The 288,358-nt window shown below is 43.8% G+C and overlaps 4 protein-coding genes and 1 long non-coding RNA gene across 7 annotated transcripts; 2 read left to right on the top strand and 3 right to left on the bottom strand.

The window, feature by feature from the left end:
• Positions 1-84,696: 84,696 nt before the first annotated feature.
• Positions 84,697-101,847, top strand: GJA5 (gap junction protein alpha 5). The gene is made up of 2 exons (XM_012471996.3): positions 84,697-84,843; positions 98,822-101,847. The coding sequence occupies exon 2, from the start codon at positions 98,855-98,857 to the stop codon at positions 99,929-99,931; it is 1,077 nt and encodes a 358-aa protein (XP_012327419.1). The 5' UTR covers positions 84,697-84,843; positions 98,822-98,854; the 3' UTR covers positions 99,932-101,847.
• Positions 101,848-102,509: 662 nt separating this feature from the next.
• LOC135272325 (uncharacterized) lies at positions 102,510-176,883 on the bottom strand. Its single transcript, XR_010340484.1, has 3 exons — positions 176,345-176,883; positions 151,633-151,712; positions 102,510-102,970 (listed from the first exon to the last, which is right to left on the bottom strand). It is a non-coding gene; the product is annotated as an uncharacterized LOC135272325 (long non-coding RNA).
• A 2,633-nt stretch (positions 176,884-179,516) lies between these two features.
• ACP6 (acid phosphatase 6, lysophosphatidic) lies at positions 179,517-200,572 on the top strand. The gene is made up of 10 exons (XM_012471991.3): positions 179,517-179,844; positions 188,850-188,978; positions 189,099-189,229; positions 189,586-189,665; positions 193,049-193,136; positions 193,942-194,074; positions 195,379-195,479; positions 197,710-197,805; positions 199,541-199,706; positions 200,376-200,572. The coding sequence occupies exons 1-10, from the start codon at positions 179,626-179,628 to the stop codon at positions 200,517-200,519; spliced, it is 1,287 nt and encodes a 428-aa protein (XP_012327414.2). The 5' UTR covers positions 179,517-179,625; the 3' UTR covers positions 200,520-200,572.
• Positions 200,573-223,492: 22,920 nt separating this feature from the next.
• Positions 223,493-237,930, bottom strand: BCL9 (BCL9 transcription coactivator). Of its 3 annotated transcripts, none has more exons than XM_012471987.2 (7): positions 237,846-237,930; positions 236,576-236,892; positions 234,697-234,886; positions 233,412-233,511; positions 228,626-230,867; positions 227,192-227,452; positions 223,493-225,884 (listed from the first exon to the last, which is right to left on the bottom strand). In XM_012471987.2, exons 1-7 carry the CDS (start codon positions 237,896-237,898, stop codon positions 224,767-224,769), a joined length of 4,281 nt encoding a protein of 1,426 aa, XP_012327410.1. In that variant the 5' UTR covers positions 237,899-237,930; the 3' UTR covers positions 223,493-224,766. The 3 variants fall into 3 exon arrangements, with proteins under 3 accessions (XP_012327410.1, XP_012327412.1, XP_012327413.1); XM_012471989.2 differs by having other exon boundaries at positions 223,493-225,848; XM_012471990.2 differs by having other exon boundaries at positions 236,798-236,892.
• Positions 237,931-237,938: 8 nt separating this feature from the next.
• LOC135272315 (uncharacterized) lies at positions 237,939-238,145 on the bottom strand. The gene has a single exon (XM_064370776.1). It carries the CDS (start codon positions 238,143-238,145, stop codon positions 237,939-237,941), a length of 207 nt encoding a protein of 68 aa, XP_064226846.1.
• Between the last annotated feature and the right edge of the window lie 50,213 nt (positions 238,146-288,358).

Below are 288,358 nucleotides of genomic sequence, written 5' to 3'. Positions count from 1 at the left end.
GAATAATAAATGACAATGACAACAATAAGAACCTACTTCAGGTTGAGTACCTAGGGCAGCAGGAGTATGGTTGTTCATGACACAGTGAGCAATCTGTCCCCGCAGGCTCAAGGCAATAGTGCAAGGAAAGTTGGAATCCTACCACTTCCCTTTAATATCTTCTTCTTAGGAATTCTAGAACCTGTTCATCAGGGTGGAATCCTTTCTTCATTTATCCTTGACAACACAGACTTTATCATAGTATCTTGCATATAGTTTGTGCATGTGTTAAATGACTGAATCTTGCCTTGCCATTACTTTCTGATACTTAGTAACTTGGGGAAGATGCCACGATCTCATGCCACAATAGCGGCTTGTGTTCCTGCCGCCAGGTAACGTAGGAAAAATCATTCTCTGGGTCTCAGTTTCCTTATCTACAAAATGAGAAGTTTGGGCTAGATGCTGTTTTAGAGTTCTAGCTTACATTGCAAGTATTTATAACTACAACATCCCAGCATTATTTCTATTTTAAAAATAATTCTTAAAATTAATTTCTAAGTGATAGGATATGTGTGGAATGATTTTGGAATAAGGAGTCTTTCCCCTAGGAATTTGCTTCCATCATCATCATTTTCACCACTCATACCAGAAAGGAAGAATTCTTATTGGGTAATTATTGTGTGTTGGGCTCTATGCTAGACTAGTGGTTCTCAATCTTCTTTGTCTACCAGAAACTCCTGTGGAATTTTAAAAACTGTTCAAACTCCAACCCCCCAGAGAGTTTTAAACATATTCTGAGTAGAACTTAGGATTTGTATTTTTCAAAAGTCCTCACGTTCTAACTCTCATGTATAATTAGGGTTGAGAACTGCTGTGCTTGGCTCAGTGTTGCTTACCTGCATCTTTACAACAAGTGAGGTAAGTATTACCAACTCTATCTTTCAAGTAAGGAGACTGAAGTCCACCAAGGGGAAATGTCTGGCCCATGGCTATGTGGCCAGTGCATGGCTGAGTCTGATTTTATACCCAGCTCTTTTGACTCCAAGTCCAGAGCATTTTCCTCATTCATCAAACAGTGATAGAATATCTTGCAAGTTCAAAATCATAATTTAGGCACTTGGAGGGGTACAAAGATGACGCGAATATGGTTCCTGTTCTTTTGAGGCTAAGTAACCTGGACTGGGTGCCTATCACCTGTCAGGTGTTTTTTATACACATCATCTCTTTAAATAAATCCTAAGAATTACCCTCTAAGGGTAGCTATTATTAACTCAGTTTTAATATGAAGAAACTGAGATTCAGATAAATTCAGCAACTTGCCTAATTCCGAATAGAGCTAGTTAGTGTTAGAGTCTAGGCTTAAATCCAGGTCTACCCATCTCCAAAGGCTGCTTCATCAGGATTTGCACTTCAGTAAAGTCAGTGGGAAGCATACAATACTAACTATATTATAAGCTCGCATACAATTAAGTGCCATAACAGAACAGAGCCTGGATTAGAGTGAGCTTTGAGAGGGATAAAGCAGTACTTAAATATCTAACTTCTGAGAAGTTTCCACTCCTGCCTTCTATTAGAGAATATGTCTTCCAGGATATTTTGAAGAGTGTTATAAGTCTAACCATGTCAGTGGTTTCCTGTAGAACTGGTAAAAAGATAATCTTTTACTCTGGAGGTCAAGGTGGGCGGATCACCTGAGGTCGGGAGTTCAAGACCAGCCTGACCAACATGGTGAAATCCCATCTTAAAAATAAATAAATAAAAAAAATAAAAATAATCTTCTAATATACAATTATCAACAAAGAAACTCTTTCTGAAAATAGAGGAGGAGAGAATACTGAGAATACTTCCCAAATCATTTTTCAAGTCAGTATAATTATTATTCCAAATCCCCCCAAATCAGAGAAAAGACAAATCCAATCATCTCAAATAATTACATTAAATGAATATGGACTAAACACTTTATTTAATGGATAGAGAGATTTTCAGGCAGGGTGAAAAAAGTCAAATCCAGTCCATGATACCAGAGGAGACACAGTTGAAATGCAAATAATGCACATATAGGTCCATAGACAAAGGATGAAAGAGGATATGCAATTAAATTGTAGATATAAGCAACTGCTGTAGCTGCATTAACATCAGAAGGCTTTAAGTCAAGGAGTATTTCCAGAGATAAAGAGGGACATTTCACATGATAAAAAGGTCAATGCATCAGGATGACATAACTACCCTAAATATAAACATATCTAATAACAAGCAAAACGTGTGATAACTGAGAAGAAGAAAACCAAACAAATATCTAATTATAGTGAAATATTTTAACAACATAATCTTCTTTAAGTAATTTTTAGAGAAAGTAAGTAAAAAAGCAGAGAGGATAAAAAGCCTTGAGCAATACAATCAACAACTTGACCTAATTGACATTTATAGAACAATCTATACGATAGAAAAAACATTCTTTTTAAGTGCCTAGGAAACAGTCACCAAAGTGACTCATATGCTGAGTCATAAAATAACTCAATACTTTAAAAAGGTTAATATTATACATAATATATTCTCTACAATAAAGTTAAATTAGAAATCAATTAGGCCGGGCGCGATGGCTCACGCCTGTAATCCCAGCACTTTGGGAGGCCGAGGTGGGTGGATCACGAGGTCAAGAGATCGAGACCATCCTGGTCAACATGGTGAAACCCCGTCTCTACTAAAAATACAAAAAATTAGCTGGGCATGGTGGCGCGTGCCTGTAATCCCAGCTACTCAGGAGGCTGAGGCAGGAGAATTGCCTGAACCCAGGAGGCGGAGGTTGCGGTGAGCCGAGATCGCGCCATTGCCCTCCAGCCTGGGTAACAAGAGCGAAACTCCGTCTCAAAAAAAAAAAAAAAATCAATTAAATTAGAAATTCATAATAATAAAGTATATGTCTTCAATTATTTAGAAATTAAACATTTATAAGTAATCCATGTCTCAAAGAAGAAGTCACAAAAAGAATTGAAAAATATTTTTACTTGAATAAAACAAAACCAGAAAAAAGACTTCACAATAAAATAAAATGAAGACCATTATCTTTCAAGGACATAGATACAAAATCCTTAACAAAATATTAGCACACAGAATTGAGCAATATAAAGGAGATAATTAAAAAATTAAAAAGGATATAATAAGACCAAATGGGTTCCCCCCAAAAGTACAAGGATGATTTAGTGTCCGAATATCAGTTAGTACAATTTATCATATTTGCAACATAAAAATGAAAAGCCATTTGATCACTTCGATAAATGCAGAAAAAAACTGAAAAAATTTAATACTCCTTCATGATTAAAATGCTACGCTTTCAGATATAACCTCCTTAATCTGAAAAATGGCATCTATGAAAAATTCTACGGCTAATACCATACTTAAGAATAAAATATCAAATGCTTCCGTAACATCAGAAAAAACTGTCTCACCACTTCTACTCAGCATTGTGTTGAAGGCTATAGCCAGTACAATATGGCAAGCCAAATAAATGCCGTATGAAGTTTGAAAAAGAAGAGGCCGGGCGCGGTGGCTCACGCCTGTAATCACAGCACTTTGGGAGGCCGAGGCGGGTGGATCACGAGGTCAAGAGATCGAGACCATCCTGGTCAACATGGTGAAACCCCGTCTCTACTAAAAATACAAAAAATTAGCTGGGCACGGTGGCGCGTGCCTGTAATCCCTGCTACTCAGGAGGCTGAGGCAGGAGAATTGCCTGAACCCAGGAGGCGGAGGTTGCGGTGAGCCGAGATCGCACCATTGCACTCCAGCCTGGGTAACAAGAGCGAAACGCCGTCTCAAAAAAAAAAAAAAAAAAAAAATTACACTAACCAAAAAGAAAAAAAGTTGATAAACTAGATTTATTAAAGTTCAAAACTTCTGCTCATCAAAAGATGTCACCATTAAAATGAAGAAGCCAGTCACATTCTAGGAAAAAATATTTGCAAAATACAGATCTGGCAAAGAATTTCTTTCACATATATAAAGAACTCTTACGTGTCAATCATAAAAAGATTATCCAACAAATATAATGGGCAAAAGATCTGAATAGAGACTTCACCAAAGAAGCTACATGAATGGTTAATAAACACATAAAGATGTACTCAACATCACCAGTCACTAGAACAACAGAGATTAAAGCTGCAATAAAATTTCACTATATACCATACCCACCAGAATGGGTAAAATTAACAAGACAACACCAAATGTTGGCAAAGACCTTGCTAATCAGTGAGGAGGGAAGGAAGTGTGTGGAAGGGGAAGAGAAGAATGGATTGGAGTGAGACTGGGTTTGACGTATGTTTGGGGACAGTGGTCGGGAAGTCAGGCTGGATTTGGGGTATGGAGATGTATTCCAGAGGGAGATGGACACTCTTCTTGTGCGGGCCTGGCCTCTGGGCTAAGGAGTTGGAATATGTTCGGCAGCACAAAGCCTCCTGGTCCAATTTCACCCAGGAATATTGTGTGTGTGTGTGTGTGTGTGTGTGTGTGTGTGTGCGCGCGCGCGCGCGTGTAAGAAAATGGGTATATGGAAGGAAAAGTGTGTATGTTTAAGAATAACGTGCTGTTCCTGGACTTTGCGGTTGAGGGTGGTGCTGGATGCTGGAAGTGCCAGACCCTCACCCTGGAGCCTCTGGTGAAGTCGAGCTTTCCTTTTCACACAGCATTTTTCTCCCGGCCCCTAGCTGTTTTCCCCGGCGGGGAGGACTTCTGTGGGATGGTTCCTGTTTCCCTGCCATTGCAGGCCCTGACCTTCCGGAACATGATATGATTGTTTCTCTGGGCACAGCGCAAAGATGCCAATGGAGAACGGAAGTATCTCATGCTTTAGCAATTTTTTTTTAAGGCGAAAAAGAAAAGGCTATTGAACTTGGGAACCCTGGACCTGAAGTCCTCTCTTCCTGATGTGGAAGTAGGGACATTGTACAGGGTCTATCAATCAGCCCTGTGGGCCAGATCTCCAACAAGGGAACGATTTGACTCCCAGCCATCAGCTAAGCAGTAACACTAGCACTAATTTTTTTCCTGTTCTCAAACTGCTATATTTATGCACTGTTACCTTGGGAATCTTGGGACATGGAAATGGAAGACTTTGTTCTCTTTCTCACCTTCCTCTCTTTTTATATCCTCATCCCTTTTTAACATTCTTTCTTTCATTCACTCATTTATTCACTTGTTCAGCAAATATTTCTTGAGTACCTACCTGTGGTACAATAAGAAGTACATTTGTTTTTTTTCCCTCATTCCTGGCACAGAGCTCCTAAATCCCTTGGAAGTTCCAGAGTTAGAGGAATGTCCTTTGTTATGCATATGGCCCCTTTCAGTCACACCAGAGTTTATGCTAATGGTGTGATTTAGGGTTAGAGACCTCTAGATAGCGTCAGGATGGGGCTGCTAATCAGAAGGACAAACTGATTAGAAGGTTGGCACTTTCAGTCCCACACACTGACTTCTTGGCAGAGGGGAGGAGACTGGAGATTAAGCTCCATAAAAACTCTTCAAGAACAAGATTTGATGAACTTCCAGGCTGCTGAACTCCTGAAGGTGCCGGAAAGGGGTGCCCTCTGAGAGGATCAGCCATCTGGTTGTTCCTGAGTTACGTCCTTCATAACAAACCAGTAAACAAAAGTAAAGTGTTTCCCTAAATTCACTCCCTGGGGCAGTATTTGGTATGTTAATGCAAGAAAATACATACACCTTTGTCAGGACCTAACTGAATCATGGGCAGAGCCCTGTGTCCTTCCATGGCATCATGGAACCTCCGCCTCCTGGGTTCAAGCAATTCTCCTGCCTCAGCCTCCCGAGTAGCTGGGACTACAAGCGTGCGCCACCATGCCCAGCTAATTTTTGTATTTTTAGTAGAGACAGGGTTTCACCATGTTGACCAGGATGGTCTCGATTCCCCCCGAGTTTCATGATTTCAAGATGAAAAGTGTGGCACTGCGGTCCCTGAGCTGCAGCCTCACCTTTTCATGCTGTGTGTTAAGGTAGTTGCTGGGTTACTTGAGCCCTGACTTGTAACCCTGGTCCCTATTAGGTTCAGATTCTAGGTTTATGTAAGTAACTCCCAAACTTCTGGCTTAAGCTTCAGTCTCGAATATTGAATTTATCTAGATGTTTCATTGGCACTTTAAATTCAACAGGTGCTAACCTGAGCTCAGCATCTTTCCCTCAAAACCTGCCCTTAGTTCGGTGATCTTCACTCTGTAAATGATGTTTCCCTATTTCCAGCTTCCTCTTCCTTATTCTCTGGAACCTTCCTTTGATTTTCTCTTTCTCCTTCTCCCTGATGTTCCATCTACAGCCAAGACCAAGTGAGTCTAATTGATATCTCTCCCGTCTTCTCTCTTCACTCCATTGTCACTATTGCTGAAGACATCTTCGCCTCTCATCAGGGAATCGTGAGCTTCTCAAGAGTGTTGTTTAATTTCTTGGGAATCGCTCGCTCTCTTTTGCTCCAACTCATCTTGTGCACCTCTGCCAGATGAGTGTACAAAAAACCTGTCTCCGCTGACATCATTGCACACAACCTTTAATATCTCACAATAACCTTCAGGTCCAGGCAAGACACATCTCTCACGGGTCAGATACATCACTCTGGTACTGAGTGTTTTCCAAAATTTGTCTCTAATCCTTTCCATGTATATTCATTGTCTATCGCGGCATAATCAAAATTTACTGGTTTAAAACAGTACACATTTACTCTCTAATAGTTTTTGCGTGACAGGAATCTGGGTATGGCTTGACTGGGTCCTCCTGCTCAGGGTTCTCAAAAGAGTGTAATCAGGATGCTAGCTAGGGCCACAGTCAATGCAAGGTTTGATTGGGGTGGGATCTGTTTCCAAGATCAGCCAGTGGTTGCTGGCGGGATTCAGCTCCCTGTGGGTCATTGGATGAGGCGCCCAGTTTCTCACTAGCTTTTCCTTGGAGGCTGCCCTCAGTCTCTTGCCAATTGGGCATCTCCATAGGGTAGATCATAACGTGGCAGCTGGTTCCATCAAAGTGAATGAGAGGAGAGAGAGAGACCAAGATGGAAGTCAGTCCAGTCTTCTAGGGAGGCGAGTATGCTAATAGGGTGTGAATGTCAGGAGGCAATCGCTGGGAGACAGTTCAGAAGCTGCCTACCATTATTAGGCTTCTTGTCTGCTACTCCGTTGTTTGTACCAAGGCTCTGGCCCAAATTGTGTGCTGGCTGTGACTTGAATACCTCTGATTCTTTTCCACCTGTATGCCTTTACTTAGGCGATTCCTTCCTCCATTTAGCCTTCTTCACCTGCACAGCTGTCTATATGCATCCATAAGCACAACTCAAATACCACTGTTCCTGCAGAGGCTTTTCTGACCAGATCTGGAGTTGATCTCCCACTGTGGAGTTCCCAGGGGCTTGTCTCTTTACTGGCTGCTATTCCATTCTGCTCTGTGGGAGATTATTATTATTATTATTATTATTATTATTTTGAGAAGGAGTTTCACTCTTGTTACCCAGGCTGGAGTGCAATGGCGTGATCTTGGCTCACCGCAACCTCCGCCTCCTGGGTTCAAGCAATTCTCCTGCCTCAGCCTCCCGAGTAGCTGGGACTACAGGCGTGCGCCACCATGCCCAGCTAATTTTTGTATTTTTAGTAGAGACAGGTGTAAGGCCGGTTGCCTTGCTGGGAGCACGGACGCAGACCCCCACCCGCTTCTTTTCAAAAGCTCGGACAAGCCCAGACGAGCTCAGGTAAGCTCAGACATGCTCAGGCTTTTTCCCTTCTCCCATGCTCACACAGCCTGACCCTCCCTTAAAAGAGCCCAGTATGCAAACAAGGTGTGGTAACCCTAGCGTCTTAACAACCAATAGCAGCCAAGTCTGAATAACCAATAGCAGCCTAGTCTTAACAACCAATAGCAGCCAAGTCCTAACAACCAATAGCAGCCGAGTAACTCCAACCAACAACAAGCCAAGTCCTAGGTAAAGGCTTGTAACAACTTACCCAAAAGCAGTCCTGCTCTCCCACAACCAATCGAGCTGTTTCACTCCCTATAAAACCACCTGTCTGAGAGGAGTCCATGCGACTTCTCCGTCCCCTCCTGTCGGACCGTAGAACCTTGTCTGGGAGCCTGAATAAATTCCTTCGCATCGGATCTTCTTGTGCTGGCCTCAGTTTCTTCACTTTAAACTCGGCGAGAACAGACCTTACAACAGGGTTTCACCATGTTGACCAGGATGGTCTCGATCTCTTGACCTCGTGATCCACCCACCTAGGCCTCCCAAAGTGTGTGGGAGATTATTTGTGTAAGTGTTACTCCTCTACTGTCAGCAGACTGAGTTCCTTAAAGGTAGTGTAACCGGGTTTTTTTTCCTTGGATGTCGGTGATCGTTGTGGGTTCTTGGCCTCCAACCTTTTAAGGAATAAGTGGTGGGGATACTGCAGGTGGGCCGTATGCTCTTAAAGTGAATATCAGACCCAAAACGGTGTTGCAGAAAGGTGATTTTATTTAGGTAGAGAAAAGAGAAGGAAAGGAGACGAGAAAGGCTTCCACGAAGAGTGTGGAAGGAGATTCCAGAGGGGAAAATTCCAGAGGGAGATCCCACCATGTGGGAGGGGATTCCAGAAAGCTGGAAAATCTGGCGCAGGTGAGGGCGCATGGACTTTTATCCTGGGAGAAATCCCCACTTTCTCCAAACCCTGGGCCACTGAAAGGAGTTCCTTAGAACTTCCGCTGGTGTGATTGACTTAGTTTCTTCCCGCACCTGAGAAACTCAAACATGAACTGGTGAATCTCCCGGATGGAGAGAGATGGGAGGGGAGCATGGCGCTGGGAAATTCTTGCCCTTAAAGCTACGCCCCATCATGGACCCGGAAAGAGAACACATTCCCTCAGTAGAATTATGCCTTAGTCAACGTTTCGCCCTCTTTTGGCCCTAACACAGTTCCTGGACCACAGTCAATAGTGCAGCATTTGTTGAATTGAAAATAATTGTGAGGTCTAAGAGCCCAGGTTCTGTGCAGATGAGATGTGTTAAGGGCCGTAGTGGAGAAAAGAGGCCCCGTGCTTCCCAAATAGCGCTGCATGGTGGACTTAAAGCCGCACAGCTGCCTTGCTGTGACTCCAGGGATTTGACGGGCTGGGAGAGTCTGCAGGGACCAGAAGCGGTGGACATCTGATCTCTGTATAGGAGCCTGGGAAGGCTAGAGTCAAGGTACCTTAATCTTACTATTCCATGTAAGGAAACTCTCCTCATGACCTCAGTAAAGTTAAAGAGCTAGAAATCAAAAGGGAAGGGAACTCCTTCTGGTTTTTTGGAATTTTCAGCCTTTTTGCACTGGTTTTTCTTCATCTTCATGGATTTATCTACCTTTGGTCTTTGATGGTGACCTTCGGATGGGTGTTTTGTGTGGACATCCCTTTCGTTGATGGTGACGCTATTCCTTTCTGTTTGTTGTGTTTCTACCAGTCAGGCCCCTCAGCTGCAGGTCTTCTGCAGTTTGCTGGAGGTCCACTCAGACCCTGTTTGCCTGGGGATTACCAGTGGAGGCTGCAGAACAGCAAAGATTGCTGCCTAGTTCTTCCTCTGGAAGCTTCATCCCAGAGGGACACCTGCCAGATGCCAGCCAGAGCTCTCCTGTATGAGGTGTCTATTGGCCCCTTCTGGGAGGTGTCTCCCAGTCAGGAGGCATGGGTGTCAAGGACCCACTTGAGGAGGCAGTCTGTACCTTATCAGAGTTTGAGTGCTGTGCTGGGAGATGCGCTGCTCTCTTCAGAGCCAGCAGGCAGGAACATTTAAGTCTGCTGAAGCTGCACCCACGTCTGCCCCTTCCTCCAGGTGCTCTGTTCCTGGGAGATGGGAGTTTTAACTATAAGCACCTGACTGGGGCTGCTGCCTTTCTCTCAGAGATGCCCAGAGAGGAAGAATCTAGAGAGGCACTCAGCTTTGTTGAGCTGTGATGGGCTCCACCCAGTTTGAGCTTCCTAGCAGCTTTGTTTACACCGTGAGGGAAAAACTGCCTACTCAAGCCTCAGTGATGGTAGAGGCCCCTCCCGCCACCAAGCCTGAGCATCCCAGTTTGACTTCAGACTGCTGTGCTGGCAGTGAGAATTTCAAGCCAGTGGATCTTAGCTTGCTGGGCTCTGGCGGGTTGAGATCCGCTGAGCTACACCACCTGGCTCCCTGGCTTCAGACTCCTTTCCAGGGAAGTGAATGGTTCTGTATTGCTGGCATTCCAGGCACCACTGGGGTGAAAAAAAACTCCTGCAGCTGGCTCAGTGTTTGCCCAAATGGCTGCCCAGTTTTGTGCTTGAAATCCAGGGCCCTTATGGTATAGGGACCCGATAGAATCTCCTTGTCTGCGGGTTGCGAAGACCATGGGAAGAGCATGGTATCTGGGCCAGAATGCACTGTTCCTCGTGGCACAGTCCCTCATGGTTTCCCTTGGCTAGGGAAGGGGAGTTCCCTGACCCCTTGCACTTCCTGGGTGAGGCAGCGCCCCATCCTTCTTCTGCTTGCCCTCAGTGGGCTGCACCCACTGTCTTACCAGTCCCAATGAGATGACGTGGGTGCCTCAGTTGGAAATGCAGAAATTACCCACCTGCATTGATCTTGCTGAGAGCTGCAGACTGGAGCTGTTCCTAGTTGGTGGTCATCTTGCCCAGGTGACTGGAATTTCAGTAACTTTTTGAGGCTGACATTAGCAGTAAGCAGGAGATCAGGGTCTCACATCCTTTTCTGACTCCAGACTTGTGATTTTTTTATTACTTGCCTAATAATAATAGTTGTTTTCATTGAAAGTTAAGTTTTCTTTTTATTACTTCTCAAACTTGCAAGAAGTGGCTAGTTGCATAGTTCCCAATTTGGCTCTATGCACCATGAGGGCAAGGACTGCATTGCCCTGTTCACAGTTACATCCTTTGTGCCTATAGAGTGACCAGCACAGTGTATGTGCTCAGTGAATGGGTGCTGAGTATATGTGTGCTGAGTATATGGGTGCTGAATAATATGTGTGCTCAGTATATGGGTGCTGAGTATATGGGTGCTGAGTATATAAATAAGTGACTGAACACAAACTATCATCTACATGTAGGTGTTAGTAATAATAATTTAATTTAACAGGACTAGGCTTTTAAATTGCTTCCTGCTATTAGACACTGAATAAATATGGCAATATGCTATGCTATGTTCTCTTAATATAGAATTGAAGACTTTCCAATTACAGTCTGTTTATCCTCACACACACCTTGACAATAGGTATGGTTTAGTGGTGCTATCATTATATCACTCATAAGAATAGAGAGATTCTTTATCTCACCCAAGACTGCATAGGCATTTTCAAGAGCAGCTGTTAATAGATTATTTTATGTTTCTTTATATTCAGTCCATTGCTGAGGATGCTAAATTCTACTACAGCTATCAGGCACCAGAGCCTTATGCTGCTTCTAGGGTCTACAATACTCTCAAATTAATTCATGGAAATGGCTGCAGCATTGTGGAAAAACAGCTGGTTACCTCCCAGCAGAATTAGCTGTAACCAGTTTAGTCACTTGCTGAGAGAAGGCAGGAAATCTCTTGCAAAAGTCAGCCACATTCCCCATAATATAATAGCAAGCAAATCTATTCCTGAGGAGCCCCGGGTGCCTGTTTGGTTTAGGAATATTCAGGGACAGACAGAGAGCTGTAGTCTAAAGAATGTGAGAGATTTTAGAGCCAGACTCAGGTCTCTGATTTGGTGACTCTGTTACACATGGGGCAAATATTTTGAGAACAGTGAGGATGATTTGTCAGTGAAGTTAAACCAGAAATGTGGCCAGGCAGGAAAGCTTGAGCCATGCTTAGGCAGCTGCTGCTGCATGGACAAAATCAGTTCCCTTTTCCTGCCTGCGACTGGTAACAAACTCTCGGTCTCCATCGCCATAGCCCCTGAAATGGCCTGCAGGCTGGAGTGGAAGGACGGCCTGCCCAAAAGTAGTCAAACCATGGCCTGTTTAGGAGTATACTTTTACATTAAGTATTTTTGAAAGGATTACAGTCACACTAAAAACCTATAAGTATGGTAGAAGTAATTATTTTTCCTTAACCCTTTGAGAATAGATTGCTAATCTGATTCCCTATTGTCCAAAAACTTCAGTGTTTATATCCTACAAAGACATTCTTCCATATGTTTATATAGACTACAGATATAGTATATACAATTTAAGTCTTAGTTACTCAGGGGGCTAAGGCGGGAGGATCACTAGAGCCGGGGAGGTTGAGGCTGCAGTGAGCTGTGATTGCACCACTGCACTTCAGCATGGGTGACAGAGTGAAATCCCATCTCTTTAAAAAAAAAAAAAAAAAAAGGAAAAAAAATTAACCTAGATGAATCACTGCTATCAGATCCCATTCCAAGTTTTGCCCAGTGTTTCAATAATATTCTTTATAGCAGAAGGATCCAGTTCACAATGCTGCATGTATCACATCTTTGGCTAACTGCAATTTGAAATGGCTCCTCATCCTTCCTTGACTGTCATATCCTTGCCATTTTTGAAGATTATAGGCCAGTTATTTTGTAGAATGCCACTCAGTTCAGACCCATCTGCTGTTTCCTCAGAATAGACTTGGTTTATGATCTTCAGAAAGAATAACATAGAAGTGATACTGTGTTTTCAGTACATCATGCCAGGTAGTGTAAAATTTCTATTTTTTTTATTATCGATGATGTCAACTTTGGTTACTTTATTTATTTATTTGAGACAAAGTTTTGCTCTTTTCACCCGGACTGGAGTGCAGTGGTATGATATGAGCTCACTGAAACCTCTGCCTCCTGGGTTCAAGTGATTCTCTTGCCTCATCCTCCTGAGTAGCTGGGATTACAGGCACGCACCACCACACCCAGTTAAGGTGTATATTTTTGTATTTTTAGGAGAGATGGGGTTTTGCCATGTTGGCCAGTCTGGTCTTGAACTCCTGACCTCAGATGATCTACCCACCTTGGCCTCCCAAAGTGCTGAGATTACAGGCATGAGCCACCATGCCTGGCCAAGGGTTGCTTTATTAAGATGATGTCCACTAATCTCCAGTTTCAAGTTACTTCTTTTTGTAATTAATGAACATTTTGTGTGAAAAATGTTGAAGCTATGTAACTATCCTATTCCTGAACAAACTTTTTTTTTTGTGTGTGTGTGTGTGTGAGCAAAATGGCTGTTTATTCACCCGGGTGCAGGTGAGCTGAATCCAAAAATAGAGTCAGCGGAGGGTGGTGGGATAGGAGTTGGTTTTATAGGTTTGGGGTAGGCAGTAGAAAGTGACAGAAGTTACAGTTTAGGGTGGTTTTTGCAAGCTGGGAGAGGATTGTAGGGTCTGGAGTTGTGAGGTTGACCAAGGTCGGTTACAAAGTCCAATTGTCTTATCAGTTGAGGCGGGAATAAGGAACAATAGAAGAATGTCTCAGGTTAATTAGGTGCCACAGGGGTTAGTCATTCTTCCCTTTTGTGGTTTTCCAGTTACTTCGGACTTTTTAGTTCCAGGAACTCATCTGGAGTGTACGTGCAGGTCACAGAGGTTATGATGGCATGGTCCGTGGTGCTCTCAGTCAGCCTAAAAGAGCTTACATTTCCGTCTTTTTATATTAGTAATACAAAGGAAAAAGAAATGAAGAGTGGAGGGCAGTGGACTATTAGGAAGGCTGGCACAGAGGGCTGATGGGGTGATGTTTCTCAGGGCTTCTTTGAGTGGGATTGGGGGCAGTGCAGAAACCTAAAAATGGGAAAGAATTTAGACTGCTGAGAGCTTTTGGGGCAAAGGTTGATATTGTGGGGTTGTTAAAAGGAGCATTTATCATATTGACTGATTGGTTACAGCTTGGATACGATTTTGTAGGAATTGAGAGATTAGTTGGAAAAGGCAAAGTCTGAATAAGAGAAGAAAAATGGGTATAAGGGGCCTGCTATTGGAAGGAGCCATGATGCCCAGTTAGAGAGTGGTCAGCTGGGTCCAGCATAATTATTTGCCTGATTAGTGAGCTTTTGGGCGCTGTCTTTTAATCTATTGATGGCATCATATATGAGGCTAAACTGGTTTACATAAAAACAACATTCTTCATCTAGGAATAGGCAAAGACCTCCTTTTTCAGCAGTCAGTAAATCCAGACCTCCATGGTTTTGGAGGACAACTGCAGCTAGGGAATTCACTTGCGCTTGAAGAAGGGATAGTGGTTGAGTTAATTCTGCAATGCTAGCAGAAAAGTCATTAGAGAGGCTACAGAAGTTGATGACTGAAGTGGCAAGGCCTGCTATGCCTGTGCAGTAGTAATCCTAACCCTACAAGTAAGGGGATCAATGGAATGACCCGCTTGTGTCATGTCAGGACCACAAGGGGAACAGAGAGCTTTCATCTCTGTTAGCAAACTGAATTTTGGGAGTAAGGAAAACGGGTCCACATGCCTGTCCCGTTGGTAGAAAGGCAGGTGTAAGAAGAAGAACCAGAACCAGAAGTGGAAACTGAAAAGGTGAGCAAGTGCTGAACAAACTTTTAATTAATTAATTTATTGTTTTATACCTCCATGGGCCCATGGTTTCCTATTTTATTCAACGAATTTTGATCTGTTACTATCATTCTTTATTTTGATACTCAGATTGTCCCCAGTTTGGTCACTGGAAGCCTCTTCAAACTGGTGTTTGTGTGCTTTTGATAGAGTCCTATCATTCTTTGAGTACTTTCTTGTCTTCTAGGGGAAACAATGTTGTGGGCTCACCTTATACTTTCCCTGACCAAGCCTTAAACTCAAGACATTTCCTTGAGGAGCCCTGGTTCCTTCAAGTAGAGAATGACATTGAGAAGCCAGCATCTGGGCAGCAGGTATGGTTCTTGCTTTTGGGTTGTTTCAATTCCCAGGACTTCTTGGTGGACATAGCTAAGAAATACATATAGGTATACATGCACATTTATATCTATATACTTTTTATATTTCTCTCTCTCTATTGCAATGGATACCTCCAATTCCAATCCAGAACCACAGAGTTTATTCTAATTTTCTCATTTTTCATATTTGTTCATCCATTTTCTGATGGTAAGAAACCTGGCTCTCAATATCTTTAATATATTTAATTTCGTGGTCAGTGCTCCTGTATAAGACCCATCTCCTGTCTTTGTTGCGAGCTCCTCACCTGCAAACGTGCCCTCCTCACTCTATATGCTAGTTCGAGCTTTCTGCACCAGGCTTGAAAGAGGACTCTGAGCTAGGGGAAGGAAGTGGACTGATGAAAATGACTCAGCTGCAAACGGGAGCTACCTTTTGTCAAAAAGGAAAGATGACTCGGAGACCAGAATGCAGAGTTCAGAATGCAGAGTTCAAAGGGTAGAGAGCTATAGAGTCTCTATTCCCATGCCTTGAAACTTAAGGAGACATAATATTTGCTTGGCTGAATTTCAGGAATGTGACGGACCAGGGACTCCTTTTATATCTCTCATCTGTCCCATTTTTGAACCAGAATGTCTATAGCTATTATCCTGTCTGTCCGAACATTGTATGTTGGGTGCCTTGTCGGTAGATAACTTGTCTCTTAAGTTTTACAGGTTCTTAAATGGAGAGAAATTGTGCCCCAGGAATTGTACTTAATAGACTATACCCAGCATCCCTGTCTGTACCTGAGTTGTATAATTTAGATAATGAGATTTTGGATTTTGAGCTGATGAGATGATATTCGCTGAAGAGATTTTGCTGATGATGTCATGGGATGAAGATTCTGGGATGGCGTAATTAGTCTGCTAGGGCTGCCAAATCAAAGTATCACAAACTGGCTCTCATGACCACAGAAATGAATTTTCTCATAATTCTGGAAGCTAGAAGTCTGAAATCACGGTATTGGCAGGGTTGGTTTCTCTAGAGGGCCCCTCTCTTTGGCTTGTAGATGGCTGTCTTTCTGTGTCTTTACACAGTCTTCTTTTTGTATACATCTATGCCCAAAGTTTTACTCTGCATGAAAATATCAGTCATGTTGCATTAGGGCCCATACTAATGCAACCTATTTCCAAATACAGTCACATACTGGGAGTTAGGACTTTCACATATGAATTTTGTGGGGACACAATTTAGCCCATAAGAGATGGAGTGAATGTATTTTTCATGTGGGAGGAATATGAATTACTGGAGGCCAGAGGTTAAATTGTGGTAGGCAGAATTCTGAGATGGGTCCCAAGATTCCCGTCTCCTGGTATATACACCCTCTATAGTCCCCTCCCTTTGAACGTGGGTAGGACCTGTGAATATGGTGGAATAGTCACACTGTGATTATATAAGATTCCATCTTAGCAACCTGGAGAGAGAGTGAGCTGGCTTTGAAGAAGTAAGTGGCCAGGTTGTGAGAAGGCCATATGACACGGAACTCTGTGTGGGGGCCTCTAGGAGCTGACAGTGGTCCTTACTGACAGCCAGCCAGAAAGCACGGATCTCTGTCATACAAACGCAAGGAACTAACTCTGCCAACAATTATATGCACTTACAAGGAGAACTTGGAGCTCTAGAAAGAAATGCATTCCAGCTGACACTTTGATCACCGACTTGTGAGACCCTGAACAAAGGGCCCAGCTGAGCCATGCCTAAATGCCTGATTGACAGGAACTGAGAGATGCTAAATATATCTTGTTTTAAGGTGCTAAATTTGCAATAATTTGTTACACAGCAATAGGAAGTGAATATACTGTCCAGTTTCTAGCCCTTGTCTGCTGTAGGCTGTCATTCTGTTTCCTTGTGATGCCTTTAAAATCTAACCAACCTTTGACTCCTTACCAATCAACAAAGAAGCATACAAACCAAAAAAAGTGTTTTTGCAAGAAGCATTGAATGTACTAAGCTCACGTTTGCTTCTTGGACATCTCTGGGGTTGGGTTTCATGGAAGGAGCCAGCAGCTGGTGCCAGTTTGTCATGCTGTCTCCATGGTCACCAGATTTGCATTTGAAGAAGTTCACTCTTGATTCTATGTGGGGAGCGAATTGGCAAGACCAGCTGCAGGAAGATGATTTAGGAGATTACTGTAGAAGTTCGGGAGAAATGATGGTGACGTGACTACGTGATGCCAAAGAACCTGGAGAGAAATGAATGGATTGGAAGAAAGGTAACCGAAGTCACCCTCAATCTCAGTGCCCAGAGATATCCATTGTTAATGTTAATATTAACCTGGTTAATATTTTCATGTATTTTATTTGTTTTCCTTTTGCATATACATACATATATAACAGTATATATATATATATATATATATATAATTTTTTTTTTTTTTTTTTTTTTTTTTTTTGAGACGGAGTTTTGCTCTTGTTACCCAGGCTGGAGTGCAATGGCGTGATCTCGGCTCACCGCAACCTCCGCCTCCTGGGTTCAGGCAGTTCTCCTGCCTCAGCCTCCTGAGTAGCTGGGATTACAGGCACGCGCCACCACGCCCAGCTAATTTTTTTTTGTATTAGTAGAGACGGGGTTTCACCATGTTGACCAGGATGGTCTCGATCTCTTGACCTTGTGATCCACCCGCCTCGGCCTCCCAAAGTGCTGGGATTACAGGTGTGAGCGTTTTTCATAGTTTAACGACTGACTGGATGCTCAGAATGATCTGATTTGGAAGATAAATTTTCAAATGACTTTTTGTAAGTGAAACAAGTACAAATTTGGTATTAGGAGAGAGGCTAGTTGTTAAACAAACTTTTTAAATGATGGATTTAAAACATTTTAAAACAACAGATTCAGCCATCCCTTGAAAGTCTATTCTCTCCTCCATTCAGGCCATGCGAACTTCTCTGCAATCCTCTTCTCAGAACTTGCCGTCTGCTTCCCAGGAGTCCTTACACAGATTATCTAACACACACAAACGCACACACATGAACACACTTCTCGTCTCTCCCTGTCCCGTCTCTCGTGAGTGCAGGGCAAGCAAAGCAAGTGGTCAGGTTAGTGGAGACTTATCTTGGGTCTCCTCTAACCATTCTCCGTGGTCACTTTGCATTCCCTAAACCCTTATCGCCACCCTTCACCTTTCTCTACCGGGGACAAATTTGCACACACACTCCGAAGGTTGTCAGGTAATTTAAGCCAAGGTGTTTGCTGATAACAAAGGTGCTGTGGCTGATAAGAGAAGTGTTAGCTGATATGCTTAACACCCACGGAAATACTTGCATTTTAGTAGGGGCCTTTTGAGGAGAGAGAAGCTCTTTGGGCCTCAAAGAAAGCAGTAGCCTGGTGGGATGGCTCTGGGAAACTGAAACCTGGGACAGAATTCCCTGGTGTCTTCTCAGACTGTGCTAGTCTTTGCTGAAGGATTCTCCATCCATCTGCAGCACCCCTTTGAGATAAATGCTCAACTGCTGCTAGATGAATGGTCAGAGCTTTTCACCTGGCCTGGACACCTAACCACCTCCCTCATCCCCTTCCTTCTTGGTCTTTCCAGGAGATGGTGAAAAGAATGGTGAGTGTGGGAGGGGAAGGGAAGCTGCGCTTGTTTCACCCAAAATTGGGAGACATGGTTAGAATTTTATTTCCTTTTTTTTTTTTTTTGTCATGTAGGCATATAAGAAACAAGTTTCTAGAGACTGATTTGAAATGAACCACTAAAACAAGTTGGACTATTAAACGCCACATATTGTACTGTTGAATATTAATCTCCAAACTGGCAAACATTAGACTACATACATTGATTATCATAAAATAAAAATGGATCTTGTACTTTTTTTTTTTTTTTTGAGACGGAGTTTCACTCTTGTTACCCAGGCTGGAGTGCAATGGCGCGATCTCGGCTCACTGCAACCTCCGCCTCCTGGGTTCAGGCAATTCTCCTGCCTCAGCCTCCTTAGTAGCTGGGATTACAGGCATGCGCCACCATGCCCAGCTAATTTTTGTATTTTTAGTAGAGACGGGGTTTCACCGTGTTGACCAAGATGGTCTCGATCTCTTGACCTCGTGATCCGCCCACCTCGGCCTCCCAAAGTGCTGGGATTACAGGCGTGAGCCACCGCGCCAGGCCTGGATCTTGTATTTTTTTTGTGTCTTGTCAGTATAAGGTTCTAAGTATCGTTTCATGGGAAGAACTTTCTTTTTCCTGAGATTCTTTCCTATCTTGTAAAACATCTTTCTTTCCTGTGTTTGGCGTATTTTCTACATTCGATATTTTTCCTATGTTTGGTATTATCATTTCTTATCCTTTTTCTTGTTTCGGGTTACTGTTTCTATGTTTGGAATTATTATTATCTATTAATATGACTTCCCATGTTTTTATAGTAATGCATCATTTAAAGATCTTTTTGGTATTAAACACAATCATTGATAATGGCATGTGGAAGAGAATTGGCTTGGTTGACTGCTGTACCCTCAACCCCCAAGACAGTTCCTGGAACATAGTAGACACCAACGAACAGTTATTGAATGATGTGTATATGAATAATAGGAGATGACTTTTAGAAAGTTAGGAATTATATTCTTACCCGTCACAAATATTGGCACCTCTCTGTAAGCTCCAAAATTTAAAAAAATGTACCGATTCATGAAATCCATAGATTTAGAACGTAGGATTAGGAGTCAGGTCAACCTAGATTCACATTTGCCCGAATCTTGGGGAAGTTACTCAATCTCTATTGGCCTCAGTTTCCTCATCTGTGGAACAAATGCTAGTCGTGACTTCACGTGGTAACGTGAGGATTGCAGGAAATGGTGCATAGGTACTAGGTCAGGTGGTTAGTTTCAGCCCACCCCCAGTAATTCTGCTTTTAATGTCTGGAGACCACAGTGGTATTTTGATGGTGGAACTGCCTGATACAGCCTTTCCTTAGGTGTCCTGGGGGCAAAATGAGCACACTCTTCAGTGAGTTATGATTTTCTTTCTGAAAAGTTTAACACTTACTTTAAGTTTTCAGTAGGAAATATGTTATTATTCACAAAACTAAGCACTTTATAAATTATTATTATTATTTTTGAGATTCAGTCTCGCTGTGTTGCCAGGCTGGAGTGCAGTGGTGCCATCTTGGCTCACCGCAACCTCTGCCTCCTGGGTTCAAGCAATTCTCCTGCCTCAGCCTCTCGAGCAGCTGGGACCACAGGCACGCGTCACCATGCCCAGCTAATTTTTGTACTTTTAGTAGAGATAGGGTTTCGCCATGTTGGCCGGGATGGTCTCAATCTCTTGACCTTGTGATCCGCCTGCCTCAGCCTCTCAAAATGCTGGGATTACAGGCGTGAGTCACTCTACCCAGCCTCTAGCATTATTCCTATCTTTCAGTTATGGAAATTAAGTTCCAAGAGCTAAAACAGCTTGTTCATGGTCTCCCGTTAGTAAGTAGAAGAGCTACAGCTGGAGCCTATGTCTGTTGGACTCCAAAACACCGTGCCTTAGCTACGCTGTGCTGCTGTGACATGGTAGGGAGAACACATTTATTTGTCTATTTTAGTGGCAAATGTATCACCTCCTTTGGTGAGACGAAGATAAAGAATTCTTTCAGCCTGTTCACTGAACCCTTTTCCATTCTGAGTGCTAGAGAACAGGCTTTGCCAGTAACCAGCTGTATGACTGTAGATAAATTATATACCCTCTCTGAACTTCAGCTCCACACTCTATAAAGTGGGAATACAAACTTCTACATCATTCTCTACATTGTTATACATGAAAGCATCTTATAAAGTGCTCTCTGCACCTGAGCTGTCACTGCTGTTAGTGAGCGCTTAGCCGGCTTTCTCTCTTTCACGTGTTCTTTTTTCTTTTCTTCAAACTTTTATTTCAGGTTCAGGGGCATGTGTCTTTGTAATTGATTAAGGAGTTCCTTGCAAGGCTCTTCTTCGTATATTTTTAATGACCTGGTTTCCGCTTTATCTGCAATGTGCTTCTCTCTTGGGCTGTCTTTCCATTTGATTCTACTGATTAGTCAGGGAACCAAAGGTTTTTAAGCACCTGGCGTTCTGGTCTCTTTCACAATTGTCCCTCCTCCTTCTCAGCTTTCCTTCAGGCCTGCTTCAGTAGTCTTCAGGCTTCTAGTGTGTTACTACATTTTACAACTCTAAGTTCTAGTGTTCTCCTACCTACTACTTCCTGTTCTGTCACAATCCTTTTTTTCCCGGGCAGGACAGCTGCGTGTACCTGGCTAATTGTGCGGAGCAGTCGCTCATGACCTTGAAAGATAGTGTGCTGGAATAGATGGTCTCAGTAGTGTCAGAATCGCCCTTACGCTGTGGCCTTTGATCCTGCTTCTAGATGAGTGTCAGTGTTCTAAATCTGCATTTGGAATGAGAAACATGGAAACATTGATTATTGTTCTAACAGTAAAGAAGTTCTCGAGTCACTGCTCTATATTCATTGGGAAGTGATTATGGGTCAGGTGCTAGGTTAGGCACTGTGGGGCTATCAAAAAAAATGAGACACAGTCCCTGTCCAGTAGGGCTTCTGGGGACAAAAGACTCATAGACCACCAAGACAGGAGTAAAAGCTAAGTAGGGGGTGGGGGTGTGCTATCCCCAGTGGGGCTCCCCACCCTCCCACAGGCTTCAGTGTCAGCTGCATATTCCCATCTGCACCAACCCCAGGCTTCTGGAGAGCTTGTGGAAATAAAAATGAATTCCTCCTTCTTCTCCTCAAAGGAAAAAAAAGCCAGCCTCACGACAGTACCTCAAGGGATGTAATGTAACCTCAAATGCCAAGTGGGATATGCTCACCCTGGAGTCCTAGTGCCCTGGTCATAGGTGTGAATTCCACCCCAGAGAGGCCCTTTGCACACACAGGCCTTACATCTGCCTGCCTCAGTTACACTTGTGTCAGGTTCATGACTACGCCAAATGTCATGTCTCGGTCTGAAGGGAGTGGCTGAATGAGCAGAAAGGACAGTTGGGGGCCATAGACAGGCGAAGATGATTTTATTCAGCAGCAGCTCTCAACAACTTTCTCACACTGTCCGCCCTGTCTCCACTGCTCAGTCCGGCGGCTCCCACACACAGCTGTGTGGCCAGCTCTCCTTTGCCTTTAGGGTCAGCAGCTTAACTCTTTCTCTCTCTGGACATGAGTGAGCCAAGCTGTGTCGTTTTGAGGATAAAATCTGACCATGACAGCTACCTACCTGAGCTCTCAGCTTCTCAGATTACTTGGTACTTTCGCCTTGCTCCTTCTTTGTTCCAGAGAAGTCTCTCTTTTCTTTGACCAGGCCAACTCCTTCCTAGGCCTCCTAATTCCATCCATTCCAACTTCCTCCTGGGTCCTTCTGTGCCAATTAGCCTTTTTTTCTTTGGGCTCCTCTTCAGGATCTCCCAGACTTAACACATTTGCTTAGGTTTTTCTATCTGTTGCCCTGGGTCCTGCCATTGCTGCCTTCTGTTCTCTTGCTCTTTTTCATTCCACTGCCTACTGCGTCCACTTTCCCACCACTTACATGTTTTCTGCACACTAGCTCTGTCAAAACAGCCCTTATGGATGCAGTAAAGCATGGTGGCCAAGAGAGCAGTCTTTGGGGGTCAGAATATCTGGCTTCAAATCTTCGTTTACCTAATCTCTCTAACCTAGTTCTGTTCCTCTCTAAGCGTGGATGCTATAGTTTCGATGTGGTTTGTCCTCACCCAAACTCACATTGGAATTTGATTCCCAGCATGGCAGTGTTGGGAGGTGGGATCTGTTGGGAGGTTTGGGTTGTAGGGGCAGCTCTCTCATAAACAGATAAATGCCCTCTGTGGGGTGAGTCAGTTCTTCCTCTTGTGGGGATGGATTAGTTCTGGGGAGAGTGGGCTTTTAGAGTCAGGCTTCCTCGGTTTATCTCTCTTGCTTCCTCTCTTGCCATGTGACATTTTTGCAGATGCCTGCTCCCCTTTCACTTACAGCCATGAGTAGAAGCAGCCTGAGCAGATGCAGCTGCCTGAACTTGGACCTCCCAGACACCAGAATTGTGAGCCAAATAAGCCTCTTTTCTTTCTATCCAGCCTGAGATACTCTGTTATAGCAATATAAAACAGATAAAGCATCTACCTTATAGGGCTTTTTTTTTTTTAAGTTTTTAGTTTTTAGGATTAAATAAATTAGTGCACATATTACCTTAGCCTAATTCCTGGTCTCAACTATGTGTTGGCATTACAATTTTTTTTTTTGTGATTTCTACTACTCCTATTACTATGAAGCTAGTCATTATGTCTATATATTCAGCCAAAACGCATTTACTTTCTGTATTTCAACTACTGGCTAGACATTTTATCTAGATATTTTACCGACATTTCAATACATCCCAAAACTAAGACATCCCCTCCCTCCACACTTCTGAGATTCTTTCTGATTTTTCAATTTATGTTAATGGCACGGTTACACTTCTATCAGCTCTGGACACAAACCTTGGGGTCAAGACTTCCTTTCCTGTATCAACTACATCCAAGCAATTAACTAAGTTCTGTAGGTTTTGTCAATGAAACATAAAAATAATACATATCTAGGTAGACCACAATGGCTCATGCTTGCAATCCTAGCACTGTGGGAGGCTGAGGTGGGAGAATCGCTTGAGTTCATCAGTCCAAGGTTATGGGGCTATGATCATGCCACTGTGCTCCAGCCTGAGCAACAGAGCAAGACCCTATCTCATCTATATCTAATCTAATCTATATCTATATCTATATCCTTTTCTTCCATTTCCATTGCCTCAAGCCTAGTTTAGGCTATTACTCCCCCTGTTCTAGTAGCCTTCTAATGGGATTCCTTGACTCCAGTCTTTGTCATGATGATTACTTGTACATATTGCTGCCAGATTCTTCTTCTTAAAATGTTACTTGGTCATAGAACTTCCCTGCGGAAAAATCTTCAAGGCCTTCTGTTTACCTACAAGGTAAAATCCAAACTCTGCCATTCAAATGCCTTTATAACCCGGCTTCTTTTCCCTCTAGCTTCATTTCCTTGTACCTTTGACTACACAAAAGCATCAGTTGTGTTTAAAACATACCCAGTACTTTTTTATTTGTGGGTCTTGGCTTAAGGTGTTTCCTTCTTTATTTTCATTGTTTAGAGATAGGGTTTTGCTCTGTCGCACAGGCTGGAGTGTCATGATGTGATCATAGCTCACTGCAGCCTCAAACTCCTGGGCTCAAGCAGTCCTCTTGCCTCAGCCTCCCAAAGTACTGGGATGACAGGCATGAGCCCCTGTGCCCAGCTGAGGTGTTTCCTTCTACCTGGAATACCTTATTCCATTCCTTATCTCTCAGTGCTCTTCTTAAGTAAGGCTTCCTCTTGGTAGGCTTCTCTGCCTCCTTCAACTGGGTGCATTCTCCCCCCTTGCTGACTCTCAGCACCTTGTTTAATATCTACCCTTCCTGTGGCCTTCACATCATCTGTCTCACGCTCCTTGGTGGAACGTTCTTCTGCCTCATTTTCATATCTCCTGCAACTTCTAACAGTGCCTCATATATGCAGATGCACATAATTGTTGAAACTCTCGACCTGACTTGAAGAGTGCTTAACTTTGAATATCAAATTTCGTTTTCAAAAATTCTCAATAGGCTAAGAGTGAGTGACAAGGCAAATGTGAGCGATTGCTCCAGTGAAGTGTGAAGCAGGGCTTTAGTTCTCAGCCCACTAGAGCCTCTCCCTGCCGACCCCTCCGTGTCTTTTCATGGCTTCACCTCATCCACCACCGGTACGGTGGGGAATTCGTGGGTTTTGGGGGAGGTGTCAACACACGACTGAGACGTCCCGCCCTGCTCCCTTCCCACAGCCTCTCTCTCCTTAATCTTGGCCATCTTTCTACTTTTTCTTTTTGGCTCAGACACTTTCTCTCTCTCTGCTTCTTCTTCTGCTTTTCCTGCTTTTCCTTTTTGCCTCACCTTCCCTATCACCATCTCGAGCCATAAAGGATGTTGAGTGTGGGACTCGGCTGAAGATGAGAAGCAGAGACAAACAGATACAGTCGCCTGGAGAAAGGCTAGCCCACTGGGCCAAAGCGTGACCCCCATGGCTTTTTCGGTCCCCAGCAGTATCGGACTTCTGCCTCCTCTCTGACTACTGTCACCTCACTGCCTCCCTCGCTAACTTCAAACTACTCAGCTTGCATATATGCAGCAGCCGCTCTTTGCCTACTGGTTTGAGTTAAGAACAGAGGTTTTCAAAATGATGGCTTTATCTGCAGACACCTGTGGAATGCAGAGTACTTTCTTCTTCCATTTACAGAACGAACAGCTGAGAACCAGGAATGCTGCCTCCTCATAGAGCCCTGCTAGCCGGGTCTTCCTCCCTCTGGCTCCTCACCTCCAGATCCCTCTACCCCACAAACACACTATCGTATGACTGCGGGCGCCCCTGGGGAAGTGCAATTTAATCTTCAACCTGTTTCTCCAAGGAGATTGCTTTTCCGGAGCACATTTTTGGAAGAGCTTAAATGATTTAGTCTGATCATGTGGCATTCCTCGTCCTGCCTGTCCCTCCCTTAATGCATGCGCTTGTCTCCATCAGCAGTCTCTTATTAAACCTGATTCTCTATCTCTAGCTGTATCAGTAACTTTCCCCTCATTACCGTGATTCCTCCACTACCGGTTTCTCCCAAGTATCCCCTGTGTTTAGAGACCACTGCACTGGACACAGCGATGACTCACTTGGGCATGTCCGGGTGAATGGTGAGTTCTTGTCTGTCACAAGGCCAGAACTCCCTGCACTCCAAATATGAAGTCCTTTAATTGCTGGGAAGTTATTAATCCGTTTCTGGTGCAAGCATTTTTAGAAACCAAGAGGACACTTTTTAGAGCATTTTAACCTCATGTGAAACACATTTGTAAATCTAAGGGATTCCGGCCAGGCGCAGTGGCTCATGCCTGGAATTCCAGAACTTTGGGAGGCCGAGGCGGGTGGATCACCTAAGGTCAGGAGTTTAAGACCAGCCTGGCAGCATTGTGAAACCCCATCTCTACTAAAATTCAAGGAAAATTAGCTGGGTGTGGTGGCAGGTGCCTGTAATCCTAGCTACTTAGGAGGCTGAGGCAGAAAAATTGCTTGAATTCAGGAGGTGGAGGTTGCAGTGAGCCGAGATCGTGCCATTGCACTCCTAGCCTGAGCAACAGGAGAGAGACTCCATCTAAAAAAAAAAAAAATCTAAGGGATTCCTTATATCTGTATCACTACTATTATTACTCAGATCACCCTGGTTTTAACACAGGATAACAAAAGAGCGATTATCAAGTTCACTAGAACTAGACACGGTTGGCCAAATTTCTTGTGACTGTAACAAATGTCCAGAGTTTTCTTTCTGAGCTGACCTCGGTATATGATTGTCAGTAAATCCCAGGCCCCCTGGGGACAGCCAGCCAGTGCAACAGCAATCTGTTGAAAGTGGTTGGTCAAATACAACCACATACAATATGGGTGACTCTCACAAACAAAATGTCGAGTGAAAGAATCCAGCCCTAAAGGAGAAAATACCACACGATTCAATTTTTCAGAATTTGAAAAGAAAGAATCAATTGTGCCAGATGCCAGCGTAGTGTCACCTTGGCAAGGTAGTAACTGACACAGATGGGGGGCACCTGGGGTGCCGGCAATATTTCTTCAGAAGATATGTTTGCTTTGTGAAATTTCACTTTGCTTTATGAAAGTGTACTTGTGGTCTGTGCACTTTTCTGTATGTGTGGCTTATTCCAACAGTCTTTTAAAAAAGCAGTTTGTCAAAATTCTGGCTGTTGAGCTTGGGATAGGTGTGAGGTGATACTACTGAGGCCAAAGCAATTCTATCTTAGATGCTAACTCACCATGTGGCTTCTGATTGACCCTTCTTCTGGAAAGGCCTCTAAGATTTTTAGTTTGTTCCTTACAGGTAAGTTTTTACTTACTGTAAATTCTGCCCATAGGGTAAATTCCTACCCATTCCTTTGGAAGCACGTGTACCCCTCATTTACAGTACATAAACACCTAGTCTGGGGGGTAATGGCGCAGGACCATCCATCCTGTCGCACCACTGCCTGAGACATGGACATGGCTTCTGTTTGTTAAGGGCCCTATTAAATAAATGTTCTTTCAGGCCGGGCATGGTGGCTCATGCCTGTAATCCCACCACTTTGGGAGGTTGAGGTGGGCGGATCACCTGAAATCAGGAGTTCGAGACCAGCCTGACCAACATGGAGAAAACTTGTCTCTACTAAAAATACAAAATTAGCTGGGTGTGGTGGTGCATGCCTGTAATCCCAGCTACTCGGGAGGCGGAGGCAGGAGAATTGCTTGAACCCAGGAAGTGGAGCTTGCGGTGAAGCAAGATAGCACCTTCACACTCCAGCCTGGGCAATAAGAGCGAAACTCTGTCTCAAAAAAAAAAAGTTCTTTCTAAGAAACTGGATTTGTTAGCCTCTTTCTTCGGCAGCTGAGAGGCTTCCTCGAACTTTGGGAACAGGTTTGCCTAGACCTGCCCATCCAGAAACAGATACAGTACTCAGCTGTCTACCACAATGACTCTGAAAGGTGGCAAGCTCCTCACAACCCCAAAAAATGGCTGTAGAAGGGGCGGATGCAGGGTCAGACTCTCAGTAAAAGTACAGGTAAAACTTAAGGAGTTCTAGGAGTTATACTAGACACTTCTCATGTTCTTGGATCATCTCCTTCTGAATCCTAAAAGAAGGAGGAAGAGTGAGGATGACTACTCTCCCATTAGGAAAGCCAAAGAAGGGAAATACTCTTCTCTTATTTCCTGGCACAGAGGCGTGGCTATGCAGCCCAGCTTGACCAATGGACACTTTAGGAATGGTCTTTGAATTTTAGGAACAGTTGAAAATGTTTAAAGCGGAGAGATTCAGGTGCCTAGGGATTCAATATTTAGAGTCCAGTACGCGTCAAGGTCTATTAAAAATGGAACCTGCCATAGCTTTCTAGGTAGCATGTTTTTGTTGTGTGATCTAAACGACATTTCAGCTGCCCAGTCTTTCTTGGGTTCTGTCTGACCTCCAAGCCTCCTCCTCAGTTCTGAGGATACCTACCTGATCCTTTTACAATCTCATTTCTGATTAAGATAATCAGGGAAACTTTCTGTTACTTATATCCAAGAACCTTGACTACCACAAAAGCCCCACAGCAAAAGACATGTCAAATTCTGTTTGCAATTTTCCACACAGATTTTATCACAGGGCGTGTAATTCCACTAAGTAGAGCTTATTTGGCATTAACTATGCTGCTATTTAACAAATACCTGCAATTCATTCAGACTTCAGTGTGAATTCTTACAATCCAGTTGTTTTTTTCTTATCTATCTGAAACCAGTACATTAAGAAAATAGAATGGAGGGAAGAGTTCATTCTGGAGCTTGGAGCATTTTAGGAGGGCAGGAATGAAATAAAGTACCAAGGTGGGGAGCGTTGGGAAGTCAGAGGGTCTCATAAGGTCACAGGATTCATATGGGGTAGGGAAGAAAGGATACCGTGCAATAGAGGAAGGCTGAGAGCAATGTGTCAGAGAGCCAAAGAAAAATTTGCTGTTTTACTTTAGGCTGATTTTTTGTTTTGTACTGGGTGGATAATTGGGAATCCTGGCTTCTCAGGGTTCTGCAAGTGATTACGGATGATTTATTATGTTACTGCAACTCCCAGCTTAGGTACCATCAGCAGAAGCAATGTGGGTTTAGGATCTACCCTGCCAGACTTATCTTTGTAAAATAACAGGAACTCACTCAAAACAAGTTATGCCAGACTAAACCCATTTCCTTGGTTCATGGGGTTACTGGGCTGGTGGGTTTCAGCAGGACATAGACCTGTGAGCTCAGAACAGTTAAGCAGATTTGTAACTGGTTGAACAGTCACATGTGATTAATGAATCTGTGTCAGCTTTCAGGGAGGTCTCTAGTCATTTGCTGTAGGGTCACAGTCAATGTTTTTATTAATGACATGGATGGATTCGCAGAACATACTGATCAAATTTGCTGAGAGGGTTAGTGACTATGTTGACTGACAACGTCAGGATTTAGAAAGATTTCAGCAGACTGAAGCGATGTCCCAGATAGAACAAGATGGTTTGCTAGGTATAAATGTCAAGTCTTACACTTGGTCCTAAAAATGTAAACTCTGTATGTGCAGAAGCTGTGGTTGGCGTGGTGTAACACAAAGACAACTGAGGAAGACTTACCCTGAAGCAGGGGCATGATATGTCTGCGTGAGCAAGAGCTCTGCCTGGCTCTCTGTTACCCTGGCCATACCTGGAGAGTGTGGTTCATTTTGGGCATTGCCCTTGAAGAGCGACAGGAATGATGTGAAACGTGTCCAGAGATGCAGGCAGATTTGAGACCCTCATGGGGGACAGGAGGCAGGACTAGATTGCAGCTCCAGCGCGAACAGAGCAGTGTGCAGAGGCTTGCATTGTCAATTTTAGCTCCAGGCTGACTGCAAGAACAAACCAGCCATTCCGAGAGGACCCTCAGACCCGCTGAAGGAAGCGGACTGCTATTGCAGGACCTGGGAGACACCCCAAATAGTGTGAGTGCCCCAACTGCAGAAGGGGGACAGGGAGAGTCTCCTCTCCCGAACACACCCCCCGACTGGAGAAACTGAAGGTCTGTTTGCGGCGGAAGTTTCTGACCTTACCTGGAGCTGAGTCAGTTTAGAGAGCCAAGTGAAATATAGGGGTAGAGGAAGCTGCAGAAAGGCACTGGGAGCTTGCTGGGTCCCCAGGCAGGCCATTGCCTGGCACCACAGAGAGCCATCGGGTGGGTGGCCAGAGGAGTGGTGGTGGGGGCGGGGGAGGGATTCCACAGGGAGAAGGAAATCTCCAGCTGAACTTTGTAACAGTGTGAATAGGGCAAGAAGCTTCCTGGCCTCAACTCAGGGGCGGGGGCGAATCCAGTGTGCAGACTCCACAGGTCAGGGAAGAACCAAGCCCTTTTCTCTTGCCGCCAGGAGATGGGTAGCCTGGGGCAATTTCTCAAGCCCGGCTCACCCAACTGCCTGGAAACAGCCTGAAAAGACTAAGACAGAGGGGGTGTTAGGATTCTTGTCTTGACGCTGCTTTTGCATAGCAAGCACTCGGTTTTTACTTAGATTGTCTGGCAGAGATCAATAAACAAAGCAGTACTTTAAAAATACACTTTAGGCCGGGCGTGGTGGCTCATGCCTAAAATCCCATCACTTTGGAAGGCCAAGGCGGGTGGATCACCTGAGGTCAGGAGTTTGAGACAAGCCTGGCCAACATGGTGAAACCTTGTCTCTACTAAAAAATACAAAAATTAGCCGGGCATGGTGGCACACACCTGTAGTGCCAGCGGGAGGCTGAGGCAGGAGAATCGCTTGAACCCGGTGGGCAGAGGTTGCAGTGAGCTGAGATCGTGACACTGCACTCCAGCCTGGTGACAGAGTGAGACTCCATGTCAAAAAAACCCCCCAAAAACAAAAAAACTTTTATTCACATTTTATGTAAGATTTAGAAAATGGCAGTTGTCCACATCGATGGGAGAAGTGCTGATGGAGATTAGGAGTATTGAAAGTTACGCTGTCCCTCAGCAGTCGGACCATGTGGACCCTGGGGCAGAGAACTGATGCCTGGGATCATTCCTGGGCTTTAGTCCCAGCCTGAAATGTGACTCAGGGACAGGAATCCAGTGTTCTTGGTGGAGAAAATGTTTAGTCCTCTCTGGAGAACTGGGGAACTAGAATAAAGCTTAATCAGAAGCCCGATTCAAGAGGAGCTACAACTCAGGGAACGATTCAGGAGCCCTGCAGTCAGCCCCACTCTATCTAAAGCAGAATGTTGGTCCTGTTCTTCACTCAGCATTTATTAAGCATCTGTGTTTTGCTAGACTTGGGGTACTGTACAAGGGGTCAGAGATAGATTAGTCAAGATACTGACCTCAAAGTACTGCAGGTATGTGAAGAGAGTGATCAAAATTAAGTACCAGATTGGGGTGGGAAGAGTAATAACAGCCACCATGTACTGAGTACTTACTATGTTTCAGGTACAGTACTAAGTACTAAGTACTCAGCCACCATGTACTGAGTACTTACTATGTTTCAGGTACAGTACTAAGCTCTTTATACATATGATATTTCACTCAATAACTCCAAGAGGTAGGTTAGGTATTTATTGTTCCCATTTTACTGAAAGATGATGTGACTGGTTCAAGGTCGCATAGCTAGACTCCAAAGCTTGTGCATATGCAAACACACTCCCAGCCTCTCAGGATGGATCTGAGAAATGGAGCAGGGCTAAAAATGGAGGGAAATGGTTAATTGAAGAGCTGGAGTATAGTATTCACAGGCAGAAGTTTACTGGCCTCTTTAACTGATGCTAACCGATATATGTTTTTCATATTATTCTTTTTTTTTTTTGAGGCGGAGTTTCGCTCTTGTTACCCAGGCTGGAGTGCAATGGCGCGATCTCGGCTCACTGCAACCTCTGCCTCCTGGTTTCAGGCAATTCTCCTGCCTCAGCCTCCTGAGTAGCTGGGATTACAGGCATGTGCCACCATGCCCAGCTAATTTTTTGTATTTTTAGTAGAGACAGGGTTTCACCATGTTGACCAGGATGGTCTCGATCTCTTGACCTCGTGATTCACCCGCCTCAGCCTCCCAAAGTGCTGGGATTACAGGTGCGAGCCACTGCGCCCCGCGTTTTTCATATTATTCTTATCCCCCTAAGAGTTAATTCTGATAAAGACAGGTAAGAGCTGGGGAATGTAGCAATGAAAATGAAAGTGGGGGAAGAGGAAAGACAGTGATGGTGAGAAGATGCAGGAGAAAAAAAAGCGCATATGTGTTTGAGGCACACAATTTTGCTAGACTTATAATTTGTCAAGGGCTGGCCTTGGCTATAGCTAAGACTTACCTAGCAATTGAGAATTTGAGAATTGAGCCAGCTGAGACGGATATCACTGTGCTTCTTAGCCTGGTCAAGCTGGAGCCATTCCATTTGTGGAAGAAAGGGCAGCTGTAGGGAATTCTCAGTGGATTTGGGCATTAGCTCTATGAAGAATGGTGTTAATTGAAGGGAAACGATTGTGCAGGTCACACAGTCTGGACTTCAATGTCAGATGTATTAAGTAATTAACTATGACCGTCACTCAATGAGCATGTTCTAGTTGAATTGTTTATTGGAAGGCACAGTCCTTGTCCTCAAGCAGCGTGTCTCTGAGATGGTAGGAATGGTAGCTTTGGCTAAAGAATGTAAGAAATGAGATAAAAATGAGCCACAGCATTAAACTACCCCAATCAAGAGAATAATATAGCAATTTGACTTATTTCTCAACCTTACATATGTTCATGTTTCCATTTTTGGAGGTTCTCTTTCCATTCGCATCACTTGAACGTACTGACCACTTTCCAGGCATCTCAGCTCAGTAACACCCAGAGTGTATGTCATAAGATGTGTGGGTCAGAGGAAATGGCAATGCACACAACAAAGGACTAAAACGTCCCGGGCTACTTGGCAGAGAAAGTTCAACCTATGACGGATTGGGACATAACATTGTTGGCAACAACTCTAAAAACGCTCAGTGACCAGCAAACGGAGAAGGTGTCTGTGATGACTATGCTGTTTCCAACAGTCCCAACATCAAATAATCAAGGACTTTTTGCTGAATTTTCTTTCTTTTGATGTAATTTCGTTCTTTAAAAAGATAGTTCTTTAAATACGTAACTGAATGTATCTTCATTATTTTGCCTTTGAAAGACTTGTCACATAAATAAATTAACATATCTGAAAAGAAGAAAACCCATCCATATGGTGAGACCAGGCATGCCAATCTTTCTTTGGTTTTGGAAAATTTGGTTACGGAACTATTAGGAAATCAAAATCCTTTTCTGTTGCACCTAGAAGAGGCAGCTCCTTGTCAGCAACGTAGTTTAGGGCAGGGTAGGAGGAGTGAAAAATGGGATCTAGGAGTCGTGACACAGCGGGTTCCCAGAGTAAGTTCTGGGGTTACAGTGAGTTTGGGAGAAATTGGAAAGGGAAATAACTAATATCCATGGAGGTTCCTCCTTGTGCCGGGCTCTAGCCAAGTGCTTCACATGCAACTTCATTTGATCCTCACCTCAGCCCTCTGAGGTGGGCATTATTTTATTTATTTTTTTTATTTATTTTGAGACGGAGTTTCGCTCTTGTTACCCAGGCTGGAGTGCAATGGCGCGATCTCGGCTCACCACAACCTCCGCCTCCTGGGTTCAGGCAATTCTCCTGCCTCAGCCTCCTGAGTAGCTGGGATTACAGGCATGCGCCACCATGCCCAGCTAATTTTTTGTATTTTTAGTAGAGATGGGGTTTCACCATGTTGACCAGGATGGTCTCGATGTCTTGACCTCGTGATCCACCCACCTTGGCCTCCCAAAGTGCTGGGATTACAGGCGTGAGTCACCGCGCCCGGCCTATTTATTTATTTTTTTGAGACGGAGTCTTGTTCTGTCGCCAGGCTAGAGGAGGTGGGCATTATTAATCTGAATTATAGATAAGGGCACTGAGGCCCATTATTAGTGCCCTTTGAAAAGAACAATCAGTGGATTTCATGAGTTCAAAATTTCTTTTATACAAAGCATACCTATAAAAAATACATTTTTTCCAGCAAAAGAAAAGAAGTCAGGGAAAGGTTAACTTGCTTAGAAGAGATAAGACCTCATTCTCTGCTCATGCCACAGCTCTCACTCTTTCCCCAGTAAACCCACAGGTGATACGTCATTTGGCTTCATGAGAGCTTTGGAGATGATCTTACATTTGCACCCTCTTCACACCATAAAGGGAGCTTTGAATCTCCCCATGGTTCCCATATCTTGCATGTGAGTTATTTGAGATAACTCTCTGGACTTAGCATGATAAATCTTTCCTGGAAGCTTCTGCTTTGACTCACGAGGAACTAAATAAAAGCTTTCAGAGTGCCACTGTGTATTATCCACACTGTTTCAGAGGAATCCCAAGTGAAGGATGCAATGTATTGTTTTAATTACAAAGGGATAATAGCCCTTTGTAAGGAGCTATTTGTAACGAGCTTTGTAAAGGAGTTTTACCATGAAGAAATGAGTCTCACATAACGAGCAATAAAAGCTACTATGATTATTACTATTGGTTTTATTCAGGGCCAGACCTCAGTGAGATTGGGATAGAGGCCGACTTTTACCTGAACACCCTTCTTCCCTGCTCTCCATACATCTATTATTCTCTGGGCATCATTTCTTCCCTCCCTTTTCATTATTCTCAGCCCCTGGAGGAGACTAGTCCTTTCCACAAGGAGAAAAGCCCGGGTTAAACACATTTATATAAAAGTGATAGAGATGTAATGTGTTAATTTCCCCAGAGGTATTTACATTTTAAAACTTTGGCCTCAAGAGGGCTATACTTAATTCAAAGGAACAAGTCTCCAGTGGCAAAAACTCAGGCCTTATGGAAGGAGGGGTTTCAAGAGAGACTTTTTTTTTTTGAATTGCATTTTAGGTTTTGGGGTACATGTGAAGAACAAGCAAGATTGTTGCATAGGTACACACATGGCAGTGTGATTTGCTGCCTTCCTCCACTTCACCTATATCTGGCATTTCTCCCCATGCTATCTCTCCCCAACTCACCCCCTGCTGTCCCTCCCTTATTTCCCCCCGACAGACCCCAGTGTGTGATGCTCCCCTCTCTGTGTCCATGTGTTCTCACTGTTCAACACCCACCTATGAGTGAGAACATGCGGTGTTTGATTTTCTGTTCTTGTGTCAGTTTGCTGAGAGTGATGGTTTCCAGGTTAATCCATGTTCCTACAAAGGACACAAACTCATCGTTTTTGATGGCTGCATAGTATTCCATGGTGTATATGTGCCACATTTTCCCTGTCCAGTCTATCATCAATGGGCATTTGGGTTGGTTCCAGGTCTTTGCTATTGTAAACAGTGCTGCAGTGAACATTCGTGTGCATGTGTCCTTATAGTAGAACGATTTATAATCCTTTGGATATATACCCAGTAATGGGATTGCTGGGTCAAATGGAATTTCTATTCCTAGGTCCTTGAGGAATTGCCACACTGTGTTCCACAATGGTTGAACTAATTTACACTCCCACCAACAGTGTAAAAGTGTTCCTATTTCTCCACATCCTCTCCAGCATCTGTTGTCTCCAGATTTTTTAATGATCGCCATTCTAACTGGCGTGAGATGGTATCTCAATGTAGTTTTGATTTGCATTTCTCTAATAACCAGTGATGATGAGCATTTTTCCGTATATTTGTTGGCCTCATGTATGTCTTCTTTTATAAAGCGTCTGTGCATATCTGGGACCTAATCAAACTCCACAGCTTCTGCACAGCAAAAGGAACAGTCATTAGAGTGAATCGGCAACCAACAGAATGGGAAAAAATTTTTGCAATCTACCCATCTGACAAAGGGCTGATATCCAGAATCTACAAAGAACTAAAACAAATTTACAAGAAAAAGCAAACAAGCCCATTCAAGAGAGACTTTTTGAGAAGAGACTAAGCGGAAGAGGATAAAGAGGAGAAATAGTAATATCTTCTCACCCATTTTCATTGTAAAAGGATAATGGCCTAACATACAGCACTCGGGTAGGATGAAATCAGTTCTCCCACTTCCTGATACCATGTCTATGGAAGGGCCTGTTGGCTTTCCACAACAGAGGGACGGCCCTTGTTTCATTTATTGCTTTCTAAATCAAATGACTCCTTTGGGAAATGGCATAGCTCAAATCAATTCAGTTCAACTTGTAGAGATATAAATCACCATAAAGTGGTGATACAAATATAAAACACGTTCCTTGCCTTTGGGGAGTTATAATCCCCCTGAGAGATGCAGACGATTCTTCTCCATGATGCAGTAAGATAATAATGTAAGACAGTGCCTTATGGGGGACTATGTACAGCTTTAAAATAAATTTTTATCCATTCCCTCTGTCCCTTGCAGCAAAATTGCCATCTCTAATATTCTATATAGGAGATTTGAGCCTCTACTTGGTACCAATTTGCTGAGACACAAATGCATTTACAGGTTAAGTATCCCTAAAGTGCATGTGACCAAAAGTGCTTTGGATTTCAGATCTTTTTGAATTTTGGAATGTTTGCATTATACTTACCTAATCTGAAAATTCAAAATTCAAAGTCTGAAACGCTCCGGCAAGCATTTCCTTGAAGCACCCTGTTGACACTCAAAAAGTTTTAGATTTTGGAACATTTCCAATTTCAGTTTTGGATTAGGGATAATCAATCTGTACTAGGAAATTTGTGGTGTTTCTTTCTCCATAACAAACCAACTTAATGTTGTCAATAGTTCTTTCTTTTCCATGGAAAGCCATAGGCATCCCTAAAGGGAAACTGGTTGTATCCCTCTCAGCTTCCAGTTCTGTTTCTCTCTCTCTCTCTCTCTCTCTCTCTCCCTCTGTCTCTTTCTCTCTCTCTGTCTTACTGACCCAGGTTGCAGCTTGTTCTTTTCCCTGGCCTGGTCTCGATTTTCAGATCTCTGTGTATTGGGCACTTTAATCGGACTGTCCCTGAGTTTCAGACACTGTTTTCTCCCTGAATGACTTCTCTTCCCCAGTTGCTCCATACTCCCTGCTGCAGCTGCTTCTGTTCTCTTGCCCAATCTAAGCTCTATGAGGACGGCGCGGGTCAGAGCTGGGCCCCTGTTTTCTCAGGAGGGGAAGTTAGGCGTTGTGACCCTACTTTGCAAGAACAGCAGCAGCCACTGCTATTCTTTATTTAGATCAACACATGGGTATTGAGTGACTGGGTGAGACCCTGGAGAGTCCTGAGATTCTAAAAACATTTTACACCATGCAGTTTCTCCGTGAGGTACTAAGGAAGTCAATAAATCCTCCCATATGACCCTGGAGGGATAACGTGAAGAAAATATATATAAAACCAAGATTTCCAGTTATTTAGTTCCCAGGATGTTAAGCAATCACAGATAACTTTAAAAAAAGAAATTCTTTTTTTTTTTTTGGAACGGAGTTTCGCTCTTGTTACCCAGGCTGGAGTGCAATGGCGCGATCTCGGCTCACCACAACCTCCGCCTCCTGAGTTCAGGCAATTCTCCTGCCTCAGCCTCCTGAGTAGCTGGGACTACAGGCACGTGCCACCATGCCCAGCTAATTTTTTGTATTTTTATTAGAGACGGGGTTTCACCATGTTGACCAGGATGGTCTCGATCTCTCGACCTCGTGATCCACCCGCCTCGGCCTCCCAAAGTGCTGGAATTACAGGCGTGAGCCACCGCGCCCGGCTAAAAAAGAAATTCTTAAGTGTAGAGGGTATGTTGAACTTCGTACAAAGGCAGTATTGATCATCAGAACAAGGAAGAACTATGCATTTGAGGCATCCACTTTGAATCAGTCCAGGTGACCCATCTCATGGAAACACGGTTTTTCTGATTCAGCTGAGATCTTTGCCATCACTTTAGAGCCGAGTTTCTCAAAATATGGTTTCTAGACTACCTGCATCAGAATCATCTAGGGAGCTAGTTAAAAAACATAGATTTCTGGCTGGGTGTGGTGGCTCACGCCGGTAATCCCAGCACCTTGGGAGACCGAGGTGGGTGGATCACGAGGTCAGGAGTTCGAGACCAGCCTTGCCAAGATGTTGAAACCCCATATCGACTAAAAATACAAAAATTAGCTGGGCGCGATGGCCCACGCCTGTAATCCCAGCTACTCAGGAGGCTGAGGCAAGAGAATCGCTTGAACCTGGGCGGTGGAAGTTGCAGTGAGCTGAGATCGTGCCATTGCACTCCAGCCTGGGTGACAGAGTGAGACTCCGTCTCAAAAAAAAAAAAAATAGATTTCTGGATTTTGGGGCCAAATTTGGATGCTTTCAGCTACAAATAAGAGAAAACTCAAAGTGGCTACAAGAACTGATTAATTCAGAGACTCAGTAACCTCTTCAAAGATGCCTCTGCTATGATTTCAACGTGTCCCACGAAGTTCATATGTTGGTAACTTATTCCCCAATGCCGCAATGCTTAGAGGTGGGACCTTTAAGAGGTGATGAGGTCATGAGGGCTCTGCCCTCATGAATGGATTTTTGTCATTATTGTGGGAGTAGGTTTGTTATAGACAGTGTGTTGTTATAAAAGCAAGTTCAGCCTTCTCTTGCTCTGTCTTGCCTTGCCAGGTGCTGGCCCCTTGATCTTAGAGTTCTCAGTCTCCAGAACTGTGAGAAATAAATTTCTGTGCATGATAAGTTACCCAGACTGTAGGATTCTGTTACAGCAGCACAAAATCAACTAAGACACAAAATCAGTACCGAGCAGTGGGGCTGTGGCCATAACAAATGCCTGAAAATGTCAAAGTGACTTGGGATCTGAGTAATGGGTAGAGGCTGGAAGAATTTGAAGGAACAGGCTAGAAAAAGCCTATATTATCATAAATTGAGCATTAAGGGTGATTCTGGAGGGAGCTATGCAGAAGACAAGAGCTGTAGGGAGAGGCTGCCTCCTTAGGGATTACTTAAGTGGTCATGATCTGAATGTTGGTAGAAATCTGGACAGTAGAGGCCATTCCGATGAGGTCTCAGGCAGAAATGAGAGACAAGTTATTGGAAAGTGGAGTAAAGGTCATTGTTGTTACAGAATGACAAAGAATTTGCCTGAATTGTGACGGTGCCCAAGGGCTTTATGAAAGGCAGAATTTAAGAGCAAGAAACTAGGATATCTCACAGAAGATCGATGTAAGCACCAAAGCAGCAATGGCGCTGCCTAGCTTCTCTTGGCCCCTTGCAGTAAAATGAAAATGAGACAAATAGTTTAAAGATGGAATTTATGATCAGAAAGGCGGCAGAATATAAAAATTTAGAAACTTTTTATTCTGTCCATGTAAGGAATAAAGAAGCATGTTTAGGAGAGGACACCAAGGAAGTAGACGAGCAACTATTTGATAAGGAGATGATTGCGGATGGAAGGAATCCAGATGATATTCATTGAGTCAATGGGAGAATGACCTCAAAGGTATTTCAGAGATCTTCAAGGCTGCCTCTTCCATCACAGGCCCAAAACTCTAAGAGGGCAGAATGGTTTGCGGGGATGAGCCTTGAGTGCCCTCGATGAGCTCTCTGCTCAGGATTGCCTTGGGATTCTGCTCCCCACATTCTGACACAGTGCTCCTCAGCCACGCTAGCCGTGTCAGTGAAGGCCCAGATGTGGCTCGTGCCCCAGCTCCAGAGAGCGCAAGCTGTAAGCCTCGGTGGTGTTCACGTGGTGCTAATTCTGCAGACACAAAGAGCATATGGGGCCATGGCAGCCTCCACTGAGATTTCAGAGCATCTTGTGGACAGCCTGGGGGCTCAGGCAGAAACCTGCTGCAGGAGAGAAGCTGCCACAGAGAATCCCAACCTGAGGAATGACTAGTGAAGCCACGAGAATGGGGCCACCACAGAAAATCCACACTATGGAAATACCCACTGGAACTGAGGGAACAAGACCGCCACCAAGACTCCAAAATTGGCATCTCAATTCATTTTGCGCTGCTATAACAGAATATCATTTCCTGGGTACTAACGCTAGCCTGGGAATGCTGCAGGCACCAAACTCCAACTTGAGAGAGATGGAGCCTTCGCTGAGCCCAGCAAAGTTGTGGGGGCCAGGGCTGCCTGGGGTCATGGGGCTTAACCTTTACTGCAGTGTGCCCGGGATTCAGGATTTGGAGTCAAAGGAGATTATTCTCCAGCTTTCAGACTCACTGTTGTTTTCCCTGTTGGGTTTTAGAATTAGTTAGGACCAGTTACTGCTTTCTTCTTGCCTATTCCTCCTTTTTGGAATGGGAATGTCTATCATATGCTTGTCTCACCATTGTATATTGGAAGTAGATAATACATTTAATTTCACAGGCTCACAGCTGGAAGAATTTGCTTTGGGATGAATTGTCCCTTGAGTCTCACTGACTTTTGGTTTAGGTGAGACTCTGGACTTTGGACTTTTGAGCTGATGCTGGAATGAGTTAAGACTTTGGGGATATTGGGATGAAATAAATGTATTTTGCATGTGAGAAGAACATGAATTTTGGGGGTCGGGGAAGAATGCTATGGTTCAAATGTATCTCCCAGAGTTCATATGTTAGAAACTTAATCCTCAATGCAACGGTGTTGAGAGGTGGGACTTTTGAGAGGTAGGACTTTGAAAAGGTGATCAAGTCGTGAGGGCTCTGCCCTTACACATGAATTTGTGTCATTATTGTGAGAGTGGGTTTGTTATGGAGAGCATGGGTTGCTATAATAAAAGTGATTTATCCCTCTTTCGCTGTCCCTCACCCTCTCTTGCCCTTCTGCCATGGGATAACACAGCAAGAAGGTCCATGCCTGATGCTGGTCTCTTGAGCTTGGACTTCTCAGCCTCGGAACTGTGAGAAATAAATTTCTGTTCCTTATAAATTACCCGGGAATTGATATTCTGTTATAGCGGCACAAAATGAACAGAGACACCATTTTTTCTTTCTTTCCTTATGTCAGATTTGTCCTCAGGCTAGCTCCCCTCATTATTGGAAGATGGCTGCCATATCTTCCAAATACAGCCACAATAATGTCCAGCAGAGGGAGAGACATTTATGTGATTGGTGAACCCTTTTTCAGGGCTGCTTTCATGGGCAGAGACACGTGCAGTCACATAGGACCCTGTGCTCAGAAGAACCCTTTACTTGGCTTACTACGCTGCTCTCACCATCTTGAAATTATTGATAATTCTATCTTTGAACTTTTGTTTGGTAAGTGGAATCTGATGGGAAAATGGAGCAGGTCCATGAGCAGAGGGAATATGTGTCTCTGCCCTTCTGTTACCCTATTTGCATATAGAATCTACAACATCCCATGAGCACAGAACGTGTGGGAGGTTCAGCAAGGGCACATTTTGGGGGGAAATGTTTTTCTCTCTATCCTTCATGATTTTTAGACAAGAAAGACTCCTCTTAAAAAAAAAAGACACAATAATAAGAGAAAAAGAAATAGCAGTTTAGTAACATGTATACCTCATGTATATTTCTGGGAGATACCCAGAGAAAGGAGTAAATCTCAAGGAGGTGGCTTTGAATTCAGACTTAAATACCATTATCTGTTAAAACAAAGAAAAAGGGGTGTGGGAGAGGCTAGTTTTGAGGAGATGCCAGGAAAAGCATGGGAAACAAGGGTAAGATTGGTTATGCAGATTTAAGTCAGTATCTTCTCCATTGAGAAATCTCCTGTGATTTAGTCAGCCTTCTTTTCCTCATATTGAGAGGAAGATACTCTTACCAATGGAGGCTTATAGGTATAAATTTCCCTTACAAAAGGGTAACTTCTACTCTGTTCTCAGAACTTCTCCTGTGTCTGAAATTTCTCACAATAGCTCAAAATAATCTTTATGCCGACAAGGCATATTTTGGGGTAGATATTCTTTTCTGCCCCAGTCATATTTTGGCGTACGTGTTATGTTCTCCATAGTCATATTTTGGGGTGACATATTCTGGTCTCCTACAGTCATATGTTGGGGTGGTATATGCTGGTCTCCCACAAGGGTTTCTCTTTGTTTTTCATTTACTTTTCAGAGCGTCTTTAGGACCAAGTGCACACGCTTTGAGAAACACGTCTATGGAAGGTAGGTTTATCAAGACAGAATTTAGTGCTGTATTTTTCTTTTCTAGGTTCTATGTCTAAAGTTGGGATAGGAGACGCTAGAATAACAGAGAGGACCGTTCATGTCGGTGTGGGCCCACCTACCGGACTTTCTTGGAGGGCTGAGTCTCAGAACAGTTAGTATGTGTTTCTGCTAAAGATAATCTTTCTCTATTAAAATACAACTCTGTTAGAGTAACTGTACATCATTTTAGGTAATGTCCTAGTCAACTAGTCTAAGATCTCCAATCCTACTCATGTTTCAGAAGTTTTGATCTCTCTCTTGCCCTCCACTCACAATTATTGAACTCTTTCCAGTGGATCCTTCAGCTATTAATAATAAGTTTGCAAAGACAATAAAAACAAACAGACTGTAAACATAATTTAAGGCCTGATGATGGAGTTTATGAGAAACGGTCACTAATCTGACTTTCTTGCTATGTAGATAAGAAACTGAGCCCCAGGAAAGGAAGTGGGTTAAATAAGATTATACTGCAAGTTAGGAGCAGAATTCAGGTTAGAATTCAGGTGCTTCACATTCCCTCTCTGGCTGGAGGTCTAACCTCCATGAGTCATTCCATGTGGCCCCCTTCCCCAAGCTCCTTCCTCCTACCAGCCTTAGGCCTGAATTTCAGAGCATCGGTTTAGTAAATAGAAGTCAGTACAATGTGACTTGGTTGAATTTCCTTAACCTCTGTTTTTCTTCCTTCCTTTGACAATGTTTTAAACCTCTGTTTTGTTTCCTTTCGTTCATTCCTCCTCTGCACTTAGTCCCTCACCTCCTACTCTGTTATTTACAGCTGCTGCTATTCTTCTGCAACATTTCTTGGTGAAGCATAATAACAATAATTTTAAAAACCCAACTATTATCTTAATAGCTGACATCAGAATTCCTGTTAGGGAAGAAACTATCTGTTAAGAACACAGACTTTTTAATATTAAATTTTAATTTGTTATGGAACAGAACAGAGGCCTTGGAAATAATGCCACATATCTACAACCATCTAATCTTTGACAAACCTGACAAAAACAAGCAATAGGAAAAGGATTCCCTATTTAATAAACGGTGTTGGGGAAACTGGCTAGCCATGTGCAGAAAGCTGAAACTGGACTCCTTCCTTACACTTTAAACAAAAATTAACTCCAGATAAATTAAAGATTTAAACATAAGACCTAACACCATAAAAACCCAAGAAGAAAACCTAGGCAATACCATTCAGGACATAGGCATAGGCAAGGACTTCATGACTAAAACACCTAAAGCATTGGCAACAGAAGCCAAAATAGACAAATGGGATCTAATTAAATTCCACAGCTTCTGTACAGCAAAAGAAACTATCATTAGAGTGAACCAGCAACCAACATAATGGGAAAAAATTGTTGCAATCTACCCATCTGACGAAGGGCAGAATGTACAAAGGACTTAAACAAATTTACAAGAAAAAAAAAACAACTCCATCAAAAAGTGGGCAAAGGATATGAACAGACACTTCTCTAAAGACGACATTTATGCAGCCAACAAACATATGAAAAAAAGCTCATCATCACTGGTCATTAGAGAAATGCAAATCAAAACTACATTGAGATACCATCTCATGCCAGTTAGAATGGCGATCATTAAAAAATCTGGAGACAACAGATGCTGGAGAGGATGTGGAGAAATAGGAACACTTTTACACTGTTGGTGGGAGTGTAAATTAGTTCAACCATTGTGGAAGACAATGTGGCAATTCCTCAAGGATCTAGAAATAGAAATTCCACTTGACCCAGCAATCCCATTACTGGGTATATGCCCAAAGGATTATAAATCATTCTATTATAAAGACATATATGCACATGTATATTCATTGTGGCATTGTTTACAATAGCAAAGATTTGGAACCAACCCAAATGCCCATTAATGATAGACTGGATAAAGAAAATGTGGCACATATACACCATGGAATACCATGCAGGCATAAAAAAGGATGAGTTCATGTCCTTTGCAGGGACATGGATGAAGCTGGAAACCATCATTCTCAGCAAACTGACACAAGAACAGAAAACCAAACACCGCATGTTCTCACTCATAAGAGAATGTTGAACAATGAGAACACATAGACACAGGGAGGGGAGCATCACACATTGGGCCCTGCTGGGGGTTAGTGGGGCTAGGGGAGGGATAGCAGGGACTAGGGGGATTAAGGAGGGATAACATTAGGAGAAATACCTAATGTAGATGACAGTGGGATGGAGGCAGCAAACCACCATGGCAAGTGTATACCTATATAACAATCCTGCACGATCTGCATATGTTCCCCAGAACTTAAAGTATAATAATAAAACAATTTTTAATTTAATTTAATTTGCTTCTGGTTAAATCTACCCTTCTTCGTTTTTCCTAAAATGTCAGCAAAGACCTTGAAAATTTGTGGTGTGTGTGTGTGTCTGTGTCTGTGTATAAGTAAATCAAGGAAAGGGACTGAGTTTCAAGGGACTCTTACTCAAGGGACTGGGCAAGAAGAGGGGCCACATGTACTGGAAGGCACTAACAATAGAACTAATTCCAGAACCAGGGGACACCACACAAATGTAACTGCTCTGAGAGAATGCAGACATCTTGGTGAGGGCAGTGAACTTTCCACAGGATGTGGAATGGAGACTCCAGTCAATCTTATCTGGATCTCAAGTGGCAGGATGCCTGAAACTGACATAGGGTTATGTTAGAGTTTTATCTTATTTATAATATCGCATTCATTTCCTTGACCCTTCATAATCCTGCTTCACTCTATGAAGCAAGGCTCCAGACAGAATCCCTGTGCTCCAGCTAGGCTGATGTTGACGTAGGCTCAAGAACACATCATGTTGGCTTGGGGAATCCCACCTTGACTCAGTTTCTCTGGATATTGGATCTTAAACGCCCTTCTCACCCCACTATTCAGATTCGTCCCTTAGCGCCTTACTCAGGTTCCCTCTGTGAATTTGCTCATACTCCCTGCTTTTGGCTGCTTACTGCTCCTATAGTCGATACCCATGATTGGGTACTCCTCTTGATTAACATGCTGTTTTGCACACGTGTGCCCATCACTGGTTCCGATCTGCTTGGTTTTCAACCTTACTATGATGTGGGCTCATTAAGGCCAGGATGTATTTTGTTCCTTTGAACTCCATAGCACCTAGCTAGGTGCTTTGTATTAATATGAAATGCTGATGGCCTACTTTCACCTTCCTCTTACGCCAAACGCTTTGTTTGTTCTGCTACCTTTAGTCTCTCAGTTTGGTCCCTACTGTTAGCAGCGAGAATCTTTTTCTTTTTTTCTTTTTCATTGTATTTTAGGTTTTGGGGTACATGTGAAGAACATGCAAGATCGTTGCATAGGTACACACATGGCAGTGTGATTTGCTGCCTTCCTCCCCTTCACCTATATCTGGCATTTCTCCCCATGCTATCCCTCCCCAACTCCCCACCCCCTGCTGTCCCCTCCCCTATTTCCCCCCAACAGACCCCAGTGTGGGATGCTCCCCTCCCTGTGTCCATGTGTTCTCATTGTTCAGCACCCACCTATGAGTGAGAACATGCAGTGTTTGGCTTTCTGTTCTTGTGTCAGTTTGCTGAGAATGATGGTTTCCAGGTTCATCCATGTCCCTACAAAGGATGTGAACTCATCATTTTTGATGGCTGCATAATATTCCATGGTGTATATGTGCCACATTTTCCCTATTCAGTCTATCATCAATGGGCATTTGGGTTGGTTCCAGGTCTTTGCTATTGTAAACTGTGCTGCAATGAACATTCGTGTGCATGTGTCCTTATAATAGAACGATTTATAATCCTTTGGATATATACCCAGTATTGGGATTGCTGGGTCAAGTGGAATTTCTATTTCTAGGTCCTTGAGGAATCGCCACACTGTCTTCCACAGTGGTTGAACTAATTTACACTCCCACCAACAGTGTAAAAGTGTTCCTATTTCTCCACATCCTCTCCAGCATCTGTTGTCTCCAGATTTTTTAATGATCGCCATTCTAACTGGCGTGAGATGGTATCTCAATGTAGTTTTGATTTGCATTTCTCTAATGACCAGTGATGATGAGCATTTTTTCATATGTTTGTTGGCCTCATGTATGTCTTCTTTTGTAAAGTGTCTGTTCATATCCTTTGCCCACTTTTGAATGGGCTTGTTTGTTTTTTTCTTGTAAATCTGCTAAGAATCTTTTTCTTTTAGGACTGTTAAATCCTCTGATCAGTCCCCCTCTTAAATCAAGCTTCTCTGCAGATGCACTGATACCCACAAGCTAAGATGACTGTCAGCTCCTCACAATTCACATCCCAGGATTCGTGAACCCCAAGCTTGTCCTTGTTGAGTGGGTAGGACAACTGGCAGAGGGAAAGGCCGTCTGCCACAGCTTATGATAGGTGCTGTTCTTCGATGGGTAAATTCTGTGTCATAACCACAGCAACAAATGCACTCAATACTCCACCCAGAACACACACACACACACACACATATGCGTACACACATACAACTGAAACAGAAGTTTTATAAAACAATACTCACCTCTACTTTGTGCAGTGCAAACTATTTTTTCTCTTTTAAAATAAAAAATGGTGATTTCCATTCACTAAATTGACTTCACGTCTCACTAATGAGCTGTGATTTGCTGTGTTTAAAAAACACTGTTCTAGAAGATCAAAGGACAGTAGGCAGGGGAAGAGAGGGCCATTCTCAAGCCCTTAAATGGTGGCTCCGGGGAGGGGTGGTGGTTCTTGGTGACCATTCCTCCTCAGGTTCCCTTGGTCCTGCAAGTTCATCTGGAGTTAAAAATCAGCATGAGAGACACCCTGATCTGGAGTTTACCTCCGGGTCATCTCGCTAGTCTCTGTGTAGGGGCTGGGTGAGCAGCTCGCTGTAAAGCGACATCTGAGGAAGGGCGTGAGGTTGGGGTCTGGACACTGTCAGCTCTGCAGACACGTAGGTCAGTATCATGGTGGCGTTTTGCACACACGCACTGAATGAGTAATTGAAGAGTGATGATCTTGTGTTTCTGTACTTTTCTGTTGGTGGCTACCGACAAGGAAAATGCACTGGGGATGGGGGTATGATGGGAAGCTAAGAGGGGACAAACAAATTCTTACTGCCAGTGACCTTGGATGGTAAAGCCTTGAAACAGGCAGAAGGTGGCTGGGACATTCCCAGAAGCAAGTACTGTCAGTGAGGGCCAAGGACACATGCAGCCTCTTCAAGGCCTTTGTCTGCAGACAGCATGCTTGGAGCTGGGCAGAGGAAAGGCTGTCTCAGGGCAGGAGGGCTGGAGGACACCCCAAAGAGATTATACTGGCTGTGGCATGTTATCAGAGATGCCACACAGAAGAAGAGGTGGTGAGGAAGCGTTAAAAGTCAAGAAGGTGCTGCTGATATGCTCCGGGAGAGCCCTCTTTTCTCTGGTCACGGTCACAAAAAGCAGACCACTGTCTCCCTTCCTCCCTCTCCCCAGTCCCAACCTCCCTACCTCTAGGTGGAGGATAGTCTGTTCTCTGCCTGGCACCTTCCTAGGGAGGGGGCAGGGTGGTGGCCAGGACACGGGGCTCTGCTGGTCCTGCAGAGTACAGGGGATCTTCCATGCTGCCTCCGTCTTGGGAAGCAGAAGCTGAAATGCTTTGTCTCAGCTACAACCTGGAGGGAGAGCCTTTGCCCCGCCTACCCCTCGTTATGGTGCTGGCAGTGTGAGCAGTCCTGTGCCGTATGATCTTGGGTGAATTATTTTAATTCTTTCGCTTAAGTATTCATACGCATTCAATGGGGCTTGGCAATACCACATGTATGTAGATTTGTACAGTGACTGTGAAGACTAAAATGAGATTCATTTCTAGAAAGTAACGGTGCGTATTTGCTCAATTAATGAATTCCACAAATATTTAATGACTATTATGTATCATTCACCATTCTAGGTGCTGGTGATACAGTGGTGAATAATTTCTTGTTCTTGTAGAGCCTTATATTCTAAATGAGGGAGATAGATAATAAATAACTACAAAAAATAAGTACATATATAACATGCCAGACTATGGAGAAAAGTAAATCAGGTTAAGGGTAATAAGGGGTGGTTGGGGCAGGGCTTGGTTGTTTTATATAGATGGGTCAGAGATGGTCTTTTGGACAAGGTAACACTTGAGCAGAGGCCTGCTGAAGTAAGAGATGGGGTCGTGCAGATGTAGGGACAGCGTACTCAAGCAGGGGAAGTGTATGTGCAAAGGCCCTGAGCTGGCAGCATGCTTAGTGTTTCAAAAAATGTCAAGGAGGCCAGATTGCTTGGTGAGAAGTGAGCAGGAAAAATCAAGTAAGAGATAAAGGAGCTGTTATCATGAACCCCTATAAAAAAATCAATTCTGGCCGGGCGCGGTGGCTCACGCCTGTAATCCCAGCACTTTGGGAGGCCGAGGCGGGTGGATCACGAGGTCAAGAGATGGAGACCATCCTGGTCAACAAGGTGAAACCCCGTCTCTACTAAAAATACAAAAAATTAGCTGGGCATGGTGGTGCACGCCTGTAATCCCAGCTACTCGGGAGGCTGAGGCGGGAGAATTGCCTGAACCCAGGAGGCGGAGGTTGCGGTGAGCCGAGATCGCGCCATTGCGCTCCAGCCTGGGTAACAAGAGCGAAACTCCATCTCCAAAAAAAAAAAAAAAAAAAAAAAAAAACTGAAAACAGACAAAATTCAAATGTAGATCTGTCTATCTGACTCCCCAACCATTATGCCATGTGCCACTTAGTTTTTTAAACATGATCCAACAGAGGAGGAATAGAAAAGGAAATCCTTATGCTAACTTCAAATTCCCTGAATGTAATTGGACCTCTTTTTCCTGCTGCGGCCCCACGAGCCCAGGAGACTTCATTTCTCTCTCTTCCCTCCTTCCAACCCCACTCTGCTCCACTCCATTCCACTGCTGATTTTGTCTTTCATTTTCTTCCAAGTAGCTATTAAAAGTGACCTTTTTCTGTGAAATCTTTCCAGAAAGATAAAATAAAAATTTGGTCTCTTATCTGATTATTTCTAAACATACATGAACATTGATTGGCTTTTTCCTCTGCATTATTTATTCAAAAATACACCAATTTTGCCTAACTCTGTACATATGTATACTGCCATATTTAGTGAGCACCTACTGTGTGCCAGCCACTGTACAGGGACTGTACACTGTACGGAGTGAGAGGGGTCAGATACATTGGCGGAGGACCATAGAACCTAGTGGGAGATGGCAGGTTATTAGCTTGGTGCAAACGTAATTGTGGTTTTTGCATTGCTGAAATTGGTCATTTGATATTGGAATACATTCTTAAATAATGTGGTTATGCTATACATCATTTTAATGTACATTTCTTGCTTTATGTTTTTTGCTAATGATATTACTTGCTTTTTATTTTATATTTGTTTTAGACTATGGAAATGATGTTAGACAAAAAGCAAATTCAAATGACTTTCTTATTCTAGTTCAAAACGGATCGTAAAACCGTGGAGACGACTTGCAACATCAACGACACATTTAGCCCAGGAACTGCTAACGAACATGCAGAGCAGTGTTCAAGAAGTTTTGGAAAGGAGATGAGAGCCTTGAAGACGAGGAGCATAGTGGCCGGCCACGGGAAGGTGACAACGACCAATTGAGAGCAATCATCGAAGCCGATCCTCTTAAAACTACACGAGAAGTTGCTGAAGAACTCAGCGTGAACCATTCTATGGTCATTCAGGATTTGAAGCAAATTGGAAAGGTGAAAAATCTCGATAAGTGGGTGCCTCATAAGCTGAGTGAAAAATTTAAAAAATCGTAATTGTAAAGTGTTGTTTTCGCTTATTGTATGCAAAAACAACAATCCATTTCTCAATCAGATTGTGATGTGCTTTGAAAAGGGGATTTTATATGACAATTGGCAATGACAGCTCAGTAATTGGATGGAGAAGCTCTGAAGCACCTTCCAAAGCCAAACTTGCACCAAAGAAAGGTCCTGGTCACTGTCTGGTGGTCTGCTGCTGGTCTCATCCACTCCAGCTTTCTGAACCCCGGAAACCATCACATCTGAAAAATATTCTCAGCAAATCGATGACATGCACTGAAAGCTGCGATGCCTGCAGCTGGCGTCGGTCAGCAGAAAGGGCCAGATTTCTCTCCACGGCAACGCCCGACCACAGGTTGCGCAACCAATGCTTCAAAAGTTGAACGAATTGGGCTTTGAAGTTTTGCCTCATCCTCCGTATTCACCTGACCTCTCGCCAACTGACTACCACTTCAAACATTTTGACAACTTTTTGCAGGGGAAATGCTTCCACAATCAGCAGGTTGCAGAAAACGCTTTTTAAGAGTCTGTTGAATCCCAAAGCACAGATTTTTTTTTTTTTTTTTATGCTACAGGAATAAACTTATCTCTCATTTGGCAAAAATGTGTTGATTGTAATGGTTCCTATTTTAATTAATAAAGATGTGTTTGAGCCTCATGCTTGTAATCCCAGCACTTTGTGAGGCCGAGGAGGATGGATCACAAGGTCAGGAGTTCGAGACCAGCCTGGCCAAGATGGTGAAACCCCGTTTCTACTAAAAATACAAAAATTAGCTGGGCGCAGTGGCACACACCTGTAATCCCAGCTACTCAGGAGGTGGAGGCAGGAGAATCGCTTGAACCTGGGAGGTGGAGGTTGCAGTGAGCCGAGATCGTGCCATTGCACTTCAGCCTGGGTGACAGAGTGAGACTCCGTCTCAAAAAAAAAAAAAAATTTCACAGTCTAAAACCACAATTATTTTTGCACTAACTAATATTAAAAGTGCTAAGCTCTACACAATAAGCAAGTATAGGCTTGCAGTCACACAGAGGAGGGTTCAATGCTTAGCTTGGGAGAAATGATTAAAAACGTTTTCAGACACATGCGCTGAGTCTTGAATGACAAGTGGGAGCCACTTGAGGAAGAGGCAGGAAGGAAACAGCATGAGCAAAGACACAAGTAGTTGAGTTTAGCTGAATTGTAAGCTAAAGTGTAAGGCGGAGTGTGGAGAGGTAGAAGGCAGTGGCTGGAGGCGGCCTAGAGAGAGCAGATGCGATGCCGGAGGGCCTGGTATTAACACAATAGGTTGCAATGCTAAGGGAGATAAGAGAGTGCCTGTAGGCCGGGTGCGGTGGCTCACGCCTGTAATCCCAGCACTTTGGGAGGCCGAGGCAGGTGGATCACGAGGTGAAGAGATCGAGACCATCCTGGTCAACATGGTGAAACCCCGTCTCTACTAAAAATACAAAAAATTAGCTGGGCATGGTGGTGCGTGCCTGTAATCCCAGCTACTCGGGAGGCTGAGGCAGGAGAATTGTCTGAACCCAGGAGGCGGAGGTTGCAGAGAGCTGAGATCGCGCCATTGCACTCCAGCCTGGCGCCTGGCGACAGAACAATACTCTGACTCAAAACAAAAAAAGCTCTTCCATTTCAAAGTTTTTTTCATTGTTATCCCTTGTTCAGACATTTCCTTCAACTCCTTTAGGCAGTGAATCCTCCGTGCTTGGCTCTGTGATAACCGTCATCATGTTTGATTACCACCCGTTTACTCCGTGTCTCCCCAGCTAAATGCTGGGCTCCTTGCGCATAGGGATGAGTCTTATTTGTCTTTGCATTTCCAGGGCTTAGTGCATAGTCTGCTTCGGCCACACAGTATCAGGCATGAAAAGGTAAAAGAAATAAAACCGGCCCGGCGCAGTGTCTCATGCCTGTAATCCCAGCACTTTGGGAGGCCGAGGCGGGTGGCTCACGAGGTCAAGAGATAGAGACCATCCTGGCCAACATGGTGAAACCCCGTCTCTACTAAAAATACAAGAATTAGCTGGGCGTGGTGGCGCGTGCCTGTAATCCCAGCTACTCGGGAGGCTGAGGCAGGAGAATTGCAGAGGCTGCAGTGAGCCGAGATTGCGCCACTACTCCAGTCTGGCTCCTGGCAACGGAGCAAGACTCTGTCTCAAAAAAAAAGAAAAAAAAAAGAGAAATAAAACCTCATGTGGCCTCAGCCAAAGGGGGACGGTGATTACAGAGAGTTTAAGTTCAATTTATGGGATCCATTTCCAGCTCCAATAAACCTACTGGTTGTTCTTTTTGCCAAAAAGAATAGCCCTACAAGCCCTGTCCCCACTGCCAGGTAGGATGATGCAGAATCTGTGGGCAGAAGGCAGGCAGCTGAGGGAGAGACACGGAAATGATTAAGGGATGCTGGCGAATAGTTCACCTGTGTATTGGAAGAGATGAAAACCCTACTGGTGGTGAGGATACATTTTCTGTACTCAGGGCGCTGTCAGACCAAGCTGTAGGTGAAGATGCTGTACTTTGCTGAAAATAGTAATGAATCCATGACACGAGGAAGTGACCTCTCCCCTGGGTAGTGCTTGAGACAAAGACAGTGTAGGATGCAGGAAAGGATCAGCAGCATCTGAGGAAGAAAAAGGGAAAAGAAATCTGGATCCGCCAAACCAGAGATGGTCGTTGGGGCACCGCGGGTTAAGAGCCGTCATCAATTTCTTACCAAGGAGGGTTTGTGAATCACCATGAAGGGCTTACTGTAAGATGTTTGCACCTGTATATGTTTGCCATTTACCACACAGTAAACCATACACAGTTCTTATCCTCTAGCAAGGATAAAATCAATTCTTTTCATGTTTGCATAACTTTCTAGGTGTTGGGTCTGGCCCCGTGGGTCCTGCAACGATTTCAATCCTGATTCTGTAGTTCAGTTTGAGCACGACTTGGTTTTGAACAAGGCATATTTTTGTATGTGTATGCTCTGGTTAAACCAGAACATCTAGTAGGTCCTCTACCATTGTTAGGTGAATAAATGAGCTTGGCTCAGGCGCCTGGTGCTGTCCCTTACACAGCCATCCACAGTGCCCACTCTGGACCATTTCTTCAAGGCTGGTGTGCCTTATTCTGATCTACCTGCCTCTAATTTTTAAAAACACTTAAGAAATGACTAAGTATTAGGGAACCAGGTACGATTCATAGTACAACTGTCTACTTTGTCACTTCACGGAAGAGAGAAAAACAAATCTACTCAAAGGAGTATCTGAATGACTGAAATTTATTCTGTCCCATCTTTTTCTTACGTTCCAGTTAAACAGTGACAGATTCTGTTTTGGTTTCTCTGCTTGCAATTCCCCAGGTAGGAAACCATCTGCCTTGATGAAAAGGATTTTTCACTGGAATTGTGTCTAGTAGCAAGAGAGAAATGGAGTCCCGTTGGTTAACGTTGACTATAAATTTCTGCTGTGAGCCAAGCATAGTAACTATTCAGTTGGCCGCACCAGTGTGGAGAATGGCTACACAGCCAGCTGACTCTAGGCCTTGGGCTTACATGGTTCTGCGTTTGAGTCTTGACTTGAATACTTTGCATTTGTGGACCTTGGGCTTGTTCCTTAATGTTTCTGAACATTTTCTTATCTGTAAAATAGGGAATTATGATTCTTACTCGCTAAATAGCTATTGTGAAGTCATATTATGATGAGAAGGAATCTCATCCATCAGTTCACACAAATTGACACTGGACTTTTTTTTTTTTATTTTTATTTTTTTTTGAGACGGAGTTTCGCTCTTGTTACCCAGGCTGGAGTGCAATGGCGCGATCTCAGCTCACCACAACCTCCACCTCCTGGGTTCAGGCAATTCTCCTGCCTCAGCCTCCTGAGTAGCTGGGACTACAGGCACGCGGCACCACGCCCAGCTAATTTTTGTATTTTTAGTAAAGACAGGGTTTCACCATGTTGACCAGTATGATCTCAATCTCCTGACCTCGTGATCCACCCGCCTCGGCCTCCCAAAGTGCTGGGATTACAGGCGTGAGCCACCGCGCCCGGCGTTTTTCATATTAGTCTTATCCCCTAAGAGTTAATTCTGATAAAGACAGGTAAGAGCTGGGGAATGGAGACCTTCCATCATCAACAGAACTAAGAGGGTGGGCCTCAGAAACAGGGAAGGAAGTGGCTAAAAGGAAGATGATTCATTCATTCAGCTAATATTTGAGTGTCTCATATGCCAGGCACTGTTTTTAGGGCTGCAGGCCCAGCAGTGAATTAAAACAAACCCTTACCGTCATGGAGCTTACATTCTAGTGGAGACAGCCAGGTAATAAGTATAAGAAACAAACTAAATCTATGGTGTGTCAAAAAGTGTATAAAGCAGGGGAAGTTGGGAGGAGGGTTGCTGGGGTTTGAAATTTTAATCAAGGTGCTGGAGCATGCCTCCCTAAGAAGGTGACATTTGAGCAAAAACCGTAGGGGAAGAAGTTGTCTTCTAGAGGTCATAGGCAGCCTGGGTCGGGGTGGAGGTGAGGGCAGGCAGGGCCTAGCAGTTTCTAGGGAAGACTTGTTATCAGGCCCCAGCCTCAGCTCTACTCAGTACCTGGTGATGTCAGCGAGAACAAAGAGCAGTCTGCGTTCATTTTTTTTTTTTTTTGAGACGGAGTTTCACTCTTGTTACACAGGCTAGAGTGCAATGGTGCAATCTCAGCTCACCGCAACTTCCGCCTCCCAGGTTCAAGCAATTCTCCTGCCTCAGCCTCCCGAGTAGCTGGGACTACAGGCGCACACCACCATGCCCAGCTAATTTTTGTATTTTTAGTAGAGACGGGGTTTCACCATGTTGACCAGCATGGTTCCGATTTCTTGACCTCGTGATCCACCCGCCTCGGCCTCCCAAAGTGCTGGGATTATAGGCGTGAGCCACCGCGCCCAGCATCATTTTGTTTTTATAGGACCAGTGGCAGGGTCCCTTTCTCCAGGCCTCCACCGCACTGCATCTCAGCCAGCTCCCACAGCCTCATTTTTAGGAAAGCAGAGAACCCTTTCTCTGAAGTAGAATTGCTCTGTATAGTTGTGCAGGTTGTACACTGCACAGAATGCCACGTGTAAGGGGGTTCCATTCACATTTTAGACATGCTAGATGTGTATATTTAGGATGCTTTTCTGATAGGTGGCAGAAAAATATCTTTCTAATTAAAGTATATTATGGTAGTTTTCTGACACCCAGGAATAAAGCATCTTGAAGGAGGGGCACATTTTTTTTTTTAACTCTCATTAAGGTACCTGGGAACCAGTGGCTGCCCTGAAGCTCCAGATTTCCAATATCTTCCACACGTGGTTTGTTGGGGATAGATTTATTGGGTATATCATATCCCTTCTTTGCTAAAAATGTGGCTCCCACCACACACTGGAGAAAACTCCCCAGTGATGCATAGAAGCAGAGGCAGTTCCAGAATTTCTATGTGGAAGAGGTTTAAGGGTGGCAATCTGATGGGAAGGATGAGGGAACCAAGGAGAAACACCGTGAGGCCGTGTATGCAGCATTTCTTTGGTTTACGGGGGTAGCTGCTGGAGATGGGAAGCAGTAAAGTACTCCAAACTATCCCTTGGCCCCATCACTGCAGAGCGTTCCTTGTCGATCTGGTCTCTGCCAGCATCCGTCACCTCGTTTCTTGTCACCCTTACACTGAATCGGTGTCCCAGCTACTCGAGGTACCAGATCATCAGGATGCATTCATTCAAGAAGTGCCTGTTGCCGGGAGCGTCCTCATGTCCACTCCCCTCCTGCCCCACCGTGTCTGCCCTTCATCATCAGTTGCTGTGCGAAGTCTTCCCTGATGCTCAAATCCTGCTCTACACACACTGGGTCACTCTATCCCGGTGCTTACGACACTTTATAATAGTATTTTAGTTGGTCTTTTTCCTTTCTGTATTGAAATGTCAGGTTCACCCATTTATACCACTAGACTATAAACTCCCCGAAGGCTGGGCTGTGTCTTAGTAACGCTGCTAAACCCTCTTTAATATCGTACTTGCTCAATAAATGTAACTCTGAGCATTGCTTCTCAAGTGTAATTACTAAGTATTTTCTGGCGAGAATAAAGGAAATGGCACTTTAAAATTATAGAGTTTTAAACTGCGACACATGCTACGAGCCGCTTCTAATCCTTTAAGTCCTAAAGACTGTTTTTTCCATCTGTCATGTCTGCACTGAGCCTGATGATTTCTCAGGAACTGAGATATAAATACGCATCAAATGGGTACACATGCAGATCAGAATAATACCTGCAATTACAGGGACAGGGATTAAATAGCCCCAGCGATCATCCTCATACTTGAAGGATATGCTCATCCCAGTTTGGGGTTGCAGAGAAATCCCATACCCCCATATGGCAAGAATGGGCCACCTGAAGCCCTGAGCCCGTGTAACAGGGCAGCACCCTGGGCTCTGGTTGCAGCCTTGATCACTGGGGAAACGTACAGAGTATGTGGCTTTTGTGACCCCCAACGCATAAGTCTTGGAAAGTTGCCATTCTCAGGCGTCAGGCGCGTTGATGAGCAAAGTCCCGAGGGTGACTATGGGGCAGAAATATCCCAATTTAAAAATATTCTCCGAGTGGTTTATAAAATGTGTACGAGTTCAGTTACTCTCGGTTTCCATGTGCTGTGGCAGCTGGCCTGTCTGTGTTTATTTGTTCCTCTTACTTGTGATTATTCAGAGAGCCTGCATGTCTCATTCTTTCTCCTCCATGAGGGACAAGGACCCCTTAGAACAGAGGTTAGCAACCCCAAGTTAATGGTGGGCTTGGCTGGGGACTCGTACTCTGGGGGTAGAGATCAGGCAGTACTGATCCTCCTGGGGAAGCAGGGGGAGGGGACGGGCAGCAGTGGCAGGGCTGGGTGGCAATGTGGCCACCAAGGGAGGGCGGTGTGCTGGTGTTCTTCCCACTGGCCACAGAAACCAGCCCTGGTACCATCTTGATTCCACTTACTATAGGTGGCAGTAGTGCCTTTGCCACGTCCTTAGCCACGGAGTCACTAGTCTAATAACGCACAGTGCTCAGAGGGTAGTTGGCAAACATTATAAATATGATTTAAACACTAGAACCCACAGTGTCTAGAATGGAAGGGCTGTCTCTGAATCCCCTTTGGCTGGCAAGGTGACCCGGGGATAGCCCAGCTGGTAGGCCAGAGCCGGAGGAGGGAATTCCGCACCTGAGATTTCTGGGGAATGTCAATCAAAGAAGACATCCAAAGAAGCTGCAAAAAAAGGAAAAAAAAGAGGGAGGCTAAGAAAATAAAATAAGGTTCAGCCTTCAGTTCTCAGGAGAGAACCCCTTTAGAGGGGTCCTGGCCCCAGCTGTGACTGCAGCCGCCTCAAATACCCAGGAGGGACAAAGAGGACACAAAAGCCTGCCTGGGTTACTTCAGTTAGCAATTGATTCTCCACCTGGTGCCTCTCCTCTCACTCTTGGTGTGATCCTCTGATCGACCTGCCTGACTTTGGATTTCAGCTTTAAACACCAGTGCCGTAGCCACTCCACCTGTGTCAGTCTGATTTCCGGCTCACCTTTATGTGTCTCTTTGCTGTTTGTAAAGTCTCACATCCCTGATTTCATTTGATCGGCACACCAACCCTGAGAGGTGGGTAGCATTACTATTCCTACTGCACAGATGAGAACGGCAAGGCTCAGGGAAGTGAGGTGACTTCTACATGTCACTGAGCTAGTAAGCAGAGGAGCCAGGGGCCTGAATCCAGGCATTCTGGCTGTATTTCTGTAGTGACACACTGGCTACACCCAACAATCACTAACAGCCATGCTTTTTTTTTTTTTTTAAAGACGGGGTTTCACTATGTTGGTCAGGCTGGTCTTGAACTCCCGAACTCAGGTGATCCACCTGCCTTGGCCTCCAAAGTGCTTGGATTAGAGGTGTGAGCCACCACGCCCGGCCACAGCCACGCCTTTTTTAAGTGTCACGTTTGAGCATGCCTTCTAGTATGCGTATGTTTACTTACCTGTAAATTATAAAATATATGATGATGTTACTACATTAAGTATATTATACAACATATTAAAACCTGTTTTAGAAAGCTGAAGAAATTGAATAAGTGATTTTTGAAAAAAACACAGACGCTAACATTTGTTGATAATTATTGAAGATAGATAGCTGAGTATGTGGGGATTATTTTATTATTCTTTCTACTTTTTCATGTTTGGGATTTTTTTTTTTTTTTTTTTTTTTTGAGACGGAGTTTCGCTCTCGTTACCCAGGCTGGAGTGCAATGGCGCGATCTCGGCTCACCGCAACCTCCGCCTCCTGGGTTCAGGCAATTCTCCTGCCTCAGCCTCCTGAGTAGCTGGGATTACAGGCACGCGCCACCATGCCCAGCTAATTTTTTTTTGTATTAGTAGAGACGGGGTTTCACAATGTTGACCAGGATGGTCTGGATCTCTTGACCTCGTGATCCACCCGCCTCGGCCTCCCAAAGTGCGGGATTTTTTTTTTTTTTGAGACGGAGTTTCGCTCTTGTTACCCAGGCTGGAGTGCAATGGCACGATCTCGGCTCACCACAACCTCCGCCTCCTGGGTTCAGGCAATTCTCCTGCCTCAGCCTCCTGAGTAGCTGGGATTACAGGCACGCGCCACCATGCCCAGCTAATTTTTTGTATTTTTAGTAGAGAGGGGGTTTCACCATGTTGACCAGGGTGGTCTCGATCTCTTGACCTCGTGATCCACCCGCCTCGGCCTCCCAAAGTGCTGGGATTACAGGCTTGAGCCACCGCGCCTGGCCGCTTTCCCTATTTCTACATTTGACTCAATTTCTGAAAATGTCTGATTTAGACAGATGCCAGTTGTCTCTGAGCAACTGTGACTTGGAAAACGGAAAGGTGGCTCTGGCTTAGGTAACACGTAATTAGGAAACAAAATCTGATGGAAAGAGGTGACATGATGATTTGGGAAAGCAGCTTTTAGTGGACACTCAGTCACTGATTGCTCTTTGACTCTAGACACATCGTCCGTCTCACTGGATCCCACTGTCATCATCTCTAAAATGACCGATTTGGAGCAGGCGGTCACCAAGTTCCTTGCAGAGCTGACATTTTTTTGAGTGTGTCTTGGGTTCTGATTTACTTTATCTGTGGGCAGTCTCAGGATTCTGAATTTCAAACACCCTCATAGGTTTAGAACCTGATCATCGTAAGGCCTCCCGATCTCAGGTTCTGACAGATGCCATGGCCACCACAAGCCCTGTGACATATGCCGGGTTAACCTTCAAAATAACAAATCACTAATAATATATTAAACTTTGGAAGGAAAAAAATGTGTCATATTCTTTATCATATGCACATAATGATTGGTTGATAATTTAAGAATTCATAGTAGAATGTCAAATAAAAATACACACATCATATAAGCTGATCTCTATTTAGGTAGTTGTATATAGCTGGCCATATAAATATCCATCTACTTATAGATCTTTTATTATACTCTGTATCTAGTTATATATAGGTAGATAATCTAAGATACAGATGAAATACCAACCTATTTCCTGGATCCTTGTGTCAGAAATATCTAGAACACTACACTGAAAAAGAAGGTTCATAATTTAAAAAATGCACAGCTTCTATAAAAAGTCATATGTGTCTAAATGTCTAAAGGAACGCAGATATCATAGATACAATGACTGAATGCAAATGGTGATTATTTCAGGGTAGTGGCAATTTAGCTTATTTTTTAACTTCATGTTTTTTTTATGGTTGAACTTTTTTTTTTACACTGAGTATCTGTTATTTATATAATCAAAAGAAAAAAGCCCTTTTCATGGTGAAAAAAAGAGTAAAGACACAAATTCAGATAGTGGTAAAAGATTTAATTATTAAAGGGAAACAGCAAAATGTCTGATGCAGCAATTAAATTTAACAGATAAATAATATTTAAAAATCTCCTAAGATAATAAACCTCTAACACGTTTTTAAATACAATGTTTAGATATTTTTGTTCCATGATTGAGTTTTAGGCCTTCTTTAATGTCTCCAAAGACTAACTCCAATGAGGAAAGTCCAGAAAATGTTCAGAAAGGGGACAATTGCTTTTCTGAGAACAATTAAGTACTTTAACAATTGGATAAACACTTCTTTGTAGAGACTATTAATTTTCCTTAGTCTTGCAAAACTATTCTATTCACCAGATTGGCACTGGGTATTTCAGTATGCTTAACACTGGGCCGCGTTTAGGCCTTAGACTGCCCCTTCTCAGCCTTCTCCAACACAACCTCCTACAGAGCTCAGTCCACATGTGAAGGAGAGACCGTTCCCAGCCGTAGTCGTGCCTCTGTGTTGGCCCAGCGTCTGGGCAGGGGTTCCCACAGCCTGGTTATCAGGAGAATGGTGAGTGCTGAACAATAGCAGAGGAAGCTGGTGCAGGCTCTGAGCTGATAGCCTCCCAGACGGCATGTCCGGGGCAGGTGAGGGACCTGGGCACACTTCCTCCACAGGGGACACACGTGGAGCTTGTCTTCTTTGCTGTGAACCAGTTTCTCCTTGGGAACAGTCTCAGCATAACTCAGTTCCCACCGCTCCGGGGAGATTCGGGCTACCATCTTAAGAGCTGGTGCCTCCAGGACTGCTTATGAGCTGCTCATTCGCCCCTTGTGGTCTCAGGTGAGGACCTCCTAGAACCCAGTCAAGCAATACCCCAGTTGGCTGAAGAATTCTCCTTAATGAGGCCAGCTTGATGCATTCCCCGTGCCTAGGCTGATTCTTACTTTAAAAATTCTATTTGAAATACTCTTTTAGTGAATATTTGCTGCCGGGGGAAGCGAATTGCTTTACATATGTGAGCTAATTTAATTTTCACATAGTTCTGCGAGGTAAGAACTACTATCTCCCCCAGTTTACAGATGAGAAAACTGCGTGATATGGTGTCACTACCTCTAAGTCACACAAAAAGTTGCTTGGTTGAATTCAAATCCAGATCCATTGTACCCTTGAACCTATGTTCTTTTTTTTTTCTTTTCTTTTTTTTTTTTTGAGACGGAGTTTTGCTCTTGTTACCCAGGCTGGAGTGCAATGGCGCGATCTCGGCTCACCGCAACCTCAGCCTCCTGGGTTCAGGTAATTCTCCTGCCTCAGCCTTCTGAGTAGCTGGGATTACAGGCACACGCCACCATGCCCAGCTAATTTTTTTGCATTTTTTTTAGTAGATACGGGGTTTCACCATGTTGACCAGGATGGTCTCGATCTCTTGACCTCGTGATCCACCCGCCTCGGCCTCCCAAAGTGCTGGGATTACAGGCGTGAGCCACCGCGCCCGGCCTGAATTTATGTTCTTAATCTCTGTTCTACACAGCCACACACTAGACTCAAAGTTGTGAATAAGACGAGGAACTCCTATAGTATAGCAGGACAGGAGGCAAAGAAGAGTTAATTCCATGCGTGAAACCTGAGTGAAAGAAAGGAAGATTCACAGCACTGACAGCAGAGAGCTAACCTAGGCTGGCCGGAAGATGCTTTACCTGTATTTGTGAAACCACATGCTAGAATATTTTGTGAACAGAAGTCTAGCTGAGAAATCATTCTCTTTAAAAAAAAAATCATAAACTTGCTTACTCAATATCTTGTCTGAATCTTTGCTGCTATGGTGCAGCAGGCATTGCAGTGATTCAAGGCTTAACATTAGTTGGGGTTGCTGTATCGGATCCCGGTGAGGCAGAAACGCATGCCGATTAAATGTGGAAAACAGTGATCCTCCTGCAAAGCATTCACTTTATCTTGCCCCAGAATTTTGGAATTCCGTCTCGGCAAGGAGAGTGGGCGATTGTTTTCTCCCCAAAACATTTCTTCTGGCAAATATTTGAAACGTGACCAGTGATCTCCTGGGCTTTTGAGAGGAAAAAGAGTCCCCCCAGAATTCTAGCACAAACATGTTCATTCATCCAGTTTCATTCCCTAAGCATTTTTACTTTCCAAGTTTTAATGTGGAAATTTGAAAGCCAGAGACAGTAGAAAGGGCTAATGTTGAGTGTTGGCCTCCTGGAATAGAAATTTAATTTCAAAAAACTACATGATTATTCATATTTCAGTCTGTCTCCATGAAAGTTAAACATTATGTTTTCATTCTAAGTACACTGGTAAATAAAGCATTTTTTTCCCTAATCTGTTCCTCTTTCAAAGATGGCAGAGGATGGTGTAAAAATATATTCCGACTGATGGTGATTCTTCAAGGCAGAAAAATGGATTTGGAGCTTTATAAAGTGTTTATTAAGAGAATGGTAAATGTCAAAGATTTCATCTGAAGCTTAAAATCCCCAGCAAAAATTTTGGAAAATTCTATCCAAGCTTTGTGCTGCCTGGCAATATTTTCTCACCGTTTTGATTCATTTCCACACTTTTTTTTGTTTTTCTGCGATGGAGTCTTGCTCTGTCGCCAGGCTGGAGTGCAGTGGCGCAATCTCGGCTCACTGCAACTCCGCCTCCCGGGTTCAAGTGATGCTTCCGCCTCAGCCTCCTGAGTAGCTGGGACCACAGGCACGTGCCACCATGCTCGGCTAATTTTTTTTTTTTTTTTTTTTTAAATAGAGACGGGGTTTCACCATGTTGGCCAGGATGGTCTCGATCTCTTGACCTCGTGATCCGCCCGCCTCGGCCTCCCAAAGTGCTGGGATTACAGGCGTGAGCCACCGCGCCTGGCCAACCCCTCATGTTTATTGAGCCCTACTTTATAGTGTAGTGTAATAAAGGAGCTTTAACTTGGGGTCCCAAAGTTTGGGTTCTAACCTCACTTGTTGGATGGTCGACTTTGAGTAAATTCTTTGATCTTTCTGTTCCTCAGCGTCTTCATCTGTCAAATAAAGATTGTATGTACTTGAAAAGGTCATTTAGAGGATTAACAACATGATTTCAGGGGGCTGCTAAGTGGCATTCCCATTCTCTGCCTCAGTTAGGAAAAATGAGAGCGAGAGACACAGGAGCCAGTCAGGAAGAAGTCAGTGCATCACCTTGATTACTGATAGGACTGTTTGAAAGCTTGGCGTAGGGTGTGCGGCAAAGTGAGCTTCTCTTCCCACTCACTCAGCAGTGCTGGACATGGCCATGCCTCTGTCGAATGCTGAGTGTGGAGGAACAAGCGGAATGCTTCTTGTTTCCTGTAGGCAGGCAGCTCCTTAGGAGGAAGGGAAGAAAAGGATGAGCTACTTATGCCCACAGAGTTGTGTGACTTTCGTGGGTCATAGGCACTATTGCTTCATGGGACCCTTCTTCCGTGAAAAATATTAAAAATTGTATGTGCAGTGGTATAAAGATAAACATGTTAATATTATATGTTAAAACATTTTGTTGGACCTAAAAGTTTTATTTTTTCCCACTGATTTCAAAAGAAATTGAAACTTTGTGTGTGTGTGTGTGTATGCCTTTAAAAGTATTGTGGACATCGCCGGGCGCGGTGGCTTATGCCTATAATCCCAGCACTTTGGGAGGCCGAGGCAGGTGGATCACGAGGTCAAGAGATCGAGACCATCCTGGTCAACATGGTGAAACCCCGTCTCTACTAAACATACAAAAAATTAGCTGGGCATGGTGGCGCACGCCTGTAGTCCCAGCTACTCGGGAGGCTGAGGCAGGAGAATTGCTTGAATCCAGGAGGCGGAGGTTGCGGTGAGCCGAGATTGCGCCACTGCACTCCAGCCTGGGTAACAAGAGCGAAACTCCATCTCAAAAAAAAAAAAGTATTGTGGACTCTAGCCTCTGTGCGTCACGGTAAGTCGGCCCTGCATGCTTAGTCCTTCTACCCAGGTTTCCAAACTAGATAATCTCCTCCTTCTTTCTTGGGGAATATTGAGTGAGGCCCGAATGGAGGGATTTAGTGTTAATCTAGATGGAGATAGAAATTCAGGCTCCCCATAGCCCCACAAAAGTAAAGTGCCACAAAGGAATGTGCAACACAGCCTAGACCCACACCAAGGTGAGAAACATATTTTCTCTGCCTTCAAGAACTAATTACAACACGAAGTACAGGGGAATCAGTGTAAAACTGAAGAACAAGTCACATGCTGAGGAAGTTCCTCATTTCGTTGAGGACATGATATTTGAGCTCGGCCTTGAAGGATAAAAGATGTTTGCTAGACAGGGAATAGATCAAGGGAGGATGGAATGGATTGGAGAGATCATTCCAGATTGTGAGAATGGCTAAGGACACTTGGTTAGTCTGTCTGCGTTGCTATAAAGGAATATGTGATGCTGGTGAATGTGTACAGAAAAGAGGTTTATTGGGCTTAGAGTTCTGCAGGTTGAGCATGAAGCATAGTGCTGGCATCTACTTCTGGCCAGAGCCTCAGGCAACTGACAACCGTGGTGGAAGGCAAAGGGGAACCAACTTGTCACATGGAAAGAGAGAAAGAGTGAAAGAGAGAGGAGGAAGTTCCAGGCTCTTTTACAGACCCAGATCTCATTTGAACGCATCAAGTGAGAACTCACTTGTTACCGCAAGGACGGCACGAAGCCATTCCAGAGGGATTCAACCCCATGATTTAAACACCTCCCAAGCAGGCCCCACCTCTGACATTGGGAATTACATTTCAACATGAGATTTAGAGGGGCCAAACATCCAAATTATATCCGATACAGATTCACTAAAACACACAGGGTATTCTGGAAATTGACAAATTCAACAAGCATGCACTCACTTTATTCTTCTGACTCCCGGGACACCCTGTTCTCTGTATTGTTGTTTTGTAAGAGTGAGTGGGAGCATGAGGAAAATGAGCATTTATTCAGTGCCTCCTATGTCCCAGATGCTTTACAGACATTCCTCATTTAATCTTCATTTCAACGATTTGAGGTAGATATTATTATGCCCACTTTTTCATACAAGGAAATTGAGACCCTGAAAGGACCCAGAGCCTACTGGCATCAGCACAAGCCAGAACCCAGGGCTCTTGATTGCAACCCCAGGGCCCTGTTCTCTAACTCCTTGGAGATTTCAAAGGGTTTTTCCAAGAGCCCTATACAGAGGAGTTCTTACAATAATATTTTAGGTGGAATGTTTTCCTAGAGCTGCATTTCCAACATTCCACTACCCAGACTCTCGACTCCTGGGAAGCTTTTCCTCTCCTCACCTGCTCATCTGTCTGCTGAGGGCCCGCATCTGTTGGTGGTCCTGCTTTGCTGACGTCCCATGCAGAAATCAGGTCTCGGCTGTTCCAGGGTCTCTGCTTATGATTCCCCAAAAGGGGCTTCTTCCAGGCACTCAACCTGTGGGCTTGTCCCAAGACCATGTTGGTCTTGTAGGAGCTCACGTACAGCGGCCATGTAGCTAACGTTTAGTAAGCACTTGCTATGTGCCAGGCACTGTGCTTAAGACTTCTCACACAGGCCAGGCGCGGTGGCTCACGCTTGTAATCCCAGCACTTTGGGAGGTCAGGGTGGGTGGATCACGAGGTCAGGAGTTCGAGACCAGCCTGGCCAACATGGTGAAACCCCATCTCTACTAAAAACACAAAAATTAGCCAGACATGGTGGTGGGCGCCTGTAATCCCAGCTACTTGGGAGGCTGAGGCAGCAGAATTATTTGAACCCAGCCGGGAGGCAGAGGATGCAGTGAACGGAGACAGTGCCATTGCACTCCAGCCTGGGCAATAGCGCAAGGCTCTGTCTCAAAAAAAAAAAAAAAAGACTTCTCACATAACTTTTATCCTTTCAACACTCCTCTGACACTATTAACAATTATTAACTGTTAAATTGTTATTAATAATTGGGCACTATTAAAATCTTACAGACAAGGACATCAAGGCTCAAAGAGGTCACATAACGCTTTCAAAGTGACACAGCTGGAGGTGCTGGAGGCAGGATTTAATTCTGGCAGCCTGACTCCAAACTTTCGCCGTGAACCGTGATGGCGTGCAGCCTCTTGTAGCAGAGTTTCACATCAACTTTTCACCATTTGTGAGAAATTGATCTGCTTTTCTTCAATTTATTTCACCCTCAAAGTTTTATAGGACTTGAAATCTTTTGTTGTCTTTCAAGTTATACTTTTATAGACTTTTTTTTTTCTCTTGGAATTTTGCGATTTGGCTGTATCCTGCTCAGGAACTATTTCTTCTCCTATGTTTATATTGCGGCCAGTCCTTTGTTATATCTTTCCTGTCGTCTTTTTGATCCCTGCTTTTTTTCTTTTTTCTTTTTCTTTTTGAGACCGGGTCTCACTCTTGCCCAGGCTGGAATGCACTGGTGCAATCTCGGCTCACTGCAACCTCCACATCCCAGGCTCAAGCAATCCTCTCAGCTCAGCCTCATGAGTAGCCGGGACCATAAGCACATGCCATCATGTGCTTTTTTTTTTATTTTTTATTTATTTATTTATTTATTTATTTATTTTTGAGACGGAGTTTCGCTCTTGTTACCCAGGCTGGAGTGCAATGGCGCGACCTCGGCTCACCGCAACCTCCGCCTCCTGGGTTCAGGCAATTCTCCTGCCTCAGCCTCCTGAGTAGCTGGGATTACAGGCACGCGCCACTGTGCCCAGCTAATTTTTTTGTATTAGTAGAGACGGGGTTTCACAATGTTGACCAGGATGGTCTCGATCTCTCGACCTCGTGATCCACCCGCCTCGGCCTCCCAAAGTGCTGGGATTACAGGCTTGAGCCACCGCGCCCGGCCTTATTTTTATTTTTAATTTTACTTTTGGTAGAGATGGGGTTTTGCCATCTTGCCCAGGCTAGTTTCGAACTCCTGGACTCAAGCAATCTTCCCGTCTCAGCCTCCCAAAGTGCTGGGATTACAGGTGTGAGCCACCACGCCCAGCCTCCTTGCTTTGTTTGATCTTGTCCTTGCAGTAACCAAAAGGGTTAGGATGGAAACTAGGAATTCGGGTCCAAAGACAGCGTCCTCTCTTTCACCTCTAGCAAGAGCAACCCCTCAGAGAGCATCTGTGGGTTTTACCTCTCAGCATCCATTCCCCTTCTTCATCAGCCTCAAAACTTTGCCTTAGGGGGCCTATCCTTTCCCTTTTGATATTAGAGCAAACATGTGGGAAGCAAAATGCCTCGCCCCGAATGACGACAGCTCAAACTCTCTCTGTTTCTTACCTATAATAGTAGCTATCTCATGGAGTGTCTGTGAGAAGAAAATACATGCAGATGTGGTGCTTAGAACAGTGGCTGGTAGAGAATAAACGCTATAAATATTAGCAATTTTTACTGTCAATCTTTTTTTTTCCTTTTTTTTTTTGAGACGGAGTTTCGCTCGTTACCCAGGCTGGAGTGGTGCAATGGCGCGATCTCAGCTCACCGCAACCCCCGCCTCCTGGATTCAAGCAATTCTCCTGCCTCAGCCTCCCGAGTAGCTGGGACTACAGGCGCGTGACACCGTGCCCAGCTAATTTTTTGTATTTTTAGTAAAGTCGGGGTTTCACCTTGTTGACCAAGATGGTCTCGATCTCTTGACCTCGTGATCCATCTGCCTCGGCCTCCCAAAGTGCTGGGATTACAGGAGTGAGCCACCGTACCCGGCCTTTTTATTTTTTTTTATACAGATGGGGTTTCACCATGATGGCCAGGCTGGTCTTGAACTCCTGACCTCAGGTGATCCACCCACCTCAGCCTCCCAAAGTGCTGGGATTACAGGCGTGAGCCACCGAGCCCGGCCTTTACTGTCAGTCTTTACCAAGGCTAGGCCAAGGGAATGTTTTCTCTCTGGAACTTGAATCTTAAGCAGAATGGCAAAAAGACAGAAATCCAATACAGTTGATTTATTTGGGTAATTGTGCCCTAAAGAAATGGTTAATCAGTTCCTGCTCCCTGGATCCTAGGACAGTCCTTGTTTCTGGTCCTTCTTGGATTTGAATCTTCAGCTGTTTCTTTTTTCCTGCACCTGCTTCCAACAAACGCCCCCTCCTTCGCCTCTTCCTCCTCCTCACTTTCCTCTTCACCTTTTTCTTCCTGTCCTCCTCTCTCATCCCCCTCTTCTCTTCTTCCTCTTCCTTCTCTTTCTTTTTCAGCTTAAAGTAGTTACAGTTGGTTTCTGATGCTTGCTGCCAAGGAACATTTACCGAGTCAGCATCCCTTGAAAATGGCTCCTTAGCCTGCCAGGCTGGAGTGCAATGGCGCCATCTCGGCTCACTGCAGTCTCCGCCTCCGGGGTTCAAGCAGTTCTCCTGCAGCCGCCGAGTAGCTGGGATTACAGGTGCACGCTACCACGCCCAGCTAATTTTTGTATTTTTAGTAGAGACGAGGTTTCACCATGTTGACCAGATGGTCTTGATCTCTTGACCTTGTGATCCACCTGCCTCGGCCTCCCAAAGTGCTGGGATTACAGGCGTGAGCCACTGCGCCCAGCCAGCATCTGCTTTTTAATTGGTAAACTCTGATTCTTAGAAAATACTTCCTCACATTAAGCCAAAAAAAAAAATCTTTATAGGACTCTGATGCCAGAATGTTTGGGTTTGGAGTCTGGCTCAGTTGTTAACTTGCTGTGTGGCTTGGACACGCTGTTAAACCTCCGTGCCTTGGTTTACTCATCTGTAAAACAGAGGATAATAATAGTAACCACTTCGTGGTATTGTTGTGAGGATTACATGTCATAATATTTGTAAAGAACAGCGATTGACAAGAGTAAGTTAATGTGAGCCCTCTTCCTCCTCATCCTCATTCACATCCCAGCTCCATTTTTTTGAGCTGCCCAGAAAAAGTCAAATCTTCCTTTTCGGCCAGGCGTGGTGGCTCAAGCCTGTAATCCAGCACTTTGGGAGGCCGAGGCAGGTGGATCACTTGAGGTCAGGGGTTCAAGACCAGCCTGGCCAACAAAGTGAAACCCCGTCTCTACTAAAAATGCAAAAGTTAGCCGGGCGTGATGGCACGTGCCTGTAATCCCAGCTACTAGGGAGGCTGAGGCAGGAGAATTGCTTGAACCTGGGAGGCAGAGGTTGTAGTGAGCTGAGATGGTGCCATTGTACTCCAGCCTGGGCGGTACAGCAAGACTCATTCTCAAAAAAAAAAAAAAAACAACAGAGTAACCAAATCTTCCTTTTCATGCCAACATTTTGAAAACCAAGATGCCATATTCATGTCCCTCTTTCCTCCAGGCTCACTTTATCCTGCTTCCCCCTGACCCATCTGGAGATCTTTTCCCTGTGCCTGTGAGGCCAAGCCCTTCTTGAAAGATCCAAACGTGTCTTCAAGTTTCCTGCCTCTTTAGTTTACCCAAAATGAAACACAAACATTTTTTAAGGCTTGGTGTTAAAGTTTACCCACCTCACCCAGCCTTAGACCTTCCAGAGTTTTGGGGCCTATCCCACTGCCCAGGCCTGAGGGTAGAGCCTGGGGTCCGGAGGACCGCACAGGCCGAACACAGGGGGAAAACCATTTCCCCTTCCCCTGGCCCATCCCACCCGGGGTTGTGCAGAAGCTGCCCAGACACACTTCCCACACATGACTTTTCCTGCCCCATACCCATGGTATGGCTCTGCGCTGAGCTGTGTCTGCTTCTTGACATGCCAACCGCAAGCCTGAATAATTTCCACTCATAGGAAGAGGCTTCACTGCATGGAGAGCAAGCATCTGGTTGATAATAACATCACTTACCTGGCACACTGCAGTTTGGAACACGTTTGTTCATCACAGTATTGTAAAGGATTTGTCACAGTCAGAAAGTCTTTTTATAAATGAGAACATTAAGGCTTGCAGAGATTAAGGTGTCCGCTCAGTTACAACAAAGGGACTTGCCCAGAATCACACAGCCGCCAAGTGATGCAACTTGCATTTGAGTTGAGTTCGGAGTTTTTTATAATGTGCTCGTTCTGAAAGCTTCTGTTGCTGTTTGATTATTCCTATGGCTGTCTTATTCTGTAAGCCACGTCCAGCCCTTGAGCCTGCAGGGCCTCCAGTGCCCCCCTTATCGATGGTCACCACAGACACCAAGAAGCAGGTGGCTTGAGAGCCCTTCAACCTGTAGACTTTCTGCTTATAAGTAGGGAAACTTTTGGCTGAAGAGCCGCAGCTTAATGAAAGACTCATTCTTTGGTAAGGCTGCAGATGTGTCCTGGAGAGAAAGATAATGGGCTGATGAATTGCAAGAGTCGTGTCTTAGGGAGAGTCAAGTTCCATCTATTCAGCCCAATGGTTTTGAAGCCCAAGGGAGCTTCTAACTGAGGGACTTATTCTTACAGATTCTTGCAGAGATTTTAAGGAAATCTCTTCACCTTTCTTCTTTTCATTCCTGTCCTCCTCATTCCCCTCTTCTCTTCTTCCTCTTCTTTTTATTTTTCAGCTTAAAGTAGTTACAGTTGGTTTCTGATGTGCTGCCAAGGAACATTTTACTGAGTCAGCGTCCCTTGAAAATGTCCCCTCAGCTATGGTTTAAATATCTCCATAAAACAGCACCCCCTTTTTTTGCTGGTCTCCATTTGGATTTTCCTAAGTTCAGGGCTCCTAGGTGAAAGAATAGTCCAGGATTCTGAGGTGGAACACTGGTAGAGCTTCTGCCCAGCTCTGCTTTGAGCAACTATGCATCCTGCACTTTCCGAGTCAATAGGAGTAAAGTTACCCAGTCCTGGGCTCTACCTGCAATGCCGAAGAGACTAAAAGCAAGAAACAAGTGGCCAGAGAAGTGATTTTACTCAACATTGGGTGTGATCCAGGATAGGCAGACTGAGGAACCATCTTGGGATTCCCTGAAAATCGGAGTTTTTTTTTTTGAGACGGAGTTTCACTCTTATTACCCAGGCTGGAGTGCAATGGCACGATCTCGGCTCACCGCAACCTTCGCCTCCTGGTTTCAGGCAATTCTCCTGCCTCAGCCTCCTGAGTAGCTGGGATTACAGGTGCACGCCACCATGCCCAGCTAATTTTTTGTATTTTAAGTAGAGACGGGGTTTCACCATGTTGATCAGGATGGTCTCGATCTCTTGACCTCGTGATCCACCCGCCTCGGCCTCCCAAACTGCTGGGATTACAGGCGTGAGCCACTGCGCCCGGCTGAAATTAACGTGTTTTACAGAGCTCTTAACAATCTGGCCCCAAACTCAGGTTTCTTTGCAAACCAAGCTCCCACGTACCTTTTGGTCCAGCAGTGTAGAATTGAGTTAGGAGGCAGAATTGGACTCTGGACCAGATCAAAGACCGGCTGAAACAGGGAAGAGGCGCGGAACGCACTGCTCCCTAAGACACGTCCGCCAGTGCCACGATAGTTTACCATTGCCATGGCAAAACCCGGAAGTTACTGCCCCTTTCTGTGGCAATGACCCGGAAGTTATCACCCCCTTTCTAAAAATCTTTTAAATAACCCGCCCCTTAATTTGCATGTAATTAAAAGTGGGTAGAAATGTGACTGTGGAACTGCCCTCAACTGCTACTCTCAGCGCACTGCCTGTGGGGAGCCCTGCTCTGTAGGAGCCGTCACAGAGCTGTAAGACTGCCATCTCCATAAAGCTATTTTCTTCCACCAGCGATTCACTCTTGAATTCTTTCTTGAGCAAAACCAAAAACCCTCCTGGGCTAAGGCCCCAGATTTGGGGTTTACTTGCCCTGCACAGAACTACCCTGTAGTCTTCCAAAACGCCATTGCCCATCTGTCCCATGGCGCCTGGGATGTAGTTTTTCCATCTCCAGTTCTCTGAAACTTTTACTTGTTTTTCAAGACATATCACAAATGTCGTCTCCTCTGCAGAGCCTTTCCTGGCATTTTCATTCCTTTCTCACAGCATTCTGATCATAGCTCTATTGTAGCACTTCTCACATAGTCCCAGAATTTATTTTGTGGTTAAGTGCACAGACGTTGAAGCCAGACTGCCTGGATTCAAATCCCAGCTCTACCTCCGACCAGCTTGGATAAGGTTTCTATTCTTGTTTTTTTCTATGTTAAATGTGGATACTAATACTTATCTCTAAGAGTTTTGTAAGGGTTAAATGAGCGAACTCTGCTAAGCGCTTAGACCACTGCCTGGCATTCACTGTTAGCTCTCTATTATCTGTTTGCAGTCACCTGTCATGGTCCCTGCCTATTCAGGTCCAGTGGAGAATCAGCCATCATGATTAGGCTGCTTGCAGGCCCGCAGTTCACAAACCAGACCTGGGGGTAAATGGAAACTCCCTACACCCCCTTGTGTGGACGGTGAATAGAAGCAGATGTTCATGGTTCCTACTTTCTGGTTTCCACTCTATACTCTCCTGAGATCTGAGCTCCACCTCCATCCCTTTTACAGGCCGTGTCAGCAAGCATCGCTCAGCCCTCTCATTCCAGACAGACTTCTTGGAAATCACAGTGTTATCATAGACTTGATGGTCTAAAACAAGGCACCATTTTTATTTGAACTAGGTCTCCAGCTAGTCTTGTGGGATTCTAAGTTGATGACAGCCCTTGGCTCTCAGAGGGGTCTGGGAGCACTGATACTTAGAACAGCCCTGGGTTTTGGTTTCTTAATTCAGATGCCATGTCTGACTCACTAGCATATCTAGTTCCTAGCACAGTACCAAACTCCGTGGGTTTTTAAAATCAGTGGATAGATGAATGAATAAATAAATGAATCAGCTATCAGTGGGCCATCCATTAAGTTTGACACCCCCTGTGTAGTGGTTAGTGTGGTTGACTCCAGCTGGGTTTTCTGTTACTGATAGCTGGAAGCATCCTAATTGAAACACACCTCCAGGTGTTGCTCATTTATATTTTCCTTATCTAGAATACCCTTAAGTTTTCAATACAGTGGCGACAGCTGGAATAAAAAATGGCCTAAGAACATCTCTCGTGCTCCCCAGAGTGCTGTACAGGTAAAGAAAGGGAGGACTACAAGGGGAATTATAGCTGAGTGCTTAAGATAAACTTGTATTTCTTCCAAACTTTGGTTTGGAATGGAGATAACCGATTACTTAGAATCATAGAGATATTAAAATTTAAAAGTAGAAGGCACAGTTGATGTAACTTAACCCAAGGGCACTCAATTCTTTAAGGGTTAGAGTTAGGACCTGAGCTCATGTGTCCCGAGACCCTGATTCCTGCATTTCCCTGGTCCCTCTCTGCCTCATCAGCTTTTGTCAGTTACACACATCCTTCCCACCACAGGCAGAGCCGGCACTTCAGTCCCAGGGTTGTGTGTGAGCTCAAAGAAACCAGAGCAGGACTGGAGGCATGAGGCACAGGGGTGGCTGTTCTGGGGCAGCAGGCTCATAGCGGTGGTGAGCTTTTGCAAAGTTTGGTTTAGCCCTTCAGGATTTAAATCTTTATCCCATTTATCCATAGAAATCTCTTCTCCCAAGATTCGTGAGGAGTTTTCTCTGAACCTGTCAAGATCATTCTTATCTGCCCCAGCATTTCACCACTCACTCAGCACACTTCCTTTTGCATCTCATGTGTATGGCAGAGAAGGGGTTGGTTGAATGGAGGAAGCTAATATTTTTTGTTTTAAATAGTTTTGTTCAGAAATTCTGCTTTTTCCCATGAGCTGTTTGTAAGGCTTTGAAAGGAGAGCTCAGAATTACATGGAGTAACGTTATTTGGGGCAGAGAAAGAAATGTGTTAACACCAAGTTGCATTGTCTTAGAAATTAAAAGGGCACCACTTACATTCAATATGGTGATATTTACATCCAACCAAAATTGAAGTGCTCAATCATAGGGCATTAGATGAATTTTGGTAAATCCAAGAGTAGGAAACGATGTAACCCAGGGACTTAGCCAAGGGTGGAGGTGATATATATACCCTGACGTTGGTCTAAAGAGTACTGCACAACACGAATGTTCACTGCAGCACAGTTTACAATAGCAAAGACCTGGAACCAACCTAAATGCCCATCGATGATAGACTGGACAGGGAAAATGTGACACATATACACCATGGAATATTATGCAGCCATCAAAAACGATGAGTTCGCGTCCTTTGTAGGGACATGGATGAACCTGGAAATCAAAATTCTCAGCAAACTGACACAAGAACAGAAAATCAAACACCGCATGTTCTCACTCATAGGCGGGTGTTGAACAATGAGAACACATGGACACAGGGAGGGGAGCACTACACATTGGGGTCTGTTGTGGGGAAATAGGGGAGGGGACAGCGGGGGGTGGGGAGTTGGGGAGAGATATCATGGGGAGAAATGCCAGATATAGGTGGAGGGGAGGAAGGCAGCAAATCACACTGCCATGTGTGTACCTATGCAACAATCTTGCATGTTCTTGCATGTTCTTACCCCAAAACCTAAAATACAATAAAAATAAAATTACAAAAAAAAAAAGAGTACTGCACAGATGCTAGGCTTGGATAATTCTAGTGCACTGGTAACATCCTTGTGGAAAGAAAAGATACAAGCACATTACATTGCCTTTGGGTGCCATTTTCTCTGACTACGCTCTCGATAATCATTAAAAAAGTGAAGCAGATTCGCATCTATTCACATAGAAAACGTCCCTGACATATTGTTAAGAGAAAAAAAGCAGATTACCAACCAGTGTTCATAATACAATTCCAATTTTGTAAAAAAGTTTTTTAAGTACAAAAATGGGGTAGAAAGCTATCAGTATTTTAATAATACTTATAGGTGATTTTATCTCATGTTTAGACTCTTCTATATTACCAACATTTTTACAATAATACACTATCACTTTTTCTTTTTCTTTTTTTTTTTTTTTGAGACAGAGTTTCACTCTTGTTACCCAGGCTGGAGTGCAATGGCGCGATCTCGGCTCACCACAACCTCCGCCTCCTGGGTTCAGGCAATTCTCCTGTCTCAGCCTCCTGAGTATCTGGGATTACAGGCACGCACTACCATGCTCAGCTATTTTTTTGTATTTTTAGTAGAGACGGGGTTTCACCATGTTGACCAGGATGGTCTCGATCTCTTGACCTCGTGATCCACCCGCCTCGACCTCCCTAAGTGCTGGGATTACAGGCATGAGCCACCGCGCCCGGCCTATCACTTTTTCTAATTAGGAATATGCTGGAACCGTTTGAAAAATAGAAAGCTTCCTTTCTGTGTTTGGTCCCAGATATTTGTTTATGGAAGGGATAATGCCGAGTGGGTTAGTCCTTGCATTAATAAAGTCAGGTGATCAATAAATATTATTTCCCTTCCCCAGGAAGAAAGGGAGGTAGGAAGACGCTATCCTCAGTGCAGGTGTGAGGAGGAGACTCTTGCATCTGAAACTCTTCAGAAGCAGATGTATTCCTGGAGTCCCCAGCCAGGACTCGGCGTCATTCTCTCCCATCCAGAGACCAAGTTAACTAGGTTGTGGCATCTCTAGTACTCTCAACGCCGTAGTTAAGCAACATTATACCTTCAGTAAGCTTTTATAGGCTAGCCTGGTAAGCTAACTACCCTTTATGACATTATTTCTATGGGAAAACACGCTCCAAATTCCACACCACCAATTTACATGGAAGCTTTTAAGATGCAACTATTTTCAGTTTGGAAACCTGCTTACCTGCCCCCTCCCCTTTATTCACTAATAATTTTAAAAATCTCTATTATTTTGTAATAGATTACAAACTGGAGAACAAGTCTTTTGGCTTATGCTTTATTTGTTAACCCAGCACACAGTCTAAGGGGTTTCAAGATTGGAGGGATCTTAGAAATTGGCGCCTAATTACCGAATGAATATTACTGCTCAGTGATTGTCAAGTTGCCCAGGGATGGAGTGTTATGCCAGGATTCGTGTCTTCCCCAGCACTGCTCCAGTCTCACTTCCTTTTCCACACTGTTGGAAAAGACATTAAGGAAATAATTCTTAGTTTCAGGGGCATGAACTCATTTGCCTACCACATTTGAGGTCAGGGACAGTTCCTGTAATCTTATAGCTCCTCCAGCATTTGGGACAGTTTTAGGACCATCTAGAAATGGTCCTTAATAAATCCTTAAAAACCGGATGAGGTGGTAGAAAGAATACTGGACTAGCCAGAGGTGCCAGTCTTGGCTAGCTGTATGAGTCTGGAAAAGTTACGAAAGGAAGGAATAAGCATGCTTGTTTCAGAAGATGTTTCCACATTTGACAGGTAAAGACTGCACTGAGAAATGGCCTTATGCCTATGGAACAGATTTTAACTTGTTTGGTAAGAGGCTTCTAGATTGGGGAAGGGATAGAACATATTGGCCTTTTTGGTGGTGGTTTCAATTACTTTGGAGGTTTCCATTACTTTGGAGGTAAAATAACCTTTTTTGACCTCCTAGACCTAGAACAGTGACCTTTGACCTTTTTTCGGTCAAGTGTGCTTTGTGAATAGATCAAGACTATGGTCCCTCTTCCCCTAAAGCTTTGAGATGATCACAGGGGTTTCTATGTTCCATGAAGCCCACCAAAAAATCTTCGAGGGGTCCACGCAGGTAATACTGACCATCTTTGGATTAAATTCCAAGTCATTAAGCTCAACAGATCCTCATGATTTTGCCAAAGATGTTTAAAAACATTCAAGAGCAGAAGTGTTGCATCTCTTTGCAGAAAACTTTAGGGTCTAGAATCATCTGTAGAAGTTGTTTCAGGACCTAGAGAGGTCAAGAAACCATGCCTTTTCTCTAGTTTTTAGTGAGTTAAGCTCCAGGGACTTTCAGCTAAGTGCCGAAACAGCCTCATAGGAGGCTCTATGATCAATAATTGGCCCATTCCACCCTCAGGGAAGTCCCCAGGTTTCCTGCTTCTTTGAGAGATCTGGCTTCTGCTCCTGACATTAGACAAATTGCTTTCCTACTCTGGGCCTCAGTGTTCTCATCTGGTCCAGTGGATCTTCAGTTTCTCTTCAAGCTCCAGTGTTCTGGTATCTGTGATTCCTTGATAGCTGCGTGGCACTGAGACAGTCCTCTAAGGAGTCATGAATTTTGCAATTCCCAACGTTGGTTTGCTCCTGTCACTGAGGAAATGCCTGTTCAAAAGACAATTTCTAGAGCAACTATCTCAGAAGCATTTGGCTTCCTGGAGGAGTTTAGGAGACCCGCAGGAAACAGATTTTTTGGTTTTTTGCTCTAGGAAGAAAACTCATTAAGAGCCATCTCAGAGAGCAGATGCCTGCTAGATGCACATATATATCCAAATGAAACTTTCACCCAGAGGACCAGAAAAGGCAAAGCCAGCGTGAGAGATTTAGCTGTGTCCTAAAGAAACAGAAATCTCTACTCTTAGGCATTCTCCCACTTCCATGACTCACCTCCCCTCATTCCAGAAAGTCACTGACAGGAATTAATTTATGGGTCCTGTCCAGAGGTCTTTAAGTAAACAGTGCTACCAGTCCTTTCAGCTACCCAGGCAAACTTGATTTCAGGCCCCAGAGAGGAAGTTAATGACTTGTAGTTACTTTGCTATTGTTTTCCGAAAACAATTTGACTTCCTTTTTGATAGCCTCAGAATTCCTTCTTTACAAATGAAGGGGCTGGAGCCAGGGGAGGGCTGAGCTGGCCAGCTCAGGAGCTAATGCTTTGAGGGCAAGATCTCCTTTATTCACAAGTTGCAGAGGCTCCTTAAAGGATGGTGGGCAGACCCTGTTTGTGAATGGAGGGACTTCTGTGCTGCCTCTGCCTCCCTCCTAAGATCTCGCCTCTATCCCAGAGCATGTGCCAATAACTAAGGTGTATGGTGTCCACAGAACAAATTTGTGAAAACGATCTTATTATTACCATTTACGACAAAGAAGTTGATGCTCATTGACTTGCCTGAGATCACAAAACAACAAATGGACAAAGTTAAAATTCCATCTCAGGTGTCCCGACTCCAAGTTCGCCTCTCTCGAAGAGGCTCTGAAGATGCAAAGAGAAGCCATCTGTCTAAAGCCGGCAAGGGAATCTTCATGTTAGATAAGAATCTACATTTGGGCCAGGAACGGTGGTGGCTCACGCCTGTAACCCCAGCCTGTAACCCCATCGTTTGCACTGGGAGGTGGAGGTAGCAGTGAACTGAAATCGCACCTGGGCGACAGAGCAAGACTCTATCTCAAGAAAAAAAAAAGTGTCTACATTTGAAATTTACTGTATGAGTGATAAATCTCCTGTCCTTTCTCCTGGTCTGGGCTGGTTTTGGGGAGCTGTTTTTGCACCTTCCTTCTACCAACCTCCGTGCTGGAGGTTCTCAGTAGTCTCTTCCTGCTGCAGCAAAAGATGCCCGCTGGATTTCTCCGAGGTAGACTGTGCCCCGTAGACTTTTTCTTGACTTTTAAAAGTGGTGTTTATGAGAACTTTTTTTTTTTTAAAAAAAGAGAGTTAGACTCTTCTCATTTTTGCTGCTGTGAATCCCCACACTACCCCTATCCACAATCACTGCCTCATAAAAAGTCAGCTGGCAATACGCTAATCTCTTGTACACAGACACACTTTAGCACTCACTACACCTCATTCTACTTCTTGGGGCTCTCTCCCCAGACATGAGGAGCTTCAGGACAGAACTTGTGTTTCATTTGTCTTTATATGCCCAGTTCTTGCACGTAGTCTGTTCTCAGTATGCCTTCACTGAATTAAGGACTCATGAGCGAATGGCTCTATGGAGCAGGTGCCGTTCCACAGCCTCTAGGAGGAACAGCTGTGAGGGACATACAGGCTTACCTGGAAGAGTGGTTGCAATGTGCTCTCAGGTACAGAGGGAAGCTTATATGTGAGTGGCGCCTTGGGATGTGTGTCGTGCCCAACCTGCTTGGCTGTATCTGGTGGCCTTGCTCAAAGGAGACAATGAAGGTGGGCATAATAGTGACAGCTATAATCGTCATAACCCACGTTTCCACTGTAAAACCCTATCTCCTTTCAGAGTACTCTCCCATTTATAATCCAATTTTCATCTTCAGAATAAATGGCACAATTCATTGTATCTATATATCTATCTCTCTGTATATTTAGCTATTATGTATGTATCTATAGGTATATATTATATATCATATATCATATATACGAGAGAGAATATTTAGCACTCACTACATGCCAAGATACATATCTCACTCAATCTTCATAGATAGACAACCCAAAACTACTATTATTATCCTCATTTTAAAAGTGAGAAGGAGATAGAAATAGGTCACATTGTTGCCAAGTGGTGGAGCCAAAATCTGAACCTGAGTACTCTTAACCACAAGGTTATTTGCCTCAAGTCCTATCCATTCTACCTTGAGTGTTCAGTCGAGTGAACACACGACTAACCTTTGAAAAACCAGGGAAAAGTTGTAACCTCCTAAATGCCTCTGATTCCGTATAATAGCTTGACTTTAGGAGCTCACATTGACTCTAGACACGAATTTGGGAGGACATGTAAAACCTTTGTTATTTGTATTAGTACGTTTTCATACTGCTATGAAGAACTGCCTGAGACTGAGTAAAAATTTATAAAGGCAAGAGGTTTAATTGACTCACAGTTCAACATGGCTGGGGAGGCCTCAGGAACTTACAAGCATGGCGGAAGCAAAGGTTAAGTAAAGCACCTTCTTCACACAGTGGCAAGAAGTGCTGAGCGAATGGGGAAGAGCCCCTTATAAAACCCTCAGATTTCATGAGAACTCGCTCGCTATCACAAGCACAGCATGGGGGAAATTGCCCCTAGGATTCAGTGACCTCCACCTGGTATCTCCCTTCACCTGTGGGGATTACGGGGATTACAACTCAAGATGAGACTTGGGTGGGGACACAGAGCCCAGCCGGAATTAGGCTTTGAACATCGACAGCTAGCTTATCAGGACAGGTACAGGATATTACACCTCATTGTTACACACAAGGAAATGACTCTATTTCAGAGTGACTTGTCTGAGGGTGTCTGAATTAACAGCATACTTGGCAAAAAGTTTCTTGATCTTGTGTCTTATGAGTTTTTTTTCAATAGACTACCTAATACTATACCTTGGACATGACTGAAACACCTTTCAAAATAGAGAGGAAGCAAGTCCTTTTGAGTCTTGTGCGGTAGGTAGGCGGGGTGGATCAGAGATGCGTAAGTTGTTAAGAGGAGGCAGGAATGTGCACCAGGATGCACTACAAACTCTAGACCTTGCTTAGAATCAGACCAAAATATGAGACTCAGTCTTCTTGCTTTCAGAGATTTCCCTCTGGATCTAGAGGGCAAACATCATCCCCAAATCTCCCAGGTCAAGATCCTACTCTTTGTTGTAGAATGAAATCCCAGTCCCGGGACTCTCGGAGCTCAAGTGAAGCTGCACCCAGCTGTTGCCTTCATGCCCTGACTTCAGTGGGAGAAAATCAGGCAGAGCTGGCACTGGATTCCCTCTCCTCTTCTCACGTCCATGGAGGCTACTGTTCCAAGCCCACCACAAGAGCTCTTAAGCCTGGGATCCCATCTGCCTTAAGCCTAAGAAGTATGGACATGATCTCGACCTTGTCTTTGGGATTAAAACTTGAGATATAATGAGAGTAGGCTCATAGATCAAAACACCAGGAGCAAGGAAGTCTGTGTTTCTTTTGCTTTCTGCTTCTTGGAACAGAGTGTTCTTGCCCGTTTTAGCCAGTAAAAGTCTTAAAGGGGACGGCTTATGCCTGTGCTGTCTGCATCTCAACCAGCAGAAAAGTATGACCTCAGCCCACTAACCATGGCTCCAATTACCCATTTATGCCTTCCAACGAGGCACGGGGGACTCACTGTTCTTGCAATTAGATGCTGACAAATAATTTGCATGTGTTATCGTGTAGCCTGCAAGAGGGGCAGCCCTTAAAACATCTGGACCACGGTGTCTTGGGAAGGAAACTCAGAGAGTCAGAGATCCATTGGGTAGAGAAGATATTGGAAGGTCTCCTCATTTGCCCCTTGCCTCTAGAGAGAAGAAAAAAAGAAGCAATTTTTAGTATGCCTGTTTTAAAAGACGTGTAAAGAAGGTGATGGTGCCTCTTCCAGGAAATCTGTGACAGGCTGAACCGCCTTCATAATCAGGGCTGAATGCAATTTCTCCCGCTAGGGTTGGAGTCCATTCTTCTGGTGCCATCTGCAGATCTGTTTGCCTCTACCTGGAAGGCCCTGTGCCCACCTATCTTACCAGGTCAGTAGGTTTCATGACAATTTCTTCTGCAGCCATGGGGGGAAAGTGCCTGATCTTTTGCAGCAGGTGGACCTTTTCTGTACTTAGTGAGTAATCTTGGACAAATTACTTAACTTCTCTGAGTCTGAATTTTCTTTTCTGTGAAATGGAAATAGTAACACACTGTCTATCCTGCAGTGTTGTAAGGTGAAAATACCTGGTATATAGAAGGCCTTCAGTAAATGTTCCTCACAACCATAAAAAAAAAAAAAAAAATCAGCCGGGCTGGCTGTGATGGCTCCTGCCTATAATCCCAGCACTTTGGGAGGTTGAGGTGGGCAGATCACCTGAGGTCAACAGTTCAAGATCAGCCTGACAAACATGGAGAAACCCCGTCTCTACTAAAAATACAAAATTAGCTGGGCATGGTGACGCATGCCTGTAATCCCAGCTACTCAGAAGGCTGAGGCAGGAGAATTGCCTGAACCCAGGAGGCGGAAGTTGCGGTGAGCCGAGATCAAGCCATTACACTCCAGCCCGGGCACCAAGATCAAAACTCCGTCTCAAAAAAAAAAAAAAAACATGTATATTGCAGCAACATGGATGCAGCTGGAGGCCATTGTCCTAAGCAAATTAATACAGGAACAGAAAACCAAATACTGCATGTTCTCACTTATAAATGGGAGTTAAACATTAGGTACTCATGGACATAAAGATGGCAACAATAGACACTAGCGGGTAATAGTGTCTATTGTATAAAAGGAGGAGGGAAGCAGAGAGGCAAAGGTTGACCAACTGTGGGGTGCTATGCTCAGTACCTAGGTGACAGGATCAGTCGTACTCCAAACCTCAGCATCTGCAATATACCCCGATAACAAAACTGCACAGGTACCCCCTGAATCAAAAATAAAAGTTGAAATTAAAATTAAAATAATAAATAATTTAATTTAAATATAAAAAATAAATATTTCTTTTTCTTCCCCTTCATTACAGCACAGCAAAGAGGTTACTCTGTATGAAGCTGTTTCCCAAATGATTTTTTTCTCACGTAATTTAGCACTTTATTACAGCATCACTGACACAATACATACAGAATCCTACCGTTTATACTAACTGTTTTGTCTCGGCTGCTCTTTTCTGCAACTAGAATGTCAGCTCCTTGTGACAGGGAGGGCCCTTGTTTCCCACATAGAATAGGTTGGGCCCATAGGAATAGCCAAGGATTCCTGTTGAGATAAGACCCTGATTATAGTTGAGAAGGTCTTTATAAGGTCATTTTCTGTCTTTTTATCTCAAAGTAAAGGAATGTGAAATGTGCCTCTTGCGATGCCTGGCACGTAGTAAATGTTGAATAAAGTTTATTCTGCAATTCCACCTCTACAGCCTTTCCTTCCCGGTATGACGTACTAATTCTTTGACTGGATTTTGGCTTCCTCTCTAAATCCCCTCTGAGTCCTCCCTATTTTGTAATGTGTGAAACACAGACTTTGATACCTCTTTTTAAGACCCTTCCTTGTGCAAAATGTGAGGAAGAAAGGGAGGGCGTGGCGGAAGCTCAGCTCCCACCCTTGGCCCTTGGCCCGTCCTCCTTTTCTCTGTGCATTGAACATCTGCTTAGGGGCTTCCTCCTAGCCATGTGGCGATCGCCAGACTCAGCTCCTTTGGAGAATCACCTCGCATCCACAGCCCAAATGAAGTTTTTGTTGTTGTTGTGTTTACTTCTGTTAGTCATCACCTGAGCCAGGTGAGGAATAAAGCGCATTTCCGAAGGCCTTCTGAGCGGCCAAGCTGTCCTGGATGCCATGCTGAACGGTCCCCGGCTGGAGAGCTGTTTGACCTTGTTGACTTGGGATGATCCCAGCCAGAGACCTCAGCCTCCTCCCAGCCCTGAGGCACACTTCTTGGACTTCCTCTAGCAACCCATCCAGTTTCTTCACTGCTTTATTTCTCTATCAGCCAAACGCAAAGGGAGAATTCACCTTGTATACCCCGCTCTCCCTCCAGGGTCGTGGGTGTATCCGGGCAGTTCTTCCCTTCTGCACATTCAGAGAAAAGCGGAGATCACCTCTCCTCCAGCAGCCCACTGAACTAGGAGTGTGCATTCCACTAAACCTTCCCCACTTTCAGACCACCTCCCAGCCGATACTTCATGGGCTCTTTAACTGGCTACCTCCTGGATGAATATAATAAGTTGTTCCTAGGTGTCCCCTGCTCTTGTAGAGAGGCTGGGATGTAGGGACAAAGTCGCCATGTGAAAATAATCTCTGTTTTGGAGAAGCAGGGCTTGCTATTGGTTTCACATGCTGAATTCTATCACGGGATTTTGGTCCAGCCATGGCAAGTACAGGCAGGGAGGAGATTTGTAGTGTATTGTGTTTGTTGTGTTGTGTTGTATTGTATTGTACTGTGTTGTGTTTGTGTTGTGTTGTGTTGTGTTGTATTGTGTTGTTGTATTGTATTGTGTTGTGTTGTATTGCATTGTGTTGTATTGTATTGTGTTGTATTGTGTTTGTTGTGTTGTGTTGTATTGTGCTGTGTTGTGTTGTATTGAATTGTATTGTGTTGTGCTGTATTGTATTGTGTTGTGTTGTATTGTATTGTGTTTGTTGTGTTGTGTTGTATTGTGTTTATTGTGTTGTGTTGTATTATATTGTATTATGTTGTGTTGTATTATATTATATTGTGTTGTGTTGTATTGTGTTTGTTGTGTTGTGTTGTACTGTATTGTGTTGTGTTGTGTTGTTTGTTGTGTTGTATTGTATTGTGTTATATTGTATTATATTGTGTTGTATTGTATTGTGTTTGTTGTGTTGTGTTGCATCGTGTTGTGTTGTACTGTATTGTGTTGTATTGTATTGTGTTTGTTGTATTGTATGGTGTTGTGTTGTATTGTATTGTGTTATTTTGCAGCCACATCTACAGTACCTCCATGTTCCCAACACCATTCTATGTGCTTTTCACATATTCATTAGTCCTCATGAGAGCCCTATGAAGTAGATAACAGTCCCAATTTACAGTTGAGGAAAATGAGCTGCATAGAGGTTGACTTGCCCACTGTCACACAGGCAGTAAGTGGCAGAGCCAGGATTCAAACCCAGTCAGGCTGGCCCCAGAATCTGCTCTGATGCTGCATAAAAATGGGGTAAACTATGGCTAAGGAATCAAGAATCCTGCATTTGCTTTCACCAGGGCTGTTGCCTTCCTCGAAACTGGAAATTCAGCCCCTTGCTCTTTCCTCTCTTGCTGATCCTAAGCTCATTCACCCAAGAAAAATATAGCCCATTACGGAAACGTCTTCGCAAGTCTTGAAACGCTTGTGGCCAGTGCTTTGTGGAAAAGGCATGTTTCAGGTGATGATATGGAGCAAAGGGGTTGTTCTGGCTTCCTGCCCTGCCTCTGCCACCTACTACTGTATATGACATTGACAAGTGGCTGTTTCTCTGGGCCTCAGTTTCCCTGGATGTCCCAGATGATCACTGAGATTTTCTTTAGCTCTCATAATATGTGGGCTTAGTCCCTGGTTTGTCTGATTTCAGTCCACTCATAGTAATCTCTGTTGTTGACACTTACCTGATTCCACCTGGGTCCACAGCTTAAGTGTTTAAGTTGAGGAATCTGGGGGAGAAGTTGGAGAATGGGAGGGTCTGAGGAGAGAGATACCCCACAGTTTCTGAATTTGGTCACCTGTGCATGTGATGTAACAAGAGCCAAGCTCACTTTCATCAGTTCAACTCCAGTTGGGAGACCCGTTTGCTTTCATGGAAGGAGCAAAAAGATAAATGTTGGCATTGGCGAAAACTTCCAATCCTGATTCTATCGCTTACTTTACACACTGGGTCACCATAATCATGTTACTTGATTTCTCTGAACCTCAGTTTCCTCAAATGTAAAATGCAGAAAAGGTCTACCTTATTGAATTAAAAATTAGAATGATTAAGATAAAAATAGGCAATATACATGAAGTCTCTAGCCCAGTGCCTGACACATAGAAGATGCTCGCCTCTCTTTAAAGGAGAAGAGTCAAGAGAGTATGATTCTGGGACTGAGGAATGCCCTAGACTTTTGGAGCTGAGAGGTCAGCATTTCTTTCCTTTCAGGTTAGTCCTGGTGCCTATACTGAGTGCTGGAAGGCCGTGACTTGTGAGATCATGTTTTCCTGTGCCGGCCGATGCTCAGTTCATTAGTGTGGGCATAGTAGAAGTCTCAAAAAAGGCTTGTTATGTGAGTGAACACCCTCTTTTTTTCTCACGAGGGGAAAAGAATGGGATGAGGGATCTCTTGGGCAGTGCCAATCTTCCTGCTGATGCCCCAGGAGAGCCACGGCCTGGGAAGTCTGAGTCCACGCAGCAGATGGGTGGGCAGGAAGAAACCTAGGGAGGTGGTGCACCAGCAGCCCGGGGGAGAGGCAACGTGGAGGACTGCTGGGAGGACTAGGATGACAGGCAGACAGCAGGAGGGCCACAGGGAGGAGGAGGGAGGAAGACTTTTAGAGCAAAGAGTCTAAGAGCGCAGAAGAGAGAGGGGGGAGGGAGGGATTCAGAGGGGGAAAGGGGTGGAGAGAGCAAAAGTAGGAAGAAGTGGGAGGAGGGAAGGCGACAGATACGATTAAAAAGAGGGTGGAAGAGGAGCAACTGACAGGCTCAGAAGCAAAGAGGGTGGGCAGTTGGAGAAGAGGCAGCCAGCCTGTGAAGAAGCCAACGGAGGGGAAGTCCGGGGAGCAGGAAAAGCAGCAGGTAAGAATGGGCTCGAATCTGAATAAACTACAAGTGGGTAGGAAGCAGCCAGAAGAGGGGAACGTGGCTTCTGGGCTGGACAGAAACAAAGCTCTTTCTCTCTACCTGTGAGTTTATTCTCTATCCCTCCCACTATTTCCCTTGATAGTGAGGTGTGGATATATTAAAAAGGAAGGTTTAGTGAAGCAGCAGATAAATGACTTCCTTGATTTAGAGGGAGCTGGAGAATTGCAAGTGGGGGGACCTTGGGGCTCCAGCCTACTCCTGTGGAGTTCAGTCCTCTGGGTGCCTCTTAGAAGTGGGTCACCCGTCAATTCCCAAGAACTTCTGTTACAGGGAATTGGCCCTTTAAGAATAAAACCAACACTGTTTTACCATGCTTCTTCTAGGCATGGAATCTTTTTTGAAATGCTTTTTGCAACATCTAGGGGAGTGCTTTGATTTTTTTTTTCTCCCTAAGGCATGTTGGATGGTTTAAAAATATTCCCTGCTTAGTTTCCTGCAGAGTATCACGTCCCCGCTCTGCAGTGGCCACGTGTGAGAAATCCAGGCTGCCACTTGCAACCAGTGGAAAGAGGCGTGTGAAACCAGAGAAGGAGCCCCGGAAAGCACCTCTGAAGGTCTCCTTTTCACTCGTAGTGCAATGTAGGAGACCGTGGGGCAGAAAGATTCTGTTAGTTCCTTCCTGGACCCTTCTTGTGAGCATGTAGCGAAAGAGCTCAAACTCAGGGGCTGGGAGGCCTTGTAACAGACACGTCCCCCTGCTGGGCCTCAGTTTCCTCATCTATAAAACGGGGGATTTGAACTAGAAGGTTGCCTCTGGTTCCATTCAGCAGTTACGCTGTGTAAGGCTGTGATTCCATAGGCTCACCTGCAACTCAGAACCACTGAAAAAGTGAGGTTCAGGACAAGGATTTCCCATCTTGCTCTGTTGCTCAGTTTTCCCCTTGTTCGCTCTCGCAGTATTCCATTATAATACAGGGGTTCCTGGATCTCACTCCCCAGCAAGTCACCGGGGCGGGTGTTTCCGGAACAAAGCTTTGGCACAAAGCGGTCCAACTGGCTGGAGGGAAGGCAGGGCAGTGCAGAGAGCACTGAACAGGGAGTCAGGGACCTGAAACCAGCAAATTGAAGGAGAAGAGACACCAAGGGGAGCGTGTGGCAGTGCAGCGCCTCTGCCCGCCTGGTGCTGTGGCTCAGGGTTGGGGACACCGGCTGGTATTTAGAGGCCTTCCAGCCTGACTTTCACATCCGCAGGCCAAATGGTCTCCATCCCCTCCACCCACTGTCCCCAGAGTCACAGCCCAGCCCAGCCCTTGATTCACTGCTCCCGAGGGAGAGCTGTGAACTTGCCACCTTCCTGCCAGGTTCCGGGGTTGGCAGAGTTGTTTGGAGCTTGCTCCCCTGGCTGTCCCTCCAAGCCTTTTTCTCACTCAGCACCTGCGAGTGAGGAGTCCCAATGACAGCCTGCAGAGCAGGGAGTACCAGGAGGGGATTCTGTGGCTCCCAACGCAACACTCTCTAAGCATCCCTCACCCACACATGTGACGCTCTCAGAGCTGCAGCAGTCACAGAATCAGGCTGCCCTGCTTTGTCTCTGCCTTAGAACCTCAGAGGTCTGCTTGCTGGGCTCCTGAAGCTGCTCACTGTTCTTAGATCATAACCACCTCACTCCTGTCTCCTCTCCTAGTACCACCTAAGGTCTGAGAACATTAGAACTGAAAGAGGTCTTTTCCATTACCAGCCTCCTTCTTCGACAAATAAGGCGAAAGAAGCCCAGAGAAGGGCATGACTTGCAGGAGACGACACAGTGAGTCAGGGCTGATTGAGAACACGCTGCCCTGCGCACTCATACCTGGGCCCCTTCTAACCTCCTTCCCTGGCCGCATTTTCCCAGCCGCCGTCTCTCCCTGATTCTTCCGCTTGAGCATCTCTACAATTCTGTTTCGTGGGACTGACTCTCACCTGCCCACCTGCTCTTCATCATCTGCACTGGCTGTCAGTGGGGTGCAGGCAGTGGGGGGTGCTGCCACAGTGCTGCCTGGTCTCTTGGGTACTGGTTGTCCCCACTTCTTAGGACAAGAGGCCTGTCTATGTGGATCGATCAGGACAGGAACTAGATGTCCTACCGTCTTCGGGGCTGGGGAGACCCAAGGCCAAATCTCTATCCCACGTCCTAGGGAAGGACTCACTTCCTGGGGATTCCAGTAGCTCTCTGTGTGAACAAACTCTTAAAAGTGCCAACCTGGGCTCAAGCGTTGGGCTGGACAAAGGGGAGAGATGACCATTTTTCTGGAAAGCTTTAGGGTTCCTGGAAAGGAAGCTGACTTCCTTCCTGTTGTTGGAAGCTGCTGGCTCCCGGTGATACCAGCTTGATGCCACTTTGAGAATCAATTGTTTCTGATACATTAGCAAATAATGGGCAAATACAGTTTAGTATTCAGTAGCCCACTGAGAGTCAGGAGGTCGCAGAATCAGAGGTATTGAAAAGGCACAGAGGGACCTTAGAGTTTATCTAATTCAGGTGTAGGACAGAAGGAAGGGCTTGGGCATTTGGAGTCACATTTGGCTAGGATTTTAGCTGTGTGACCTTGGGAAAATTATTTAATGTCTCTGACACTCAATTTCTTTATCTGCCAAAGATGCTAATAAATATCTTCCTCATAAGGTTTTTTGAAGATTAAATAAGTATTTTAAATGGCTATCACGTAGAAAGGCTTCTCATGAAATACAATTCCGAGGAGGTATTGCTGGTTTTTTATGACCACGGGTTTTTTTTTTCTAGGACTGCTTGTGTTAGCCTCTAAGCAGGAAGTCAGAAACTCTGGACTTGCCTCTTGACTCTGCCACTAACTTGCCATACTTCACAACTGAGCAAGTCAGACTCCCCAGATGTTCTAACTTAAAGATGGAAGAGCCTCAACTCTTTTGTTTCACAAGTGTGCAAAGTGAGGCTCAGGGAGGGGGAAACCCTAGGGTCACAAAGAAACAGCTGGAACCAGAAAACAGCCTCTCTTCATGAAATGGTAACACTGCATTTCACAGGAGATTTCCAGAATCTTACTCCAACCTGGCAACTCCATGGTTCAGAACCTCAGGAGACGACGGAGGTGGCCAGGGGTGAAAGATGTCCCTCACCCTCAGATCACAGAGTAGGCATCCCCTCTATCTCATCCAGGTAGAATTCAGTCTGCTTCAAACCTCTTGTTACGAGTGTACCTTCAGCTTGGTGATCAGATTCAAAAGTGCTGCAGCTCCTCAGAAGAAAGGCAGCATGATATGGAGCCACGTGGAGTCTAACTCCAGGCCCAAAAGCTTGAGTTAAAGACACATTAGGAGGCAGGCTGGACCTAACACAGGAATGAGAGTGGCCTGATTTGAGTGCGCCCTGCACCTCCATGATTCTCCAGCTCTGATTCAGGAGGTCTGGATGCCTAGTGAAATAACTGATTTCCGTTGTCTGGATTTTTCCTAGCTCCGACAATTACCCTCTTGTACCGATGCCACATGAGGGTCCTTGCTGTGCTGCTAACCAGCCCGAGGCAATATCAGATTCTGCATCAAGTTGTCTGGTTGGATCATGTCGAGAGGAGTTTTTACTGGAAATATCAGAAAAGAAAACTAGGAACTAATATTACTGAGTGCCTATATGCCAGATACTGTCCTAGATGCTTCCGCGTATCCACACATTATATTATCCCCATGAGTAAACATTCCCATTTTTCAGTTGACTTAGAAACTGGGAGGATAAGTGACTTGCCTAGGGTAACACCACTAGACAGTGACACAAGCAGGGTCCTAGCCCCACTATTCCTCAGAGACCGGAAGTCCCTCCGCCCAACGACTGCTGTTCTGTTGTTCTTGTTATGATTTCACATCAATGGAACACCAGAGCCTGCTGTTTGGCCAGCTTAGAAGTGGGCAGTAGACGCTGCTGCAGCCAAGAACACTTGCTGGCTAAAAAAGGAAATAACTTTCTATATGTGAATTCTGGCCAAATCATGGCAGAGGCCGAAGAGTCTGGGAATCCTGACCACTGTGGGCTGAGGGCCCCAATGTAATAATACTTAATTCTAGGAACAGCATAGGAACAGAGATGGCCAGCCAGTAAACCAGACGCTAAAAGGGTCTTTCATGAGGCAAGGTAAAGGGGGAAAAGTCCTGCTCTCACAGTTAAGAGACTGGAGTTCTGGGCACAAGTTTGTCATCATCTATCAGTCCTAGTCCTCGATTTTCTTTCCCTTGTCGGAGACATAGAGAGGATGTGGGCTTTAGAGTTAGGCTAGTTGTGTTCAAATCCTTTACGCAGCATTTGCCAGCTGTGGTACTTAGTACAAGTACTTAGTCTCTGAACCTCAGTTTTCTCATCTGTAAAATGGGGCAATACTACTTTCCTTGCAGGGTTAATGGGAGGGTTAGAAAGTTTAGTTATAAAGGACTTCACACATGGGAAATACAACATAGTGTTGTTATCACTATGACTTAACTTTCCCAGACCTCTAACACCTTGTTTAAAAATAAGGAGTCAAGTTTGATTGATCTCTACATTCCTTTCAACTCTATTGCACTACAAATCTATGACAAATGGGGGAAATAATAAAGAAATGTGGGCATTATAATAGAATTTTCATTAATAATCAATTACATGGGACTAAGTAACCCCCTTGGCGTAATTAACAAGGACCTCCCAATATTTTGTTTTAATTTAGTATCTCCACGTACTACTCCTTTTCATTCACTCCTTACAAATATTTTTTCTCCCAACAGTTTAAGAAGAAAATTGTTTATCCTAGCATAAATCTCTTTCTCCACTTTACTCCCTTCTACTTCCTTGGCTTTGAAACAACTCTCTGCCAGCAGGGTGTCTCTGAGTGGACCAGTCTATTCTTGCCAGAATAAAATAATTAAATTTCAAAAGGAGTTAATTATCTAGGTGCCATTGGCGAGCGTAGGAGGAAGACTGAAGTGAGTATTCATCTTGCCCGTCTCTTCTCCTCTCTTATCTCTATCTCCCTTTCCCCTCTACAGTGAGCTAGGCTCAGGGATGCTGGCCCTCAGTGAACTTCTAATTCTGTGGAAGGTGCTCACACTGCCCAAATCCGTAGCTACAGCTAGATCATCATATGCCTGATGATTTCTCCCGAGGCCGAAGTAGTTACCCCAAACCTAAATGAGGAAAAGAATGAAAATCCCAAATGTAAGAATTACCACCAATCGCTTACAATCGACTCCCTATCCAATCAATGATCTCAATAAACATTCCCGCTTCAATCATCTTATATAAAAGTGGCCAGCCTTTGACTGGTGAGGATTTTCCAAAGAAGGAACTTTAGGTGATTTAGACAGAGTTTAGCACAGTTGTTAAGGCAGCGACACTGCTGTCATATGAGCTAGGGGCTGGGTTTCACTCCACCTCCACCTCTTACTAGCTGTGTGATCTTGCTCAAGTTACCCTCTCTGAGCCCTGAGGGTAAAATAATGAGAGGTCAGGCACCGTGGCTCATGCCTGTAATCCCAGCACTTTGGGAGGCTGAGGTGGGCGGATCACCTGAGCCCAAGAGTTTGAGACCAGCCTGGGTAAGAGAGCAAAACCCCATCTCTAAAAAAAAAAAATATAAAAAAATTAGCTGGGTATGGTGGTGCATGCGTGTGGTCCTGGCTACTTGGGAGATTGAGGTGGGAGGATCACCTGAGCCCAGGAGGTCAAGGCTCCAGTGAACTGTGATTGTGTCACTGCACTCCAGCCTGGGTGACAAAGTGAGACCCTGTCTCAAAAAAAAAAAAAAAAAAAAAAAAATAGTCCCCACTTCCTCAGGTTGTTGTGAGAATCAAATGAAAACAGATATATAAAGACACTTACAGAGTGTATGGTACATAGAAAGGCACATAACAGTGAGTATTATTTTATTTCTATTATTTTTATTATCACCTAGATCCAAATTCTTTTTTGTGTGTAACTGGGTAAACTAGAAGATATAGTTGGGAATATCGAAGGATAATGAAGATTACTGAAGCAACTGACGATCGAGACCACTTTCTCATGTAATTCTCCCTACATATCCATTTTAGAGGGAAATCACTGGGGAGAGAGGAAATCAGAAAAATATACACAAATGAATAAGGCACAAAAAAATTCTGACATGAAGGTTATGCTTGGTGCTTTGCTTTATAAAGCTACCTTGACGTCTGGCATGGCAGAGGAGCCTGATAAACACTTTCTGAACTAAACTGCACTGACATGATACTATTTCTCAGGCAGCCTTTAAGTGAGGACCTTTGGGTCCTTTTACGACAGAATACTCTTAATTGGGAAGCAAGTGAACTCCGTCCTGCACCACATTCCACTGTATGGCGAGTGGAATTAGAGCATGGGCCCAGGGGATTGTTATCATTACTATGAATAACGATCTTTATTGAGAACCAGAGATCTGTTTGATACTGTCCAGAACATGTGTTGTCCAGAATTAGACTCAGACTGTGGAGTGGTTTTGTCATCTAATTTTGACAAGCTCGGATAAGTTCCTCAGTACTATGAGGGGAGGAGGCAGTGAGGGAGTAGTCCACAGTGATGGAATTTCTGCTTGAGACACGTTCAGTCCTGCTAAGCCAAGGGAAGGGCTCTCTCACAGGCAGAAGAAAGACTCAGTGGCTTCCATCTCCCTGGTGTTCTGATCACCATCGTCACTGGGCAGGTGCCTCTATGCCAGCTTCCCAGGGAGGCCCCTCCACTGACATGCAGCATTGCCTCCAACGTGTTGCTTGGCCTCCGTGTGCATTCTCATCCTTTTCTTCAGCAATTGGGAAAGGATTGCCTTGATCAATTTGGCATTAGGTGTTTTGAGAGGCCTAAATGCTATCGATTCATCCACTGTTGTTTTTATAAAGTACATACTGCCCCATGCAGGGTGTGCCATTGAGCACCAAGGGGTTTGGGGTGGGGGAATTTCAGGAGGGGAATACAATGAGGAACAGAAAAGCAGTTTGGCTTCAAGGAGCTCAGGGTTGAGTGGGAGAGAGAATTCACAGCTTGTAGAGAAAATAATTCTCAGGTGTGTGAGACCCCGAAAGCTTTACAGTTCAGCCCAAGGCCCGGCTGCTGACTTGGAGGACACACAAATTATTGTAAAATACTACATTAGAAGGGACAGGACTGGAATCAGTAGAAAGAAGAGAATTTTCAAGGCATCCCCATGGTAGCACCTCACTCACTAGCAATATACCTTCTAAAAGACTGCTACAAGCATGGACATTACTAATTGTGTAGTCCTTTAGTTCCCAACCACATTTGGAGGCTTCAGATTAGGCCCTCGGGAGCAAATCGTGGACTAAGCATGGCCTAGCACGTGGGTTGAGAACGACTCCAAACTCCTAGGCGCGGCTGTTAAAGCCCTCTACAACCTGCTCCTGTATGCTCTGCAGTCTCTCCCTCCATGCTCTGCTCATCGTACTCTAAAACCATGCTGGTTTTCATTTCAATGAATTTGTTCATACAGTCTAGCCTTTATCTGAAATCCCCTCATCTCTTCTGCAACTCCTCCATCCACTACACACCCCTACAAACATCACGGACACCTAACTCCTACACAAGAGTTATCTCCACTGGGAAGTTCTCTCGAAGGCCTAAGAATTGATGAGCTCCACCCTCGGAGGAGACATGGAATGAAACTTTCTGGCATGCAAGTCTTTGAACAGAAACTCTGGAATGAAGCCCTGATTCTGCCGCCATTAATTGTTTATTTGAACAAATCACCTTTGTATGTTTCCTCCTCTGCAAAACGCAGGCAGTAACAATCATCCCACAGAGTGGTTATGAGGAATCATTCACTCAACAATAAAAATGGAATGTCTAACATTCTGAAGGTTTTCAGTCTTAAACAGAACAAATATGATCCTGCTCTCTTGGAACCAACAAGAGAATGTAGCAGTACTTTTTGCACTATGTAAGCTTTTATTTTTACTTACTTATCGTAAGGTTTTGTGTTTATTGCTGACCTTAAGAAGAAGGATTTGAGTCTCCTCAGGACCACTTTGCAATCTTACTGCTAGCCAAATATTTTCTTCCATCATTAAGAAAGCATTTATTACGTACCAAATGAGAGAACGTAATGCAGTAAGAATACAAAGTAGAAGACAGGGCTTTTGATTTTGAGAAGTGTACTCCCCATTTGAGAGAAAAAGCTGTTAAATACTTGAGGAAGGAATCATGGCTGATTTTATTAATTTTTTTTTTTCAGACGGAGTCTCACTCTGTTGCCCAGGCTGGAGTGCACTGGCATGATCTCGGCTCATTGCAACCTCTGCCGCCCAGATTCAATTGATTCCCTGCCTCAGCCTCTGAGTAGCTGGGATTACAGGCACCCACCACCACCCTGGGCTAATTTTTATATTTTTAGTACAGACAGGTTTTCACCATGTTGGCCAGGCTGGTCTTGAACTCCTGACCTCAGGTGATCCACCCACCTCAGCCTCCCAAAGTGCTGGGATCACGGGTGTGAGTTACCATGCCCGGCTGATTTCATTAATTTAATAGACGTCATTGAGTGCCCAGTGAGTGCCAGGCCTTGTATCTCTTTGGTAATGTTCTCAGTGAGGACTTAGCAAAGTATCTGCAGGTCAGCTGACAGATAAATTTTTGGAAAACAAGTCTAAGGAAATATATAACCAAGTGTGAGAATGTATCCTACATGCTGGATGGTAATTTAGAGTCTTCTGGAGTTCAGGAAACACCAAAGAGGGCTGAGGTCAATTTTAGAAGACTTCTCCATTTCGCTGTAGATCTGTGGAGTCAGGGGAAGAGGTCTGGCTATAAGTTTATGATTATCCTGGGTTGCTCTGAAATGATTTTCTTTGAAAAACATTGACCATGTAGGGGGACCATAATGTCACCATAAGGAGGAGCACGGGGCTGGGTGTGGTGGCTCACACCTGCAATCCAAGCACTTTGGGAGGCCGAGGAGGGTGGATCACCTGAGGTCAGGAGTTTGAGACCAGCCTGGCCAACATGGTGAAACCCCATCTCTACTAAAAATATATAAAAATTAACCGGGCGTGGTGGCGTGTGCCTGTAATTCCAGCTACTCAGGGGGTGAGACAGGGAGAATTGCTTGAGCCTGGGAGGCGGAGGTTGCAGTGAGCCGAGATGGCACCACTGCATTCCAGCCTGGGTGACAAAGTGAGGCTCTGTCTCAAAAACAAAAACAAAAACAAAATAAACAAACAAAAAGGCCGCAGCAGCACAGGATTAGGAATGTAGGTGCCTGAGCTTTATTTCCAGCCCTTTGGCCATATAGTACATGAAATAAAGGCATAAAATGATTTATGCTCACTATACACAAAATCCTTCCTCTGGCCCTCTTCCTCTTACCTAAGCACCGATGCTACTATTGCCAAAAAAGTTCCCTAATGGCCCCTCCAAAATTTGCTTTATCTCAGGACAGGACATGTTGAAACAGGATGTTGAAGGTTTTGGAGTGAAGAACCTTTAGAGATGGGACGGTTCTCTTCCAGGTTCTAGGGACCATCTCTTTTTGCCTTGCTAATTTCAGAATCTGTAGCAGTGGCAGAGGGCTTTAGAACGCAATTCTCTAAGACCCTCCCTAAACCCATAAACCAGATTCAGGCTTCTGCCCCACATTCCCATAACACCTTATACTTCCTTAATGTTAACACACGTCATGTTTTATTGAGATCATGTGTTTAATGTCTCCTCTTAATGAAGGGGTATCAAGGCAGTTACATGCAGTGAAGGCAGGGAATCCTTGCTTGTTTCCCCCCCTTCCTGGTGTATCCTCATTGTCTAGAATGACGGCTGGCGCCCCGTAGCCACTCAATAAACTTAATAAGTGAATGAATAAAAGGGACAGGCAGTCTAGGCAGAGGGAACATAAGAAGCCAAGATAAATGGGTGAGAAATGCGGAAATGTGTGTGTGTGTATACATATATATATATATATATATATATATATATATATATGGGGAATTGTGGAGCTTAAGTACTGAGTGTGTGAGTAGAATAGTGGAAAAAAGATAACATGAGACCGTACAGGGTTTCAAATGGCAAGTTAAGAAGTCTGGACTTTATAAGTGGAAGGAAGCCCGTGAGGGTAACCGCTAAAGCCGTGAGGTAAACTGCCATTGTGTTTGATAGAATTTATTCATGGCATGGGCAACTTCCTTCGCCCCTCCTAACACGCTTCCTGCCAAGAAGCAGATAATAATCTAGAAAGCATTTTATGTGCTATACGCCCAGTAAACTCATTGAGTATCTAATCTACACATTTCTCTGGCTGAGATAGGGGTATCCAAAGGGAGCCAAGGTGGCTGGAAAACTAACTTCAGCCAGCGACCTTTCACATTATAAACTGAGTGTCTGGTACATGGTAGCAATTTTAAGTTTCTCTGACCTTGCCCGAGTGTCAGCAGGAAGTCATAAATGAAAAGTCTTTCACTCTATTTCCTCTGGTGGGCCCAGGAGGTCTGCCTTCCTCCCATACCTCCTCAGCTAGTTTCTCTTGATTCCTCCCAATAAGACATCCTTCCTGACACTGTCTTTCTGGTTTTCCAAGGCGCTCCTTTCTTGTACCTGTGCCTTACCTCTTCCGAGTAGAATTCCTTGGACCGCAGTGAAGGGATCAGCAGTCGAGCCTCTTGGCAGACCAGACCAAAGAGTCACATTCTTTGCCTGGAACTATTTTTATACTTCCTTGGGGACTCGCAAGGAATGAATGACAGAGTGAGAAGATCAAGGGAAAAGTCTTCAGGGACTGAGTGTGGAAAACTTGCCCCAAATCCTGGAAGAATATGACATTTATTTCTTTCTGTTTCCTTTCTATTTCCATTTTCTTCTCATTCCCTCCCCTTCTACTCTTGCTCCCGTTTCTTTTCTCCTTTGTAATGCACCTTTCTCTACCTTCTACTTTTTCTCCCTCCTTCTTCTGCTGTCATCCTTCCCCATCACTCTCATTGCTGGTAATGGCTGCCTTTTATTCAGTTCTTATTTGCGGAACACCGTGCTAAGTGCTTTGCACACATCATCTCATAGCACTCTATGAGTTAACAGTATGTCCATTGTGCAGGTGAGGAAAGTGAAACACAGATTGAATCATTTATCCGAGCCCAGCAGATGGCAATGGGGATTTGTTGAACCTCAGTAAATCTAACTTCCACGTCTGTCTTTTCCTAAGCCTTACACGGTCTTTTTCTCCATTTCCAACTCCCTCTTGTCATTCCCTTTTCTTCTGTTCTTTTCAGTCCTCCCCTTTCTCCCTGCCTCTTTTTTTCTCAGACACTCACCACAGTCCAGTCACTGCACGTGTGTGGCTGCCCTGAAGGTGCTGAACACGGTACATGTGCCCAGAAGAGATGACAGACCATTCAAACTCTTATCTAATCAGCCATTTTCCTTTTGAGCACATGCCCCACAATTTTCCACATTTGGAGGCTGAAACAGGGGGCGCTTCACCACCTAAGGAAATGGGGCACGTGTCTGATCACAAATGACGTGAAAGGCCTCAAGCCCTGGATGGGTCTTTGATATAGAGAGGAGCAGAGATAAAACCCTTTCTGCTCACTCAGAAACTCCCTCATTCCCAGGGACTCTGTATGCTCTCAAGGTTTGGGACCTGGGGTCTGAGGAAGACAGGGCAAGGGGGTTGGTCCCTGTCAAGGCAACAATCAACTCAGGAGCTGAGGAAGCCCGGACTCTGAAATGCACCACCCTGACCCATCTTTCCCCATAAGTGTAAAGAACGTTCAGACAGAAGCCAGGAGCATGTTGGCAGCAAAGATATGAAGGTCAAAGTTCAAACTTGACAACCTCTAAGGTCCCACCCAAATCTGAGATTTTACGATTCTACGAAGGGAATATTTACATTCCATTCTCTCTGAGATCTTTGTCATGCTGTTGGTTAGGAATGATTAGAGACTTAAACCATAAGGATATTTATTTATCTTTTTTTTTTTGTTTTTTTATAGAGATGGGGTTTCATCATGTTGGTCAGGCTGGTGTTGAACTCCTGACCTTGTGATCCCCCCCGCCTCAGCCTCCCAAAGTGCTAGGATTACAGGCATGAGCCACCACACCCGGCCAAACCATAAGGGCATTTATTATTAACTAAGTAAGAATTCTGGAGGTAGGTGCCTCAAGAGTTGATTCAGAGGCCTCAGGGCACTGGCTGACATTTTTGAGATTCTCTGGACAGTTTCACACATCTTGGTTCATGCAACTCCATCCACGGGCAGGAAGCAATAGGGGTGAGCAAGCTCACTCCTACTCACTGGGGGATTGGAGCACTCTGAGTAGGCTCCCTCCTGTTCCCCAGGGGATGGGAGCACTGTGAGTGAGGTTCCCTCTTGTTCACAGGGGATGGGAGCACAAGGGGATGGGAGCACTCCATTTATTAGAGGGTAGAAAAACCTTTTCTGGAGCATTCCCTCTACTTTAGATTCTCCCCATACCTCACCTACCAGAACTAACTGCAGAGGAGATTGAGAAAGTGATACTTGGCTTTTTCACCCTGCCAATGGGAGGCAGGCAAGAAACAGGGAATTGGTTTGCTATTGGGTAGGAAACCACAGCGCCTGTCAGCCCCTCCTTCCTTCACTCAAGTAAGATGTTCTAAACACCTACTCTGGGCCAGGCTCTGGTGATACAGAAGAAAAGACAGTCTCCATTTTCAAACAGTCCCTACTGGGAGAACACAGACAGGCCGAGGATTACAACACAAGGCGGCAAACACTGGAAGACCAGTAAGTGTCCTGGAGGCCGTTGCAGGAGCTGAAGAGGCTCAGCTCGAGGGAGGAGGGAGGGCTAGAGGAAGCAATGACTAGTTACGTTTTGAAAGGTAAATGGGATTCATCTAGGGATGAGGGGACACGTAGGGGTACAGGAGGAGGGCACGTGGGAAGACTTGGCATGGCTGGACAGAAGGAACTCATGTGGACGGGCGCAAGAGGCTGGAAAAGCAGACCAGGGCCAGATGAGGGAGGATTTTGTATGGGACACAAAGTTTTGGGACATTTATTCTGGATGTAAGAGTGATCAGATCTGTGTGTGGGAACCTTATTTAAATGAGACACACAAACTCAGCAGCAGGGTGAGCTGAGCTGCGTGGCTGGAATGGTGTGTTGTACTGAGGCATAGGAGGTCAACATTGCCTTACCAGCCAGGGAAAGTCAGCACCCATCTGCGATACCGTTAGCTGCTAGGACCAGAGCACCCTGTTTGTTTTCTACCACCCAACACCTCTGGCCCATGCCGGACGGTTCTGATTTTTGCAAGTGCTTCCTGCGGGGACAGATTTGCCAATCCCACCCTCACTCCTTCCTCCTTCGCCAAGTTCTGCCCTCTGGAGCCATAAAAAAAATCCTTTCCATCCAACAGCCATTTAAACATTTGGAACAGTTGTGGAATGATTTTCAGAATATCACACACCTCATCTCATTTAGTCCTCAGAATTCTCTGGTGTAGCTATTCCCAACCCCATCTGATAGATGAAGAAACCGATTCAGTGAGGTAAATGCCCGGAGTCACATTTGCGGGCCCCAATCCTGTGTTCTTTTTAATACTCATGTTTCTCCAGGTGCAGTCCCTAACTGCCTGCATCAGAATCACTTGGGCTGCTTGTTGTAAATCCAGATTCCTGGGGGCCATCCAAGACCTCCTGAAGTAGAATTAGCGGGGCAAGAGCAGAATCTATATCGTAACACACACCTCTGTGTGCATGTGTATTTCTAGATCTGTTAAAGTGCGGGAGCCATGCTCTCATCTTGCTAATATCACTACTTTGAATCTTCTCTTTCTTTTTATTTTTGCTGGGAAATGAAAGAGAGCTTTTCTTTGGGTGCTTTGCCTTCTAAGTTGCATTTTCTTCAAGAACGCATTGGTATGGATCAGTGGACTCTCAGAACGTGACACACCTTCCAGACCTTCACAGAACATCCTTCTCCTTTTCTCTCTTTCTCTCTTCCCCATGTGCAGAAGTTTTGGCGTCTGTCCCCTAGCTGAGCCAAGATGGGCGACTGGAGCTTCCTGGGAGAGTTCCTGGAGGAAGTACACAAGCACTCCACCGTGGTAGGCAAGGTCTGGCTCACTGTCCTCTTCATATTCCGCATGCTCGTGCTGGGCACAGCTGCTGAGTCTTCCTGGGGGGACGAGCAGGCTGATTTCCGGTGTGATACGATTCAGCCTGGCTGCCAGAACGTGTGCTACGACCAGGCTTTCCCCATCTCCCACATTCGCTTCTGGGTGCTGCAGATCATCTTCGTCTCCACGCCCTCCCTGGTGTACATGGGCCACGCCATGCACACCGTGCGCATGCAGGAGAAGCGCAGGCTGCGGGAGGCCCAGAAGGCCAGAGAGGGCAGTGGCTCCCGCTCTTACGAGTACCAGGTGGCCGAGAAGGCGGAGCCGTCTTGCTGGGAGGAAGGGAATGGGAGGATTGTGCTCCAGGGCACTCTGCTCCACACCTACGTGTGCAGCATCCTGATCCGCACCACCATGGAGGTGGGCTTCATCGTGGGCCAGTACCTCATCTACGGAGTCTTCCTGACCACCCTGCACGTCTGCCGCAGGAGTCCCTGTCCCCACCCGGTCAACTGTTACGTATCCCGACCCACGGAGAAGAATGTCTTCATCGTCTTTATGCTGGCTGTGGCTGCGCTGTCCCTCTTCCTTAGCCTGGCTGAACTCTACCACCTGGGCTGGAAGAAGATCAGACAGCGATGCGGCAGGTCACGGCAGGACGTGGCTAAGTGCCAGCTTTCTGGTCCCTCTGCGAGCATAGTCCAGAGCTGCACACCACCCCCTGACTTTAACCAGTGCCTGCAGAGCGGCCCTGGGGGGAAATTCTTCAATTCCTTCAGCCATAATATGGCCTCCCAACAAAACACAGATAACCTGGCCACTGAGCAAGTGCGAGTCCAGGAGCAGACTCCTGGGAAAGGTTTCATCCAGGTTCCTTATGACCAGAAGCCTGAGGTGCCCAATGGAATCTCACCGGGTCACCGCCTCCCCCATGGCTACCATAGCGACAAGCGACGTCTTAGTAAGGCCAGCAGCAAGGCCAGGTCAGATGACCTATCAGTGTGACCCTCCTCCATGGGAGGACCAGGACCAGGTGGGAACAAAGGAGGCTCAGAGAGGAAAGATGTGTCCCTTCTGATGTTTTCTCACTGTTATCATTGCTTGGCTCCTTTGGGCCCCGGGTCTCAATGACATTGCTCATCAATTCTAGAAACTATAACCAGGGCTCTGGGATAATAAGAGATGTGACTACCCACCCAGACTGCAGTTCCCTCTCCACCCTCTACCCAGTATAATCAATGAAGCCTTTCAGATTACTCATGAAACAGGGCAGAGGAAGGGAAGGGAAGCGTGGCAGAAGCTAGCCTGGAAGGGATAGCCAGAGGGATAGAATGACTCTCTCTCTACATACCAGCCACATACCAGATGAGTTCTCTAAGTTCCTACCCTTCCCCCTTGACCTGATCACCCTCGCTCCTCCAAGGAAGAGCTCAAAGTTCCTGGCCGATAGAGAGCATGTATCAAGGAACTCGCAATAGACATGTTCTTGAATCTGTTGTCTCCACAGACCATTCCTTGCAGTAGTGGTGAGATGGCCTTGGGCTGCCCTTGGCTTCTCTTCCCTCTACTCCATCTTTAAAAGGGCTTCTTGGAACTTCACCGGCAGCCTCAACTTTACAAGTGCCTTGGTATGTACCTCTGGCAGATATCCCACCCTAGTGATGTCGCAACCTTTCCTTCTGCCAGAGTGTATACCCAGCCTGTGAAGGTGTCAGCTCTGCTGTGGAGTTACTGTACACGCAAACTCCACTGGAATTCCTGGCACCACCTGTCATCCTGCAGCTCCTTTACAGTTCAATCCAATGACAGAAACCATCCCTTCCCTTTCTCCCTTGGCTGTTCACCCAGCCATTCCCTAAAGGCCTTATCGACAGGAATACCCAGGAAGCCGTTGTCCTCTCTCGAACCCCGACCAGATCACCAGCCACTGAGGCCAATGGAATTTCCCCAGGTCTTGTTAAAACAAAGCAAGCATTGTGCTTCTCAGATTCCCCTTGTGGAAAACAAAATTCTGCTGTGAAGATGAAAATAAAAAAGGAGAGAAAACACTGGAAAACTATTTTCTCCTCCTATTTACTTCCTTCGCTGCCAAGTTAGTGCCAAGAGGAGGTGTGATGACAGCTATGGAGGCCCCCAGAGCTCTCTCTCCCTGGAGGCTTTAGCAGGGGCATGGAAATAGTAGGGGAATCTCCAGCTCACTTGGCAGGGGCTTTATTTAAAGAGCACAGAGATTCCTATGCCTCCCTAGTGCCCGTAATGAGACTGCCACGTGGGGGCTGCAGAAAAGCCTTGCCTTCCCCAAGGACTGGTCTGGTTTCTGTATTCACTGGATCTATAATGGGTTGCTGTTGTTTTGGATTAAGGTGAAGGATGCTTGGAATTAGATACTGAACTTATAGAAAGAGTATTACATTATTAAAATGCACATGCATGCGCGTGTGTGTGTGTGTGTGTGTGTGTGTGTGTGTGCGCTGATAGGATGGGTAAAGGGGAGGGAAGTCCTGAGATAAGGAAAGGAAACCACAGAGAAGCGTTATTAACCTAAACAGATAGGCATGGGAGGCTGGGACGGAGGAGGGTAAAGGCTCAGAAGGAGGTTGAACCTCTGACTCACCAGCCCTCTGCTGCTATTTGGATGCTGTGGTTGGGTGAAAGGAAAACGAGAATAGAGAAGTGCAGGAAAGTGACCAGGATGCCATTCAGGAAGGAATGTCTGATCATTCCAGGTCCCTGGAGGGGACACCTTTTAATCTATTTTCTAGCATTCATATTCTCTCTCCTTCTATCTCTGAAATGTTTTATGAAATGAGTGTTCTTGAATTAGAAATTCTGTGGGATCAATCTTCCACGGTGAGGCTTTTAGAAAGGAAAAAGAAAATAAAATGTGTAATTTGTCTTAATAAAATCGATCTCTCTCTCTCTCTCTCTCTCTCTCTCTTTTGTTGTCTGCTTCATGCTGTGACTGTAAGAGAAGGATGGCGGACTTGGTGGGGAGGGGAGCCCTTGGACTATACCCACCAGTAAGCCAGTAATGCAAAGAGCTTTGAAGTCGGGCATGCAAGGGTTAAAACTCCAGTTGCTAACTTACATCTGGACTCCATCCAGCAAGACAATTTCTGAGGCTTGGTTTTCTCATCTGTAAATTGGGTCCTATTAATATCTACCTCATGGTGCTGTTAACTGAGCTGTTAACTACCTCACAGGGCTGTTAACTGAGTTGACCATAAAGCGTTCAGCAGAGTGCTTGGGAAATAACAGTCATTACATGGTAATTGTTATTATCTGATTGTCTTTGTTATTATTTTGAATACACAGTATTTGGAAATGGAATGTTGAGGGATGATTCCAGAACTTCCGTTTATCAAGCCTACAATCTGCCTAGTGTGGTCAGATTAACTCACATTATTCTCTTCTAACAATTAGAATAAAATTAAACAGGAATTCATTTATATCAATTCTAGGAACCGTAGGCTCCAGGAGGTGATACATAAAAACAAAATAAAACAACAACAACAACAAAAACACAAACTACACAGAGAAAAGGGGAGACCTGACCTGGACCTAAAAAATGAGAAGGCTTTACAGAAGTATAGGCCCCAAGGATGAGTCTGTGAAATAGGTCTTTGTATCACATTTTACGGATATGTAAGCTGATGCTCAGGAAAGCTCCCTGAGAGTGGAGCTGCTTCTCACTGGCTTCCCTGACTGAGATTTCATCTAGTTGGAGGAAGATAAATAACTGTTGCTCCAAACAAAGGATCAAGGGACCGACCACCTAGCCTTTCACCAACAAATGGGCATCATTTCTGCGAGAAGATTCGGAAAGGCAAACAGAAGTGTTATCTTAACTACCAATCAGTCTTATTTATCAGGGCGGGAAAGCTTTTCAAAAAAGGTCTTGCAGAGAGATCATAGAACGCGTATTACGACACCAACGTGGAGACTTAGGAGTACACCTGGCCTCTGTCTGAGGATGAGGTGCTTAGCCCAGAGACACCGGAGTTGTCCAACTAGAGAAAAACATCTGGAACTCAATTTTTTCTCCTAGGAAAAAAAAAACAACAGTCCATCTCATATTTTTATAAACATAGCCATTAACATTGAACAGTTCATATTATGCCAGACTGCAAAAGCTAAGGAACTTACAGTAAGATTTCAACCTTATGTAATTCTACTCTCATTTTCTTTCTTCCCCCTCCCTTCTAAAGCATCATCACTAAAGAGCATAAGCTGGTTGGTAATAGAGTGAACACACTCCGAGTTGCAGGCCCCTTTAGGCCCATTTCCTTAAATTGTTTCCTCCAGTGCCAGATAAGACCAGAATGTCTACCAGAAGGTTTCATTCCAACGGCTCTAGTATGTAAGTGGTTAAATGCTAATAATACTCCTATGTAAAATCATAGTATGAATGGGTTTCAGATTTTTTCCCTAATAGCAAATTGCGATACCAGAGAGAAAAACAAAAGAGCAAGGACAGTAGGCACCTTGCAGGCATCTTGAGGGATTGCTGTCATGATGTGGAAATCAGGAAAATAGCGAGGCTGCAGGGAGCTGCCTACGTCCCAATCCTCAGGAGGTTCTGGAAGCCCCTGCAGTTGGTCCTTGATAATAAACAGATGTTTTTAAATCCTAGATTTGTAAATAGAATAGGATTAGGGATTTTTCCTCTCCTTGGTCACTTGACGGTCATCAGAGATAGGTAGGGTCTATAGTTTTTTATTGTCATTTCAACTGGAAAATGCTGTCACTCAGCAAAGAATTCTTGAACAGCTAGGCATTATGTTAGGCTTTAGGACATGGTTCCTGCCATTTGGATCTTATAGTCTGGTGGGAAAGGCACTCTTAACACAAACAAACAAATAAAATAATTGTGTGTATGTGTGTATGTGTTTGTGATAGGGCCTCACTATGTTGCCCATGCTGGAGTGCAGTGGCACCGTCTGAGCGCACCACAAACTCCGCCTCCTGGATTTGAGTAATTCTTGTGCCTCAGCCTCCCAAGTAGCTGGGATTACAGGTGCGTGCCACCATTTTTAGTAGAGAGAGAGTTTTGTCATGTTGGCAACGCTGGTCTCAAACTCCTGGCCTCAAGTGATCCACCTGCCTCAGCCTCCCAAAGTGCTGGGATTACAGGTGTGATTCACTGCACCCAGCTAAATAAAATCATTTAAATTGCGACAAGTGTCATGAAGGAAACAAATAAGGGGTTAACAAAGGTGAGCTGAGAGATTCTGGTATTCAGATAGGGCAGCAGAAAGTCCTTTCTGAGGAAGTAACACTGAAAGCTGATATATGACAGCTTAGAAGCCAGGCACTGCTGCGTAGGGGAAGAACCCAGGTGAGCGAATCTAAATTCCTTCCAGAAAATTCCAGAATACAGAATACAATTTGGTCCAACATTTTTGAAAGACATAGAATTCAAACAGAACTAAAACAGCACGGTTTGGCATCAACTGTAGCAAAACGCACATACCTCTTTCTGCAAAAATTTCAAAGGACAGAAATCTTTTCACTTAAGGAAGCAGAAGGAGCATATGTAAAAGATCTGAATTAAAACAAGTAAATATATGTTAAGTTCTAAAAGCCCTATTTTTTTTTTCCCATCATCAGGAAGACTGTCAGAATCCACCAGTATCAATGCTGATAACACACTTGGGGCCTTCTAAACTAGGCCTATTCTGTGGGGTAGGGCTGGAGAGGGGCGGCAGGGGTGCTCCAGGACAGAAGGGAGTCCAGTCCAGGTGTGTTGGAAGAACACTATATCCAAAGGGGCTAGGAGAGAGTCAGCAGGGCATGGTCCAGAGTAGCCTTAACATCAGGGAAGTGAAAGCATCAAAACATCAAGTATACAGAGAGGGAGAAGTGGGGAAGGGGGGAGGTGGAGGAGCACACAGCAGGGAAGCCAGGCTGTGGGAAGTTGCATAAGACACTAGGCAGGCAGGCACTGTCAGGGACATGTCTCAGCTGGTAGTGGGGCCCCAGTTCCTGATCTGGATTTGGAGCTAGACTTCCAGACTCAGGGAAGAGAGTCTGACAGGAGCAGAGCAGAGCTTCATCCTAGTAGCTGGGTTACTAAGCAAGGCACTAGGACAGAGTCTTGGATAGGGTATAAGCAGTCTCTTGTACTTTTGTGGGGCCCATTATCAGAATTTCAGAGGTGCGGATGAATAAGCTGAGCCAAGCTATTGCTGGCAATATATATGATGTTTATAGATATGGTACCTTCAAAGCCTTAAACCAAAGGAATGACAACAGTGAGACTTCCAAGTCTCATCAAGCCAGTAGGTGGGGAGATAACTTGGGGAATGGAGGCTAATGCTTTTCTTCTTTCTTTTTTTTTTTTTAAATTTCATTTAATTAGTTTTGATTTATTCTCTACTCAGAAAGAAGCATAAATAAAGGTTGCAGTCTTATGTAAAGACCTGACAATACATACAATGGTCTTCTGCTGATTTGGAAGCAAGGACAGTTTTCTATGAGAGTCTGTTCTTTGTAAAGTATAACTGTTATGGGAAAAAAATAAAATCCATTTCTTATTGTAATTATTTTTCTTGTTTGAGGTTTCTTTTCCATACCCTGAATCTATGACACCCAACTACAAGTTTGGAATATTGCTTCTGAGGCCCATTCTCTGATGAGAAAGTTCAGTCCCAACCCGGAAAAGTACCTGAGTCCCCACCTTTTCAACCTAACACTACACCTAATATCTAGAGTAAGGAATCAGGCTGGACATGGTAGTGGGCGCCTGTAATCCCAGCTACTGGGGAGCCTGAGGCAGGAGAATGCTTGAACCTGGGCGGCGGAGATCGCAGTGAGCCAAGATTGCACCAGTGCACTCTAGCCTGGCAACAGAACAAGACTCTTTCAAATGAAACTCAGTGTTCAGTTTGCAAAATGATGTCTTTATAATTAAGCAAACAGCAGAAGACCAATGAGAGTTGCTTCTTTCTTCCTGGAGAAGTTGGCAGGATAACTGGAATCCCCCAGGAACTCTTCTGTGTTCAATTTGCCAAGTCCTGAGTTCGGAATTTTGTTTTTGAGGTGAATATAAAAGCACCTAAAGGTCAAGGAAAATGTTCTTCCTGGCATTAATTTTAAAAAGATGTCAAGTCTTGGAGCAGTGATTCTGAAGTTTTTCTGGAACACTGTCCTCTCTGAGAATCTGATGCTTATGGACCTTCTGCTTCCCACAAAAATGTGCAATTGTGCATAAAATTTCCAGTAGTTTATGGACCCCTACTTTAGACCATTGCTTTAGTGTAGATGACCGCTTGCCTCTGTAAGGTAGGGAGGAAGAATGTTCCTTTAGTTCCCTTCCTCTGGCCGATCTCTTTTTTGCTTGGATCCAACAGATGCACTCTGGGGCTGCCTGGGCTGGCCCGTCCCCGGCCCAGAGGCCAGTTCACAGTGGTTCGCTGCACCCCGCCATCTTCACAGCTTTTCCTTGGCATTTATGTCCACCTACAGGTAAGGGCAGCGCAGCCCTGGGGAGGCCATGGCTTGGAAACAAGACTCAAGCTCTTCAGTCCCTTCAACCTGAATGAATTTTCCATTACCCCGATTCAAGGCCCTTACGGGACTGGGCACATGTACTTGCTAATGAAGGATTTCTCACAGTGAGAACCATGCAGGAACCTTATTTATTTATTTATTTATTTATTTACTTAATGGTACTTTAGGTTCTGGGGTACATGTGCATGCAGGATTGTTGCATAGGTACATACATGGCAAGTTGGTTTGCTGCCTTCCTCCCCCCATCACCTATATCTGGTATTTCTCCCCATGTTATTCCTCCCCTTCCTCCCCACCCCCCACTGTCCCTCCCCACCCCCCACTGTCCCTCCCCTAGCCCCCCCCCAGCTGACTGCAGTGTGTGATGCTCCCCTCCCTGTGTCCACGTGTTCTAATTGTTCAACACCTGCCTATGAGTGATACCACGCGGTGTTTGATTTTCTGTTCTCGCGTCAGTTTGCTGAGAATGATGGTTTCCACATTCATCCATGTCCCTATGAAGGACACGAACTCATGGTTTTTTATGGCTCCACGCAGGAACCTTTCAGGAGTGTTCATTGCCCTGGGCTCTGCAGCCTGGCCAGGGCTAAATCCACTCTGGCAGCAGCTGCTGTTCAGCCAACAGGGGTATTTAGGGCAGGGTAGAAAGTTCCTGGGACTTGTCTTTAAATGTGTTAAAATATAACCTGGAGGGGTTTATGTTTACAAAGGTTTGAGGTAAAACTGCACTTTCGAAACCATTGTAAAAACTTGTGTAGGGTGTAGCGGGCTGGGGAAAAGTCAATTTAAAAACATAGGCTGAGCGTGGTGGCTCACGCCTGTAATCCTAGCACTCTGGGAGGCTGGGGTGGGTGGATCACGAGGTCAGAAGATCAAGACCATCCTGGCTAACCCGGTGAAATCTCATCTGTACTGAAAAAAAAAAAAAAATTAGCCAGGCATGGTGGCACCCTGGGGATTCAGATAGGAAAGCTGTGGTGAGACAATTATTATGCAGTAGAGGGATCACAGGTGTGGTAGACCCTTCTATGCTTTACTACAGATCCTCTCTGCCTCTCCTTCCAGCTGTCTGGAAACCGTGTGGATCAATTTCATCCGGGTGCAGCTGACTGCATCTGACCTCCCCCAGGATTTCCCTGAGGAAGCAGTGGTAGAACCCTGCTTAGGACTTTCCCCAACACATGGGCAATCTAGAAGTGTGGGATAATCAATGCAAAGCATGGCAAACCTCTGCTCAGTAGGAGGCAGAAGCCTTGTCTCCACCCCTGTTTTACTACCCTGGTGATTCTGAGACCTGAGTGAAAGGCCTCAAGAAGCGGTCCTGTGGGTTGAGCAGCCAGTGCCACTTAGCAGTGCCCTGCTTGATGACACATCTTCCTATTGACTTTGCCTCCTTCCCTGTCTTTCTCACGTCATTCTTTATTGTTGCCCCTAAAACTATACACCCTAATGATATGTTAGCACATCAGCCTTTGCCTCAGGCTCTGCTTCCTGGAGAATCCAGACTAAGCCAATGATTCCTATTTTAAAGGTAGCTTTCCTCATTCTATAATAGTATGACATTCAGAGCAAGCCTGGAGCATCAAGGTTAGTAGCTACCCTTCACTGCTAGAACAAGTATATGTGTGTAGGCAAAAGCATTCTGACATTTGATAGTATTATTTCCAGCATTTATAGGGCTGTTTTTTTTTTTTTTTTTTTTGAGACGGAGTCTTGTTCCGTTGCCTAGGTTGGAGCGCACTGGCGAGATCTCAGCTCACTGCAACCTCCGCCTCCTGGGTTCAAGCAATTATCTTGCCTCAGCCTACCAAGTAGTTGGGATTACAAGCACATGCTAGCATGCCTGTCTAATTTTTGTATTTTTTTAGTAGAGATGGGGTTTCACCATCTCGGCCAGGCTGGCCTCGAACTCCTGATCTTCTGATCTGCCTGCCTCTGCCTCCCAAAGTTCTGGAATTACAGTCATGAGCCACCATGCCCAGCCTTGTAGGGATTTTTAGATGTAGATTTTTAACAACAAGAAATTCCTGTAGTTTCTTGTGTGTGAGTCTTGTCTACTACTTGGATAGATCTTACTTCCAAGACCTTGTGCCTTGTAACATTAGGACAACGTTGGGCAGGCAGGAGATGCTGGAAACATGCCATGTTGAACGGAAGTTGTTCTTTCTTATTTTTCTGAATTCCACCTTGTCTTTTGCTTATTCACTTTATCTACAAACTAGTTTCCAAAAGGGCATTTCTTCCTCTCCTTGTGCTGCCTGTGCATTGTGAAATATTATAGCACCAATGAAAAGTTATACTGAGCATGAAAGTATGACCACTTTTCAACGGACACAGTGGTTTAGCCAAAGAGCTCTCCTCCCGCCGACAGTGGCTCTGAAGGCCCTGCTTGGGAAATGTCCAAGCTTCTTGCCACTATCATGTCCCTGTGTTCCCCTGTGTTTCCAAGACATCCTGCCTCCCATCTCCCCACCACCACTGACAAACTGTGACAGCCCCCAGTTTTATTTGAATTTTCAATTTGAAAGGAAATTAAAATGTGGAAAGAAAGAATTAATCAAGGACTTCCCTGTCACTAACTTGTCTGTCTTCTTCCCTACCCCCTAAAATGGCCTCAAGATTTTAGGAAAATAAAAAATTACTACACACATACTCACACATGGTGGGGTCCCTATTTTAACATGTACAGCAGCCCTTAACCCAGTGTGTTCTCTGGGAGTGGGAGGAGGCAGCTAAAATGATGGTGGCCTTTAGCTCTGCCTCCCATGTTGGGCTCAGGCAGAAGAGCTCAGAGTGTGGAGGTGTTGAGTTCAGGACAGCCAGGGCACTTCAGCTGGTTAGAGAGAGTGAAAGGTGCCCTCTGACAGCTGGGTCTGGGAGCTGTCAAGGCATGGATAGAGCTGCTCTGTGTGGCAGCTAAGCTTTCAAAGGGAAACACCTCTGGCTTTTCAAACATGCACTTTCTGCTTCCTTTCCCTGGCACCTACTTAGACCCTGCCATTCCAAGCCCCCATGCTCATTCCTTCTGACACTTTCCATCCACCCCGCTGACTTTCCCCTCCCACACAACAGAGCACTGGGTCATGGGCAGCTGGGTTGTATACCTATGACTCGTCCTCCTGACTAAACTCTGGGAAGTCAGAGAGTACATCTGACATTACTTTTCTGTTGCCCTCTGTCCGTAGCACATAAGTCATAGGATTTTAGAATGGTGAGGAGCCCCTAGCAATCACATTTAACTCTTTATTTTCCAGGAAACTGAGTCTGGAAGGAGCAAGAGTCCTGGAACCTCAGGGCTGAGCAGCCATCATCTAGTCTGACCTCCTAATTGCTGCTGGGATCTCTCCACTGCCTGCCAGTGGTCTCCCAGCTTCTTCTGAGCATTTCCATTGGCAAAGCAGCAGAGTGGTTAAGTGTACTTGGCCTGGTTTCATGGATCTTGGGGTCACATCTTAGCCTTGGTACTTAACCTCTTTGAGCTTGTGTCCTCATCTGTAAAAGTATCTAACACATAGGATTACCGTGAAGATTAAATAAAGCAATGCATGTAAAGCATTTAGTATAATAGCTTAGTAAAGTGATTGCTGAATAAATATTAGCTATGCTTATCCCATCTCCCGGTACAGTCCAGCCTATCATTAGGTAGCTATGTTAGAAATGTATTAGTTTAGGCTGGGTGCAGTGGCTCATGCCTGTAATTCCAGCACTTCAGGAGGCCAATGCGGGTGGATCACCTGAGGTCGGGAATTTCAGACCAGTCTGACCAACATGGAGAAACCATGTCTCTACTAAAAATACAAAATTAGCAGTGCATGGCAGCACATGCCTGTAATCCTAGCTACTTGGGAGGCTGAGGCAGGAGAATTGCTTGCACCTGGGAGGCAGAAGTTGTGGTGAGCTGAGATTGCACCATTGCACTCTAGCCTGGGCAACAAGAGCAAAATTCCATCTCAAAAAAAAAAAAGTATTAGTTTTGTTTTAGTTGAAATCTTTGCTTCTAGAGTTTCCATCTTGTATGAGTTGCCCAAAGTCACCCAGTGAGTTAGAGTTGGTGACAGAGATGGGATCAGAACCCAGTTTATTCCACAGGGCAGGCTGTCTCTGAAATCCTTGCTGCATGAATGAAAAGGACAGCAATTTGCCGTAATAAACTACTGTTACCATTATTTCCATTTTAGAAGCTGAGACAACAAAGTGGTTTTCCCAAGGCCTCAGAGCTAGTTAGTGATAGAATCAGTTACAGTCCCATGTCTACTTCCTAGTTTGATGTTCTGTCCCACTACAGGTGCAACTTTAATGAGATTCTCTATGTTCTTCTATCTTAGCAGGCCAGAGAGAAGCATGTGTAGATGAAGATAGACAGCAGCCTGCTATGAGATCCCCTGCACATACTTTCCCATGCTATAGGAGCAGGGTTAAAGGGCAGGAATAGTCCACGCCTGTAAGTATACTGGAGACATAAGACTGGTTCTTCAGTTCTTTAGAGAAAATTGCATCAAAACGTCAAACACATTTTGCTTCCAGAGAGCCTATTCTGTAGGGATGATGGCTCAAAGTATGGAGTATGCCCGTGGAAGCATCCTGAGGAGTCAAGGACAAGATGAGTAAGCTAAGCACCTGAGGGGACAGCGGGAAGATTGTTTAAAAGGGCATTTACCAAGTCTATGGCACGGGGTGGACTGAGCACAGGCTGAACCTCACACTTCCATTCCACATTATACATGTGCTACGGTTAGACATGAAGATTCTGTTAGTTTTTTAGTATCTTTGTTTGTTTGTTGTTTTTTTATTGCATTTTAGGTTTTGGGGTACATGTGAAGAACATGCAAGATTGTTACATAGGTACACACGTGGCAGTGTGATTTGCTACCTTCCTCCCCTTTACCTATATCTGGCATTTCTCCCCATGCTATCTCTACCCAACTCCCCACCCCCCGCTGTCCCTCCCCTATTTCCCCACAACAGATCCCAGTGTGTAGTGCTCCCCTCCCTGTGTCCATGTGTTCTCATTGTTCAACACCCGCCTATGTGTGAGAGCATGCGGTGTTTGATTTTCTGTTCTTGTGTCAGTTTGCTGAGAATGATGGTTTCCAGGTTCATCCATGTCCCTACAAAGGACGCAAACTCATCATTTTTGATGGCTGCATAATATTCCATGGTGTATATGTGCCACATTTTCCCTGTCTAGTCTATCATTGATGGGCATTTGGGTTGGTTCCAGGTCTTTGCTATTGTAAACAGTGCCACAATGAACATTCGTGTGCATGTGTCCTTATAGTAGAACAATTTATAATCCTTTTGATATATACCCAGTAATGGGATTGCTGGGTCAAATGGAATTTCTATTTCTAGGTCCTTGAGGAGTTGCCACACTGTCTTCCACAATGGTTGAACTAATTTACACTCCCACCAACAGTGTAAAAGTGTTCCTATTTCAGTTTTTTAGTATCTTTATTACCAATATACACTCAGAAACTTGGGGAAAAAAACTACAGGATGTGTTTGTGGACCTACTGGGACTACTGTGATATGGACTTAGACCTAAATTCCATGTACTTCCTAATCACTATCTTGCTCAGGCAGGAAACCTGAGCTAAAACCACCTACCCTGATACCCTTGAGAGAGTAAAAACATGAAGGTCTCTAGTCATGACACCCCTTCCCCAAAGCCCCCAACCCTGATGGGTGTGTTACAGTGATGTTCTGGGTCCTTAGGATTTAGCTTAGAGCTAGTGTTCAATAATCTCTGAAAAGGTCTGTGTATTTCCCTTCCTCCAGTACACAGTTATTTGGGAAAAGGCTGTAGGAGGGCCTCCATGGGGAAGGATAGAGAGATTTGTAGTACATACTTGTGACACTATCTCAAGAGTTCTTTCCCTAGTGTTCTTGGCCTTTCTTTTACTGAAGCAGCTCTGGGTCTTTGAGTTGATTCTGATCTAGTTTCTCTATTGTGGTGGTTTGAGTCAGGCTTATGTTTGCCAGATCTTCAGTTTCTTTGGTTACCCAGGCAAAGGAGGAGTTTACTGAGCTGCCGTTCTATGTTGCTCTTAGGGACCCATAATCAGCTTTAATACTTCCAGGGATTCCTGTGGGTCAAACCTGCTGATTCTGCTCTGGCCCTGATGCTTTTTATGGTAACCATGCCAACCCTGCCTCTGGTGGCTAAGTGTTGCCTCTTCCACTCCAGGATCCAATCAGCTCCTATGAAATCAGGGAGCTCATTTCAATTGTATCATCTCCTACCTTCAGTCCCAGCCTAAAATAATCTGGTTTACAGATGGATTTGTATAATATGCTGGCACCAGGAGCAAGTGGACTGCTGTTACAGCTCTACTTTAGGGGTGACCCTGCAGGACGGTAGAGAAGAGAAATCCTTCCGTTATGCAGAGCTTTGAGTGGTTTGTCAGTGGTGCACTTTGTGTGCAAGGACAAATGACCTGAGATCCAGATCTCAGCCAATTCATGGACGAGGGCTAATGGTTTGGTCAAGCAGTCAGGAACCTGGAAGGAATAAACTTCATGGATTTGTGACAAGGAGTTTTGGGGAAAATGAATGTGAACAGACTAACCATAATGGGTGAAAATATATTTATTTCATGAGAATGTCCTCCCAAAAGCGTCCACATACTCAAATAGTGTATAAGATTTTGTGCCTTATGAATGTCAGTCAGCCTCTTTCCCACTCACCCCGGTATTTTTCTCAGTGAGTTTACAATCATCACCGTGGTGGTAGGATTAAGATCACAGATAAGCTCAACAACAGGTACTTTCCTTTACGGAGGATGACCTGACCACACCACAGATGAGTATTCAATTTCTCAGAGGTAGTAACTAACCTTGAACCCTTAGTCTAGTACGATGGCCTAGAGATCTCAGTCTAGCACTTGCCTGGAAGGTTGATTACATTAGATTTCTTTTTATGGAGCAGGCAACAACTTGGTTCTCATCGGAGCAGATATTTATCTGGATGTGGATTTGCTTTCTCTGTCCACGATGCTTCTGTCAGGAACATCGCTTATGGGCTTAACAAATGCTTGATTCACTGTCATGGAATCTTTTTTTTTTTTTTTTTTTTTTGAGATAGATTCTCACTCTATCACCCAGGATGGAGTACAGAGTGGCACCATCACAGCTCACTGCAGCCTTGACCTCCTGGGCTCAGTCAGTCCTCCCACCTCAGCTTCCCTAGTAGCTGGGACTATAGGTGTGCACCACCATGCCCAGCTATTTCTTGTTTTGTTTTTGTTTTGTAGAGATGGGATTTTGCCATGTTGCTGATCTCTAACTTCTAGGCTCAAGCCATCCACCTACCTTGGCCTCTCAAAGTGCTGGGATTACAGATGTGAGCCACAATGCCCAGCCTGTCATGGAGTCTTACATGTAATTGTTTCTAGCATCACCATAATGCAACACCAAATGTGTAATTACCATAATGCTGTAACAACAACAATGCAATTCAGTGGTTTAACAAAGTGAAAATATTTCTCGTTCATGTAATTGTCCAAAGTGTATGTTTCTGATTTGCAGCCTTCCTTCATGTGATATTTAGAGGCCATCTTTTGGTTCTAGTATTCCTTAGAATCTCAGCATTCTCAGCATTCAGATGACAGACAGGAAAAGAGAATGTGGATAATCCCCACCACCTTCTTAAAAATCCAAGCCTGGAAGTGATACACGTTACTTCTACTCATATTCCACCGGGGATAGCTAGTTACACAAACACAAGGGATGCTGGGAAATAGTCAATCCCAATGTCAATTCTATATGAATATTTGGTGAACAGCTAGTCATCTAGGTCTGATGTTATCTGTGTGCCAGGCAAATGCATTATGGTAATTATGCATTTGGTTTAGCATTATGGTGATCCTAGAAACAATTACATGTAAGACTCCATGACAGGCTAGGCATGGTGGCTCACACCTGTAATCCCAGGACTTTGAGAGGACAAGACAGGTAGATGGCTTGAGCCTAGGAGTTAGAGATCAACTTGGGCAACATGGCAAAACCCCATCTCTACAAAAAATAAATAAATAAATAAATATATATATATATATATATACACACACACACACACACACACACAAAATTGGTCACCACATATCAGTGGATACCTTTATTCCCATACTTAAACACTTAGAACATAAAAACACACCAAGAAATAAAAAATCCCACTCAGCCACCACATCCAGCTCAAAGTCCAGGATCTCTGGGAGATGTGCAGTTCTTTCTGGCAAGTCCAGATGTACCTCCTTGTGGTCTGGAGACTTAGAAACTCAAAACAACTATCTGTGCTCCACTAATCACCACCCAAAATACAACATGAAGGCAGAAACATAGGGTCAGGACAGGACGTTCTAGAATCCCTTTTAGAAAGGGAAGAATGGGAGCTACAGAGCAGTCGCTTATCCATCATCCATCACAATGATGAAATCTTGCCTCGATAGACACAGTAAAAATGGCCTGCTCCAATGTGAGGGGAAATTTCTTGATTATATCTTAATTCTGATCTCTTGTGGAATTTACTCGTCCATTGTTCTCCCTGGTACCTGGCTCTACCTTTGGAAAATTCTTTCATGTCCATTTTCCTCTGTGGCATCATCTGAAATGAGCATCGAGTTGGCCTTCCTTGGAACTATAGAGCATTCACAGCCTGCTTCCTGCTAGTGCAAATTTGGGCCCCTGAGAGTGGTTTTATATTTCAGGGTATTTGTTTGTTTGTTTGTTTTAGGCCAGGGTCATGATTTATCTGCCAGTACAATTCTCTCAAAGACGGTAGGCTTCTAATCTGTTTGCTTCCAGCCAATTGCATGTGCTAGTAGCCCAAAATGTGCTAGTAATTGCATGTGCTAGTAGTCCTAGACGCAAGTCTCAGTACTCTCCTATTTCTTTGTTTTCTCACCCTCATGCCTCTCTCAGCTCATCTGAGGCTACCTAATGACCATCTGGCCACAGGCTTCAGTATGGAGGTAATAACTTGAAGCTGATCTTTATCATAGCCTGAGTCCTCCTGTATAACTGTGAAATCTTAATGAACTTTTGTTGCCCAAATATACTTTGCACCTTAACTTCCATTATTTGATGTCCAGAAGTTCCAACTTTTCCAGTCCCACAAGGTCCCATATTTCTTTACTGCCTTGATAACCTTTAATTTACATTTCATAACAGGTTACTAAACTCAAATCATCTCAGTGTCTGTTTGTGAGAAACTTGACCCGAGATCCTTGTATATTGACTCTCTCCCTATTAGGATGCAAATTTTAACATGGCAAAGACTTTATCTATCTTGTTTATTACTCTATCCCAATGCCTAGACCAGACCAGTGCCTAGCACATAATAATTTAAGGTGCTAAACAATTATATTGAATGAGTGAATGGAATAGGCACAAGTAGACTTTTATCTAGTGAATGGATGACATGAGTTTAGTGTCCTCCTTGACAGATGTTCTGGTAAGGCTGTCCTTCTTCATTTCACCATATCCAGTGATGTTTTAGAGCACAGTAATGTTTTAGCAACTATCATCGGTTGGCACTTTGGAAAACTGCCTGGCTGGCTCATACCCAATGCTCACTGAATGAATAAACACGGTGTATGCCTAGGACTAGGAGAAGCAGAAGACACACAATAGGGGGAAATGAGGTAAAGGAGGGCTTGTTTACTTGGTGCAATCAGATTGGGGCAGCTCCACCACTGACAATCAGTAGGGAGAGGGAACTCCGTAAGCAGCTACCACTCCTCTGTGTAAGTAGCCACACTTTGTTTTGGCCAAGCAAGGGGAAGGCTGGCTATCCCTGTAGAGATGGGAGAAAAGGGAATATGGCAGTTCTAGGTGTTTCCCTCTGATAAGATAAACCCTGGAGCCTGATCCCGTAGGGGTTTAATCCCGTAAGCTTTAATCCGTAGCTTTTTAACATCTTTGCCAAGGGTGGAGCAGGGTTGGGTGGCAGCTAAAATTGGCTAAAAATAAATCCTGAAACAGACATTGTTTGTCAGGAGCAGGTGCTTTAGGAGAGTATAGCTTGACTTCCAAAAATAGAGAGTATCTCACAGGACTTTTGCAAGGGGAGACTGGGTACCTGGTGGCAGCCATGAAGGTTGTTTTGCTATTCAGGTCCCTTGAAGGAAGCTGGCCAAACCTTCATCCCACCCTCATCCCTAACACCACCACATACCACAGTCCTGTCTTGGCTCTACCGGGTTGCTTTGCCACCTCCTGCTCAATATAGATTCACAAAGCCACCACCTTCTGAGCCAAGGATTATAGAGTTTCTCAAAATAAGTTGTACTGAACAACTGTGATACCCAGAAACAGAATGAATGGAAATTCCAAAGCCTTGGGACAAGGTTCCTATTCCCTCACACTTAAGCTCCTGCCCCTGGGCCCCTGAGGGCGCCTGACCAGAAAGCAAATAGAAAGAACAAATCTTTCCAACCTTGTTTTCCATTTTTGCATCGAAAAGAAGTTGGTCTAGGTCAGTGCATTTAAAGCCCTTTTGTAATAGGGAAACTCCTCAAATACGATCTCCTATAAGCTCATGCATAGAACTGGCCAATGCTGATTGAACAGTCCTGATTGAATTGTGAGACAGGGAAAGGTGGGTAGCAGAGCCTCAGCCAGTTTGTTCCATCTCTGTCCCTCCCTTCTGTGGGCCTGGATGAGCTATCAGAATCCCTTTTGTCACTGTTGAGGGCAGAGCAGTGCGAGGCCCAGCAGGCTAGGACACACTGAGCAGGGCCAGGACCTGGGAATAAATTATACATGGGGCAGGTCTTCCTAGCTCATGTCAGTACTGCACCAGGGGAGCTGAGCCAAACTCAGCATTCAGGCCTGTAAGTGTGAGTATAGGTGGAGACGGGGGGTTGGGTTGGCCTCAGCTGAGAAGAGAGGGGGCCTCTGGGCTAGGAACCCAGGCAGGGCCAGAGACTGTGAGCAGTTTGATGTGACCATAATGGAACTAAATGGTCATAGTGTTAGCATTTGCAGATGACAGTGGAGAGGAAGCCATGAAGGATCCAGTTAATGGCCCTTGAAGGTCACTGTGGGAAGCCTGGACTTCACTGCCCCTAAGTTTAAATGCCCCAAACATTCTACCTAGGCTTTCGCTCAAACTTATTCCTGGCATCCACCTTCCATCACCCAATACGAGTCTGTTCTCCACGCTGATGCTGTCGTGATCTTCCTGAAACAACCTGGCCTATCCCAGCACTCCCTCCTTCAGCTCCCTCAATGTATCCTTATGGAGTAAAGTCCAAACTCCTAAGCCTGCCTTTCAAAGTCCTCCATGATTACACCACAGTCTCCTTTCCAGCATGGTCCTTTTGACTTCCAATTGACTCATGCTGGGCCCTCTACCCACTCTCCTTTCTCTGTGCAGCCTCCCTTGCCTTCTCCCAGGGTCTTCTGTTGAAGATCTGTTATTCTTTAAGGCCTGGTTCTAATCTCATATCCCTTGAAACTTCTTTTAAGATCTTCCAGTTTGAAATAATCTCTCAAGCCATTGTATTTGTATATCATGTATCTATGCTAACACTCATCTGTCTGCCCAGTATCAGAGTTATTTATAAATGTCTGTTTCTCCTATTATGCTGTGTGCTCTTAGCAAGCTAAAATAGAGTTGACAAAAGAAATATTTGATGAGTTTCTTGTACTGGATTTCATAAAACCTTTTTGGAATAGTTCTATAGATATCCAAACACTAAGAGCAACCATCCTGAGCCTAGGACATGCTGATCTTTAAAGACCCATGCAATTTCTATTCCTTGTTCCGTGGTAGGTTATCACTAGATAAGAAGTGCCACCCTGATTAGGCCAAGAATCTCCCACACCCCTCTCAGCTCAGTGTTGTGTCTAACAGTGGAGCCAGGCTGGCGATTTGGGCCAGAGCATGATGCTGATATCAAAACATTAGGACGTCATCCAGCATACTGCCTTAGACTCTTTCCTCGACTCTGGATCGATCATCCGAGGTGAACACACTGCTGCTCAGTCTGTGAGGAATAGAGCAACTTAGCAAGGGAGGCAAATGGTTCTACAGCGGGAAAAGCAGCCATCTGAGATAGTTTATTGAGCATGCTTATGTGCCAGGCTCTGGATCAGAGGCTCTGGGTGATACCACCCTGAAAGTTTAAGAAAGATGGTTAAGTACAAGTCAGGGTAATGTGCAGCTGACAGGTTGTGTTCCTGAACCACAGGAAATCTAAAATGTTTACTTTGGAGAAACCTATGAACAGGAAAGTGCGGCTTCCAGGCTACTCCAGAGGAGTCAATTTAACTCATAATGTCACTAACTATAGTACCTTAACATTATAGAACTCAAGCAACTTTAAAAATCTGATTCCAGCAGAAAAAGTCATTTTGCATTCCAGTATGAATGCTATCTCCTCCAAGTACAGCCCCAGCCACAGGCTTGAAGGTCCTCTCCCCTGCACGGGGCCCCCGTAGTGGCAGAATGTGCCCTCAGCCAGTATAAATGGCAGGGAAAGAGAGTTCCTAAAGTTTCTAGTGTTTGAAGTGGGTGCCTAAGTGTCCCCAGCAGCAAGGAGAGGAGAGTTTGAATGCTTCCTTCCTTCAGCGATGCAAGTCCTTGGCTGGAACGGTCATTGTGTGGAATGGGCATTCACTGAGCATGATTTGTATTCTGGGAAGGGCCTATTGACTTAATTTGATGAACTGGAGAATACTAGAGCTGAAAAGATCATTTAGGGTGAACTAATCCAAGCTGCACGCTTTATAGAGGAGGAGACAGACACTAAGGACTTGCCTCTGGCTATACAAAATTTGTGGCAAAGCCAGGGTATGAACCCAGATCTTCCACAGAGCAGGTCACTTCATCTGAGTTCAGTTTCTTCCTTTGTTTAGTGGTAATGATCATGCCTCCCCAACTCCCAGGGTTGTTGGGAGGGTCAAACAGGGACATGCTTATGAAATCTTTATAAACTGCAAAATGCCATGCAAATGGAAGTTCCTTTTGCTTCTTCTATTTCCAACTGCCTCTTACTCCCCTCTGCAAACTTAGTAGTATAATAAAGTAATACAGGAGCCAGGATGTGTGATGGCTGGATCCCAGGAGAGCCCAAATCCTACTAGCCTACCAGCCTAAGAAGCTGTGGGGCCTGTTAACACTTGACCTGTTTCCCTTTTTTTTTCTGACCCCTGAAGCTGACATTTGTCTTTGGACAGGCAGCAGAAAACATGCTTGCTTTTCTCACTCAGAGAGGGCCAGCCTCCTAGAAAAAGTTCATAAGCTTCAAAGAAGACGTGCTTGCATAGGACAGCACCAGAAACAGCCCCAGGTGTCTGTCAGAGCAATGCTGGGAGCCCTTTGGCCTTACCCAGTAGGAGGCTGTAGAAAGCAAGGGGTTCTCAGCAGAAATCCCTCTTGAAATGAGCTTTCCTCCAGGTGCCACCTTTATGCCTTCAAATACACTGGTTTAGGTTGTATGTACCTGTTCCACCTAATCAAACTTGTAGATATTTTTGCAATAAGTTAAACAATATTCTTCAATTGTTTGCCATTGATGGGTCATTTGTTTTTCAATTACTCGGTGCCATTTTTAGAAATATCCTGTCAACTATCAGTATTCAGTTATGGCATTCTATTGCTGGCGTGAGCCCACACATCTGGGTGTACTTTCTTATAAGAAAGGCTTTACTAAGTTTGGATTGGTTGATTTTCCTTGTGGTCCAGCTGATTATGACACCTCTCTGCACAGGACATTCACAAGACTGCCCATAATAGTAATGACTCTGACAGAAAAATCATGTGTCAAGTGTGTTATCTGTTTTAAAGCATCAAACAGCTGTGAGTGAAAATCATAATGGGAGATAACATTTATGAAGCAATGAATGAATATGTCAGGCTCAGTACTGAGCATGTCACTTGAATAATCTCATTTAATCCTCACAATCTTCTAAGGTGGGTTGACTATTATTATAAATATTTGCATTTTACAAATGAGGAAATTGAGGCTTAGATAAGTGACCTGCCCACAGTCCTACAGCTTGTAAACGGAGGAGGTGGAATTTGGTAATGTTCATCTAGGTCAGTGGATTTTGTATGTGAAATTCCTAAACATGATTTAAAAATAAAGGTGCACTTAATTGCATAGTTGATAAAAAGTGCTCCTCAGTGAATAAAACGGAAAAATGTTCTGAGCTCTTGTTTCAGGCCAGGAAGGCATTTACCGTGATATGATATGAGTCTTGTGGTCCAGAGAGGACTTTGTATGTAGCAGGCCATGGATGGTTACTAAGTTCTGCACGACAGTCTGCGGTACCCCAAGAGGTCAAAGCTGGGCCTCCACCCAGCATTACATGATTCTGAACAACAATAAATTATGGAAGGACAGCTGTGGTGGCTCACACCTGTAATTCTAGCACTTTGGGAAACTGAGACAGGAGGATCCCTTGAGCCCAGGAGTTTGAGACTAGCCTGGACAACATAGGGAGACCCTGTCTCAAAAAACAAAAAACAAAAACACAAAATTATGGAAGGGTTCCAAAGAGCACTATCCTGCCCAAGTCACTTCTGTGTTTATTCTCATAGATGCCTATTAGGTCTGTAGGCATAAGCTGCTTGTAGGTTCAGTACCAGAAACAGCACTGGATATTGTATCACATTTAACATTGTGCGTGTAAGATATAAACCCTCATTACCCGCTTCTTCACCCTCTCCTCCTGTGGCTTCTTCCATCTCCCTCATCTCTTCCAGGAGGCCTCACTATAAGGTTTTTTGTTATTATGCTCAGTGAGCAGGGAGCAGTCAGGATAGGGAGGTGGGTTGGAGCCATGATCGTCTCCCTGTCACCACAAGTACAGCTGAGACTGTGCCCCATCCAGTCACACTCTGACAGCAGCTGCCACAGCAACCACACCCTCAGCCTCGTTTCCAAGAGTCAAAGTGGCTGTCCCCAGTGCCCCCTGGAATGTTGACAGAGCCGAAAACTCAGATTAAAAAATGACTCGATAAAAAATTGACTGAGTCAGAGCTTAAAGACTGTGCCTTGCTCAGCAACCCCCCCATTCTGCTTCTGCTTCCATCTCTTATCCAGTACATGTTCTAGCTGTTATATGCAGTGTAAGGACATCACACATATGAAGTAATAATGTGATGGTCCTTTAGAACTTCTTTGGAAAGGATCTCAGTAGACATGTGTTGCAGACACACACGTATGCCCAGAAGATCATAGGCTCATGTTACACAGATTATGGGGTGATCACATGGCTTTTCTCAAGCTTTGAGTCTTGTCAAATACTAATCTATAAAAGTCCATCTTCTGCTTAAGGAATTCCTACATTTGGAAATGAAAGACAATATCTATCATTATGAAAACAAAATTATAAAAATCACTGGTAGAGCAAACACATAAATGAGAAAAAAGACTTAAATGCTACCACTCCAGAAAAGCCACCAACTCACAATGATAAACAATGAGAGAAAAAAAGAAACAAGGGATATAAAAATCAGTAAGAAAACAGTTATTAAAATGACAAGAATAGCCATCATCTGCCAATAATAATCATAAATGTAAATGGATTAACTTAACCACTTGAAAAATAAAACTTGCCATGAATGAGTAAAAAACCATGACCCAATCACATGTTGCCTACAAGAAACTCATATCACCTGTAAAGATACATACAGACTGAAAGTAAAGGGATAGAAAAATATATTACAAGCAAATGGAAACCAGAAGCAAGCAAGAATACTTATACTTGTATCAGATAAAACAGACTTTAAGTCAAAACAGTAAAAAGGTTGACTTTTCTATAGAGCATGTTAAAAAAAACAACCACTAAAAAGAAACAAAGTAGATCATTGTATAATAAAGGGATCAATTCAGCAAGAGAATATAGCAATTCTAAATATATATGACACCAGAGCACCCAGATATATAAAGCAAATATAATTAGATCTAAAGGGAGAGATAGACTCTAATATGGTAATAGTTGGCAATTTCCATGGTCTACTCTTAGCACTGGACTGATCATCTGGAGAGAAAATCAGCAAAGAAACACTGGATTTAAACTATGCTTTAAGCCAAGTGGACCTAACGGACATTTACACTTTTTTAAACTTTTAAGTGCAGGGGTACATGTGTAGGTTTGTTACATAGGTAAACCTGTGTCGTGGGGGTTCATTATACAGATTATTTCATCACCAGGTATTAAGGCTAGTTCCCGTTAGTTACTTTTCCTGATCCCCTCCCTACTCCCATCCTCCTTCCTCCAGTAGGCACAGTGTCTGTTGTTCCCCTCTATGTGTCCATGTGTTCTCATCATTTAGCTCCCACTTAGAAGTGAGAGTATGTGGTATTTAAATTTCTGTCCCTGTGTTAGTTTGCTAAGGACAATGGCCTCCAGCTTCATCCATGTTCCTACAAAGGACATAATCTCATTCTTTTTTATGGCTGCATAGTATTCCGTGGTGCATATGTACCACATTTTCTTTATCCAGTCTATTCTTGGTAGGCATTAGGTTAATTCCATTATCTTTGCTATTGTGAACAGTGCTGCAGTGAATCTATGCATGCATATGTCTTTATGGTAGAATGATTTATATTCCTTTGGGTTTATACCCAGTAATGAGATTGCTGGATTCAATAGTAGTTCTGTTTTTACCTCTTTGAGGAATCGCCACAATGCTTTTTACAATGGTTGAACTAATTTACACTCCCACCAATGATGTATGAAACCCCAGGTTGAAGCGATTCTCCTGCGTCAGCCTCTCAAGTAGCTGGGGTTACAGGTGCCTGCCACCATGCCTGGCTAATTTTTGTATTTTTAGTAGAGGTGGGGTTTTGCCATGTTGGCCAGGCTTGTCTCAAACTGCTGACTTCAGGTGATCTGCCCACTGCATCCACCCAAAGTGCTGGGATTGCAGGTGTGAGCCACCGTGCTTGGCCATGATTTCAATATTTTAAAATTTGTTGAAACTTATTTTGTGCCCTGACATATGGTTTATCCTGGAGAATGTTCCATGTGCTGATGAGAACAATGTTTATTCTGCAGCAAAAATTGACAAATGGGGTCTAATTAAAGATTCTGCACAGCAAAAGAAACTATCAATAAACAACCTACAGAAAGGGAGAAATATTTTGCAAATTATGCATCTGACAAAGGTCTAATATCCAGAATCTATAAGGAACTTAAATAAATTTACAAGACGAAAAACCAAACAACTCCATTGAAAAGTGGACAAAGGACAGGAACAGACAGTTTTATTTTTTGTTTTGAGATGGAGTTTCACTTTTGTTACCCAGGTTGGAGTGCAGTGGCACGATCTTGGCTCACTGCAACCTCTGCCTCCTGGGTTCAAGCAATTCTCCTGACTCAGCCTACCGAGTAGTTGTGACTACAGGTGCGGGCCACCATGCCCAGCTAATTTCTGTATTTTTAGTAGAGATAGGGTTTCACCGTGTTGGTCAGGATGGCCTCGATCTCTTGACCTTGTGATCTGTCTGCCTTGGCCTCCCAAAGTGCTGGGATTACAGGTGTGCGCCACCACACCCGACGCATACACTTTTCAAAAGAAGACAGATGTTCGTCCAATGAGCATATGAACAAAAGCTCAGCATCACCGATCATTAGAGAAATGCAAATATGACCTGGCATGGTGGTTGAGGCCTGTAATCCCAGCACTTTGGAAGGCCGAGGTGGGCAGATCACATGAGGTCAGGAGACCAGTCTGTAGCACAGTAGAATAAAACTATAACTTAATAACAAAGGAACTTTGGAAACTGCACAAACACATGGAAACAAAACAACATGCTCCTGAATGACCATTGGCTCAAGGAAGAAATTGAGGAGGAAATCAGAGAATTTCTTGAAATATATGGAAATGTAAGCACAACATACCAAATCCTATAGGACACAAGAAAAGCAATGCTAAGAGAGGAGTTTATAGTAATAAATGCCTATATCAGAAAAAGTAGAAAGATTTCAAATAAACAATCTAATCATGTACTTCAAGGTACTAGAAAAGCAAGAACAAACCAAATCCAAAATTAGTAGATGGAAAGAAATAATGAAGACTAGGGTGGAAGTAAATGAAATAGAGACTAGAAAAATACAAAAATCAATAAAACAAAAAGGTATTTTTTGAAAAGATAAACAAAATCAATAAACTGCTAGTCAGACTAACCAAGAAAAAAAAAAGAAGACTCAAATAAAATCAGAAATGAAAAAGGAGTCATGACAACTGATGATATCACAGAACTACAAAAGATTTTCAGAGACTGTTATAAAATAACTATACACTGAAAAACTGGAAAATCTAGAGGAAATTGATAATTTCCTAGACACATAAAACCTGCCAAGACTGAATCAGGAAGAAATAAAAAACCTAAATAGACCAATAATGAGCATTGAATCAGTAATAAAAAGTCTCCTGACAAAGAAAAAGCCCAGGACTGGATGGCTTTATTGCTGAATTCTGCCAAACTTTAAAAGAAGAATTAATACCAATTATCTTCAAGGTATTAAAAAAATTCAGAAGGAGGGAATTTTCCCTAACTTATTCTATGATGCCAGCATTATCCTGATACCAAAACCAGTCAAGGACATAACAAAAAAGAAAACTACAGACCAATATCCCTGATGAACATGCACGCGAAAATCCCCAGCAAACCAAATCCAACAGCATATCAAAAAGATAGTACACCATGATTAAATGGGATTTATTCCAGGGATGCAAGGATGGTTCAACATATGCAAATCAATTAATGTGATACAGCACATAAACAGAATGAAGGACAAAAACCTTCATATGATCATCTCAGTAGATATTGAAAAACATTTGATAAACTCCAAGATCCCTTCATTATAAAAACTCTCAACAAACTGGGCATAGAATAAACACACCTCAACATAATAAAGGCCATATATGACAATACCACAGATAACATCATACTAAATGAGGAGAAGTTGAAAGTTTCTTTCCTCTAAGAACTGGAACAAGACAAGGATGCCTACTTTCACCACTCCTATGCAACATAGTACTGAAAGTCCTAGCCAGAGCAGTTAGGCAAGATAAAGAAGCGAAAGACATCTAAATTGGAAAAAGAGAAGTCAAATTGTCCCTGTTTGCAAATAATGTGATCTTATATTCAGAAAAACCTAAAGATTCCCCCCCAAAACTCTTAGATCTGATAAACAAATTCAGTAAAGTTTCAGGGTACAAAATCAACATACAAAAATCAGTAGCATTTCTATATACCAATAATGAACTATCTGAGAAAGATATCAAAAAGGCAGTCTCATTTACAATAGCTTTTTAAAAATACTGAGGAATAAATTTAACCAAGAAGATGAAAGACTTCTACAAGGAAAATTGCAAAACACTGATGAAATAAATTTAAGAGGACACAAACAAATGAAAAAAACATCTTATGCTCATGGATCAGAATAATTAATATTGTCAAAATGTCCATACTACCCAAAGCAATCTACAGATTCAATGTAATCCCTATCAAAATACCAATGCCATTTAAAATGTGTATGGAACCAAAAAAAAAAAAAAGAGCCTGAATATCCAAAGCAATCCTGAGCAAAAAGAACAAAGCTGAAGGCATGACACCACCTGACTTCAAAATGTATCACAAACATATAGTAATCAAAACAGCACAGCATTAGTATAAAAACAGACACATAGATCAGTGAAACAGAATACAGATCCCAGAAGTAAATCCACATATTTATAGCCTACTGATTTTTGACAAAGGCAACAAGAATGTACACTGGGGAAATGTGACCTTCCTCAATAAGGTGCTGGGAAAATTGGATATCTGTATGCAGAAGAATGAAGTTAGACCCTTATATCTCACCATATTAAAAAAAAATCAGCATTAGATGAATTAAAAGCTTACACTTAAGGTCCCAAACCATAAAACTACAAGAAGAAACACAGGGGAAACACTTCAGGACATTGGTCTAGGCAAAGATTTTATGGCTAACACCTCGAAAGCATGGGCAACAAAACTAGAAATAGACAATGGGACTATATTAACCTAAAAGCATCTACACAGCAGAGTGAAGAGACAGTCTGTTTCATGGGAAAAAAATTCACTAACCATTTGGCAACTGAAACAACTCAGCAGTCAAAAAAACAAATAGTTCCACTAAAAAGTTGATAAAGAACATGAATAGACATTTCTCCAAAAAAATAAATGGCCAACAGATATATGAAAATTGATATATGTTATATACTATGAAAAATTCTCAGAATTACTAATCATCAGGGAAATGCAAATTCAAACCACAATGACATATCATCTTACCTCAGTTAGAATAGCTATTATTAAAAAGACAAAAACAAAAAACAAAAACCCAGATGCTGGCAAGGATGTGGAGAAAAGAGAAACCTTATACACTGTTGATGGGAATGTAAATTAGTACAGCTACTATGGAAAACAGTATGGAGATTTCTCAAAAAAATTAAAAATAGAGCAATCCTTTATTACAATATGATCCAGCAATCCCCCTACTGGGTATTTATCCAAAGGAAAGGAAATCAGTATATTAAAGTGTTACTGCACCCCCATATTTATTGCAGCACTATTCCCAATAGCCAAAATATGAAATATACATAGAAGGGATCTAGGTTGGAGGAGCCTAAATGTTCATCAGTGGACAAATGGATTTAAAAAAGTGGTATGTATGCACAATGGAATACTATTTAGCCCCCCAAAAGAATGAAATTATGTAATTTTCAGCAACATGGATAGACCTGGATGTTAGAAGAAGGTTAAGCAAAATAAATGAGGCACAGAAAGACAAATATTGCATGTTCTTGCTCATATATGAGAGCTAAAAAGTTGATCTGGTTTCATGGATGTACAGAGTAGAATGATAGACACCAGAGTCTGGGAAGCAGAGTAGGGGCTGAAGGGATGAGGGCAGGGCTTGGTGAGTAGGTGGATGGAGGGAGATTAAGCAAGATTGATTAATGGATATAAATATACAGTTAGATAGAAAGAAAGTTCTAGTGTTTGATAGCAAAGTGGAGTGACTATCAATGACAGTAGTATGTTGTATATTTCAAAATAGCTAGAAGATTTAAAATGTTCCCAACACAAACAGATGACAAATGTTGGAGGTAATGGATATTCTAGATACCTATATTTGATCATTACACACAGTCCTTTAGCTTTTTAATTGTCATTTGCTTGCCTCAACATATCACATGTACCCCATAAATATGTATAAATATTATGTATCAATAAATAAAGTTTATTTCTTCCTTTCCAGCACGGACCATTATGATAACAATCTGGGAAGATACCCAGAAAGAACGATATTGCCAATTACTGAACCTTTCCCTAAAAAGTGAAGCTGCAACCCCCTTTCCACTGGGCCAACCAGTCCCACCCCAGTTGTCTTATTGGGTGGTGGTGCAATCTATAAAGATAGGGCTGAGAGTGTCTAAAGCACCTTTATCTCTAACATTTGATCCTCCTCTAAACAACTTTATCTCTAACCTTTGATCTTCCAGCCTCAAAAGGGATAAAAGGCAGTGAGTCCACAGTTCTGACCTCCTTTGAGGTTACAGTTCAGCTCCTCCAGCCTAGACCCCCTAGAAAAGTGAATGGAAAGGACATACATTAAAAACACAGGAGTGAGAACCTATGGGCAAGGGAGAAGGATCGAGAGGGGATAGAGGGGAAAATTGAATAAAAATTTTAAAGGTCCCGGAATAAGCCAGTAATTATAGGGAGTACCTGAGGAGTGTACTCAACTCAATTCATGAAACCTGAGGTCCAACAGAAACTAAAAATGAATAAATAAATAACATTGCATCTTTCAGAATTAAATTCTGAGAGAGTGCTCTGGACTGAGAAAAAAAGAAAATGGCACTATCACTCACATAATTGACAGCCCTTGGTTATTTTGGGAAAACTCACCCATAGTTACACCTCATCTCTGACTTGATATATTTAAAAATATGCCCCCCTGCAATTATTATATAGTGGAAGAAAGTTCAAATCGTTGTAGAAAATTCTTCAGCTTTTGTCAAATGCATAGAAATACAGTAAAAATGCCAAGAAAGGAAGAAATAGCTATGTGTGTTCCTGGCACATAGCAAGTGCTTAATAAATAATTATTGCACAGACACACACATTCAGTAATGTATATTTTGTGTACCGCATGTACTATAGACACACTCTTATTTATGCATATTTCATTTATATTTAATTGCATTCTTTCCTAAACTGCTAAAATTTTATTTTCTTTCTTCATTTGTATAACTCATAAAATCTTCCCTCTTTGATATCTTTCTTCCTTTAGTTTTTTAATTATTTGCTTGCACAAAATAATGTCCCAGAAATTATTTCCCCAGCCTGTTTTCTTAATGTATCCCTGTCCAACTTCCTCCCTTTTCTATATACACACACTCACACATCCCACATACCACAGTCTAGTCTCCTTTACTTTAACTTCCTATAGACAGCTCAACATATACCTTTTAATCAGAATTTAATAGTTATCCATAAAACATTCATATATTTTATTTATTTACTTCATTGTAAACACAATTAATCTTATTTTTCCCTATGCTTAACAAGCCCGATGATAAAAGCCTTGAGGGGGCAACATATAGTTATTAACACAATAATAAATATATTTACAGCATAAATTATTTGTATAAAATGAAAATATTTGTCCTTTGTCTATCTGACAAATCTGTTTGTTAAATCAAACCTACTCCTGTGACAGATTGGAAGCATTTCAATTTTTAAAAGTACTTTTATGCCTTATATAACTAAAAACGGGTGGTTTATGGAAATTCTAAGATTATTTTTAAGACAAATTAAAAATGCTTATAAATAGAACTTCTTATCTTTATCTATCAATATCTAAAATAACAGCTTTTCATGATTACTGAATGTCTGTCCAATCATTGACTAAATAGTCACCTGAGAGCCACACACCCCTGAGTCTTAGGGGAAATAAATATTTTTATTTTAAGTAAAGGGATGGCTGTATCATTTTACTGGGTGTAACAGTGCCAGCTGCTTCTCACTCTGGCCCGATACTAGTTTTATCTTTGTTTTCACCTTTCCCCCACTCTTGAAGTCCAGCCACCTCTGATAATGAGCATTCACAAGTTTGTCATTTTCTCTATGCCTTTGATGCCCTTTGTCATTAGGCTAAAACTTACTTCAAGGCCCAGCCTCAATATCACTTCCTCTGTAAGGGGCTCCAGTAATCCACAACAGAATTAGCCATTCTCTTCCCTGTGTTGCTTGGGACTCCTGTGGCACTTCCCCCCCAGGGGTGTGTATTTCCCTACGTGACTTCGGTTTCAGAACTCCTTGAAGACAAGGACCATGACTTACTTGCCATTGTATTCCCACACAGGCTTGGCATATGGTAGGTGTGTAATAAGTATTTCTTTCATGGATTTATTGAATCATTTCTGGTCTGCATTCAGCATATTTTTGTATCGCTACTAACTAATGATGCCCAGCCAGTACAGTGGAAGTGGACCCCAGCCTCACACAGCAGAAGCCGATTGCCTAACTTCTTTGTTAGGTCTGCTTCCTGGCAACAGCAAGCAGCCTTTACCTCCCCTAGATACCTTTGATTCTCTGTTTACTGCTCCATCTCTTTTCGTGTTTCCCTAGAAGTGAGAATGAGAGCAAAACCTCTGTAATGCATATGATTTGCAAAGATTTATCTGCTAAAAAATGTTTTTGTAAAAATTCAGTTAAGCTTACCTCATATACTTCAGTAGCTATCCCAGCAATGCCTAGCACAGCTTCTGACTCAAAATAGATTGGATCAATTGGTTTTATTGGTGCTATAAAATTTCCAAGGAAGTTAAGATATTTCAGATGGGAAAAATTATACATTATTGGGATATCATTTTCATGGGTACATATATGGGGCTGGAGAGGTTAAATGATAGAAAATGCTGTGCTTCCCATGTCATTACCAACAACCCTCATAAGCTACTGAGAGTTTTGCCTTTTTTTTTTTTTGTAGAATGGGGTCTTACTATGTTGCCCAGGCTGGTCTTGAACTGCCAAGCTCAAGCATCCTCCTACCTCGGCCTCCCAAAGTGCTGGGATTATAGGCATGAGCCACCACACCTGACCTACTGGGAGTTTTGACATATGCTACTGTGGTAAACTTGTTTCATAAATTCAGTAAAGATAGACTTCAACTCAACCCCAATTTTGACATACAGCATCAAAATGGAGGAAAGCAGATTGTACTGAACACAGAGCTGCAGCCAGCCCCACATGCCCCTTTTGGAAGGACCCCCAACCTCCAGCTTGCTTCAACTCACTAGTAACACAAGGAGAGCATAGATTTAGAACATTTTTGCAGTGGGAGGGACTTTAGAAATCATTTAGCAAAATTGTTCCAGCCCAGAGACCTTAGAAGCTCAGGTTTACACTAAAAGGGCAATGGGAGAGCCAGTGCTATTTTCAATATTTCAAAAAAGTCTAGTGGAAATCATGCATTTGCCAGCAACTGTACAAAAGCTTTTGAAAGGTAGACTTATTTACGTTTGCTTTTAGTTAAGGTTTTGTCAATTCTGTATCACAAAATTCTTTTTCTCTTGCTGACTTAAGTCTTTGAGTAATAAAGGATGGAAAATAACCCATCTGTTGAGTATATACACAAGGGAAATGCAATCAGCACCTCAGAGGAATAGCTGCACTCCCATGTTAATTCACAAGAGGTGAGATATGGAAACAACTTAAGTGCTCATTGATGGATGAATAGATTTTTTAAATGGATACACACACGCGTGCACACACACACACACACAAAAAGGAGTATTATTCTGTCTTTAAAAAGAAGATATTGCCATTTGTGACAATATGGATAAATGTGGAGGGCATTATGCTAAGTGAAATAAGACAGACAGAAAAATACTGTATCATTTTATATATAGAACCTAAAAAATGTTTTAAGTCAAAAAAATCGAAACAGAGTAGATGAGTGGTTACCAAAAGTGGGGAGGGAGGAAATGGGGAGAAGTGGGTCAAAGGATACCAGTTTTCAGTTAGGTAAAATGAATAAGTCTAGAAACCTAGACTTGAGGACTATAGTAATAATGCATCATTGTACTGTATACTGAAAATTTGCTGAGAGAGTAGATTTTGGGAGTTCTTACCACTAAAAAAGGGTAATCTACCACTATGGAGAGTGGTAGACATATTAATTTGTTTGACTGTAATCATCATTTCACTATGCATATGTATATCAAAACATGTTCCTTACCTTAAATACATTCAATAAAAATAATTTTGTAAAAAGATGGAAAAATAATTTATTAAACAGCAGGGTATTTTGAGCAGATCAAATCTTTTAAAACATAAAGTCCATGCAAAGAGAAATAGCAGAAGAGTTTCACGGTGGAGAGAAGTTTGCAAACTACTGACCTCTTCCAACCCTCTCACTTTATAACTAGGAAAGGAAACGGAGGTGGAGTGAGGTGCTGGGTCACCTGACAAGCTGGAGGCAGTCAGGGCGAGCCAGATCCATAGCTCCTAGGCCCGTGCTCTTAGGGCTCTATTCTGTTTCCTTCCCTGAACGTGTCTTTGGTTCCAGATCTTCCTGACATCCTTGGATGGCTTAGGGAAGCAGAGCACACCGCATCCCGGAGGAAGGAGACCACTGCAGATCCCAAGAGCAGGAAAAGCTGGAGACCAGCGACACCCACTGCCCAGACCGTGTGAGGACCGCAAGCGTCCCAGGCAAAGGACCTCAGAACTGGGACTCGTGCGGACAGTGTGGATGACTAACGGAGATAGCTGAAGGAAAGCACACTGAACAGGAATAAAAGATAAAGACAGCTTTTGTTTCCTGGAGGCAAGGCTTTCCTCATCACAGGGGCACTGGGAGTGTCAGACACTTACTGCACTGGCTTGTGATGGAGTATCACTGGCCTGCAGGGTGGGCTGAAAAAGCAAGTGATTTGGTAGAGACCTGGGAAAGACAAAGGGAAGCAAAGGGAAAGACGTAGAAAGACTCCCAGCTGTGCAGGGGACAAACTTGCCTTTTGAGATTTCCCTGGTCACCTCTCCCATAGTACCTGATTCCTGCCTCTGTGAAAAAACCTGATGTCAGCCTCTGTGGCTGAACCCATGGCTGGGGTCACTCAAAAGTGGGGGCAGGGGAGTTCCTGCAAGGGACTGTCCTAAATGATTCTGGGATGGGGCCAGTTGGGATTCCAAAGAAAAAAGTACTAAAATGCCAAGGTGATTAGTTAAAAGTATTTACCGTATCAGGTGAACTGTATTACAGGGGGGCTGCAGAGCATGCTCCCGAAGGACAGTGAGACAAGAGATGTCCTATCTAGGTATGTCTGCAATGAGGTCAGGGTATGGAGCCTGTATGAGGGTTTAAGGAGTTTGACTCAGGGCTGGGGCTAGTCTCTTTCAGTGTTTTGGGCAAAAACCTAAACCCCTTTATCAGTGCCTGGAAATGTTCAAGGGCCCCACGTGGATTCAAGCCTGCAGGAGAAAATGTGCATCTGGCTGGGAGAGTGGTGCAGGTGCTCTGTGTTTCCCAGTAGGACCAGAGAAAAAGTGGGAGGAGTTGGAGGACCCTACAGTAGTGTTTGTTTTATTCCAGGTACTGGTTGAGGCACTTTGTATGTATATTAACTCATTCTCTCATCACAACAACCCTATGAGTATATACTACTATTATCCCTATTTTATAGATGGAGAAATGGAAACAGAGAGGTTAAGACTCTCATCCAAAGCCATGCAACTAATAAGTGGCAGAACTGGGATTCAGATCCAAGCAGCTGGCTCAGTGTCCACACTTATAGTCTCACCCTGTTACCCAGGGTGGAGTGCAATGGCATGGTCTCAGCTCACTGCAACCTCTGCCTCCCAGGTTCAAGCGATTCTCCTGCCTCAGCCTCCCGAGTAGCTGGGACTACAGGCATGTGCCACACACCGGCTAATTTTTGTATTTTTAATAGAGACGGGGCTTCACTACATTGGCCAGGCTGGTCTTGAACTCCTGACCTTGTGATCCACCCGCCTTAGCCTTCCAAAGTGCTGGAATTACAGGTGTGAACCACCACGCCTGGCCTCAGACTGGATTCTTAAAGGTCAAGAACTTAGATTTACTCATTGCTATATCCACTCTGCTTAGCTAAGTACCAGACACATGGCATGTTCTCAACCAAAGTATTCTCTTTCCCCTCAAATCCTCCATATTTCTAGGATTCTAGGAGCCCCCTGAGCCATCATAGATTTTATCCCATCAACCCCACTTCAATCCCTTCCACCCAACAGGCTTGCTCTCTCATAAGCAGGGTCCCCTACTCAGAGTATTTATTTCTCTTTTCCCTTTCTCCCCTCCCCAAATCCTACAGGATCTTCCATTTGATGAGGTCCTGCAATCAGAAATACTCATTTATGCCAATGTTAATCGCTTATAAGTTATTTCCTCTCTTGGTAGAATTTACTATCCCAAGTAGAAAAAATTCCAAATCCATGAATTCAGACAATCCATCAGTTCAATCTGATTCATTAGACTGTCCCCTTCTGAGACTGTCCCCAGGTCATGGACTGAATGGGACCTGCTGCTTCCTTCAGTCAGTGTGATCACAGCCTCCTGTGGTGGTGTCCCACCTGGGAGCTTCCTCCAGCCCTCCTCCCTAAGGACATTCCCCTCATCCACTCCCCCATCACTGAGCAGCCGACAGAACTGCAAGGACTGGAGTTCAGCTGTCCTCAGCAGCTGCTGTCCCCTCCCCTGATGGCTAAGCTGCCCACCTGCAGTATTCTGCTGGAGGCATGCAGGATGTCTGGGGGACTGACATGGGATAAGGTGGTTCCACAACCCCACCCTTGGGTGGAGCAATCAGCCTCTTTGAAGAAATCTGGCTAAGAAGCCATGTGGGGAGAACTGGTGAGGGAAAGTTTGACCCTGTAAGAACATAGGAAGCTCAGAGCCTTGTGTCTCCTGAATGAGCCAGGAGATCTCTGAGTGGCCTCAAATGGCACTACCCACTCTCTGTCATCTCTCATTACCAGTGAATTCTCTGAATGTGGGAATTTCCCCCCCAGGCCTTCCTGATGCAATGGAATAAGTGTGGGATTAGCAGCCAAGTGGGAGAATTGCATTCTGGCCATACAATCTACTGAGTGTGTGCCAGGCATTGTGTAAGCACTCTACATGTATGAACTCACTGAATCCCTGCACCAACCCTAAGAGGCTGGCAACTGGCATGTCACTCTCTCAACCTTGGCATTTCTCCTCCCACTCTGCACTTCTCTCTAGCTGCTGCCTTACAATGCTCCCCCATCTCCGCTAGGCTTCTGCCGAAACCATCTCTACCTTCTCACACCTTGTTTGCTTGTCGCCCCACTGCAGTCCTCTCCATTTTGATTGTATTGGCAAAGTTCCATAGTGATCTTCATGCTGGCAATTTCTATGTGTGTTTTCCTCATTTTATGTCATCTCTCTGTGGCAGTTGATGAAGTTGACTGCTATCTCTTATTCAGCTTCCAAAATACTGTGTTTTCCCTTACATTCACCTGTTGTCTTTCAAAATCTAGTTCAGATTCCACATCCATCAGGAAACCATCTTTGCTTTCTGCCTTTCTTCTCTCTAGTTGATGAGTCTCTATTTTGTGTTATTATACCTCTGTACACTGTACTTCCCTTCTTTGCTGTACTTATCACGTTATATTGTCATTTTTTTTTACCCATTATGTCTTCTATGAGGCAGAGAACTCCTTTGCGGGAAGACCATCCTCCATCCCAGTCTATTATTCACAGCAGGTCCTCAATACATTGCTTATGGCATAAATTCACAAATGGGCAAGTTGCTGAGGAAGGCCAGGCACACGGAAAGCTCATTTAATATGTTTGCTGAGGAAAGAAAAATATAACTATCGCTATTGGTTGGAAACAGGACTACATGGGAGAGGAGTGTGGTTTTGTGTGTGTGGTTTTCTTTGTTTGTTTAAGGGACGTCTAAGACCTGAGAGAAGTGGTCTCAGGAGAGAGGAGGTTTTTAGAAAAGGGGAGAGCAGAGCACGTTTGCAGGCTGAGGGGAAAGACTGTGGAGTAGGAGGAAACCTGGAATGAGTGGGAAAGTGGTTGAAGCAAGAGCCTGTGGGGAAAAGCCAGGAGGGGCCCAGGAGCACAGGTGAAGGGATGGCTGTGAAGGCGGAGAAGCCAGGCGCTCTCCTGACCAGCTGGGCCCCTGCCCTCTGCAGCTGCTGCCAGTGCTTGACTGCTCCCTCAGCTGGGATTCCCACTTCCTCAGGCATCAGCACGCCCATTACCACCTCAGCTGCTGCCTCTGCAGAGACCCAGGGAACAGGTGCCGCTTGTCTTCTCAGTAATTCCTGAACTCTGCGGGCAGCAGGGTCATCACCCAGATGTTAAAAATGCCTCTTAGGCCACAGCATGGAGCCACCACGTGCCCCTAGAGTCCTTACAGCCGCCCCAGCGCCAGAGCTCCTTCGCTGACTTGCTCCTCCTGCTTAGTGTCATTCCCTGCTTAGCTGGAGGGCCTGGCAGGGCCAGAGGACATCGTGGGTGAGATCCTGCTGTTACCAGAAATGGGTCCCGATCTAGACCCCAAGAGAGGGTTCTTGGCTCTCACACGAGAAAGAATTCGGGCAAATCCATAGCGTATAGCAAGTTTATTAAGAAAGTAAAGGAATAAAAAAATGGCTACTCCATAGGCAGAGCAGCAGCATGGGCTGCTCAGCTGCTTATACTAATTGTTACTTCTTGATTATATGCTAAACAAGGTGTAAATTATTCATGAGTTTTCAAGAAAAGGGGTGGTCAATTCCCAGAACTGAGGGTTCCTCCCCTTTTCAGACCATACAGGTTCACTTCCTGACATTGCCATGGTATTTGTAAAATGTCATGGTGCTAGTGGGATTGATTGTCTTTTAGCATACTGATTCATTATAATTAGTGTATAATGAGCACTAAGGATGACCAGAGGTCACGTTCGTCGCCATCTTGTTTTTGCTGGGTTTTGGCTGGCTTCTTTACCACAACCTGTTTTATCAGCAAGGTCTTTGTGAGCTATATCTTGTGCCAACCTCCTATCTCACCCTGTAACTAAGAATGCCTTAACCTCCTGGGAATGCAGCCCAGTAGGTCTCAGCTTATTTTACCCAGCCCCTATTCAAGATGGAGTTGCTCTGGTTCAAATGCCTCTGACACTATTACTTTTGTATATACTGGGCATAAAATGGTCCAAAAAAAACACAAACAAAAAATGACTCTAAAACCTCTTGTGACTTTGCTGCTAAGGGGCTTGTACTCAGCGTATTCCACTGTTCCAAGTAGGCACCCCACTTTATACTAGAGTGGATGTTTGTGCCATCCCTGTCCGGAGGGTTGTTACCCATGAATGCACGCATCCCGCTGTCGGGTGAGCTGTCCACACGATGACTGTAGCCTATCCTGCCACACTCTTAAGAGCCCGAAGGGTGGCATATGTAGTTGCTAACTGCTTTCCCAGTCCGGAGGGTTGTTACCCATGAATGCGCCCATCCTACTATTAGTAACTGCTTCTCTATTACGGAATACCAGAGCTCAGCTCCCTGCCACAGCTGGGACCAAAGGCCTATTGGTGTTCTCAGGTGCTCTGTGTGCTGGCCCTAACAGAAACAAAGTGGTCACATGTACATTTAGTTCAAATGGGCACTCTGGCTAACTATCTATAGGGCTTGTGCCTGCTAAATAGCCTGCTTGGCTACCAGGAAGGCTATCTCAGCTGCCTCATCCCAATCCCAGGCAAGAGGGGTGTTGCTGCTTCTAAACCTATAAGAGAATCACATCATCAATGAGGCCATGACACATGGTGGGGCAGCAACACTGTGAAAATCTATTGTCACCCTCCCATGAAAGTCAACTGTTCCTGACTCTCTGGAGTGATGTCGATGAAGAAGAATGCACTGTCCAAGGCCACCACCCCAGTGGCACCATCCCAGTTCCATTGTCAAGCAGTCCATCAGATCTGTGATGGAAGGTGCAGCTGCATGCAGAGGGGTTGTCACCTTATTCAGTTCCTGATCATCCACTGTCATCTGCCAGGTCCCAGCAGGCTTTCTCACTAGCCAAACCGGAGAACTGTAGGGGCTGTGGGTGCCACACACTACTTGTACCTCCTCTAACTTCTTAATGGTCTCAGTTATCTCCATATGTCCACCTGGCAAACAGTATTGACCAGCGGAGGTAACCTATCGGGGTTGTGGCAGAGCTTGGAGCTGGTGATGTGTCTGTCTACGCAGATTTTCTATACAAACTCAGAGTCTGAATTCTCTGGCTGTGGTATGCAAGTCCAGACCATTCAAAATGTCCATTCCCAGAATATATTCAGGCATGGGAGAGACATACACAGTATATAGGCAAGGAGCCAAGCAGCCAGCGCCAAGATGCAAAGACACAGATTTCGCCTTCACTGACTGGCCCCCATAGCCATCGATGAATGCAGCTTTGCCCAGAAACTGATCTGGGTTCAGGGACAATGGACTGCCAAGTCCACACATGGCCTTTGGTTGTCCAGTGCTCCCCACAAGCTGGACACTTTGGCCAGTTCTTTTATCCGATGGACAAGGCTTTACACTTTGGCCTGACTGCAGCAGGTGCTTTTTGAACTGAACCCAGGGTGGGACTGGGTTGTGCAGCAGCATCCTTCTCCCGAATGACTTGCACTAAGTCTGTATGTGACTGCCGACGTTACCTGCTTAACTCCTGCAACTCAGTGAGGGCACAGGGACCATAGGAAATGTATTCCACCATAATGGGGGAGGGTCCCTGGGCTCACCCTTGGGGCCCAAAAGCTGTCCATTCTGATGGATCACTGGGCAAGCCTGCAACAGAGGCTCTTCCTCCTCCCCGCACTGGGTCCTGCAGCACAGTCACAAATGCCCATCTGACTCTGCTGGCAAAGGCACGTTCCTCCTGGGCGCTGTGCACTTCCAGGTACTTCAGCTCCTTCTCTATACTTTCAGAACTGTCCATTGCCTCCCACGTTCCCACTGGGACCCATCCAAGCAGCACCACTGCCACTGGGTACCACAGCCCATGCTGTGGCCACACAGCTGACCTGGGAGCCCTAAGGGGCTGATGTCACCAGTTGTTAGGTCCAGGGTCAGGGTCCAGCCCATGCTTAGGTCTGAGGGGAGTGGATGGATAGCTGAAAGAACACTTGGCGGGGGGCCATAGGTAGGTGAAATAGGGTTTTATTCAGCAGCTGTCTCGTCAGCAGCTCTTGCACTGTTTGCTCTGTTGCTGCTGCTTGAGCCAGCTGCTCCCATGCACAGCTGCATGGCTGCCTCTCCCCTGCTTTCAGGGTCAGCAGCTTAACTCTCTCTGGGCAAAAGCTGGTTCCTGGCTCCCCCCTGCATGCCTGCAAGACAGACCGCTTTGGCTCTCTCTTTCTCTGGATGCCAGCATGCTGAGCCACGTCAAGCCATGCCCAAGAGCCAAGCCAAGCCCTGTGCACAGCATCAACAGGGCGGTTACACCTTTTCAAACAGTAGTGGCTCCAAACCAGGTATGAGCTTACACAAATAGGTTATAGAACAAGTGGAGTATGCGCCTGCACCCTAAACTTTCTGAGTCACTCTGGCCCAGATGTCTGCCTCTGCCTACTGTTGACCAAAGCACATCCATGTACCTTACAAGATTAGATGTCAATCAGGAAAGGCACTATATATATTGGGTCAGAAAACAAATATGGGTCACTAATGCTCAGAGAGGTGGAAATAGCTGGCTGGAGCTGCAGCTCCTTGCAATTTAAGAAGAAGAAGCTACTCCAGTGTAATAATCAGGGAAGGTAGACAGAATTTTGCAGAGCTTTATACTCAATTATTCATTTAACAAATATTTGAGTCTTGCCAGACACTGTGCTGGACACTAAAGACAGAACAGTCAATAAAACAGACAAAATCACTGCCCTCAAGGAGCTCACCCCCTAGCATGAGGGTGTCAAAGGTGTTTGAACTATAGCAACTCCATCTTGAATAGGTTCTGGGTAAAATAAGGCTGAGATCTACGGGGCTGCATTCCCAGGAGGTTAAGACATTCCAAGTCACAGGATGAGACAGGAAGTCAGCACAAGATATACGTCATAAAGACCTTGCTGATAAAACAGATTGCAGTTAAGAAGCCAGCCCAAACCCACCAAAATCAAAAGAGTGACAAAAGTGACTTCTGATCGTCCTCTGCTACACTTCCACCAGCACCATGACAGTTTACAGATGCCATGGCAACATCAGGAGTTTACCCTATATGGTCTAAAAAGGGGATTAACCCTCAGCTACTGGAATTGCCCACCCCCTTCCCAGAAAATTCATGAATAAGCCACCCCTTATTTAGCATATAATGAAGAAATAACCATAAAAATGGGCAACTAGCGTTCTTCATTCCTTTATTTTCTTAACAAACTTACTTTCATTTTACTGTATGGATTTGCCTCAAATTCTTTCTTGAGTGAGATCCAAGAACCTTCTCTTGGGGTCTGGATCAGGACCCTTTTTCTGTAACAAGGAGACTAAAAATAAACATATTGTGAAAGAAAAATAAATCTCAGGACCCCAAGATCACCAAGCCAAAGGGAAAAGTCAAGCTGCGTGCTACATCGGGCAAGCCTGCCTCCCATTTTATTCCTAAATAAGACAGTTACAAAGATAAAAAAGCTGCGTACCTCCTTCATGATTTGGCCACTAGGAAATTCCTTGTGAGCCCCAAGATCTTTACCCTAAAAGGGTTCTGTTGAGTTTTACCCTGACAATGTAAATTGATAGCTTATCCTGACAGGTGCAGGACAAAGGACAGAACTCAGAGTCATCCCTCTGCTCACCTGAGACAAATGCCTATCTGAATGCTTCCTCTGATGTAAAAATGCAGATTCACTGAGCTAGACTCTTCTTCTACCCGACTCATCAAGTGTAAATTTTATATTCGGTGAAAGACTGCTCAAAAAATAAAAAGAATACAACTGTTTGTCTCTTATCTACCCACACCTTTAAGAATTTTCTTCTTTCCCCAGTAGCCACCCTTTCCCCTTTAAATACTGAAGCTCTCAAAATCATCTTTGGAGAAAGGCATAGAGCTGCCTCCCAGGCACACACCCTTAACCTTGGCAAAGAAAACTTTCTGAATTGACTGAGACTTGTCTCAGATATTTTTGGTTTACAATCTTAAATAAATAACTTGTACAATGTATTAGAAGGTGATAAATACCATGGAGAAAATCAAGTAAAGATGTGGCATCCAACCTCTAAGACGTCCCCCAGTTCCTCACCTCCTGGAAACACACCTTGTATTTCTCCCCACATTGAAAGGAGCTGGCCTGCGAGACCAATATGTCATGGCAAAAGTAACGGTGTATGACTTCCAAGGCTAGATTATAAAAGATACTGCAGCTTCTGCCTAGCTGTCTTAGATTGCTTGTTCTGGGGGAAGCCAGCTGCCAGGTCATGAAGCACACTCAAACATGCCTGAGTGAGAGGTCCATGTGGGGAGAACTGAGGCCTTCTGCCAACAGTCATGTGGATAAGCCATCTTGGAAGCCAATCCTCCATCTTGGCTGACATGTGACTATAACCTGATAGGAGGTCCCAAGCCAGAACCATTCAGCTAAAGCACTCCGTAATTCCTAACCCCCAGAAACTGTGCAAGATACTAAACGTCTGTTGTTTTAAGCTATTAAGTTTGAGGGTAATATGTTACACAGCAATAGTTAATGAACACAAAAGGGAACCAGGAGTGACGACAAGGTGGGGTGGGGTGTGAAATTTAAAATAGGATGATCAGAGTGGTCCTCACTTAAAAGGTGAGACCATAAGCAGAGATTTAAAAGAGGTCTGGGAGCTAGGCATGCACGCCTCTGGGGAAAAGAATCTCAGACAAAGGAAAAAACCAGTGTAAAATGCTTGAGGAGCGAGCCTGCCTAGATTTGAGGAACAGTAGGGACAATGTGCTGGAGTGAAGAATAAAGGGAGAGAAGTCAGAGATAAGTCTTAAGAGGTTATGAGGGGAAGGGCAGTAGCTGATCATAAAAAATGGCTATTGGATTGAGCTCCATAGACGTCATTGTTGACCTTGACAAAAGCAGTTTCAGGGAAATCATGGAGATGAACGCCTGCTTGAAGTGGATTTACAACATAATGGAAGAAAGGAATTGAAGGCAGCAACTCTTTCAAGGAGTTTTGCTATAAGGAAGAAAAGAGAAATCAGATGCAGCTACGGAAGAAAGTGGGGTCAAGCAAAGATTTATTTTTTAGGTTGGAGAAATAATAGCATGTGAGCACGCTAATGGGAATGATGGAGTGATAACAGATGATAAAGAGACAGAGATAAGGAAAATTGCTAAGCAATCTCCTTGAGTAGGTGAAAGGGGATGGGATCGAAGACACAGGCAGAAGAGTCAGACTTACAGAGGAGACAGAGTGTTCATCTGTGTTAGAAGCAGAAAGGCAGAGTATAAGGAACAGATATTGTAGGAGCGACTGCAGTGGTAGGAGGCGATGGCAGTTCTCATCTGATTATTCATCTTTGCTTACTGGAGAAAATCAAAGATTTTCTTGGCAATATACTGATAAAAACTATGAATAAAATGAACCTCTAGCCAGTAAGTAAGAAAGACAGAAAATAAAGGTCCCAGTGGAGGAAAAACATACCTTACTTAACATAACCTGTTGTTTAGAAAAAATGGCATGGCACACAGAAGAGAATCTATAGAACTAGAATAAGAATTATGAATTAGACCAGAACACTGGTAATCCCCTTGCCAGACCTAAGAATTTTTATCAGTTCTCTAGCATGTCTACTTTATATCCTTTATAATTTGCGTATGCATTTATGTGTGACTTAGCCATATGGTAAAGGTATAAAGTTCTAACTTTAGAATATGGGCTCAGTTATTCTTAATTAAGTCAGTCATCTTTATAAGGGCCCAAGGTAGAAAGATACTTTTCCTATAGAGAGGGTTGGATATAGGATTGGATGGACCTTACCCAACTTTCAAAGTGGTTCAGAGGTATTCAGAGTGGTCAGAACCAGCAAAGACAGATAATCCCTTGAGGTTTTTCCAGGAGGGCATACCGTATTGTATATAATAACTCAATGTTATATTCAAAATCATCCCTCCATTTACACCCAAACAGTGTCCCTGAATTAAATTGGTACACTTGTCTGTCCCCTTCCTCCAGGTAAAGTGTTTCAGTGTGGAAATTTAAAAGGCATCACTCTGTCTACAATTATTACAGTGGGCAATCATTAGCTCCAATTGGTCCTATTAAGCCCCCATTCAAACAGAACCAGTGGCAGGGTGCCCTGCACCCTCCGACATGCTTTGATAGGCCTGAACTCCCTAAACAGGAAGGCTGACTTAGCTCCTCCACCCTCCCTAGGCTCTCTCTACCTCCCCTTTGTTTCATTAACTGAGGGGAGAATAATTCTTTTTTTTTTTTTTAAGACCCATCTAGGAAAAGTTAAATAGCCTGCTGATTTTCCCTAAACATCATGAGTTATTTTCAAGTCTCTTTAGGTGGCACTGGGGGAAGCTGGTGGAGAAAGTGGCAGAGGGAGTGTTTGACTTATGTTTGAAGACTGTGCTACAATAAAGAGATTAAAAAAATTAGATTCCTTCTGTATATGATTTTTATTCAAACACAAAGCTTCTCTTTAAGAAAAAAATCCTCATTGTACTGACACTGTGCATTTCCAAAGCTCTCAAATTAAATTATAAGAGAACTGAGAAAATTGGACTATTAAAATATTTGAGTTATTTACTGAAGTTGGGTGAGGAGGAAAAAAAGACTGTTCCAGCTTTCTTCTACCTCCTACTCACTACCTCACTTCTTTCTCCCGCTCCCTCTCTCTCTTGCTGTCACTTTCACTCTCTCCCTCTCTCTCTCAGTCCTACTCTGACAGGGGAAATAGCTTTTGGAGAATGGTGTGAGGGGCCCTTGGGAACAGGGTCCTGCCATGACTTTAAGTGACGGCCATGAGGACCCTCAGATTGGGAGTGGGATTTGTCCTTCATCCTCTTGTTCTATTCCTCCTTTTCATGACATTCCAATTGGAATCACTCAGTCCATAGGCACTGCGTTCCCTCTATGTCCAAAGCACTATGATCTATAAGTTGAGAGGAGGAGAGCCTTAATGAATTGAAAGACAATAGTCTCTTTATAAAGAGAAATCATATATGAAATCAGTAGAGCACCAGATTTAACAAGTCTTTATAAAACACCATATCATGTTAAGGGAGAAGGGAAGAGAGAGGGATGGAGGAGAACTAAGATTTATAAATTGCCTCTTCTTTGCCAGGCACACTGTGCTAGAGGATTCACATAGGATCTCTCACATACTCTCCAAAATATGACACAGATATAGACCCCATCCCTTTCTTTAGAGACCGCCTGTTGCCCAGTCTTGAGTGCAGTGGTGCAATCTTGGCTAACTGGAGCCTTGAACTCCTGGGCTGAAGCAATCCTCCTGCCCTAGACTCCCAATTAGCTAGGACTTCAGGTGTGTGCCACACCTGGCCAGTTTTTTAAAAATTATTTTTCATAGAGGTGAGGTCTCACTATGTTTCCCAGGCTGGTCTTGAACTTCTGGACTCAAGGATTATAGGCATGAGCCACTGTGCCTGACCCAGACGATGGAATTTTAAAGATTGACAGGGGCTGGGTGCGGTGGCTCAAGCCTACAATCCCAGCACTTTGGGAGGCCAAGGTGGGTGGATCACCTGAGGTCAGGAGTTTGAGACCAGCCTGGTCAACATGGCAAAACCCTATCTCTACTAAAAATACAAAAATTGGCTGGGCATGGTGGCGGGAGCTTATAATTCCGGCTACCTGGGAGGCTGAGGCAGAAGAATCACTTGAACCCAGGAGGCAAAGGTTGCAGTGAGCCAAGATTGCACCATTGCATTCCAACCTGGGCAACAAGAGTGAAACTCCATGTTTAAAAAAACAACAACAAGATTGACAGGAGAGGAGAGAACATTCCAGGCTAAGGGCAGAAATCCCTGGAGCCAGGTCAGAATTAAAGACTGGGTTGGCAGGGCTTAGGGAACAAACTCAAGTCACTCTACCCACAGAGCAATGGCAAATTGTGGGGTAGGGTCCTGCACTTACTGGGAAACGAACACTTAGATTTAGGACTTGTTAGGGAGAAGAGTCTTAAACTCACTGCCATCCAATATCAATTAAAATCGATATCAGTAGTCCACAGTGAGCTGGTTCCCTGGAGAGATGCTTTTCTTCCTTTTTTTTTTGTCTCTTTTAATTAAAAAAAAATTTTCCTTTTTGAGACAGGATCTTGCTCTGTTGCCCAGGCTGGAGTACAGTGCCGTGATCTCCACTAATTACAACCTCCACCTCCCGGGTTCAAACAATTCTCCCACCTCAGCTTTCCTAGTAGTTGGGATTACAGGTGCACACCACCATGCCTGGTTATTTTTTTTGTATTTTTTGGCAGAGACAGGGTTTCACCACTTTGGCCAGGCTGGTCTCAAACTCCTGACTTCAAGTGATCTGCCCACCTTGGCCTCCCAAAGTGCTGTGATTACAGGTGTGAGCCACTGCACCTAGCCAAGAATTGCTTTTCTTGAGTGTAATGAGTTCCATCCCAGTGTCTACCATAAGAATTGTTGCTGAGGACACTTTTCATGATATTACACAAGATCTTCTTTATGGCATGCCTTAAGAACATTTTCTTTCTGGTTTTAGTATTAGGAATAAGTTGTTATGCTGGTTTTTAACCTCATGACCCCGTGGCTTGGGCATGTAATAAGGTGGAGAGGAATTCCTGGAGAGGAAGCTTGGTATCAGTTGGTGGCCCACCAATAACCAAGAGTTGGAATCATTAGGGATACATTTTTGTATCTCCCTTGTTCCTCATCCTGGTTTTCCCTTTCTTTAATTCATCTACTTTTAATTTAATCTTAACTATATCTGCATAAGCACCTTAAATCTTTTTTTTTTTTTAAACTATCTCCTACAGGAAGGAAAATCTTTTCTAGAATAAGGAAGAGAAGGAGGAAAAAAGAAAGAAAGGAGAAGGTAAAGAAGGTCAGAGACTACTAAAAGTCCAAGGAACCCATGAAGGCCTAAGTCAGATAGAACGACCAATTCTTTATAAGCATGGGGTAATGAATAATGCATAGCAAATCAAACGTCAAGAATAGAAACCTGTTCAGATCAGAGCATCAGAGCTAGTCGGTCGCGGGAGTCATGAAGCATTATGTGCTGTTAGGAGGAGCTCCAGAGAGCAGAGCCCTGTATGAACCATAGGCAAGGACTGTTTGATCCCCACCCAGATTTTCAAGCTTAATGAGAGTAAAGGAAGGAAAATAGAGAAGAAAAATGTCTTCTCTGTGTTGCTACTCATTATTAGGAATGTTTGGAAATGCCGGTTCATAATTTTATCCTCGGACTGAGCTTCTGCTTCTAATAATGTCAGTGATCTTGTTACACCTATGGTTTTAAAATGTGTAAATGTATGTAGTCCAGAAGTACTCAAATTCTCTAGACTTTTAATACACAAATAACAATAGCTGAGCCCCTATCCTCTAGGGCTGCAGAAAATCTCTTTTATCAGGTTCTCCTTCTCAAGTACCTCCAGTGGTCACTGAGAAAAGCTCCCCAGTTCCATAAACCCTCTCTGTTTGTCACATGTCATCTCAGCCCAAGCCCTTGCCCCCCATAATATTGAGGTGCCGTGCTCCTGCTTTCACCTCTTGCTATCTTGTAACTTGTGGAATAGCACCTCCCTCCACATGCAGTGCCTTAAATATGCATATAGCCGTGTTCCTTAGCTCCCCAAACGTGGCTAATCTGAATCTGATCTGGGTGTGTAATAAATGTCCTTGGAACAAAGACATACAACAGCGAGTAGCTGACAAATGCCATTATATCTCCATGCCCAGAATCTAGACCCAATGTCCACCAGACCCAAAGATCTCCCTCTTTATCAGTTCGAAGTCCACCTCATTTCTCTGTCTCTGTAGAGCATCTACTGTCTTCTGTACTAAATAAAACCATGTGGCACAACAAACAGTCCACACCCTCTCCTGTCTGTTATCTGGCATGCAGTAAAGAGATAACCAGGCCGGTGTGTCACACCTGCCATAACCTGGCCTCCTGCTCTTAGTGTGCAAATGCTTGAGCAAAACCCCTATGCATTTCATATACACAGAATGCTCAGAATACCACAGCTCAAATCCATGGTTAGAAAAAAATGTCCTAAATCTGCAGGTCACACTCCGGTAATAGATCCAAATAGAATACTTAGCAGGTTTTCCCAAGGACAAATTAATTCTTACCTTATGTCTGCCTGGCCAAACAGATCACTTACAAGACTTTCTCAGACCAAAAGGGTCTCAGAACAAAAGAAGGATCTTCTTAACACACTCCAGCATCCCACCTGAGGGCAAATGCTGTTTACGGGCCTCTAGTTGGCAGTTTTTCAGCTCCATTCATGCTAAGATTGACCCTCTGCTTGAAAACCTATTAATTACCCCTCTACGACACCTTCATTGTGTCTATTCCCAATTCTGGTTCTAATATCCTTAAAGGTAGCAAAGTCTTATGCACGAAACTTAAATATATGAAAATGTCCAAACCAGCTGATAAGCTAAATAATTATTGTCATTGCATTGCAGTGATATCACGGTGCCTGTGATATCTTGTCATTTATGTTTTTTTTAATAACAACTTGATCATTTTAGTTTGAGGCTGTGTGTCTGTATATAGTTGGGTTGAATAGAGAATAAGTAATTGTTTTTTTAACTTTCATGATAGGTAGCAACTGAGTAATGAATCAATCCTTAAAACATATCACTCCAGTTATCCTAAGACTAAAATACTTGAGTTTAGTTGATCCTAAGACTAAAATACATCAGCCTTCTAAAGCTTGGACACTCCTGGGATACTGACAAAACAGATCCCATGAAGCTGAAGACCAGACTCCATATTTATGATGAGCTCCCAAAATGTGGCTATGGCATGAAGACCTTCCTGGGCAACCTTCATCCAGCCTCTCTTTGACATCTCTTTAGCTATAGCAGCACATAGGTGCCAGTTAAGAGATACTTTTTGCCAAATAACAAGGATCTTGTTATCAATGTAGCTTGAATAATAGTACTCTCACCTGTAGAAACCCTAAGACTTATTTTCAGCTCTTGATTACTTGTTGCTGCTGTTTCTGGCTATCATTTTTTGAGTTGTTACTAAGTGCTAATCTCTGTTATAAGCTGTTTTTGTATATTATCTCTAATCTTCAAGAAAATCCTGTGAGGTGGACATTATTTTCATATTTTAAAGATAACAGGCGAGTTCAGAAAGATTGAATGCCATGTCTACAGCCACACAGAGGTGGCAAAACTGGGATCCAAACGCAAATCTGTCTAGCTCCAACACTTTCTCTTTCTTACTCAGGTTCTGAGCATTTCTTGCTGGCTTATCAGAGAGTAAATATTAGTAGCCATCTGTATAAATCGGAATCCAGTAAAGAGAGATACCACATAGTAATATGAGCAGAGAAAGTGTAATATAAAGAATTATTTACCATAACAGAGAATTTGAGTAAGGAAGAATTATCTAGGAAAAAGTGAAGGTGAGCACTGATAACTCAATGATAAGAAGACAATTCATTTTTTTAAAAAATAGACAAAGGATTTGAACAGCTATTTCACCAAAGATTTAGGAATGACTAATAAGTGCATGAAAAGATCATCAGTGCCCCGTCTGAAGCCAGCACTGGCTGCTTCAGTCCAGTCAACTGCAATGTGGAAATACAGGTATAGAATTGCCAAATCACCGAATTCCCCTCCAAAAAAGCTAGAAATTCAGATTTTGATCTAAGATTTTCCTTTTTTCCATGTTGGAAGCAAATTAAAAATATTTCTTTTTTTTTATTTTAATTTTTTTTAAAGATGAGGTTTCACCATATTGGTCAGGCTGGTCTCGAACTCCTGACCTCAGGTGATCCGCCCACCTCAGCCTCCCAAAGTGCTGGGATTACAGGCGTGAGCCACTGCACCTGGCCAAAATATTTCTTAAAACATCACACAGTTGAAACAAAGCCTATCTCCAGGACTGGTATGACTTGATTGTGACTTCCTCCATAGGGTCTCTATCTGGGGAAGGACATGGGAGAGGCAATGTCTCGGGAAGATGTTTCTGGCAGCAGTATGCCCAGTCTAGACTGGAGAGGAGAAGGTGAAGCCAGGGAAGACTAGCAACAAGTCCAGGGATGGAGAGGAACAGACCTGACTAGGGTGGTGGCACGAAGGAGAGTATGCTGTGTTCATTCTTCCCTCCACAAAGCAGCTGGACAAGACCCAACCGGAGATGGGATCTCTGTAGCATTGTTTTCCAAAGGAACCTAGCACAGTCCCAAGTGCTGCCTCCATTCTACCGACAGAGTCGCCTACCTCTCAGCCTTGATCCCACTCTCCTGAGGTGCCTGAGGGATCTCGCCACCATCCACATGGCATTGATAAGGAAGTCTGCCTGCCAGTCACAGACGGCCATTGGCTCAATCTGTTACCTTACGCAAATGGCAGGCATGGGGAGCCTATTGCTCCATCTGGGTGCTCAAGGGAAATCCTCTGGACCACCCAACCTTCCTCTCAGAGAAAGTAAAGGGAGCAATAAGGAAATATTTGCCAAGCCCTCTACACCCACCTGTTTGCTGAGAGAGGGAGAGGTGTCATGTTAATTATCAAGGAAACTGATCTGAGCAAAAGGAAGTCATGGAAACTTCATTATTATGCGTGGTATGTGGCTGTCTTTGGAATATTCTGCTTGCTTGGTTTCTAATTTCCTTTTCTTACATGAGTCTTTCTCCCTCATAAATCTTTGCATCTCGATGTTCTGTTCTCTCCTCCTTTGTCTTCTGAAATAGGAGTTCCCACAAACCCTCCGTGGTTAAATCTACTACTCCAAACAACGCAGGCTCCAGGTAGCACTGCACAGGGTTATTGCTCATGAAGGTGGGTCACACCCTTCAGCCTCCACCCTCTGGAAGGGCCTGCTGAGTGAAGGCCCAGTCAGGGAGGGAAGGGAGGGGAGGGATGGGGGGTGTTGAGGAGAGTGAGGTGGGCAGGGAGTCCCCCCACCTCTCCCAGCTGCCCAAGGAAACACACTCCAACTGTTTCTCTAGAACAAACCAACCAACAAGCGCCAGGAGCTTTCTGTGAATCTGACAGCCAGTTGATCACAGAATCCTCCCAGAAATGGCACTTAGCCCAGAACTGGCAGCAAGTGCCCTCTAGAGGGAGTCAGATGCACCCTGTCTGAGAGGGAAATTCTAATGTCCTGCCTAAATTGGGTACTTAGAGATGCTTAGCAAATGATGCCAAAGGGTTGGTGAGGCGGGGCAAGGGGGAGGAAAGAAAAGAAAAGCAGGGCAACTGATGTCTTCATCACTAAAAGACAGAGAGAAGTCTTCCTTTGGTATCAAGAGGAGTCTAACAGACTACCATTCTAATTAGGCTGCATTTCTGTAGCAGACACAGTGCGCACAGGCGGAACCAGCAGTGGGGTATGCGTGTGGTGGGCTCCATGGGCTTACTCCAGGAATCTGCCTCTAGCACACAAGGTGCCAGGCCTTAATTTGCTCTCCCTGTTGCTCCTGCTTCTGAAATGTGTTGAAGCAGATACAGCTGTTTAAACTGGCATCCCTGTTTATCTTTGTGTTCCCGGTGTCTAATATTTAAGTACCTGAACTGAATTTAAATTGCCATCAGCTTGTTAACTGCAAAACAATAGAACAATTTCAGGAAGATGGTGGTTGGGGCCGTATTTCGACCACTCTGCTTTCTCATACAGACACCTTGCTCCTCAGGCCTTCTGCCAGATATCAGAAGAAGAGGGTCTGTGCTGGGCCTGGTTTTTTAGGCCCTGAGGAGCAACACAGTGTAGTGGGAAAATCCTGACTTCCGGAGTCAGACCCAAATGGATTTAAGAATGAGCCCCTCACTTACTAGTTGTGGGACTGGTAGACGTTTTTAAAACTTTCTACACATCAGTTCGCTCATCTTTAAAATGAAAATATTAGTACTTATCTCAGAACCTATGTATTTTATTTAACAATATAAACTCTTTAAATCACACATAGACATTTAATAACATGGAAAATGCATGATATATTAAGTGAAAGAAAAAGGTAGTTATGGAACACTGTTATGGACTGAAATAACACCATTGTGTGGCTGCCCAAGTTTTCTGTGGTGTTTGGGTCCACTGCTACCACATACACATTGCACCATGTTGGAAATACGTGGATCCACCTAGTACACGGGTCCCTATTCACTTCTGCTGGTTTTCATTGAGACCATTCCCTGCTTATCTCTATTGCTCTCTGGGGAGGAATCTCTGTATCTTTTACCACCTGCTTGCTTTTTTCCTCACAAAATCATCCTCTGGGGGTTGGCATTCCATGCCTGAGAGTAAGGAATACTGGTGAGCTGATGAGAAGAGCTTTAGATTTTACAGTTTCAGGTTTTATACACATATGGACAAAAGGGAATTAATCTCACCTAAGAAGCAAAAGACACAACATTGTCACAAATTAATATTTAAATAGTAATTATCTCTCCTATAAAATGATAGGAAAATGCATTGAAATGGGCTTCCTGATGCCCTGCTGTACTCTGTTGACAGCAAAAACGAATTCAACCCTTTGGAAAACTATCCATTAAGAGCACTGAAAATGGCATATCTAGCTGGGCACAGTTACTCCTGTCTATAATCCCAACACTCTGGGAGGCTGAAGCAGGAGAACTACTTGAACCCAGGAGTTTGAGACCAGTCTAGGCAACATAGAAAAAAAAAATTAGCTAGACATGGTGGGATGCATCTGTAGTCCCAGCTACTTGGGAGGCTCAGGTGAGAGGATTGCTTAAGCCCAGGAATATGAGGCTGCAGTGAGCTATGATCATGCTACTACATGCCAGCTTGGGTGTCAGAGTGAGATCCTGTTTCTACAAAAACAATAACAACAAAAATCGTACTCTCTAAACTAATAATTCTATACCTGGGTGTCTATCCTAAGAAAATAATTTAGAATACATCAAAACCTTTATTGCACAAAGATATTTATTGTAGCATAACTTAAACTAGTAAAAAACACTAGAAAAAAATACTAGAATAAGTACTCATTGTTCAAGGGATGAGTATATTATGATATACCCAAAGGTTAAAACAGTTACTTACAGTTATGGTAAATGGTCTCCAAAGATGGCTGCCAATATCATAAGCGATGTTTTTCTTTCTACTTGAATATTCATCTCATTCTATAAGAAATAAGAATAATTTTGAATTTGGAAAAAATAAACTTTATTATTTCAAAAGGATAGAGTTTGTGTTAGGTAATTTCTAAAATCATTTGTCACTGTTTGGGTTCTTTGGAGGCAGATGTTGAGTTGAAGTTTGGGTGTAAGATGTTCATTCAGGATCAACACCTGTGAAAGGTAGAAGGCAGAAGGAGGATTAAGCAGAGGAAGAAATTAAACTGTAGTATGCACCCGAGAGAGCTTTAGAACAAACACTGCCAACAAGAGTATCCTACAATGGGTCAAAATGGCCTGGCTTTTATATTCTCACCTCATTTAGACACCAAATGCACCCAAAAGGGCATGACCAGAGGTGAGGGGCTTTCTGTGCTAAGACCAAATCTGAAGGAGCTACAGCTAGAGGATGTCTGCTAATTACACTCCTCGCAGCTGAGGCTATAAGTCTTTCCTGGAAAGGAGATCTGAGTGGGGCCTTTCCATGTCTGTTACCTCCCTCCTAGGTCTGTGTTCTTGTACTCCAATTTCAGATGCTTATTTGTTGAACAAACACATTAGCAATAATAATATAATCTTACGTAGCTCTTTTATAATGCTTTCACATATAGCATGCTTCCCTAATACAGAGTACTGAACCAAGGCGTCTGAAGGATAGTTTTTTAAAGTACTCTACAGATTTTTAATGGCCTTTGCTTTCACCACACTTCAGTAAGACCGTTTCATCAGAGTAGTTAAAATTGTGAAATAGGTAACATTTTGCTGCTTCTTCTCAACATATCACTCTCCTCCTCATAGCAACTCTTCTCCCTTTTCCTGTCAGACAGTTATTGCTCTAATATTGATAAAAGTCTCTTCACTCATTGTAGCATCCTACCCCAAACACTCCTTCAGGTAGCTCACTCTCTTTTCTACAACTAAACTTCAACTGGCTGAAACTGGAAAATGGTTAATACATTTATGAATACATGTTCTGTGACTAATGACAATGTGCTATTCTTTTAAGCATTTCATGTTTGCTTTTCAAAAGTAATTCCTGGATATAACACCAAAAGCACAGGCAACAAAAGGAAAAAAATTGATGAGTTGAACTTCAAAATTAAAATCTTGTGTCTCAGAGTGTAGCAGGATTGTCAGGGAACAAACCTCTCGAACACCGAACTGAGAAAGGAAGTGGCTTTTTATTCGACAGGGAGCTGCGGGGGGCTAATGCCTTAACCACTGAGCTCCTTGAGAAGCAGCTTCTTTCCCCTTTTATATGCTTACAACTCTAAAGGAGAAACCGAGGCAAAACTGGGCAAAGCTGCCTGGGAGGCTGTCCTAGCTGTACCAACCGAAACACACTTCCCAGTCAGGGAACCAAAGGTAGCACAGGATTGGTGGGGAACAAGCCTCTTGAACACTGAACTGAGAAAGGAAGTCACTTTTTATTTGGCCAGAAGCTGCGGGGGGCTACAGGCTTAACCACTTAGCTCCCCGAGAAGCAGCTTCTTTCCCCTTTTATAGGCTTACAACTCTAAAGAAAAACTAAGGCAAAACTGTGTCACTGTCCATTGGCTGGAAAATTGACCTCACAGTCTTTGGCCTCATTGATTTTCTAGTTCATTCACGGTGTGCAGGGGAGTAGGCAGGGGACGGGGCTTACAGAGACAAGACAAAGACAGTAAATCATTAGTTGGCAGAGGTGTTTCTAGGAGGGGGTCTGGGTCATGTAAACATAAAGAACGTAACCCAGTGCCAGGCTCTGGCCAGTAGTAATAACATTCTTTGCAACACTTTCAAGGCTTATAAATAGTTTAGACACTGCGAACCGAAAAGGAAGTCATCTTCCCAGTCCTTGGGCCTCATTATGGCCTGGTCAGTGGCGTCAGCAGGTCGCTTAACCACGGATTCCAGTTCTTTAGTATTTTATCTCTCTTTACCCTCCTTCTCATCCTGAAGGAGGAGGTGAAGGCCTCAAGGAGAAAAATGAGGAGGGGTCTCCCCTCTCAAGAGGACATTATTTTAACAGAGTGAAAGGGCAACTCACACAATGGCAGAAATATTTGTAAGTCATATATTAAATATTTGATAAGGGATTGATACCTAGACTATATAAAGAGCTGCTACAACTCAACAACAAAACACTCACAAAATCCAATTCAACACTGGGCAAGTGACTTGAATAGACATTTCTCCAAAGAAGATATACAAATGTCCAAAAATCACATGAAAAGATGCTTAGTATCAGTAATCATTATGAAATTCCAAATCAAAGTCAACGAGATATCACATCGTACCCATTAGGATGGCTGTTAAAAAAAAAAAAAAAACAGCAAATAACAAGTGTCGACAAGGATGTGGAATAATTGGAAACCTGTGCATTGCTGCTGGGAATGTAAAATGCTGTAACCATTGTGGAAAAGATTATGGTTGCTCCTTAAAGCTAAACATAGAATTACCACATAATCCAGTAATCCCACTTCTGGGTATGCACTCAAAATAATGGAAGGCAAGAACTCAAACAGACATTTGTACACCCCTGTTTATAGCAACATTACTTACAATAGACAAAAGGTGAAAAAAAAAACCCAAATGTCCATCAACAAAATGTGATATTTACATATTATTCAGCCTTAAAAGGGAAATAAATTCTGATGCATGCTATAGCATGGATGAAACTTGAAGACATTCTGCTATATGAAACAATCCAAACACAAAAGGACAAATATTGTATGATTGCACTTCTATGAGATACCTAGAATAGTCAAACTCATAAAGACAGAACACAGAAAGGTGGTTGCCAGGGTCTGGGGAAGGAAAGAATTGGTATAATGGAAATTTCTGGAGATGGATGGTGGTGCCAGTTGCACAATAATTTTTTTTTAAAAAGTGATTCCTACTGACTGGCAAGGCTGTAAGGCCATTGGAGGATAAGCTGTCTGAAAGCACAGGCTACATGGCATAAAATCCAGAATTTGAAATTAGACAGACATGAGTCCTAGTCCTCTCTCTACTAATACATATTAGCAATGAGAAGTTGAGTAACATATGCCAACTTTCCAAGTTTTAATTTTCTTATCTCTAAAGTGGTGTTAATTACATCTACTGTAACGGTCTCTGTCTATTCGGTATCCATTTTCCTTTCACATAGTAGGATGCCAGATTTCCCTAGAGAACTACTCTTTCTTCACCCTTAGCCCATAAGGTTTGACTGGCTGAGTCCAATCCATAGAAATTAAAGAGGGCATATGATTCAGGACTAGTCAATCAATATAGTCCCTCTTTCTGGGCACAGCAATTGGTTTAGGAATGAGCTTGAGATCTGAGAAGTTCCAACAGAGGTAATTCCAAAACTTTTGATGGAGCAGCAGAAAAAAATTTTCTCTTTTGACAAGGGCTGCCAACAGGATAGAAAGTAATTGTGGAGGTCCTGGCAGCCATTAGTGACTATAAAGGAAAAGCCTACCAGAGAATAAAGAAGACACAGGAAAAATAGAGCCAAGAGATGGAGAGTGAGATAGCATCAAGATAGGATCATCTACTTCCTGGATCCAGTAGTAAGTGAAGTCTACATCTGTATGTTTGGTTACATGAGCCAATATATTTGATTTTTTTGTTTATGTCACTAAGTTGTCTTTTGCAACCAGAAAAGTCCTAACACACTTATCTTGCTTTGTTATCGGAGGCAGTACATATAATAATTATACAGCAGCCTGGCACATTGTACTCTGTCCTATTCACCTCTGAATCCCACCCAGGACACGGGAAGTGCCCAACACATTTTGTTGGATGGATGGAGAGAGCCATGAGAACACAAAATTGGGAATTCTGTGTCTGACCCACATTGTGCAAGCTCAGAGTATGAGTATAAACCTAGCGAAGCATTGTGCTTCCCTGGGTAGTGAGTTTCCCTCTTTAATGAAGCTGCAACTGGCATGATGTGCTGGCCGACTAACACTCTACAAGTATAGGGTCATCACTTCAGAATAATTAAATTGAACAGTTATTCACTGCTTACTATGGGCAAAGCACTGGTGAAAACAACAGTGGAGAACATAAGCAGACAAATGCAATCAAACACATGATAAAGTTTGTTAGAGATGATCACCTGCCATGGTTTGAATGTCTCTCCCAAAGTTCATGTGTTGCAAACTTATTCTCCAGTTGAACTATGTTGAGAGATGAGATCTTTAAGAGGTGATTAAGTCATGAGGGCTTTGCTCTCATGGACAGATTAATGCCGTTAGGAGTAGGTTTCTGATATAAAGGAAACTTCCTCGGCCTTCTACAAGGGGATGATGAAGCACAAAGGCTCTTCCCAGATGCCAGTGTCTTGATACTGGACTTCCCAGCCTACAAGACTGTGAAAAATAAATTTCCTTTCTGTATAAGTTAAACAGTATGTGGCATCCTGTAATACCAACCTAAAACAGACTAAGATAGCACCGAAAAGATTGGAGTACAGTAAATGGAAGTCTGTCACTCTGTCTGTGGAACTAGGGAAGGCATTTCTCAGGGAGGGTGGCATTTGAGTTGGGTCTCAAAAATGAGTATGCAGACACACTAACATTGCCCAGGAAAAGAATACCTATGAGCAGATATAGCCTGTCCTGTTTTGGGATTTCAGGAGAGTGGGCCCATTTAGTACTCCTATGTAAATTAGCCTCTGGAAGGGGCTTGAGAAATCTCAATTAGGCATTAGTTTGTTTTAGTTTTTTTCCACTAATTCTACCCACTTCCTCCTTTGGGAAAAAAAAAAAATCTTCCTTTATGGCAAACAATATAATGTTAGTTTAAAAATCATCACATTGGTCCGGGCGTGGTGGTTCATGCCTATAATCCCAGCACTTTGGGAGGCCAAGGCAGGTGGATCACGAGGTCAAGAGATCAAGACCATCCTGGTCAACATGGTGAAACCCCATCTCTACTAAAAATACAAAAAATTAGCTGGGTATGGTGGTGCATGCCTGTAATCCCAGCTACTCAGGAGGCTGAGGCAGGAGAATTGCCTGAACCCAGGAGGCAGAGGTTGCGGTGAGCCGAGATCGCGCCATTGCACTCCAGCCTGGGTAACAAGAGCGAAACTCCATCTCAAAAAATAAAATAAATAAAATAAATAAAATAAAAATCATCACATCAAAGCATGATGCTTATAATTATTTGAAAAAGAGTTTTAATCAACTAAGCTCTGCAGGTAGAGGAGGGATAGGGATTCCTTTCCAGGTAATTTAACGGATCCTGAGCACGTAACTATAACACAGCTGTTTCTAGGGCTCAGGGAGAACTAGTCTTTTTTCCAAGGCCAATGTCCCATTGGTTTATTCTGCCAAAAGCTCTGGGCTCGTCCATGAAGCAGTGACTGTGGGGTTAGATGAGTAACAATGAATTGGATCCTTAAAATCACCACATCTCACCTCAAATGAGCCATAGCTGCAGAAAGAGTATTTCATGAAAGAAAAAAACCATAATTCCTACCAAAGAGGTAGAGTGATTTCATGGATTTCAAACCAAAAATAATAAAACAACATTCTCTAACAGGAAGGTAGAGAGGGCTCCTGAACTTAAGAGACACTTGGAATGAGAGTCTGAGTGTCTTGATATAATAATGATCCAGGCTGTCATTTTCTCTCACTAGTCTGGTTACTAGCAAACTATGGATCCCTCAAAAATCAATTCAGTACCATACGACCTAGCAATTCTACTCCTAGGTATATACCCAAGAGAAGTGAAAACATGTATATGCTATTATATAAACATTAGATCATGCTATATGAATGCTATGTGAATAGCATAGAATAATGTGCTATGTAAATAATGCTATTCACAATATCTGTCAACAGATAAATGGATAAATAAAATGTATATTATACTGTGGAATATTATTCAGTCATAAAAATGAAGTACTGATTCATGCCATAACACAAATAAAGCTTAAAAACATTATGCTAAGTGAAAAGAGCCAGATACAAAATGTCACATATCGTATGATTCCATTTATATGAAATGTCTAGAATTAGGAAATCCATAGTGACAGAAAGTAGGTTACTGGTTGTAGGGGTTTAGGAGAGGGAAGAATGAAGAGTGACTGCAAATGGGCTTTGGGTAATAAATGTGTTCTGGAATTAGATAGTGGTGATGACTGCACAATTTTGTGAACATAATAAAATCAGTGAATTGTATTCTTCAAAGCGTGAATTTTATGGTACATAAGTTATAGCTCATTTAAAATACAAAATGATTAAGATAGATCCAACTTCATGAAAATGTCCCTGAGCCTCATGATTAGAACTAACCACTACCTCCTGTGAACAACCTTTAGATCACACTTTTATCGTGGACATATGCAATTTTTCATATATGCCAGCCTCCTCTGAAAATAGTAAGCTCTTCAGAAGCAGAATTGTGTCTTGTCTATGTCTGTATCCTCAACTGGGCACAGTGCTTGAAATTCAGCACATATATATGTTAAATTGAAGAGATTATTTTCCAAGACTTTTAAAATCTGCAGTAATATAACCAATCCATTTATAATATAATAAGTAGTACATATAAACTGTGTGTAAGTCTTTTGTGATATAAAAATGTAAGAGGTATGGTCTCTACCTTTGAGGAACTTACACCTTTTTGATAAAAATAAGTAGACTTAAATACCTACATAACAAGGCAGAAAATAATTGCTATGTGAACAGCATAATGATTCACATCTAATAGTTCAAAGGAGTAAAAATTACTACCATGAGCATGATAGGGAAGATTTTTTTAGAGATGGTTGTATGAAAGTGAGCTTTTTTTTTTTTTTTTGAGACGGAGTTTTGCTCTTGTTACCCAGGCTTGGAGTGCAATGGCGCAATCTCGGCTCACCACAACCTCCGCCTCCTGGGTTCAGGCAATTCTCCTGCCTCAGCCTCCTGAGTAGCTGGGATTACAGGCACGCGCCACCATGCCCAACTAATTTTTTGTATTTTTAGTAGAGACGGGGTTTCACCATGTTGACCAGGATGGTCTTGATCTCTTGACCTCGTGATCCACCCGCCTCAGCTTCCCAAAGTGCTGGGATTACAGGCGTGAGCCACCGTGCCCGGCACCCGAAAGTGAGCTTTAAGGATGTACAAGATGTTAAAATGAAAGCTTCAGCTAAGGCACATTCAAGAGCTATGTGTTGGACCAAAATGCAAACACTTTTATAGTAGGTGGTAAAAAGGGGTGGAGGGGTCGGTAACTCTTAAATGGTCACCCACACTGATGGCATGGAGTGCTGAATTAGAGATCAGGAAGACTTTTGAAAAGGATTTCTTTAGAGAGAAGTATTGGGTTCCAAGAATTCTATCCTTCTCATTATTGGGGAAAAAGAGGAGAGGAGGGGAGGTGAGGGGAAACAAGAGGAGGGGACAGGAAGGGATTTTTCTAGTTTTGTAGTACATTTTCAAGGCAAGTAGTGTGATGCCTCTGGCTTTGTTCTGTTTGCTCAAAATTGATTTGGCTGTTTGGGGTCTTGGGGTGTTTTATGGTTCCATATACATTTTAGGGCTTTTTTCTGTTTCTGTAAAAAAGTCATTAAAATTTTGATAGAGATTGCATGGAATCTGTGGATTGCTTTAGGTTTTGTCTTACTCTATTTGTGTTGTTATAAAGGAATACCTGAGGTTGCTAATTTATGAAGAAAAGAGGTTTATTTGGCTCATAGTTCTGCAGGCTGTACGAGAAGCAAAGTGACAACATCTGCTTCTGATGAGGGCATCAGGATTCTTTCACTCATGGTTGAAGGTGAAGAGGAGCCAGTGTGTGCAAAGATCACATGGCAAGAGAGAAAGAAAGAGAGAGAGAGACAGGTGGTGACTGCCTCTTTTTCACAATCGGCTCTCATGGCAACTAGTAGAGTGAGAACACATTCACTGTTTGCCTATGACATAATCTTATATCCCCATAGCAAGGGCATTACTCTATTCCTGAGGGATCCACCCTCATGACCCAAACACCTCCCATTAGGCCCCATCTCCATCTTTGGGGATCAAATTTCAACATGAGATTTGGAAGAGGCAAACATCCAAACCCTAAGAGGCAGTATAGAATTAATAATATCAATTCTTCCAATCCATGAACATAGGATATCTTTTCATTTATTTGTGTTTTCTTCTCTTTCTTTCATCTGTGTTTTATAATTGTCAGTGTACAGGTATTTCACCTCCTTAGTTAAATTTATTGCAAATATTTTATTTTTTTTCTAGTTATTGTAAATGGGATTGTTTTCTTGATTTCTTTCTTTGAATAGTTTTAGTGTGTAGAAACCTGCTGATTTTTGTATGTTGAATTTGTATGCTGCAAGTTTACTGAATTTGTTTACTAGTTCTAACAGTTTTTGGTAGTCTTTAAGGTTTTCTTTATATAAGATCATATCATCTGTAAACAGAGACAATTTAACTTCTTTTTTCTCAATTTGGATATACTTTATTTCTTTTTCTTGCCTAATTGCTCTGGCTAGGACTTCTAGTACCATACTGAATAAAAGTGGTAAGAGTGGGCATCCTGGTCTTAGTCCTAATCTTAGAGAAAAAGCTTTCAGTTTTTCACCATTGAATATGTTATCTATGGGCTTATTGTATATGATCTTTACTATATTGAGGTACATTCCTTCTATTTCTAATTTGTTGGATGTTTTTATCATAAAGGTTTATTGAGTTTTTTCAAATGCTTTTTCTGCATCTTTTGAGATAATCATATGGTTTTTGTCCTTCACCTGTTATTGATTCATACATGTTGAATCCTTCCTGCATCCCAGGGATAAATCCCACTTGATCACAGTGAATGATACATTTTATTTATTTATTTATTTATATTATTGTTTTGAGATGGAGTGTTGCTGTGTTGCCCAGGCTGGAGTGCAGTGGCACGATCTTGGCTCACTGCAACCTCCCTCTCCTGGGTTCAAGTGATTCTCCTGCCTCAGCCTCCCAAGTAGCTGGGACTACAGGCATGTACCATCACACCAAGCTAATTTTTTGTATTTTTAGTAGAGATGAGGTTTTAGCATGTTGGCCAGGCTGGTCTTGAATGCCTGACCTCAGGTGATCCACCCATCTTGGCCTCCCAAAGTGATCAATGATCATTTGAATGTGCTGCTAAATTCAGTTTGCCAGGATTTTGTTAAGAACTTTTATATCTATGCTCAGCAGGGATATTGGCTTGTAACTTTTTTTCTCATAGTGCCCTTGTCTGACTTTGCTATAAGGGTATTGCTGGCCTTGTAAAATGATTCTAGAAGTTGTCCCTCTGTCATAGTCTGTTCAGGCTCCTATAGCAAAATACCTTAGACTGGGTGATTACCGAACAGTAGAAATGTATTGCTTATAGTTCTGGATGCTAGGAAGTCCAAAATCATGATGCCAGCAGATTTGATGTCTGGTAAGAACTTGCTCTGTTTCAAAGATGGTGCCTTTTGTTGCATTCTCACATGGTAGAAGGGGCAAGCATGATCCCTCCAATCTCTTTTATAAGGGCACTAATTCCATTCACAAGAGCAGAGTCCTCATGACTTAATCACATTCTCAAAGGCCCTACCTTTAAATATTAATCACTTTGGGGATTACGCTTAAACATATAAATTTTATGGGAAAGCCAACATTCAGACCATAGCACCCTTCTATTTAATTTTTTGGAAGAGTTTGAGAAGGATTGGTATTAGTTCTTCTTTAAATGTTTAGTAAAATTCAGCAGTGAAGCCATCAGGTTTTGGGCTTTTCTCTGATGGAGGACTTTTTACTACTGATTCAATCTCCTTACTCATTATTCTGTTCAGATTTTCTATTTCTTCAAGATTTAGTCTTAATAGATTATATATGTCTAATAATTATCAATTTTTTCTAGGTTATACAATTTGTAGGCTCATAACTGTACATAGCAGTCCTATAATCCTTTGTATTTTGATGGTATAATATCAATTGTAATGTCTCCTATTTTATTTCTGATTTTATTTATTTGACTCTTTTTATCTTAGCTAATCTAGCTAATGGCTTGCTAGTTTCGTTTCTCTGCAAAAAACCTGCTTAGTTTGTTTCTCTTTTCTATTTTTTTTAGTCTCTATTTCATTTATTTCTGATCTGATCATTTCCTTCCTTTTACTAATTTGGGGATTCATTTATTCTTCCTTTTGCAGTTCCTTGAGGTGTAACATTAGGTTATGTATTTCTTCTTTTTTGATGTAGGCATTTATTGCCATAAAAGCCCCTCTTTGAACTGCTTTTGCTGCATGTATAAATTTTGGTATATTGCAAGTCCATTTTTGTTTGTCTCAAGATAGTTTCAATTTTTATTTTAATTTCTTCTTTGACCCATTGGTTGTTTAGGAGCATGTTGCTTAATTTCCATGTATTTGTGAATTTTCTGAAATTTCTTCTCTTATTGATTTCTAGTTTCATACCACTGTCATTGGAGAAAGGTATTTAATATGCTTCTATCCTCTTAAATTTGCTAAGATGTGCTTTATAGCCAAACATATTATCTATCCTGCAGAATATTCCAAGGGACTTGAGAAGAATGTATGTTCTGCTGCTATTGTATGGAATATTCTGTAAAGGTCTGTTAGGTCCATTTGGTCTAAAGTATAGTTCATGTTCAATGTTTCCTTATTGATTTTCTGTCTGGATGATCTATCCATTGTTGAAAGTAGGGTATTTAAGTCCCCTGCTATTACTATATTGCAATCCATTTCTCTCTTTAGATTTACTAATCTTTGCCTTACATATTTAGGTGCTCCAATGTTGGAACATACATATTTACAATTGTTATACCTTTTGATGATGTGACCCCTTTATTATTGTATATTGACTTCCTTCATCTCTTTTTACAGCTTTTGACTTACAGTCTATTTTATCTGATGTAAGTGTAGCTACCCCTGCTCTCTTTTGGTTTCCATTTGCATGGAATATATTTTTTTGTTTGCTAAGGGGCTTTTTATTTATTTATTCTAATTATATTTTAAGTTCAGGGGTACATGTGGAGATCGTGCAGGATTGTTACATAGGTATACACACGCCATAGTGGTTTGTTGCATCCATCCCCGTCATCTACATTATGTATTTCTCCTAATGTTATACCTCCCCAATACCCCCAACCCCTGCTATCCCTCCACTAGCTCCCCAACCCCCAACAGGTCCTGGTGTGTGATATTCCTCTCCCTGTGTCCATGCATTCTCATTGTTCAGCACCTACTTACGAGAACATATGGTGTCAGTTTTCTGTTCGTTTCAATTTGCTGAGAATGGTTTCCAGCTTCATCCATGCCCCTGCAAAGGACATGAACTCATCCTTTTTTATGGCTGCATAGTATTCCATGGTGTATATGTGCCATATTTTCTTTATCCAGTCTATCATTGATGGGCATTTGGGTTGGTTCCAAGTCTTTGCTATTGTAAACATTGCTGCAGTGAACATACAAGTGCACGTGTCTTTATAGTAGAACTATTTATAATCCTTTGGGTATATACCAAGTAATGGGATTGCTGGGTCAAATGGTATTTCTATTTCTAGATTCTTGAGGAATCGCCACACTGTCTTCCACAATGGTTGAACTAATTTACACTCCCACCAACAGTGTAAAAGTGTTTCTATTTCTCCACATCCTCTCCAGCATCTATTGTCTCCAGATTTTTTGATAATCGTCCCTGTAACTGGCATGAGATGGTATCTCAATGTGGTTTTGATTTGCATTTCTCTAATGACCCATGATGATGAGCTTCTTTTCATATTTGTTAGCTGCATAAATGTCTTCTTCTGAAAAGTCTCTGTTCATATCCTTCACCCACTTTTTGATGGGGTTGTTTTTTTTCTTGTAAATTTGTTTAAGTTCTTTGTAGATTCTGGATATTAGCTCTTTGTCAGATGGGTAAATTGCAAAAATTTATTCTGTTGGTTGCTGTTCACTCTAATGATAGTTTCTTTTGCTGTGAAGAAGCTCTTAAGTTTAATTAGATACCATTTGTCTATTTTGGCTTTTGTTGCCATTACTTTTGGTGTTTCAATCATGAAGTCCTTGCTTATGCCTATGTCCTGAATGGTATTGTCTAGGTTTTCTTCTACGGTTTTTATGGTGTTAGGTCTTATGGCTAAATCTTTAATCCATCTGGAGTTAATTTTTGTATAAGGTGTAAGGAAGGGGTCCAGTTTCATCTTTCTGCATATGGCTAGCCAGTTTTCCCAACACCATTTATTAAATAGGGAATCCTTTTCCTATTGCTTGTTTTTGTCAGGTTTGTCAAAGATCAGATGGTTGCAGATGTGTGGTGTTATTTCCAAGGCCTCTGTTCTGTTCCATTGGTCTATATCTCTGTTTTGGTACCAGACCATGCCGTTTTGATTACTGTAGCCTTGTAGTATAGTTTGAAGTCAGGTAGCATGATGCTTCCAGCTTTTTGTTTTTTATTTTTTTCTTAGGATTGTCTTAGCTATGCGAGTTCTTTTTTGGTTCCATGTGAAGTTTAGGGTGTTTTTTTTTCCAGTTCTGTGAAGAAGGTCAATGGTAGCTTGCTGAGGATAGCATGGAACCTATAAATTACTTTAGGCAGCATGGCTATTTTCACAATATTGATTCTTTCTAAACATGAGCATGGAATGTTTTTCCATCCGTTTGTGTCCTCTCTTATTTCCTTGAGCACTGATTTGTAGTTCATCTTGAAGAGGTCCTTCACATCCCTTGTTAGTTGTATTCCTAGGTATTTTATTCCCTTTGTAGCAATTGTGAATGGGAGTTCACTCATGATTTGGCTCTCTGTTTGTCTATTATTAGTGTATAGGAATGCTTGTGATTTTTGTACATTGATTTTGTATCCTGAGACTTTGCTTAAGTTGCTTATCAGCTTAAGGAGATTTTGGGCTGAGATGATGGGGTCTTGTAAATATACAATCATGTCATCTGCAAACAGAGACAATTTGACTTCCTCTTTTCCTTATTGAATACCTTTATTTCTTTTTCTTGCCTGATTGCTCTGGCCAGAACTTCCAATATAGTGCAATCAAATTAGGATTTGCTCAGGATTAAGAAACTCACTCAAAACTGCACAACTACATGGAAACTGAACAACCTGCTCCTGAATAACTACTGGATAAATAATGAAATGAAGGCAGAAATAAAGATATTCTTCGAAACCAATGAGAATGAAGACACAACATACCAGAATCTTTGGGACACATTTAAAGCAGTGTCTAGAGGGAAAGTTATAGCACTAAATGCCCACATGAGAAGTGAGGAAAGATCTAAAATCAATACCCTATCATCTCAATTAAAAGAACTAGAGGAGCAAGAACAAACAAATTCAAAGGCTAGCAGAAAACAAGAAATAACTAAGATCAGAGCAGAACTGAAGGAGATAGAGACACAAAAAACCCTTCAAAAAATCAATGAATTCAGGAGCTGTTTTTTTGAACAGATCAACAAAATAGACTGCTAGCCAGACTAACAAAAAAGAAAAGAGAGAAGAATCAAATAGATGCAATAACAAATGATAAAGGGGATATCACCACTGATTCCACAGAAATACAAACTACCATCAGAGATTACTACACCTCTATGCACATAAACCAGTAAATCTAGCAGAAACAGATAAATTCCTGGACACTTATACCCTCCCAAGACTAAACCAGGAAGAAGCTGAATTCCTGAATAGACCAGTAACAAGGTCTGAAGTTTAGGCAGGAATTAATAGCCTACCAATCAAAAGAAGTCCAGGACCAGACAGGTTCATAGCCAAACTCTATCAGAGGTACAAAGAGGAGCTGGTACCATTCCTTCTGAAACTATTCCAAACAATGCAAAAAGAGGGAATCTACCCTAACTCATTTTATGAGACCAACATCATCCTGATACCAAAACCTGGCAGAGAAACAAGTAAAAAAGAAAATTTCAGGCCAATATCTATGATGAACATAGATGCAAAAATCTTCAGTAAAACACTGGCAAACCGAATCCAACAGCACATCAAAAAGCTTATCCATCATGATGAAGTCAGCTTCATCCCTGGGATGCAAGGCTGGTTTAACATATGCAAATCTATAAATGTAATCCATCATATAAACAGAACCAAAGACAAAAACCACATGATTATCTCAATAGATGCAGAGAAGGCCTTTTACAAAATTCAACAGCCCTTTTTGATGAAAACTCTCAATAAACTAGGTATTGATGGAATGTATCTCAAAATAATAAAAGGTAATTATGACAAACCCACAGCCAATATCATACTGAATGGGCAAAAACTGGAAGCATTTCCTTTGAAAACTGGCACAAGACAAGGGTGCCCTCTCTCACCACTTCTATGCATGGAATATTTTTTTTCTATTCTTTTAATTTCAATTTATGTGTGTCCTTACAGGTGAAGTGAGTTTCTTGTAAGTTGTGTATATTTGTTTTTTTCTGATCCATTCAGCCATTCTGTGTCTTTTCATTGGTAATTTCAATGGAGTCATTTACATTCAAGGTAATTAATGACACGTAAACACTTTCTCCTTCCATTTTGTTAATTGTTTTGTAGATCCTTTGTTTCCTGTTTCTTCCTTGATGTCTTCTTTTGTGATTAGATGATGTTCTCCAATGGTACGCTTCAATTCCTTTTTATCTTTTATGTATCATAAGTTTTTGCTTTGTGGCTACCATGAGACCTACATAAAATATCTTATAGTTGTAACAGGCAATAAGAAGTTAATGTTAATTACATAAAATAACTACACTTTTACTTTACCCACCCCCACATTCTATGTTTTTGAGGTCACAATTTACATCTTTTTATACTGTACATCCCTTAAAATTATTGATGCTATTATTATTTTTAATATTTTTGTTTTTAACCTTCATACTAAAGATATAAGTGATTTACATATCATCATTACAGTTTTAGAGTATTCTGAATTTGACTGTAACTAGTGAGCTTTGTTCTTTCATATGTTGTGTTACTATTACTAATTAGCATCCTCTTTGCTCTGCATGAAGAAGTCCCTTTTGCATTTCTTGTAAGCGAGATATTTAGAATGAACTCACTCAGCTTTTGTTTATCTGGAAAAGTTTTCATCATTCTTCTATTTCTGAAGGACAGCTTGCTGGATATAGGTATTCTTGGTTGACAGTGTTTTTTTTTTTTTCCTTCAGCACTTTTAATGTATTATCTGAATATTTCTCAGTCTACAGGATTTCTGTTGAGAAATCTACTGATAGCCTTTTAGGAATTCCTTTATAGACGATTTGCTTCTTTTCTCTTGCTGTTTTCAGTGTCCTCTTTCTATTTTCAATTTTGACAGTTTGATTATAATATGTCTTGCAGTCTTATTTGACTTGAGTCTAATCAGAGTTCTTTGACCTTCCTGTACCTGGATATTTCTTTCCCAGATTTAATTTATTTTCTGCTCTTATTTCTTTAAATAAACTTAAATTTCTCTCTCTTTCTTTCTTCTTTTTTAACTCCTACAATTTAAACATTTGGTTTTGTTTGTTTGTTTGTTTTTTGAGACAGAGTCTCACTCTGTTGCCCAGGCTGGAGTGCAATGGTGTGATCTCAGCTCACTGCAACATCTGCCTCCCAGGTTCAAGTGATTCTCCTGCCTCAGCCTCCTGAATAGCTGGGATTATAGGCATGTGCAACAATGCCCGGCTAATTTTTGTATTTTTAGTAGAGACAGGGTTTCACCATGTTGCGTCAGGCTGGTCATGTACTCCTCACCTTGTGACTCACTTGTCTTAGCCTCCCAAAGTGCTGGGATTACAAGTGTGAGTCACTGTGCCTGGCCAAACATTTGTGCTTTTGATACTGAATAGCTGGGACTATAGGCATGTGCCACAATGCCCGGCTAATTTTTGTATTTTTAGTAGAGACGGGGTTTCACCATGTTGGGTCAGGCTGGTCACGTACTCCTGACCTTGTGACTCACTTGTCTTAGCCTCCCAAAGTGCTGGGATTACAGGTGTGAGTCACTGTGCCTGGCCAAACATTTGTGCTTTTGATACTGTTCCACAAATCCCATAAGCTTTCATCATTCCTTTTCACTCTTTTTTCATTTTTCTCTTCTTACTGCATATTTTCAAATAATTGTCTTTGAGTTTGCAGATTCTTTCTTCTGTTTAATCAATTCTGCTGTCAATGCTTTCTATTGATTTTAGAATTTAATTCATTGTATTTTTCAGAATTTCAGTTCCAGAATTTGGTTACTTTTTTATAATTTCAGTCTCTGTTAAATTTCTTGTTTTGGCCATTGTTTTCTTGGTTTCAATAAATTATTTCTCTGTATTTTATTAAAGTTTGCTATACTTAAAACTATTATTTTGAATTATTTATACAGCAGTTTATATATCTCTATTTCTTTAGTGTCAGTTACTCATGTTTTATTTTCTTCCATCGGTGATGACATGTTTCCCTGATTATTCTTGATCTTTTGCGGCCATTGCTGGTACTCATTTGAAGAAGTAGAGACTTACTCCAATCCTTGCAAACTGTTTTTGTTTGGGAAAGCCTTCACCAGTCAGCAAGTCCAGAGGTTCTGGGCAGTCCATCTAGTATGGCCTGTTGGCATACTTGCTGTGGAGTCTTTGGGCGAGTGGGCCTTGTGCCTGGGTCAACAAGTGGACAGACCTGGTGCCCGAGTCCATGAGGTTGAGCCTGGATGCTGGATCCACTGAGGTAGATGTATTGATTGGGTCTGCAGAGGTGAGCCTGGAGCATAGGTCCAAGGGCAGACCTAGAGTCTATATCCATGTGGGGTGGGCTGTAGTCTGGGTTCGTAGTAGTTGATGTGGCACTGGGGTGAGCCTTGAACCTGAGTCTGTAGGGGCTGGCTAGGCCCTGGGATGGGTCTGGAGCCTGGTCCACTAGGATGGGCCCAGAGCCTGAGTCCATGGGAGCTGATCTGGCACTGGTATAGACCTGTATCCTGAGTTTATGGGGTCCTGAGTTTTGGGTCCATGGGGCTGGCCTAGAACCAGGGTATTTAGGAGTAGTACTGGAGCCTAGGTCCATGAGGATCAGCTTAGCACTGGGGTCTACTGGGACAAATCTGGCCCTTACATCTGCTGGAACATGGGACTACAGGGGCCAGCCTGGAGTGTGGGGCCACAGGGATCAGCCTGGCACTATGCAGGCCTAAAACCTGTGCCTGAGGTATCAGCCTTGTGCCTGAGATGTACTGACCTGGCACTGAGATGAGCCTAAGGCCTTGGGCTGCGTGGGCTGACATGGCTTTGGGCTGATCTTAAACGGGGGCAGGCCTGCAGCCTGGAGCTTCAGGAGCTAGTCTTACGCTACGCAGGCCTGGAACCTATACCTGCAGGCCAGCCTGAAGGCTGAGTGCTGGCCTGATGATTAGTGCTGTAGGGTTTGGCCTAGTTCTGGGATAAGCATGAGGCCTGGTGCTATGGGGCCCAGCCTGATGCTAGGTTAGGGGGCATCCAGAGCCAGGGACCACTGGGACTGCTCTGACCCTGGAGTAAACACGAAGACTGAGTCTTCAGGGTAGGCCTGGAACCTGATCTATGAGGCCTGGCCTGTCACTGTAGTGAGCTCAAAGCCTGAGGCATGGCGGCCAGCTAGGTGTTGGGGTCAGACTGGAGCATAGGGATGTTAGGGTTGGCCTGGAAATTGAGACTGGGGAGCAGGCCTGGAGCTGGGGAATGTAGGATCTTGCCTGTCAGGATGGGCCTAGAATCTGGGGCTGTAGGGGCCTGCCCAGTGCTGGGTTTTATTGGTGGGCCCAATATTGGAGTTCGAGGCAAAGTCTGATGCATATTTTCCTCTTCTTCCCCAAAGCGAAGGGTATATCTCTGCACTGTGCTGCCTGGAGGGAAGCGTGATGTGGGTAAAGTTGTCCTTCCTATCCTCTTCAATGTGTCTTTTCTTATTTTTGTGCTATACCCAGGGCTATACTCTCTCACTTGGTTTTCTTCACTCTTATGAAAGTATTTTTATGCATAGATAGCTTTTCAGATTGAAGTTTCTGTGGAGAGACTAGCACTGGAAAGTTCTTTTCTGCCATCTTGCTGATTAAGACACTTAGTACTTTTTAAATAAAAAAATTCATAACCATAAATAAAATGTAAATATACTTGAACATATTAAAATAATTTATTCTAATATAAAAATAAAATATTGTTTACATACCATATAAAGTTTGAGTTTAAAAGATTTCTTTTTTTTTTTTGAGACAGAGTTTTGCTCTTGTTACCCAGGCTGGAGTGCAATGGTGCGATCTCGGCTCACCACAACCTCCGCCTCCTGGGTTCAGGCAATTCTCCTGCCTCAGCCTCCTGAGTAGCTGGGATTACAGGCACGCACCACCATGCCCAGCTAATGTTTTGTATTTTTAGTAGAGACGGGGTTTCACCATGTTGACCAGGATGGTCTCGATCTCTTGACCTCGTGATCCCCCCGCCTCGGTCTCCCAAAGTGCTGGGATTACAGGCGTGAGCCACCGCGCCCGGCCCTAGAATTATGATTTCTTAATGTGTACTTAGTCCATCAATAATGTCATCGCTGAGCTGTGAAAAGCTTTCCAGTGCTGAAAATCTCTTTTTGAATCTATGCTAGTTAAGAGAATGATAAAGATATAGTTACAAACTGCTCTTAAATATTTTTCTCTAATTCACTGCTGTTTGAATGTGTCCCCCAAAGTTCCTATGTTGGAAACTTAATCCTCGGTGCAAGTATGTTGAGAGGTGGGACCTTAAAGAGGTGATTAGGCCATGAGGGTACCACTCTCATGAATGATGAATGTCATTATTACAAGAACCTGTTCCTTATAAAAGGACAAGTTCAGCCCTCCTTTGCTCTCTCTCACCCCTGTGCCTTCTGCCATCGGATGATGCAGCAAGAAGGCCCACACCAGATGCCAGTGCCTCAATCTTGGACTTCTCAACCTCCAGAACTGTGAGCCAATACGTTTCTGTTCATTACAAATGACCCGGTCTCAGGCATTATGTGGTAGCAGTACAAAATAGACTAAGACACCCATTATCTACAAACAATCCTATCTCTTGGGTAATATCTTTGAGGAGATTTTTTGCGGGGCGAGGTGCAGGAAGCGGTGGGAAAGATTTCATTTCTTTGCAGGAAAAATTTTTTTATTGCTAACTGCTATGGTTTCAATGTTTGTATCCCTCAAAAATTCATGTTGAAATATAATTCCAATGCAACAGTATTAAGAGGTGGGGTCTTGAGAAGGTGATTAGGTTGTGAGGGCTCCACTCTCATGGATGGGATTAGTGCCCACAAAAAAGGGCTTGAGGGAGTGAGTTTTTCCTATTAGCCCTTTTTGCCCTTCTGCCCTTTTATCATATGAGCATGCAACACAAAGACCATCTATAGAGCAGAGAGCAAACTTTCACCAGATAAGAAATCTGCTGGCAACTTGATCTTTGATTTCCTGGACTTCAGAACTGTTAAAAATAAATCTATATTATTTCTAAATTATCTAGTCTTAGATATTTTGTTACAGCATCCTGAATGGACTAAGACAGCAACAATTTTTTTTTTTTTTTTTTTTTGCTTCAAAGAAAGTATTTCTGGTTTGTCTTTATTTTTCCATCTCATCTTCCATAAATGAAGATTCTAATACAGACACACATTATTAATACCAATAGTGTTCCGTTCATGTCTATTTGTTGGAAAGTCTTTGTGATAGGTAAGAATTATTCTTGTATTAGAAGCTTTGCTTTGTTTTCTTTTTTTCCCGAGGACTATAAAGGCATAGAAGACAGTTTTCTAAACACATTCACCTATACTTGATTCCCAAACTTTTAATAAAGCATGTCTCTGGTATGTCTCAGGATATAAATGTTTCCGATTTCAGATTTTTTTTTAACTTTGAAATAATAGTATCATACCAACAGGAATACCAGTATTCTAGTAGCCTTTAAAACAGCATGGAATATCAGAGTGGTGGAACATTGAAAACTGGTATTGTAAGTCACTCTTCTGTGGGCAACGGGAGCCATTAAAGATGTTTAAACAAGAAAATTACAAAGATATATTGACACAGACGTACTCTGTTAGAGTTGTAGGAGTTGTAGAGAGTATTAAGCCCGCCTCCCTCTGTCTAAAGGTCAGCAACTTCAGCATGAGTCACCAACAATGCACACAGGAAGTTGATTAATGAGGACAGAGGAGATTGGAGAAAGGCATGGAAGACATCTATTATTCTCCCCTCATCATTCATTCACTCTCTTTTAAAAGTAAAAACAGTTATCTGAACCTCTTTGAAGAATTGCCTGAACTCCCTAGTAACTCATTTAGTTTGGGTGGGTTTGACTTCCCCTTCAACTCTAGGGATGGTAGGAAATGATTGGTTCAAGAATTAAGCATATATCTCAAATCTGGCAAAAAATTCCGAGGCCCAGAATTTCTGCTTGTATGGGGAAAAGAGCTCTTTATTTCCAGTTAGACTGCTTGAGTCATTGTGTAATGAAGGGGTGAACTCTGAGTCACCAGTTTGAGTGGGAGATGGAGCTGGAGGCTGCAAAAGAAATCAAAAACCAATATTATCTGAGCTTCTATCCAGCTAAGCCTGAAGGCAGTTCTCCTGAAATTTTCAATTGTGTGGGCTAATCAATTCTTTTGTCTTTTTTCCTGTTAAACCAGCTTGAATCAGGTTTTCCGCTACGTGCAACAGAAACAGTCCTAAGTGATATTAAGGAAAAAACAGGAAGCCATCCATCAGGATTGAGGAAATGGTAGGAAGAAAGAGACTTACTGGAGAAAAGTCACAAAGGAAAGTTTCAGTCTCCCATCTTAGGGGGGCATTATCCATGCTAAATATCACACAAATTACCACCTCCTCCCTAATATAATTAAGCATTATAATATCTGTAATATATGTGGCTCATAGTGTGGGCCCAGATGCCAGACAAACATGGGTTCAAACTTAGTTTACTCAGTCTCTGCCACTTAAGATCTGTGCCTTCTTGGGCAAGTTACTTCTCTCTTCTCTAATTTCAGTTTCTTCCTTTACAAAATGGTGACAGTACCTACAACTTGCGTTACTGTAAGGATTAAATGTCACATTGCATAATGCCATGAATATGGTAAGCACTTAGTTCAATTACTATTATTGATGTTTTTTCTTTTTCCAAGCTTATTGGAGATATCATTTGGGAAAATAATTTGTTGGAGGTGAAACTACCAATGTTACCTCCTTCACCATCTACCTTTACCTCCTCCTCTTCCATTTTAATAGACGAGATAACCCTTAATGAAAGATGTGTCCCTTCTCTCCTGTTCAAGGGTGACCCTTCCTCCCTTCTTCTTTATCACACCTCCTCTCAACTCCTTAGGAAATTTTCTCTACTGATTATTTCTTTTTGTCTTCTTGTTTTCCCTCCACTGGGAATTGTCCCCATTGTCTTAGTTCATTTTGTGTTGCTATAAGGGAATATCTGAAGCTGAATAATTTATAAAGAAACAAGGTTTATTTGGTTCATAATTCGGGATGGCGGGAAAATTCGAAGTTGGGCATATGCATCAGGTGAAGGCTACAGGCTGCTTCTACTCATGGTGGAAAATGAAGGGGAGCCAGTGTGTACAGAGATAATGTGATGAGAAATGAAGCAAAGAGATAAGGAGGTGTCAGGTTCTTTTTAACAACCAGCTCTTGTAGAGTGAGAATTTTTTCACTTCTGAGGGAGGGCATTGTTGTACTAGAGCGAGCATAGAGAGTCAACACCAAGACAAAAGTATGCCAAATTTCAGGGTCTTTATTGCCAGTGGTCACAGAGGACTCATGTCTCTCCAACCCGTGGCCCCAAAAGGAGGGTGTTAAGACCTTTTATATCCGTAAACCACCTCAGGGGTGAGGGTGAAGGGCGGGGGTCGGGGTGAGGGGTTTGAGACATTCCAAGGGCCAGTGGATTCCATAAATCACCTCCTGGGCGGAGATGAGGGTGAGGGGCTTTGGACATTCCGAGGGCCAGGGGACTATTTGTCACTCCGATTGTTACTTAAGTGGTTTACAGAAGTCAAGATAAGCGTTAGTTTACACATTGTCTGGGTAGCGGTGGAAATTACAGACCTTAGTTACTTATCACAAGTTGCAGGGGCCAAGATAGCGTGGATTAATCCTAAACATTAGGATTACAGAGAGCGGTTTCAACAGAAAGCTGAGGTATGGTTGAGGTATGCAGTTTTATGGGGCTTTTACCATGTCATAGGCCTCAGTCTATTACTCATGAGGCAGATACTGCCATGATCCAATACCTCCCATTAGATCTAACATTGGATCACATTTCAACATGAGGTTTAGAGGGGATAAACATCCAAACTATAGCACCCATTCCATAAAAAGCATCTCCATACCAAAACTATCCCTCTTTGACTCTCTATCCATAGTTTTCAATGTGTGATCTGAAGAGCTTCTGTATCAGAATCACCTGGGTGCTTAACATGCAGAGTTCCAGACTCCACCCAGTTATAGTAAGACTTATTGGTGCTCTTGTACCTACATTCTAACAAATAAGCCAAGTGATTATGATGTACCATAAAGTTGGAGAAAACTGCTCTCTATTGGGCTCTCCACAGTACCTGGCAATCCTCTAGCTACCTAGCTATGACCCTCTCTCTTGTGTATACTGTGGGTATTTTACTTTCTCACATTCCTCAAATTGCCAAGAGTACCAATCACAATCCCTCTAACTCATACTCTGATTTTGCAAAAAAAAAAAAAAGAAAAAAAGAAAAAAGAAAAAAGCCCCATGAATCTCCATGCCATAAATGTATTTTACTCATGCCTATTTTTTCCCCTACTACAAACATGGAAAATACATACTTTTTCTTTCTAAGGCTAATCATGCCATTTAAGCTTCTTTCTCATCTTCTCCTGCCCTTCTAACCACTTCATCAGATCTATTATCATGTCTCCTTATCTGCAGACTTATTTCTATCAACATTTAAACATAGATATAAGCTTCTCTCATCTTCAAAAGAATTCTCCCTTAATTTCATGAACCAAACACCTCCAGACACTGCATTTTTTCATTCCCTTTTCTCAGTGAAACTTCTTAAAGATGTTTATGCTTACTTCCCACTTGCATTCCATTTCTGCCCCACTATTGGATTAGGACCCCACTATTTCACTGAGACAGCTCTCACTTAAGTAACAGATTACTTTGTTGCTAAATTTGGGGGACACTGGACCTTACATTACTTGACTTCTCAGTTCCATTTGACACTATTGTCCATTCTTTTTAATTGTCCATTCTTTTTTTTTCTTAAACAAAAAACAAAAAACCTTTTTTCTCATGGCTTTCTTGATACCTATGTACCTTAGAACCTACATATTCAAAATTAACTTGCTAACTTCTGCTTAACCTTCCTTCTTCCCAGGTGAGTGGCATCATCTGCAAGTTGCCCAAGCCAGAAACGTAGAAGAGTTATCTTTGATTCTTTGCTCCTTCTCACTTGTTAACTACCTCCTAAATGTTTCATAGCTGGATTGCTGCAACAGCCTCCTACTTCCTGTCCTTTCTCCAGTTTTGCTCTCATCCAATCCAGAGCAGTACTCTGGAGGGAAAGATCACAGTTATACTGGCCACTAGATTCTAAATATTTGCTATAGGTAAGTTTGAAATTAGGCACCATGCTTCCTGACAACCAAGGCAAAATTGAAGGGAAAGTAATCCTCATACTTCTTAGTGCTTGTTCTAATTCTAACACTCTAAACCAAATATCTCAGAAGGAGATTTATAAAGGAAGCAATAAATGATGTAATGAACAATGCCTCAACAACATTCCTATGATATATCCTATAATTTTATTTGGCAAGTATTTATGGAGTATTTCCTACGAGCCAGGCACCATGCTCACCACTGGGGATAAAACAGTGAATGTAGTTGTTCCTTATCTAATCTTATTATTAAAACCATGTTTTTGCATAATATTAAATGCAATCCTCCGAAGACAATTTGGCTGGGAAAGGGCTTATTTCCCAAAACCAGGGTCAAAATAACCGCCACTTAGTGTTCCCCTGCTTCCTCCAACCACCCTAGCCACCCCCCGCCCCATTCCATGTGGTCCTGCCCGAGGTCAGGACTTCCAGCTCCCCCGCCCCCGCCACCACCTCTGTCTCTGAATCTCAGTCTGTCGCCCAGGCTAGGGTGCAGTGGTACAATCTCAACTTACTGCAACCTTTGCCCCTTGGGTTCAAGTGATTCTCCTGCCTCAGCCTCTCGAGTAGCTGGGATTACAGATGTGTGCCACCACACCAAGCTAATTTTTGTATTTTTGGTAGAGACAGGGTTTCACCATGTTGCCCAGGCTGGTTTCAAACTCCTGACCTCAGGTGATCTGCCTGCCTCAGCCTCCCAAAGTGCTGGGATTTCAGGCGTGAGCGACTGTGCCCAGCTCAGCCTCTTTTAAATTGCAACTCACCACCACTACTATCACACACAAAATATGTCTGGACTCCCCATGGTTTGTCTCACATGTGTTCAACAGTGCTTTTAACCACCACATGAAATCTGCTATTTTCCACCCTCACTTACTCTGGTTTATTTTGGAGATCTGCTGCTGAGTCATTCCCCACACTCCCCACACTCCCCCTCCAACACAACACATGAGCCCCAACAGGACCACTGCTGTATTAGTCCATTTTCATACTGCTATAAAGATAGAACAATTTATAAACAAAAGAGTAAATTTACTCACAGTTACGCATGGCTGGGGAGTGGGGAGGCCTCAGGGAACTTACAGTCATGGTGGAAGGGGAAGTAGGCACCTTTTTCACAAGGTGGCAGAAGAGAGAGAAGAAGGAAGAATTTCCAAACATTTAAAAAACCATCAGATCTCATGTGAACTCATTCACAGTCATGAGAACAGTATGGGGGAAACTGCCCCCATGATTCAATCACCTCCCTCCCTTGACACATGGGGATTACAGGTCCCTCCCTCAACATGTGGGGATTGTAATTCCAGATGAAATTTGGGTGGGGACACAGCCAAACCATATCCATTGCTGTTGTTCATGCAGGCTAAAGGTATTGCTTGTGATGACTGCCAAGTCTGTGCTGCGGCTGCCAGAGTGGAGGATGGGGACTCAGGTTGCTTCATCCATGACTGCAGAAGGTATTGGCACCCAGATGCCAATATTACATTGCCCTGAAGCTGCTCTGATGGACTAAAACTACCAAGGCTGCTGGAGGGCCCTCAGACACTACAACTGTACCATGTTTTTGCCGAACGTTCGAGAACAGTTCTCCTCAACCATTAGGGTTACATTTCATTATAGTTTCCAAAGGAGTGCTGTCTGGTTCTCCCTGATGCCCTATTGAGATTAAAGTAAAAAAGTATCTTGGTCTGCTTGGGCTGCCATTACAAAATACTATAGACTGCATGCCAAAAACAACAGAAATGTATTTGCTCACACTGCTGGAAGCTAGAAGTCCAAGGTCAGGATGCCAGCGTTGTCAGGATCTGGTGAGGCTCCTGATTCGCAGATAAGTTGCCCGTCTTCTCACTGTGTGCTCACATGGCCTTTCCTCAGTGCATGGGTGTGGAGAGAGAGATCCTGCTTTCTATTCTTATAAAGCCACCAATCCTACTGGATTAGGACCTCACACTTATGTCTTGACTTAACCAAAATTGTTACTGGAAAGGGGTTCTGATCCAGACTCCAAGAGAGGGTTCTTGGACCTCAGGCAAGAAAGAATTCTAGGTGAGTCCATAGAATAAAGTGAAGTTTATTAGAGAGAGAGAGAAACAAAAGAATGGCTACTCCATAGACAGAGCAGGGGCATGGGCTGCTCGACTGAAAATACTTATGGTTATTTCTTAATTATATGCCTAACAAGGGGTGGATTATTCATGAATTTTCTGGGAAAGGAGTGGGACTTCCTGGAACTGAGGGTTCCTCCCCACTTTAGACCATATAGGGTAACTGCTGGCCACGGCATTCATAAACTGTCATGGCGCTGATGGGAGTGTCTTTTGGTATGCTAATGCATTACAATTAACATACTATTAGCAGTGAGCTTGACCATAGATCACTTTCATAAAATCTTGCACTTGGTGGGTTTTGGTCAGGCATTCATAAACTGTCATGGCGCTGATGGGAGTGTCTTTTGGTATGCTAATGTATTACAATTAACATACTATTAGCAGTGAGCTTGACCATAGGTCACTTTCATAAAATCTTGCACTTGGTGGGTTTTGGTCAGCTTCTTTATCACATCCCGTTTTATCGGCAGGGTCTCTTTGACCGGTATTTTGTGATAGAAGTCCTGCTGACCTCCCACCTCATCCTGTGACTGAGAATGCCTAACCTCCTGGGAATGCAGCCCAGTAGGTCTCAGCCTCATTTTACCCAGCCCCTATTCAAAATGGAGTCACTCTGATTCAAATGCCTCTGACAAAATCAGCTTCTAAAAGTCCTCTGTCCAAATACAGTCATTCAGTGGGTATGAATTTGGGGGAGACACAACTGAGTCCATAGCAAATAGTATTCAATTTTTAATCAAATCAGGACACACAATAAGACTCTGAAAAGTGAGTCCATTGGCTGCGCTAGGGAGAAAATTGTGACAACGTGTAGTGTTCCAAAATGACCCACCCCGCACCAGGGAGCACTCAGAACCTTCCAGCTTGGTGAACAGAATTTGTTCTCAGGCCAGGAGCCATGCTCTGTAAGTATGTTGTCTTTACATCTGGGCCAGCTTGATCCAAGGATAGGATTTAGAATGATTAAAGGAATGGTTAGATGGTACACATGGACTCTCCTCACAAACGTGTCTCCTCTCAATTTGGCCTTCACCTTGAAATAGACACATAATGGGTTCCAGATTGTGACCTGTTGCAAAGATCTCGGAACACAGGCTTGGGATACCTGTATAGTCAACAGAAATCAGTCTAGCAGGTGGTAAGGCTGGCATTTTTCTGTGTTTTTAAGTTCTTAGTCACTGGGACAACACCCACAGGCAAGGCCTGGCTTTTTCCACAAGAAATATTCTGGATGTAAGTAAACACAGCAGTGAGCTTAAAATTCTACATGATTACAACGACTTAAGCTTGAGAATTTTTTTAAAACAGAGAAGGGAGTAGTAAATGGCTAAATATAAAGTACCTAGTGCTGTGTTTCGCAAATGGTAATCACTCGGCAGGTGTCTCAGCTCCTAGCTTCAGCAAGCAGGCTTCCAGGACTTGAAAGAAGTCTACATTCAAAACTACTCCCCTCCACCACCCAATTCTACTCCTGTGCTCGCATTTCTCCCTACCCCTGCCTGGCAAACTCTATGGCCTCACAGATTCACTCCCACTCCACCGTCTGACCAGGCACGTCCGTGGGCCACCCACGCCTGGAAACCGGCGGGCTGGCCGGAGGGGCGAGGCCTGCTGCCGAGGGGGGCGGGTACAAGCCAAGGCTTGGGAGCCCCGGTGCGGCGCAGCCTTGTGGGAACTGTAGTTCTCGCAACTCCGAGTCTCCAGGCGAGGCGTCACCGCAGAACTCGTTTTCCCGAGCTCCTGTGCGCGGGTCCACTTGGGACAGGTTCCTGGGTAGGTAAGGAGGTGGGTAGGAGGTTGCTTATAGAAAAGTGGACTCGAGTCGTCTGTGTTAGTGGAGCCGCTGCCGCCGAGGAACTCAGGGCCGGCTCCGGTCCGTTCAAGAGTGCTGGAGGCCAAACTTGAAATACAAGTTTAAGGTTCCCCATCGGGCGAAAGATAAGATTCAAATCTCCCCCGGCCCGGTGTGCAGCAGGAGCGACCAACCCCGACCCGGGTGAAAGCAGGGACACTTCGCTGCCGCCACCTCGTGTTCTCTCCCCACGTTCCCACTCGGGGTCTCCCTCAGGGCTGGGAGTCACAGTAGTCCCCGCTTGTCGAGGGGCCGGATGTACGCACCCGCAGGTTCCCGCTGAGCCCCGGCGCCCGCGGAGGTCTTGCGTTCGCCTCCTGCAGCCTCAACCCGAGAGGGCGGCGAGGGGCGAGCTGCCGCCATGATCACCAGTGTCTTCAGCGTGCGCGTGTGGACCCCGGTGGGCGTCCTGGCCTCGCTGGCCTACTGCCTGCACCAGCGCCGGGTGGCCCTGGCCGAGCTGCAGGGGGCCGACGGCCAGCGTCCCGTCGACCGCAGCCTGCTGAAGTTGAAAATGGTGCAGGTCGTGTTTCGACACGGGGCGCGGAGTCCTCTCAAGCCGCTCCCGCTGGAGGAGCAGGTGAGAGGTCGGCCGTGGCCAGGGCTGGTGGGGCGAGGACTGTGTCCTGGTCAAGCGTCTCTCCCGAACACACATCTTCAGAGCTTTACTCGCGCGGAGCGGGACAAGGGTTGGGTCCAGACGAAGGGAAAACAGCAGTAGCCAGTACCTCCCCCGGCTCTGGAGCAAAGGACCTGCTGGGGGCAGGACAGCTCGGAACTTCCAGTTTTGCCCTGATGGCGCAGCCAGTAGTAAGCGCTTCTTAAGGCGCATAAGAGTCGCCTGGGGATCTTGTTATGTTGCAGATTCTGATTCAGTAGGTATGGAGTAGTGCCTGAGGTCAGCATTTCTATTAAGTGGGTGAACTTTAGTACCACGGTGCAGTGCGCTTCTGTGTGACCATTTCGAAGGTGGTTTCTCAGAGCTGAGGGGACTTTAGTGACAGGAACCACTCTTAACTGAGATCACAATGATTAAGAGGTCGATGCCTTTGGAAACAAACTTTAAAACAGCGTTTTCTCAGAGTTTGCTCGAGACCATTTGAGATCTGAAGTTTTTTTTGTGTGTGTGTGAGAAATGTTGTATTCTCTAGGGTTCTCCTTTTCTATTTCACGTTACTAATCCTATAGTGGAAGGAATTTGAGGTCGGAAAAAATTAAAAATGGTCTAGTTTGTGGCTGTAATGTCTTAAAATCTGTCTGGTTTTGTCAGGATAATTATGACTAATTCGCGAATAGTTTGTTTGTTTTTTAAATGATTATCTTTCCTGGATGTGGCTTTTCATAGCAGAAAGGCCTAGTGAAGAGGAATAGGCAACCTGAAATCCCCAGACCCCAGGTGTCACACCTGTGGAGTGCTTTTGTGTCATTGATCTTCCAGGTTGATGTTAGAGCAGGTCAAACAGATTGTCCAAAATTGATGTTAAGGTATGCTCTTCATAATCACGGTTGCTTTCTAGAAACCTTCAGGATTGTGTCTTTGCATTGTACAACTGGAAACCCACTTTTCAAAGTTGGCTGCACATGAAATTAAACTTCTAAAACATTTTGCACATAAATAAATACATTTGGAAGGCACTTAATTCTATTACCAGGTTTCTAGTTAGCCTTTCTCTGGCTATCTCACTTGCTCTCTGGTACTGGGATTTCTTGTTTCATTTTGATTCTTTGATCTTTTTCAGTCTCTTACTTTGCCTTTTTATATTAGATCACTAAATTTTCCTTTTAATTTTGTCTGGCTATCCCACTTGCTCTCAGGTACTGGGATTTCTTGTTTCATTTTGATTCTTTGATCTTTTTCAGTCTCTTACTTTGCCTTTTTATATTAGATCACTAAATTTTCCTTATAATTTTGTACACAGCCCATCCCTGATGCTCCTCTCCCCCCAATTCTTCTCTATTTATTCTTGGTACAGAAGGGCTGGGGAATCATATATAGGAATATATACTATATTAACATAGAAGACAGAAAGTTATCAGTAGCATTGGAGAGTAAAACTTTGCATGTATAGGCCTAGACCTAGTATGTACCAGATGTATACACCCTGAAGGCCCTAGAAAAGATTTAGATTCTTTCAGAGGTTTATCCCTAAAGGAGAGTGGGTGTCGTGATGGGTATCTTCTGCCTTTATCATAGCTTAGAATACCAGCTTCATTCGTTTTCATTCGGCATAGCCACAAAATAGCATCCAAATCCATGGCCTAACTTTGCAATTAGAGAAGGCATATTCTCTCTCCTCTCTGCTCATATTCTCTAGACTTTAGGCAGGTGCTTTAAACATCTTTGGTTATTTAGTATAAAGTCTTGTGCATAAAAGTCAGGGGTGACCAACTCTCTTTCAATTTAGACTATGAACAAATATTAGCCTCTTAAAACTTGTTTCTGGATATTCTCTGTCAGGTGTTCATTTCAAGATTCAACTTTTGGGGGATAATCTAAATGTGATTTTTTTTTAAATAAAGTCTCGCTCTGTTTCCAGGTTGGAGTGCAATGGCCAATCTTTGCTCACTGCAACCTCTGCCTCCTGGGTTCAAGCAATTCTCCTGCCTCAGCCTCCCAAGTAGCTGGGATTACAGGCACGTGCCACCATGCCCAGCTAATTTTTTGTATTTTTAGTAGAGACGGGGTTTCACCATGTTGACCAGGATGGTCTCGATCTCTTGACCTCGTGATCCACCCGCCTCAACCTCCCAAAGTGCTGGGATTATAGGCGTGAGCCACCGCGCCCGGCCTCTTTCTTTACTTAAAAGGAAGCTGGGTACCAAATCTGTGGCCCACCTATAGTAAGCCTAAAGATCTTCATGATATACACAGTTTAGTAACCGTGTTACTGCATCCATTTTTTTTGTCCCTATATTTGTTTGCTTTTGTCTTTGTTACCTACTTTGAATTGGTTGTCTTAGTATATTTTAATTTTTGCTGTATCTACTTTATTACATCTTGAAGATGGGGTATACATAAAATAAGTAAAGTTATCAAGTTAGTTTTTGCTACTAACTGGAAGCTGAAGAGCAGGAATGAGAACGAGAATGTGTATTCGGGGTGGACACTATTGTATGAACCAGACGTGTCGTCCATTCTTGAAAATCTGAAAACTTGCACTCTAGGCTTGACGTAACCTCGACTCCAGCCTCCTAGGAAACAGCAAAGGTCCTCTTTTGGTGAATGTGTCTGACAGGTTTCTCGGTGAGGCTGAATGGCCCTGCTGACCTTTGTGTCGGGCCCTGTGCTGGACACTGGAACTACGAGGATGGATAATTGAGTCTTGCCTTTAAAGGAATTTTCAGTGTGATAAAGGAGAGAGGCAACAGATATCAATTAAGGGAATATGCTGGGCTCACTGGGAGCATAAAGGAGGTGTCTCCAAATGTCCAAAACGGAAATCAGCTTTCCACTTATTTTTCTGTCTTGGTTTTAGTTTTAGTCAAGGAGTATCTCCATTACTAGGCTCAAAAATCAAAGTAGTCTTTTTTTTTATTCTTCTGTGTTTATCTACTGACACCGCCCCCCGCCCCTGCAAAATAAAGCTTTTATCTACTCACTTGCCAAGTCTAACTCAAATGTCTTACATCTACCTCCGCTATTCCTACTGCCTTAGATGAGGCCTTAGGCTTTCATGTAGACTATTGCTAACATCTCAAAATGGGCTTTCCTGCATCTAGTCTTCCCATTCCAATTGTGATATATGCTGCCAGCTTTCAAATTCATTCTGTGAAGCTCCTGGGCTAAGTAAGAGGATGCTGAGTGGCCGGGGCTGTGGGTTCCCACTTCTACTTCAACTAGAGGAATTCCAGTTTTTGCCTTTGTATATACACATCTAAAGTTAAACTTTACTTGGTATTTTCTGATTTAAAATTGGATAACCATTCCCAGGTTGAGGCAAACCAAACCACTTATTTGCCATACACATTCTTCACTGTCTCTGCTTTGCTCAAGCTTTCTAGTTATTTTTGGAATTGTGAATGCCACCCTTTATAAGTATAGGTATTTGCTTGTCTAAATACTATTCATTTAAAATGCCATTCCCTCAATGAAACTTCTCCTGAATCCCTAGCCAGAAGAGAAGGTCTGTATTGCCTTTGAACTGCTATGGCCTTCGTACAGTTTCTTGCAGCACATGTCAGCTTCTGTTATGGTATTGCTGTCATTTACATTCTCAGTTTCCCTTTTTTCTTTACTAACTTGAAAACCCAGGAAAGGCAGGGTCGACTTTTCTCAAGATGGGTGTCTTCTACAGGAGCTGGCAAATTGTTGGAGCTGTTAATTGTACCTACTGTGTGTAAGGCCCTTTGCTCAGAGGTCAATAGATGACCCAGTCTCTGTTCTGAACAGGACAGACCAGTAAAGAAGCACGTTTAATACACTTTGGTAAAGGCTACTAAAGAGAGCCACTGAAGCTGCTGTGAAATCATAAGGCCATGATCAAGATTTCTGGGAATATTTAAGTTGAGTTGTATGGAATGAACAAAAGTCTTAGATGAATGAGGAAAGAAAATTCCAGTCGTAAGAAACATGATGCTGAAAGGCCATGAAATATGAGAATGGTGTTAAAGGAAACAAAGTTGTGTGACTAGAGATTAAGTGTATAGAATAGGGAAGAAGTGGTAAGGGGGCTGGGCTGCTAGAGAGGAGGTGGGGGTCACATGAGCCATGAACCATTGAAGGGTTTTTTATCCAGAAGAGTTACAGAGTCAGAAAGAGGGAGCAGTGATTCACTGTGAAAGAAGGAAGAAGGCCTCTCTCTGAGCACTTGGTCCTCTGATGTGTCAGAAGGAGCCTCAAGTGTTGGAGATCAGGTGCCAGTGGGACTGACACGTGCCTTTGGGAAGAATGGAGGGCTCACTCTATTGCAAAAAGAATCTGAGACTCCCAGTGGCGTTCTCCTGGGCTAGTTCTGGGAGGGATGAAGATAAAAACAATGATATGTGACATAGTAGATTTCCAAATGTTTTAAAATTAAACATAGTAGTAGGAAATTGAGTTAAATTTTTTTTTATTGTAGATGTTGTAGGAATTAAGATTTAGAAGATAACCATTGAAAGCTAGAGTGGTCAGTGATGGGGAAGTAAGACTTGAGCTATGCTTGAACATTGAAGACAAGATAGATGGGCAGATAGGAACAGGAGTCCCTCCAAGCAAGGGAAGCAATCTGGAAGAAGATGCCAAAGCAGTGGGTTATGGGTCTGGGTTATGGGGGAGGAGAGAGGCAGTGAAGCTGAGTACAGGGGCTGGGCAAAAGAGTAGAAGTCCTTTTATTAAATTTATTTTTTTAAGAGATGGAGTCTTGCTATATTGCTCTCAAACTCCTGGCCTCAAGTGATCCTCCCACCTCAGCCTCCCAAAGTCCTTGGATTACAGGCATGAGCCACTGCACCCAGCCACAACGTAGAAGTCCTTGAAGGACAGATGCTTACCTCTGAGACATTAGGAAAAAGCTACTGATATGATGAAAGTGGCTTAGCAAGATCAGGTGATTTTGAAAGATACAATGCATTATTATTTATTGTAATCACCATCCTGTGCAATAGATCACTAAAGCTTATTCCTCCTGTCTAACTGAAATTTTGTGCCCTTTGATAAAAATCTCTCCTTTCCCCATTCATCCCCTTCCCCAGCCTCTGATAACCACCATTCTACTCTCTAACTCTGTGAGTTTGACTTTTTTAGGTTTAACATATATAAGCATACTTGGAAGATATTGCAGGTTCAGGTCTAGACCACTGCAATAAAGCAAATATCATAATAAAATGAATCCCACATTTTTTTTGTTTCCCAGTGCATATAAAAGTTATGTTTACACTATTCTGTAGCCTATTAATTATGCAGTAGCATGTCTAAAAATGTACATACCTTAATTTAAAAATACTTTATTGCTAAAAAGTGCTAGTGATCACCTGAGCTTTTGGTGAGTCATGATCTTTTTGCCAGTCGAGAGTCTTGCCTTGATATTGATGGCTATTGACTGATCAGGGTAGTGGTTACTAAACGTTGGCGTGGCTGTGGCAATTTTTAAAAATAAACAGTGATTTTATTTTATAAAATTATTTTATAAAAATTTTACTTTATAAAGTTTTTAAAATAAAATAAAAATTTTGTTTTATGAAAATAAATTTTAAAAAAACGGTGAAGTTTGCCACATTGATAGACTCTTCCTGTCATGAAAGATTTCTCTGTAGCTTGTGATGCAGTTTCATAGCATTTTACCCATAGTAGAACATCTTTTGAAATTGGAGTCAGTCTTCTCAAACTCTGCCACTGTTTTATCAATTAAAATTATGTAATAAATCCATTGTTGTAATTTCAACAGTGTTCACAGCATCTTCACCAGGACTAGATTCCCTCTCAAGAAACCACTTCTTTGAAGTAACTTCTCAGGTATTCATGTTTTATCATGAGATTGCAGCAATTCAGCCAAAACTTAAGGTTCCACATCTAATTCTAGTTCTCTTGCTATTTCCATCACATCTGCAGTTATTCTTCCACTGAAGTCTTGAATCTTTCAAAGTCATCCATGAGGGCTAGAATCAAATGTTCCAAACTTTTCTTAATGTTGCTATTTTTACCTCCTCCTCATAAATATTCTTAATGGCATCTAGAATGGTGAATTCTTTCCATAAGATTTTCAGTTTACTTTGCCCAGATTCATCAGAGGAATCACGATTTAGGCAATAATAGCCTTACAAAATGTATTTCTTAAATAATTAAGACTTGAAAGTCAAAATTACTCCTTGGGCCATGGTCTGCAGAATGGTCGTTGTGTTAGCAGCACGAAAACAACATTAATCTTTTACATCTCCATTAGAGCCCTTGGGTGACTAGGTGCATTGTCAGTGAGCAGTAATATTTTGGAATCAATTTCTTTTTTGAGCAGTAGGTCTCGACAGTGGGCTTAAAATATTCAGTAAACCATGCTGTAAATAGATGTGCTGCCATACAGGCTTTGTTGTTCCATTTATAGAGCACAGTCAGAGTACATTTAGCATAATTCTTAAGGCTGTAGGATTTGCAGAATAGTAAATGAGCCTTGGCTTCAACTTAAAGAAACCAGCTGCATTAATCCCTAATGAGAGTCAGCCTGTCCTTTGAAGCTTTGAAGACAGGCATCAACTTTTCCTCTCTAGCTGTGAAAGTCCTAGCTGGGATCTTCTTTGGATATAGGCTGTTTCTTCTGCATTGAGTATCTCCATGTTATCAATAAGGTTGTTTCCCTTTCTTTTGTTTGCATGTTCACCAGGGTAGTACTTTTAATTTCCTCCAATAACTTTTCCTTTGCATTCATAACTTGGCTAATTGTTTGGTGCAAGAGGCATAGGTTTTGGCTTATCTTAGCTTTCTACATGCCTTCTTCACTAAGCTTAATCATTTCTAGCTTTTGATTTAAAGTGAGAAACTTACAACTCTTCCTTTCACTTGAACACTTAGAGGCCATTGTAGGGTTATTAACTGGCATAATTTTAATATTGTTGTGTCTTAGGAAATAAGGAGGCCCGAGGAGAGGGAGAGAGATGGGGGGAAAGCCAGTCAGCAGAGCAGTCAGAAAATATACAACATTTGTTGATTAAGTTTGCCGTCTTATATGGATGTGGCTTGTGGCACTCCAATACAATTAAAATAGTAACATCAAAGATCACAGAGTTCTGGATTAGCCCAGGCAACACAGCAAAACATGTCTCCACAAAAAAAACACAAAAATCATCTGGGTGTGTTGGTGTGTGTGCCCGTACTCAGCACTACTCGGGAGGCTGAGGTGGGAGGATGAGCTGAGATCATGCCACGGTACTCCAGCTTGGGTGACAGAGCCAGACTGCATCTCAAAAAGAAAAAAAAAAATCACGAATCGTAGATCACCTTGACAGATTTAATAATGAAAAAGTTTGAAATATGATGAGAATTACCAAATTCAACACAGAAACATAAATTTATAGCACATGCTGTTGGGAGAATGGCACTGATAGACTTGCTCAGTGCAGTTACTATAAACCTTCAATTTGTAAAAAATGCAATATCTATAAAGAGCAATAAAATAACGTGTGCCTATGTTACTAAAAGGTTGACTTTACATATTTTCACCATATAAAAATGAAAGTATGGGCCGGGTGCGGTGGCTCAAGCCTGTAATTCCAGCACTTTGGGAGGCCGAGGCGGGCGGATCACGAGGTCAAGAGATCGAGACCATCCTGGCCAACATGGTGAAACCCCGTCTCTACTAAAAATACAAAAAAAAATTAGCTGGGCATGGTGGTGTGCGCCTGTAGTCCCAGCTACGCGGGAGGCTGAGGCAGGAGAATTGCTTGAACCCAGGAGGAGGCGGATGTTGCAGTGAGCCTAGATCACGTCACTGCACTCCAGCCTGGCGCCTGGCAACAAAGCAAGAGTCTGTCTCAAAAAAAAAAAAAAAAGGAAGTATGTGAGCCGTTGGATTTTGTTTACATTAGTTAATCATATATCAAATGTAAACATATCAAAACATCACATTGTACTCCATAAATATATAAAATATACAATTATTTGTCAATTAAAAATAAAATATTTAAACGTAATAAAAAAGAAATAAAATTTTCCAAAAAGATTAATTAGGTGGCTATGGATGGATGGATTGTGCAGGTACAAAGGAGCAGTCTGTCAGGCTTTTGCCTGCAGTAATAAGGTTTACGCTCTACAATAAGATCATGGAAGGACCATTGGGAGGGACTTTTCTTCTAGCCAGTGATCAACAGGGCTTGGTGTGGGGATGGTGGAGCCACAGGGAGCCAAAGGTTTGAGGTTTGGGGCCTCGGAGAACCGTGGTAACATGGAGAGACATAGTAGATTGGGAAGAGAAGCTGGTCTATGGGATTAGAAGAGACGACTTGTTTTTAAAATTGAAATCATCACATCTGACGCCATGAGTGTCAGAGCTTTATGGACAGTTGGAGCTATGAGACCTGTGGCCACTAGTGAGGTTTTGAAATCATTACAGCACAGATGGGGCAGGAGCTAGATTGCAAGGAATAATGGAAGATGATGAAAAAGCCACATCTTCTTAGATGGTAGCTTTTTTCATGAATTGCATGAAGAAGGAGAAATATGTAGTAGTTACAAGGGACATTAAGTAGAATCCTTAAGCTGGGATAGGACATAGAAGCCTCCAGATTAATTCCTTATAAATTCTTACACACATATGGTCACCGGTATCATATTTCTTTCATCCATCTCTTCATTCATTCACCATGTATCTGCATGCCAGGCATTCTGGCCACTTCTCCCCTTTACTTCAGTATGGGCTAAGTGCCAGAGCAGCCCCTTAGCAGTCATTACCAGTGTAGCAGTAACAGGACTTGGGCTAAGGACACCTGGAATAATAAGTCACCGTCTTTTCCTCCCTTAATTTTAGCTAATGTTTCTTTCCTTCCTTCCCGTGGGAAGGTTGCAGGCCTAGTTGTCAGTGATTCCAGCCATGTGTTCTGAGTGAAGTTAGATGTTAATGCTGTGAATTTCAAGAACCGTTTTTAAACAATGTGTTTGTTGTTTTTTTGTGGTCATAACAGGTAGAGTGGAACCCCCAGCTATTAGAGGTCCCACCCCAAACTCAGTTTGATTACACAGTCACCAATCTAATTGGCGGTCCGAAACCACCTTCTCCTTACGACTCTCAATACCATGAGACCATCCTGAAGGTGAGCAATGCTTCCTTGCTCAGGGGAGCCCCACTGCAACGCTTGGGTGGTTTTCTCTGGGCTGAGTGCAGCAGGCTGTCAGGTGTTTTCATTCTTCCTTCTCTTTCTTCCCTACTTCAGGGGGGCATGTTTGCTGGGCAGCTGACCAAAGTGGGCATGCAGCAGATGTTTACCTTGGGAGAGAGACTGAGGAAGAACTATGTAGAAGACATTCCCTTTCTTTCACCGACCTTCAACCCACAGGAGGTCTTGTGAGTCACTTGAAAAGGGATGGATGTTGCACTTGATTTAAGGTCTTGAGCATGAGGATATCTGTCCTGACAGCCCAAGATGGTTCCCACTCTCACCCAAGGTAGTCTGGGGGACAACTTGTCATGATGCAGTTACCCTTATGTCACAGGATCCTGTGAATGGGTGGTTCGTGGAGGTCACATTCATTGGCCTTCCAGTCTCTTAGGGGCAGACATCCCACAGAGAAGTAAAGCATTCTTCCTAGCCCCATAGCTCTCCTATGTACTCTTGAAAGACCCCTGGAGCCTCTGTGGAATAAAGTGTATATATTTAAATATTCCTTTTATGAGTGCCACTATCTTTTAATTTTTTTCAGTATTCGTTCCACTAACATATTTCGGAATCTGGAGTCCACCCGTTGTTTGCTGGCTGGGCTTTTCCAATGTCAGAAAGAAGGTTCGTATCTGAGGTCCCAAACTCAGTCTCTGTCTTGAGGGGCTCTTTCTTCTCACTTCCAAAGCCCCTGTCTCTTTCTTGGTGCCTGTTCCATTGATTTTATTTTTCTCCTGCGTGTGTGACTTCCAGTGGGTGCCTAGTCCAGTGGGTCCTTCCCAGTCTGGCCTTATGCTCCCCCTGCTAGTCTACCCTCAACAGCAGCAGCAGTGCACCAGCTGCTCTGATCTGCCTCTGGCTCCTGGCTTCTCCCATCAAGCTTCTACACAAGCTGCACAAGGCAGTCCTAACCATGTTTTATGAACAATCGAGGGGGCTTTTTGTTTAGGTGAGACACTGCCGGAAAGGAAGGACACTTAGCTGGGACCAATACTGCTACTACTGCCCTCATCTTGGTGATCATGCATGACATAAACAGTGTTCTGCCTAGCCTTTCCTAGTTGAGAAAGTCCATCGAGTTTGAGTTTTGACACATTCAGCCCCTGAATGGTTGCAGTCAGTGCTTCCCAACCTTTTCATCCCCAAGGACTGCGTTAATTATTTCCCCTTGTGGATCTCCTGTGTTGAGAGCCTTTGGTCATCACATGAAGCTGCATTTTGTCATTTGTAATTGGTTCAAATTTACATTTAATCACTGGTCTGAATTTCGGATCATCATGACCTCACTAAAAAGGTGCCATAAAGCAAAGGTTCTTGTTACTTTGTTTAGCTTTTTGGCAGTATCTGAAACAGAAACAAAATTTCCATCACGCTTTTTAAGAAATATGTAGAATAATAGAACCTTCAGGAAAGAGGAGTCTGATTTCACCCCAGCTGGGTTGGATGCAGCCGCTAATTCTGGCTGTAGTTGGCTGCTGCACATAAGCAGTATGTGTCTAGGTAACATAAAGCAGGATGGGTTCCCCCTTACTTCTGGGGAAGCCTTCAGTGATCCACAGCACGTGATCTTCTGAAAGCTCTCAATTGCTCAGCTTCTAAAAGACAAGATCTTTCAGACACGTCGGAAGTGCTACTGAGAAGGAAAGATGTTTCCTGGTGGCAACATTCTCTTTAGCAGGTTCCAGACTGAGAATGCCCCAGGTTTCTAGCAGGGAAGGAAATCTCTAGCGTCAGGCGTGGCTGTCTGGGTAGCAGCTCCCTGCACTGGACCCACAGGTGTTGGGACTGCAGTTCGGCTTCATTCCTAGGTACTTCCATGCCTTTCCTATAGGAAGGAACTTGAATAAAGAATCCCAGAAGGTGCCGCTGTTAATGGAAGTGGTGCAACTTTGGGATATTGCTTTAGGGGTAAAATCCTAGAAAAATCCCAGAAGTTACATGGGAGCTACAGCGAATCAGGCTATGGGGAAAGCTGGAGATTGTTGGTCTGCCCACTTGGCCAGTCGTTTGCTCTGTGTACGTTTGTCTACTCAAGTGTGCCTTATTTATCATAAGCTCTGGGTCCAAAATCCAGACACCAATATCAGACTCCAGATATTAGAGGTTTATAATATTATTAGTGTTATATTACAAGGTTAAGTCATAGTTATTCTATCACATAAAGAACCTAGTACAGTCATTCCACAGTATCCAAAAGGGATTGGTTCCGGGACAACCCTCACCTCCGGAGGATACCAAAATCTACAGATGCTCAAGTCCCTTATGTAAAATGGCATGTCTTTGCATATAACCTATGTCCTTCCTCCCATGTACTTCAAATCATCTCTAGATTACTTATAATATCCAATACAATATAAATGCTGTGTATTATCTTGTACTGTTTTCTAATTTATGTTATTTCTATTGTGTTATTTTGTATTGTTCTTTTTTTCTCAAATATTGTTAATCCATGGTTGCTTGACTCCATGGATGTAGAACCCAAGGACATGGAGGACCAATTGTATGCAGCAAACTCTGTTCCAAGAACATCACATGTATTAACTTGTTTAATTCTTGTAATAACCCTATGAGTTAGGTATCATTATCCCCTTTAACAGATAAGAGAACCAAGACACAAAGAGACTAAATGACTTGCCCAGGTACACAAAACTGGTAAATAGTGGAATTAGGATTCAAACTCTGGCAGTTTTGGTTCTGAATCCTACTTTTTCCTTTTATGCTCAGCTGTTTCTTTGAGGACATGTAAATCCCGAGGCAGCATTTCATTTGTCCTTTTCACAACACATGCTGCAGAACCGCCAGGATTCTTCAGAGGGGTCTCAGGAAGTACAGAAAAGGAGGGGATAGGACACGCAATGGCCTGTGCCTTGGGTCTCCACCTTGCAGCCGTCGGCACCTCTCCTTTTATTATCAGACTTTACATTATAGTTGCAGGGTGGGGAGGTTCCGTTGCTTATATAGTTCCACCCCTTCCATTTACAGATGAACCCCAGAGAATGGTAGTGACTTCCCAAGAAAACTTGGCTGGTTCGTTGTAAACTGAAGACTAAACTCATGACTTTCAGTCTGGTTTCTTCTTCTGTCCAGACCAATGATGTGTGTGTGAATTCTGATATTCTAGTAAAGTTATAGGCTACTTTTAAAGCCCTTGGTTCTGACTATCAATAATTTGGGAATAAATATCTCTTTGGGACTTCAATTCAGCTGATCAGAGTATAGAGTGACCTCAGTGAATCCCAAATTGCTGCTGGGTAGCTATTTCTTTTGCCATCAGGCTTGAGAGGTGTGGAAAAAGAACCTACTGCAGGCACTTGCCATCTCTGGCACAGAGCAAAGCATGGGAAGGTGTTAGAACACCTTCTTTTGGCATTGATGGGAGGAGACCAGAGTACTGAGGAGCTCTGAGCAGCAGTGAGCTGCCATGAAGTACAGAAGAAACATTGTTTGAAGTTTATTTGGTTAGATCTTTGGTTAGACCAGCAATTCATCTAGAAGCCTGGTGTTTTATTTTGGGCAAGGCTATGGGGTCTGGGAGGATCTGTGGTCTTGTGTCCACTTGTCTCAGTTTGTTATGTGATAAGTCACCATAGTGGCCTCTAAGATCAGGCTTCAGGAAGCAATAAGGTATTTTAGTTCTGATAACGTTGTTCTTTATTAGAATGCCTAAGTGCTGGCAGTGCTTTACAGCAGGGATTGTTTGGAAGGGGTCAGGGAGATGCCGGTCTGATTCAGGTCTATTACCTGCTCTGGTCTATTTGTGGCCCAGTAGGAGGGCTTGTGCTAGGCAGAACAAGGCTGCTGCGACTTACTTTTTCCATTGCTCAGATTATAGGAGACCCCCTACGGCAGGGCCAGGCCATGTTGAAGGCATTCACTGTCCTTAAGGAGTCTCTCGGAGCAGATCTCTGCTCCATCTCTGTAGACAAAGTGAGAGAAGAAGGGGGTGGAGATGCTGGGAAGAGCAAGCTGAAGCCTCTGCCTGCCTGTGCTCCCTGCATTTCTTCCAGGACCCATCATCATCCACACTGATGAAGCACACTCGGAAGTCTTGTATCCCAACTACCAAAACTGCTGGAGCCTGAGGCAGAGAGCCAGGTAACTGCCTCTGGGTTCTTGCTCACAAGCGGGGGACAGCCTTTTACCACCTTTGCTGGCAGAACTCTGTACTGAGGGCCTGCCCAGGCTAACCCTACTGGTGGATAATGGACGGGAAGGTTTAAATTACACTTAGGTATGATGTCAGCTGTCTTGGAAGTGAAGAAGTCTTATTCACAGTGACAGACGTGTGGTGAAGGTCGTGCTGGGCTAGAGAAATGATACATACAGCCACGAGTGGGGCTTTGCCATTTACAAAGTATTATCCTCCTGACAACCCCAGGCTCTCAGGTGGGGCAGATGAGACAACCAACAGGTTAAATGAAAGATGACTGAGACTGTCTTTGACCGGCAAACCCAGGTGCACAAGCCCAGGAAGGCACAGACTTCCCTTTTCTCACCAACATGTTTCTGTGTAGGATAGATCAGTTTGGGCTGTTGACATTTTCAGTTATCAGGTATCTCTAGGCTACACTAAGACTATATGGTATTTATTCCATAAAGAAAAGAGAATGCTGTTTTCAGACAAACTTGGGCCTTGCCTGCATGCTTTTTGATATAGTGCAAATGCTAGAGTGAGATCTGGAAAATTCATCCTTTCATCCTAACCATGGTAGTGGCTAACTTATGTTTACAGGTCATTTGACCTTATAGAGCCTTAGTTTATTCATCCATAACACTGGGATAATACTGGCTAACCCCAGTGGGTTGTTATAGGAATTAAATGATATCCTAAGTGCGAAGCACACTTTGTAAACTGTTAATCACTATAGAATATACGGCATTACTTTTTATTTTTTGTCAGAGGCCGGAGGCAGGCTGCCTCTTTACAGCCAGGAATCTCAGAGGATTTGAAAAAGGTGAAGGAAGGGATGGGCATTGACAGTAGTGATGAAGTAGACTTCCTCATCCTCTTGGACAATGTGGCTGCTGAGCAGGTGAGTCCTGGGGTTGGGGAGCCTGCGATAATATGTCCCTTGGTGGGCTGACTGCTGAGTTAGAACTGGGTGGAGAGAAGTGGGCAGAGGCCTGCTTTGGAGGCAGCTGTAATAGGACCTGTAGATAGAATGGATGTGGGGACCGAGGGATAGGGAGCAGTGGAGGAAGGCTCCCCACCCAGTTGGGAACACAGACGCTGAACTCTCTCGAGCAGAACTTCTTGAGGCATGTTCCCCAGAACACCCGATATGCAGGAGTGTGTTTGGGCAGGTGAGGGTAATGGGTAGGGGGGATGGATACGGTCTAGGAATTTTGGAATCCCTTTTTATTGTATCACTTCTTGAGAGTACTATATGTACATCAGCATATTTAAAAAATCTGAGATGCCCTTAATAAAGAAAACTGGTTGATCTTTAAGTCTGTTTTCCTCAAGCTTATTTAGCCGTGTAGTCTTTTTTCTGTAATAAATACATAAAGAAGTCTAACAATGGGAAATGTTTCTCTAGATAAAAAAGTTGGACACCCAAAGATGTATAGGATCCTTCCTCTTTCTCTTGTGAAAATAAAATGACAGTGTACCCTGAAGGCAGAAATGCACCTTGCTCTTTTGTGTAAAACAGGTTTAAGGTTAGAAGGCAAGAGTTCATATCATGTATTTGTATGGCATATTTTTTAGAAGTCATTTTGGGGAAAATGAAGGTCAAGTAGGAATTTATGAATTTCTTGCTTTGTATTTTATTCATCTTTTTTTTAAGTTAAAGAATACAGCCCAGGTGCAGTGGCTCATGCCTGTAATCCCAGCACTTTGGGAGACGGAGGCGGGCAGATCACGCTGGTCAGGAGGTGAAGACCAGCCTTGCCAATATGGTGAAACCCGTCTCTACTAAAAACACAAAAATTAGCCTAGTGTGGTGGTGCACGCCTCTAGTCCCAGCTACTTGGAAGCCTGAGGCAGAAGAATCACTTGAACCTGGGAGGCGAAGGTTGTAGTGAGTCATGATCGCACCACTGCGTTCCAGCCTGGGCAACAGAGTGAGACTCTGTCTCAAAAAAAAAAAAAAAAAAAAAAAAAATTACAAATGCTTTTCATTTTGGAGTGGATGGGGAGCCATCAGAAAGGGAAGACAGCCCCTTTTTTCTTCCTGGCCATCAGATATCTGGTAATAGCTTTGGAAGAGCTTTAGAGACATAGCTTCTTGAGCTAGGAGAAGACAGGCTCCTGCAGGTTCCATGGAAGTTGATCAGCTGCTAGAATCGGTAGCTGAGAAGCATTTTTTTCTGAAACTACCTGTGGCTCTTTCAGGCACACAGCCTCCCAACCTGCCCCATGCTGGAGAGATTTGCACGGATAATTGAACAGAGAGCTGTGGACACATCCTTGTACATACTGCAGAAGGAAGACAGGTGAGGGCCTCTCATGGCTGGCGTGAAGTCAGGCTTGGTCAGACATCCAAGTGTACGGGGCAGAGGAGTTCATCAGGCCCACTCCCACCTGGCAGCTGATGTCTCTGTGCGTAAGGAGGCTGAACCTCACTCTGTCTGTCTGCCAGTAGGCCCCAGGTCCTCGCCCTTCTGCAGCTGGGACTGGTGACCTAGTGCTTCTGTTTCCTGTTATGCAGAACCAGGAGCCACCCCACTCCTGACTTTATCACTTGCCTTTTCCTTTCGCTTTAAGGTTTAAAGGATTTGGGGGAGGGAGGAGCTGAAGAAAGAATATTTATTTCTCTATTTATTCATCATGTTACAATTTACAAATGATTTTCACATTCTCACTGTGAGGTGAGTGAGATACCTTTCCCCCTGGCTTTGTAGATAAAGAAACTGAGGCTGGGAGATACTGCCTACCTGGTCTAGGCCCAGCTAGCAAGTGGCAGAGCCAGAACTTGGACCCAGGTCCACTGACTGCCTGTTCTGTGTTTTTGCTATATTACTAGCACTTAGTAGGGTTCTGTTTCTAGAAGATCTGTTTCCTGACTACCAGAATGGAAAGTTTTTCTCTTACCAAATTTTGGAAGACACCTTTTTTTTCTGATTGATTGAATGCGTTCAGCTTGCACTAAAAATATGTGACTTGATAGAGGAGGGGAGGTAGGAAGTCGTCCTGGGAAAGATGAGTCGGGGGAAGGCATCTAACAGTTCAAGAATCTGCATGGCTGGTTGCCTAAGGATAAGAGCCCCTGACTGCATTCCTTCCACTCAGAGTTAGTGTGTCCACTTGCGTGCAAGTCTAGGGCATCCAGAAGGTTCCTACCAAGCTACATAGCTTCCTGCCACTCCCTGGGACTTGCCAGCTTCCCTCTTCTGTTTGCAAAGGGGCTCTGCCATGCCTAAATTATTACTTGCTGCTCTCTCTCCTTTATCAACAACAACAACAAAAACACAAACACACACACTCTTAGCAAATATTTTAAGCTGTGTAGATCATGCAGTTTCTGTTACAACGACTCATCTCTGCCCTTGTAACATGAAGCAAACAGAGACAGTATGCAAACAAATAGACACAGCTGTATGCCAATAAAATTTATTTACCACAATTGGTCAGAGTTGGCCTGTGGTGTAGTTTGCTTTATTCTGGTGTAAATCATTTTAAACAGGACCTTGTCTATTGTCTTTTCCATTCCAGTTAGCCCTGGTTTTGTAAAACTAACATATCTTCAGGGACAAATGGCTACAACCTCACAATGCCATCCAGCTTGGCTTTGCCTGTGCACGTTCTTCTGAAAAGTGTATGTTGCATAGTGTTGGTCGCCTGCTCTTCATCCGTTGCTGCAACATACCTTGACTTATAAAGATGGCCATTTACCCAATCACCACAAATAAGGACTTGTCTAAGCCAATCATGGCAACCTTGTTTTCACTGGTCAGTGACTGGCTTCTGGGAATTCTAGGAGGGGTATTTTTTTCTCTTTGATAACAAAAGTAAGAAGCACGAAAACAAAGAGAAGACAGGCCCCTGAAGGCTCCGTGGAAGCTGATCAGCTATTCTGATGAGTAGATAGATGAGAGACATTTCTTTCTTCTATAGTAAGTGGACTTTGTTCACTACTGTGAGTGAATGTGCTTTAAGCTGCAGTAGTCACCTGTGGTCGTGATGTGACAGGCCTGAGAATGAAAGTGGTGGAGCCACAGAGCCAACCCGGGGAGCACGACCGCTGAGCTTCTTCTGTTAAATAAATCAGATGTAAATAAGAAATGTCCTTATGGTCTAAACTCCAAAAGAAGGAAGGCTGGCACAGAGGAAACAACATTTAGAATGTTCTCGTTCCTTCTGATTATTTTTCTAAGGGCCTTCTGGAATTCCTGGAAATTATTATCCCCTCTCCTTCCCAGCTCTGTCTGCTTTCTTCTTTCATTCCTCAAGGCCTAGTTGGTTTATACGGGTTACCCCTCCCCGGCTCCCCAGCCCCTCCCATCTCAGTTGTTCACAACAGGTCTGCGTGCTGGCGCTTGTGTTGAAAGCCTTTGTCCACAGAGGACCCCCGACCGGACGTGCTGCTGTTTCTCTCCTTCTGGCCCGTTGCTAGTCCTTATGCATTACTTGCCTTTTTCTCAGCTCTGATTAAACTTACAAGGTCCTGGGGGCAGAATCAGCTGAGTGCCCTCTAGGCACTTTAATGTTGTTCACTTTTCACAGGGAAAGTCTTCAGATGGCAGTAGGCCCATTCCTCCACATCCTGGAGAGCAACCTGCTGAGAGCTGTGGACCCTACCACTGCGCCGGACAAGATCAGGTACCTGGCACAGCAGCTCTGCTTTGTGTACCTGAGGGCCGTGGGGACTTCTGGCTGCAGGCAGGGAACCCAGATCTTAGTGAGGCAAGAACCAGGTTGTCAGTGACTGAAGGGAGATGTTTAACAGGTCCCCAGTCTCAAAGAGGTTCACAACCTTTTGACCTTTCTTCCTGCTGTACCCCTCCTATCATGTTTTGAAATTTTTATTTTAGTCAAAAGAACCTCAAATTTATTTTTGCTTTCTCTTTTCTTTGTTTTCAATTAATTGAACATATGTCAAACAGTAGGCAATTATGATGTCACACTGATTTGATATGATAATAGTCCAAAACAAAGATAATTGCTTAATGGATTGTGTAGTTTGAACCATTTTCATTGAATGTAAAGAAGGTATGATATCCATAAGGCATTTAAAAATGCTGGAAGTGCGCTTTGGGAGGCCGAGGTGGGTGTATCACGAGGTCAGGGGTTTGGGACCATCCTGGCCAACATGGTGAAACCCTGTCTCTACTAAAATGCAAAAAATTAGCTGGGCGTGGTGGCGTGTGCCTGTAGTCCCAGCTGTTTGGGAGGCTGAGGCATGGGAATTGCTTGAACCCAGGAGGCAGAGGTTGCAGTGAGCTGAGATTGCACCACTGCACTCCAGCCTGGCAACAGAGCAAGACTCTGTCTCTAATAATAATAATAATGTTGAAAGTGGCTCATGAGCCTCCATTGTCACTCTGTAGCCTTGAATCTGAGGTTGGGACTATGGCTGTGGAATACTATGTGTCCTAGGCACTTGCTAAGTGTGGTCTGCAGAAAAACAGCCTCACTGTTGTCCAAGAACTTGTCAGATTCTCGGGCTCCAGACTGATCTACTGAATCAGTATCTGCAATTTAACAAGATCCTCAGGTGATTGATATTCAGCTGAATTTTGGAGAAACGCTGTTGTGGGATTACGCATTGCTAGAAGCTCATGATGGTGTAAGAGGCGTAGGGACAGTGATTTGAAACAGGAACTTCGGGCCGAGATTTATCATAGCAGATCTTGAGAACGCTGTTTCCTGTCCTCCGCAGTACCTGCATTGACAGCACATTTTTGCTGGCTTTTGCCGCCTTGCTGCCCTCCACCTTGGATATTTAGAATACACAGGATCAAATGCCAGTCTTCCAGGTTGGGGGTCCATGAATAAAATCCTTGATCTTTCCTAAGAGATGGCTACTGATGTCAGGCAGATGTAGATTAAATGGCAGTCTTATTACTGATGAAAGCCACTTGGAGAATGTGTTGCGGGCCAAATGGGCTTATGAATATTCTTTTGAAATAAACTTAATTCCCCAAAACTTCAAGCATCCCCAAGAAGGAGCAGACCTTGCCCTACTAAACTCATCCATGGATGAGAGTAGGAAGAGCACTTCCGTAGACTGGCAGGACCCACAGAGAGAAGAGAGGTAGGGCCTAAGCTACACATGCGCAGTTTCTTTGAAACTCACCAGGGAGGAGTGGGTGGGTGGCAAGGAGGAGGCCAGGAGAGTTTCTCTGGTGGGGACCCTCCTCATGAGGATACGGGGAGCAAGACCAAGGGTTCTTCCCACGATCTACCGCAAAGGAGTTTGCTGAGTCAGGCTCAGCTGATTTCTAGATGTCACCTGGTTTCTGAGGCAAGTGTGTCTTACTTAAAGGAGGCGGGCTGCATCCTGACCTTCAGAGTCCTGAGGTAGAGAATTGTGGAGAGCTGTTTCCTCTTGCAGAAAGCTGTACCTCTACGCAGCTCATGATGTGACCCTCATACCGCTCTTAATGACCCTGGGGATTTTTGACCACAAATGGCCACCGTTTGCTGTTGACTTGACTATAGAACTCTACCAGCACCTGGAGTCTAAGGAGTGGTTTGTGCAGCTCTATTACCACGGGAAGGTAAGACCCCTGAGGTGGGCTTGAGTGGGGGTGCGGCCCCTCCCCCAAAACCCACCCACCTGAGTTAGCACCAAGTCCCCCTCCTCAGGCCCAGCAGAGTCTCCCTTGGCACAGTCAGCTCTCTGAATCCCATAGGGCGACTCCTGGCTGTGGCCCAGGGGTCAGGCAGAACCTGACAGGTGGTGGCAGGATGGGGCTTGAGCCTTATCCCAGTTCTGTTAGACTCCTTTGAGGAGCAGGGTCCCCCTCCTCTTCTCCTGAGTGTCCCTGTCAGGATGTAGCCTCCTGACTGTGAGGCCTGTTTTGGAGATTGTTGATGGTGTCTTTGGGGGTGATGTGTGCTGTTGGCACCTGTGGTGTCGGCGCTTCATCAGGGCTGGTGTCCAGGGCAGAGGCCAGCACGTGCCCCAGGGATGAGCCTATTGAGCTCAGGGACATAACTTGACTGTCTCTTCCCAGTCAATTCAACAAACACTTTTTGAGTGACTTTTATAAGCAGGGCATAGTGCTTTTATTCTGGAAGCTGACCAGGTAGTGGGGCCTTCCTCTCTGTATAATATGTGTGCACACGTCTACCACGTGGGTGAGAGTCTCTCAGAACTTTGGGCTCAGCTGGAAATAGAAGGACAGGCTCCTCAATGGAGCTGCTGAGTTACGTCTCTTCCGCAGGAGCAGGTGCCGAGAGGTTGCCCTGATGGGCTCTGCCCACTGGACATGTTCTTGAACACCATGTCGGTTTATACCCTAAGCCCAGAAAAATACCATGCACTCTGCTCTCAAGCTCAGGTGATGGAAGTTGGAAATGGAGAGTAACTGATTTATACAAGCAGGATGTACTGATTTTAAAATAAAGCGCCTTTATACAACGCCTCCTGCTTTGTGTGTTTGGGAAGAGGAGGGAGCAAGGGGTGATGCACTTTAATATAAGGTAAGTATATTTCCTTTCTGTGGGTATATTAAGGTTTCTTCCTGAAAGGAAATGGGGTATAGTATTGAGACCAAAAGGTATTTCTCTATTTTGTGAGTTGGTTTCTAAGGTTAGAAGCCAACCTGTGTGTGGCACGGGCTGGGGACATCATGACCCTGTAGAACTGTGTTGGTTTTGGAATTTAGTTCTTTTCTCCTAAGTCAATTTCACATGTATTGAGCTACCTACTAAGTAATGGTCATTATGAAGGTGAAAACATTCTGCCCTCAAGTTGTTGCAGTCCAGTGAGAGAGGCAGCTAAGTAAATCAGTGATACAGTGCAGTGTGTTTTATGCTGTAATAGGTATTCGAGGGGCTCTTTGGATACAGAGAAGAAACCTCTGGCTCACAAGGCAGGGGATGTGGGGAACAGTGAAGGAAGGTGTCTGAGAAAGTCCTGTCCTGATCTGAGCAGAGGAAGGTGGGTAGGAGTTCACCAGGAAGGCAAGGAGGAAAGCGTGATGCGTGTAGGGAACGGACAGGCTTCAAGGCCAGGGAATGTGGCTGGCTGGTGAGAGGGAACCCTGGGTGGGGAGGCCCAGCAGGGAGAAGCAGGAAAGACACTGGGCCTGGTGGTTGTAGTTCCCATCTCAAACTAAGGGCCAGTCATAATGCCCTCAAGGTCCTATGGCACTGTGGGCCCCAGGACTCTGCAGTGGTGGGACTGGAACCACTCAACATAAGAGCTCCACCTTAACTGTGCCCCTAAGAGTACCTGATGATCCTCCTCTCCTTGTCAGTGTTCCCATTCTTCCCCAGAATCTATTTCAACCCTTCTCTGATTTTAAACCACCAGTCCCTTTACCTCTCAGAGAAAACAGAAACCACAAAAGCCTCTCCACTTCCTCCTACCTTAATATTGACAACTTCAGATCAGGTAGCTGGATATGTCAAGCTCAGGTTTCTCTTCTGAGCTTCAGACACTTTTGTCCACTTGGACTTCACTGCCACAGGACGTTCCATGTCAGAATCAAACCCCTTTCCTCCTGGACCTGCTGCTCCCACACACTCCACTATCCACTCAGTTGCCACATCAGGAATCTGTCTTTGTTTTGTCTTACATTTTCCTGTGTCTAATCAGTTAAGTTTTATCAATGCTACCTGTTTATTTCTTTAATCTGTCCACATATCTTTATCCTCAGTCTTCAGTATCCCTTCCCATCCTCAGTCTGCTGGTTGCTGTATTTCTTATTTTACTAAGAAACTGAAAGAGATCAGAAGAAAACTTCCATATCCCTCCCACCCGCAACCACTAAATCTGCTAGCTCAGTTGCACTGGTACTTTATGGCCTTCCTTCCTTCCTCTTACTAAGAATGAACCAGCCCTACGCCATCCAAGCCCTACCCCTAGCTTTGCATGGACTCCTACTATTATCTTTTTTCTGGATTGTCGATTTTTTCTCTTGACCAGTTACTCCATTAGCATGCAAATATGCTGTAAAATCTCCTGTCTTCAATTTTTTTCTCTGTATCTTTGAACTGCTGTGCTCTTTTCCTTCTCTTCTTTATAGCAGAACTCCTCAAAAGAGTTGCCACCTCTGATTCTTCCCTTTAAGTTCTCTCATGAACCAGCTGCAATTAGGTATTCACCCCCACCACTCCATGGAAACTACTCTTGTCAAAATCATCAATGGCCTCTGTGTGGTAAATCCAATAGCCAGTTTTTATTCTTCTTACTAAGCGTCTCATCAGTATTCCTGGAATATTTCCTTCATTTGGCTTCTAGGACAAATACTCTCTTGGTTTTCCTCCAGTTTCTCAACTTCATTTCTGTTGAATCTACTTTTTTCTAATCTGTAAGTGTTGGGGTGTCCCAGGGCTTACTCCTGGGACCTTTTTTCCACCTTTTCCCCTACACTCACCCACTAGGCGATCTCAAGAATTTCCAGTTTTAGATCGGGTGTGGTGGCTCACGCCATAATCCCAACACTTTGGGAGGCTGAGGCAGGCAGATCACCTGAGGCCAGGAGTTCGAGACCAGCCTGGCCAACATGGCAAAACCCTGTGTCTACTAAAAAGACAAAAATTAGCCGAGCATGTTGGTAGGTGCCTGCAATCCCAGCTACCTGGGAGGCTGAGGCAGGAGAATTGCTTGAACTTGGGAGGCAGAGGTTGCAATCACTCCATTGCACTTCAGCAATGGCGTGCAATTTCTGTGCCTGTTCAAACCTACACCTTCCACTGGCTTTCCCATCTGCGTAAATGGCACCACCGTTCACCCTGTCACTTTGGCCAAGAACATTAGAATTGCCCTTGACTCCTCTCTTTTTCTCATATTCCGCCTCTATACATGAGTAACTCCTGTTGTAGCTCTCTTCAGACTATATCCAAAATTGATCACATCCCAAGACTTCCATTGCTACTGTCTTCTTTCACCTGGATTATTGTAAAGGCCTTGTAGCTAGTCTTCCTGTTTCTGCCCTTCCCGTCTCTGCCCGTCTATTCTCAACATAGTGTTGCTTTTAGAACAAAGTCAGATCATGCCACTCTTCTGCTCAAAATTCCCCATTGGTTTCCCATCTCAAACTAAAGGTCAGTCATAATGCCCTTAAGGTCCTGTGACGTCTCACCGCACCCCAGCCCTACTAGCCAGCTTACATTCTTCTTTGCTCGTAATAGAAACTTTTTCTTTGTAGTTGACAGATAATAATTGTATATATTTATGGAATACAGTGTGATGTTTTGATAGGTGTATGCATGAGAGAGTGATCAAATCAAGCTAATTCACATACCTATCACTTCATCCACTTATCACTTTCTTGTGGTGAGAATGCTGAAGATTACACTTTAGTAGTTTTCAGGTATACAGCCACTGTGGTTTGAATGTGTCTGTCTTCTCCAAATTTTATGTTGACACTTAGTGCCCTGTACAATGTTACTGGGAGGTGGAGCCTAATGGAGATATGTAACGGATTAATGCCATCATAAAAAGGGCTTGCAGGAATGGGTTCCTTCTCTGTTGCTTTTCTGCCATATGATGACAAAGTGTTTCTCCTCTCTGGAGGATGCAGCAATAGGCACCATCTTGGAAGCAGAGAGACCAGGCCCTAACCTGCTGGTGCCTTGATCTTGGACTTCTCAGCTTCCAGAACTGTGAGAGAAGAAATTCTGTTCATTATAAATTACCCCATCTGTGGCATTCTGTTATCGCAACACAGAATGGACTAAGACACCAGAATACTGTTATGAACTGTGGTCACCATGCTGTGCACTAGATCACAAAAACTTATTTCTCCTGCCTAACTGAAACTGCGTACCTTTTGACGAACGTCTCCCTTTTTCCCGTCATCCCATCCCCTCCTTACTATCCGTGAAGATGGAGTATGCCAAGTAGCCCTGGGCCACGTCCTCACCTCACGGTGAGCGCACTTGTTGCTCTGCCTGGAATGCTCTCCTAGGCGTTTGCGTGGGTAGCTCCCGCCCTTCATCTAGATCTCAGCTCATTGTCATCTTAGAGACGCCCTCCTTTCACCTCCTGCCTTAGGCACACTCTGTCACCTTCTCTTATGGGCTGAATTGTGTCCCCCCAACATTCGTCCTAACCCCTAGTACAGTAAGCCCTCACTTAACGCTGTCAGTAGGCTCTTGGAAATGTCGACGTTCAGTGGAAGGACAGATCCAAGTCTTTTAATAACACTGCTTTGTTCAACATTGTTGCCCTGTAACACTGATGAGAAAAAAATTGGTTTTCTAATATGTTGTTTTACTTAAAGTTACAGTTTCCAAGAACCTATCAATGATGGTGAGGACTCAGTGTACCTCAGATGTGACTGTATTTGGAGACAGGGCATTTTAAGAGGTAGTTAAGGTAAAGAGTTAAGGTCATATGGGTGGGCCCTAATCCAATATGACTGGAATCCTTATAAGAAGAGGAAATGAGGACACAGATACAGAGGGAAGATGACCGTCTACATGCCAAGGAGAGAGGCCTCAGAAGAAACCCGCTCTGCTGACGCATGACCTGGGACTTGGAGCCTGTAGCACTGTGAGGAAATACATTTCCATTGTTGAAGCCACCGGTCTGTGATACTTTGTTACAGCAGGCCCTAGCAAATGAATACATTTTGTTCTGTCTTTTTCCAACTCCCACCCCCCCGCGATATTTATCAGTGCTGAATATTACATATTTGTATATCTACATGCTTATTTCCCTGACTAAAATGGAAGCTCCATGAAGGCAGGTTTCTTCTTGTTCACTGATGTGTCCTCAGCACCAGGAAGAGTACCTAGTGCATGCTAGTGCTCAGGCATTTGGACATCTGAATGACACACCCCCTCTGTCACTTCCCTCCGGGGCCCATGGCCACCCTCCTAGGTACCACAGTGGCTTCCTAAGGGACCACATTTGCATGTGCTTTCCATCACCCCCTGAGACCTGACCCCTGCCTCCCTCTCCAGCTTCACCCCTCACATGCCTTCCTAGCCAGACCCATAATATGTTTTTTAAAAAGTCCCACTTCTCTGCCCTCTTTACCTTGGCGCACATTTTCTCATCACCTGACCCTGACACACATTCCCTTTTCCCTTTAATCCCTGATTATCTCTAGGCTTTCCGTGTTTCTGTTTGTCCTTCAATAGAAGGTTGTTTGTCTTGTCTTTTACTGTATTTCTAGAACCAAGTACAGAGACTGTACCAAGTGAACCTCAGGAAAGTTTTACTGAATGAATAAATGAGTTCAAAACTGTTAAGACTGAACTCTTTTCTGTTGGCACCCAGGTGGCTTCTGTGCACTTTCCCTCCACTCACCACTAGGGGGAAGCATGGGGTGAAGGAAAACTAAGGCTTTCACTGGGTTCAAATTGTGACAGCATTATTTATTTCTTTGCAACCCTTGGACAGGTGTTTCTGAGCCTGTTTTTCCTCTCATGTAAAAATGGGCATAATGGTACGTACTAATTAGGGTTGTTGTGAGAATTAATTGAGGAAACATATAAGTGCCTTCTAATGTTCTTGTTTTCCCTTTTCTCTTTCATCCCACTTCCCACGAGATTCTTGACTGCGGCAGGTTTCCCATGCGGAAGGGAGCCTTTGGGGATACCCCCCCTGCAGGCAGCGCCCCCTCTCTGCTGGCCCTTCCCGGGGCACTGTTCCTGTGTGTGCAGATTTGTACGGAAAGAACCCTGACTCTGTCGCTCAGCAGTTGTGTGACTGTGGGCATGCCACTTAATTTCTCTTAGATTTTCCCCACTGTAAAGCAGGGAAGTTAATGTTTATCTACCTGATGATTTGTCCTGAGGATAGAAAGTATGGTGTGAAAAGCTCTTCCCAAACTCCCACCCTCTCCTTGCGTTGACTCCTTTCTGTGAGGGGCCTTAGGGTGCTGTTGAGGTTAAAGAATTCCCAGAGGAGGCTCTCACCCATGTATGGCAAAGTAAAAGGCTTCCCCAGACGGAGGAGAGTGGTCACTCCCCTTCACCCACATAGCCGGGCTTGCCAGGGAAGGCTGACTTCATCTGCGGCTCCCCGATAGCTCTCCCCGAGGGTCTTGTGGCTCATCTTACAGAGCTCCTTGCTCCGGCAGGCCCTGGGATGAAGGACTGTCACTCGACAAGATCCTTCATTGCCACGTGCTGATTCCCCTGTAACAGTTTCACGTGGATCATTAAAAACAATAGCAAGGGGACAGAAATCCTGAAGGGCCCAACTGAAGAGGGAGGAGAAGAGAGTTCCTATCCTACCCTCCCCTAGTCTTCGGCACCAGGACCTGGTGTGCCAACCTGTTTGTTTTCATTGTAGGAAACTCACTCAGGTCTTTGTCAGTGGCACCTGGCACCCCTTTTCCTCAGCCAGAATCCTCTAGGGCACTGCCATTTACCTGCAGAGGGAGCTGGGCAGGCTGTGGTGGGCAGTGGTGGGATCTTGGCTCACTGTAACCTCCACCTCCTGGGTTCAAGCAATTCACTTGCCTTAGCCTCCCAAGTAGCTGAGACTACAGGTACGCACCATCACACCCAGCTAATTTTTGTATTAGAGACAGGGTTTCACTGTGTTGGCCAGGATGGTCTCGATCTCCTGACCTCATGATCTACCCACCTCAGCCTCCCAACGTGCTGGGATTACAGGCATGAGCCACTGTGCCTAGCGGGGATCATTCTTCAGTTTGGGAGATAGAGCATGCACCCTGGGGCTGCTAGGCAGCAAGGAGTCCCTTCTGCTGGGTGGGGAATCCCCCACGGAGATGACTGTGTGCTCTTTTCAGATCCTGCCCTCTAGTGGCCAAGAGGACCTAGCAGTCCAGTCCCTCCCAGTCCACCCTGCCAGCCTCTGGAAACCTGGCCTCTGTCTAAGGCTGGCTAGAGAGAACTGAAAAACACTTTCCCCAGTAGGAATCTGGTCTTCTCAGAATTCCGCTCTCCATGTGGCCTTTAAATCGAATGTACCTTTTCCTGAGGAAACTGGGAGGGGGGCAGTGGCCCACAGTCACCATGTCTGAGAACTCAAGAGACCATTGACCTAGGAGTCATGTGCTTTGAGTTCAAGTCCTGCGCTGTAGCTACTACCTGTGTGACTCTGGGCAAGTCCTTTAACTTCTGTCGATGAACTGTGTATCTTCATTTGTGCAATGGGACTCTAATGTAGCATCTCCCTCATGGGATTATCCTCGGACTCACATAGATTAGGTATGGAAAGCACTTCCTAATACGAAAAGTGTTAAGCACATATAAGGCATTGCTCCTGCTATGCCAGAGAAGCCTCTTTGTGGCTTCTCTGGAACGTTCCTCAGGACTGTGGGCAGTGGATGCCTGGACCTTGACGTCTTGCCCCTGGGAGGTAAGATCTTGGCAGCTGAAGACTAGGCTGTTTGCAGGGTGCTTAAGCCAAATGAAGGATAGTAAAAGAAGCACCTACCTTGGAGTTAAGAGCCAGGGATTTGGATTCCAGATTTACCACTTTCCTGGGCCCTGTGACCTTGGGCAGCTCCTTTAGCATTGCAGAGTTTCTGTTTATCCACATGGGAGGATGGCGATACTATCTGCTGTGGGTGGTGGAGGGGATGTAAGCAAAATAACCGTATGAAAGGGTGTTGAAGGTGCTAGCGCCTCAAATACAAATTTTGAACATGCATCTTCTTGTATTTGGGCTTAAGGAAACTAGAGTCCAGCAGCCTACTGTGTGCCAAGAAGTTTGAGTTGCTCTGTGTCGTACAGAGATTTTTAGAGAAGGCCAGTATATGCTTTGAAATCAAAGGTACAGCTAGGTAAACCAGCGAAGGGGGTGTGCTGGGAGGCTGGGGCCAGTGGTAGTAGACCTGTTTATATTGGTAGGAAAGCAGGGCATTTTTCTCTGAGGGAAGCCTTTTTCACAAAGGAAAATCTGGATTTGAGAGAGATTAAAAGTCTCACAGGTAAGGGAAAGATGTAAGGAAATGGCCTGCGCTGAATCACTGCAAGGGACAGTATTCATCAGAGAATTAATTTGGAAGGAAATAGAGTGTGAAATAGCAGGAAGGCTTTCAACTCTGGGCACCGTGGCCTTAAAAACCCAAGCAGTGCTTCAGAGGCTTGCCAAGACTCAGTCTGGGAGCTACCTCCGGAAAAGCAGCTGGGGGATGCCCAGAGACCACAAATTGCTGAGCTTGGGAGGAACTGATTGAGTGTGTAATTAAGGGGAGGGTTGTATAACACTTGGGTAAGTAGAACTTGATGGGGTCAAACCAGCAGGGCTTCTGGGAGATGAGAGAGCAGTCCCTGGAGCTGTTAGTAACTGAAGCCAGCTGCATAAAGGTAGGCACGGCTTACCTGAGCCTTGCAGAGAGAAGGATAGAAGAGATCAGGAAGGGGAAAGTTTGAAGGAATGGTTGTTCTCTAGGTCAAATGTTCTAAAATGCTGAATACCTCAGGGGTTCAGTTCTAGGAGTAAGATACCATTATGGAGCAATGGGGAAAAATCCCTGGAAACTGAAGATCAGAGAGGCTGTGGCTTGGCCAAGGTCATATAGCACCATGGAGATTTAATGGATTCTGAACTGCGATCATGCATCTGGAGTGCATCTTGGCCAGGTGGCTGACACCTGTAATCCTAGCACTCTGAGAGGCTGAGGTCAGAGGATCACTTGAGCCCAGGAGTTTGAGGCTAGCCTGAGCAACATGGCCAAACCTCATCTCTCAAAAAATTTAAAATTTAGCTTGATGTGGTGGCAAGTGCCTGTAGTCTCAGCTACTCATGAGGCTGAGGTGGGAGGACCGCTTGGGCTGGGAAGTCAAGGCTGTGGTAGCCTGTGTTCATGCTACTGCACTCTAGCCTAGGTGACAGAGGGAGACTCTGTCTCAAGAAAACAAAAACAGGCCGGGCGCAGTGGCTCATGCCTGTAATCCCAGCACTTTGGGAGGCCAAGGCGGGCAGATCACGAGGTCAAGAGATCGAGACCATCCTGGCCAATATGGTGAAACCCCGTCTCTACTAATTGTTAAAAAATTAGCTGGGCGTGGTGGCGCACGCCTGTAGTCCCAGCTACTCGGGAGGCTGAGGCAGGAGAATTTCTTGAACCTGGGAGGTGAAGATTGCAGTGAGCCGAGGTCGCGCCACTGCACTCCAGCCTGGTGCCTGGTGACGGAGTGAGACTCTGTCTCAAAAACAAAACAAAACAAAACAAAACCAAAAGCAAAAACAAAACAGTGTATTTTTATGTGCCACGCTGATTTCGACAGGAAGGGAACGGTTTGGAGTGTAAAGGGGGTGTCCTTTGATCATGTATGGGGATCAGGAAGAGAAATCATTTGTAGTGTATCTGTGGACAGGATGGGTATGTATGGGTAGGATACTGAAGCAACTAGGTATGCTCACTCACCACTGGTTAAATTACTGTAGCCCCAATCCCTGGTGTATGGAACAGGCCCCCGCCCACCTCGCCAGCCTCATCCTCTACCTCACTCCCTTTTGCTCTCCCCCCAGATCTTGAGGAGTTGGTGCCCTCTTGATATTAAGATCTCAGCTTAAATATCACCCTCTTTCACATGGGAACGTTTGCTTGTATGTATATGTGTATATTTAATTGAGTGTGTATTTCTACAGAGACACAGTAGAGCCCAGTGGTGAGACACACAGGCTCTGCAGACAGACTGCCCAGGTCGAGGCTCCGTCCTTTAGGGTCCGTATGACCTGGAGCAAGTGACAACGTCTCTGCCTTTTAATCTGTAAAACAGGAAGAAGAAGAGTTCTTACCTCATAAGGGTCTGTAAGGAGTAAACACATAAAGCATTTGGAACAATGGCTGGCACATAGGCAAGCTAAAACATGTTAGCAGTTATCTGTTTGTAAGTGTTGATTGTCCTCTGTATCCTCCTCTACAGAAAGCAGGAAGCCTGTCTGGTTGGCTCACTGCTGTGTGCGGTGAACATGCTGTATGCTATCTGTAGACGATGACCAGGCGTGGAGTAGGGGCTCAATTTGAACTAATTGCATTAATTTGCTGAATTCATTAAGAAACTAATTCAGTGGTCAGTTGTTCTTCAGGGAGGTGTTCCGTGTTAGTCCTTTGCCCTGTTGGACTTGTTTTTTAAAAAAAATTTGCTTGGCCGGGCGCGGTGGCTCATGCCTGTAATCCCAGCACTTTGGGAGGCTGAGGCGGGTGGATCACGAGGTCAAGAGATTGAGACCATCCTGGTCAACATGGTGAAACCCTGTCTCTACTAAAAATACAAAACATTAGCTGGGCATGGTGGCGCGTGCCTGTAGTCCCAGCTGCTCAGGAGGCTGAGGCAGGAGAATTGCCTGAACCCAGGAGGTGGAGGTTGTGGTGAGCCGAGATCGTGCCATTGCACTCCAGCCTGGGTAACAAGAGCGAAACTCCGTCTCAAAAAAAAAATAAAAAAATAAAAATGAAAAAAATTTGCATAAAATACAATTGAGTAAAGATACGGTGTGGAGACTGGTCTCGTTTACTGAAGACATAAAAACTGGAGAAAATCACTTCCTGGATGACTGAATGAATGAATAAGTGATAGATGTCTTAGATATGTTTATGCTAGTATCACTTTTGGATCCTAGGCCAAATTCTTTAAGATTCAACTTAATGGAGACAAGTGCAAAGGGCTGATCTTGGGTCCTCAAAATCAATTGCCCACAGCTGCAGAGGGGTTTTAGTGAGGCATTTGTTCAGTGTGAATCAGTAGTATGCTGTGTTCCTCAAAATTCTAAATGTGTAATGGCTATCCTGGTACTGGAATGAGGGAAGCGACGTTCCACCCTGCACAGCTCAGAGGACAGCCAGGGAACTGTGCTCAGATCTGAGAGCCAGACTCGATGGCAGAGCTAGACAAGCTTGTCAACTGGAGAAAGAAAGACCCTCAAGAGGGAGGGATTAAAGAGACTGAGGGCATATCAAACATTTGATTCATGTAGGACCGAGGACCACACATAAAACAGTATTGTATGAGTTACAGGGATGTATAGACTTGAAATCAACATAAGGAAAATCTTTGAAATAATCAGAGCTGACCATGGATGAATTGGGCTACCTCGGAGGGTTCTTTTACTGGAGGATTATAAGCTTACATTGGCATTTAGTATCGTAGAGGGTCACACATGGGCCAGTCCCTGCCTTCCATGAGAATCTGAGGTTCTAGGATTCCATGGCATCTTTCATTCCCTGTGAACAGTTTGACTAAGGGTCAGGCCTCATTTTGCTTTTCATGTGGTCAGGGATGGAGTTTGGTCCTCTAATGAGATGATTCTGTACTTTAAAAGCAGGAGAGAAGTGCTTGAGAATCTGGTGACCCCAGTGTAACCCTATTACAATGTTGCTGTTACTCCCACCTTAGGCTGGCTGTGCTTGGGGACTCCAGGGATTAGTAGCTCTTGAAAACACCTTCCTGCTGTGGCCACCACCATCCCATTGTGGAACTTCCACTGTGGTGCTTCTTTCTTTATGGCTTTTCTTTGCTGCCTTTTGGCGCCCAGGAGAGCAGCAAGAGGGGTCCCTGGGTGTCCCTTCTGAAAGAAGAGTCACAATTTTCTGTTCCAGCTAGAACCCTCTTACTGCCATCACGATTTTCTGTTCCAGCTAGAACCCTCTTACTGCCATCACGATTTTCTGTTCCAGCTAGAACGCTCTTACTTCCCAGCTGGTGTATCTTGTGAGCTTTCCAATTTACTGACCAAAGCAGCCATTTCAGATCTTTTTGCATTGTAGCCTAAGGCATCTCTCAAAAATGTTCTGATAACTCATACTAGGCATACTCGCATGATGAAGCAGCCAGCTCAAAGAGATCAAAGTCAAATATCCAGGGAGAGGCAGAAGCAGGACTCAAACTTTTACCTTTGACCTGGGGATCAGCGTGGTTTTCCTTCCGTATCTGCACGTCTGTCCTCTGAGATGTATCCCTTTGTCGCTTTGCTTTATCTGCTCACCACACACGGTACCTTTCTCCTTTCACTTCTGGTATCTTTCTTTCCCCAAAATTCACCGCTACGTGTGCTTCGGTTCCTGTCCTGCTTCTTGTGATCTTTCTGCCAAGGATGGCAGGACCTTTTTTGTGTCTTCAATCCTTCCCGCTCAATTGGTTCCTTCCTTTCTGTCTCAAATTAGTAGTATTTCTATTGTCCTAAACTTTGCTTATTTATACTTTGCTTCTACCTACTATCCCATTTCTCTTGCCTGGTACTCCCAAACCTACTAAGCATGTACAACCCGGTATCTCTTTGCCTGTTTCACACTTAAACCCCTCCCCCTGCCTGCTTAGCTTTCCCCTTCTTCTGCTTGACCACAGCTACACTCTAGGAGACCTATACGTCAATCAATTTCAAGAACCATCCTAAGTGCCCTCACCTTTTTTGATTGATAGCAGTATTTGGCCCTGCGGACCACCTCCTATTTCTTGAAAGCCACTCCCCCAGCCCCTTAGGACTTATGCAATTCTATACTTTCACAGCTGCCTTAGTCACTGATTCATATTTATCTGGACAACCATTTCCTCATCAGTTAGATGGGAGAGGTGGGCTAGATCATTTCTGTTTTCTTCCTATTCTGTGAGTTTCAGTTTCTTTTGCTGGAACCCCTTCTTCCCGCCTGCAGCCTGTGCCAATTCCTCATGACTGGGTTCTTGGCCCTCCACTTGGCTCTCTTATTCTCTCACTCCCATGGAGAAATAATCTGTATTCATCTCCATGTGGAGGAATTCACTTCTCCATAGCTAGTCCAGCTGCTCACTCATCCCCGACCCTGAGTTCCAACTGTCCACACACAGACACCACTTCGTCTCTTCAGACCCATCCCTCCCCCAACTCCAAACAAGGATTTCTCCCCAACTTCCCCAGCTTTTACTCATGATAATACCAGAGGCTTGGGCAAGATTGGGACAGGGAGGGGAAGCTAAGGGCTCTTAAGCTGTATTCTGAGAAAAAAAGTAATGAAGAAGTAAAAGACAGGCTCGGTGTCTGGGGGAGAGCATTTAATAGAGGAGAGAGAGAAAATGAAAGCAGTTAAATCCAAATCCATCTCTTTCCTCACGAGGAAATCTACCTTTAAGCCACAAATGGCCCAACATTGCTGGGAGGGATTGAAACCTTAGAGTGGTGAGGACAGCACCTGGTGGCTTTCAGTGAGTTCAGATCTTCCTATTCGGTCTTGCCCCGAGGTATATAAAGAAGTTACAGATGTCACTTCAGACAGTAATCTGAGAAATGAAGATACTCTCAGATTTCTAGTCTCAAAGAACCAAAATACAAAGGCAAATGTGGCCCTAGTTTTTAAAACCCATTGATAGACTTCAGAATTTAAAGACTGGAGAGCTCCTTGTTCTAGAGTGGACCTTCAGAAAAGGAAAAGTCTGTGAGCACTTAGGAAAGAAAGCAGCCATCATCTTTAGGAATCAGTACTTGGCTGAACTATTTCCTTTCTCATTTGGGTTAACAGGCCAATACATAGAAGAGTCTCAAGAAATTTGGCAAAATCTTTTGGGTTAGGTTGCATTTCCCTGTCTTCAGTGTAGGCAGCTTCCTTTTCTTTCACGTCATGACTGTGCTTGTAATCGCGTATTCAGTGTTTGACTTCTTCAACAGACTCTGGGTTAATGAGTGCAGGGTGGGACCACTCCTGGCCAGTTCACTGCTGTGTCCACAGTTCCTAGCCTTGTAGAGACTGATGAATCAGTCAAAGAACCAGTTACCCAATGAGTAGATGGAGAATGTGAGCTGGATGATAATAGATAGACTTATAAGTGAATACGCAAATACATTTTTAAAAAATTTAGAAATTACTGAATTGATGTCACTCTGAAGATTAACTCCAACAATAAAGTCTTAGAAGAAAACAGGAAAAGCTTTAGGACAGTGGATTTCACAATAATTTCTTGGATATGATACCAAAAGCACAGGCAAGGAAAGAAAATATAGATAATGTGGATTTTATCAAAATTAAGAAAAAGCTTTTGTGCATCAAAGAACAGAGTCATCAGAGTGAAAAGGCAGCCCACGGAATGGGAGAAATATTTTAAAATCATTTATCTGATGAGGAATTAATATCCAGAATATATAAAGAACTCTTACAACACAACAGCAACCAAAAATCCTAATCAGAAAACGGGCTAAGGACTTGAATATACATTGCTCCGTGGAAGAGATACAAATGGCCAATAAGCACATGAAAAGATGCTCAGCATCCCTAGTCATCAGGGAAATGCAAATTAAAACCACAATGAGAAAACAAACAAATTTAAAAAAAATTGACAAAAATGTAAAATGGCGCAGCCCTTGTGGAAAGCAGTATGGCAACTCCTCAAAAATGTCAGCGTAGAATCACGATGTGATCCTGAAGTCCACTTCCAGGTATCTACCCAAAGAAGTTAAGGCAGGGACTCAAACAGGTATTTGTACACTCATGTTCACAGCAGTGTTATTCACCATAGCCAAAACATGAAAGCAACCCAAATGTCTATCAGCGAATGAAAGAAAAAATGAAATGTGGTATAGACCTACAATGGAATATTTTTCAGCCTTAAAAAGACAGAAAATTCTTTTTCATTTGCTTTGTTAGTGTGAAAAAAGAAAATTCTGGCTCAGGTTATACCATGGATGAAACTTAAGGATATTATGCTAAGTGAAATAAGCCAGTAATAAGAAGACAAATATCATATGATTCCACTTACAGGAAGTACATAGTCAGATTCTTAGAAATAAAAAGTAGAAAGGTGGTTGCCAGGGTCTAGGGGGAGGGAGAAATGGGGAGTTATTGTTTAATAGGGACAACCTTAGAATTTTACGTGATGCAAAAGTTATGGAGATGGATGGTGATGATGATTGCACAGCAATGTGAATGTACTTAATGCCACAACACATTAATATACACTTAAAAATGGTTAAAATGGTCAGTTTTTTGCTATGTATTTTTTACTGCAATTTTTTTAAATGGGCGAAAAAAGCATCTCAATTATGAGCTCTGGGCCTTTATCCTAGGTCCTTGCTTCACTTTGATGAAAATATTCCCAGCTTTGCTTTTGATAGAAAAGTTAGAACCGATATAAAGATAGTTAGGATATGTTTCTAAGGACTTTAAGATTCTGGAACAATAGATCAGAATGAATGTTGAAATTAAATAGGAATCATTGTAGAATTCTGAACAGAGGATAACAATAAGCAAAATAATATACAGGATTAGGAGTGATGACTTTTTTATACATGAAAAAGATGTTGAGGTTTTTATTTCCTAAAATTCCAATATAACTCCATAGCAGTTAAAAAAAAAAAAAAAAAAAGAAACTTTTGCCTGTTAGTGAAACTGTGCTCAGATAAAAGAAAGTGATAGTCTCACTATGCTCTCTGATGATCAGACAGTGCCGGGGCACCAAACACTTTATTTCTTCTTTGAAGGTATGTGTAAATGGTGACAAAACAAAACTATGAGGGCAGTTAGGAAACTCAAAACCTGATGTCACTGGCCTCAATTGATGGACCAGGGTGTTTAGCTCGGGAAAAGGAAAATGCGGAAGGACGTAAATGGCTGTTTTCAACTGTCCGAAAGGCTGGGATGGGAAAGAAGGACTGCTCTTATTCTGTATTTACTCCTACAGTCAGAATTGGGACAAATGGGCAAAAAGCTAAAAGAAGCCTGATTCATTAGGCGGCAGAATTTTCTAAATATTAGAGCTAATGACGTTCAATAGAATGGCCTCCATGTCATTGACACTGTAGGGCAGGAGGTGGCCCCTTCCAGCACCACGATTCCGTCTTTCTTTCAGCTTCTCAGTCTCAAAATCACTACAGTGTGTTTGATTCCTACCTCTTCTCCAGTATCTCCATTATTGCCCCCACTATCTAATGAAGTCTTGGGGGTTCTGCCTTCACAGCTCTCTTTGCTTCACCCTTTACTCTCCATTGCATCGCCAGGAGCCTCACCTCCTCAACTCCAGAACACATGCATGCTTCCAGTCGGCTCTTCCAGCCTGCCCCTTGCTTCAATCCATCCTGCTTGCCCCTGCCAGACTCATTTTATAAAATACCTAACATGTAAGTCCTCTGACTAAGTCCAAAGAGTGGGTCCCAATTGCTTCCCATGTCAAGATGAAATTCCTTTTCTTGACCTTTGGGGCTATTCATTCTTCCCTCCCTTCTCAATTTCACATTCTATTGCTCACGTGACGGGTTTTGTGTAAGCTGTTCCCTTCGCTGTCATCTGCCCTGCTTGTCTTTATCCGTCCATTCCCACTGCCATTCCCTCATTTGTCCTGTGTGTCCTCCACCCCCAGCCTCATTATAGGGTTCACCTCCACAACCAGCATGAACAGCATGAAATCTTTGCTGGCCCCCCAAGCTCATACGAATCCTTCTTCCGTCTCGGTTATTTAACAGCTATTTACTGATCCTTGATAGAGTGCAGGCACTATGCCAGTTGCTGGTAAACGGGTGATGGAGAAGAAAACTTTGGCTCCTGACTTCACAGAGTGGGCATGATAAAATACATAATTGCTACAAGGGATACAAACAGGGCATTGAGATACAAAATGATGGTGTGTGTGTGTTGGGGACAGGTAGGTATTTGACAGGGTACTTAGGGAAGGGCTCTCTGAGGAGATGACAAGTCAGCTGAGACCTGAGGGGCGTGGAGGAGCCAGCCATTGGGAAAGGCTGGAGTCAAGTATGCCAGGCCAAGGAACCGGTGTGGGTAAGGTCTTTCAAGAAGGCCTTGGCATGCTGGAGATACTGAAATTAACATGGCTCGGCTGCAGCTTAGTGAGCAGTCAGAGAAGAACATGAGGCAAAACTGGAGAGGCGCCAGGGCCTGGCAGGCCTACTAAAAATCTTGGGTTTCATACTAATTACATTAGGAAGCCATGAAAGGGTCTTTAGGAAGAAAGTGGTGTATGTGATTCATACTTTGTTTTTTTGTTGTTATTTGTTTGTTTTTGAGACAGACAGTCTCGCTCTGTTGCCCAGTCTGGAGTGCAATGGCGCGATCTCAGCTCACGGCAGCCTCAGCCTCCCAGGTTCAAGCGATTCTCCTGCCTCAGCTTCCTGAGTAGCTGGGACTACAGGCACACGCCACCATGCCTGGCTAATTTTCGTATTTTTAGTAGAGACGGGGTTTCACCGTGTTGGCCAAAGTAGTCTCAATCTCCTGACCTTGTGATCTGCCCGCCTCAGCCTCCCGAAGTGCTGGGATTACAGGCGTGAGCCACTGCGCCTGGCTGATTCATTACTTTTTAAGGTTACTTCGTTTATATTGTAGAGAATAGATTGAAGAGCTAGAGTGAAAATACTAGTTAAAGAAAAAAACTAATGTAATAAACGAGGTGAATGATAGTGACTTCATCTAGAGTGATGAAGAAAAGTACATGGGTTTAAGGTATATTTTGGAAATTGTCAGGAAAGGATTTGCTGATGGTTTTATATGAGGAGTAAGGAATTAGGAGTGACTGTCAGGTGTCTGACATGAAAACCAGGAGTAGACATAATGTCATTTACTGTGATGTGGAAGTTGCATATGGAGATAAGATTTGGGAGAAATTCAGAAGTTAAGTTTAAGACATGTCAGTTTTGAGGTGCCTGGCAGATTCTCTCCTGGGCCAAGTGGTGCCTGGTTCAGCCTTTGTATGGATGTGATCCTTGTATTTCCTCATTGGTATTATCACACTTTTAAATAATGACGATTATATTTTAATGGCCTTGCAGGCACCAAGTATAATAGGAATGAAGAAAACTCTAGGGCTTCTCCAGCCTCACTTACAAGGAAAAATCAAACTCCTCTTCTTCATTGCTGTGTTGACATTTCAAAACTGGCATTTATTGAGACCATCCTGGCCAACATGGTGAAACCTTGTCTCTACTAAAAATACAAACAATTAGCTGGGTGTGGTGGTGTGCACCTGTAGTCCCAGCTACTTGGGAGGCTGAGGTGGGAGAATGGCTTGAACCCGGGAGGTGGAGGTTGCAGTGAGCCAAGATCGCGCCATTGCACTCCAGCCTGATAACAGAGTGAGACTCCATCTCAAAAACAAAACAAAACAAGACAACCTGGCATTTAATTATTACACTCTTTCATATATTAAATGTACATATACACGTGTATAAGTAAATCTGTATATGTATATGTGTGTATAAAGGTTTTCAATAGCTCGACTACTCAAAGCTATCCTAGAGAACTTTACCAAAGCCCAGGAGACCGTCTGCAGTTTGGAGAACAGAATAAATCACAGTAATCCACCATCCCCTGTAACCAAATACATTCTGACCGAACCCAACGGCAATGAGTCAGTTTCTAGCAAGGTGCCAGGGCCAGCCCCTGTCTTCATTTGACATGGAGAACTGAGCAGCCAGAAGCCAGTATTCCAGAGCCCTTAAAGCACTGCGGAAAGCGTGGCCTTGATCACAGATTGATTCATGGGGATGGACAGGCGTCTCCAGGGAAAACAGCTCATGGGGTAGCTGCTGAACTTCCATGTGGGAAGTGAGGAAAATGAAGGCTCCTGGAAGCTTGGCGAAGATGAGAAACAAACATGAGCTCCCGCGGTCTTTAATAAAAAGAACTTTGGCTGTAGAAAAAAAATATATTAAAAACGTAAATTCACCCTCAACACTAATTAATTGGACACTGGATACCACTGAGATGTGTAAGCTGTTTCTGCCCTTGACCCTGGCTCCAGCCTCTGGAGAATGGAAGAGTGTGGCTAGCACAGAGCTGCGGGTCAGACCCTCACGGGAGGGGGTGGCTGGTCCAGGTGCAGGTGGTTAAGGTGTGAGAAACCCAACCTCCCAGATCTGGCAGCAATGCACACAGCCGGCTCCAGTGAAGACATGCAGCTTCCTAGCGCTGGGTTTCTTTATCTGTTCTTTGGAACCCCAGGGTACCTGCATAATTGTTTGGGGATGGGTATTTTGCAAGAGACGTCTTGAGTTATTTCACGTTTGGTGAAATCACTGAATTTTCCCATGCTTTATGCGTGAAGAAAGAATGTCTGACTCTTCTCTTTATATTCTCTTCCTATGGTCATACATACACTCAAGGTCTTCCTCTGGCAGTGCTGGTTACCAAGCACAATTAAGCACCGAGACAGAAAGTTAACAGCTGAAGCGGGGTCACCTATAGGCAGAAAACAGATTCACGTCCGTTTAACAGTAACCCAGATAAGAAGCCATGTTAAATAGAGACAACTATTACTGCAATCCTCATAGCATACCTTCCTTTTAAGATTACTTTTATGATTTAGTCCCCTCCAATAGGAAATGTTTGGCCACACACTGGTCTTGTGCTTTATAAACTTATTGCTTTAAATGCATTATTAAAATCTTACCAGCCAATTAGGATGCCATGATGTTTCTTAAATGTAAGGGTTTGTGACTTTGAAAAAAATTACAGGTCTGAGTTAGAGAAAAGATAGTGGCAGTGAGGCTCAGGTTGTCTAAACAGCATGGGAAATAAGATAGCATTTGATGTTATTGAAAGCAAAAGAGATGAGTCTAAGGATTTTGTAGAGTAAGCACATTTTTGCAAGTGATCTTCCTGTAGTTCTCCCACCCCGCCCCCAGCCTGTCTTCCACATCCCAGCCAATAAGATCACCTGATCCCTTGCTTAAAACTTGGAAGTTCAGGCTGGGCGCGGTGGCTCACACCTGTAATCCCAGCACTTTGGAAGGCCGAGGCGGGTGGATCACAAGGTCAAGAGATCGAGACCATCCTGGTCAACATGGTGAAACCCATGGTGAAACCCCGTCTCTACTAAAAATACAAAATATTAGCTGGGCATGGTGGCGTGTGCCTGTAATCCCAGCTACTCAGGAGGCTGAGGCAGGAGAATTGCCTGAGCCCAGGAGGTGGAGGTTGTTGCGGTGAGCCGAGATCGCGCCATTGCACTCCAGCCTGGGTAACAAGAGCAAAACTCCGTCTCAAAAAAAAAAAACAAAAACTTGGAAGTTCAAACTCTTTAGTGGGCCACGAGGTGCTCTCTGTGACCCACTGTCTCTCTATGCTTATTTCTTACTGCTGCCTCCCTTAAAGAGGCCATCCCATCAGTTCCCATTTCCTCTGCTTCAGTGCTCACCACCATCCTCCAGGAATGCTATCTCCTTTAAGAGTCAGTTAAAAAAAATCACCTTTCCTTTGAAGATTCATTGAATTTTCCTTTTTGGCCTATTGCCCTCTGTCCACACCTTCACTGCAGCAATCATCATATTTTATGGCAATAACTGGTTTACACACCTGTTTCCACATCCCAGCTTTTGCACAGTTCTTGACACACAGTAGGTGCTCTGTAAATATCTGCTAAATAAATAAGTCCTTGGGTTAAAAGGCAGCGTCCCTCTCCTTTCAGCACTTTGAAATTACTCAGAAAAGGAAAAGGAAATGATTGAAGTGTAGACAGTTAAGCAGAACAAAGCAAGCACCCTGCCTGGGGTTCTCCTGGCCACGAGTTAAGGAGAAAGTGAGAATAAATATGGAGACTGGGGTCCCAGCACCTCTGTGGAGCTGCTGTGGTTTCTGTTTACAACAGCCTGGCTAAGCAATCTGTGGGCCTCAGGGCGACATGGAAATGTGGAGTCACTATTCAATAATTAAGAACTCCTAACAGTGACAGTGGAGCATTAAACCAAGCCGGGGTCCTGTCCGGCCGCACAGCTGGCACCTCCATGAAGCTGGCCCCGATGGCCGCAGCGGCGTTGTGATGATAATATCGAGAAGTATGGAGTGCAGGCAGGCTGGGAGAAATGTTGGATCCGTTTTTTAAGGAGTAGCTTTAGAATATGGTAAATTGTTTTAAATTTATTTTTTCACACCACATCCAGAATCTTTTAAAAAGTATTTTATTTTACATTGTTTTAGGGAAAATGCTACATACTCCTAGTTAGTCCTTTAAAAAAAAAATGCGGCTGGGTGCGGTAGCTTAAGCCTGTAATGCCAGCACTTTGGGAGGCCGAGGCGGGCGGATCACGAGGTCAAAAGATCGAGACCATCCTGGCCAACATGGTGAAACCCCGTCTCTATTAAAAATACAAAAATTAGCTGGGCGTGGTGGCGTGCGCCTGTAGTCCCAGCTACTCAGGATGCTGAGGCAGGAGAATTGCTTGAACCTGGGAGGTGGAGGTTGCAGTGAGCCGAGACTGTGCCACTGCACTCCAGCCTGGCGCCTGGCGACAAAGTGAGACTCTGTCTCAAAAAAAAAAAAAAAAAAAAAAAACTATGGGCTACGCACAGTGGCTCACACCTATAATTCCAGCACTTTGGGAGGCTGTGGTAGGCGGATCACTTGAGGTCAGGAGATCGAGACCAGCCTGGCCAACATGGTGAAATCCGTCTCTACTAAAAATACAAAAAATTAGCCAGGCATGGTGGCAGGTGCCTGTAATCCCAGCTACTCAGGAAGCTGAGACAGGAGAATTGCTTGAACCTGGTAGGTGGAGGTTGCAGTGAGCTGAGATCGCACCATTGCACTCCAGCCTGGGCAACAAGAGTGAAACTTCGTCTAAAAAGAAAAAAAAATGCTATTACCTACACTCCCTCCACCAGTTACCCCTGAAGCGAACAAGTCCTTACTGCGTTCCCTCCATTCAGTCCCCAAATTCAGGAGAGGAAGGAGAGGAGATTGGCTGGGCTTTCCACAGGATTATGTTAATCTGAAACATCTTCATCACTTTCACTGATTTAAAAAAAAATCTTGCATCACAACAATCCTGCAGGACGCCGGATGTGCACACGTACCCCAGAGCCCAAAGTACAATTAAAAAAAAATCTTGCATCAGTTCTCCATACAGTCCAGCTTCTCAAAATGTGATTTTATTTTGTAACAATCTTAGTAAATGAAAATTATCATATGTAGACCCTAAGTAAATCTGGCTTGTCAGAGATTATCGTCATGAAATGCTGGCATATGCTGATAAAGTGAAGGAAGATTTATGATGGGGTATTTTAGAAACTCAGGTGGGGAAACGGATCTGCACTGCCGCAAGTTCTCCAGCAGGGGGCTGCGGGGGATGCCGCACATCCAGCTGCCCGCAGCAGCAGCCAGGTTTCTTGCTAGCCCTCTAAGTGGGTACCTGTTCTGCTCTGTGGGTACCTTTTATGCCTTGACTCCTTGCACGGGAGAGTAACAACAGGACCACGCACCATTAGTGACTCCAACACTATTGGGTACAGCAAGGAGGGGAGCTACCCAAGAGCCAGACCAGTGGACAAGTGCCAGGTGGGACCCTTTCTTCAGGTTCTCATCTTGTGCGGCCCATGCTTGGCTGTTAGTCTGTTCTCATCTAAATACTTTAAAGCCAGAGAACCCAGAAACATGGCTAAGTTTGTGAAACAAAATCTTCATTTTTACTATCCTGATTACCACATGAAAATTTCACCACCCAGCACCAACAGAATAGATCAGATTGAATCAGAATTCTTAAAGTTGGGAGCTCAGTTTTCTCATCTGCAAATGAGCTCATTACCACTTATTTCATAGGGCCCCTTAAAAATCAGCGAGATAAAAGTGCACGGAGGTGACTGGTGGAGTAGGTACTCGAATGTTCATCTCCACGTTTTTTGTTATCTGGGGCAACTGTGTTACCGAGAAGACAGTGCTGCTGAAAAGAAGGAGAAAACAGCTCTCCAAAACAACTGTCAGAGAGAAAAGCTCAGACTGTGAAACACCAGCGGAGCCCAATTTGTACAGGTTTGTCTGCAGATGACTGTGCACCTGCTGCTCCTCGCTTAGATTCTCTCACCTAAGAACAAACACGCACACAGACGCCCACTCACTGAGCTAAAAACACCTACAACAACTCAAAGAAATACACACACCAGAACAGAAATAACTGCACAGAAGCACAACAGCCAGTCCATTAGATACATACCTTGCAGGATACACACTGATGTGCTGAAGATGTGTGTGGCGGGAAATGAACAGTGCACAAAAACTGAGCAGGGTTAGCAGAGGTGACGGAGGTGGGTGAGGAGATGGGAAGGCAGAAGGGACCATAGAAACCCCCACACTGTGGAAACCCATAAGTTGCAGGTATAGTAACACTATTCTACCTTAACAAGACCCAGGGACAGCTCATAGCTTATTCAAATAACTAAACATACAACCTCTGGCCTTTTAATTACTTCATACCACTAAATTGGTTCTCACAAACATTCCTAATAAAGACCATTAATTGCCCTAGAGGTGAAGTTCAGCAATGGGATCACAGTTGCTCTTCTGCTATAACTAGGATTTCACGACTGAGACAGGAACAGTACAGGATAAACCCACATGAGGAGTTAGTCCTTAACAGCATGGAATATGCTTTATTTGAGAAGGTACTTTCATTTGCTCTCCCTAACCATCACCTTATTGATCAATAAAAAAACTCTACGCTTCTGGGTCATATGGTAACCGGTATGCCCAGTACTAAACTATCAGGAATCCAAATGATCAGAAAAGACAGTTCAGTTTTGTAAGAAACAATATATTTTATTTTTCTGACACCACAGCTCTGGCGAGTGGTTTTGTACCAAATTTAATGGAGGTTACACAGAACGTCTTACGCATGGGAGGGGGAGGAAAGGGAAGGAACCACAAAATTTAAAACAAACAGAAACAAAATCCTGGATAGCTTTTAGCATCTGTTCCACTCCCACATTAATAAAAATTCACTCGGGAACTCCTAAGAAAAGGAGGACAGAAAAGAAGGTGGGCCGGGAAGGGTACGATGGGGAAGAGAAAGACTAAGGGGAAAAAAAAAGATCAGAGAGCATCCCAAGGACAGACCTTTCCCTCCCAGAGCCAGGAGGACGCTCGGCACAGAAGGCGAGGCTTTGCTAGATTAATTTCCCCAAAATAACACTGTGTATTGCAGCTGCCAAAGGGAAAGAGAGAGGGAAGCAGAGGGTCACCAGCGGGGCCACAAGGGAAGGAAACATTTAACTGAGGAGACAGCGACATGGGAGAGAAAACAGAGAAAAATGTGCCAGTGGGTTGGTATATGGGGAGACAGACGGTGCTGAAGAGCACTTGAACTGAAAAACGAATGTCCTAAGCGTCATTATTTTTAAAAAGAAAAATCTCCCCCCTCCCCCCACCCCTCGCTGAACTTAGTTCCTTTTTTTGTGCTTTTCATTAATACTCTGCTCTGAGGTCATAGTTTGGTTTGTCTATACACTGGCGTTGAAAGAAAATAGTCCGAACGTCTGAAGATGGATTCTCCACCTAAAGTAAACAGCCCAGCATTCCTGTTCTCCTGTTGCCCCAAAGACTAAAGTCTCTGCTAAAATCCCTTTTACAATATAGTACAGTACACAAAAAAAAATAAAGCCCAAATCAAAAAACAAAAACAGAAAAGAATCCTGGGAGAAGCCAGTCCAAAGGACGTAAACATACGGGGAACGGTGCAACGCATGACCGATGGCAATTCTCAAAGCACGGCTACAGATTCGCAAAAGTAGGTGCCATCATGGGATACCCAAGTCCACAAAAATAATTTTTAAAAAATAAATCTTAAAAAAAACACACCTGTTGATTAAATGAATAATTTGCTTTCAGGTAAATCCATACATTCTCGAGTTCCCCCCTCCCCCACAGCAGCCCTCGGGTCTCTGTTCTCCTATTGCATGACCAATAGTTAAGTACTCCTGGAACTCCCTCAAAGCAGCTCTCAGGACCTGGAATCTCATCTTGACAAGGATCGGCACATCCAATCTTAGCAGCTTAAAACATCATGTTTCCTGGGTTGCCAGGTCCTTGGCTAAATCCACCCATGCCCACGTCAGCAGCCATGCCCCGGGGCCTCATCTGTGGGGGGATCATGATGTTCTGTTGGGGTCCCATCATGCCCTGCATGGACATCATCATCCCCGGAGAGCCCACAGGCCCGGGGTGGGTGTAGAGCCCAGCAGGCCCCCGATCCTTGCCAGGAATCATGCCCACGGCAGCGACTGGATTGCTCATCAGGGTAGGCTGGCCGGGCATTGTAGATTGTGCTGGTGACATCATCCGATGGTGAGGTCCCATCATGCCTTGCTGGAGAAAGGCTGGTGGTCTCATGGGGTTGTGGCCTGGCATGGATGGAGCCGTACCAAGAGGGATGTCCGGAGTTCCCACTGGCCCTGGACCTCCCATGCCAGGTAGTGCTAGTCCCATTCTGGGGGCTTGGTCGCCCATCATCCCCTGCATGTGTGAAAACCCAGGTCCAGGACCCTGGGGCTGTTTACGGCCTGGAACTTCCCCTCGAGGGAAATACTGCAGCGTCTGGCTGGGCTTCTCAGATGGAATAATGCGGGAGAGATCAAACTCAGGTATCCCGGTGGCTCCAGGTCGGATGACCTCCTGCAGGTCTGGGTCTGTGAACACTGAAGGCATGCTGTTCCCCAGGACAGTGAAGGAGTCAGGACCCCCGGGGCCTCCAGGCTTGCAAAGTGCTGCATCTGCTGAACTTTGGGGCAGGTTGCTGGGGCGGCCAAGGGGGCCTTCTCCTGGGAAACCCATCCCTCCTGGGAAGCTGCCCTGACCCCCACTGGGGCCATTGTGAGGGAACGGAACCTGCTGTGGGGGAGACTGTACTGGAGGGAAGCCCTGGGGGAAGCCCATCCGTCCTTGAGGTACCATCGGTGGCTCCTGGGACCCATGCCCCATGATAGGATTGTGTGACATCAAGCCAGGCCCCATTGGGACCCCATGAGGAGGTATGTTGGGTCCCATGGCATTTGGAGAGGGCATCTGATTGGAGTGAGAAAGTGGCTGGGTCATTCCCATTGGGCTGAGGGTTGGCATCGGAACCACGGGGTTTGGACCTGAAATTCGAGGATTCTGTGTATTAATGCCCATTCCTAGAAAAATAAAGATACCAAAGGAATCAACTTAACCAAAAATCAACTCAGAAAAATTGTAATAGATTAACAAAAAAAACCATTGTGCATCCAATGTGCATAGTACAATGCCGGGGAAACATACCACACACGATCCCTGCCGTGAGTAAGGTCATAATACATCTGGGGACATACAAACCAAGGGCTCTACAAGACATATATTATTGCGTCTTAAACTGTGATTTAGGAGCGTGTAGAGGACAGCAAGGGAGAAATTCTCATGTGTGAAAAGTTATAAATTAGCACACAAATGAGTTTCATCTTCCTCACTGGAGACATTTAATACAGGAGAAAACAATTTGCCTGAATGACTTAAGTACGTCCTTTTGGAGACAGAGGATTAATCAGTTCTACAATTCCAAAATGATTGGAAATCATAACAGAGAAACTAAACAGGTCATTTTTCAATTGGCATTTGGCATTATTTTATGGTGCCTTAAAGAGAAAGCATTTAAAACTCGAGATTACATAAAATGTTCAAGAAATAACTTTTAATAGAAACGGAAAGTAACACATTCTGTACAGTCTCTGGGACATCGAAGTACTTGGTCCCCGTGGAATTACCACTGAGTGTGGTATAGGGCTTATGCTGTCCCTGGAACATGTACTAACCGGGTTAATTAGAGTTCCTGATAAATAAATAGCATTTGTAACAATCAGAATAGAACTGGAACCAGAAACTCATGGCTGAAAAGTCACGGTCTCTGCCGATCACTTTCACCATCCTGCGCATGTTCCTTAGTCAGGTGGCAGGGGAGGGCTGAGTATAGGAATGAAGGTGAACAGAATGCATAGGGAAGGAAAGGATTTTATCATCTCCCGAGTCCTCAAAAAAAGGCTGCTCTAGGAAACAGGGGCTTTCCGCTGTCTGAAATCCTGTGCCTGCTTGTGGTTTGAGGCTACTCTTCCAGGAAAAATACTTGAGAACTAAAGACATTCCAATCAGCCTGTTAAAAAGAAACTGCTCTCAATATTGCTACAGGAGGACCAGAGAAAAAACAACACGCCCTCAAAACCATCCAGGTACACAGAAGCATCAGAACTATAAAGAAACCTGCTTTCTTATGAACAGATAAGGAATCAAGCTAATAAAAAATTATCTTCCTCTAGCCAAGACACTTCCATTCCGCTGAAACTACTTTAGACAGAACATTTTTTCTACTTGTTGAACTTCCACCTATTCAGGTGTACAGCCACTGAGAAAATGCTTCCAGAGGTTTCTCTTGGGTCTAGCACTCACTCCACAACCTGCCTTTCTGATTTCTTACCTGGCATATTATTCATTGATGGCAAGTTGGGAGAACGAGCTGGAGGGGAGTCGTCATCTGAGCTGGCCACAGTCTTGATGGCATCATGGTATAACGGGGTGGAACTGGGCATTGCAAACTTGGACATTCGAGACATCATGATAGAGAGTGGGTTCTGGGACAGGGTGGGCTCTGGAGGCATGGTGTAAGGTGTACTAGAGGGAAGACTTCCAGGGATATTCACAGAGGCAGGCTGGCTGGCTGCAGGAGGCGGGGGGCCACCTGAAAGGAAGCAAAATAAAACGGGCAGGGAATTAGATTCCTTTCGAAGGCTACTGGGCCCTCTGATTATGAACTAGCAAGGCCAGGAATGAGACAGATGAACAGGACAGTGTTATTAGACCCCAGACACAAATCATCAATCTTCTAGTCAAGCTCCGTGTGAGTGCAGAGGGAGACCGCGGCGTGATACGGGGCGACAGATCAGCAGATGTGAAGACGAACACACCAGGAATGTGTTAGAAATATTAGTTCAAGCTTGGGGAAAATATGGTGTACAGACGACGAAATAAGTGGATCTCTTGCCAATCCCAATTTAGAAATCGACTGAGGTGTTAGCGTGCCACAAAGCCAGACTAGTGATCTAGCCCCAGGTACTAATGACATCACGCTACACACATTCTTAATTTCCACAACCAAGACGTTTGAACCAAAAAGGTCCGAGGGGGCTTTTCCGCTGTACTGCTTCAGTGAACTGCTACCCCACAGAGGGAGGCTTTAGCTTCGTAGGATAAATCTTCTATCTTGCTCTGATCCTAGTCTTTCTCAGGTGGAGACAGCACCAACCTAGTATTTACATCTCGGTGCTACTTCCACTGACCACCTCTCGTCCCATTCACAAAACCATCATCATCAGCAAGAATCTCTCCCAGGAAGAAAATACTCCTAAATTGTAGCTGCTCTGTGAAAAGTGTTCTACTAAGGAGATTTCGGTAACGGTTTTTGTGGTCAACAGATATTTACAAGAACCACGCAAGTCTTACATCAGCTTCCTCTCTCTGTGTTTAGGATTATACTCAGAATCTCTCGATCCAAGGGAAGCCCCTTGCAGTGGGTCCAGTATTTAAAGCAGCCACATTCATCCACTGTTAAGACGTTTTATTGCATGTGCTCACTGTGCAAATGTAAATTATTCTGGGTTGAACCCAACACATATTCCCCATTTCCCCTCTTTTAACAATCCCATCTGACATAGGCATTTTTTGCTGAGATTGGACACTTCTGCATAACCCTATGGAAGCACTAATTATGCACCTTGCCACAGATATGTCCATTTCAACAAAGGCTGCCTCCTCTGGCTAGGTACTCAAAACACCAGTTTTCTTAAAGTAACTGCATCAGGCTCCAGTGGTCTCCAGCTACAAGGTGCAACTGTGAGGATGCAAGCATACTGACCTGACTCTACATTCCCCAGCATGGCGGGGGAGGCCATGGTGAGGGGTGCTTTATGGTTTGGAGGGATCCCAGGACTTGGAAGGGGAGGTTTTGGAGAAGAGGTCCATCCAGGTGACGGGGCAGGAAGTGATGGAGACTTGAGGTGGACAGGTGAAGCAGCAGCAGACCCCAAAACAGGGGGGGACTTAATGGAAGCAGCGGCAGCTGGGCCCGCCAGCATGCCTGCCAGCTGCGATGGAGTCTGGGGGGACTTGAGGTTCCCCGAGGGCGAGCCCAGCATTGGTGACTGGACTTGGTGCATCGTGGGAGACTTCAGAGGGTTCATGCCTGGGGAATGCACCTGGCTGCCTGCCACAGATATATCCAAGGGCTTCCGCCCCAGGCCGCGCTGAACCGAAGGAGCGGTGTTGAGGCTGGCGGGGTTACTGGGAGGGTTGAGAGGTAGTGGTGGCATGTGACTGAGCCGGCTGTTAGTCCTTTGGTCGGGCCCAATTGGTTCTCTGAGATTCCGCAAGCCACCGTTGCTGCCTGGACCCTGAGACATGGGGAGGAATGGTCTGGGGCCCACGCCATACTCCTGCTGGGGGTGCTCACCAAATGGCAGCGGCACCATCTTCTGCTGAGCAGGCAGCATGTCTGAGCTACCTGGGCGTAATTTCAGCATCTCCTCAGGGCCCGCCCCGGCCTCTCTCATCTTCTGAGGTATCATCTGAGAGTTGGATCCCATGTTGACAGTTAGACTGACATCTCCCTTCATCCCACTAGGAACCACCCCAAACTCAAGTTCCCGACCAGGGCCCATCTGCGGGGGCATTCCTTTTGGAAAGTCTCCCCTAGAAGGACTCAGAGGGCCCTCAACGGGTATTCGAGGGAAAATGGGGTTATTCCCAGGCTCCATGTGGCGCTGGGAGCCTGGAATCATCCTGTTCATCTCCATGCTGGGCCTGATGCCTTCCATGGTCATCCCTGGGGGGAGACCCAGCTGTTTCTCTGCCAGCTGCTGCTGAAACATCTCTTCAGACAATCCTTGGGGGTTTGGGAAGCGTTCCCCTCGGCCAGGACCACTGAAGACGCCCTGGCCAGGAGGAAAACTTCGACCGTCTGGGATTTTTGGCACATCATCTGGCCAACTGACTCCAGAAAGACCCGGTCTAGATGCAGGGTTGGGGACATTCGGCCCTTCCATTTCAGAGTTTATCATGCCTGCAAATCCAGGGAGGCGCATCTGGCTCCCTGGCATGTTGGGGTGAGGAGCCATGCCCCTCGGGGGCAGAGAGTGTGGCATGTTGATACCATCAGAAAACGGCTCTGCACCCCCAGGTGCCCAGCCTTCACTAGGGGTCATCTGGTAAGGAGGGGGGGGCCCTCGGACCACTCCCCGAGGCCCATGCTGATGGACCATCATGTCCTGGAGGGAACACTGCTGGACAACCACTTGTTCCTGCTTCCTCCTCTTCTCTTCATAAAACTCCTGCTGCAGTTTTAGCCACGCTATCTGCTCGGGAGTCATATGGTCAAGGTGGTCGGGTCCTATGGTCCCAGACTGGGAGTTCATAGAAGGTGGAACCATTTCATCTGGAGAAAAGGGCACATCTCTATGTCCTTGAGGGCCAAATGGAGCTCCCACATCTGTCCGGGGCCCAGGTCCCTTACCTAGGCTTTGGGATTGAGCCATCATGGCCTGTATTGGCCCTTCTGGTTTTTTCTGAGGCCCATCTAATACCCCAGGATTCTGCTGGGGTCCCCCACTTTGTGCTCCTGTGAATTCTTTCTCATCAGGAAAAAGCATGCGCTGGATATCTCTGAGAGTTTGTAGGGAGCGCTCCCGGTGCTCCAGCTGCTCCTGAGATAGGCCGTCGGGATTCTCTCCCAGGGTCGGGGGCTCGCCACTGGACACTGGTGGAGGCGGAGGGGCTTTGGGATCTGCTGAAGAGCTATTGCTCCCCTGGGAGACAGGGGTCACTGCCCGATTGTTGGGCGTTGAGTTGGGCCCGGTACCATCAGGGGGCAGTGGAGTGGAGCTGGCAGGACTTCCTACGGAAGGAATCAGTTTGTTTTCTACCCCAGGACTCTCCCGGTCCAGGGGACGCGGGGGTGCGGCAGGCTTGGGTGCTGGTGCCGGAACGGGTGGAGTTGGCTGCAATCTGGCATTCTGGGAAGAATTCTGGTCCTGGTTGGCTGGAACTGGGGGCTGTTGTGGGAGAGGTTTCGGATCATTCCGAAGGGCAGATATCTGTGTGTTCTGAAGATAAACAAAGATTTTAAAAATCATTGGTAAACTGAACAGAAGGGCAATTAAAAGAGCAAGATATGTTACGAAGGACTTGTCCCCAGTCACACAGATCTACACTGACACCAGCTGTAGAAATTGCTCATGTACAACCCCCTTTTGGACATGAAGACATTTTGATTTTTTTTTTTAAGCTTACTGTCAAATGGCATCCTCTTTCCCTTGCTGAAGATTAGGTTTCAATAACTTAAAAAGTATGCCAGAGGAGAGCCACTCTGCCAAAGGGAATACATTTGAGGATCTATTTTGAGGAACAGGTTTGATATCACATGTCTACTACGTGTTTCTGATTCAGAGAGAGATTAGTTTCTCGGTATGTGGGAGGCTGTACCTAACACCTTTTTCTTTTCCCTGAAAGTACAACTGGGTTTGTAGACTTCTCATTGTCAATCAAAAGGTCTGACGTTGCCATGTGAAAGAGAAAGCGTAAGTCACTTGCAGCTCCGTACTCCACCAGTCAAGGAAGCAGGAAGAAGGCTCCTCTGGCAGGGTGACTACTGAGGCGCTCCCCTCCTGGAGTTTCCAGGGGGCCTGATATCTGCGGTTTCTGTTTTGGGTTCGTGATAACTGACTGCATGTTTGATAAGAATTTGTATATTAACTGTAGTGAGATCATCTGCAGGCAGGAAGGTTCTGTGGAGAAATCCGAGGCTATCTAACTCATGGCGTCTCTTGATCGAACGTTCTTTGCAATAGACAGCAGACTGCCCCTTTTTAACACGCTGGATGATTGCCTCCAATGCTATACTAAGTCCAGCGTGAAGCACACTCACCTACATGGTGACATGGACGCCCTGAATGTTTGGAAGAGGGACGCCTATGTTCCGCGTCTAAACCAGTAGCACTGCTAAGATGTAAGAGGGCACTGAAGAACAGAAGGGCTTGGTCTCCAAACTCTGTCTCAGAGACCTTTCACCAAAGACCTTTCTCCAGACCTTTTTTTTGGTGTTCATCTGCTCCTTCCTGTTCACTTAATCCAGTCCATATTTCCAAACCCTTAAGGCTCTTATTTACCGCCTCACCTACTCTCTGGAATGTTTAACTGTATGCAAATATGTAAACAAGTAATTATGTGTATCTCTGCATATGAACAATTTCTACTGTATATACATGAAAACATATCTTTGAGTACTTACATTCTGGGAATACAAATATAAATGTTTGACTTGGAGGTATCCATGGTATCGAGCTGTGTGGGTAAGACTGGCTGAATCCTGTATGACTCTGCACAGTCAAAAGTGTTATTTCATGTCCGCAACTCCTAACTGGCGTGTAGAGGTCACCTTGGTTTTCCTTCTAGTGCCATTTTCAGTTTGGTTTTGTTGGTCAGCTTTTGTTTGCTGCAGGTGAGTACTGACTTCATATAAGGAAACCATGACAGCAGAAAACATTTAGATGTGGAACAATGGATTACTCCTAACTCCTTTCCTGATTTCATTTTAGTTCCAGAGAAGGTGTAGGTGATAACTGTATCAAGAACCACCGTTAAGTCAATAAAAGGTTGGTTTCAGTTACGCTGTACCAGGACAGTAAGCATTCCAGGACAATGAGCATTTTAAATATAATTGTATGATCTTCTACCCTTGGGTAGTCAAGATGCATGGGGAATGTAAAATTCCTTTTCTAAGTTTAGCAAGGCCTAAGCTCTACCTATGTCTACAAAGATGGAGACTTTTCTGATAAACAAAATAGGAAAGACGTCACCTATTTTATCTTGAATTGTACTTTGATAATTTATTGTCAATTAACTTTTCCCATGTTTAAGACGGATTCCAGTATTAGATTTATGTTCCCTGAAAACAGGACTGTGTCTTGAACCTTTCAGTACCCCCCCTCATAGCATCTGGTGCAACGGCTTGACAATGCTAGACAGAAGAAATACCCTTTGGATCAATTTCGTAAACTACATGCATTAAAACATCTACTGTATGCTTTTCCTGATAGAGTTTACAGCACGTGCTGAAGATCCAGATAGAACACAGACTAACATTTATTACATTTTTATAAGTATCAAGCAATTAAAAGCATTCAATGGTCTTATCACTTTGAAATAAATATGAATCATTTTGAAAGGATTACGATAATCATTGTGTACTCCAGAAGTTTTAGTTGTTGTTGTTTTTTCTCTGTTCTTTCTTCGTAATTCAACTAGCTCAAGAGTGTTATTTTTAAAAAAACCTGCTCTGTACACAAGGGTCCGAATTTAGATTTTCCCAGAGACGCTTACATGAAGGAAACCCTAAGATATCTGTACAGCTCCTCTTTTAGCTTGCATCTTCTTCTCCCTAGTAATTCATCAATCTACTAGCTTTCTTGTAGAAAGGGCTAGTATAGTGTGATGTGCCTAACGCCCCACAATGCCAGAATTAGGTTAAATGCCAAGAACGTAGCTCACACCATCAGGACTACATTCCTATCAATTAAATTCACCACCTCCTCTCCTTTGCAGTCACTGTAGAATCATTAAACCATTATTCAGTTTCTGAAATGAAATACCAGAGGGGCTGTGCTTCTCTCTGTCTTGCTGTTAGAAATGTTCTGGATGTGGAAAGAGACGATAGTTTCAACCTGGCCCTTCAACACAGCTTCTGCAGCTCTGCAAAGACAGAAGAGACAGCACACACTAGAACTCACTTCGATTTCACTAACTGTAATTCCAAAGCACTTTAACCCCACACTGAACTTGTAAGGAAGAGGAAGGAGTATAAATAACCACCAGAAATGCTGAAGAAGAAATTAAGAGAAACATGTTTCATTATGTATGTTTACCATTTACCATCAAACTTCTAAAATTAAAAGACAGTCATTAGCAAATCCTAAAAGAGGCATTAAAAAACAAAAACCAAGATTTTCTTGTTAAACCAATCCATGATGGAAGGTGTTTCATACAGAATCTGAGTTCAAAATCCCAACCCAAGAAGGGGAAGACGAAATCACATGACACCTAGTGATCGCTGAAGGCTATCAAGATTCACTTTTTAAGTAAAACAGGTCAGAAAACATATGCAGGGTAAAATCACAATTTTGACAAAACCAATTGGTTCATCCATCCACTAGAAATTTATATATGAAAATGTTTACAGTGGTTATCTCTGTGAATTCCAGAGATATTAATTTTTAGTTGTATTTTCTAATTATTCTAGAATGGACATATATTACTTGTGTTTAGAAAATAAGTAGGTTGCAGAAAAGTGTTTATTGTGTAATCAATTTTTTCTCCTGTGTTTAAAAGAGGTATATGTGGCTGGGCATGGTGGCTCACGCCTGTAATCCCAGCACTTTGAGAGGCCTAAGCAAGCAGATCACTTGAGGCCAGGAGTTTGAGACCAGCCTGGCCAACATGGTGAAATGCCATCTCTACTGAAAGAACACAAAAAATCAGCTGGGCGTGGTGACAGGTGCCTGTAATCCCAGCTACTCAGGAGGCTGAGGCAGAAGAATCACTTGAACCCATGAGGTGGAGGCTGCAGTGAGCTGAGACCCACCACTGCACTCCAGTCTGGGTGACAGAGGGAGATACCATCTCAAAAAAAAAATAAATAAATAAAAAGAGGTATATATGTATAATATTTGCATAAGCACAAAAAATTTCTGAAAGGGAAGCAAAGTATGTATTATCAGTGGTTGCCTCTGGGGGAGTTTGTGTTTGGGAGGTTTTATGTTTTATCTCTTTCTGTACTGTTAACTTTAGGTGATAATAAATTATCAATCTGAAATGGGAATAAGAACCTAGGTCCCCAGACAAGCCCCGCCCAACAGCAAGACACAAGCATCAACTTACTTATTGGCCATCTCAGTAGAAAACACATACACCACTTTGGCTGGAGTCTTCTGAGCAGGAGTGGGCTCTGGGGCAGTAGTTTGGCCATGGGAGGGTGTGGAAGACCTGGGGGCTGTAGCATTTGATGGGGTCATCGAGAGTGGTGTGTGCTGGGAATCCTGGGACTTTATGTGGTCAGCAGAATTACATTCTAAAAGAATAAAAAGACTCGTCATAGAAAGAATACAATTTCCTTTCTTCTGCCAGCATTTATAGCATCACAACACAAACCCACCTTGAGAATTTCAAGGAAGTACCACCTTGCTAAGAAGAAACCTTCTCTTCTACTCATAAAATTGCAAACGCTCTTCTGTCTGAAATGACTAATCAAAAAGCACTCCTCCCCCACTTCCTTACCTCTCTATTACACTTCCTTCATATATTAGCATAAATGTCCCTACTTCCTGGTAACTTTCTTGAAACCTCCTAGACTTAACTGGGGATGGATCCACAGATGATGGTGGATCTCACAGCCCTCGTAACTTCACTTAGTTCAGCATTCATCATATTTTACTGTAACTGTTTAATGATCAGCTTTCTAGGTGCATTCAAATCTTTGAGGTCAACAGCTGTATCTATCTTACTGACCATGCCCCACCCCAGCACAGTGCTGGTATTCATAGCAGGCCTGCCAAAAACACTTGAGGGAGGAGGGGAGGAAGTGGGGAGGAACAATCACCCAGGTTTTCATTTCTAATTTGGGTTGGAAAATCATACTTTTATTCCTTGAATACTAACTTCACGTTCTGGCTTACGGTGAAGACTTTTGGTCTTATACTAGGAGGAAAAAAGCCTAGTGAGCCGTGGTGGCTCCGGCCAGTTGTCCTGGCGCTTGAGGAGGTAAGGCTATGCGTTCAAGGCCAATCTGGGCAATATGAGAACCTCTCATTCATTTAAAAAAAAAAAAAAATTGGGGGGCCGGGTGTAGATGACGCCTGTAATCCCAGCACTTTGGGAGGCCGAGGCGGGTGGATCACGAGGTCAAGAGATCGAGACCATCCCGGTCAACATGGTGAAACCCCGTCTCTACTAAAAATACAAAAAATTAGCTGGGCATGGTGGCGTGCACCTGTAATCCCAGCTACTCAGGAGGCTGAGGCAGGAGAATTGCCTGAACCCAGGAGGCGGAGGTTGCGGTGAGCCGAGATTGTGCCATTGCACTCCAGCCTGGGTAACAAGAGCGAGACTCCGTCTCAAAAAATAAATAAAATAAAATAAAATAAAAAAGCCTAAAACCCCAGCTGTTGGTCCCATACCCTTCCTGGCTCACTCCATTTTGGTGTCTGTCAAATCTCTACACATCTGGTAGCCACTCGTTCCTGCTACACTAAAATCAGCGGTGACAAATCTGCACCACTGCCAGGGCTATCAAGGCTTCCTCTTGTGTCTGCAAGTCTGGCAAAACGGCTACTAGAGAACACAAGACCCAAGCCTTGGAGGATTCCTCTGATGGAGAAGAGAAGGGGACACCAGAAAAACTACCCCAGTGGGGGCCACTGGCACAGACGAACTAGAGCAACTGGCTTGGAACTAAAGTACAAACAGCATGGAGGTCAGAGGCATGCAAAAGAACAGGGTTAGGCCTGTGAAATAATCCTACCATAACCCCTAAACCACTGCATCCTCGAGGGTAAGAGCTCCCAACTAGGAGATTCCAAACTATTCTTCAGTTAGCAAAATGAGAAGAAATAGTTCCATCATAAATGGTGAGAACTCCTGAATTCGACACCTGCTCTCCCCGTTTGTCTGATATTAGGCTCTCTGGCCTCTGTCAAATGTCAGAGATCTTCCCTCAGGAATACCTACTTCCCTCTGAGTCTCAAAGATCTTATAGACATACCTTTAATGTCAGAGTCATCGTTTGGAGTCCCAGGATCTCTCTGATCAAAGGAGTCGGCGGAAATACTTCGCTCCCTTTTCCCCTTGCCCTTGGCACCATTTCCAGCCCCATTCTTCAGCCCCATGCTCCCACCTGGGCCAGGGAGTGCTTTAGGGGTATGGCCCCCACTCTTGGAGTCACAGGGGGATGGCTGGGATTGGCTGGCTGAGCCCCCCTGTTTACCCTGATTGGAGAATTTGGAATCCAGCTGGGGGTTTCCAGATGGGGACATCACTGTAGGGGGACGGACCATCACCTCCTGCTTTGACTTAGGGCTACTAAAAGAAACGAATAACAAAGGAAGATCAGACACCAGATACAGCTGGTCAGCACCAATCAGGGAGAGGCGGTTTCTACTGGGAGTCAAGGAGACCCTTAGGACTAAAATACCACCCCATGATTCGCCTCGGCCATTTGTTTGCTCCCGCCACCCTTGGTCCTATCTCAGAGCTATCAACAGAGAGGAGGATCCAGCAGAGCGGCCTGCCAGGTCTCGGGAACCCTAGAGTCACATGGGGACCCACCTCCAGGGCTTCTGTCAATAAAGGACAACGGTTTCTATGTACATAGAGAAGTGACTCTTACACTAAGACTAGCTCAGAGTAAACAAACAGGCATCGTTAAGATCAAAATACCACCCACCCCTAGGCTGACGACAAGGAACAGCTGTAGGAGAGCCTCACTTCCCTGCTGGAAAATATAAGCAGGTCCCGAAGAGCACGGGAGCCGGTGACGGTCAGGTTAGGGAAATTCTCCAGGATACGAATCCCTCCCAACAAGCAGTATTACACCAAAGCTGAGAAACCAACCGCTGCCCTCAGGGAGCGAGGATAAAATTCTTTTAAAGTAACAGTTTGCGTACTGTGAAACAGAGGAAAAAGCCTCACAGCGGGAGTCCTGGGAATGTTTCAGTTCTAAGACATGAGGCCTCCTTCACCATTCCAGGCCTCAGTTTCCGTGTTTGCCAACTTGGGCAGATTGGACCGGTCGGTCTCGACACAGTCCTTTTGTTTGTGCTTTGGCAGGGAAGTGGGTGGAGAGAAGCCCTAACGCGTGCTTTGATTACACTGTATCCTGCTTACTCTTCTGTTACTATTTACTAGTCTATTTTCTCTTCCTTTCTTATTTGGGTTTCATTTGCTTCTAATTCAACACGCTGTTTCACCAATGAGTGTTCATGGCGTGCCTGTGGCATCCCCAAGGGGCTGCAGGAAGAGGCCCCATCCCTTACCTCTGTGTGTTTCCCGACGGAGAGTTCCTCACTTTAGGGTTACTGGAATGCATTGATTGAAATCCTGAGCTTGAAGTCACAGACGGGACAGGCTCACCGAGTTCCTCTCGGGCTGCAGCAGACACGGCTGCTAGGGGCAGTGGCACTGGCCCACTGCTTGCTGGGCGCGTCCCTTAGTGCTGGCTGCCTGTATGTCTTTTTTCTCTTTGTTTTTCTCTGCTGTGGAAGTGGGTCCTTTCCCCTTGCAGCTCCAGCATTCTCCGGGGGCGTGCCTCCTGCTGCCAAAGGAAAATCTCGCATCTCCAGGGCATGCTACAGGAAAAGGCCAACCAAAAAGAGTTGGGAGCAAAAACAGAGACATAAAACACCCTTACAACAGGATCAAGGTGAAGCGCTAGCCAACTCAGCGAAGCCACACCAGCTGAAGGGTGACTAGGACTTCCTGCCAAGCATGCACGCCTCCCAACCAAGCAGCACGGACCAGGCAAGTGTGAGCGGGTGAGAAAGGCAGTGTTCTCTTTAGCTGTGTATTCTCCCTTACACTTCTGTACTTTTGAATACAAAACCCTCAAAAACTTGGGTTTTTCTTTTTTCAAAACAATGCTTTGAAACCCCTAGGTACTGCAGATCCACAGTGACTATCTGGTATTTCAGCTCTGATGGCAAACAACGACACTGAAATGTCACAACCCCCCAATTTCAAACCATGATGCAAATTAATCTGTTTATACTCTCAGGGCCTTGGGGGTGTGGGGACATTAGAGGAGGTACTTCTGAAATCAAATATTGAGCCAACACCAAATACAATCAGTTCTGCCCCGATTTCCATGATCTTTCTATTAAATTATGCCAAGTATGTGTCTCGTGTTCTCACCGCCTAACGACAGGGACTGCAGGCATAGGTAAGCATGGGAATGATCCATAATTCTGAAAGTAAAAGAACATCTTTGAACGCTAAGATATTTTTTGAGCCAATTTGCAAGGCTAATTTGAAGCATAAAGGTCAAGAATATATTCCCAAACCTAGCTAGAGAACAAATGAGAAAGTCCTTTATTTAGGGAAGCCTAGGTGAATTCAGGTAAAAACCAAGACATAACTTTAAGTCTCTGCTCCCTCCCAGGGCAATTCCATTATGGTTTTCTTGCAACCACTATCCCGTTACCAACTCCCTGCCAGCTTCTAGTATCTTACTGGCAAAGTACAGGAATGAAGGAGGAGGGTATCAGAGGCGCAACCAGTGACTACAGAACCAAAGGGAGTTAGAGACAGCTCAGGTGTTGCAGCTTACGTGTACTTTGAGAGAATGGAGAGGCTGGGCTAAAATTGGGAGGATCAATTATAATCCAGGTTGTGGCAACTCTGGTCACTGTCAAGCGTTAAAGGTCTAGTTCCTTGTTTAAAAATCTGCAATAATCCCAGCTATTTTACCTGGGATGGTGAAAGAAATTTATGGAAGTTCTGACACCCAATTACATTTTTTCCTCTTTAAATAAAAAATTCAGGAAAAAGAACTAGAATAAAACATTATGGATTGTTTCTATGCTGACCCGAGGAGAGAGCATGTTAAAAAACCTTTGGGTCTTGATTTTATTTAAGCTTGTATTTTTATCCCCCACCATCTTCCAGCTTTTTTTTTTTTTTTGGTTTAGACTAAGAAATGGATTGTGGTTGTCAAGTCTGACATATATAATCATAAACCATTTTGTAACCTCTCACTGAATATTAGAAATCACTGGGAAAACAGAAGTAGGAAATGAATCCTGCATGGACAAAGCCATCAGAAAACATTTACCTCAGGAAAAGAAAAGCAGTTACCACACCTCTATAGTCCCCCTCTGTAACTTCTTCTGGAACTTTCTGTCTGCATTATGTATTCTAGCACTCCATCACATGTCGTATTGAATAATCCTAGGTGTATATTTTATCTCCCTGTGAAGACTACATTCTTAGAAGACAAGAACCTTGTTTTAAAGTTCTTTGGTTTTTCTGTAATACTCAGCATGATGTACTAAGAATGTAGTTAGATCCTCTGTGACTTAGGTTCTCACAGAACAGAAATACCTGGCATTTGTGTTACACACGTCTTCCAAAGAAACTCAAAACATTACAAATATCAAATCACCTCATTAATCTGCCAAGCATTTATGATGAGCTGGTAGCAAAGATTATTTCTCATGATAACGCTGTGAACATAAAACACTTTTATTTTTGAAGTTCTTCTACATACAGTTTCATTTGCTCGCAATTTGCCTGACTTTGATTGACAGGCATTTCAGAGATGAACGAATGGAGCACATGGGGTGTGAATGGCTTCTTTCATGTTTCCAATCACTGCTCTCAGACCCTGGCTCTTTCCTTGAAGCCATCTTCCTTCCCATTACTTTATGGAGGGAGATACAGCACAGAGGTTGAAATAAGCATGTGGGCTCACCCGGCAACTGGGATGCAAATCTAGGTTTTTCAATCCCTGATCCAAGGAAATAAGCTGTCCCTACTTTAAGCCTTTCTGACGATAAAAACGACTGAGCAAAAAACATCTGACAAAATATACTTCCAAAGAATAAAATTAGGCTCTTCAGGAGGTTCGTGTTCAACTGTTGAACCTTTAATGACTGGAAAGGATCTTCCACAGAATCATTATAGCCAGAGAGATTTTTTCCCCCAACATAACTACATCTCCTAACACCTTAGATCTACTTATGCAACGTTTTTCTCTTCTATTCTTAAATTAATGCTTGAAATTTTTACTATGTGCCATGTATTGTTCTGAGCACTGTGCAAACATGTTAACCCAGTTACAACGACCCCAGGAGGCAGGTGCCGCTACTATTTCTATTTCAGAGATGAGAAAACAGTCTCTGCAATGTTAACTTGCCGAAGTTCACACCCTGGTAAGTGGTAGAGCGGGCATTTAACCAGCACTCTGGGCTGCTCTGGCCCCAAAGTCTGTGCTCTTCATCACTGTAGTCACTGTCAAAGTGAGTCTTGGTGGGCCAGGTGAGCTAGCTCATATAGTGTTCAGCAGTACAATGTAAGCACTCCAGTGTTAAGTATTGCCATGACTACTGCCACTCTCCAGCACGCACACTGGCTCATCGTGCCTGAAGCCATTTCAGAATCCCTTCTGCATCTCCTGAGTACCATGTTTTTTCCTCCCTCCCTTCCCAGTCCCAGTACCTGGACTTGCCCAGCACTTAACAGAAAGAAATGTCGCCAGGCAGAAAGTTCGCATTGCTAAATACACAAACCAATTTCCATCAGTACCAATCCCCTCTTTCTTTTCTATTACAGAAACAAAAAATAACCCACTTTCTCCCAAAAGTCAGTCCAGCCACAGGCGGGCTAGGCATAACCCTTCCAGCCTTTGGAGAGCTCTCATTCTCCCCTTTGGCCATTCCCTCTGTCTACTGAATCTTTACAATCAGCATTCAGACAGGCTGTAGAATCTTCCAGTGTTTATAAAAAAAAGGCCGGGCGCGGTGGCTCACGCCTGTAATCCCAGCACTTTGGGAGGCCGAGGCGGGTGGATCATGAGGTCAAGAGATCAAGACCATCCTGGTCAACATGGTGAAACCCCATCTCTACCAAAAATACAAAAAATTAGCTGGGCATGGTGGCGCGTGCCTGTAATCCCAGCTACTCAGGAGGCTGAGGCAGGAGAATTGCCTGAACCCAGGAGGCGGAGGTTGCAGTGAGCCGAGATCATGCCATTGCACTCCAGCCTGGGTAACAAGAGCGAAACTCTGTCTCAAAAAAAAAAAAAAAAGCAGAACAAAACCCAGGTCTAGCATTCTATTACTCTTGAGAGCCAAATTTCTCCACAGAGTTGACGAGATGCAGCGTTCACCTCTTCACCTGCCGTTCATCCTTCAACCACTGTAAACCAAGTTCCACCGCTGACTATTTTTGTTAAGGTCACCACCGTCCACTTTTCTAATCTCATCTTACTCCATCTCTTAGATTCTGCCAGTTGCTCACTTTGTTCTTGTAACTCCTTTCCTGGTTTCCATAACACGTCGTCTTCCTAACTTTCCTCACACCGCTCCAGCCTTCTTCATCTGCTTCCCTTGCAGGCCCGCTTTTCACCTGATCTCTAAGCTTTAGAGCTCCTCTGGACTCTAATCTTGGTCCTCTTCTGTTCTCATTCTCTGAGTTCTCTCCATGCCAACAACTCCCAAATCTACAAGTCCAGTCCAGATCTGTACACACCTGCGTGACATCTCCCTGGATGTCTCAAACTCAACAGGATCAAACATGAATTCTTCAATTATATAGCCTTCCTCCTAAAACTTTTTTCCTTCCGTTTTCCGTATCTTAATAAATGGCTCCAGCCGGGTGCGGTGGCTCACGCCTGTAATTCCAGCACTTTGGGAGGCCGAGGCGGGTGGATTACGAGGTCAAGAGATCGAGACCATCCTGGTCAACATGGTGAAACCCCGTCTCTACTAAAAATACAAAAAATTAGCTGGGTACAGTGGTGTGCGCCTATAGTCCCAGCTACTCGGGAGGCTGAGGCAGGAGAATTGCCTGAACCCAGGAGGAGGAGGTTGCGGTGAGCCGAGATCATGCCATTGCACTCCAGCCTGGGTAACAAGAGCGAAACTCCGTCTCAAAAAAAAAAAAAAAAAAAGGCTCCTTTAACCACCCAGTTGCTCGTGCCAGAAATTTGGAAATCATTCTTGACACCTCTCTCCCTCAACTTCAACTTTCTCACATCAAGTTTGAACTGTTTTGTTGAAAGAATGAAGTCTTGGCTTAAGTGTTTCTTTTTAGAAGAGAAGAATCCCTTACTGCCATCAATCTACATGAAATTTTCCATTATATTCTTTTTAAAACATCTAGGGTTTTTCTTTTATAACATTTTTCATGCTTTGTAATTATAGATGTAATTTATGTGATCATCTGTGTAATATTCATCTGTCCCACTAGACCATAAGCTCCATGAAGGTAGGGACCACAACTGACTTACTCATCTCTGTATACCTAGCAATTACTATAGTGCCTAGCACATGGTATTTGCTTAAAAAATCATTTGTTGTTATCCAAAGGAAATGAAATCAGTATGTGGAAGTGATACTTGCCCTCCCATGTTCACTGCAGCATTAGTTACAATAACTAAGATAGGAAATCAACTAAGTGTCCATTAACAAGGAATGGATAAAGAAAACGTGCTATCTATGCACGATGCAATACTATTTGGCCTTTAAAAAGAAGGAAATCCTGTCACTTGCAACAATGTAGACGAACTTGGAGACAGTTCCTTAAGTGAAATGAGCCAAGCACAGAAAAACAAATACCACCGGATCCAAAAGTTGGCAGCAGAAACAGACAGTAAAATGGTGGTGACCAACGGCAGGGGCTAAGGGTTGGGTGATGTAAAGAAAAAAAGGCCTTAAATAAAAGCTGAAGCTTTTCCCTAAGCTCATCCTTCTAAGCCAGGCGTGTGCTCCAGTGCTATCAGCCATCAATATACTCACCAAAACCCCAAGGGTCACGACACTGCAGTGCTCATCCTGGAGGTGAGGCGTCCAGGAACCCCCTTTTCAAAGATGACCCTCGTCTAGAGGAGGAAAAAAAAATCCTAAGCAGATTTTTTTTAAAAATCAACAATATCAATTTGTCAATGAATATCTTAAGAGAAAAACAGGTTTCTTATTTATTCCAGAATATCAGTTAAAGGGGAAACTGTCACCCCCATACAAATGGAAACAACTCCCAATGTTTCAAGGGTTATATCCGATCTGTAGCCAGTTCAAGGCTCTGTGGCTTTTCCTCCTTGCCAACTACACATTTGATTTTTAGAGGCTGGAGAAATATAAAGCGCAAATCAAGTTTTCTACTTTTTAGAATTCTGGGAATTTAGTAGAAAGAAACCCCTCATAACTTTGCTTCTTTCCATTCCTTATTAGTATAGAGATATGAAAACTGACTGTAAAGGTGAGAAGAGACGAAATTCCAGATATCCCTCTGAATTTACCAATGAAGACCATTCACAGCTCCTCCCTACTCTCAACCATAGCCCTCCGTCCAGCAAGAAAATCTCTTTTCATACACTTCTGTGGGAACTTAGAGCTGAATAGTGTGGCCAGATGACTTCCTTTTATTCAGTGCCTACTGTGTGTGAAGTGCTGTACTGAATTGAGCTGCCTGAGTCAATAAAACACTAAGTATTGGCCAAGCAGAACAATTTCCAACATTAGTCCTTACAAAGTAGAATTATGACACCGAGCCTCCCTCTTTGCCCAGAATTGATAGTTCTGAAATGGCAAGGAAGAAGCAAGTTGCAGACTGTCTTAGGGCTAAATTATTTAGGAATCTTTAAAAGGATTCCTAGAGAGGCATGCCATAAAGTTGTTAAGTAAATTCACAAATTAATCTAACCCAGCTCAGAGTCACCTCTGCGATTCCAATTTCAACTCTTCCAATGATGCTTTCCCAATTCCCTGCTCTAAGAAGTCTAGTTTATTAGAACGATGTCATGTCTAACAAATTTCATTTCTATGCTATGACCACTACTCCATAAAAGGCATAGTATCAAACTTAGAATGTGGAACTAAAAGGCCTCAGGATTCCATTCCTAGCTCATTCTTCACTTCTGGCATACTGACTACTAAAAGGATTCCTCTCACAAAAAGTACACAATAGGAAAAACCAAACCAATTTTTCCTCAACGTGGAGAAAAGTAAACTATGCAATGGGCATGTAAAGAAAAACTTGGTCCAAGCAAAATATTAATGTAAAATTAATATAAATATTAATGTAATGTAAATACATTATGTATTTAATATGTATGTAAATAATGTAAAAATTAATATAAATATTAATTTTAGTACACATGGGGTAAAAATACATTTGTCACCCTTTAATAGCTAACTTTAAGCAAATATAATTTTATACCAAGCTGAAGAGTTCTGACAAAATTCAAAGATTCAAAAATGAATTTCGACCATCACCATCTGGAATAATGGCTGCCCAGAATAGTATTTCAGCACAAACGTCCCTTCTCTGTGAAATTCTCCTTGATCAGCAACTCTCCTCTGTTTGTCCTCCATGCCCCCAGCCCCTGCATTATAATCACAACACTGTTAGAACACAAAACTGTATCCTGTTACATGTAGACAGAAAACTCCCTGAGGGCACTGTTGTTCCTCCTCTCAGCACCTGATACCTGATAGAAACTCAATCGATGCTGTTTGATTCATGTATTATAATGAGCTTGGGGCTCGTGTATTGCTACCTTTACCTTGCGTTCACAGAAACCAACGATGACATGATAAATACCTGTTTAACTTCTCACCACCTGCCTTGCTCCTTGGCCCTATGAGATGAGTTACTTACACAAGTGCCTGCTCATGGAAAGGTGTAAGATAACTGCTATTTTTGACACGCATTTAGTTTGATGACTTTGGCCTTGAGAATTCTTAGAATAATGAATAAATGTAGTTTTAACTTACAAGAGGCCCTACAGAAACAGAAAAAATCCAAGATATTCAGATTGCATCACAAGAGTAATTAACGTATCATCATGTTCTTTACCTTTCAATATGTCCAATTTGCTATTTCTTCTACATCGGGACCCAGAAGAACTTTCCAAAAATGATCTCTGCCACCCAAACGGATGAGAATGTTTAGGTCAAAGTTGAAATGACACCAACTAGTCCCACATTCAGTCCTACAGGGATAAGAGGAAAGACAACTTTATATCCCAATTCACACTGATTCCAAGGAAAACCACCCATTCCCCAACGCTGTGCGGCCAAAGCAACGTTTGGAAGAAGAAACAGTTAAGAAAACAATTAGGTCTAAAATGGAGAAGGCAGGCAAAACCATTAAATCTCAAAATACAAGAAGTCCACAATAGGGTCGCTGCAGTTCAAGTCCATCCCACTGAGGCCCATGCTAACAGGTGACTGGGAGTTTAGAACAGCAAAAGCCACCAGATACAAAAGCCTCATTTTAATCATCGTTTTTAACGTTTTCCACAACCAATAACAGTCACCGCTGATTGTGAAATGGACTTTTGTTTCACGTCTTCTCTATGCTCCTGTTCTTCGCATGACGGAGATGCTAAAAGATACTGGAAAGCCTAAAATGCAAATGGTCATCAGATAACATAACTTTCCAGCTGGTCTAGAGTAAGAGTTTATTTTATTTTTTATTATACTTTAAGTTCTGGGATACGTGTGCAGAACATGCAGGTTTTTATATAGGTATACATGTGCTATGGTGGTTTGCTGCACCTATCAACCTGTCACCTACATTAGGTATTTCCTCTAATGCTATCCCTCCCCTAGTCCCCTACCCCCTGACAGGCCCTGGTGTGTGATGTTCCCCTCCCTATGTCCATGTGTTCTCATTGTTCGACTCCCACTTATGAGTGAGAACATGCGGTGTTTGGTTTTCTGTTCCTGTGTTAGTTTGCTGAGAATGGTGGTTTCCAGCTTCACTCATGGCCCTGCAAAGGATACGAACTCATCCTTTTTAACTTGGGATCCACTGACTCCCAAGAGGTCTGTGGATAGACTCGGGGGAGGGGAAAATGTTTGGGAACTTGCTGGGAAAAACTCAGATGTTCATTTTGACTAACCTCCAAGTAAAACTTAGCATGGCCTTCATTATGAATGGAAGTAACCACCCCTGATAGTATTAGCAATTCTGTGACCTTGTCACCAACAGAAACCACAAGACATGTTCATGTCACATAGCTGTCGCAGATACCTTGACATAACATATACACTAACTCAAAAAATTACAGTATCATTAGAGCTGCAGCTACATTTTATTATTTAATGTGCTATAAAGAAACATATACTGTATACTGTGCTACAATTAATATTTTGATGACTGTTTCCATTTCATTTATAATTCAATGTATTTTATTTTGTGCATTTAAACAACATTCTCAGAAGGGGGTCCTATGTTTCACTAGACTGCCAAAGGAGCACATGGGATGTTTGAGGTTAAGAACCTCTGATCTAGAGCAAGTAATCTTCACCAAGGCAGACAGAGTAGTTATTCCACCAACACTACTTCATAGCTGAAGAAAATTAAGCTGCCAGGAAGCCAGGAAACATATCGAAGGCCAGACATTTGGGGATGGGTTAGCCCAGGTCAGCACTCACATCATCTATCTTGCTACTCTCCCGTGGGGACCTTTGCATACATTTCTACAATTGTCATCACTGTTACTGTCTTGCCACTAAAGGGAGAGAGGCATTACCTTTCAAAACTAATATAAAACAAAAACCCAAACAACAGAACCAGACAGATGTACAAAATACTCCTTTTTGTTCCTTGATCAAGCACATTACAAAGGCTGAACTTGGTCTCTTTGGGAGAGAGTAGTTTTACAGATATGAGAAGAGGTGGGCTACATAATCTCTCATTCTCAGAGATGTTCAGAGCACTTTGAGGTTAACCTGTTAGGCTGAAACACCATGATGAGTGGTTAGGGCAGGTGGTCTTACTACTTTATAGATGGGAGAACTGGAGAAAAATGAGGGATTTGTTCCAAGTCACACGTAAGTCAATGGGAAAACTAACTCCCTGATTTTACATCCAAGGCTCTAACTACTGTACCATATATTTAGTTGATTATAATGCTTGCGAAACCTCTGTATTCTTTTTCCTCACAAATCAGAGAGCATTTTCTTTGGATTCACAGGAGCAGACACTTCTGAACAGCCAAGTGACGTATACTTGCCTTATTCAAAGAGAACTCCATGGAAATTGTTCTTTTATCTTTTAGCCAATGACCTCCCTGTCTATCTATCATCCCTTTTGAAACCATTATCATCTTATATTCAACATGGTTATTACCAAAATGTTTTAATGGTTCAATTTCAAATCTTTAGGTCATAAAACTCCAAATTTCATACTCCCCTCCCTGATCTCAACTTTTCTCAAATTTACATTAAAATTTCTCTTTTAGCTGGGTGCAGTGACTCACACCTGTAATCCCAGCACTTTGGGAGGCCGAGTTGGGTGGATCACCTGAAGTCAGGAGTTCGAGACCACTCTGGCCAACATGGTGAAATCCTGTCTCTACTGAAAGTACAAAAATTAGTTGGGCATGGTGGCGTGCGCCTGTAATCCCAGCTACTAGGGAGGCTGAGGCAGAAGACTCGCTTGAACCCAGGAGGTGTAGGCTGCAGTGAGCCAAGATCGCACCACCGCACTCCAGCCAGGGCAACAAAGCGAGACTCTGTCTCAAAATAAATAAATAAAATAAGATACAATTTCTCTTCTTGTCCAAACCCTCAAACAACTAATGGAACCTTCATTTCTCAAAGCATCCTATGCCATTTAACTAACACCTCCTCTTATAAACCCATCACTGTCTTTAATAGTTTGGGTGTTTTTCAATAGTGAATAAGGAGGTCTTTCTTAAATTTTTATCTAAGGCCATCACACTATTCACACAAACATTTCTTCCTTGCTAAAACTTTCCAATCACTACTATTCAGTAAAAAACAGAAAACAGGACAATCACGTTGCACAATGTCCACAAAGGTTCCAAACTCAACATGAGTCTCACCGCAAACATCCTTTGCCCCCTCTTCCCATCACTCAACGATTTTACTGTTTATCCTTACTATCTGTTAGATCTAATTCATCACTTTGCTTAGTGCGCAAAAGTCCAAATCTCTGCCCCAAAAAGGAACATTTAATTCTTGAATATATCAAGTGCTAACTCCAATACACATCACTGACCAAACTGTAACTCTTTATGTAGGCAATCATTTTCCCACTGAAGTCACTGCCAGGGATCTACCTAAGTTTGCTGTAATCAAAGTCTAATTTTGCATCAATTCTATCCCATCTTATAGACTCTCCACTAAGAGAGAGTTGTGTAAATTTCTCTAACTTATCTACTAACTTTATTAGCCCCCAGCTGGACTCCCAATCTAGGCGCTAAGTCTCTTCTATCACTAAAATCCCATTCTTCCTTACCCTCCTGCAGACCTGCTGGAGGACAGATTTCTGGCCTCCTCCTTTATGCTTGGTAGCCTTCCCATAAGGCCCCCAGCAATACTGTTACAGGCCTCTGGCCCCTCCCTCTCCTTCCCTCTGGACAGAATAACCAACCCTGCCGTTGTTTTACTTAGGACACCTCCATTTCACCAGCTCACCCAACACTGATCACTGACATCTTAATAGCCTTTGCAACTTTCAAAGGCCAGTGACTAGGGCTCCACTTTGGAAATCGCCTGTGTGTCCCACGACCCCCATAATGACTCAGTGACCTAGACATCACCAACTCACCTGCTCGGGCCCTTAACCACTCATACATTCTTCTCAGCTTCCACCTCCCCCCACCCTTCAACAAGTCACTGGGCTGCGAAGTCCCCTTTACCTCTATCCATGTCAGGGGTCTTACAGACCCCATCAAACTCAGTCCCAATTCCCTTATTTAGCTCTCCATCTCGCCCCTCCAACACCCCTGCATCCCAGGACCCTGGGACTGTCCTCACTCTCCTCGTTTAACCTCTCCAAGCACAGCTTGGGACACAACCTCTAAAAAATAGGAGAGATGCCCCCGTCTGTCCCCAACGCCCGTGAAGCACCCCCACCTCCCCCCACAGGTTCCTCCAGACTCGACTCACTAAACCCGCAACCCTGGCCCCCGCCCCTTTGCCGCCCCTCTCCTCCCCGCTCTGCGCGGCTGTGGCTGCCCCTGCCCCCAAACCGGCTCAGAACACGCGGACGCGGACCCGGCCCCCACTACCCCCGGCTCCGGCCCTTCCCCTCCCCCTCCCCCAGGTGCCACTTACCCCGAAGGAAGGAGTGGGGGAGGGGAAAGGAGGCGCGGAGCAGGGGAGGGGGCTTGGGTCCCGGGCGACTCTCAGCCCCGGGGGGCCGGGGCCGGGGCCAGCGGCAGCGGCGGCGCAGCGTCTCCCCCCGGCGGCGGCAGCGGCGGCGGCGGCGCCGTCCCACTCCCGCAAGCACACATAGGCTCCATTGTCCGCCGGCGCCTCCCCCTTTCCGGCTCCCCCCTCCCGGTCCCGCCCCTTCCCTCCCTTCGGCCCTCCCCCGCCGCACCGCGCCACGAAAGGTACAGCCGGCCCCGCCTCGGACGCGAGCGGAGGGTGTCCCCTCCCGCCGGCCCGACGTCCCGCCCGCGGGGAACGGGGACCGCCCCGCCCCGCCCCGGCGTCCGGCCCCGCCGCCGGGAAGGGCCCGCCCCTCCAGGGAAAGTCACTCGTCCCCCTCCCCGGACGCGCGCGATGGTACCAACCCGTCGCGGCCTCCTCCCGCCCCCGCCTTCCCGCGAGGCCCCGCCCACCAGGCAGCCGCACCTCCCGCCGCCCCGCCCCTATATTTTACTACGGGCCCGCCCACCGCCGGCACCACCTCCTGGTTTGCATAGGCACGCCCGCCAGGGCCCGCCCCCGAACCGTCACTCCCTAGCTTAAAGCGGCAGAGCCCTCGTCCCCAACTCCTGAGCCTCCCGAGGGGCCGGCGGGCGGGAGCTGCAGCCCAGGAGGGTCTCCCATTCCCGTCCCCTCCTCCCCACGCGCGCGCTCTCCTGGACCTCCCCGCCGCCTCGCGCAGCCCTGGGAGCAACCAAGGCGGGGGCTAGGAAAGGCGCGGAGGGGGAAGGGCAGCGTGGAATTTGGCCATCTTTGACAGAAACGAATCGAGGAGCCGGTCTTTCCCTCACTCCTCCCTGCCTCCCAGGTCCCGGCCTAGCCCTCAGCCTCCAAGGCCACCTCCTCACACCTCCAGGACGCAGTTCCGCCGCGCTTTCCCGTTCGTTCTCCCCACCTCCGAGTCTGCCCCGCCTGGCCGAGGCCGACTTTCTCCCCTCGCAGGGGAGCGGTCCCCACCCGCCGCCCTCTGCGGAGCGCAGGGGTCCCGCCGGTGCGCTGGGGGCGCAGGGTCTCCTTCCACCTCGGGCCCGGCCTAGCCTGGCTCAGGCGTCGCGGCCTGGTGCCCACAGAGGGCACCTCTGCCCAGGACCTCACGTCGCTTCACAGCCGGGGTAGCTCCCCTGATTGTTCGGACGACTTCTGCCCTAGAGGGCTCAAAGCCCGGGGATCCCGGCGCTGTCATGAGAGGGTAGCCCATTGGGTTACACTTTTTCTCAGAAGGAAAAATGACGGCTGCATGGTTAGAGCATGTTGCTGAATCAAAGCTCGGATTCGGGCTACTCCTGCTTTATCTGTGTGGCCCGGTTGCTGCGGCGAACAACCGTTATTACAGACCTGTCTGCTCCGCACCCTCCCCAAAATACACTGTCGTTACACCTCTGTACTCCTGCTTTGTGCTTCTGCAACTGTGTGCACTGACCCCGCAGCTCTTCCGAATCAGTTAGGTGAAGACTGCCCATGTTAGAGTGAACTACGTGTTCTTCCTGGAGACAGATGAAGGCAATATGGCCAGGAGAACGAGATGAATCTTCTGCTCTTGCTTCTGTCACCCATGGTTTTAACTAGGGTACTCATTCCTGTGTCAGTTTCCCTTCCGAAAGGAAACCTTCCTTGGGCAACCTTTTAAGGAATGATGCTAGTCGTAAAGGATGGTACAAGAGAGCCCTAAATGATAAAGCTGATCTGCTTTCGAAATCATTTAAAACTCTTAACTGGTCAATGTAAGTTTTTACACCCTGTCTCTCCTGCTTAGATCCTATGAAAAACTGGCAGGGGGCCGGGCGCGGTGGCTCATGCCTGTAATCCCAGCACTTTGGGAGGCCGAGGCGGGTGGATCACGAGGTCAAGAGATCGAGACCATCCTGGTCAACATGGTGAAACCCCGTCTCTACTAAAAATACAAAAAATTAGCTGGGCATGGTGGCGCGTGCCTGTAATCCCAGCTACTCAGGAGGCTGAGGCAGGAGAATTGCCTGAAACCAGGAGGCGGAGGTTGCGGTGAGCCGAGATCGCGCCATTGCACTCCAGCCTGGGTAACAAGAGCGAAACTCCGTCTAAAAAAAAAAAAAAAGCAACTGTGAAGGATTCCAAATAGAAAATAATTAATGAAATGCCTTTTGTCAAATTCTGGGCATAGAATATTTGATTTAACATAGCTAAGAACCCCTGTGAAAGAAGGCAGGAGGAAAAAGTCAGGTATGGACTTAACGGACTTTTCTTACGATATTAGAAAAGACAACCAAATCAGGAATATGCAAGGAATATTTGGAATTGCTAATGTAGGTAGAAAGAAGGAACTCAGATTTTATCTATAAGAGAAAACCACTACCAAAATAAGCTCTGTCCTAGGGGGATCCCAGACCAGATCACCTCTGCTCAGCAAGCTCAAAACAAACTCATTATAACAATAATACACATGTTAAAAGAAAGTCTTAGCAATTTTACTAAGCATTAAGCCCTCATGCAGCCATATGTATCAAAGTTCAAAATTATTACTGAATCAGAAGGTAAGTGCAAATGAATATTAAACATACACCACTAGGGTAAAAGAATAATAATACTGAGAATTTAAGCATGCTAAAAGTCATGAAATCTAAAGATTAGAGGTTTCATAGAAATGATAATTTAGCTACATTGCACATGGGATAGAAATGTGTTTTAAAATAGGATTTATTCTATTAAATAGTTCATTTTACTAGAATTTTTGTCTTCTGAATTCTCTACCTTGTATGCATTTTCATCTCACTTGAGAAAGAATTCTATTTTGGTGTATAAGGATTTAACACATTGTATGTACATAAATATTAATGGATAATGAAATGATTTTTTAAAAGCATCCTGTGAATAAAAGCTTCAAACTGTTACTGCTACTCTAGAAATTTTAAGGTAAGAAATCATTTTTTTAACCCAAATGGTAAAATTGCTAAAAATAAAGGATTCTGATGCAAAAGAGACTTGGTTTTGATTTTCTCACTTACTGAAATTTGCCTCTCATAATGATGAGCACTCAGTGTGCTGCAAACATAGATGATCTAAGTTTGACTTCCTAGTTCTTCAGCTAATCAAAGCATTTATGTTACGTTTGCCTCCGGTTTTTCCACCTGTAAACTCCACTTTCAAGTTGAGGCAACAAGTGCTTTTGTTTCCTCAGCTCTTGAATAATCTTACACCTAATTTTAGGATTGGAAGGAATTCCATCCTATCTTAAGAATTGTAAGGCATAGAAGTTCAGGCCAGGCGCGGTGGCTCACGCCTGTAATCCCAGCCCTTTGGGAGGCTGAGGCAGGTGGATCACGAGGTCAAGAGATCGAGACCATCCTGGTCAACATGGTGAAACCCCATCTCTACTAAAAATACAAAAAATTAGCTGGGCATGGTGGCGTGCGCCTGTAATCCCAGCTACTCAGGAGGCTGAGGCAGGAGAATTGCCTGAACCCAGGAGGCGGAGGTTGCGGTGAGCCGAGATCCCGCCATTGCACTCTCCAGCCTGGGTAACGAGCGAAACTCCGTCTCAAAAAAAAAAAAAAAAAAAAAAAAAAGTTCAATGATTTGCCAAGATTATGCTCAGTTTTAGGGACTAGAATTTGAATCCAAGACTCCACAGCAATATTCTAAATTCCAGTGATTGTTCATACCTAACACTATTTATTATTGTGGGAGAGAATCTGAAAGTCTACCTTGGAAATGATTAAACTAAGACTAAGAAAAGTTGAGCCCACTCAGCCAGCTGGTGTCAGGGTTATGAGGGCCTAACAATTTCTTGCCTTGGTCGAAGCCCTCAGCTTGTCCATAGGTTCCTGCTGCTTGTACTATTAATATTTATTACCGATTCATCTACTTCATTGTTCACCAAAACTGGTGAATTTCAGCTCCAAAAGAATACGACCAAGAGAGTCATTAATGATTGTAAATGAAGAGTTAGAATGGTATAGCATCTAACCATTAGAAAATCAATCTAATCTCTTGACTTTCATAGCGCTGTGCCCCAATGCTGTAATAACATGGTCAGGAAATTATTTCTTCTTTAGGTTTTCCAGGAAAAAGAAACAAATCTCTCTATCCTACCTTTCACCAGTCTACTGAAGTCAGTGGGGGAGTCCCAGAGCTTCATCCCTGGCTGGAAAATTTAGGACTGATTGTCTCCTTTGTTAGGTAGAAATCAATATTCCCACTTCCTTTCCTCCTGCGGCTTCACCTGAGGCCCTTGGCAGTCGATGAGAGCTTGAGTCTTGTTCTGTGTCACCACAAACCTGCTCTCCACAACCTGGGAAGCAGAGGCACCATCCTCATGAAGCTTTGAAGTGACACTCCCATCCCACAAGAAGGCACCACCAATGCTTCCCCTTTTTTTTCATGCTCAAACTTATATGGTTGTGCCTCCTACTTTCATTACCTTCTAAAATTCAAGTTTTGTGACATTCTGCCTGCCTTTTCCTGAGCCCTAAATGATTGACATGATGATCCCGATGCTTCCCCATTTTTCCAGTTTAACCATCGTCCATCATGCCTTACCAAGGGACAACCTACATGTTCCACATGCTTTAACCATTTCTCTCCAAATCTCTTCGTCTTCGCACCAGTTCTTCACATCCATCCTTAGAATCCCACTTCCCTTTTCCTCCTCAATTTCCACTAATTTATTACTTCATTTCTTTTTCTTAAATTTATTTTCTTTTTGAAAAAACAGAATGTTGCCCAGGCTGGTCTCAAATTCCTACCCTCGAGCAATCCTCCAAAGGGGATTTTTGGCCTACCAAAGGGTTGGGATTATAGGCATAAACCACCACACCTAAACTGATTTCTTATTCATAACTGCTTTCCCAACAATAATTCTGGGTGTTGCTACTACTTCATTTTGCTTCATTCTCCTGGACATTTCCCTAGGAATTTTGCCCTCCAGATGATCTGTTTTGTTTTTCCTGACTTCAGCCTTTGCTACTGGACTCCTCCTACTTCACACAATCAACCTCTTCCCAGTTTCTCTAGAATTACTACCCGACTATTTCAGCCTTGATTTCACCTTCATGGTTGGCATCCAGGTTGTACTCACTGGCCACATGGTCTCCACGGAATCCTTGACCATTCACCATTCTGGCAACGGAAATTCCTAATGCTAAGATGTACCTACACTTTCTTTTTTTGACATCCGATCAACCAGACATTGTTAGAAAAAGCATGAAGCCAATAAAATGGATCCCAAACAAAATTCAAGTAATGACACTGAATTTCTTTATTATCACTTCGTAATCTTTTTTTTTTTTTTTTTTTTTTGAGATGGAGTTGCTCTTGTTACCTAGGCTGGAGTGCAATGGCGCGATCTCGGCTCACTGCAACCTCCGCCTCCTGGGTTCAAGCAATTCTCCTGCCTCAGCTTCCTGAGTAGCTGGGATTACAGGCACGCGCCACCATGCCCAGCTACTTTTTTTTGTATTTTTAGTAGATACGGGGTTTCACCATTTTGACCAGGATGGTCTCGATCTCTTGACCTCGTGATCCACCCGCCTCGGCCTCCCAAAGTGCTGGGATTACAGGCTTGAGCCACCGCGCCCGGCGCTGTAATCTTTTTGTATATTCTCATTGTTATCTCTATCATTCCTCACAGCAATCATTCCAAATTTTCTCCATACTTCTTCTATAGTGCAAGACCAACCTTGTCCCCTCCTCTCACTTCTGAAGTGTCTTGCTCACTCTTCTCCCTTCCATTGGCTTCTTACTCTTTGCTGGAAATCTTCAGTAAAATTTTTCTTACGTTAGTACTCCTTTTTCCCCCTTTCTTTTTATTCCCAATTTATCCAAAGGGCAACCTACATTCTCTGCCACAACAATTGTGTTTCCTCCTCTGTAATTAACCCAGCCATTCTACCAAAATGCTATGTCCAATATGGCCAAACCTAATTGCCAAATTCATGTAATGAATATCCCTTCCTCCTTGAATCTCTTTTTAGTTGTTAATTCCAAGATGCGATGATATTACGGTTTTGTCTTCTTTATTGATTTAAATTCTTCCCGTTGTCTTCTAATTGTGGATGTTCTTTAAAGTCTTTGGTTCTTTGATCTTGTCTCTCTCCAACTTTCCCTAAGTCATTTCACTTTCCTAACTTCAGCCATCACCTCTTTGAAGTTTAAAGAACTTTAGCTATGACCAGCACATCTACAGGTCTAGCTCAGGCCTCTCTTGAACTTAATCCTGAATTTCTATTTACTCAGCTTGCTCATCTAGAGGGACTTAATATGTCAAAAAGCAAACTCACCGTCTGTCAAGATTAAGTCTCTCTTCTGAATTCCCTGTATCTTTCACTTAGGCTCAAAACTTTGTGGTAATCCTGACTCAACATCTTCTGTCTTTGTCTCTTCACCAGTGTCCACAAATTCCTCCTTAAATCAATTTTTTGTTTTCTGTTTCCAAGATATGACTGTTGCCATAGATATTCCTGCCTCCAGCCTCTCCCCTCATCAGTCAATTCTACATGCTCTTCCCAGATAGATCTTTCTTTAAAAAGGGGTCTACATATACCACCATTTTTTACATAGTTCATGCAGTGTCTATTCCTTTCTAATTATTTAAGCCCTACTGGTTCTTCTGGACCAACGAGGGCCCCTCTATCTACCTTAAGATCGCAACAATATTGCATAACAGAAACAATATTGGTTTTAGAGTCATATGGACCTGGGTTTGGATGTTAAACTATATTTTTGTAGCCAAGTAATTGTAGTCAAAAACAATGTTTCCTTTCTCATCTATTTCAGTGGTAGATGTTTATTATCATCAACTTAAAAACATAGCCTAGATATGCAAACTTTTACTCTAGGTCCCACTCTTCCCCCATATCCGAAGAGCAGAATCTTACATCTCTTTTGTTTTTCCATTATTTATTCATTGCAATATTTATTGAGCATCTGCTAAGTGCAGGGCATCTTGGGGGATACCAAAAATGAGTCTGACATTCAATTCTGTTTTCAAAGTGCAATCAGATTTGTATGGAGGGTTCATTCATTAAAAAGGAAAAAAGAGTTTACTAAGTGCCTACCATATGCTAGGTATTGTGCAAAATGCTGAAGATTCAAAAACGTATAACTTAACTCCCCTGCATTGGGATCTGGGGTCTAGCTTGTTAAACATATTGACAAGTAAACACTTATAATCACTTATAATAAGTGGCATGATATAAATACATACCAAGTGTTTGGGGCATACAGAAGAGAGGTATCCAGTCCAGGCAGGAGAGTCAAAGTATGCAATAAGACCTGAGTGGAATCTTTTTTTTTGAGACAGAGTTTCGCTCTTGTTACCCAGGCTGGAGTGCAATGGCGTGATCTCGGCTCACTGCACCCTCCGCCTCCTGGGTTCAGGCAATTCTCCTGCCTCAGCCTCCCGAGTAGCTGGGATTACAGGCACGCGCCACCACGCCCAGCTAATTTTTTGTATTTTTAGTAGAGACGGGGTTTCACCATGTTGACCAGGATGGTCTCGATCTCTTGACCTCGTGATCCACCTGCCTCGGCCTCCCAAAGTGCTGGGATTACAGGCGTAAGCCACCGCGCCCGGCCCCCTGAGTGGAATCTTAAAGAATGTCTACAAGTCAGCCAGGCAAAGGACTCAGCAATGTGCAAAGGCTCGGATGTGTGACAATGTGTATATATAACCACAATGCAAGATAAAAGGTAATAAATAAATGGCAGAGAAGAAGCAAAAAGTGAATCGGCAATCAGAGGGGATACATTATTTGAGGGGGAAGAGATGAACAGAAACTGCTTCATGGAGGTGGAGGCATTTGAGGCAATCTGAGGGTCAGGTTGATTCAGGCATGCAGTGGGGCTGGGTCTCTCTTTGTCTTTTCAACACTTCATGCAGTGCCCTGCACACAACAGCACCTTGTCTGTTGTGATGATGATGGCGATGGTAATAATGATAACATCTAGGTTTGTTTCTCATGATTCTTGTTCCTCTGTTTTCCCAGAATGTTTACGACAGGGAACACAGGATTCAAAAAGCCACTTCTGGGTGGAAACCACCTGATTTTGAATCCCGCTTCTACCATGAGCAGGCTATATAAACTTGGAAAGATTACTTAACCTCTCTAGGGTTTTTCTTCCCCCCGTAAAGTGGAGTACTGATAATAGGGATTTTTCTCCCGGAGTAGTATGGGAATAAATGAGTGACCGTAGACATGTAGGAATAGTGCCCAGCACATAGTTAAGAGCCCGATAAATGTTGGTTGTTACTATTGCATTCGGTGGTCTCTGGGTTGTCCAAAATAGAATTGGCCTGTGGGGAGATTTCAGGGACACTGAAAAGGCTATCCCCTCAACACCTCACTCGTCCTCACACCCAGCCTCACTTACTGGTATCTCTTCAACTCTCCTGATACCCCCTTTTAAATTCTACCATTAGAAATGCATAGTTTGGATTTAAGGCGTCACTTCCCCCAGTCCTTGGGAGGATAACATAATAAAAGGTTAGCCCTGTTTCATTTTAATATGCTATCTGGCCAGACCTCTATCCTCCTTAACTGCTAACTGCACTGAGGGGATATTGTGGGGAAGACAGGAAAGGCTAATTCTGAAGCTTGGAGAACCTTCCCCAGAAACTCAGAAGGAAAGATACTCAGAGGGCTTTCTGAGGGCAGCAAGTCCGCTGGGATTGAAAGAAGTGGTTGAGATGGGCGAGAGATGCCAAGAAGTGATGAGGAAAACAAAAACAAGGTCATCTGTGCCGGTAAAGACAGGCTTTGCTAACTTAAACAGTGCTGACCTTGATTCTGCGTCAACCACTCTTTTCTCTGTGCTGGTGTTTTGGAATAACACTGCTCAGGATCACTCCTGATTCACAGTCACTTAGGACACTATCCAGGTGGTTAAGGAACCCCTGTTTGTAAAATCTCATAATGACTTTTACATGTTTACTTTCTAAGTTATTGTTTATCAGTCAGGCATTAACAAGCACCTACTATGTGTCTAGTGCCAAACCAAGCAGCTTCATTAGAAGCTGAATAAATGCCCCTCCTCAGGAACCTTACAGTCCAGTTGAGGAAATAACTTCAACAGAAGATGCTTAATCATTAATTCCTAAACCGAATTACAGACACGACACAGACCACAGATTTCCGGGGAGTGGGAGGGCGGGACCGGAAGCAAGGATTAGAATCTGCAGTAGTGTGTGATAATTTTGTGAAGGATCAGAAGCTGAAACGGCCTTGAAGAATAGGATTTGTGCAGTTCCAGGAGGGAAGGAAGACCAGGAGGGAGAGACAAGGAGCCAAGCCAGAGACCGGAAGGAGCATGGCATATGTTGGGGGGCAGTAAATCAGAAAATGACAGTGGGAAAGGTGATTGGAAACAAATGTAATGGCAGCCGCGGTTTACTGAGTATTTAGTATGTGCATGTGCCAAGCTATTCTAAAGACTTTCTATGATCTTATTTGTTTATATACACAATAACCCCATGAGGTATGATTTGCTCCTCCTCAACTGTTTTGCAGTTGAAGGGCCAGATACTTAGAAAGGTAAGGTCACTGTGCTGAGTCGTGTGTCTAGAGAGTGGTGGAGCTGAGATTAAAACCAGAGGCAGCCTGAGGCGAAAATGCGTGATCTTTCCAAGTCATAGCCTCTCTTCAATGCGTGCGTTGGGATCAGTGGGGAATACAGATAGATAAATAAGGTGGGAATTAATTACGAAAAATATAATTTAGAGAAAGTATACAAGAAGAATACACTGAGTTATTTTTTTTAAAAAAAGCTACAGTTTACAGAATATTGCCTGTGGAATAGGCACAATCCTGACAGCATTATCCTGTACCCTTACAGGTGAGAAAACCAAATGGAGAGGGTACATGACTTGTCCAAGCCTTGCAACAGTTAAAAAGCACAGTCCAGATTTGAATGCCAGGCTAATGGCAAAGCCTGTGTTCTTGCTGCTATCCTGCCCTGACTTTCTCTTGTGCAAGGGAAAAGCCATGTAAAAATAACACACACTGCAATTCGCATGGTATTTTTCAAAGTATTTTTTATGTTCACAGCCACACTTGATCCTTATGACAGCCGTCTGATAGGCCTAGTAGATTGCTCCTATCATCATGATTAATAATAATAGTCATAATAATCGTTAAAATAACAACATTCGCCAGAACTGATTGAGTGCTCTTCATACATCCGGGCACTGTGCTAAGGGCTTTGCATGCATTATATAACAACTCTATAAGAAAGGTTCTATAATTATCCTTAATTTGCATATGAGGAAACCGGGACTCAGAGAGGTTAAGTACCTTAACAAAGGAGCTGGGCTCAGGTAAGTTACAAGACTAGTTCAAGGTCATGTGACAATGAGTGGTGATTCCTGAACTAGAACACAGATCCCCCGATTCTATATCCATGCATGCTCTTTTCATGTTAGCATTTTAACAATTAATCTGCAGCTACAGGAAGGAAGATTTGAAGAAAGAGCTACAACAGGCAAGGAGAGAAGCCAAAAAATGGCAGAAATTCAGGTGTGAAATGATGCAGGTCCAAGTAGGGCAGCATAAAGAGAAATGGAGAAGTAGGAAATTCAGGTGCTAGCTGAAGAAGGCTGTAGCAGCTTACTTCTGCAGCATATAAATATAAGAAGAAGGAAGGATAGCGTTAAGTTTGCTTTCTAGCCGTAAAATTGGTGGAAAGTGGAGACAGTGTGGTCAGAAGTGAGACGAATTCAAAAGTGACACTGGGGAAGACGTGCTGGTGGCTCATGCCGGTAATCTCAGCACTTTGGGAGGCTGAGACAGGAGGATGGCTTGAGCCCAGGAGTTAGTGACCAGCCTGGGCAAGATGGCAAGACCTCATTTCTATAAAAATAAAATAAAAAATGACACTGGTCTACAGTGAGATACCACTACACATCAGCTAGGAACGGCTATAATAAAAAAGAAAGATAATGCCAAGTGTTGGTGAAAATGGGAAGAAACTATCACTTTCTTCTTTTTTTTGAGACGGAGTTTCGCTCTTGTTACCCAGGCTGGAGTGCAATGGCGCGATCTCGGCTCACCGCAACCTCCGCCTCCTGAGTTCAGGCAATTCTCCTGCCTCAGCATCCTGAGTAGCTGGGATTACAGGCACGCACCACCATGCCCAGCTAATTTTTTGTATTTTTAGTAGAGACGGGGTTTCACCATGTTGACCAGGATGGTCTCGATCTCTTGACCTCGGGATCCACCCTCCTCGGCCTCCCAAAGTGCTGGGATTACAGACGTGAGCCACCGCTCCTGGTGAAACTATCACTTTCAAACATTGCTGGTAGGAATGTAAAATGGTGTAGTCACCTTCATAAACCGTTTAGCAGTTTCTTAAAAAGTTGAATGTAAGTTTACCATGTGACTCAGAAATTCTACTTCTGGGTGTCTATCTAAGAGAAATAAAAATGTGTGTCTACACAAAGAATTGTATGTGAATGTTCATAGGAGCATTATTCCTAGTAGCCAAAAAGCAGAATCAATCTGAATGTCCATCAACCGATGAATGGGTAAATAAAATGTGGTCTATCCATACAACGAAATATTATTCAGCAATGGGATATGAACTGCTGATACGCACTACACGATGTATCTCAAAATCACCATGCTAAGCAAAAGAAGCCTGAAAGAAGTCAGATGCAAAAGACTACAGATTGCACAATTTCATTTACATGAAACATCCAGAAAAAGTAAATCTATAGAGACAGAAAGGAGATTAGTGGGGTGGGAGTGGGGATCCACTGCAAATAAGTAGAGGGATCTTTTTGGGGTGAAGTAAAAGTTCTAAAAGTGGATTTTAAGTGATGGTTGCACAACACCGTAAATTTACAAAAAAAAAAATCATTGAATCATACACTTAAAATGGGTAAATTTTACGGTTTGTAAATTATACCTCAATAAAGCTGCATTTTAGAAAAGTGAAGCGGATTTGTAAAGGACGAAAGAGAGTCAAGTTTTAGAATTATGGGTGACCGAACACCAAAATGGATATGTCTTGCCAGGTGGGAGGGCAGGTTGGAGGTGCAGAGGTGAGAGCTGAAGCCAAGAAAATGAATGACCTCACCAAAGGAAAAGTATGCAAGAGAAAAGGAAGATGTCAAGGGACAAGTGTTCAGCGTCAATACCATTAGGGTATTAGATGATGGTTTGCCTGGGCTAACATGGTGCTCACCCTGGTAACACCATGTACAGCTAATATTAAAATTCACTGGTATCATCTAAGCACGCACCCACTGAGAGCAGAGGTATGAGCCCCGAGGCATGGCAAACAGTAGGGTAAATCTGTCTGGAGGAAAAATTGCCTCTAAATAACTAAAATATACTAAGATAACTGGGAATGGATTGAATGTGTTCCCCGTATTTTGGGACTAAAAAGAGAACTGCACAAACACTTTAACCTAAATTAGAAATAACATCAGCATTAGGGAGTGCAGGGTCTCAAAAGCAATATATCACTTAGTCACTGACTACCAAGATGAATTCGATGCTGGACCACCCCTAGAATCACGCTCTTGGGTCCCAATATTGACTTCCGAATTTAGAAAGAGACAGCAGAGACTCTCAGGTAAACTCTGCAACTGCTTTCCACTTCTGAATTTGGGACAAATCCTCCTCTTCCTCCTGGTCTGGCCTCACCCTGCCCCACGGATAGCACTTCTGGGAGGGGGTGCTCCCAGGCTAGGAAACTAGTGAGCCTCTCTTTCTCCCAAAGTCTGACATCTTGACGTCTTGGCTGATGGAGGGAGAACCCAAATATTCCTTTTTGTTTCTCTTTATTTCATATTTCTGTAAATAAAGTAAATGTATACTGTCTTTTTTGTTAAATAAAGGGTAAAATATAAGGATCTGAGAGTTCAAGGTCAAAGTACTGGAGAGTAGATAAGGAAGCCTAGGGTCTGAAATGACACTGGCGTCAGGACCACCCACATCATATTGAAGTTTCAGCTAAGTAGGGCCTCTTAATCCAGGTCCGCAACGGAAACTAAGGCTAGAACTTGGATGGAGAAAAAAAACACCTTTGCTTCCATTAACTTCTAGCTGAAAATTATCATTTCCTTCAATTATGGATCTAGGCAACAGATCAAGGTGCTATGAGCAGCTCATGACTAACCCGAAGAATCACAGATATCCCAATATCGCCTATAGTCATCACTATGGCATTACAATAATTATAAGACCTGCCGGTAGACTTTTTAATCAATGCTCTGATGAAGAAGCACATATTACTATATCACAAACTTGATGTTTTTAATATTTAGATCATTGTATTTCATTATAAACTATTTTTGTAATCCTATGTAATTTATGTGTCTGAAATCATTATTCTGTTCATAGGCTTCATGAGACTGCTCATGGGGGCACAGAAAAGTTTAAACCCCTCTGGACTTGAGGAACTCTTCCCGAATCCCCATCAAGCACCGCGCACGCACGCGCGCACGCACACACACACGCGCATACGTGCACGTACGCACGCACGCACGCCTTCCTCCAAGGCCTGAAATCTCACCATTAGAGAACATTTCCTTTGGGTTTTTAAGATTCCCATTAAAATGCAAATGCCCCCTAAGGAGAAGAACTTCTCTGAGTGTTATTAGTTAACCCCTTAAATGAGGTTGTTTAGCAGCTAGCTGGGCACAGCATCCTACAGCGCAATTAAACAAACGTTTATTGACCTCCTGCCATGGTTAAGGAGTCAGACCTGGGGATAGGGAGCAACGTCCCACGAGGTTTCTCCCCTCAAGGGGGCTTGCAATCTAGTAGGGTGAGTAAAAGAAGTACAGAAAAGACAGGAAGATAAATGCAACGGCACAGGTGTAAAGAGCAAAGCCTGTTCCGGGGGAGAGGCGGCTGGGAAGCAAGAGATGGATTCCTGCGTGCATTCTAGAAGGACTGACTGCCTGTGGACTCCGGGCTAGGTCCTCAGAACACAGCCCAAGCCAAGTTCACGGCCTAGTGTTCAAGTTAAACAGATAAACCACAAGTAAGCTACTGTTGTTGGGTTCTTCTCTTGGGCGGATAAAGTCTGGGGAAGCACAGAGGAGGGAGTGACTTAGCGGCTATGGGGGCGGGGGAGAGTCTAGAAAGACTGACGTTGTGATGAATGTGGCACGGAGTAAGTGACATATGAGCCGAGTCTGTGTAAAGGGCCTATGCTGAGAACCATTTCGGTGAGGTGGGAGCGCTTAGGGATAGTGGAGGAACCCGGCAGGAAGGAAGGAGATGGGCCTGGGTTTGTAAAACAGGGCATCTGAAATTTAAGGCTAAGGAGTTTGCATCCTATCCCTTTGTAACAACTAGAAAAGGTTCACGAAGGAGAAATTTGAGCTGCGCCTTAAAGCATGAGAAAAATTTCAACAGGTGGAGATAGCGTTTCGGGGTAAAAGAACAGGATAGCCGGCACAGGGGCTGAAGACTCCCAGCTTGAGAAGAGCCCGCGAGAGCAGTGTGTGGTCCAGAGGGTCCCGAGCACTGGGATGACATGGAGGCCTTAATAGGCCCCTGGCCTATGAGCAGACAGGCCAGATCAGAACCGCTCACGGCAGGCGCCTGCTAGCCAAGCGCCTGATGTGCAGTCAAGTTGTTCAGTGGCTTGGTAGGCGAGAAGGCCAAAAAGGAAGATGACCTCTGAGTGCAGGGTAAGAATCTGCACTTAAATGGGAAGGCTTCTGAGAATGGACCCAGTGGGAGAGTGGTATTCATCAGAGCCTTACTTGAGAAAGGTTTACCAGACAGAAGAACTTAGGATGGAAAGTGTGGGGACCCAGTTAAAGGCTACTACAGTTGTCCAAATATCGGGTAGTGAGGACTGAATTTTGGTAGTGGGAGGGGGAAGAGGAGGGAAGGGACAAATGTAAGACGTTTGTGTGGCAGAATCTACATGGCTCCCTGGGCAACTGAAGTGGGTGGAAAGGCTGAGTCACACATGACTTCAGGGATTCAAGCCGGGTGATGGGGAAAACAGCAGAGCCTTTAAAAGAAAAGCAGGCGTTAATAAGGCAACTTTATGGGAAGGTGATCGGTTGAGATGTAAAGTACCCAGCACAGAGAGGCCAATAATAGTGATGGCTTTTATTCTGGATCCCACTGTAGTTAGTGGGATACGGGTTGGAGCACAGGGGGTACTCCTGGGCTGAGAGTGGGCAGAGCAAGGGCTGAATTTATAACATTTATCCCCCAACAAGGTGGCAGGAGCTCTGAGCTATAAACCCAGGCAAGTCCCTTCTCTTCCTAGGAGCTCCTGTTTCCTCCTTGGAAAAGCAGGTGATCATAAAACTTATCACCCACTCATCCCTTGGGAGCCTGCGAAGAGCAACCAATATACATACATAAATACGTTTAAAGCACTCAGCAAGAACAAAGTGTTCTAGAAATGCTAAACAGTAATAAATTCAGCCACCCCCAGTTCACCATGATAATAAACAAGGTGTCTTTTTTAAAAAGCAGGTGTAGTTAACCAGGTACTAACTCTGAGGCTGTCTTATATATCCTCTAACAACAGGTAATTAAATCAGAACTCGATTTTCAAGAGTACCCCATCAGAGGGCCTGAGAATGACCCTAATACCTCCATGACACTGAGGCCTGGACTACACAGCAATTAATTAACATGAAAATTACTTCATCGTCCCCTCTCCATCCTTAGCATCATGTGTGACTAATATCAGCATCCAGACTACAGGCAGTCCCCACCATCCCCCCAAGCTGTACTGTTTGTCACATGTCACACCCCTGAGGTCCGTCTCTTGGCAGAATGGTGCCATATAAAATATTCAGATCCGAGGTAGGATGTGTGCAACCTACATGGAAAAGAAGGTTGTCAGAAAAACAGAAAGCAAAAACTGCACTCCTAAAATGACAAAGATTGCAAATCCAGTTATAAAGGAACACATCTCTAATTATGTGTTCCATGCATAGCAAATCTCTTTTAATAAATCCCACCACAATCTCCGCTCCCCTAAAGAGCAGACCTGATAGGTAATAACTCCCCTCCTCTGTGGTAAAATCCAATTTTCACACCTGGTAAATGAAATAACTCCACTGTGAACCAAGGTTGGGTTGGGGTGAGCCGTTAACAGAAGGTTAGGGGCTGTGCATCATGTAACAGCTCTTCTGGGAGCCCCGTCCAGAGATTTGCTCTTTTTATGCCAGTTGATGCTATTTGGCCAGAAAACCTCCAACCTCCGAGGTTACAAAGCTAAAGCCTTTGTCACCTGGAGTGGTTATGAATGTGTACCACAGTTCACGGTTCACCTATGTGCAAGGGCCGGCCCTGGCCCTCATCTCTTGTTTCGTAGGAAGGTTCCTCACCATTTGTGTACTTTAGAAGTTAAGCTTCTACTGCATTCCTGACAAACTGACCGAAAGAAGGAAAGATGCTACTGAAATACACAGTCGGAAAGGCGTAGTACATGCGAGGTGCACACAAGATATAAATCTGAAAATCCAGCGAGAGTCTGTATTCAATGTAAGCCTAGTCAGGAACAATAAGATGCACATCCACAAGGAATCAGCAACAGAAACAAGAGACACATACACCACTAAACATAACTGGAAATTAGTGACGATGACGTCACAGATAACGGGATTAAAAATATATATTGGAATAATTATTCTGCGGTCTGGAAGCACATTTAAGATCCTCATCTCATACCATACAACAAATAATGCCAGAGGTTCTGTAGGCCAGAGTTACAGCAAAAACAATTACAGAGGGATGAAAGAGGCAAATATAAAAATGATTTCATTAAAGAAATGAAAGAAAATAAAGGCGAATTATTTATCTGAACTTGGGGACAGGGAAAGGTATTCTTAAAATAAAAATTTAAAAATATTGAATAGACTTGACTACATACAAATGTAAAATTCTCTATGTAAAAAAAAATCATAAAATTAAAAGGCAAACAATCTAGGCCGGGCACAGTGGCTTACGCCTGTAACCAGCACTTTGGGAGGCCAAGGTAGGTGGAACACCTGAGGCCAGGAGTTCAAGACCAGCCTGGCCAACATGGTGAAATTCCGTCTCTACTAAAAATACAAAAATTAGCCAGGCGTGGTGGCACACGTTTATAATCCCAGCTACTTGGAAGGCTGAGGCGGGAGGATCGCTTGAATCTGGAAGGTGGAGGTTGCAGTGAGCTGAGATTGCGCCCATGCACTCTAGCCTGGACAACAGAGCAAGATTCCATCTCAAAAAAAGTAAAAAATTAAAAAATAAAAATAACAGGCATACAATCTAATAAAAGCAAAATATTTCCAGCAATTATGATTTCAACAAATGACTGAAAAGACATTAATATTCTTAGTAAAGAGCTCATACAAAGGGATATGAAAAATGTAAATACCTAAGTTGAAATTTAGTATTTTATATACACAGAATATTAATAGAAAAAAATTTACATAGACTTACAGAAAAACTCATCCTAACTAGTAATCAAAGAAATACTAAGTTAATTGTATTTTTCATGAGGGCCTGGTGCATGGCAAATACTTACTGACTTGCTGAAATTAACAAAGGATAAGAAAATCCCAGTGTTCAGCGTCAACATATGTGTGGTCAACTGAACATTCTCATATGCAGCTTGTAGGATTACATACTAAAGCAGGGATTGGTAAACGATTTCTGTAAAAGGCAGATGTAAATATTTTTGGATTTGCAGGTCATACAGTGTCTACTGCAACTACTTCGCTCTGCCACTGTAGGGTGAAAGCAGCCATAGACAATATGTAAATGAATGGGCATAGCTTCGCTCCAGAAATACTTTATTTATGGACACTGAAATGTGAATTTCATATAATTTTCACATGTCATTCAGTATTATTCTTTTGATTTTTTCCCCTAAGCATTTAAATATGTAAAAACCATCCTTAGCTCATAGGCTGCACAAAAACAGGCCACAGGACAGCTTTGGCCTTTGGGTCTTAGTTTGCCACCCTGTACTAGAGGAATATTTGTGGAAATCAATTAGGTACTAACAGCAAGAAGCTTTTAAAAGGCCATACACAGGGGCCGGGCATGGTGGCTCACGCCTGTAATCCAAGCACTTTGGAGGCCAAGGCGGGCGGATCACCTGAGGTCAGGAGTTCAAGACCAGCCTGACCAACATGGTGAAACCCCATCTTGAAAAACAAATAAAAATAAAAAAATAAAAATAAATAAAAGGCCATACACAGGCTGTCTGTATTAAAATAACTAGGTATAAATACGTTTTTAAATACAAAGTGAAATGTTCATATTCTTTGTCCTAATTTCCTTAATAATTCCCTTTCTAGGAATAAGTTACAAAGCAAAAGGAAATAGGGAAACTTGGAGAGAAATTTATACAAAGAAACATCTAAGCATAGAGCAGAATGGGAGTGGTTAAATAAACCTTGGTACATTCATATGATGAAATATTATGCAGACATAAATCTTTCACAGAAACATTTTATCCCATGCAAGAAATGCTCACGATATAAAGTTATATGAAACAGTAAGATACAAAATGCATACATGGTCTTATCCCAATTTTGCAAAACATATACATACGTACAGTTTACATAGATAGGCACATATATAGGCATAGAGAAAAGATGGAAGGAAATGCAATGAAATGTGAAAAGTGCTCTGGATGCTGGGTTTGTGGGTAAATTGTTTTCTTCTTTTGTTCTAATTCTCCACAAAGAACAGTTACTAATTTTGTAATCACGAAAATATGTAAATATTATGTTTAAAATAAATTGGAAAGAAATCCAGAATCAGAAGTTCACACAGAATCGTCAGAGAAGACAAAAAGAAAAGCATTCCAAATGCAACCTAGATGTAGAAACCTGACAAATATCTGCAATGAAAAACAGACTCAGGCAACTGAAAGTCGCCAGCGTCTAAAATTCATGCAAAATCACCACAGGAAGAAAAAAAAAGTTCTGATCAAAAGCAGCTGAGACCTGGAATCTACAAGTGACCCTACACTGAATGTACCCAGAAAAAGAAGCATGAGATTAAAGAGCTGCCGTAGGTCCTGTGCACAGTGTGGCTGGGGGGCTCACAGGGTTTCCTTTTTCCTACCCTCCAGCAACCCACCTTCCCCCAAACAAAAGACAAAACCACCACCTTCGGTTCACACGTTAGAAGGATGAAATTCTACAGCTAACACTTGCTTCTTTTGTTTTATTGTTGAAGAAGTATGACTTCTCTTTTCCAAGTGTTCACAACCGCTTACACCTTGATGCATTTTTCTAGAAAGTGAGAGTGAACGGGAATGAGGATGGGGAGTTTACAAAAACAGAGGGTTCCCTTAAGTAGAGTTCAGCTGTTTCATACTTTGGTCTAGAACCTGACCTATACACAATTAGCATATGGCTGTCACTTTGGGAGTTTACTGTTTGCCAGTTACATGATTTGGGAGTTTACATGATACGCCATGTCTTTACATCTGTTGCTTCATTTAATTCTAAGAAGACGCCAATAAGAAAGCCTGTTCCCAGCGTTATCTAAGCAATTGTCATACAGGACAAGACATACCAGCTAAGACTTCAGAGACAAATAATTTGCCCAGGGTCACCTTGATAATTAGAGGCGGAGCCAGGTTTCAAACCCACTTTCAAGTGTGTGACGTCGATGGCTGAAATTTACTTCTGAAGTCAGATTTGAAGGAAAGGCAGGGAGGAGCACCAGTGTTATTATCAAACACACCTGGATACAAGGCTTAAGGTCATTGCTGGGCAATTGATTTTTCTGAGTCCCAGTTTTTTTTTCACTTATAAAAATGTAGTAATAAAACCTATCCTTTAGAAGTTTTGGAAGTTCAGAGATAATACAAGGGAAATACCCAGCACATAGTAGGTCCTCCATTATGGTGGCTATTAGAGGAAAAGAGCTACTAATAATTTCCTTTGCTAAGTCAAAACAGCCACAAGGTCACTACCTAGAAAACAAAGGAAAATTTAGGTGAGGTAGGGAAATCACTTAGGTAACTTGGGAGAGAGGCTTTTCCTTTCCTTCATTTCCCAGAGAGCTGTAATTCTTTGCTTTTCTATTTACAGTAAGAGAAGCAGGTTTGGGACAATGGAATTAGAAATGGAGGTGCTTTGTGGCTTGTTTATGCTTTCAAAATTAAGTCTAAACTCTTTAAGACCACAAACCACTGTGTGCAATGCTTTTCACAAGGGTAGGAGGGATAAATATATTCCCGTAGGAAGACTCAGTCTCACAGAGCCCATTAGATGAGCCAAAGGAGAATCTTCTACCCACAAAGAGGAAAGTGGTAACGTCCTTCACTTCCTTTGTGGTTTTAATCTAAACCACAGCTCCTCCCTTTTAGTTATAAGTCTTTTCTTACGTACATTCAGATGTGTGTTAGCTTTCTTCCATCTCGTCTGTCACTCCTTTCCCTGCCACATGGGAAAATATCATATGCTTCTCTTCCGCCAAGGAAAGCTGCTCCAGCATACAGGATTGGTTTTGAGGTGCTTTCACAATCCATGTATTCAATCCATAGCTGCCTGCAATGAGAGTCTGTTCCCCAAGACCTTTGGAAGACTCCAGAGTTATTCCAATGCTCAGGCCTGTGGCATGGAGGCAGGGAGGATGAATAAAATATGTTGTACATCGCTTAGGCAAAAGAGGGAAAACCTTCTGCTCTGAAATGAATGAGAACATCAAAGTTTCCAGTCAGAGATGAATGGAAGAAATATAATGTCTTGTTTTTGCTTTTGAAGAGAAGAGGAAGAATGAATGAAAGGGGGAATAAACACAATGCTCAAGCCAAGGAAAGAAAAATCAGAAAATACCCCCAAAGTGATAGGTTCAGGATGGTGGGTAGACTGTTCGCTGCCTCCTAACTGCCGCTGTGGTTCGAGTTAATATTTACCAGACTTAGCATTCCTGTGAGTTCCGTTGGGATAATGGGCCCCACTCAGCATCACGTGAGTTCTCCATCTCAGCCGAGGGACAGGATTTCAACCATATCACACACAGCTCTCATTACTTGCAAGGAAATGATCTTACTGAGGAAAGCAGCACAAACCATAAACACATTTACTTAAAAAGGCAAAGCTGTTAGGTATGCCCCTGTTCGTGACTAATGCAGTGTGCTAGTAGTCTCAGCTTCTGATGTCCTGGTCCAGAATAGCATTTCCCAGTGTGGGTCTGAGAGCCCCTTCAGGACACGGGCTATAAGAGGGGCACTCTAAGGTTTAATATTCCTGGTAGCAGGGGTAGAACAGCAGTTTTCTAAGGTAGCGTTTTTTCTAAGGTGGCATTTATTAAGCACCATCTGTGTCAAGCAGTGTATATATTCCATATAGTAGAGAAAGGAAATTCTCTGCATTTGAGAAGTTTGTGATTTTGCCAGGGAATGAATATGCCAAAAATCAAACTGCTAAGGTTACAAAGAACCCTACAAATCATTTGGTCCATTCCTGCCTCACCTCTCCTTCCATCTTTTAGGTAAAAAAATTTGAAACTAGGAAGTTGAATGGACTGTTCTTGGTCACTCAACTAGCATATTAGCAGAGAGAAAAGCTGAGTTTTGGCCAGGTGCGGTGGCTCATGCCTGTGATTCCAGCACTTTGGGAGGCCGAGGTAGGTGGATCACTTGAGGTCAGGACTTTGAGACCAGCCTGGCCAACATGATGAGACCCCATCTCTACAAAAATACAAAACAATTAGCCAGGCATGGTGGCATAGGCCTGTAATTCCAGCTGCTCAGGAGGCTGACACAGGAGAATTGCTTGAACCCAGGAGGCAGAGGTTGCAGTGAGCTGAGATCGCGCCATTACACTCCAGCCTGGGCAACAGAGCAAGACATCATCTCAACAAAAAAAAAAAAAAAAAAAAGGAGAAAGATCCAAGATGGCTGACCACTAGCAGCTCGGGATAGTAGCTCCTAGTGAAAGTGCAGAGAACAAGAGGACACCACACTTTCAGACGAATTTTTGTTGCTCACGGACCAGGAGATTCCCAGCGGAGGAGCCCCACAGGTCGCTAGCGCAACTCTTGTGGCTGGTGCGGCGGTTTTGCTGGCGCCTCAGCGCAGCAGTTCTTGGTGCAGAGTGAGCAGGACTGGGTCCCCTTTTGGCCGATTCCTGGGCAGAAAAGCACCATCAATCTTAACACCGCTGTTTTGGCCGGCGCAGTGGATTGCTCAGATTTCGGCGCTGGGAATCAACAAGTTCGATGTCCACTCAGAAACCTAATTTGAAAGTCGGAAATCACAAAGACGACAGGTGGATAAATTTACAATCATGGGAAGAAACCAGCGTAAAAAGGCTGAGAATACCCAAAATCAGAATGCCTCTCCCTCTACAGGGGATCACAGTTCCTCATCAGCAACGGAACAAGCCCTGATGAAGAATGAGTGCGTTCCATTAACAGAAGTAGACTTCAGAAGGTGGATGATAAGAAACTTCTGTGAATTAAAAGAACTTGTTCTAACCCAATGCAAAGAAACTAAGAACTGAAAAAAGGTTTGACGAAATGCTAACGAGAATAGACAATTTGGAGAGGAATATAGGTGAATTAATGGAGCTGAAAAACACAACACGAGAACTTCGCGAAGAATGCACAAGTTTAAACAGTCGAATTGATCAAGCAGAAAAAAGGATATCAGAGTTCGAAGACCAACTTAATGAAATAAAATGAGAAGTCAAGATTAGAGAAAAAAGGATAAAAAAGAATGAGCAAAGTCTCCAAGAAATACGGGACTATGTGAAAAGACCTAATCTACGTTTGATAGGTGTACCTGAATGTGACGAAGAGAATGAATCCAAGTTGGAAAATACTCTTCAGGAGATTATTCAGGAAAACTTTCCCAACCTAGTAAGACAGGACAATATTCAACTCCAGGTAATACAGAGAACACCACAGAGATATTCCTCAAGAAGACCAACCCCAAGGCACATAATCGTCAGATTCACTAGGGTTGAAATGAAGGAGAAAATACTAAGAGCAGCTAGAGAGAAAGGTCAGGTTACCCACAAAGGGAAGCCTATCAGACTTACAGCAGATCTCTCAGCAGAAACCCTACAAGCCAGAAAAGAGTGGGGGCCAATATTCAACATCCTTAAAGAAAAGAACTTTCAACCCAGAATTTCATATCCAGCCAAACTGAGCTTCAAAAGTGAAGGAAAAATAAAATCTTTTGCAAACAAGCAAGTACTTAGAGATTTTACCATCACCAGGCCTGCTTTGCAGAAGCTTCTGAAAGAAGCACTACACATATAAATGAACAACCAGTATCAGCCTTTCCAAAAATATATCCAGCTAGCATCAAATGGCAGTATTAAACTCATATATATTATTAACTGGATAAAAAGCCAAAACCCATCGGTACGCTGTATCCAGACCCATCTCACATGCAACGATACACAAAGACTCAAAGGGACAGAGGAAGATTTACCAACCAAACGGAGAGCAAACATAAATAAATAAATAAAAAGCAGGAGTTGCAATTCTCACCTCTGATAAAATAGACCTTAAAGCAACAAAGATCAAAAGAGGCAAAGAAGGACATTACATAATGGTAAAAGAATCAATGCAACAAGAAAAGCTAACGACCCTATATATACACACACCCAATACAGGAGCACCCAGATACATAAGACAAGTTTTTAATGACTTTTAAAGAGACTTAGCCTCCCACACAATAATAGTGGGAGACTGTAACATCACATTATCAATATTAGACTGATCAATGAGATAGAAAATTAACAAGGATATCCAGGACTTGAACTCAGACCCAGAACAAGTAAACTTAATAAACATTTATAGAACTCTCCACTTCAAATACACAAAACATACATTCTTATCAGTACCATATCACACCTATTCCAAAGTGACTCATAATTGCAAGTAAATCACTCCTCAATAATTGCATAGCATTTCATAGGTTTAAATGAAATATTGGTTGGCTGCTTGTTTGTTATTTTCTTCCCTTATTCCTTCCTGTCTCCATTGTTAAGCACAATTATTGGCATAAAAGAGGTTTTCAATTCCCGTTTTTAGACTGCATTCTAGCCTGGGCAATAAAGCAATATTCCCGTTCTCTCTCCCTCTTTCTCTTCCTTTTTCTTCCTCTTCTTCATTCTTTTTTTTCTTTCTCTCTTTCTTTCTTCCCTTTTCTTTAAAAAAAAAAAGAAAGAAAAGAAAAGAAAGGCTGGTCGCGGTGGCTCATGCCTGTAATCCCAACACTTTGGGAGGCCGAGGTGGGCAGATGACGAGGTCAAGAGATCGAGACCATCCTGGCCAACATGGTGAAACCCCGTCTCTACTAAAAATACAAAATTTAGCTGGGTGTGGTGGCGTGCGCCTGTAGTCTCAGCTGCTTGGGAGGCTGAGGCAGGAGAATTGCTTGAACCTGGGAGGCGGAGGTTGCTGTGAGCTGAGATCCACCACTGCACTCCAGCCTGGCAACAGAGCGAGACTCTGTCTCAAAAAAAAAGAAAAGAAAAGAAAACCAAGTTTCTTAACTCCAAGTCTGGGTACCTTTCCCTTACACTTCCCATATAATTCAAAAGGAATAACAAGAACAAATAACTGCACAAGTTAATATGATACAAACCATGTGCACAGAAGTGTTATGAAATGCAAATTCAGGGAATGCAAAGTCTGAATTGAGTTAGTCTAGAAAGATTTCTTTGGAGGAAGGTCTGAAGGATGCCAGGGGTAGGAAACTTTCAGAAATTCAGTTTAATTCAACAACCATTTTCTGAATGCCTAGTAGAAGATTGAGTATCCCTTCTCTAAAATGCCTGGGACCGGAAATGTTTCAGATTTTTTCATATTTTGGAATATCTGCATATACCTAATGAGATATCTCGGAGGTGAAATCCAAGTCTAAATACAAAATTCATTTATGTTCCAAATACACCTTATACACAAAACCTCAAGGTGATTTTATTTTGCTCTTGGGGATGCTGAATAAACTGCTTTTTGACTGTGACCTGTCACATGAAAGTCAGGTGTGGAATTTTCCCTCATGCTGGTGCTCAAAAACTTTTGGATCTTGGATTTTTGGATTAGAGATGCTCAACTTGTATATAGAAACACTTGACATGGGAGGAGAAGGTCCAATAAGATGAATATCACATGGTTCCTGCTGTAAAAGAAAGCAGCACTCACTAAATTAATGGGGAAAGGGGAGTAATTGATCAGTAATTAATCAATCAGTCATCCGCCAGCAGGAGAAAGGCAGACTGGGAAATGCCGTGATGGCAAACGGAAGCTGGCCCATGAAGGGCTATACCTTGAGAGGGAAAACTCATTGTATTAAGGTTTCAGAGGGGAAGTTTTCCTACATGTAAGCTGAATAAAAGGGGAAATAATCAATTAACTCATATATCAAAACTAATTAGAAATTGTCTTTACAGGCATAATGTCTTCATTTGTCATATCAATTACAGCCACATTCATTCAGAGCTTGATATCATGAAGACATTTTAACACACACACACACACACACAGAGAGAGAGAGAGAGAGACAGAAAGACAGAGAGACAGAGAGACAGAGAGACATTGGTAGAAAAACTTTAGAACCACTGCTCCAAAGCTTGTATGGTAGACTCAGAGAATGCCAAGACAAAAGGGGCCTTAGGAATCAATTGATCCAACATGTCATAACAATGGAAAGATCAAGGTCCAGAAAAACAAAACACAAAATTATCTTTCCACTAAGGAATGTCAAAAGCATTGGGCCCAACTCTAGAGACGCTTTGTTCCAGTTCTAGTGGTTATATTTTGTCAGCCAAAAATTGAGACACAAAATACAAGTGAACACACTGGAACAGAGTAAAATAAAGACAAAAGGTTACTGTGGTCTTAGATGATACCTCCAGAACATTCCATGGCATTAGTCCTTTTGTTTGCCAACGACACATTCCAGAAGAACATCACACTCTACTCAGTCATGAGTGCCTTCCATAGTCTTAAAAGAAGAGCATCAGAGTCTGTGTCCATCCAAGGCAAACCCTTGGTGAGAAGAAAAGCCACAGGGACTGAAGGCAAGTCTTTGATAAGCAAAAGGAGATGGTAAATAACTGAAGACTATCAGTTCACAGGCCACCAAGTTTTCTACAGAGCTGAGCATGTGCAGGGCTCAATAAATTCTAAATATAAACTATCAAAAGCTGATGATGACCTTGGCTGGGGTACTCCTTGATTACCATGAGATACTCATGCTGCAACTACTTAAACCCAGTTTATCTGTAGGCCTGTCCAAATGCAATTCAATTGTTTTAATTTCTTGGTTAGATCACTTCTGATTATTCAAAAGCCAGAAACAATAAAAAGTTTTACTGTACTAACTGTGGGAAGCTTTGTGAATTTTCTTGTGCTAAAATAATCATCCAAAGATTCATCAAGCCCTGTCCACACAAAATAAAGTAATAATGATACCTTTTATATCAACAGAGATTTCTCTTTTGATGGTAATATATTTGTAGAATCTATTCTCTTCTATCATGCCACAATGCATCATGTGGCATGTTTTCTTTTAAAAATCCAGCAAAGTTAATGTGAAGATTTTGTAGAATCTATTATCATCAATAACTTAACGAAGGCAACTTAACTAAGGAAATTTACAGCTGGTCTCTTGTCACTTTCTCACCCACCTCCTCTAGTGACAAGAGACCAGCCGTAAGTTTCCTTACATAAGTTGCCTACAGTGACCGAAACCTGCCGCTTTGGCTTCTTAATTGCTGGTATTGAGATAAATCGCCACACAGAAACATCATCTAATAGTTAATCAGAACAGAAAACCCAGGAAGATTCAGGACTCTTGCTCGAAACCATTATTCCCATAAGTCAAGCAGCATTTCTCCTTCGTTAGTATCATATTTCAAATTTCAATATATCATCACAATGTTTAGTAATAGTTTTACAAGAAAATAGACTTACAAAGCTTTGTGCTTTTGGTTTCTAGTAGTGAATTTCTCATCATCACTTCTTGTCTTTGCTTAAACTGAAAAGTGAGCGAATTGATCTCTATGAGTCAATGTGCACCCTGGTGTTTTACCAAGAAATACTATCGTTAAAATGATATATTTGCATATGCATAGAACATTCCAGAAAGACATGCAAAACTGATTATCTCTAGATTTGCTGAGAGATGGGGAAAAGTGGAAGGGGCCTTTTCACTTAGACATTTTTGTTAATTTTATACTTCGTGCAAGTATCATCTACTAATTTTTAAAAATTATGTTAAAAATTTTTTAATGAATAAACAAAAATTCTTGGTAAGGGTCTTAATCCCTAAATATATTTCAGCAGTGACCAAGATTAAATAGCAATGATTTCCAAAGGATCAAAGGCATTGGCTCCATTCTGATCTAGCCTGTTTCTGATTCCCCCACAATGCATCATGTGGTATGTTTTCTTTTAAATATCCAACAAAGTTAATTTGAAAAAAGTTTCTGAGAATTTTATGTCACTATTCAAAATAACTGGAGATTCTTAAGGTGTGCCAAAACCACAGCTGGGAGTCACTGAAATACAGATTCTGAAGGTGTTACGTACATTTTTAAAGATTTGCAGAATCCAGTGATGTGTAAATGCACATAAATTCTATCTGGTTTACTCTGATTCTCTTGGGCTTATTAAATCCAATGACCAATTATTTGAATATGCGCAGAAAGGTCTAAATTGTAACATAAGGTTGAAGCATTAAGTAAACAAATGTAGTGAATGGTTAAGGCATCTATTGCAAAATTTTAAAACAGCACTTTGAAATGAGAGGAAAGAAAATATTCCCCTATCCTTCCTCAAAGTACATATTTATTATACTTGTACAACCTAGAAACTTTGGCGTTTTTAACATTAAAAAAAAAAGGAAGCATGATGTAATGGAAAACACAGACTACAAAACCACACAGAGTTGGGTTGGAATCATTTAACTTATCAGTTAGGTAACTTCTGACCATTTGGCTCTTACTCCTTGAACACCTGCTACGTTGCTGGCACTTAGCTTGGTGTTGGGCACTGGGCAAAAGCAGTGAACAAGGCAAAAATGAGCTTATGGTTTAGTGGGGAAGGCAGACAATGTAATTATATTAAAGTGTGTGAAGGAAAATTACAAGGAGGTATGTCAGGGAACTAACATGGTCTAGGGATCAGAAGCAGCTTCCTAGAGGAGTCACGTTCAACGCCAAGACCAGAAGGGTAACAGACTTAGTTTGGTGAAGCAAATCCCTCATCTTCAGGTCCTTATTTGTAAAACAGGGACTGTAATAGCTGCCCCAGAGGGCTTTTTGAAGTTTTTTTTTTTTTTTTTCCAAACGGAGTTTCGCTCTTGTTACCCAGGCTGGAGTGCAATGGCGCGATCTCGGCTCACCGCAACCTCCGCCTCCTGGATTCAGGCAATTCTCCTGCTTCAGCCTCCTGAGTAGCTGGGATTACAGGCATGCACCACCATGCCCAGCTAATTTTTTGTTTTTTTGGTAGAGACGGGGTTTCACCATGTTGACCTGGATGGTCTCGATCTCTTGACCTCGTGATGAAGTTTTAATGAATTATGTAAAGCATTAAGCACAGATTCCAGCACATAGTATATGCTCAATAAACAGTAGCGATTATTATTTGTTCTTTTTGTACAGTCTTCTCCGGTTATATATGAGTCAGCCCTCAGAGGTAGAAAAGTTACAAAGTGGCCCCTCAACCACATACTTGTGTTTTCCTGTACTTGCTACATGGGAGTCAAAGGGTGGAGTAGACCACGTGCTCACCCTCTCTGCAAAAATGCCTTTGGCTCAGAGCTGTACACTCACGTTGGCCACCGAGATAGGTCCCTATATCTTTTTTGTCACAGGGTTAACATGTTATGTGAGTCAGATCTAAAATTCTGGCCCCCTCAAAGGCTGCTGGGTCTCCCTGTTTAATCAGACATGAAACAAATCGCGTGCTGTGGCAGAGGCGTACAAACACGCTTTAATTACAATATTGTAACACCAATTAGAGATCTATCTAATCGAGGACTCGGCACTTCCTGCTCGGATATTACTCCCATGTTGGGATAATTACTGCTAATTAAGCTTGGAACTAATTAGGCTAAATGATCTCATTTATACCAACAAAGATGACTTCTAGGAGTTCATAAGAAAAACTAGGGTGATTTTTATCATTCCTGGACTATTTGGCATTTCACACTGGAAATAAAACACCTTCCCCTGACATCGAGGTGCACAGATGGTTGGTTCCTCTGGAATTCTGGTCCTAAATGGCAGTAGGTTCTTCATTTGTCTACACAGATTCTCCTATACAGTGAAACAAATGCTGTAAAAACACTGTCCACTCAAATCGAACTGTGTTCTTTTACAAATGACAATTGCAGTCTCAGAAAAGGGCTGCCGCTGAGAGCGGAGACAGTGGCAAAGATGACCCCCACACCACCTTCTTCAGAGTGGCTTTTGCCTTGCAGTTCCATTTAATAGACCTCAATCTTCTTACCACAGTCATCACAGCACAGAGTGAAGGGTTTGAGGGTCAGACAGACCTAGGTTTATGTAAATTACTTGGTCTACCCAAGCCTTAGTTTTCTATCTCTAGGGTGGGGTTATAATAATGTCATATAGTGATTCTGTGAGGATTTAAGAGGTAACATATATAGAATGCAGGACAGTACTTGGCACATAGTAGCCCTCAATGAGCCCCCAATAGGATTTTTTTTTCCCTTCAAGGCACCGTAATGTCCATCTCTGAACTAAGTTCCACATCTCACCTTCTTGCTCCTCTTTTCGGCATAGAGCAGTGACGGTGGAAACAAACACGTGACTGAGAGTTAGGAAACCTAGTGATGTTGAGCTTATCTCTAACTAACTAGCTGTGTGACTTAAAGGAGTCACTTCTGCTTCCTGGAAAATAACAATATTCATTGCATATAGTGAACCAGATACTGTGTTGAAGGTATTACATACATTTTCTGACCTAACCTTTACAGCAATACTCCCCATTTTTGAGATAAGGAAATTGAGACCTAAATAAACAATTGAAAACAAAACAAACTCTCACTTCTATTAAATGACAAGGTTAGAAAGTGAAGCCAGGTCTCACTCCGGAGTCCATCCTCTCAATCACTGTCCCACCGAATTGCCCCCACTCCCGTTTGTAACTGAAGGAACTGGAGAAGACATCTTCAAGGTCCCTTCTGCCTCTGAGAATCCAGTTCTGTCCCACAGGGTGAGGTTTTTGACGGAGTTTCGCTCTTGTTGCCCAGGCTGGAGTGCAGTGACGTGATCTTGGCTCACTGCAACCTCCGCCTTCTGGGTTCAAGCGATTCTCCTGCCTCAGAATCCGGAGCAGCTGGGATTACAGGCATGTGCCACCAGGCCTGGCTAATTTTTTTTTGTATTTTTAGTGGAGACGGGGTTTCACTGTGTGGGTCGGGCTGGTCTCGAACTCCTGACCTCAGATGATCCGTCCGCCTCGGCCTCCCAAAGTGCTGGGATTACAGGAGTGAACCACCACACCCAGCCTCAACCTCATTCTTTATTTTTTATTTAATTTAATTTATTTATTATACTTTAAATTTTGGGATACATGTGCAGAACATGCAGGTTTGTTATATAGGTATACACGTGCCATGGTGGTTTGCTGCATCCATCACCCCATCATCTACATTATGTATTTCTCCTAATGTTATCCCTCCCCACTCCTCCCATCCCCTACTAACCCTCCCCTAACCCCTCACTCCCTGACAGGCCCTGGTGTGTGATATTCCCCTCCCTGTGTCCACGTGTTCTCATTATTCAACACCCACTTTTGAGTGAGAACATGCAGTGTTTGGTTTTCCGTTCTTGTGTTAGTTTGCTAAGAATGATTGTTTCCAGCTTTATCCATGACCCTGCAAAGGACATGAACTCATTCTTTTTTATGGCTGCATAGTATTCCATGGTGCATATGTGCCAATATTTACCACTTATGTAGTCTTTATTGTGTGTCTAATAAGTCTTCCATCCTATAGAGAGCCAGATGCTTCACCCCAACACAAACACCCTCACAAATAACGCTAATAAGACATTCCACAAATATATGGGTACACAAACACAGATGAGCACACACATACACAAACACACATAGATGTTCTTTGCTGAATTGTTCCATCTGAGAAAACAAAAACAAATGAACAAGTCCCAGCTTCTGACCTTAAATGTTACCATCGAGGATTGAAATCTTCTCCTTGTGGCCAGGTGTAGTGGTTCACCCCTGTAATCCCAGCACTTTGGGAGGCCGAGGTGGGCGGGTCACTTGAGTTCAGTAGTTCAAGACCAGCCTGGCCAACATGGCAAAACTTCATCTCTACTAAAAATACAAAAATTAGCCAGGCACGGTGATGTGCACCTGTAGTCCCAGTTACTCAGGAGGCTGAGGCAGGAGATTCCCTTGAATCCAGGAGGTGAAGGTGGCGATAAGCCAATATCATGCCACTGCACTCCAGCCTGGGTGACAGAGCAAGACTCTGTCTCAAAAACAAACAAACAAAAACTTCTACCTGTGAACCTTTCCTTCTAAAGAGGTGTGAAGGTGACCAGAATGCATACTGGCTGGTCACCTATGGTCAGCTCAGGTCAAAAGTTTTCCCAGCCAGCAGAGCTCCAGCCTGTCCTAGAAGTGATGTCAATCAATGCCAGGAGAGGCTGAAATGGAGCTTTTGCTGAGAAAGCCTGCTCCACACCTGGCCTTTAGTCTTATATCCCACAAGAATGTAAACTCCAGAAGGACAGAATTGTGTTCAATGGTGTTTTATACTTGAACAGGGCCTGGCTTATAGTAGATGCTCAATAAATGTATGTGGATTGGATGCATAGAGAAAATAAATGGAGTCCTGGGTTCTGGTGTAGGAGTTTGGGGCAAAAGCAAGGAAACTTAGATGCTTCTTCGGGTATGCGGAGGTCTGGGAGGGCTCACATTCCCCCCTCTTCCTGTGTTATCTATCTCTGCAGGAGGCAACCCTCAGCAGGTCCAGCTTTTCTGACGGACTGCCTGGAGGCTTGCCCGCCTCCACACCTCATTGTGAGGCCAGTTCCTCTCTCTGATTTCCATCACCCTGGGGTATCTCTGTAGGAACATGGGAGTGGGATACAGGGAAAAGGGTGCTTTTTCATCATTTGAGGAAGAACTCAGGGACTTCAACGAAACCTGGGGAGGGGCTAGTGGTAAACTCTACCCCAAATTCGCAGATCATTGAGCCCCTCCCAAACCAGGAGCTTTGCTTTGATGAAAAGGAGGGTCTCTAGCGGCAGCTAATTTTTTGGAGATTAGAAAACCCAGAACCACCTTTGCCTCTGTCTGAAATACACCACCCAAGGGTGGTGTTGGCTCGGTCCTTCCCTGCAGAATGGGAGTTTCAGTGATGGTTAGCCAGAAGGTTCAAGAAGGAAGGAAGGATTTGGAATCAGAAGACTCAGATCTGAGACCAGATGGTCTCACTTTTTCTTTCTATGTAAAATGGGGATAATCAAAACAATCCTACACACCTCAGAGCTGTCAGAACAAAAAATGAAAAGTTCTGAGAACAAATGCCACAGCCGATTACGTACTGCAAATGCCATAACAATGTTATTGCCTCCTGATCATGAATTGTCTCTATTGATGAGAAATGCCTTGGAATGTGTGTGCCCCACTGTGTCCTCAGGAGCACCTGGTGGGTCCTAGGGTGTACGGCCTGGTGGATGGGAGATGCACACAAATTCCCCGATAGCAATCTCTTCCGGAGATTAGTTCTGGCTGCTTATCTAGCAGGGTGGCTTAAAGCCCTAGATCTAAGCAACAGATAACAAACTTACTATCTTGCTGGCCTCCATCCCTTACTTTGCTGGGGATAGATTTACATGGATGAAGACCAATGAGAGCTGAGGATTCCTTCCTCATTTTCTACCGGCCACAAGGATTGGTTCTTTACCACTCCTAAGAGTAGGAGCAGCCCTGGCAAGTGAGGGCCCCCGGGAAAGGCCCTTGATCAGAGGAAACCCGGATGAAGACCAATGAGAGCTGAGGATTCCTTCCTCATTTTCTACCGGCCACAAGGATTGGTTCTTTACCACTCCTAAGAGTAGGAGCAGCCCTGGCAAGTGAGGGCCCCCGGGAAAGGCCCTTGATCAGAGGAAACCCCAGTGTGACATATTAGAAAAGCACACTTTGAAAGAGAGAAGAAACCTCCTTCTTAAAAACCCTTAAAACACAACAGGTGATTTATTTAAGAGGATGAAAAATAAATAAATAAATAAATGTTTTGGCAAAATTAAGAAACTTTTTTTTTTTTTTTTTTTGCAATACAGGGTCTTGCTCTGTCACGCAGGCTGGAGGGCAGTGGCTCAATCTCGGCTCACTGCAACCTCCGCCTCCCGGGCTTAAGCTATCAGTCTTCCACCTCAGCTTCCTGAGTAGCTGGGACTACAGGAGTGCACCACTGCATCTGGCTAAGTTTTGTATTTTTTAGCAGAGACAGGCTTTCACCGTGTTGCCCAGGCTGGTCTCGAACTCCCACGCTTGCCTTGGCCTCCCTAAGTGCTGAGATTGCAGGTGAAAGCCACTGTGCTTGTCCAAACATTTTATAAGACGATTCATCATGTTATTCCCCTGATGCTCATTTTGTTTTTTATGTAAATACCGAGTTTTAATACATCACTTTGGTTTCCTTAATATAATTGAGATCCTCAGCTTCCTGTGCCGCTGAGACACATCAGACAGGAATCATGGCAGAGCAGATCTGAGGAAGAAGTTAAGTCAACCAACTTCTTTACCTAACAGACAAAAAAGCTGTGGCCCAGAAAGTTTATGTGATATGCCCAAGTCCACCCTATGCCCCTCTGAAGACAGAATGTTGGAATATTTGCCTGAGAAAACACAACCAGCTTTCCTCATCTGAGGCAAAAGGCAATAAAAAATGTTTTACAATTCTTGCTTTAGGGGAAAAAAGTCAATAAAGTTGCCAAAAAATAAGGCCTTTTATTTAATGGCATCAGAGAAATTCCCCAGTGAATGTGGGACTATCAGCAATCCAAGATTGACTTCTACAAACAGCAAAGGGGCAGAGGTGTGAGGGAGCCCAGGTCCTGTCTACTCCTTTCTCTCACACAGCCAGGATGAGCCCCAGATGGGGTTGATTTCTTCAGGACTCTGTATGCCCAGTTACTCCCTTTTAAGGAAAATGCCCATCCCCAAAAATATCGTGCACTATTATTTGAAAATATTTGTGTGTATTGTTTACACAGACACACACACACACACACACAAAAAAAAAATTTGGGTGCTGAAGGATTAGAATCTTCCTAGTAAAAACCTCACCTAAAGGTCAACCTTTAAAATTGGTCTTCCTAAAAAGTCTTTAAAACCAGTATCCGCTGGTGGTATGAAAGTGGTTCTTTGAAGCTAGGGATCTGATTCACAATTCTCCTCTGCAGTCAAGCTTTCGCTCATTCATATATTTATTTGTTCAACTGGCACTTCCTGGGTTCCTATTCTCAGCTATATTAGGGTAGGCCTTGGGAAGACAGTCTCCCTGCAAGAAAGATTAATTGATTTCTAGTAATCACCCCCCACCTCCACCCCTTGAAAACCAGATTACCTATCACTCTTTCTATCTGGAAAGTGTTTTCCTCTGTGGGAAAGGCAAGAAAGGGAAAATTCATGACTGGTTGGTCTAATGCATCCGACGTTCTCTAGGCAAAGGTCAGGTGACACCCAATGAAAAGTAAAGTGGAGGAGCTGGGTCGACAGGCAGATCACGGGGCAGAAATGGTGGAGCCACAGGCAGAGAAATGGTTCCATAAGTTTCTGGATGGTGAAGCAAACATCAGCTATGTAAAGGCCTTGTTCATTCATTTATTCATTCAACAAATGTGTGTGAAGCATCCGCCAGGTGCTAGGTCCTGTACTAAAGGCATGATTATAAAATCAAGTGAGGCAACAACCTTATTCTCAAGGATCTCAGGCTTTAGAGGAGGAGACACGCACATAACAAAATTACGATGCAATAAAATAATTCCTAATATAAACATGTACACAGTGGAGCAAGAAATGCTACATTTGGAGACATTTTTAAGGTAAAGGCAATAAATCCACATGACTATTTAGATGTAGAAATTAAGGAGGAGAAAAAATTTGATGAGGCCCCTTAGGGGACTGGATGAAAGGTTAGATATTATTTAGAAAAGGGAATACAGGAGAAGATTCAGGCTTTTTGGATGAAGTGACTGTGTTTTGTTTTGCTCAAGATCAAGTTTGCGGTGTCCATTGGTAACTGAAAATGTGTCTGGAACTCAGGAGAGAAGTGAAAATGTTAAAGAAGTAATATAGATGGATGGTTTTGAAGCCGTGGGAAATCCTAGGGAAAGTAAAGGAAACATTAATTAGAAAATCAGTCAGTGAGCCAGACCCGGTGGCTTACACCTGTAATCTCAACATTTTGGGAGGCTCAGGTGGGAGGATCACCTGGGGTCAGGAGTTCGAGATCAGCCTGACCAACATGGAGAAACCCCCTCTCTACTAAAAACACAAAATTAGCCGGGTGTGGTGGTGCGTGCCTGTAATCCCTGCTATTCGGGAGGCTGAGGCAGGAGAATCACTTGAACCCAGCAGGTGGAGGGTGCAGTGAGCTGAGATCGCGCTATTGCATGCCAGCCTGGGCAACAAGAGTGAAACTCCCTCTCAAAAAAAAAAAGAAAGAAAGAAAGAAAAAGAAAAGAAAAGAAAAAAGAAAATCAGTCAATAATTTTGTGTTAGGAAGAGTAGGAACAGGGGCAAAAGGATAGGATGGGGAAGAGAAGCAAAAGGCAGAGAGTATAAATAGACAAGAATTTGAAAATGTGATTTTTGCCCCAAAGAAGATGATACTGCAAAGCTTCCATCTGCCCTGCTTCATAGCAACTGCTTTCGCCAAGGTCACAAATGGCTTCAAATAGTCGAATCCAGGAGGCACCTTCCTGAATACTTCTTGCCCAACCACTTTGTGGGATTTGCACTGTTGACTCCTCAATGCTTCCTGAAGTTCTCTTCTGGTACGGTTTCTGTGACACCATCTTTTTCTTTCTCTCACCTCTAACTTTTCCTTATCTATTTCGTCTACCTTTTCATTAAATACTGCGGATCTCCAGAGTCCCATCCCCAGACTTTCTCTTTTCATTCATCATGCTCCTTCTAGGTGATTTTCCATAGTTTCAATTGCTGCTTACAAACAGATGGCTCTCAAACCAATACCTCTAGCTCAGACATCCTGTTAAACATAATATTTAACACACAGAAAAAAAGCAATAAATGTCTGATGAGACTAGAGTTCTAGCTAGATTTTTCCAACCACGAGCTCCATCAGACATCACCAGCAGGGTGTCCCACAGGGTCTTTATATTCAACGTAAATAGAACTAATCTCCTGTGCCTGGTTCTGCTTTTTTAACTCCTTTTTTTTTCCCTTCAGAAAATGGCCTCTTTAAAATTCAGATGCCTAAGTCAGAAACCTGATTCATCTTAGACTCTTTCCACTCCCTCACTCCTACATTACCCTGTGGATTCTGTCTCCGAAATGTTTTAAATACATCCCTGTCCCTTCCTCCTCTGTCTCTGTCATAGGCCCCCTCCACCTTTTACCTGTTTCACTGACAATCTACTAGTTAATATTACTGTCTCCAGTTTTGCTCTATTCCAAAGTACTATCAAAATATTTTTTTTTTTTGAGACAGAGTCTTATTGCGTTGTCCAGGCTGGAATGCTGTGGTGAGATCTTGGTTCACTGCAACCTCTGTCTCCCAGGTTCAAGGTCCTTCTGCCTCTGAGAATCCAGCTCTGTCCTATAGGGTGAGCATTTTTTTTTTTTTGAGACGAAGTTTCACTCCTGTTGCCCAGGTAGTGCAGTGGTGTGATCTTGGCTCACTGCAATCTCCACCTCCCGGGTTCAAGCAATTCTTCCGCCTCAGTCTTCCGTGTAGCTGCGATTACAGGCATGTGCCATCATACCCGGCTAATTTTTTTTTTTTTTTTTTTAGTAAAGACAGTGTTTCACCATGTTGCCCAGGCTAGTCTTGAACTCCTGAGCTCAGGCGATCCACCTGCCTCGGCTTCCCAAAGTGCTGGGATTATAGGCATGAGCCACTGTACCCAGCCAAGTTGAAATTTCTTATCATGAGACAGACCTCTCCTCTTCTGGCCCCTTGCTCATTTCTTTTTACTCTCTCCAAAAACAATCTTTCTCAAGAAAATACCTATTTATTAAAAAGGCTTTTAGTTCTTTTTTTTTTTTTTTTTTTTTTGAGACGGAGTTTCGCTCTTGTTACCCAGGCTGGAATGCAATGGCGCGATCTCGGCTCACCGCAACCTCTGCCTCCTGGGTTCAGGCAATTCTCCTGCCTCAGCCTCCTGAGTAGCTAGGATTACAGGCACGCACCACCGTGCCCAGCTAATTTTTTGTATTTTTAGTAGAGACGGGGTTTCACCATGTTGACCAGGATGGTCTCGATCTCATGACCTCGTGATCCACCTGCCTCGGCCTCCCAAAGTGCTGGGATTACAGGCGTGAGCCACCGCGCCCGGCCCTAGGCTTTTAGTTCTTTAACGGCTCCATGACCTGGCACATTCTGTTCCCTCTTCCTCGCTGCCCTTCCTCTACTTGCCTGCTTTGTCCATTTGTTCACCCAGAAGCCTCCTCCAGACCTTAGAGCTCATTCTAAGAGTTTTCTCTTTCTCCTGCTTCCGCCAGCTACCTATTGGTTAGATCCTTCTTCCTCCACGCTTCTGTTAATAATTTTTGTCACTTCATATTGGACTGCGTATTCATCACTACTCTATTCAGTGTGGTCCCTGAAAGGAAGACATTTATCTTATGATTTCTAGAGATACCTAGCACTTTGCATTATGGTAGATACTCTGAGAATGGCTGACTGAATGAATGAATGAATGAGAATAGTAGGAAAAACAGGATATGCATAAACTGGTGAGAAAAATGTAAGAACAATATAATGATACATTTAAAGAAATGCACCTTCTTTTGGAATGCCCAGTGCCTGGGCCTAGACACAAGCTGACTGTTTTTCAAAGATGGCCTTAAGGCGGGCGGATCACCTGAGGTCGGGAGTTCAAGACCAGCCTGACCAACATGTGAAACCCCATCTTTATATATAAAAAAAATGATTTAAAAAAAAAAAGACCTCTTTCCACCTAACTTGCTGTGTCTTTTAGGAAGATCTATAGGGACGGAGGGAAGCAGGTAAGAGGAGAGATTGCGGGCCGGGCGCGGTGGCTCACGCCCGTAATCCCAGCACTTTGGGAGGCCGAGGCGGGTGGATCACGAGGTCAAGAGATCGAGACCATCCTGGTCAACATGGGGAAACCCCGTCTCTACTAAAAATACAGAAAATTAGCTGGGCATAGTGGCTCGTGCCTGTAATCCCAGCTACTCAGGAGGCTGAGGCAGGAGAATTGCCTGAACCCAGGAGGCGGAGGTTGCGGTGAGCCGAGATCGCGCCATTGCACTCCAGCCTGGGTAACAAGAGCGAAACTCCGTCTCAAAAAAGTAGAGATTGCTAATAGTCCCCTTGAATCAGACCTCTTATTTCATCCAACCCATTTCTATATCTGAAAAAGAGGGAAAAAATCCCCCTCAGTAGGTGTACGGAAATCACAGAATATTAATTTTTGTTCTGTTTGGATCCAAGCGAAATAACTAAGAAATTTGTTCTTTTTCTCACTTTTGCTTTTTCTTCCA

Source organism: Aotus nancymaae, unplaced genomic scaffold, assembly GCF_030222135.1.
Source record: "Aotus nancymaae isolate 86718 unplaced genomic scaffold, 86718_ANA_hifiasm-v0.15.2.pri h1tg000108l, whole genome shotgun sequence".
Lineage (NCBI taxonomy): Eukaryota > Metazoa > Chordata > Mammalia > Primates > Aotidae > Aotus > Aotus nancymaae.
The sequence above is the reverse complement of the archived record's forward strand: the minus strand, read 5'-3'. Positions and strand labels throughout refer to the sequence as shown.

Bases quoted from the DNA above. Each gene is read 5' to 3' on its own strand.
- BCL9 (XM_012471987.2), bottom strand. From the start codon at position 237,898: ATGCATTCCAGTAACCCTAAAGTGAGGAACTCTCCGTCGGGAAACACA. The intron at 233,512-234,696 runs GTAAGTTGATGC...CTGTCTTTGCAG, and splicing joins TCTACTGAGATGGCCAATAA to AGCTGCAGAAGCTGTGTTGA. The intron at 230,868-233,411 runs GTATTTCATTTC...GTTTATCTTCAG, and splicing joins AGAGAAGCACAGCCCCTCTG to AACACACAGATATCTGCCCT.
- LOC135272315 (XM_064370776.1), bottom strand. From the start codon at position 238,145: ATGCGAGATTTTCCTTTGGCAGCAGGAGGCACGCCCCCGGAGAATGCT.
- ACP6 (XM_012471991.3), top strand. From the start codon at position 179,626: ATGATCACCAGTGTCTTCAGCGTGCGCGTGTGGACCCCGGTGGGCGTC. The intron at 189,230-189,585 runs GTGAGTCACTTG...AATTTTTTTCAG, and splicing joins TTCAACCCACAGGAGGTCTT to TATTCGTTCCACTAACATAT. The intron at 195,480-197,709 runs GTGAGGGCCTCT...CACTTTTCACAG, and splicing joins ATACTGCAGAAGGAAGACAG to GGAAAGTCTTCAGATGGCAG.
- GJA5 (XM_012471996.3), top strand. From the start codon at position 98,855: ATGGGCGACTGGAGCTTCCTGGGAGAGTTCCTGGAGGAAGTACACAAG.